General features: G+C 43.7%; 3 protein-coding genes across 4 annotated transcripts; 1 reads left to right on the top strand and 2 right to left on the bottom strand.

The window, feature by feature from the left end:
- Positions 1-3,100: 3,100 nt before the first annotated feature.
- CIT (citron rho-interacting serine/threonine kinase) lies at positions 3,101-159,251 on the top strand. 2 transcript variants are annotated; one of them, XM_069497096.1, is made up of 47 exons: positions 3,101-3,196; positions 7,450-7,591; positions 14,024-14,199; positions 19,869-19,970; positions 31,572-31,714; positions 32,596-32,689; positions 39,083-39,286; positions 41,016-41,169; positions 61,773-61,956; positions 79,221-79,326; positions 80,245-80,388; positions 81,664-81,783; positions 86,238-86,408; positions 86,677-86,727; positions 87,248-87,301; positions 90,440-90,580; positions 92,437-92,562; positions 95,920-96,015; positions 101,130-101,246; positions 102,196-102,305; positions 103,467-103,641; positions 107,230-107,427; positions 114,414-114,467; positions 120,954-121,151; positions 121,942-122,135; positions 124,590-124,725; positions 126,872-126,976; positions 131,908-132,048; positions 132,474-132,581; positions 134,337-134,499; positions 134,779-134,943; positions 138,117-138,254; positions 138,813-138,993; positions 139,227-139,318; positions 139,813-139,917; positions 140,159-140,328; positions 141,593-141,673; positions 141,829-141,964; positions 143,685-143,824; positions 146,985-147,077; positions 148,618-148,726; positions 148,825-148,953; positions 149,642-149,722; positions 151,678-151,756; positions 151,872-152,051; positions 157,918-158,221; positions 159,228-159,251. In XM_069497096.1, the coding sequence occupies exons 1-47, from the start codon at positions 3,101-3,103 to the stop codon at positions 159,249-159,251; spliced, it is 6,210 nt and encodes a 2,069-aa protein (XP_069353197.1). The 2 variants fall into 2 exon arrangements, with proteins under 2 accessions (XP_069353197.1, XP_069353198.1); XM_069497097.1 differs by lacking the exon at positions 92,437-92,562.
- Positions 159,252-166,860: 7,609 nt separating this feature from the next.
- On the bottom strand, positions 166,861-183,419 carry PRKAB1 (protein kinase AMP-activated non-catalytic subunit beta 1). The gene is made up of 7 exons (XM_069496855.1): positions 182,998-183,419; positions 175,713-175,876; positions 174,414-174,507; positions 174,009-174,123; positions 171,765-171,898; positions 168,418-168,486; positions 166,861-168,180 (listed from the first exon to the last, which is right to left on the bottom strand). Exons 1-7 carry the CDS (start codon positions 183,154-183,156, stop codon positions 168,103-168,105), a joined length of 813 nt encoding a protein of 270 aa, XP_069352956.1. The 5' UTR covers positions 183,157-183,419; the 3' UTR covers positions 166,861-168,102.
- Positions 183,420-200,046: 16,627 nt separating this feature from the next.
- Positions 200,047-223,676, bottom strand: TMEM233 (transmembrane protein 233). Its single transcript, XM_069497507.1, has 2 exons — positions 223,491-223,676; positions 200,047-200,187 (listed from the first exon to the last, which is right to left on the bottom strand). Exons 1-2 carry the CDS (start codon positions 223,674-223,676, stop codon positions 200,047-200,049), a joined length of 327 nt encoding a protein of 108 aa, XP_069353608.1.
- Positions 223,677-245,048: the final 21,372 nt, after the last annotated feature.

The following is a 245,048-nucleotide window of genomic DNA, read 5'->3' as shown; positions in this document are numbered from 1 at the left end:
GGCTGGTAATTGTTCTCATGGGAAATTATTAATAGTAGGCTATGTAGGCAGCACAAAACGGTGCTGCTAACATTGCATTCTAATTTAGGATGAACACGCTCCAAAATTCTGGTAAAGACTTCTATTTGTGATACCTGGAAACTAACATATTTGGCTGGAAGAGAAAAATAAGCAGAAGCATTGACTAGATCAATAGCCACAGTTTTTCTGAGATTCTTTATATCAAGTCAATAGCTGGCTTCAACATTCCACAATCTATGTCCCATCTCTCCTCATGTTGCTATCCCCAAACCTCTTCATGTCATTAGATGCACCTCTTATTCTTATACATTTTTTGGGGGGCTGGTTTAGTCCTTGCAAAATGACAAAAGCAGAAGCTGGATAATATCTTATTCCTTTTAAGAAGCAGGTTTTGTGTCGAAGAAAGGATTTTGGAGTCAGTCCAGGATTTCCAAACCTGGCTCCACTACCTAAAGCTGCAAGACCCACAATGTTTTTTCTTTTTTTGTTTACAACTCCTTACCTACAGAAGGACCCCACAATTAGTCACTCTACTTCTCTCAGCTTCAGTTTTCCCACCTGTAAAATATAGATTATAGTTCCTCTGTCCCAGGCTGTGGGAAAGATTAAATGAGAAAAAGTATTTGATAAATAGTAGTGATCAATAGTGTCTGGGAACAAGAAGTAAGTTATGTTTGGGAATAAAGAAAGTGTATTAAGCAAGTTTGTAGCTTTGGTTTTGTGCTGATGTTTGTGTATATGTGTGTGTGATAACACATCTGTGGTTCTATCTAGTGTGTCCTAGGGTTTAGGAGAGTATGGAAAGGACTGTCTCTCTCCTTTAAAATTTTTTACATACATGAATAGAACACATACACACAATTTAAGTATTATAAAGTAATATCCATGTTATTGCCACCAAGGTTAAGAAATAGATCATAGCAGCATCCTTACGCCCTGAAAAACCTCCATCCTAACCCCAGGTAACTACAAAAGCCAGGAGACTTTTGCTTTCTTTATGGTTTTATCACTTGTATGTACATCGCTCCCTAAACAACATTGCTTTGTTTTGTCTGCTTTTGAAATTTATATTAGTGGGATCATACTTTATTGTCTTGTTTCCTTCACTGGGCAGTGTTTTGAGACTCATTATGGTTAGCTGTAGTATATTCCTTTCCATTGCTGTATGAAAACACTGCAATACGAAATTTTATCCTTTCTACTGCTGATGGGCGTTTGGGTTGCTTCCAGCTTTTTGCCATTATGTTGTACAACACTATTTTGTATTGCGTATTCTTGTATATGTCTCCCGGTGTACTTAATTAAGAGTTTCTCTAAGGTAGAGAAACTCCTCCCAGGAATATTCATAGCATGCACAAATCTTCAATGTTAGCAAATGGTGCCAAATTCTTTCTCAAAGAGATTGTACCAGTTTACACTGCCATCAGCTATGTACCGTATGCGTGTAGCGCCACATCTTCGCAAACACTGTCAGATCCTTTTTTTTTCAGCCCCTAATCAAAACATTTGCTGCTTCAGCTGTGGCAGAGAACCAGTTGGTTTTCCAAAGTAACGAGTACTTCTACTTTAGTCATGTGAGAGGGACAAAAAGACCAGAAGAAGCGATGTGGCTGCTTTCCTCCTCGCAGGTGGCTGAGAGCAGGGGACAGCGCCCCGGCGACCTCCTCAGGGATCCTAGACAAACAGACGCGTCCCCAAACACTGCATCCTGCGTAACCGCCAATTTCAAACTTCCAAGACCTGCCCTGCCGGGTTTGCCCTTCCCTTTTTCCTATTGGTCGCGAGTCAAAGGAAGAAACAATTTGATTGGCTCTGCGCTTCACTTCCTCCGTCCCTTTAAGGACTTGGGCGGGGCCTGGCTGAGACGCGGATGTCCATCATAGGAACGGGAACACTGATTGGTTCAGACACAGCTGAGACCCGCCCACGCCGCTCCCCGGGTTCAAACGCGGCGGCGGGAGGCGCAGGGCGCAGCAGACAGCAGACTGGTCGTGTCCGCGGAGCGTGAGTTTGGAGCCCCCACCCCCAATTCCCCTCTACCCCTCTCTGCAAGGCCGGGGAAGGGCCGCCTCCACCCACACCAATCCCGGCTGTCCCTCCCGCCGCGGGGTGGGCGGCAATTCTACCCGCCAGGGCGGCGGGGGGGCAGAGAGGGTCTTCCCGGGCTGGCCGTGCGCGCGCCCACCCTCCACGGGGCCGCAGGGGCCGCCAGGGGTGGGGCGGGAGGACGAGTTCCTCTGCTGAGCTGGGTGGAGTCCGTTCGGCTGTGCCTCCTGCCAGCGTTTCCTGCGTTATTCTGTCTAGTGGAGTCCGGCAGCTCCTTGTTTTTTGTGGACTTAACAATTTGCTTAACCTCCTTGCTTCAGTGTCTGCATGCTCTCGGCGCCCACCTCGTCACCTTCTTCCACTCTCCCCCCTCTGTCACTCTGCACCACCCCCTCTGGCCTCTCTGTTATCGTTGGAGAGGCCAGGTCCTGTCTCAGGACTATTGCCTTGACTGGTCCCTCTGCCAGAGGTACCTTTCTTTTCCCAGGTAGCAGCGAGGCTTGCTGGTCACTCCCTTCGGGTCTTGGTTCAGATGTTACCTTCTCGGTGAAGTCCACTTTGACCACACTATGAAACATTGCACCGGCCCACCCCAAATGCCCTTACCTTGCTCCTTTTTTTTTTTTTTTCACCCCAAAGCACTTATCACCTTCCAACCTACTATGTAGTTTGCTTATTTCAGTCATTTAGTTAATAACTGTTTGTTCGCACCTGCTGTGTGCCAGGCTATGTGTGTCCCTGGGGACAAAAATCCCTGCCCTGTGGAGCTTACATTTTACATTCTAAGGGGGGGTGCGAATAATAAACACATTTATAAGTAAGAGAGTTTGTTAGGTAAGTGTATCACCTGTTACAGTGAGTTAAATTTGAGTTTTTAATCTCCATGACCAGACCGAGCTGCTTAGGACTAGAGGGACAGCTGATTTTCATCTCCCTGTTATCTTGAGGGAGATCAGGATCTCTCAAGCCTTTCCTGCTCAGAATGTCAGTACACACTTGACTTTTCCACTATCCCTTCAGCACGGGTGGAGAGATGTTGAAGTTCAAATATGGAGCACGGAATCTACTGGATGCTGGTGCCGTGGAACCCATTGCCAGCCGGGCCTCCAGGCTGAATCTTTTCTTCCAGGTAACTGGCTGTGCTGCAACTTTGCTCACCTGTGTTTGTTTTCTTGGAACCTTCTTGTTGTTCACCTTTGCTTTGATAATATTTTGGTACCGAGGCTAATATTGTAGGAGAAATCCTGTTTGGAGTTTCATGTGCAGATTGTATTGGAAAAAAGAGCAACTGTGCAGACAGAAGTAGCTAGCTGAACTTGAACTTGCCCATGAAGGGAAATCTATATTTCTCACACTTTACACTTCCATACTAAAGTTTGTCCCATTATTAAAGAAAGAAAAACAAGCAAACAAAGGCACTTTTAAAACCACAATTTCCATAGGTATAATGCTATTGTTTTTCATTGAGGGGATATTTACTTTTTAAATTAAAAAAAATAGTTTTGATAAATACCACACCTGTGTAATCCACATTCCTTTCAAGATATATGGTATTTCCATTACCCCAGAAGTGTTAAAACTTAATGTCATGAGACTATTTTCAAATTGGTTTCTAATTCTTGTTTTTGATGTTTATGGAATACTTGTGAAATAGAAATCGTTGTTTTACTTATGATTCCCAAGTCAGGGGGACAATATAGATAGGGGTGAAGATTTAGATTTGAATTCTGGTCCTAGTACTTGTTAGCTGTGTTACTTTGGTTGAGTCAGTTACCTTCTTTGAATCCATTTGCTCCTCTATTTTTTTTTTATACAGGGTCTTGCTCTCTTGCCTGGGGCTAGAGTACAATGGTGTCCTCATAGCTCACTGCAACCACAAACTCCTGGGCTCAAGCAATCCTCCTGCCCCAGCCTCCCAGAGTAGCTGGGACCACAGATGTGCACCATCACACCCAGCAAATTTTTTCTATTATTTTGTAGAGATGGGGTCTCACATTGTTACTCAGGCTGGTCTTGAACTCCTGCCCTCAAGCCATCCTCCTGCCTTGGGCTCCCAAAGTGTTGAGATTACAGGCGTGAGCCTTTTGTGCTTTGCTACTCTTTACAGTAGAGGTTGTAGTACCAATCTGCAGGGTTTTTGTGAGGATTAAATGAGATATTCCATATAAAGCACTTAGCATCTTGCGTGGCTCTTGGTAAACCCTTTATAAATGGTAACTATTGTTAATACTAAGTGTAGAATAGTATTAGTTACAGTAGTAATACATTTCTGTTTACTTAACAGTAATTATATTTAGGATGGTATTTATATGGGATACCTGTAAGATGATGGATAGTGATGTATTCTTCATAATATTTTTTTCAAAATTTTGGTAGTGTATGTTCAAACAGGTCAGAGTGGAAACAAACTGGAGGCTTAGGTTGTTCTATGGGACCATCCCCATCACCATTTTAAGTCATGAGATGTTTTTTGTAAATGAATAATCAGTCTATCTCTAACCTTAGAGGGCTGAAGTACTGCCACTTTTTATTCCCTTTATCATTTTACTTCAAAACATCTCCAACTCAGTTATTAAGGGCTTATAATGTGCTGATTATGTACTAGCTTGGACTTCTCATGTGCTGGGCACAGAACCAGCATGTTCCTGATTTCCTCACTTCGGCCTCATGGCAGAGGTAAGGACTATTCTTATTTACACTTTAAGTAGGCTGAGACAGATATGGACAGATACGGAGGCAGGGACTTGCCCACGATCACGCAGGTTGTAAATGGCAGAGTCAGGCTCCATCTTCGGTCTGTCTGACTCCAGAGGCTGGCCACTTAACCACTTGGCCACCCTGCCAGCGCATGTCAGAGTTATTAAGTGTATCTTACATTTAAATGTCATTCGAACACGCAGGATTGTGGGTAAACCCCCGGCTCATCTCATTTTGGTGATGAGTCCCTCCCTGCCCCCAGTAAAGCTGTTATTGCAAGTATAGCATACACCTGACATCTGCCTTGATTGAGCAGGGAGGGATCCTGTTTGTTCTTTTCCCATACAAAAGTGCTGTTTTAATGAGGTTTAGAAACAGTAGCAGTTTTGTTTTCCATTCAGGTAAGTGCTTTAGATCTGGTGTCAGTTTGTCTTTTGTCCTTCTATTAATACTCAACAGTATTTCCTAACATGTTCTAGGTCAGTGATTTTCAGACTTTCAGAGCCAGCAAAATTTCACAAATTACTGGGCAGACATAGGTTTGCCAACTTTTTATTTTGCCAACTAAGGATGTAAAAAGCAAGAAGGAAAACCTATTATTTTCTGGCACTTTTATTTCATAAAAAGAGGGCATTGTAAGAAATACCAAGAGAGGAAAAACATCATCTCAGAATAAAGGACCATTTTTAAATTTGAATACATTTAACTTTATAAAAGAGATACCATGTAGTATTCATTTTTTCTCACTTCACTGCAGGCTGTTGAAAACTTTGTTAAGAATCAGTACTATATTTGGGAACCCTTGATACAGTTGGTCTAAACTCTTGAAGAACAGAAGGAACAGAGTGACTTGTTTTTCTGAGTTAGCGGCAAATATTACTAAAGGGACTTAGTAAAGATATGGTGACCTTGAAACCCAGTGCTTCCCAACCCTCACTGAGGTCTGACTCTCTTGGAGAACTGGTTAATAAAACAGATTCTAAGCTACAATCTGGGAAATTCTGATTCAGTAGGTTGAGGATCCTACCAGAGAATCTATTTATTTTTTTTCTTAGTTAAGTCCTCTAGTGATTTCAAATGTAGCTAGTCTGTTTCTCTTATCCAGTGCTGTGTAACAAACCACTCATGAAGTTTAAAGCAACAGTGGTTTATTTTTTTCTTAGGATCCTGTGGGTTGGCTGGACTCACCTAGGTGGTTCTTCTGCTCTACCCTGTGATGTCACCTGGAGTCACTTGGGGCTACATCCAGCTGGGATTACGTCTGGGCCTGGAACACCTGGGTGCTCACTGCTGGCTGGGGCACCTCAGTGTTTATCACATGGCCTCTCTTCTCCATGAGGTCTTTTATCTCTCAATAGTCTGGGCTCATAGTTTTTTTTCCTGTAAATCATATTTTAGGCTTTGTGGAACAAATAGTTGCTGTTGCAACTACTCAACTATACCATTGTAGCACAAAAGCAGCCAAAGACAATATGTAAAGCAATGGGTATGGCTGTGTTCTAATAAAACTTTATTTATAAAAATAGGCATTGAGCTGGATTTGGCCCATGGGCTGTAGATTGCTGACCCCTGGTCTAGCCTAAGCTGCTTTCCATGGTGACTGGCTTCCAAAGAAGCAAAAGAAGAAGCTGCCAGGCTTCTTAAGGGATCTACCGCAAACTGGCACAGCGTCACTTGTCTCACATTTTGTTAATGAAGCGAGTCTCAGAGACAGCACAAGATTCAAGGGGAGGAGGAATAGATTCCAGCTCTTGAAGGGAGGAGCAACATGAGCCTACAGAGTTGCAGGAACTGTTGGTGGCCATCTTTGTAGAGAGAGCATCACACAATCCATGGCTTGGCCTATCTGAATCTAGACCAGGGGTTGCAAACCCATGTCTTCGGCGGCCAGACAGTGAGTATAAATGAGTCAAGTGCGCCAGGTGGAACACTGGGAGTCAGGTCTTCAGTGAGGTCTGGGACACATTTGCTACCAAGAGGGGCAGCATTACTCAGCTACAGCTCAACGTCACCAGGCAGGAATGTGGGGCAATATTAGTAGATCCACCAGTGTTTCAAGAGAAGCCAAATATTCCATTTTTATTTTTTTGTGAAATCTGATTTTTAAATATTGGCAGATAAATTCGAATTATTTTAAACACTACAGGCCAAACAAAACATGTCTGTGGGCTAGATACAGTCTGCCAGTTTGTAACTGTTGCTCCAGATCATGAATAAATTCAGCTTCACGGTAGTCACTCCATTCACATTGCTCTAGATTGTTCGAATGAATTAAAGAAACTGGGATTATATTAACAAACCTCTGGGCACACATGAAAGAAGTGACAATCATTGTTTCCTATTGTAGAGACATGGAAACATGTCAGAGGCAGCAGGATCCAGAGGAAATGTTCTCATGAGCTTCAGACCATTAACGGTGAAAGACCTTTTCTTATTAACGGCATGCTTGTGGAGTTTTCCGTCCCAGGTGCTGGCGAAAGAAACCCACAGTAATGGAATTGTACAAGTGATAACTTAATGACTGTCAATTGATGCTGCTTTAAAGATTGAAGCCCCAGAATTGTGCTGTTAGCGTGTCGTGAGCAGTTAGTTGAGTTGGTGGCTTGTAATTTACTCTGTGTGGATGTTATTGATCAAAGCTTTTCATTATTGACAGTGTCTCCATCTGCTGTTTGCTGTTTTTAGGGGAAACCACCCTTTATGACTCAACAGCAGATGTCTCCTCTTTCCCGAGAAGGGATATTAGATGCCCTCTTTGTTCTCTTTGAAGAATGCAGTCAGCCTGCTCTGATGAAGATTAAGCACGTGAGCAACTTTGTGCGGAAGTGTAAGTTTGGGGAACTTTTTCTTGAAAACCGTCCTGATGGAGAAAACTGGAAGGATGCTCGAGGCAGAATGTGTTAGCGGCTGGTGGTAGTGGGTAAGAACTCCAGTCTAAATAACACAGATCCAGGTTCAAGTTCAGGGTTGCACCTGTTGTAGTTGGGAGACCAGATAAGTCAGGGTTCTTGGTTGCAAGTGACAAAAGCTCAATTCCGAGAGTCAGTTTATTGGCTCATGAAACTGAGAAATCCCAGGATGAGTCAAGCTTTAGGCAGGGGCGGTTCCAGAAACTATTAATAAAATAATGTCCTTTGGCCCCATCCTTACACTCAACTGGGGCTGACTCTCCATACGTAGTAGGCACAGTGCGTAGGACTCATGATATTTAATTTTAATAAATTTAATTTGTTTGCATTAGCTTAGTTTAATTTTAGTTTTAAAATCATAAGAAAAGTGAATATAATAATGTATAATGATTCTGGATTATATTAATCTTTCTGCCAATGGAGCCACAAAATATAATTTTTGATTTTTTTTTTTTTTTTTTTTTTTTAGTGGAGGAAGGGGCTGAGGAAGGCAGAATTACCTAGAGCCTAGCAAGTCACATACCAGCCCTGCCTTCACCCCGTTTGTGATGTGGCTTGACTTCCATGTGGTGGGGACGTTAGCTGCTGGAGCCCCAGTTTCGTGTGCTTTTACCTTACATGAGTGTTTTTTAATGAGTGGTGATTTTGTCCCTCAGGGACACTTGGCAATGTCTGGGGATATTTTTGGTTGTCACAGCTAGGAGGGGAGGATGCTACTGGCATCTAATGGGTGAGGGCAGGATGCTGCTAAGCATCCTACAATGCACAGAGCAGTCTCCCACTGCATAGAATTACCTAGCCGGAAATGTCAGTAGTGCTGAATTTGAGAAACCCTGCCTTATACAATGGTGCTGTGTAACCGATCACCCTAAACTTTTAGTGGCTTAAAACAATAGTCATTGTATTGCCGCTCACGATTCTGTGGGTTGATTGGATTCAGCTGGGGATTCCTCTGCTCCGTGTGACATTGGCTGAGGTTGCAGTCGTCTGGGGCTCTCCTGGCCGGAATGTCTGAGATGGCTCGCTCAATGCCTGGTGCCCTGGCTGGAAGGCTGGGCTCAGCTGGGACTCTGGGATAACTTGGCCTCTGTCTGTCTCTCTCCACGAAGTCTCAGGGCCTTTTGCCCTCCACGTGCCACCTCTATGTGGTCTCCACGTCAGGAGTCAGGGCACTGCAGCGTGTGATACCTGTTTTGTCAACCAAGTTTTATTGGAACACAGCCATGCCCCCTGTTAATGCAGTGCCTATGGCTGCTTTCCCACTGTAACAGCATCTGAGTAGTTGTGATGGAGATTACAGGGCTTACAAAGCCAAAAATAGTTACTATCTGGTGCGTTCAGAAAAGGCTTGCTGACCTCTGATCTACATGGTTTCTCCACCAGGGTAGCCTCTATGGCAGCTCAGGGTTTCCCAAAGCACAAAAGTAGAAGCTGCCAGGCTTTCTTAGGGCTCAGTCCTAAAAGGGACATAGGACCTCTTTGGCTGCAGTCTGTTGTTTGAGGCGAGTCATAGATTCCACGTGTGAGGGAACTGCACAAGGGCGTGAATCCCAAGAGGCACGGTTCACTGGGCACCATTTTTGGAGACTGGTTACCACCCCCTGTCCAATGTTTGTCTTCCATAATCTAGATTAATACAGTCCCACGGAAGATTCTAATTGGCTCTGCTTTGGGTCATTTGCCCTGTAAAGTGTTATGATCGGCTTCATCTGAGTGCCCAAAGGGGTCAAGGCACAGTGATTACCAGGACCTCATGGAATGGGGGATGTGCATTTACCCGAAGGAGCTGAGCTGGGGATGCTGAGTGGGCGAAAATCTGCGTATGTCCACTATAGTGACCTTCAGGATGCTACATGTACCTTGTCTGTTCTCAGTTTCCTCATCTGCAAAATGAGGATAATGTATATCTAGTAAGGCTGTGTAGGGATTGAATGAGTTCATGCACACACTAGGCTTGTCATGTTGCCTGGCACACAGCAGACACTCAGTAAATGTTACCCCATAATGCTAACTGTAAACCTCCAAAACGTTCAACATACTGTGTATCTTAAAAAATGGAGTATTTGTTTGAATAAGCTCCCACTTTCTTTTCTTGAGTATTTAAATTCTTAAGTAGGGAGTGAGAGGGGCAGGAAAGTACGTGACAAGGTTGGTGCACTGAGCCATCTACTGTCATCTTGAGACTGTTCTTTGGTTACTTAAAAGCAGTGAATTGTCTAGAATCATTCAGTAATCAGGGGGCTCAGTTTAGTGGAATGTAGATTTTTTTTTGTTTTTTAATAAAAGCCTCTTCCAGGGAACTGCTTCATATTTTTGAAGAGGCTCCCTGGGGAGTCCTATTAAGAGGCCATGATTGAAAACGGATGATTACGTTAGTATTTTTTTTTTTTCCTTCCCCTTTTGAGTTTCTGTTTTGGAAGGTAAGCTTTGCTTTTCCTTGTGGACAAGGGTCCATCAGCTGCTACTGCCCAAGTTTCTCCAGTCTTCCCTTAGGGATGGAGAGATTTTCTTTGGGAACTGTTGGAGGAAATGAAACAGAGCGTGTAGCCCTGAAGCAGTGTCTCCAGCAGAAATGTCCCCTAACCTTGGGCCAAGAAAGGGGAGGCAACTAGCATCTGCGAACTAGGAAGAGATTTTTGTCTTGCTTAGTTGCTCTTGTATCGCCAGTGCCTAAAACAGTGTCTGGCACATTTTGGAGCTCAGTAAATACTTGTTGAATGAACATGTTGCTAAGTGAACAAAATAAGTGGCAAACATTAAGCACAGCATCATACGATTTGTGTGAAAAATAAATAGCAAGTGTGATATTAAAACATGCATTGGAAAGTGTTGATAATTGTTGAAGTTGGGCTGTTCTTGGCAATTTGACAGTTGCTGAAATTCTACCCTTTTTCAGCTACATTCACTATAGGCAAAACCTTCTATATGTTTACAATTTTAGAACTGATGAGCAAATGATAACTTTTGAGAAGTTTTTTTTTCTCATTGTAAACATGATACAAAGTTAAAAGGTTAAACATCATGTCTTAGGCCATTTGGGCTGCTGTCAAAACTTTAGACTTGGCAATTTCGAAATTTATTGCTTACAGTTCTGGAGGCTGGGAAGTCCAAGATCAAGGTGCCAGCAGATTGAGTCTCTGGTGAGGGCTTGCTCTCTGCTTCAAAGATGACAGCTTCTTGCTGTGTCCTCACATGGCAGAAGGGACAAATGTGATCCCAGCAGGGCACTAATTTATAAGGGCTCTAATCCCATTCATGAGGGTGGAGCCCTCCTGATTTAATCATTTCCCCAAAAGCCCTGTCTCTTAATATTGTCACATTGGGGACTATGTTTCAACATGTGAATTTTGAGGGAGGGACACAAATATTCAGATCATAGCATATCACATACATAGTAGTGAAAGAAAATCCCTCAAAGTCTTACCTGTCTGAGATAATCACTGTTGATGGTTCTGTGCATAGTATTTCATTTTTTTGTGACTTAAAAATATTTATGGAAATTTTCAAACACACCCAAAGGTAAAGAGAATAGTATAATGAACCCCTATGTACTAATTAACTAGCTCCTGCAATTGTCAACCCTTTTCCATGCATATTGTAATATTATTCTTGTTTAATTTTGCACAAAGTAGGTCATGTGTATATAATATTTTGCCACGAGCTTTGTTCACTTAGCAATATATTTACTAAATAAATATTTATTGAGCATTTACTATGTTCCATTTTGGGTGATGAAAACAGACAAAAATCTCTGCCTGTAAGGAATATACATTCTAATGGAGGTTGAGCTACCTCATTCTTTCCAACATGTGCCTAATATTCTTTTATATGGGTGGACTTGTAGGTTGTTTCCACCTTCTTGTTGATAGACCTTTAGGTTATTTCTGCTTATTTTTCTATTACAATAATTCTCATAAGCATGTTCATATATATATTTTTTGAGCCCGTGTGCAAGGGTTTCTGTGAAGGATGGGTTGATTTCTAGAAATTGGAAGATTGGATTACTGAGTTTCAGAAGAGGAAGCCATAGACTTAGCTGTGTTGGCTTTTGCCCCAGGTCCAAATGTTTATCCGACAAAGTCATTCTTTTACTGCGTTTTTATTATGGTTCCTTAGGTCTTTATTTCCACTTCCATATTCAGTACCCACTAGGCCCTTATACTCTAACTAAAAGTGTAAAGAGATGACAGGTGATGTGGCTTTGGGGTCACAGAAGCAGCTAGTATGGACAGAAGTTGTGTTTTTCCTTTTTTTTTTTTTTAATAGTCATAGGCTTGAGTTCACCCTAATGATCACCCTAATGATCCAAAAGCCTGTTCACCCTAATGATCCAAAAGCCTTTGCATAAAGAAACAGAGATTTGACATAGTTTCTCAGAATTCTCAGAGAGTATGTCGATGGTTTTGCCTGCAAAGCAATATGTCTGTTTTTGCGATTGAGATGCGTGGTGGCCACCAGTGACAGACCCAAAGTTATTAAGTTGGACAGCACTGTATACAACTTTGTAAGCAACCCAAGGCTTATTAGAGAATTAAGAGAGATTGGCTTTGCGTGTGAGCAATAATTAAATCTGGTTTTACCCAGAAAGTTGCAAGGCAGGGTATTTGGGGAATTATAATTCAAAACTCAAATACTTGATCTGAAAGAAACTGGGAAAGGGGCAGGGAAGGAAGATAGGGCTTGGCACAGCGTTGTCAGGGCAAGAGGAAAAGACTGTGCAGTTTTCAATTTTGCTTCTGCGTGGTATTCTCTGTGTAGGTGCCCTAGATTTAGTTTTTACAGCGATACGATGAATTCATGGGGATCCACCCACCATTCTTGCCTGGTTCCCCAAGGGACCAAGGGAAGGTGTCCTCAGGATGACTAGTGGAAGTGACAGGTGTGGTCTGAGATTGGGAAGACTCTCACTGCAGAGGAGCTCGTCACATGTGCCTTTGATCCAAGAGAATTCAACTCTACCCATACAACAAAGAAAGAGGGTGGGAAGAGCAATTGAAATCGCATTGGCCAACTCATCAAAATGCCACTCAAAGCCGGTGCGGTGGCTGTTGCCTGTCGTCCCAGCTACTTGGGAGACTGAGGCGGAAGGATTGCTTGGGCCCAGAAGTTCCAGACCAGCCTGGGCGATATAACAAGACCCATCTCAAAATAAAAAAGAAATGCCATTCAATGACTGTGGATATGAAATGGCTTTTCCCTTTGTTGGGCTCAGTCCCTCTCATCGTGTGAACAACTGCAGAGCTGAGTGTGACTCTAGAATGTAGCTCCTAACTTCATCTGTTACCCAACCATTGAAATGGCCATCCCTTCCAGTGCCTGGAAGATTCCAGTGTCTGTGTGGGAGTTCAAGGCAGTCTTTTGGTCTTCAGCGTGACACCTTTCTGCAGGATTCTCCAGGACAATTTTGATTATAGGTTTTTCACTCGCCCTCCTTTCGCGTATATCCCCTGTATATGATGCAGTTCTCCCATAACGTGCAGGACTGAATTTTTAGGTCAGCCACTGCTAATGCCCCTTCATTCTTGCAAGTGGGTGGTGTCATTACATGTCCGTGGGTGTCTCAGCTTAGTGTGTCTAGAGTGTTAATAAACATATGTCAGATTCCAGGTCCGCCATCCGTTTAGTCCATACTTTGTACATTGAGGATCTCTGACTGAGAGATTAGACTTGGAAAAGGAATAAGCCTGTATGTTTAAAAAAAAAAAAAAAAAAAAGATAGTTGCAAACCCACGCAGATGTGTGGCTTGTCAACCCTGCTGAGCAAGTGTCAGGGCTTCATTTGGTTCTTTGGGCTCAGTGGCTGTCCCCCTCTTTGAAGCCCTGCCACATATTAAGGCACGAAAAGCATTACTATTACTGACACAATCCAAGGGAGATAAAACTTGGGCTGGTGGGATAAAACTAAGCAGAACACATGTAGTGAGGATGGAATGATCTTGACGCCAACTCCAAAATTTATTAAAATGAGAGTCATGTTGCTTATGTCCTATTATAGAGCAGTCTTAATGCTAATAAGCACGTTTGACCAAACACTGCCCTGCAGCCTTCAGAGAGGAAGAAGAAAAGCGTAGTTTGTGTCCTCCCTCCCTATTTTCTAAAGTCTATGGAATTCAAATTATAGCTACCATGGAAACTGCACTTTAGAATTTCTGGAGCCCTTAATTTTAACTTAACATAGAAAAACACTTTTGTGCTGATTTTATAATTATTCATGATGGATGTGAAAGTGACTAAATGTCTTTGACAGTGAGGGAAGACATAAGAACACTTTTTTCTCTCTTCTCTTTCATAAAGATGCATGTACTCGAAGCGCTTTATTTACCTGGGAGCGACTTTCCCATCTTTTGCAGATTCCGACACCATAGCCGAGTTGCAGGAGCTCCAGCCTTCCGCAAAGGACTTTGAAGTCAGAAGTCTTGTAGGCTGTGGTCACTTTGCTGATGTGCAGGTGGTAAGAGAGAAAGCAACTGGGGACATCTATGCCATGAAAGTCATGAAGAAGAAGGCCTTATTGGCCCAGGAGCAGGTAGGAGCATTTTACCCTCACCGTTTTCCCCCTTTCTGAACCGGAATGTTCATTATAGGGACAGTCATCTGCAGCATGACCATCTGGGATCGAGCAAGTTTTCCTCTGACTCTATATTTAATTGCGGTTGCATGGGCAAAAAGGTCTCTCGTGTTCTGAGCTCTTCTTGTACTGATGCTAATTTTGAAGGCTCACAAATTCCCCTTGATTTCTGTATCATGTTTCTATAGATGTATTTTATTTCAGAACTAAATTGGCCTTTTAACTAATGAATCTAAGATGATCTTTCATGCCCATCAGCTGGGGATTCAGGATATGCAGATGGTGGGGTGAATCAGATAGCATTTGCTTTTTGTACACGCTTCGGATAGTTGTGTTGTGAGCATGTGTATTTGATTTTAAAACAGACCTTTGAAGAAATTAAGCAAAATTGTTATGTGGCTGGGGAGTGGAGAACAGGTAGGAGGTTATCTTTTTGGTTGTGGTGTTTTTCTTTCTTTTAAACAAGGCTGCTGTCTCTAGATGTATCGATTCATTTGCTGTGTCTCGGAGAGAGAGAGCCATCAGCCTTGCAGTGCAGAGAGTAATTTATTACTTACAGACATTCTAGTGCTCATCATGTGTTCGATAATATACTCAGCTCCATGGGAAGCCAGCAAAAGGAATTGAAGTTCCATGATTGTTATTTTCAGGGTTTAAAAGCAAGCCTTGGAAAGTGGAGGAAAAATGCAAATATATAAAGCAGGTGCTTACCAGCTAAAGTATCACAGAAGGGGGAGAACAATTAGCAAATTCATTGATGATGATGTGAGGGGGAGATGTTGTGGGTGAGCCAGGGACAGGGAAAGTTGTCACTGAGGACTGGGAAGGCAGGTTCTGGGGAGAGAAGTGATGAGAATATGCTGAGTACAAGTGTGGCCTTATGTGACATTCTGGAGGTTTGAGTGCTAGAATGCTACCCAGGAGAGTGTGCGTGTGTGTGTGTGTGTGTGTGTGTGTGTGTGTTTAGTGGTTTAGATGGGGAAGTGGGGAGAAATGAGGACATTTGAGTGGAGAGCGGGTAATTGGTGAAAATTCTCAAGAAACTTTTTTATTGTAAAATATACATAACATAGAATGTACCATTTCAACCATTTTTAAGTGTACAATTCAGTGATACTGTGATATTAAGTGCATTCACAATGCTGTACAGCCATGATCACTGTCCGCTTCTAGAACTTTTTCATCATCCCAAACAGAAACTTTGTATGCATTACACAATAGCTTCCCATTCCCCCAACAACCGTTTTTTTTAAATTGCAATTGACCTTGTGAGGTGGTTGGGGATGAGTTAGGCTTTTGGAAGGAGGAGGTTGGGATCAGAGTCTGGTCCCTGTGGACTTCAATGACTTTGCGCCTCTGATCAGAGAAGCAGCGGAGGGCAGGAAGCGGCTTGTCAGAGTCTGAGAATGATGTGGCCTCTGTGTTTAGAAATAAAATGTGAACAACATAATAGAAAGGGAAAGTGACAAGTTGTGGCAAATAATTTGGAAGAGAGGAGTGGAAGATGCTTACTCAGCCTCCCAGCTCCTAAGTAAGAACTACTGATCATCAGTTCACACTTTCTGAGCATCTGCTGTATTTGGTGTGTTTCTGGGTCCTTGGGAGAAGGTATTAGATGAACCATCGACCTTGTAATGCTTAGGTTTTAGATGAGAAATAGTGCATGTAAAAAGAAAATAATCCAACATCTTACCCTGCAGGCAAACAGTAGAGCCGTTAAAATTGGTGTGCCGCCCTCCAGACAAATGACCTGAAAGGACTGTTGGGTATGAGGTGTGAGCTGGGGGTTATAAAATCATACACATATAGGAGCTAATGAAAGCCACCCATCCATTACTTAAGAGAGTGAATGTAAAAGAAGGCTGGTGTGGTGGCTCATACCTGTAATCCTAGCACTTCACGAGGCCGAGGTGGGAGGATCACTTGAGGCCAGGAGTTCAAGACCAGCCTGGGCAACATAGCGAAATGCCATCTCTACAAAAAATACAAAAATTAGCCAGACACCGTAATGTGCACTTGTGGTCCCAGCTACTTGGGAGCTGAGGTAGGTGTATTATTGCTTGAGCCCAGGAGTTTGATGTTGCAGTGAGCTATGATGATGTCACTGCACTCTAGTGCAGGCAACAGAGTGAGATTCTGTCTCCAAAAAAAAAAAAAGGTATTTTTTTTATATATATAAAAAAGAAGAGTCCTTAACTGAGCCATGGTGAGGATCTGGAATTTAAGGGCATGAGAAGAAAGAAGCCAGCACAGGGAGTGAGTGAAGGGAAATGCCAGAGCGGAGGTAGGGAGAGGTAGCGTCCTGCAAACAAGGCCTGTCACCTGGCAGAGGCCAGCACACCCACCCAGAGCTGTGTGACAACCGGAAGAGGTCTTTAGAGACTGCTTATTTCAATGGAAACTTCAGGGGTTAGACAGAGTCAGAGGTAAGCACATAAAGGTGTAGACTCTTCAGTTCAGCCAAGCTTCCTTGGACACCTTTTATGTGCCAGGAAAGAGAAGGGTCAGCATGTCAGGTGCAGTGAATTACTGAGGTCAGGTGGGTGTTTTCCCAAATGTGTTAGATTTATCACTGGGAATATTAAATCGGGTGATTTTAGGTAGAACATGGCCAGACTGTTTAAAACATTTAATAGTTTAATGTTAAATAGCGTATCAAAACCTGTGACTTCCACAGAGGTTCTTGTTAGAACTAAATAAAAGAAGATATATTTAAAATTAAGTTTTTAGGCCAGGCGCGGTGGCTCATGCCTGTAATCCTAGCACTCTGGGGGGCTGAGGCGGGTGGATCATTTGAGCTCAGGAGTTCGAGACCAGCCTGAGCAAGAGCGAGACCCCGTCTCTACTAAAAAATAGAAAGAAATGACTTGGACAGCTAAAAATATATATATAGAAAAAAAAATTAGCTGGGCATGGTGGCGCATGCCTGTAGTCCCAGTTATTTGGGAGGCTGAGGCAGGAGGATCACTTGAGCCCATGAGTTTGAGGTTGCTGTGAGCCAGGCTGACGCCACGGCACTCTAGCCTGGGCAACAGAGTGAGACTCTGTCTCAAAAAAAAAAAAAAAGTTTTTAAAAATTTTGAAACAATCACAGATTTATAGAAAAGTTGCAAGTACAGTGTTCTTAAGAGAAATGGAACCAGTAGGGGAGATATACATACCTACATACATACTTATATATCTCCTATAAATATAAGTTGTCACATAAAACTGTCATGTACAGTATAAACATTTTTTTCTGAATCACTTGAGAGATATATATACACACACACACGCAACATACATTGAATATATATAGAATAATATACACACAGAATATATATACACATAGACTATATATGCATATTGAATATATATACATAAAATATATGTACACATAGAAATACATAGGCACACACATAGACTATATTTACATATATACATATATAATTTATTTATTTCAAGCAGTTGATGTACATGATTGTAGGGGACTGGAAAGTCTGAAATCTGTAGGGCAGGCTGGTAAATTGTTAGGAGCAAACAATGCAGTCTTGAGGCAGAATTTCTTCCTTAGGGAAACTGCAAGCCTTAAGGTCTTAAGGCCTTTCAGCTGATGGGATGAGACAGACCCACCCACAGTATTGAGGACAGTCTTAAAGTCAACTGATTGTACATGTTAACTGCATCTATCACAGCAACACCTAGATTAGTGTTTGATTGAATAACTGATTACTATGGCCTAGCCAAGTTGACATGTGAAATTAACTACCACAAAGTATAACAACTTTTTTTTCCTGAACCGTTTGAAAATAAGTTGCCAACCTGATGCCTCATTACCTCTGAATACTTGAGTGTGCACTTCCTACAACAAGGACATCCTCCTGTGAACCACAATACACCCCCCAAATTCATGAAATTACCAATGATATATACTACTGTCGAATCCTTTGATCCTGTTCAGGTTTCACCAGTTATCTCAATAATGTATTTTAGAATAAAAAGATCTGGTTTTGGATCACACTTGGTGTTTAGTTGTCCTGCCTCTTTAGTTTCCTTCGGTCTGGGTCAGTTCCTTAATTTTTCCTGGACTCCCATGACCTTGACAATACTTTTTTTGTTTTTTCCTACCCAGCATTCTCCAGGAGAATCTTGACAATTCTGATGATCATAGGCTGGTTATTTTTAAAAATTTAGATTTGCCTGATGTTGCTCATGTTTATATTCGGGTTATGGATCTTTGGTAGGAATATCAGACAAGATACTCTGTTCTCATTGCATCCCAACGGGTGACTCTCAGTTTCAGTTTGTCACACTCTTGATGATGTTCATTTTGATCACTTGATTCCATTGGTGCATAAGTAATTTGTGGAGAGGTCCTTTCAAACGATGGAAATATCCTGTTCCTCATAAAACTTTCAATGTATTCATTTATTTATATCTGCGTGGACTTGCATTTTCCTGTTTCAGTGAGTTACAGTCTGTTTCTATCACAGTATTCATACTCAAATTGTCCCCAAGCTGGCCAGTGAGAACCTCTTCAGGCTGGGTTTTGTGTCCTTTTGACATATCCCCATCATTCTTTAAGTACTTTCTTGATTTCTGGTACAAGGAGATGTTCAGGCTCTTCCGGTGCTTTTACTCTCTCTGTCCCAGCCCTGGCATCAGTCACGTCTCCAAGGAGCCCTATTCCTTTTAGTGGAAAATGGTACTTAGAGGCCAAGATCTGGGCACTGGGTATTCTCATTGTTACTGGGGTGTCACTGCCCCTAGACCCCTTCCAGTGGACAGCACTGAGGAATACATGTATGGATGTATAGTATACTTACCTGCATGCGTGTGTGCACCCACACATATACACATATTTATATTTATTTGAAACAATCACAAATGTATAGAAAAGTCAAAAACGTTTTCACTGCAGACAAGCATGAAGTATAAGGACAGTCCTCTGTACTTATGTTGAAAACCATGAGTTCACTCTAATACCCCCAATTCCAATCCAGCTTCTCAGGGTTCATTTTAGTTTTCACCGTTTCTGTGTTTGTAATGCTCTTCTCTGACATCATACCCTTAGTATTTTTACTTACTTTATACATCTGGATGCATCCAATCTACTGTGATCCCACATCCACAGATCACAGGTGCCAGGCCACCCTGACACGTGGATGTCTTCCTCACCCTGCCCGGGCCCCTCACACCCCACACTGGGCAGCACCCACACACGGTTTCTGCCCTCGTCACTCTGCCTGGGCCTGGCCCTGTCCTGGGCCACCGCGTCTCTCTCTCTCCCAGTCACTGGCATGGCTGCTCACCTTGCTCTGCCCCAGCTAATGGCTTTAGGACCGAATTGTTCAGGAAGAGAAGGTGAAGAGAAAGATATTTAGATTCAAAGAAAGCGAGTTTAATTTAGAGAAAGATGATAGGTAAATAATTGAGCAGGCAATATATGGAGCTGGCAAAAATTGTGAGCAAAATAGGTGAATGATTGAGGTTTGTGGAATGCCAGGCTAAGAGACTGCTTTTTATTTTAAGCTAGAAGCATCAGTTTAGTCTTAAAGACAGAGGAAAGGGCCTCCCCCTCCTACCCACCTCCCAACACTTGGTTCTTTCTAATTTTCTAAAGGGTTTCTTTTTTTTTTTTTTGCTAGGTTTCGTTTTTTGAGGAAGAACGGAACATATTATCTCGAAGCACAAGCCCTTGGATCCCCCAATTACAGTATGCCTTTCAGGACAAAAATAACCTGTATCTGGTGAGTCTTTACATTCATCTGTCTGGAATTAGCCTGGCGCTCTGATGCTCAGATACCTGTCATACAATTGAATGTGGTTCCTGCCTGTGAGGTCCATGACTCCTCATTCATTCAATTGCTTTCCTGACTCTCTGGTGTCTCCCGGTCCTCCTTGTTACAAAGATTAAGAGCTAACTCATTATTGTTGGGTATTGTAGCTGTGGCTTAAAGGGCAATAATGAGAAGTCATTTACTGGGGAATAGGGAATAGTCTGTTATTACCTTTAATATAATCTTGCTTTGATTTTTAAAAATTAAGATAATGCATGGTTATTATAAGAAAATGCAAACACTCTAGACATGCATGAAGTTGAATGGAAGTCCTCTCCGTTCTTTTCTAATCCTTCTCCCTAGGGAAACAAATATTAATGCTTATGCGTGCTCTTTCTGCCTTTAGCTATGCCCTGGGGTGGGGTGAAAATTCTATATACTCATGTATATGTTTAGTAGTTTGTTTTACAAAAATGGCTCTTCAGCTTGCCTTTTGCCTTTCACCAATTTATTGCAGACATCCTTGCATGTCAGTATGTACAGGTCTACTTTATTCTTTTGAATGGTGGCATACTTTTCCCTGATGTGTACATAGATAGCATAGCTCATAGAATGCTAAAATTCATTTTGGGGCCTGGTTTAGATTCTTGGGGGATTAGATTCCTAAATTTAAAAAGTGTATCCTAGAAACAGTTTTTGTTTCTGATTTGGCCCTTAAAACAAAATTATGTTACCTTGAATGGAGATAAACTTTTACAGAAGCTTATGTAAGAGAAAAGGGTAAGAGATGAATTCCTATCTGTCTTGAACTTCCATCAGGTGTTTTTTGGGGACTTCACTGCTTTTATTTCTGACTTAGAATAAATGGTTTATTTGCCTTGGTTTCATAGTAGTTGAGAACCCAGTGCTTGTGGAGATGTTCCCTGGCCTCACCCAGCCTTCTGAGTGAATTCTCATATGAATATGTTGGGAGACTGGCCTTGAACTGGCCACATGCTCATTTAGAACCAATGCCAAACCTGTTGTTTTTATGGCCTGAAACATCCTTTCCTTGAATATGGACTTAGAAGCATTCCTTCCTTGAGACCGGGGGCACGGAGCCCTCACCTTCACAGTTGACCTTGGTGTGTTGCTAGGGTTGCTGACATTCTAGGGCGTTTGCTGTGTTTTGCCTTGTGCTCTCTGCATCTTGCAGAGCCTCTCATGTTTGGATGTATTAACAGGCATCTTCATTAGCCCTCAGAAAAGAAGTTCCCTTGAAACAGCAGGGTTTTTGTTTGTTTTGTTTCATGTTTATTTGTTGTTGTTGTTTTAGATATTTTAATTAGAGCTCTGCAAGAGGTTTAGAACACGCTTATGAGGATAAACTTCATTTTCAAGGCAGCACAGAACACAGGTAGTCCTGTAGTTAGGAAGGGCTCTGATTTTTTTGCAAGAGTTGAGGGTGCAGGTTTTCTGGTCCGTTCACACTTCTTCTCCATGTACTCATATTTCTCCTCCTCTGGGTCGGAGAGTTCACCTTCTTGATGTCTAGTCTCATGAGACTTCTTTCTAAAAGTAAGCATTTGCCCGGTGTGGTGGCTCACACCTGTAGTCCCAGCACTTTGGGAGGCTGAGGTGGGAGGATCATTTGAGGCCAGGAGTTTGAGACCAGCCTCAGAAATATAGTAAGAACCCATCTCTCCAAAAAATTAAAAGTTAGCCAGATGTGGTGGTGATGCCTGTAGTCCCAGGTCTTTGGGAGGCTGAGGCAGGAAGATCACTTGAACCCAGGAGTTTGAGGTTGCAGTGAGCTATGATGGTGCCACTGTACTCTAGCCTGGGCAACAGAGTGACACCCTGTCTCAGAGAAAAAAAAAAGTAAGCATTGTTGTTTGAGGTGATACATACCTTAATTACTCTGGTTTGATTATCATACATTGTATGCCCATATCAGAACATCAGAACACGCCCATGAATATATACAAGTATTACGTACCCCTAATAATTAAAAATTAAAAATTAAAAAAATTATATAGAAATTAAAAAAAATCAACTTACCATATGAGCAGACCTTGGTTGAATCCTGATTCAAACAAAATGTAAAATGACATTTTAGACAGTGGGAGAATTTGAATATGCATTTGGAATTATACATTGTTTAATTTTTTAGCAATCTTACTGGCATTGTTGTCAGGTAAGATTATGTCTTTTGAGATGAATACTGAAATTTTTAGGGGTGAAATAACATGATATCTGGGATTTGCTTTAAAATGCTTTGACAAAAAAGGTTATAAATGGAATAAGTATGTAAAATAAATGTTTTTGGTTGATGATTGTTGGCTGGAAGATAAATACACACAGGGCTCCGTGAATCTATTTTTATGCATATTTGGAAATTTTCATAATAAAAAGTTAAGAATAAAGGAGAGCAAAGTAAGCATTGTTGAGGTGCTTTGGGATTTTCACACCATTAAGGTCCATTTTAGTGGAGGTGTTGACAAATTTTGAGTGTTTGTGTAAAGGAACTCAGTTGAGGACTTAGTGGTCCAGTCCCATATGACAAGCCACTGCCCAGTAGCTCTAGGGAAACCACTGCTTGCCTCCCTGTGGGCAGTGAGGGTGGTCAGAGGGGTCCCAGAAGTGGCACAGAGCTGCAGTTTTCTTATGTTGGCTGTAGGGCTTTTTTTTTTTTTTTTTTTTAAAAGACAGTGTCTCACTTTGTTGTCCAGGCTGGAGTGCAGTGGTGTGATCATAGCTCACTGTAACCTCCAACTCCTGGGCTGAAGCCATCCTCCCACCTCAGCCTCCTGAGTAGCTGGGACTACAGGCACATGTTACCATGCCCAGCTAACCTTTTAATTTTTTTGTACAGAGGGGGGGTCTCACTATGTTGCCCAGGCTGCTCTTGAACTCCTGGCCTCAAATGATGCTCCCACCTCGGCCTCCCAAAGTGCTGGGATTACAGACGTGAGCCACCACGCCCGGCCTGTGGTGCTTTTTATCATGGCTCAAGAGTTTCAAATCACATCTTCAGGAGGGTACTATCTGGGCATTTTGAGAATTTCCCACTCTGGTGTCACCATTCTTATTACTACCACGTAGGTTTGTCATGGAAGAAAGAAACTTCCCCCCCTTTTTTTTTTCTTCTTAATTGCAGATTTAGCTGCTGCGCACATCTGCTTGGACAGAGCCTTCCCAGAATACCTCTCGGACTGGGAATATCTACTGGTGGCCTTCCTAAGACAGGCTCCCAGCTGTAGGGGACTTTTTTTTTTTAAGCCTTTTGGCTGTGGGGCTTCCCTCTTGCTCGTGTCTGTGGCATTGGCATCCTCAGCTTCTGCTTAGTTTTCCCACCTGCCATCTTGCAAGATGGGAAATTGCTAAAAACAGCTGTTTTTTTGCACTCTGATTGTCTCAGGACATTGATACTCGGGTTCAATGACATTTTCACAGCCTTCTGTAGTAGTTCGATTGGGTATTACTGATGGGAGCTTGTAATTATTTCCTTGTCTGGATTTTCTTCTCAGGTACTTTGATACTTTGCAGTAAAATGCTTGTTAAGGGTATAGTTTTCATAGAAAAACCCAAACTTAGCATACAAACTAAGATACGATGGTAGCTCTACCATCCGTTATCTGTAATACTGAAATACCCAGAGCTCTGAATAAGTTCAAGTTCTTCTGTTACTTGTTTAGCAGCAACACCTGACTTGAACTCAGTTTTGGGCAAAACCTGCCCTGAGCTTTCTTAAGGCTCTTGATGGTCTTTATTCATCCCCTCGAGTGTTACTATCCATACATTGTGCTGCAAAATTATGAGTGCATTTGCTTATGAGGTGATGTTCTTGACCCTATTGAGGGTGTTACATAATATAAAGTGTATATACCACATTATCTTTCTAACGTGAAAAATTCTGAATCTGGAAACATGTTTTGTTGCAAGACAAGGGGATCTTAGGTCTGTATGGGCACTGTAAAGTGCTGACATTCCATTGTACCTATTGGCCACTTCTAGATCACTAAACCTTTGAAGTTTGGGGAAAGTTACATAGTGTGCTCTCCTGGCAGCTGCACGTTAATTTGAAATGCTAATGCAGCTTCATGAAGATACATTTTGAGTCAATGAATTAAAACTATACATCCTATAGTATATCTCTCCTGGCTGCCTCTTCTCTCCAGCCCTGCCTCCATCTTCTCTTGTCTGCATTACTGTGATAACCTCCCAAGTGTTCTCCCTGCCATCTGTCTGGCCCTCCCCCCAGGTCTTCCACATACTGCAGCCAAGTCATCCGGCTGTCAAAACCCTTCAAGATTCCCTGATGCCCTCTGAATGAAGTCCAGACCCCTCCACGTGGCTTCCCAGGCTTTTTGTGCATATGCCTCCAGCCTCATCACTTACCGTTTCTCTCTTTCCACCTTACATTCGTCCTGAGCTTCCATTGGTTCTTTGACCTTTTTGCATGCTCTTGATTCTTTCCCTGTTTACCTTGCTAACTCCTATTTACTTCTCTGGGCTGGATCAGATGTCATTTCTTCCAGAAAGCCCTCCTGGATCCTCTGCTTCTGGGGGACTGTGCCTTTCTGTTGCATGCTCATAGCACCCTGTACTCCCCTTCATGGATGGGTATTGGTCTCTTTCATGAGGCTGCTGCCTCCATGAAGAAAGTAATTATGTCTCCTTTGCCCCCAGTAGAGCTTTACCAAGAAAATGCTTAAGAAATATTTATTAGATGAGTGTATGATTAATTTCATAGAAATTGGATTTACATACAAATTTACTTATTGTGCTATAGAAATTGCATTATGTTAACAGTGGGAGTTTGGTTCTCTAAAGTATGTAATTCAAGATAGATCCAGTAAGGTTTTCAAAATTTGGAATGCAGTGCAAGGAAATTGAACTTGAGTTCTTTTGAATTTTGATGGTGAAAATTTCCCATTTGCAGTGACATATCAGTGAATGTGGCTTACCGTTTTCTGGTACATAGAAAATTGTAGCAAATTCCATTGTAACGTCTGGTTCTATATAACAAGGCTAGTCCTGTATTCTGGCAGGCGACCCATGGGAACAGTGCTTTGTTGATCTGGTTCATGAAGAAATCTGTTCAATTCTGCGTAACAGATGCCTTTGTCAGTGTCCTTCCATGAAGGAGCTGATCTTTGCAAAGTACACATTGTTTTGCAACCCACCACTTGTAGGATAGTATTTAAATTCTTCGTGAGAGTCTCTGTATTGGTGTTTTTCATACTGTGGTTCTCTTCAGGCTGCCCTTGCTCTGAACTTGCAATTGATCCATGAACTTGCTTTCCCTGCTGTGACCTTACAGTGACTTCCCTATGTCCATTCCAAATGTTCTTCCCCAGTCGCATGTAGAGATGTATTAGTTAAGGTATAGGCAGAGCTGCTATAACAAATAGACCCCAACATACAGTCTAGGCTGGTGGAGCAGCTCTGTTGTATGTGATAAATCAGGGACCCAGGTTCCTTCCATCTTGTGGCTCTCTCATTCCTTAGGTGGTTGTCCTCTTTTACACGGTTGAAGTTGGGCCATTTCATGTCTTTGTTCCAGCTGACTGGTAGGAAAAAAGAGCAGAAATTCAGGGTGAGCAAATTCCTTTTACACAGAGTGACATAGAAATTGGACACATCATTTTCTCTCACATTTTTTTGGCCAGAACTTTGTCATATGAGTGCACATTAGCTGCTAGGGAGACTGAAAAATTACTGTCTAGCTGCATGGCTTTATATCCAGCTAAAATTCTTGTTATAATGGAAGAAGGGAAGAATGGATTTGGGGGGGGGGGACAGTTAATAGTCTGCCACAGAGGTGAAAATAGCTACTTTTGTAGGTAATAAAAGGTAGAGCCTGGGGTTTGAGGCCAGGCCCTGTGGCTCCGCCTTTTGTGTTCTTACTCATTACATTATACTGCCGCATCCATAACTGCTGCTAATAGCACCTGGTTCTGATATCCTGCTTGGGATTAATTCTTCATATTTCCTCTGTTGCTTTCAACCCACACCTGTGCAGTTTTATGGGCAGTGTTTTCTTCCTACATAGGGACGCTTTGGAGGTGGGCTGTTTCTAGAAATTGACCCCAGGGCGTGTATGAATATCAGCCTATACTGCCATTGGGAATGGAGAGAGTTAATGAATACAACTTCATTGTTTACTTCAGTGAAATGTGGCAGCTTATGATAGTTTTGACAAGGAGACATGTGCTGTTTTCATCTCTCTGCTAAGATTATCTGATTTTTCAAGCATATCTCAAAACTCATCAGGCGTGTTCACGTGTTGCCGCTTCTGAAGCCAGGGTTTGGAAGCCAGCTGCCCACCGGAAAGAGACTGTAACTTAGAGTATCGCTTCTTGCTTTATTACCATTCCTTGTTTGGTCTCTCCAGAGTCTTTGGCTTTTTCGGCTTCAATTTTCTCATTGATGAAAAGCTATATTAATATCTCTGATTGACCTCACTTCAATTGCTGGGTGTGATATTGCCTTAGGGAGGTTCTTTGAGTTCTCTGTGCTTTTGAAATAGTTGTTTTTTTCCTGGTGTTTTGAAGCATATTTCAAGTGAGTGCATTTAGAGTTGTATTGTTTTAGAAACCACAATTTAATTACGTTGTCCCGGTTTGCTTGGCCCCATCCTCAAGAGTTTCTGATTCAATAGGTCTGGGGTGTGGTCCAAGAATTTTCATTTCTAACTAGTTCCCAGGTGATGCTGCTGCTGCTGCTGCTGGCCTAGGGACCTCATTTCGAGAACCATCGTCCTATAGCTGTAGCTATAGTTAGTTCCTGGTTGTGGCTTCTTCTGTTTGTCCCTTCAGTAATAGTGTACACATGTGAAATCCCTTCCTTGCTCCCAGGAATGGTTCCTGTTGCTGGCTCTGGGTGCTTCATCATCTCATGGTTCTTTTCCTCAAGCTAAGCTGCATCTTTGTAAATAGCCCCTTCATTCATTAATGTCCTCCATCACCTGGTTTCATTGTGCTGTTTCCAGCCAGCAAACACTCTGGGTGATTCAGTACTCAATAAAGATTTTTTGAATAGATAGATGAATCAGGCTGGGATTCATATTTTCTGAGATAAAGGGCCTTCTCTCTTTTTCTCTTGGTCACCTTGCCCTTCAAGAAGAGTAACATAGGGTCTCTACCAGGGGCAACTCTGTTTAGAGGATCCCTCCCCTCCTGCTCCATTCCAAAGGTCCGGAACACTGGGCAGAACAGATAATGATGCCAATGACATGATTACATATTCACGGCGCTTTCAGTAATGCTGAATGTGCAAGCATTTCAAAGAAGCATTTCTAAGAGGTGGCTAGCACACCATGCTTCTAATGACGCCCTATGTGAATTGGAACAGAGTACAAAAGCACTATTAAATATTTACATTCCCTCACATATGCATGCACATGCTTGCAAGCATGCAGGTGGGTGAATGTGCCTACGTGTGCATGCATGCTCACACACGTTTGTCCTTCGTTTCAAATGTGACACAACGGATGGAAACTGCCATCCTAGTACTTGGAGTATATGGATGCAAACACCAGCAGAGAAGCAGCCGCTCCTTCCAAACTGAACACATGTAAGATTTGCCCTTTAATTAGCATGTGCAGCTGCTGCCATCAGAAGGGTCTGTCTCTGTTGGCCTGAAAGTCTTTGCTTTAAAAGAGCAAGTCCATTATAGCTCCAAGCCAGGCTCGTCTGTCAGCTGCTGTGCTTTCTCTGCCATCAGCAGGGTTGCCACATTGTTTAGGGCTGTTTCACTCTAGGACTCTTCCCTCCTCCTGCCTCCCCGGCCTTTGATTACTGTGCCTTGGTGATCACCATTTGGGTGACCTGCAGCTGTTCATTGTATGCAGGAGACATTTCCAGTCCTTGCAGGGATGGAGGATCGTTGCTTTGGTGCTGATGGACCAGTTATTTTCCAACTCTTTGTTGTCAGTGATCTTGTCTTGATATGCAGAAAGGCTTTAGGTAGTCACTGAAAAAATATAAGCAGCAGAGGTGATGGCTATATTAAAGCCAAGTTTCATTCAAGGTTACCTCTGCTGTAGAGACTTTTAATTCAGTTGGAGTGGGGAGCCATATTGGTTCTACAACCTCATCAACAGTGGGTCCCAGTGCTGTGCTGGGCTAGCTGCATGAGGATCACCCCAGTAGCCCCTTAAAATTACAGATTCCTGGGCCCTGCCCATGGAGCTTGATCCATGAAGTCTGGAGTCAGTCCCTGGAATCCTTATTTTTAAAATATTCCCTAAGTGGTTGGGGTGGGAAGGAGACATACTTTACCCTTCTATGGTACTATTTATTTATTTATCTATCTACCTATCTGAGACACAGTCTCGCTCTATTGCCTGAGCTAGAGTGCAGTGGTGTCATCATAGCTCACTGCAACCTCAAACTCCCAAGCTCAAGCGATCCTCCTCCCTCAGCCTCCGAAGTAGCTAGGACTATAAGCATGCACCAGCACACCCAGCTAATTTTTCTGCTTTTTGTAGAGATGGTGTCTCACTGTGTTGCTCAGGCTGGTCTCAAACTCCTGGCTTCAAGTGATCCCCTGCCCTTGGCCTCCCACAATGCTGGGATTACAGATGTGAGCCACCATACTCAGTCAGCCTTGGTACCATTTTATTTGTAAATTTTTAAAAATTTTTGTTATATTTATTTTTATTTTATTTTATTTTTAGTACTATTTTTTTTTAACCGTCCAAAAGTGTTTTCTGAAAGTACTCAAGTCCTGGGTCTTTATTGTATCTTTAAGCTCAACAGCATGATGATTGATGAAGCCTGGGTTGGCCACACATATGCCGTCTTCCCCATGGGCTCCATTTGTGCGAAAATGAGCAACTATACCCTGGTAGCATAGTTTGGGGATAACATTTTGGGATAGCCAAATTTACTCAGTAAATGTCCAAACTAAGTTCTCCTGATGGTGCACAGTTGGAATTCTCAGTATGGTAATGTGGAATTGTGTTGGTGGGTCAAGTTTGATTAGTTTCTTCAATAAGGGCTCAGTCTATTTAAAGGTTTGTCATTTAGTGTGTCTATTTTGGCCTCATGTTGTGGCACATGCTGCTTAGCAGCTGTTGTAATTTCTGTTGCTTGTTTTCTCAATCAACCGTGGTTTTGAAGAAATGGAAAGTTGTTAAACTCTTAGAAAAGACTGATCTAGTTTGGGAGGGAATTTTCAGTTCAAGAAATTGGATCTTCTGAATTGAAGCAAAGAATACGTGTCTTTTTGCCTTTTTAAGAGATTGTTGTTATTTTCTAAACTATTTTACTGGTCATACAAAGAGAATCTTCAGGAGTAGCTGCTAAGTACTAAATAGTGTTTAGTTTGTGAATTCTTAAAAGTTGCCAGTGGCTGCTATACATTTGGCTTTCTCAGCCTTGAACTTACAAGCCACAGATTTTTTTCCACGTACTTAATAGAGCCATAGGAAATTTATAACTGTGGCATGGCATCATAAATATGCATTGTTCTTATTTTAAGACATTTCAGTACTAAATGTATAAGTACTTCTGTTATTATCTGTGAATTTCTTTCCTTTTTCTTTTTTTGGATATTTAAGGGCTTTTTAATGGCAATATATATTTAAAACAGACATACACATTAGCATTCACCCACATACCCAGGGCCCCTGGAGAACCAGGTTGGGATGAGTGGGTGAGCTACAGGCAACCAGGTGGCTCCTGTGGGCTCTTCGAGGACTGGGACGAGTAGCTAATGTCTGCTGTGAACTTGGGGAAATAAAGCGTGTATGTTAAGTGCTGCCCTTCTAAGTGTTGTTGCTCTTCTTGTTAGTTCACAGATCTTTTTTTCCCCCCCAGCAATTGCTGTGCATATGCAACCTTACTCTTTAAATGTAATTGTACAGTATCTGGTTGAGTGTCTGCTGTGTGCAAGAAGCCATGTGAGTGGAGTAGACTCCCAGGTTTTAAGGGGCCCTTGGGGAGGACGTGCAAGTCACTGGCTTCTCCAGGGGGTCTCTGGTTTGGGCTTGCCTGGGTGCTGGCCAGACTTCCCGGAGTTTTTACTGGATCAGCCTGGGGCCTTTAGGGCTGTGTGCAGATGCTCCACTTCTGACTTGTCTAGAGCTTTCTTCTAATTCTGGACTCAAAGCAAACAGGAGTTTGGAGGATGATGGTGAGAATTCACATCCCAGAGTTGGCTTTTGGAGTGCAGTAGTTTGTGAGATTTAGTGTTTTTTTTTAAAGAAGTATATTCAGATCTTGCCTTTTTTTCCAGAAGGCATATGAGACAACTTAGAAGACATATATAGCATGGCTAATAAAATGGGAAATCAGAGCAAAGGACGGGAGAACTCAGTAAGGATTAACATGCTTGCAGCAATGGTCAAAATGGGTTGTAGCTTCTCGCCAGCCAGAGCAGAAAGGATGGTACAGCAAAGTGGGGAGAAGGATGGGAATTCAGGGGTCATTGAGGACCTCATGTTGGTGCTGGGCACTGTGCCAGGCCCTCTGAGGACCTTGTCTTACTTAATCCTCGTACAGTGCTGCAAGGAGATTAGCCTTATCCCTGTTTTCCAGGGGATGAAACTGAAAGGCAGGAAGTGAAGTCACCAGCTGCAGTCTGAAGCCACCCAGGCCATCTGGCCGCAAGGCCACGTGTTGACTCAGGAGTATCACACCTGGTTATCATCAAAGGGAGGAAGCATTTCAGTTCTTTGGGGTCGAAAAATATTTTTGTTTTGGCTAATCAAACATTTTACTTGAGGCTTTATATTCTTCAAGATTTTTTCCCTATAGATGTACTAATATGTATAATAATTTGTTTTTTTCTCTCAAAAAAGGGGTTGTACTTTATTCTGTACAGGATGTCACTTTATATTATCATGGACAGCTTACCATGGCAGTATGAATAGATGGAATCCGTTTGCTTTTAATATCCGCATCATATCCCATTGGTTAGATACATCATATTTTAGCTTGTCGCCTGTTGGTGGATATTTGGGTGATTTCCAGTTTTTTTTTCCCTGTTATAAACAGTGCTGCAGTGAATCTATTTATCTTCAAACTATTGTAAATACTTGTAAATTGTTAGAAGTAGAATTACTAGGTCAAAGGGTATATATTTACATTTAAATTTTTAATAGAGGCTGTCAGTTGCCTTCTACACCAACTGTAGGAGGAAAAGATTGTATTACATTTCTCACACACATCCTATATTCTGCTGGGTGCTGAGAGGAATGCAAAAAGGATACAAGAGAGTTTGTTGCCCTCTAGGAATATCCATCTACGCTGTGTACGTAATCCTAGGGAATGTCTGGGGTGTAGATTTGGGTAGGTGGGGGAGTGGGTGGATTTAATTCAACTTTTCAAGCTTGCCTTGCAAACACTGTGCATGGTATCTGGGACTAGTCTTTCATTATATTGATTCTCCTGGGTAATGGATGTAATTCACTTAGGGCAGGGACCTCATCCTACGTGACTTTACAATATGTCTTACACATCTCCGTTGCTTTGTGGAGACGTTGTAATTATAACACGTCAGGCAGTATTTGAGGATCTAATTGAGGCATTCTCTATTTTTGGGTGTGTGAAGAATTAATAACTTTGGCATTCCATACAGGTCATGGAATATCAGCCTGGAGGGGACTTGCTGTCACTATTGAACAGATATGAGGACCAATTAGATGAAAATATGATTCAGTTTTACCTAGCCGAACTGATTTTGGCTGTTCACAGTGTTCATCAGATGGGATATGTACATCGGTAAGTAAGACTTTCAGGTAGCACACTGAGGATTTTTCTGTATTGAGTAAGAGTTCATGCATGGAATTCAGTGGATGAATGATTTTGGGATCAAAATAACACTCCATCCATTTTTTTAGCTAATCTTATGTGTAACTGGCTGAAAGTAAACTTTCCAAAATGGCAGGCATTTCAGGTTGGTTGCCGCTTCAACAGTGCAATAGATGTAGAATTGTAATGTTCTCAAGTTTGCTAGTAAGATCTGTTAATGTAGCTAATAAGACTGGGAACCCTTGGATGGGTTCTTTGGATTATATGATGGAAGAACTGAATTTAATTTGCAGAAGGAAATGGCATACCACATAGGAGTGGAAGACCACGGAGTTATATTTCTAATTATGCCTGTTAGTCATTTATAAAGATGTTCCACAAAATCCTCAGTCAATAAATGTTTCTTCATGTCCTCATTCATCTGATGTTTTATGTGTATCCGAGAATATTGTGGGAACACAGTGATGGCTAGACTAGGAATCACAAAATCTGAAAGAATCTCAGCTTTTCCATTGGCTAGCCATATCACCTTGGGCAAATTTCCTAGCTTCTTCTGGCTTTAGCTTTCGTAACGTAAAATGTGTGTTTCTAGGAGGAAGAATCCATGTAATAATATGTATTTTTTTCCTTTGCTTTCTCTTTCTCCCTCCCCTTCTTCCTTCCTTGCTTCTTTTTAATTAAATTTGTTTTGCAAAATGTATGCTAATCATTTACATCCATCAATAGAGGAGGTCAGTATAGCAGAATACATAAACCAAGATTCTTGGCGGAATTGAGATTCTAGGTTAGCAACTGCTTGCTAATTGGCATGGAGAAGACGACACTAATTCGTGGCCCCGATTTTCTTACAGAGATGTCAAGCCCGAGAACATCCTCATTGACCGAACGGGACACATCAAGCTGGTGGATTTTGGATCAGCTGCTAAAATGAATTCAAACAAGATGGTAACAAAGTGCAATAGGATAGCTTAATATAGAGGTTAGAGTAAAAAACATTCTGTGGCCCTTACAAGTTTGGGGAATACTGGGATCAAATGGTAAGCAACATTTTGGAGCCTTCATCTGCCAGTGTGTGACTCCTAGAGAGATGGAGATGGGGACATGCAACTATTTCCCAGACCATAGCATCCCTTTATGTACAGTACCTGTTAATACCCTATAAAACATTTTTAGGAACATTCTTATATAGTTTGGTTTAAAAAGAAAGGAAAATGCTTATTTTGTTTCTCCCTTCATTTTCCTTGCCTATTACAGACTGTCTTCTGTTATCTTTTTTACTTTAAAATATTTTGATGAAATGTAACCTCCTTTATCTCAAATCCTCTATTTCCTATGCAACAAAATTGAAATTAATCACTAGAGCATTTGAACCAAATATCCCTAAGTGTTAAGAACCAAGTGCTCAAAATGTCATTTTTAAGTCTTGGATCTTTGGTAAAAATGAAACTGCATTCCACATGCTAATTAGCAAGGCAGGAGGGTAGCTGTTGAGCTCAAGAATGAGATACTTTAGGAAAAAAGATGACGAAGTAAAAAAAGATTAGTTAAAAAATCTTCTAATAAAGTTGGTATGTACTAAAATGTGACTTTTGAAGTCAACTATGCGGAAAAGGATAGGTCTAAGAGAAAATCGACTTAGGTTTTAAGACTGATTTCACAACTGAGCCACTTGGTGACCTAGACAAAATCCTTAGGGACTTGGCCTTTTATTCTTTAGAGTTTAGTAATTCTCTAGAAATTACTGATTCTATTTAAAACGCACAAATTAAGAGGTTAGAGAAGCTGCTGTTCAAAATGCCCCCTAACTCTGAGAGTTAAGTCTTTTATATAAAGGGACAATATGTAAAATTGCCTTTTTAAAAAAATTCCTTGGAGAAAGGTGTACATAATTAGGTTGATGGCATTTTTACGATGATGCCACTGTATTCTAGCCAGGGCAACAGAGTGAGACTGTCTCAAAAAACAAAACAAAGCGAAACAAAAAACAAACAAACAATTCTCCTCCCTCCCCCAAAAGACAGTCTCCCTATGCTATCCAAAGTCAAAGTTTCTCATCTGTTATTTTTTTAAGTTATATTCTTTAATCTACTCATTTGATCATTACATTAAGAATTAGATTATAGAATCAAAGCATTTTATGTTTTAAAAATTATGTACAATTCAGAAACAGGCATGAAAACTTAGGCACTAAATTTAGTGGAGTAAAGCACAGGAAAAAAGTTAAAAATGTTAACTTTTACCACCTAGGATTCAAAAACTTACATGTTGCATTAGTGACATGAAAAAACTCATGCATTTAGAAGTAAATTGAAGCATAGGTACATAGTGTCACAATATAACCTCAGCACTGTTTGACATTTTGGTCTGGATAATTTTTTGTGGTGGGGAGCTGTCTTGTGTGTTATAGGATGTTTAGCTGCATCCCTGGCCTCTACATACTAGATACCATTGGCATCCTCCCCTTCACTTGTGATAACCAAAAATGTCTACAGACATTGCCAAGTGTCCCCTGGGGGGCGGAGTCATCCCTGGTTGAGAATGCCTGCAGTAGATGGAGAAACATCAGAAAGCTAATCAATTAGAGCCAGCAATATGGGTTTGAAGTAAGAAAACCTACTCAGAAAACTAGATTAAAATCCAAAGTCGATGCTTGGTAAATAAGTGGGCATTAAGAGTCAGGCCCTTTCTCTGCATCTGGGGTCACTCTTTTCAGAGCCCTTGGTTGGCGGAGAGACAGGGCTCCTATTCATTTCAGGTTTCTATTTTTCGGTGCTTCAAACTGCCCTTTTCAGTTCTAATTGTAGCAACCTTCACTCCAGGCGGGGAGCCTCTGGAGGCACTCAGGTTTAATGGCAGCTCAAGGCTCAACCCCTGATTATTTTGGTCAAGGAAATATGGAACTCAGCGCTGCACACTTGAGAATGTTGCACCTCCTTTCCCCTCGTGCTTTTAGGGCCGGAACGTGAAAAGCAGATCCGAAGAAATTTTTAGCCTTGTGTTAAGTGCAAAGACCTTTTTATTATACAAGAGCAATAATCCACAATCTAGATCAAGTTAAGCGTGGATATAGAACTATAAATAATTTTTTGGTATTTTTGCTTAATGGTGTTGGGTTAAACATGTTTCCTTTAAATAGAATGTTCTATAGGCCTAAAAAAAATTAGGTTCTAAATGTTTTCTGCACTCACAATATGTTATATAAAATATAATCCACATTACATGAAATTAATGTATGTTACCCAAAATCAATCAGTCCTTTTTCCTACCACCTCCAAGTATTATCTTTGTATTTTGGACATTTTTGAATCTTAGGATCTGTTCAGTTTTCCATTGTCCGTTCCTATTGCAAGCTTCATATTCAGATGTTGTTTTGGAGTATTTTCTATTAGTAAACACAGGGGCCTAGTGACCGTAGGCTCTTCTGTGTGACTTAGGTCATCCATGTCACCTTATTGGAATCCTAAAGAATGGCAAATAGCTAATAGCTCCAACTTATCTCATTTGGCTCTCATGAAAACAGTTGTACAGAGATTGTAAAGTGCATAGCCCTATTTAGCAGTTGGAACCCCGTAAGAGACCTTTTTAGATTTCTGTAGGAGTGATGTTGAAGTCAAAATAAAAATGTAGTGGTGAAGCTCTAAATTTAATGTTTTATTTGGGAAGGAAAGAATTGTAATTTGGGGCATACACACAGACCAGGTGGTCTTCGGTATGTCTAAAGAACAAAGAGAAGGTTAGAGATTTTATAAAAAGGGAGAAATGTCATGTATTGCTTCTTGAGAAAGTTCATTGTTACCAGTAAGGGTTTGGGGGGCTGACAAGCTCTGATTGGTGGGTGTCAGTGGTGGGCAAAATTAGTCCTAGAATTGCAGCAAGTTATCTCAGAAGCTATGGCTAAAACCGGTTCCAGGTTACAAGAAGCAGTTTCAGCAGACAGGCTTGCAGAGAATTACATTCTCGGAGAATATTTTGTACCCTGAGTGCTTTTCCCCGGGCCTCTTGACTCTGTTTTAGTTGGGTATGACAAGAATGACCCAGTTCTTACCATCAACTTTCACAGCAAAAAGATTTATTTTCCGTAAGAGGAACAACATGGTGAGAATTCCTTTCCCTCCTGTTTCTGCAGGTGTATGTTTATGCCCTGGGCAGCTAGATAGGGGAAGTTAGGTTTAAATAGTTTTATGTTCAAGCATTTTATGGAAAAGGGTTGGGAGAAGGAAGACACTGGTTCTCTTACTTTCCTCATCTGCTTTTTGTTTGTAAAAGCGTCTGTTAAGTAATCCTTTTCTTTCTCTTTCCCTTTCTCCCTCCCTCTTTTTTCCTTTCTCTCTTTTCCCTCTATCTCCCAACACGTGGCAGTCCCTTCTGCCCCCTAATCATTGTCTTATTGTCTCCTACTGAACTGGTTTATTTTCTGCCCTATCAATACAGTGAAAATTAACTAAAGTTTAGCAATGCCAGGGCTCTGGCAGATAGTCTAGTGTCCTGCAGGCTGGCGGGGGTCCTGGCACAGGTTCACTTTTAATATCTCACCCGGATTAGCTGGCTGAATTGCCACCAGAGGAAAGTGAAAGCATTTGCAAAATCCTTATCAGGGTTTGTGAGATTACATGTTGAATGAGTTTAATGTGCTTGGAGGCCGGAGACTAATAGAAACCTAGTAGTCATTAATTGTCATTAAAACCTTTGTTAAATACCGTTAAGCACTGTAGAACTTTGTTAATGAAAAAAGGGTAAAACCTTTGTTAACTGCTATCAAATACTTAAGAGGAAGCCAGGGGGTATTTCACCTTTCATAGCTTTCTAGTACAAATTAATAAAAAAACTTAGAAGATTAGAAGCTGGGCATAGTGGCTCACACTTGTAATCCCAGTGCTTTGGGAGGCTGAGGCAGGAGGATCCCCTGAGGCCAGGAGTTGGAGACCAGCCTGGGCAGCATAGAGAGACCATGTCTCTACGACAAATTAAAAAATTAGCTGGGTGTGGTGGCATGTGCCTGTAGTCCCAGATACTAGGGAGGCTGAAGTGGGAGAATCGCTTGAGTCCAGTAGTTTGAGGTTTCAGTGAGCTGTGATCATGCCAGTGCACTTTAACGTGGGCAACAGAGCAAGACCCTGTCTCTAAAGAAGAAGAAAAAATTAGAGAATGATTGGACATAAATGTATATAGTAAATCACATATCTGTTATGAGGCAAGAATAATTGTGGAGTTATCTGATTCTCTTCAATAAGTCTATTAGTTTGAAAATGAGGCATTGATAATCTATATTCTTAGGCTGGGTCACCCTGATAAACATGACCCAATCAAGTTTCTTTCAACTCTTTGGTTTTGAACAAGTGACTATGCCCTGTGAGCTGCAAACAAGGAGAACCGAATATTCCCCAACAGTCTATGTGGCATTAAAATAAAATCCAACAAATGCAAATGGTGCATATTTGACAATTGTGTAGTTATTGTCCTGCAAGGTAATTAGACATAAAGGGTAGGCATTTAATCAATGATACAGTAGCATTGTCATTACCTAGTCAAACCAAGATGCTCGTTTTTCTTCTCTTGTTTTGTTGTTTAAAAAATATCTATTGCTCATTGTCAGTATTGTGGTTTTTACCAAAACCCTGTAGTTTAATCCTAAGCCTTTGTGAGCTCCTTAACCATTATATACATTTTAAAAGACTGAAGTCTTGGCTCAGATTTCCCAACATCAAAGCTTCTTTTTGACTTAAGCTGTTTTCAGTTCTTAACACTTAAGTCACCTTATGATTCTGTCTCAGACTAAATATTTTCTCTTTTGTCTGCCCACACTTTTGTCCATCAACACAGGCCTGCCTGAGGCTTTCTTTGGTGGTGGGACCATCTAGCTTTCTCAAGGGGGTACTTGGAGTGGAAATCCTATTGCCCAAAGCAGTGGGTGATCAGTGTCAGGAATGACAGTATCACACTGCTTTCTGGGTTTAGGGTTCAGAAAAACCTACACCAGAGTGTGGGCTTTGAGGGAAGGGGTGAGAAGAGATGGAATGGGAGAATGGGTCCGTTTCCTATAATGAGAGGATCCTGAGGCAGTGGAATGGACAAGAGCAAGGTTGCAGGGTGGAAGAGCTTCATCCAGATTCATCACTGGGGACAGGAGATGGTGTAACGTCCTCGAGAAAGATTCATTTTTCTCTCCAGGCCCAATTAAAGCAAAGCAAATTTACTTTCTTGCTATAAAGCCCAGCCTTAAAGGTTTGTAGCCATAGCCACAAAATCTTTGCTTCTCTGGGGGACACTTAACTTCCTTTAATGGGGAGAAAGTTCTTTCTCGCCATATATCCGCTGACCCGAGAGAAGCCCGTTTACGGTGTAGGGTTATAGGACCGCTGGTCAACATAGTATATGGCTGAAGTTGGGGCCTCTCTGTTTTGATGGGGAGCAAGGAGAAAGAGCAGTCCTTCCACTTCACATTTTATGGCCCAGCAAAACTTCACAACAATTTTGAGGACCAAAGGGGCTTACTAGGTTTCCTAGTCAGGGGTGGGAGTGAGGGGCAGAAAACCTCCTTTCATCAGTATCATTTCAAGAAACAAAGGACTTTTAAACACTAAAACAGAAGGACAAATTCTCAGGAAAACAAAAGAACAGTCCTTTAAATGGAATATAATTAGCTTTATAAAAAGACTTCCTGTACCATCCTAATCTTTCTTTGCCAAGGTCAGGTGCTTGGTGGGTCCCATTGGATTGGAGGGCCCTGGGTTTCTGCACAGTGGGGAGGGATCACAGGAACAAGAGCTGGGAGTGAGGAAAACAAACTCATTAACATTTGGCCTGGGTGGAAGTTAATTATCATGTCTTGCCCTGAGGGTGGGCTGAAGTGGGAATGCTGATTCTAAAAGCAGTTTTCCAAATTTTTGAACTTGCGGCATAACATCCGTTTGTATTCTGTATTGCCAGCTAGCTGCTGTTTTTTCAGTAATGATTAGATTGATTTTACAGACTCTTCCTTAGGGTTTATTATCATTTTGCTGTTTTCATAAGTAAGAGAAGGTCTCTCATATGGGTAACTTGTGTCAGGAAAGATGTCTTCCCTTCTAGGTATGTGCCAGCTCTTATTTGTGTAACCGGTGGGTGTTATCATCAACAACTCTTGCCCTTTTGCCTTTGGATTGTATTATGATGGGCTTTTTTTTTTTTTAATTAGTAAAGCATTTGCATTTCCTGACAGTGTGCCACTTGACGGAAGGTTTAAGTGTCTCAGAGAATAGTAATCAGTGGCAAATCAGCTTGTATCTGAATGTGGCTGTTGGCAATCTACTAGAGGCTAATTGAAAGTTTGTTGTGTTCATCTTATTTCTGGGTTTCTAGGTGATTGCCAAACTCCCGATTGGGACCCCAGATTACATGGCTCCTGAAGTGCTGACCGTGATGAACGGGGACGGGAAGGGTACCTACAGCCTAGACTGTGACTGGTGGTCGGTGGGAGTGATCGCCTATGAGATGATTTATGGGCGATCTCCCTTCACGGAGGGAACTTCAGCCAGAACCTTCAGTAACATCATGAATTTCCAGGTAAGAGTCGTTAGTAGATTTTCAGGTAATGTTGAGAAATGTCATTTAAAAATTGTGTGAATGAATGTTTATAGGTAAATCAGCAGTACTGGAAAAATAACAACAGCAAAGTAAGTAACTTGTGCAAAGTGACACAGTCTGGTTCTGAAGTCCGTGGTCTTGCTTCTTAGTAGTATCGAATATGGTAGTAAAATTGAATGAGGATATGAATTAGAAATATAGTTTTCTATATATATTTTCTATATGCATGTCTATATATGGTAAAATTTAAACTATTTTCTAATAACTGCTTTTCCCTATATTAAGCCCATTTCTTTTCTTTTCTTTTTTTTTTTGAGACAGAGTCACTCTGTTGCCCTGGCTAGAAGTGCAGTAGCATCGTCATAGCTCACTGCAACCTCAAGCTCCTAGGCTGAACAGATCCTCCTGCCTCAGCTTCCTGAGTAGCTGGCACATGTCTGGCTAATTTTTTGTAAGAGTTGTGTCTTGCTATGTTGCTCATGCTCGTCTCCAACTCTTGGCCTCAAGGGATCCTCCTGCCTTGGTCTCCCAAAGTGCTGGGATTACAGGCATGAGCCACTGCACCTGGCCAAGCCCATTTCTTAAAGATTTGATAAATATATATGTTTTTTTAGTTTCAACCAAAAGGAAAAAGAGAACTTATTTCCTAGGTCTTTGTATCTCACCCAATTTTCATCTTTCTGGAATGCTTAATACATATATATATATATATATATTTTTTTTTTTTTTTTTTTTTTTGAGACAGAGTCTCACTCTGTTGCCCGGGCTAGAGTGCCATGGCATCATCATAGCTCACTGTAACCTCAAACTCCTGGGCTCAAGTGATCCTCCTGCCTCAGCCTCCCGAGTAGCTGGGCCTACAGGCATGTGCCACCATGCCTGGCTAATTTTTTCTATATATATTTTTGGCTGTCCATATAATTTCTTTCTGTTTTTAGTAGAGACGGTGTCTCACTCTTGCTCAGGCTGGTCTCGAACTCTTGAGCTCAAAGGATCCACCCGTCTCGGCCTCCCAGAGTGCTAGGATTACAGGCGTGAGCCACTGTGCCTGGCCTTAATACATACATTTTTTATGTACATATATTAATTGTTATTCTTGAGACTCCTCTTGAGTTAAAGTTTCCCCTTAGATGACTCTCAGGGCTAATTTATTTCCTTCCTTTCATAATCAGTGCCTTATGCCAAGGACTGTTAGGTAGCAGGTTTCCAGCGATGAGCAAGAAAGAGAAGGCCCTCTCTGCCTTCTCTCTTCATCATTGCACAGAACTCGCAGTACATTGTGTATGTGCAAAAGCAGAGTGCAGAGGGAGTGTGCAGGAGGGAGCGATGGGGAGAGAAGGTAGCCAGGGAAGGCAGAGAGAACAGCGTGATTTGTTCAGGGAGCTTTAAATAGCTCATCATTGTTGGGCAGCAAAGACAGAGATGGGGAACGTAGTGAGATGAGATGGAAGAGGGGAGCAGGGGTCAAACCATGAAGGATACTGAACCCCTACAAAGGAACTGGGCCTATTGATGGGAACAGGCCACTTATTTTGGGAACATGCCTTTGGTCCAAAGGGAAGAGAGCATTAAACTTCCTTCTTTAAAAAAAAAACAAAAAAACAAAACAAGAAAAGAAACTTGCATATATGAGAAACACTTTCTTCACTTTGGGACATGAGAAACAGAATCACCGCTCAGGAAATAATTGTTTTATTTTTTGAAACAGCGGTTTTTGAAGTTTCCAGATGACCCCAAAGTTAGCAGCGAGTTCCTTGATCTGATTCAAAGTTTGTTGTGCGGCCAGAGAGAGAGACTGAAGTTCGAAGGTCTTTGCTGCCACCCTTTCTTCTCTAAAACTGACTGGAAAAACGTCCGTAACTGTAAGTAGAGCTACGTTCCTTAAATTGGGGTGTTTCGATTATGGAACACTTGAGAGTGATGTGAAACGATTCGGGCCCAGAGAAGCTGCTATAAATTACATAAAGGAAGGCTTTAATTATCTGCAAGAGTATCAGAAGCTAATGATGTAATGGTCATTGAGAAATAATTCTGCTTTAAAATTGTTTGCGTAGAATTGGGTCATTTATCAAACTCCGTGTTTGTGTGGCTTTTTAGAATATTATCCCTTAGTAAATGAGAGGCACAAATTGATGGAGTTCAAAGGTTGTTGCTTGGTTTGTCAGGGTTTCTTTCCAGAGCAAAAGTGGACCTAGACATTTCATTTACAAATACGGAAAAAGAGTCAGAGGTTAGGCAGTGTGCCCAGGTTGCTCTGCTAATGGCTGAGCCTGTACTAAAACTGCAAACACCTCATTGTGTTCATTTGTTTCCCTCTACAATATTTGTCTTTGCTCATAGGCATGTGAAATCTGTAGTGTATACACACATTCATACATCCACTTTGTAATCCATTAATGAACTGAATTAATTCATTAAAGACAAATTCCTGATTTATTATTAACAAAATCAAAATACTTGATTTTTTTTTTTTTTTTTTTTAACAAATTGGTGATTTCTTAAACCTTTTAAATTCTGGATGTGTTGTTGATTAAATGTGATCTAATGACTTGACCCAATGATCAGCATGGATTAGAGCCAGCAGAAAAGAAAGCAGTTGGCCTGTTTGAGTTTGTGTTTTATTTTTGGTGATGGAGGGAGGTTGGGAAATGGAACCGATTTCTAGGTGTCCAAACCAGGTTTCTAATTGGAACCACTGGAGTTGTAATTATAACCTCTTGTACCTTCCGCTGGGACTTGAGTGTGGTTAAGATCCAGTGTCATCCAGTTGAAAGCCATTTTGATGGTTTCTCTAACCTCCTGCTGAAATATTTAAGTAGGCCTCATTTCCATAAATCTTTCTTGGCTAACATTTTTCTTCTGGTAGCCATATTGTTTTATTCTTCTAGTCTCTCAACATCACCTCCCAAATCTTCAAGGTTCAAACCTTCTAATCAGTAATATATTTTTAGGGCATTGTTCTTTTTATGCTTTTAGAAATTTGATAGAATTTTTTTAAGATGTTATTCAAATACTTAATCTTTCCTTGTCTTGCCTTTTCATCTCTATAATCTACTGGAATAAGCAGTTAATTTTTTTGTGCATGAACTTGATTATGCCTAAGAACATACCTCCATTTAAGTAAGTCAGTAAATGGTGGTTACACGAGTAACTTTACATTAGTTTCCCCTTTGGGGGATACTTTCCAAGACCTCAAAGTCTCTTTCTCTTAAAATATCTATTGCACTGTACCGCTGGTAACCGAAACTGCAGGAAGCAAAACCTCAGATAATGGGGGACTATAGTAAGTCTTCACTTAATGTAGCTGATAAGTTCTTGGAAACTATGATTTTATGCAAAATGCTGTGTAACAAAACCAGTTTTCCTATAGGCTAATTGATACAAACAACAGTGAAGTTCCCATGGCATATTTTTGGCCACAAAAGCATCACGAAACTTCTAAACAAACACTTCTAATGTTAAACATTGAAGTAAATGTGAGCTACTCATACATTTAAGATAGATTAATAAAAACAAGTAAGATAATCATTTACCCACTTATTCCAGTTCAGGGTTGCAAGTGGCCAGAGCGTGTCCCCCCCAGGAGCTCAGGGCACAAGGTGGGAACTCACCTTGGACTGGATGCCACCCCATCACAGGGTGTGCGTGCAAAACACACATGCGCGCACACACACACACACACACACAGACACACACACATTCTGGAGCAATTTACATACGCCAACGAACCTCACATGTACTTCTTTGGGATGTGGGAGGAAAACAGAGTGCCTAGAAAAAACCCACGCAGACGTGGGGAGAGCGTGCAGACTCCACCCAGACAAGGGCCCCTGCTGGGAATTGACTTTTTTTTTCTCATCAGTGTTGCAAGGAAATGTCGTTGAATAAAGCTACATGTTTTGGTCACCTTGATGTTGTTTTTGGTATTATGTCAGAATTCCCAGATTTTGTTCTAGTCTTTTCCTTTCAGGATGTCTACGGATTTTAGTCCTATTGGGTCTACAAGTACAGCTATTTTTCTGTAAATGAGGTAGTGCCTGTGTAGAATGTGCTTCATGCTGACTGTTATAAGGGCCATCTTTTGAAAGGCCATGCTTGTCTTTGGGATAATATGGTGATGGGTTACTAGAGTCATATTCATGCATGTTGCCTTTATACAGTCGTCCCTCAGTATCCGTGGGGGATTGGTTCCAGGACCCCACCCTTGCACCAGATACCAAAAATCCAAGGATGCTCAAGACCCTTATATAAAATGGTGTAGTATTTGCTCATAAAACCTACACACATCCTCCTATATGCTTTAAATCATCTCTAGGCCAGGTACAGTGGCTCACACCTATAATCCTAGTACTTTGGGAGGCTGAAGAGGGAGGATTGCTTGAGTCCAGGAGTGCGAGGCTGCAGTGAGCTATGATGATGCCACTGCACTCCAGCTTGGGCAACAGAGCGAGATCCTGTCTCTCAAAAACACAAAAAACGTAAAACTCTAGATTATGTATAATACCTAATATAGTGTAAATGCAATGTAAATAATTGTTAAACTGTGTTGGTTTTTTGTGTTTTTATTGTTGTATTGTTATTTTTATTTTTTCTTTGAGTATGTCCAATCCATGGTTGGTTGAACTGTGGATATGGAACCCCCAGACATGGAGTGCTGACTGTATTGGATCCACCATACCTTCTGTGGCTATCTGCTTAATGTTTCCTCATCCTAATAAATATCCACTTAGTAGCTCCTTCTGTTTCTCCCAACCCCCCAATTTATATCAGGGAGTTTTCCTCACCCGACTGAATCCTAATTTTTAAAAACCTGATGTTTTTTATTTGACTTTCAACTCCCAGTATAATGGCTCTGAAGACTCACAAAATGTATTTACTTTAAAAAAAATTCTTTTAATTTTAATAAACCTTTTATTTTGGCATATCAGTATTAGGTCATTAAATATGAAATGTCCGATTTTGAATCAAAAGTGTAGTTTGTTATATCTCAAACAGTATGCGCCTAAACCATCAAAGTATGCGCCTAAACCATCAACACAGTTTTGCCATCTTAACAGTAGCTTGTTTATGTCACCAGTGAGGAAGCCTGGAGAGTGAGTGGCTATAAAATTGCCAAAGGTGTTTTCTGCAGCTTGTTGAGAGTTGAACATTTTTCCTTGCAAGAAGTGGTCCAAAGCCTGGAAGAAGTGGTAGTCAGTTGGTGCAAGGTCTGGTGAATACGGTGGTTGACAGAGAGTTTCCAAGTCCAGCTTCTGTAGTTCGAGCACCGTTGTTTTGCAGGAGGATTGGCCTATCTCTTGGCCAGTCTCGGCTGCTTAATTGCAAGCATCCTCATCATTTTGTCCAGTTGGTTGCAGTAGACATCTGTTGTAATAGATTGACCAGGTTTCATTTTCAAGATTAAAATCACCAGAATAGAACTTCTCAAACCATTGACATGGTGTGTGCATTCATTAACCACATCTTTCCCAAACACTTCATTGATCTTTTGAGCTGTCTGTGCTGCATTGGTTCCACGACAGAACTCATATTCAAAAATAACACTCATTTTTGACTTATCCATGGTTTCACAAAAATTGCTCTAAAAAAGATGTGAAAGATAATCACAAGCCAAACTGTGCATTTGAAAGAATGAGGATGTACCTCCACAATAAAAAAAAACCAAGAAGTGTCAAAGTGAAATGTCAGAGATATCAGCTGTCAAACTTAGTACTTAAGGAAATCGGACATTTCATACTTAATAACTTAGTAGACTTGTAGAACGGTTGCAGAGGCAGTACAGAGAGTCCCTGCATACCCTTCATGTAGTTTTCCCTAATGTTATCCTCTTACATAACTGTGTCACATTTGTCAAAACTAAGATTAATATTGGTACATTACTGTTAACTAAACTTCAGACTTTTTTCAGATTTTGCCAGTTTTCCCACTCATGTGTCTTTTCTGTTCCAGGAATCAGTCCAGGGTACCATATTGCAATTAGGGTGTTTGATTTGATGGGACTAGTCCTAGCTTAAATACTTAGTGTAGCTCAACCAGTGGGTAGGATCTTCATGCCCACCGAGGATGGTAGTGCCTTTTCCCAGTGGTTCTGTGGCTTTCCTGACTATGCAGAGAGGCATGGTATTAATTTCAGTGTCTCCTAGCAGATTTTCCTGTTTTACGCCAACCTCTGATCCCTGCATATTTGCAATCAACTCAGAGTTTTATGATTGAAAACATTGCTGGACTTCATGCCACTTGAGCTATTTTCTAACTAGGTAACTCTAACATAAATTATGCCTTTGTCCAGTCCTGTTTTTCATAAACACATTTTGAGTGACTTTCATCAACCAAAACACTTGAAGTCATTAAGTTTCCCAAGTTCATGGTTGCTGCTTAAATGCCTTGTGGTTTCCAGGCTGTTGAATATTTCCGCTTTCCACAACAAGAGATTGTCCCTTGATGAAAGCAACATTAGCCTCTCTGCTGTTTCACCCCTAATTCTTCTTTTCATGTTGTAACCAATGAAAGGAAGTACTGCTTAACACAGCAGGTAATAATCTTAAACTCATTGTCTCAAGAGGTGGTCCTGGCAGGATACATAAATGCAATTTAAGAAGGGTCTGAGCAAATTTATGAATGACAGAACTGAGAGTCGCTACTGAGAGAAACTAGGACATGCCTTGGCTTTGACACTGAGGTTAGGTGGAGCTTCTGTTCCCTCCTGGGTCCTGCCCCTTGGGGCTGCCATGGGCAGCACCCCGTGAACCAGGCATCTGACCCAGCTCAGGGATACTTACCCTTCCAGCACGTCAAAAGCTCTGGGATGAGTTACTGCCACGTTCATGGGTCACTAGGCACCCATTATTCTGACGTTTCATTCCCAGCCTCACACAAGGTTGGGTTTTCAACTGCTTATTTATTATTATTATGATTTCCAGGCTGCTTTCCAAGTTTCAGTAGGGGGTTTCTTAACTGTACCAGCTGCTCCGGGCTGTGTAATTTTGGTGATGTTTCAGATGCCGGGCAGGATTCTGGTTGCATGCAGCCTGATTTTTCTGGACTTCTGGAAAGCTGAAGCCAATCCGAGCCCTTCTTTCATGGCTTTGAGATTACGCCTACCTTGATTGGCGTCGTGTACCTGCTCCCGTCAATGGGAAACTTGGGCTGGGTGGTGGTCTCTTCTATCATGTTTCCTAAAATATCTTCCCCCTAAGATGTAATGATGTCAACGGAACCAGCACACTTGTACCTTTCATCCAGTACTGCCTTGTCTTAACAGTGAGAAACACATAATGCAAGAAGTGGTTATGGATTATTTCCTAGAACATTTATGGCCAAGAGTGTCGATCATTTTTATTGTCTTTTACTTATGACACAGGCTATTGCTCTTGAGTGGTTCGAAAGATAAAATTCTCACAAAATTTTTCTGATTTTTCAAGTCCTCAGCATTTGTTAGCAGAGAGTACATTTCACTGTGATCTGGTGGTGTCTTGGTGCTGTTCCCATGCTGATGACGCAGTGAGATAGTCCCCTTTGAAATATTTGTCTTTTTTTTTTTTTTTTGTGGCTGACTGTTATTTGCTACCCAGTCCTGGATGGCTGTAGTGAAACCACTGGTGTGTGATCTTGTGGTTGTTCAATAAACTTGAGTGATGACGGCCTTTGGTTTAAAGGAGTGGGCTTCTATGCCTATCTAGCTTCAGATGAAATTCTTACATATTTTTGTATGTAGAAATAAGGACCATGTAACTCCCTGGGTTTTTTATTCTTGTTCTTTAGTATGCTAGGAAATACTTTTTAGGGAACACCTATTCTATGCCAACCACTGGGTGTTCAAGTATGTCACCCTATATTACTTCAAAACTGTTCTGTCAAATGGAAGGATTATTATACCCATTTTACAGATGTGAATACGGTGGTAACTTGTCCAAGGTCATAAGACAAGTGAGTGAGAGAGTCTGGGTTTGGGTTGAGGTCTGGATGACTCCAAAGCCCATGCTTTCTACAATAGCATGTGTACCTTAGCATAAGTAATTTTATTAATAACAATGTTTGTGATGACGGCAAATAATAAACCATGTCACATGATAGAGTGGTTTAATTTCTGGGTCTATTTAAGACTATTCGGAATTGCATTGATGTTTGAAGTGACAAGATTCATTTTTATATATGAGTATTTTACAGTGTGCTAAGTGTTACTAAGTGCTGTGGCTCTGTTGATGGGCAAATTTGAATGTGGCCCTGCCTTCATGGAGCTTAGAGTCTAAGGTCCTGACTGGTCTTTTGACTTGAATAGAGCTGTGATCCTGTTAAATTGCTGGACCTCACAATGGTAGGAAGTTTAGTGCTTACAGATCCACCCCTGGTTTACTGAACCACATATGCTTGGTTTTAAACAAAACACAGACCATACACTGTGACGTGGTGATTCCCTCCCCACATACCGCGTCCTGCTAACCTGTTACCCTGCCTGAATCTCAGATCTATCCTGGATCGATGGTCCACTTCTAAAATTGGGACTCTGAGTTGCAGGATGAGTTGAGAAGACTCAGGATGTGCTCTGTTTTCTGTTGATTTAGAACAGGGTTTCTCAACTTTGGCACTGTTGACATTTGGCGCCAGATAATTCTTGGCGGTGGGGGCTGTTGTGTGAATTGCAGGATGTTTACCAGCATTCCTGGCCTATAGCTATAGATAAAGTAGCACCCTCCACCCTGCAGTTACAACAACCAAAAATGTCTCCAGACATAGCCCAGTGTCCCTTGGGGTTCACAGTCAACCTCAGCTTACAACCGTTGATTTGGAAGCATTGGCCAGGTGGTTACCAGGAGAGAGGACATTACAGTGATCCGAATCCCTCAACACTCCATTGCCAAGAAACAGCAGAACTGTTATCTGGGGACAGTAGGACCTTGCTACTCAGAGTGTGGTCCGTGGACTGGCAGCTCACCATCACCCGGGAGCTCGTTAGAGATGCAGAGACTTGGGCCTGCTAAGTCAGAAGCTGCATTTTAATAAGATCCTGAGATGATTTCTGTGCACGTTAAGAGTGTGCAAAGCCCTGCAAGAGGAGGAAATTAGATCTGTCAGCCCTAGAGTTTCTTGCTTATCTTTGTGGTCCTTCCTCGTTTTATCTTCTCGGTACAGGGTGCGGGGAGGCTGCTTTTTAGGCTCAGCACTCCCTTAAGTAAATGGAACATTTTAGAATTGCTGGGTTTTAGGTCCTGCTTTGAGGAATTGAAAGCTTTTCTCTCAGATAAACTTTACATCCTTCATATCCTTCACGATGGCAGTTGACCTAATCTGTGCCTTCTGATGGCAAAAAGGAATTTTCTTGCCTCCCCCATCCGCCACTTCATTATCCTCTCACATTTACTTTTCCTTACAGATGGATTAAATGTTCTTAATAATTTATCCATCTTTTCTATTACCATGCCATTTATTGAGCACCTACTATGTGCCAGGGGCTCTGCAAAGTACCTTATGCCTATTATTGCCCCCTTTATTCCTCCCCCACACCCCTGTGAGGCAGGTACTATAAATAGTCTCACAATACAGATGAGGATGCCGTAGCCTGAAGAGACCAGCCCCTTGGTGGAGGTCGTGGACCCAGAAGTTGACAGTGGTAGGAATCAGACTAGGGTTTCCCTGACTCCAGGTTCTCTTTGCTTTTATTTATTTGAAATAGCAGGACAGTCCATGGTAAAAAATTCCTGTGATACAGAAGGTTACACAGTAAAAAATATCTCCCTCCCACCCCATGCCCAGTCTCTTTCCCTCACGTGAGCCACTATTGTCAGTTTCTTATATAACTTTCCAGAATATTCTGTGTTAATATAAACACTAGCACAGCCTTATCCTCTTAACATCTTTATGCTGCCTCCCAAGAATCCAGGAGTCTTTTTTGGCAGGTTATTTTCCTGCATTACTGAAATGAATGAAGAAGTTGCTAGAAGGCCCTGCCATGTTTAGCCTTTGAATTTGCCGCCCTGCAGTCGGTTTCGTGAAAACAATGCCCTCTCTTCCTCCCAGATGAGAACATTTATGGTTTTAACATCAATTTGCCATGTGTTTATTTTAGTGTTCTGCCTTTCTTTATCTTAACGGCTTGTGCATTTCGTGTGTATGTGTGTGTTCATTTATTTTGGGCCTTTTTAAGGTTTTGTTTTTGGGATTCTATCACTTGAGACAGGGTGTCGCTCTGTCATCCTGGGTAAGAGAGCAGTGGCATCATCAGAGCTCAGGTAACCTCAAACTCCTGAGCTCATGTGATCCTCGTGCCTCAGGCTTCTGAGTAGCTGGGACTACAGGTGCATGCCACCATGCCTGGCTAATTTTTTTCTATTTTTGGTAGAGACGGGGTCTTGCTCTTGCTCAGGCTGGTCTAGAACTCCTGAGCTCAAGCGATCCTCCCACCTCGGCCTCCCAGAGTGCTAGGATTACAGAATATGAGCTACCACGTCCAGCCCATGTTTTGTTTTCTAAGGTATTTCGAGGAGGGTTGAACTGTTGAGTTGATTGGCCTTTAAATGTATCTCCCTGTTGGACACCCAGTCACTTCAGGGGCAGGGGGATATGAGGAAGAGGAGCTAGGTCTGTTAGGGGTACCAGTATGGTGGAGGAAAAGGGTGGCGAGCGGGGATCCTATAGTAGTAATGGCAGAAATTCAAATCACTAGTCAAGGAGCATGTGAGTGCCACCTGCTAAAACAAAAAAGGAACAATTTAGAGACGTAGTCAGTAGATCTTAGCATCTCTTATGGGATATGCAGGCGAATATTTACGCGTCTCTTGGGGACTGTTCTGTTTTTAGAGGGTAAATTATTGATAAGGGAAAATGGGCTACAAAAGAGCTAAATGCTTCTGAATTAGGATTATAGGATTCTTCCCCTCTAGTCTGAATTTAGAAGCTACATCCAGAGAGGTGAAAAATACGGAACATTCCACTTTATTCCAAGATAAATTGAGGCAACTCAATCTAGAAATAATAGCACTATTAGAAAGATAAAAATTAAGAAATGTAGAAATCTAAACACAAGGAGTATCAGGGCAGGGAAATAAAGCCAGGGTTACAGGTAAAAACAAAGACGTTCCTTGTTAAGTTGCCAGAGGAAGAATGATTTGGGACTCGGTCGCCTGGTGGCCAAAGCAAAAGGGAGACTGTGAACAGTTATAAGTTATAGTATGAACGGCCTCAGACCCATAAGAAAAAAGTCCAGAATGCTTTGCTCAGAAAATGCCCCATTTTCCTGAATACTGAGCCCTGAGGAATTTAACTATTTGGGTTTCCCATAAATGAGACCCCCTGTGACGTGGTGGACCTCATCCGTTCTGTACACGCACTGGCGATTTCCGTAGAACTGCTTCCTACTGTGCCTCTTAGAGCAACCCAACAGGGCGATGCCAAATTCTGGTTTGGTAAATCAGCTCCAAATGAGATAAATTAATGCCTTTCTTGGGGAAAGATGGGAAACAGAGTAGGTTTGTTGGAGAGCCCATAAATTGGAGCCTTCAACCCTTAAATTCTCACTTGCAGGAAAACCTTTCACAACTAAGCAAACATGGGAATGATTTGGCCAAAGATTCAAAATGATATTAAACATCTGGGACTGCATTCAGCAGCCAACTTTCTAATCAATTCTATGAAGTGTGGTGATTGCGTTTATGCTCATTTTCTGAGGGTGAGGTTTGGAGAGAACTAAAGAAGGTGGTTGGCAGGAGTCAAAAGAGATGAAAGCCTGAGGACAAAGAGTAGGAGGCCCAGGTGGTTCATGACTGAGGGTTTGGAAATAATTTCCGGTGTCTCATTTCAGAGAAAATAAATGCCGTCAGCTCTGTTAATCCCCGATGATGGAACATTCAACCATAGCTTTGGCAGTTTGGGATCCAAGACCGCCCTTCCTGTCCTTCAAAATTCTGATACATGAAGGACACACACAAAGAGCACATAGCCAGAGAGGAAGCAAAATACCCACTTTATTCTTGGCAAGGCGAGTGCTCAATACCCTTTGATGCAGGGCTCTGGTCAGGTAGCCCATTCCACCAAACAGAGAGGATTGGTGGTCTTCCCTCATGGACAGGGGGGCCTTGCCACAGGGCCTTGCCTGATGGCATTAAGGAGACCTAGGGCAGTCGGTTGGCTCAGCGCCTGCCGAGTCTGGATGGAGACAGTGAAAGAGGAAGTGTTGGGCTTGGCTCTTACTTTCGAGGCACAGTAACCCGGCATTTTAGTAAAACATGGCCAGACGAATGTCCAGCTCTGATGAGTCAGACCAGCCCCTCCTTCCTTATGGAAGGAGTCAGTAAAGGGTGAGACTAGCTGTGTTTATTCAACACTCCTACGATGGGGTGCAAGAGCCTGAGCTCCTTAGACCAGAGAAGGATTGGGGATAAAATATTTCCCTTCCCAGTAGCTGGAAACAACTTGATTGAGGAATAATAAACATATAATAAGCCACATGTACAGTTTGATAAGCTTTGGCATGTGTATATCCCTGTGAAACCATTACTAGACTCAAGATAATGAACATATTCATCACCCCCAAAAGTTTCCTCTGTACCTTCCACTGCTCCCCAACCCTTCCCTTGTCCTAAGGCAATGACTGATTTGCTTCTTGTCACTATAGTTTAATTTTTTTTTTTTTTTTTGAGACAGAGTCTTGCTCTGTTGCCCGGGCTAGAGTGCCACGGCGTCAGCCTAGCTCACAGCAACCTCAAACTCCTGAGCTCAAGCAATCCTTCTGCCTCAGCCTCTCGAGTAGCTGGGACTACAGGCATGTGCCACCATGCCCGGCTAATTTTTTTCTGTATATATTTTTAGCTGTCCAGATAATTTCTTTCTATTTTTAGTAGACACAGGGTCTCACTCTTGCTCAGGTTGGTCTCAAACTTCTGACCTTGAGCGATCCTCCCACCTCAGCCTCCCAGAGTGCTAGGATTACAGGCATGAGCAACCGTGCCGGGCCTTAATTTGTATTTTCTAAACTTTATATCAGTTGAATCATATAATATGTACTGACTTTGTCTGGCTTCTTACTCTCAAAGAATTATTCTGAGATTCATCCATGTTGCATCTGTGTAGTTCATTTCTTTCAATTGATGAGTAGTGTTCCATTGTATGGCTATGCTGTAATTTGTTTATCCAGTCACCGGCTGGTGAACATTTGGGTTGTTTACAATTTTTGGCTATTTGAAATAAAGTTGCTTTTATCATTTGTGTATGAGTCTATGGACCTAGGCACTCATTTCTTCTGGGTATCTAGAAGTGGAATGGCTAGATTGTACACCATGCGTATTGTTTAACTTTTTAAGAAACTATCAAACTTTTTCAAAGTGGTTGTACCATTTTACATTTCCCACCCACAATGTAGACGAGATCTTCCTCCACATCCTTGACAACACTCAAACAGTTAGATTTCAAGTCACTCATATGTTAAAATATGGAGTCAGCTGTGGAGATAGGCTTGGATTTTTATAAATTAAAAAATTTGGAACATTCATACATATATTCATGCATTGACATGATGAAGAAACTAGGTCATTGTCCTTTAGAATATCTTTCACATTCTGGGTTTTTCTCTTTGCCTCGTAGTAGGGGGTGGTGATGGTGGTGGTTTTGTACTTCTTGTTCTAGCCCCTGCAAACTGGTAGAGAGCACCAAAGGCTAAAATAGGTTCTGATTTGACTTTTTCTGGCAAGAATATCTAATAGAGGGGGTTCCACTGGCCTAAGATGGCACAATTTGAGCATCAAAAAGATTGCAGTGGCTCGGAGTACATCAGATACATAAAAATTCATGAGTTCATAACGATACTGAAAAAGAAATCTCATTGGTCACTCCTGGAGGTTGCCAGGGCCCCAACTCATCACTCTCAATGTTGCTAAAAATAGGGAAAGAACCAACCATTTATCCTGCCTTCCTATTTGAATAGCATGCCAGGGTAACCAAGTTGTTGATGTGCTAATAAATATAAAAGGAATGATGAAATTAGAAAACCACCATTCTGCAGCCCTTAATGAAATGGTGGCTCTAGGCAATGAATGATCGACAGTGACTGCTGAAACCATTAGGTGGAAGATGGGAGGGAACTTCATGGTGGAGGGAATCAGGTTGATAACCGAGCCCATGGATCATCCTTAGCATCACAAGAAAGGAGATAGGCAGATACTCTGTGCCCCAATGTCATGCAATAGTAGGTAGACAGCACGTGCTGGGCAGTACTCTTGCCAGAAGAATGAATGTCTGGAAGGCCCTGGATTTAACTGTCAATTTATAGGAAACACAGGGGAAAAAGAAATGTTTTAAATGATGCCATAAGGGATACAACAACCAAGTCTAGAATGTGGGAAACTATAAGGATGCATGATCTAGTTTTTAAACCAATACTTAGCATTACAAAATAAAAAAAGAGGAACAATGTTATAGTTTAAAAGAGGTGTATCAACCAAATCATTGTGTGGACCCAGATTGGATCCTGATTCAAAGAAACCAGTGGTAGGCCAGGCGCTGTGGCTCACGCCTGTAATCCTAGCAATCTGGGAGGCCGAGGCGGGAGGATTGCTTGAGCTCAGGAGTTGCAACCAGCCTGAGCAAGAGCGAGACCCCGTCTCTACTAAAAATAGAAAGAAATTAGCCAAACAACTAAAAATAGAAAAATTAGCTGGGCATGGTGGCATGTGCCGGTAGTCCCAGCTACCCGGGAGGCTGAGGCAGGAGGTTCGCTTGAGCCCAGGAATTTGAGGTTTGCATTGGGCTATGATGATGCCACTGCACTCTAGCCTGGGGGCGGGGGGGATAGGGTGAGATTCTGTCTCCAAAAAAAAAAAAAAAAAAAAATTAAGAATAAATTTTTCAAACGGAGAAAAGGACACTAAAGAGATTAGGAGGGCAGCAAAGAATGAAACTAGTCTGGGTGTGGGTAATTCATGGGGAAGGTGCGAAAAGGGAACGTTGCCCAGGCCTAGAACAAGCAGGTCCTAGGAGTCCCTCCTGGGATACATCGTTTAAATGCATCCCAGGAGAGATCCACCTAGGTGAAAAACTGCATATATCCAAACCCAACTTTGCAGAGAAGTGCAGTCATGACTAGTTACAATTTGAAAAGTTCTGAGTATTTCCAGCCTATGTAGGTGTTTCACAGATTGTCGAGTACCTAGACTGAGAGAGAGGGAAAAAACAAAGTAAAGCTAAAATGTTAAGAAGTCTGGTTAAAGTGCAATCCTGAAATGAAAGAATCTCTGAAAGTATAAATCTTTGGGAAAACATAAGTCAATCACCAAAAACTGGATATTAAGCCTCCTTATAGGAACATGGCTTTTGGGTACGGCAGGCATCAGACAGAGCTTGCAACTCCAGCGAGATCCATTGAGATTGGCCATTGGGGAGAATATCTGCTTAGATACACAGACTTTGGCAGCCATACCCTGGCATTGTTTAGATTGATTGATTGAAGCATACTTTAGTAACGTCAATTTCCTTAGTCATTTACTTTGAAGACAGCACTGTAAAAATTGATCACCAGCCCAAATCAATGTTACCCTAAAGTCTTTTTATGACTCTTTGGGGAGACAAAGAGATGGGATAATTTTTTATTTACTTAAGTCTGTTACAAATTAGATCTGCTTTTTTTTTTTTTTGTTTGTTTGTTTTTTTGAACTTCTCATACAATGTGTTGTGTGGAGGAGTCATGCCTGGCCGCTTCCTCCTGGGAGGGGGGCTTGTCTGAGGCTCTAGGCAATGTAATCTGTTCTCATGGGCTCAATTACTTATGTATATTTAGTTGCCAGCTCTATTTGCCGATCTCCTAACTTACTTGGTTTATTCCCATGAGACCTCCGATACTGGATATCTTTTCTTTCCATTTGCAACTTTTTCTCTCAGGGTTGTTCCCATAAGAGTTCCCATCAAAATCTCTGCTCTTGGATCAGTTGTCAGATGTTGCCACTTCTTTCTATAGCCTGAATGCAGTCAAATTCAAACTGTTTTTTCATCTACTCTCCCACCACAACGTCACTGCCACAGAAGCCTTCTGTGACCACATGTGTAGGGTTTTCTCCCTACTACCAAAGCAAGCAATCAGTTTTGCAGTAGATACCCACTGAGTGCCTTCCAGTTCAATTGCGACACCGTCTATCTGGAGATGGCATCTAATCCCACAGGTTTAGGGCTCAGTCCCACAAGACTGTCTCCCCTCACCCCCTCCCTTCAGCTGCAAGTTCAGGCCTCTGGAACTTCTGACTGACCAGCTTCAAGTTGGAGTTCCCATGACCTCCTCTTTGGATTTGATTTGCTAGAATGGCTCACAGAACTCAGGGAAACACTCAGGTTTACCAGTTTATTATAAAGGATATTATGAAGGATACAGATGAAGAGATGCATGGGGCTTTAGGCATGGGGCAAGGGGCACGCCATCCTCCAGGAACCTTCACGTGTTCAACTATCTGGAAGCTCCTTGAACCCTGTCCTCTTGGGCCTTTTACGGAGGCCGCATTGAATAGGCGTGATTGACAACCACGTAGAAATGTGACTGCACAAAAAGAGAGTATGGCCTGATACTGACACACTGAGTGGGGGAACCCAGCCGGGCCTGTCTGTCCAGATTCTTCTTGGCCCCTGTGTGCAGCATTCTTTCCTCCAGGGCGTGGGCAAGAACCCCTTCTGAAATGGGGGTCTTATAAGCTACAATCAGACAAGGTAGGTTGGAGAATTTCTTTATGGCTCCAAGAGAGAAAGCCAGAGAAGATTCCTGCCTTAGGGAGAGAAAGGATTAGGCAGGAGAATCAGATTCCATTGTCTGAGGTCTGTGGCCTAAAGTACCCCAACATTATAACAAAAGACTGTAATAAGGGCTATGTGAGTTATGAGCCAGGAATTGTGAACGGAAAAAAAAAATGTATATATATATAAACAAATATGTATATATAAATAAAAATCTCATAATACTACAAGCCTGTCTTCTGTTAATCCATGTCCTCTCTGTTTCTGTTATGACTTCCTTAGTGTAGAATTTGCCATGCTAGCTATTGTAGACGTGTCCTTTAGGGGTTTCTAGCACCGACTCCTTCTAGCTGTCACTATCGGAATGATCGTATCCGCCTCTCAGCTCTGACACCAACCTGGTGCTCTAAAACTCTCTCTGGTTTTATGTCTGTCAATCCAATCCAGGATCCCCCACCTCAAGCTCCAGCCAAGACTTCACTTTCTCTTCCTCCCCAACCTCATTACCCACAGCTCACTTGGGCCACTGCTGCAGCTTCTGGGGCTTTGCTAAAGTAGCACTCTTCCCCACTCGAGCCCACGAAGATACCTTTTAACCAGCTCTTGAGATTCAGTCCCCTCTGTGACACTTTCCTGCAGGAATGCACAAAAACTCTCTGCAACCCCATCGGCAAAACAGGCCATCACTCTATTCATGTACTCTCTGCTCTTCCCGCCTACATCCTGACCTCTAAACGACATAAATATCCTCCTCTTCACTTATTTCAGAGTTCTGCCTTCATACAGTGGTAAGTACGATCACATTAGTGCCTGGATTTTAAGCAACTGGAAGAGAGCTGATTTTTTAGGTAATCTTCCTTTAAATTTGAACATAGCATCTAATTAGCCAATTAAATTTTCTCAAAGGAGTGAAAGCCATCATGGTAGAGAGAATGAAGTTGCAAGTGTTTTTGATTTGATATTAGTGAATGCCCACGGTGTTCCAGGCATGGTCCTGATTCATTGTATCATCACACAATGTTTATTTATGTGCCTTCGTCCCTTATGCCACAGTGCTGGCTGTTATTCATCTCCCACTTCCGTAACCCATAGTGATGATTAAAAGTCTTAGGAGTTTTACTGGGCTCTGGTTTTTAATATGCCAATTCTTCATGACTAAATGGGGTACTCAGAAGCATCAGTACTTGGGTTTCCTAAGGTGGTATGTTGCAGAGATTAGCTCATTAGGTCTAAAAAAAATCATCTCATAGCTAAGGTTCTTGTTATTCATTCATTCCTTTAACAAAATAGATATCAAACATCGAATAAGGACAGCCAGGTACTGTTTTAGATATTAGTAAAACTCAAAGGTGGGCATGTGGTATCTGGAGCCCCACAGAGCATGTTAGCAAGAAATGGGGCCAAGAGGACAAATCCATTTGGTTCTTCTTTCCTTGTTTTTTGTTTTTTGAGTATTTTTGAAGATGATAAATTTCTACCCCCCCCAAGCTTCTAATGAATGTTAGGATTGAAAGAGAGAGAGAGAATTTATAGAAGAGAAATTAACTCCAGCTCTTAAAATAGCTCTTTGTTTCCGAAAGCTTTGTTCTACCATCTATCTTACAACTGGGGGGGAGGGGGGAGGAGAAGAAAAACCCTCATGAAATTACTTCTATAGCCTCTGCCATGGCGGAGACTGTGCCCCAATGTTACTTCAAGCAGGCTGATTTATTTAAAAACCATATAGGGAAAGGTTTTTGCATCTATTTTTCTTAGTGACTTTTACCAGTGAACAATAGATCTTGATACATGATTTCGTATTTGTCATTAGTGAATGTGTTGAGGATGTGGAGATGGGGGGAGCAGATAATTTCATAATACTGTATCAGAAAATATGAATATAGGCACTCATTAACATAATTTTCAGACAGAACAATCTCGACTTTTAAAACCTCTTCATTTAATTCAAACATTAAGTATCTTCTTTGTGGCCTGTATTGTGCTAGGTGCTGTCTTTGCAAGACTGAGTTTCTAGACATTTAAGGATGTATTTGCTCAGCAAATATTTACCGTGCAGCTACTATGTGCCTAGCACCATGCTGTGTGCTGGCGTGCCGTGTGTACCTCCGTCAACATAGACTCAAGAGTAGTATGATTTCAGTGATCTTTTTTAAAGCAAAAAATATATTTTATAAGGATCAAAAAAGAGACACTTTACATAAGGCACAAGAAATAGGAGAATTACCCCCCTCCCAAGTTAGATTATTACTACATAATGTGGTAGTTTTTGGACTTGACCAGGTTTTACACAATCCTTTTAAAATGTGGCATCCAGGTTTTAAAGCAGTTTTCTACTCTTTCTTTCTGGTGCCTGTTGTAGATGTGTATTACATGCTGTCTTTGTGTCCCGACCTCTCATGTTTTCCATCTCTTTGTCAGTGTGTGTTTCATTCTGTACAAACACTTGTTGAACTGTATGTAGCGTACCCACGAATCATCTGAGGATCTTGTTAGAACGTAGGTTCTGATTCAGCGGGTATGGGGCAAGGCCTGAGATTCCGCATTTCTGGCCACTCCCGGGTGATGCTGACGCTGCCAGTGTGTAGACCACACTTTCAGTAGCAAGGTTCCTTGTGATTTCCTCAGCTCTAACTGTTAGTTCACTAAGTTTCCCTTTAGCTCTATTGAATCTGCCATTTAACATATCCAGTGAGTTTTTAACTTTAAATTCAATAGCAATACTTTTTATTTCTAGAAGTTCTGTTTGATTGCTTTCAAATGTGGTTGGTTCTTTTTCAAAGTGTCTTGTTCTTTGATGAGAATTTTTACTCCTTTTTATTTTATGGTACATTTTAGAGTGTTCTTTTAGCTGCAATTTTTGGAGGGCTAATTCTCCCATTTTTTGTGTCTGCTGATGCTCCTTCACGGTAGTTTGTATCCTTGGGTTGTGAAAGTATCCCTGCAATTGTTCTCCACTTCTACCTGCCAGTGCTCTAGGGGCTCAGTGATCCTGGATCAGTATTCGTGTTAATTTCTCGAATTGTAGCAGGAACTGAAAATGTGGACACCTACCTGATGTCATGGTTTCTTACTAGACATCTTATTTCTTTCCTGCTAAAGGGCCCAGGACAAGGGTGAGCATCCTTACTACTTTTAGGCAGAATATTTCCATTCAGTTCCCCTACCTCTCTTTGGCTTGAGGCTGTCACTTTCCCCCGCTGCCAAAATGTGGCCCTAAGCAGCCATTCTTTTAGACCTGCCTGTGCTATTTGACTACCGGTTAGAGGTTTACATCCCTGACTTTTCTCTGTGCTGTGAATATCTCATCTGTAACCAGCTAGTGTATTTCACATTGACTTCTCCTTCCTTTTAACTTGAAGACTGTCTTCCCGTTTTCCTAATCTCGACCACATTAAGCTAGCTTTGAGCATGACGGAGTTTTACAGACAAATCTTATTTTATAGTACAGGATTTCGAAATCATAATTATTTCACTGAGGGTGGCTTTTCCCCCTTTATTAATCATGTGCCTCACTCTGAAATGGAATTCCATTTTGGTCTCCTAAAGATAAATTAGTATATAGTGGAAAGGGAATTAAGGTTCTGCTAGGAATTAAATGATATGATATGATTAACATAAACATGCACCTGGACATGTCTCTGTCTTGCACAGGAGAGAAGGATATTCAATACAGATTCTGCTGTATCTCACCAGCGCTCAATAACTGCAAGATCTGTCATAAATATGCACCTCATGTGAGCAATAACAATAAAAGCAGGAAATCTTTGTGGAGTGTTAACTGTATGCTAAAAACAGTGCTAAACTTTATATAGATGATTTATATCTCCCAACAGCCCTTTGAGATAGTTATTCCTGTACTGAAACTAAGGTTCAGAGAGGTTAAGCAACTTTTTCAGGGTCACAGAACTGGCACCTGGTGGAGCTGGGATTTGAACTCAGTCAGGTTCCAGAGCATGTGCCCTTAACCACTTTCCTCCATATTAATATCATCTGCAAATCTCTCTCCATAAATTGCCTGTCTTTATCTGAGTTTCCTTATTTTGGGATGGAAAATTTTTCTTTTTGATCCTTATAAAATGTAATTTTCATTAAATTTTTTTTGCTATTAAAATAGGTATTAGGTAATTGAAATCAGATTGGATTTGAGCCTGTGTTGATGGAAGTATGCATCAGTTGTGGGCTGAAGCGTTCAATCTAATTTTTCTTTCCATCAGCTAATTTTTAAAGTATTAAGCAAGTAGATTCTGACATGAGCAGGGAAGATTTAAATTCTCTTGAGAGGCTGGAGGTGTTAATTTTCTGGTAGTGCACGTTTTACATTTTCGATCTTCCTCGCTCTCCTACCTCATCCCAATGCACCTGAAGCTCTGAGAATGTTCTTTTGCACTTCCCGGGAGCAGCCAGACCTCTGGCTTCCTCTCTTCTCCCCTCCACATCCCTTCACCACTCCCTTGTTATTTCCCAGCGCCGCTTTGGATGTTGTCGTCATTGGGGAACTTTGGAAACAGCCAGATTTTTTGGAGTCTCGCAGCAGAAAACAGACTGTGTCTGCTATGTCTTTGGCACACAGCTTTGTCCAGCAAACAAGGAGTTAAAAAAGAGGTCTGGGCTGTGAAGGGCTGTGACAACTGCCCTAGGGGGAGCTCTAGCGAGCCCTGGCGGGCAGTGACTCACGCTGCTCTGTCACTCCGATCGGCATTGGTGGCCAGGTGGGGTTACAGCCCGAGCACGCAGGAGCGGGGAGCAGCATGCAGCCTGCACTGCGGGGCATGTGATGCTCGCCTCGCGGGCTCGCCAGCTCGCCCCGGCTGCTGCCACGGACGCCTCAGCCCACAGCCATGGTAACGCTTCTGGCCGGCGACACTCCCAGGATCCTACCACGATGGGCAGCCTCCTGGTGACTGATGGACGGGTGTCCACCTCCCTGACTGAGAGAGCTTAGTAAGTCAGCAGGAAGTGAAGACGATGTGATACACCCCTGGCCAGGAGTCATGCCGTAAGGAGGTAGGAACCGTGCCGCATGCCTCCAGCCGCGCGTTCCCACCGTAAATTATCAGGAGGAACTTTATTTGGCTGGTGCTTCATTATGCTGATTAAACTGCAGTGGATCCGGGGGGCATGATTGCAGTGGGAAGGATGGATAATGAACTAAAAAAAAAAGTGGTTGATAAGATCTTGGAGTAGACTCGTCCGGATATGAATGAACTAGACTGCAGTGGTATCTTAACATGAGTTTCAGAACCTCACAAGCCCCTCTTTCTTCCTCTCATTCCGGTTAATCCACAAAACGTAGAAGTTCCATCTTATTTCAGCGATGAGCGCTAAATATTAATAATTTAGACCTGTCTGGAATAGGGAATACATAGGCTTAGGTCATCTGGCATCCTGGCACTAAGCAGGCAGATGCTCTGTAGAAGCCTTCTGGAAACATCCGGCTCGAGCGGCTTGCCCAAATGAGTTCCCAAAGTGCTCTCGTTGGACCAAATGACCTGTTTGAGTTTATCCTTCAGTTTACCCCAGGTGGGAAGGCAGCCCGTCTGCGGGTTGGTGGCCATGTTGGCAGAGAAGGGGTTAATCTCTTGTTGCTGTAGGAGCCGAGGCTGAGGCTGGGGCTGCCTTCCCGAGCAGGCTGGATTGGAAGCAGGCGCTGCAGTGCCATCGCCAGCGCCGAAGGAGTAAGACGATCTGATCTTCTCCGCAACAGTGTTGAATCCCGGCTGAATTTTTTTTTTCTCTCCCCCCCCACTTCTTGTTTTTCTTTAACCAGCTCCTCCCCCCTTCGTTCCCACCCTCAAGTCTGACGATGACACCTCCAATTTTGATGAACCAGAGAAGAATTCGTGGGTTTCATCCTCTTCGTGCCAGCTGAGCCCCTCGGGTTTCTCAGGCGAAGAACTGCCGTTTGTGGGGTTTTCGTACAGCAAGGCACTGGGGATTCTTGGTAGATCTGAGTAAGTGAAAATGTGACTTTCCGAGGGACCTGCATTGATGCAAGGCTTGCAGAGCCAAAGGTGTTGGTGGCCGCGGTGGTGGTGGAGGGGGTGGGGTGGGGGGAGTGCAGAGGAGGGAAGCTGCTATTCAGCCTGCATTTGGAAAGCAGTCTTCTACCTGTTTGGGCTTTCAGGGCCAGAGGGCAGACTGTTAATATTCTCATTTTGCAGCGTGTAGGGTACCTGTTCCTGTAGTGGCATCATAATGGGGTACTTTGGGTTAGTTTTTCAGTCTTTGGTCTTCTTTAGAGGAGAGGAGGTAGTGGGAGATTTTTAGCAGTGCAGATCCTTGGTCGGAGGAGAAATGTGCAGGAGTTCAGATGAGCTGTCCATCTCTCTATCCATCTATGTATCTATCTCTCAAGTGGGCGGATGGGGGTTGCTATCTTGGCTGCGTTGAAAGAATCCTAAAAACCGTGTCTCGTAAGCTAAAGGTTTCCCGATGGGTTTAACTGAGCTGCAAGTGGCTGAACCAGAGCTCTAGCAGAGAGATGGTGCTCGGCTGCTCTCCAAGTATGCTGCAAGATCAGAGATCTGGCAGCCGAGCCTCTCTGAGCTGGTAGAGCGCTGGCGGCCAGAGAAAGCCCCGTTACCCTGAGCCACCAGGAGGGAGTATGATGTAGCCAAGTCATTGATTCACAGAAACTGGGCTTCACAGGGGGCAAAAAAAAAAAAAAAAAAAAAAGACAACAAACCAAACCAGGAGACTAGAAAATGGAAATAGAAATATCATTGTAAACCTCTTGACCTGGTAGGTCTTACTCCATTCTTATAAAAGCTATTGAAAAATGCATTAGCATGGCACTTGGTATTAGAGAGTCCCGGCTTCCAGGAGCCTCCTGAAATTTCTGCCAAATGCAGTGGCCTCTGTGGATGTGGGAGCTCAGTATCTTGCTTTATTCTCTCATGATACGATGACATTCTGTTTTCAGAAGGGAGAGTTCCTGGGAAGGTCTTGGACTGGCGGCGTTATTCCCCAGACGCCCCGATCCTGCACTTGGAGGCTCTTGGGGTAATTGGTTTCTGCCCACTTAGGAGACAAACAGAATTTGATTTTCTCTTTGGCAGCATTTATTCCCTATTTGTTGTGCTTGTAGCTTAGATATTGATTTGAAGGGGTGTTGTGTTGCTTCTTGGATGCTGTCTCTCCCCATGGGTGCTGTCTTGACAGTAACGTTCCTGAAAAGGTATCAGACTGCTGTGGGCAATGGGGCATTTGATATGAAATAGTGTTGTGGGCTGTGATCGAATTTGAGAGAGGTTTTTATGTCGAAAGATGTTGAGGTGGGTTTTTTTATTCCCTCCCTGGGGACCCGGTTTAAAATTGGGAATTGATGTTGGTAGTGTTGGATGTGTGTGGTAGTGTCTTTCCGGCTGGGTTGCTCCCCAGCCCTAAAGCAAAGCTGGATGGTGGTAGGAGGGCAGAAAGCTAACTAGCTGTTGAATGTGCCGTCAGATGGATTTGAAATGGCCCAGCAGGGCCGGGAGGTTTTGCATTGGCATCAAAGAGCAGGGCAGAAGTGGAGGCCCGATGTTAAAAGATGCGTGGTTAGTGGGCAGCGTAACCTTGACACACACAGCACACTGAAGGTCACAGATCGGACTGAAAGGAGAGGTGTGTAGAGTTCTAGTTCTGGTTAGTAGCTGGCCGGTTGGGTCAGAATGCAGTCTCGCTTAGGGTGTTAATCAGTGATCTGAAAGACCAGGGAGGACTCGAGGGAGTTAGATTTCAGGAGAAAAGGCAGAATGATGGGGAAGATCTTAGGCATTACAATTCATCTGAAGCAGTGTGTGATTAATTGCTTATTTTACAGGAAGAGTCTAATTACATCTTTCTGCTTCTCACAGAAAGCTCAGTTCAGGGAGCTCTCTGACAGGGGCATCTCAGTATTAAGGCCCAGGCACATGATAAATATTTGTTGATTTAATTTACTCATGATCCTTTCTCCGGAATGTGTTTATATTGCTTACTATATTTGAAGATTTGCTATTTCACCTTTGGTAGTTTAAGCTATATCTCTAGAGCATAAAATGAGCTTCTGTTCATGCCCCAACAGAATGTTTAATAAGATTCTCATAAAGAAAAGGTCGATGAAATAAAACCATAGATTTCTTATCTGGAGGATGACATCAGAGTATTCCCATCTTTGGGAAACTTTAATGTCTTTTCCATGGCAATTTAGAGTTCTAATCAGAAAGATTTTCTTTCATCTCTCATCTTGTTATGTGATGTTGCCGTTGGACTTGGTTACTCTGCTGTGGGCTGCCCTGTGGGTGAAACCTATAGCGTCATTTTAGAAATTCACTCCACCTGTTGGATGTAGGTGACCCTGGACGTGTTGGATTATAATTAATTAGAAATCCAATAAGAGAGAGGCAAGGATGAAATTACTTAGCTCCTACAGTTGTGTTGACATACAGTTACGAAATTCATTTGGAGGTGGGAGGCATTTTCTGAGGGGAGGGTACCACCTCTGCCACCAGTGACCCTGTGTTTCTTCCTGAGTTCCTTGTTCTCTCCTCCTTATTTTCAGCATTCCAGGTTTTTATTTACGCACATTCATTACCTGTGCTGTTACTCATTTTTCACACCGCTGGGGAAATTGCAGATGCTGCTGTACTGTGCTAGGCAAATTGACCCTAGATTTGTTACTGTTGAATTGAATGAAATGTTCAGAAGTGGAGCTGAATGAATGAGGAATTTTCATGAAGACTTTGGCAGTGAGAATGATTTAAATTCTGGATCCTTATTTTGGGACCCCAGACTATTTTTAAGCCAGCCATTGAATGCATCATTGTTTTAGCTTTAGCAAGAATCTTGATCACAGCATTTCAATGGCTGAGGCGTAGTGGGAGTTTCTTGCAGTTTGAGTTGGTGGGAGCAGGAGAGAGTCTAGAGAACTAGGTTCGGTTGTCTTTGGAGCTAGATGGTGAAGTTAGTTTTGGAGATTGAGTATCTGTCTGGTGCCTCTTTTCCTTTTTAACCAATGATAATCCAAACCAAATCCCCAAGCTCTGAATGCCTAATGTTCTTCTGAGCCTCTGTTTGCTCGTGCTTTAGAATAGTAGGATAGTAACGGAAATTAGTGTGTTAAAGGTTTAAAAATAAAACGGATCCCAGCTCTCTTCCCTTCCCTGTCAGCATGGGGTACATTTCTTTAGGTCCTTCCTCCTAGATCGAGGTACTGTCTCATTTAAGCTTTTGTTGAAACAGTACATTTCTGCAAACTGTCAGTATAAACTCTAGAAGGTAAAAACCAGTTGGTTTTGCGTTTTGTGTTAGTTTTACACATGCTGGTTGTATGCTTTTGGAGAAGTTGGAAATCTTAGAGGGGTGGGCAGTGGGATCTTGATGAGACTGGACTCTGGGGTGACGGTGTCTGGGCAGGTGGTTTTTAGGAAGGGGGCTCTTTCTTCCTTTTGACTCAGGGCTTTTTCCTTTCCTTTTGGGTGGATCTGAAAATGCAGGAACGGAGCCAGCCAGTCAAACACTGTGCAGGATTGAAGAGTGGCTGCTGCCGCTGCCTTCCCAGATTTTCTGAGAACCTGTTTTTGGTGCCACTTCCTTGCTCTGTTGGGGATTCTTGCATGTTAGTTTCCCTCAACTGCGAAGTGGGGTAACAGCGATACCTTTCTCATAGGACCACTGGGAGGCTTAAATGAAACGTAAAACACTTGGTCTTGGCATGTGGAAAAACCTCAGTAAACACTAACTGTTGTTGTTTTTGTTATTACTAATACTCTAGTCTGTATATGTGTAGTGTCCTTTTGTACGTGCCAAAAGCATATGGAAAGGACTTGGCAATAAGTAGGTAGTCCAAAGTCATGCCGGACCTGAAACCTAGCCTCCCCGGCCTTGGGAATTTTCTGCCAGAGATGCTTAAATGTCCTGACTGACCATGAAGGTTAATATGTGCTTGCCAAATACCTATTGGTAAAATGTGGTGGTTGGGGAGAAGTGGCTTGGGGACAGAATTAGAAGGTCCAATCTCAGAACGGGTACCTTCCCATTCTAAGTTGAGCAAGTCAAAGCAGGTATGTTGCAACAAGCAGAAAACACAAAGCAAACATCTTTGCTGCAGAATATCATGGTACAAATTGGACATCTCACTGCTTTAGGAGAGTCAGGAGAGTAGGGCAAAATCCAACAGGGGACACTTCATGGGTAATGCCCATGCGAAATTATGTCAATGATCTTCCTTGTAATGTCTGCTCATCCTCCCAAGTAGACAGTGATCTCAAGGGCACGGCCATGTCTTATTCATCCTGGTTTTCCTGGAGCGTAGGACATGGTAGCCCCTCAGTAAATATGCGTGTGGGACTGGGCCTATAAGCATACTAATGGAAAGTAAAATATTTGGGTCAGCTTTTTAAAATACAATGAATTGGGATCACCGGAGAGGAAGGTGGAGGGAATTTCAGGTGGGCAGAGTGGTAACAACAGCTCATCCTTACAGAGCACCAGCTCTGTACCCGGCTCTGTTCCAAGCACTGTACACAGATTAACTCATTTAAATTGCACAACAGCCCAAGAGGAAGGTACCGCCAACCATTCTCATCTTACATGTGAGGAAACTGAGGCACAGAGAAATTAAGCAACTTGCCTAAGGTCACGTAGCTCCGAGTGGTTTTCCAAGCCTGGTGCGGAGTTGGTGCCTTGTAAGGGTGAGCTTATCACTCTGCCCACTTGAACCCAGGCAACGTGGCTCCAGGATCTCTTAGCCTCTGTGCTATGCTGCTAAGTATAAACACTGCAGGCAGGAGGAATTAGGAAATTTGTGTGGGGTGCGCAGGTTCACATTGCTTGTCAGAGGTGGAGGCCCACTGTGGGGAGTGACAAGCAATGATGTTGGGGCAGGGTAGGATGAGAGCTGACAGGTCTGAGTGCTGGGTTTTGTTTTCAGTCTCTGCGAGTTTACTGAGTAGGTAGATTGCTTAGCTCTTGGATTTCTCTGATTTCTTCATTTCTCATCTATTAACAGATACTCTTACCTGGTGTGTTCGTGTCTGTGTGTGTGTGTGTGTGTGTGTGTGCCCTCACAAATACATAAACCCACACATGTATGTTCTCTCCCCGAGGGTTCTTATTTGCTAAAGTGTAAGCTCAGTGAGGACAGGAAACGATGTTGACCTTATTCTCCACCATATCATACAAGTTGCTCAGTAAGCATTTGGTGAATGGATCCAAATCATTTTTACAGCTGCAGCTGTCAATTTGTTGATGACTCTACGATGTGTATCTATTGAAATCTACGTTTGATACTTCCAGTTGCCTCCCGTCTGTCCTGAGATGGCTTGTTCTAGTGGAAGATGTCCTGAACTCTCCAGTCAGTCTTATTTCCTTTTTACTGAAATACTTGGAGTTTGGAGGATCTTCCCTTAAAAATGGTTTTCCTTTCCATATCTGGCCAAAGGCTCTTTGTCATTGTGCTTGACACCCAGATCCCTACTGGAAAGAGTCTCATCTGTGATTTGAGTTTTTTAAATAGTCAGCAACAGTAGCAGCATCTTCCCCGGCACACGAAGGCATGCATCTGTCGTACTTCCCAAATAAGTTCAAAAACCTAAATAAACTAGCTTCTGCCGGTGGTTACGGCCCTTGAGTGCCTTGTGGTGTTTCCGTTCCACCGTCATCTGGATCAGATGTTTAACATTTGCTTCTGTGTGTTGTGTTGGGTTTTTTCCTCTCCTCTTGCTCATTCAATTTCTTCTTTCTCTTAGTCAAGCACAGCTTGTTCTCCTTGCTTATTCTGTTCTCTATTTAGACTGTGCGTGCCTGCCTCGCAGCCCTGGCAGGGCCATTCTACCGCCTTCTCATTCGTCTTAAAGATACCTTTAGGAAATCTAATCCAGACGATCCTAGCCCAATCCTGAAGATCAGGCTCCAGAAGATCTGTCAAGTGTGTTTTTTACTGGCCTACACATGCTAATTTGCATGGTTGCCTGGGATCCCTTAAGAAGACAGTCATTGACTAAATGGCGCTACATGTTCCCGAGCTCTGTGCCAGTTTGGCAACCCTTCCTTTGCCTAAGTGGATTTCTCTCAGTTGTCCCTGCTTTGTTTGCTGTCCATCTTTTGGCCTCTCTCTGGCAAACTTCCAGAAAGAGTAGCCTACACTCAGGTGCCTGCAACACTACTGAAATGACTGTCTCAGAAGCCACTGATGACCCCCCAACCACCAAATCTAGCGATTTCTACCTTGTGATACCATTAGTGATCACATTTTCTTCTGGAAAATGTTCTACTTTCTTCTCTTCTGCATTATGAACACTTGGTTTTCCTCCTGCCTCTCTGCCTGCCATTCTCACTCTTTTGTGGCCACCACGTTCTGTTTCCGGCCCTTGAAATGCACGCCTCAATTCTCTTTCTAGTCGGTTCCTGGTGATCTCATTCAGCTCCTTGACCTTTTCTCTCACTTCCCCATGGCCTTCCTCCCATTGTGTACTGTGTTCATCATCACCAGGATGTTGTACCACTTTCTCGCCATCCCGTCCTCTGTTCCCTCCCAACACAGACAGACCCACTCGCTCACTCAGCAAGCCACTAGGTGCTAGTTTTGGCTTCCTTTATGTAAGAAACTACCACCTTCCCTACCCTTGTAGGCAAGAGAACTGAGTCATCATAAACTCTTTTCTACCTCCCCCGCCATCCCATCAATTGCCAAGTCCTCCAAGTTGTGCCTCTAGGATGACACTGGCATCCATGCCCACCTTTCCGTTCTCACTGTCACCCTCACTCCGCATGGACTCTCGCCTGGACAAGTGCGGTAGCCTCCTCGTTGATTCTTTGCCTCCATTGTTCCTGGCTGTAAGCCATTCTCCACACACGGTGGAATTCTTCCAAAGCATAGGTTGGATGATGTCATTTGCCTGCTTAGACCTTCAGTAGCATCCTTGTGTGCACAGAACTAATGGCCATCCCTGAACTTGATATTCAGTCCTGGTACGCCAAGACCCCAGCCTGCCTGTTCATTCATACCTCCTCCTCGTCTCCCACTGATCTATCTCGGTAGCAGTTGTTTGGCCAAGCTGCCCAAGGACATCATGTTTTCCTTCTTTTGTCTGAAACAGCGCTTTGCCCCTGACAGATCGTCACCGAACATTTATTGAATTGAGTTAGACTAAAGTGGCTAGGGTTTGTGGCAATTCCATCTGCAACGTTTATACAACCGCTAACGGAAGCGGTTGTCTATTGAACACTTCCCTTGTGCCCAGAACTATGCTGAGTACTTTTCATGCATTATCTCATTAGGTCCTCACAATCTCACCGTAACTCTATGAGGTAGCTGATGTTATCTCCTTTACAGACAAGGACTCCGAGGCTCAGCGTGGTTACATTGCTTTCCTGAGGTCCTGCAAGTGGAACAGATCCAAGACTTGCACCCATATCTGCTTGCCTCTGGACCACTGTACTACCTACCCTGCCTCTAACAGTCATGACTTTGCTAGATTATGCAGGGCCTATGGACTTGTCTAATAATAAAGCTGGTTTTACTGAGAATCCACTCTGCACCAGGCACCCTATTCTAAGTGCCTGGCAAGTGTTCTCATTTAGTCCCAGCAACAACTCATTATTTTACAAGTAAGGAAAGTGATGATCGCAAACCTTTGGTTACTTCTTAAGTTCACACAGCTCACATGTGGTAGAGGATGCCCAATTTTTCCAAATTTTAACTTTAGAACTGATATAAGCATGCTTTATTTTTTGGGACAAACTGTAGCATACTCATTAAAAGTCTGGGCTTTGGAGGAATTCGAGGTTGCAGTGAGCTATGATGGTGCCACTACACTCGAGCCTGGGCAACAGAGTGAGACCCTGTCTCTAGGGGGATAAAAAGTCTGGGCTTTGGAGTCAGATCTGGGCTCCACTCCTTGCTTGTATGAACAAGGCTTTTAACTTCTTTCAGCCTCAATTCCCTCATCTATAATGTGGAGGATACAATAGTGCCTGTCTGATGGGTTTGCTGTGAGGACATGTAGAGCACTTAGTGTTAGCGCCAGGAGCCCAGTGAGTGTTCATTTTATATTTGTTATTGTTATTTAGGTGTGAGGATGGGTGTGGGGTGTTTTCTCCCTGCTTTTCTCTCTTTTTCTCCCTGCTTCCACTTTATAAAGATATCTTGCTGGTTTCTGCCCATTGAGAGACTCCAGCTCCCACGTGGGGTGCCTGACAGATGTCCTAATATCTCCATCCAATTTTTTACTCTGAATGGAGTCCATGATGTCAGTTAAACTTGCATTTTCCATAAAACTCTCTCCAGGCTTCTGGTAGGATCCAAGTCCTGTAGGCACTGTGCATGTGCCTAACCTAGATGTGACACGCTCCCACCCACCAAGTGTCTGAGTGTCCCTTGCATGGGTGAATATGTGTGTGTCACCATGACCTTCCTGCCCTAGAACCAATGCTGGGCATCTCCGGTACAGGCACTAAAAAGCTTTTCTGTGCCAGCATCAGTGCAATGCACTTCTCATTTTGGATTCCTTTGTCCCACTGTGACCTTTAAACTGTGGCTGCCCGGGGCACAGAAGTGCTGGCACGCCATTCATTCATTCACTCATCATTTATTCACTGAACAAATATATTGTTCTAGGCCTTGTGACACAACTATGAGCAAGACATACAAGGTCCCTGCCCTCAGAAGCTAGCATTTTGTGGGGAGAGACAGAAGATAAATAACTACTGTGCACGAATGAGATGATTTCTGATGGTGGTCAGGGCTCTGAAGAAATCAGAACCAGGATGGGGACTGACTGGGGGTGGCCACTTTAGATTGAGTGCCCAGGGAAGGCCTTCCTGAGTTGAGCATGAGCATTTGTTCAAGAAGGTTGAGTCACTTCCCAAGGTGACACAGCCTGTAAGTCCACTCTGAATCTAGAATCTGTATATATGTATGTATGCAGACAGGAATCTCTATTCTCATGGAGCTCACACTCTGCTGGGGTAGACATCCATCCATTCATTCATTCACTCATTCATTTATTCCTTCAACAAATATTTGAGAGCCTACTATGTGCTGAGCACTTTCTAGGCACTGGAGATGTACTACGAAGAGGCAAAAATCCCTGCCCGCATAGAGCGCGTTCCACCAGGATGATAATAAAGAGCCAGTAGGTTTTCAAAGATAAGTGGAAAGAGTATTCCAGGCACAGGGGAAAAGGACAAAGGCCCTGAGGCGGGGATTGGCCTGTGGGTGCCCAGTGAACAGGAGCACATCCGGGCAGCCGAAGCTTCAGGGTGCACAGAGGACGTGGTCTGAGTTGAGGTTGGCAGGGCCTTTGGGTTTGGATTTTGCTCTAGTGACACTGAGTAGGAAGCTTTTGTAGGATTTTGAGTAGGGACGTGGGATAGTTGGTTCTCATTTTACAAAGGGTCCCTTTGGCCATCGTGTAGAGGGCAGATAGTAGACGGACAAGAGGCAATCGGGGGAGGTAAGTTAGGTTACTGTGGGCAAGAGACGAACATACGGCAGCCAAATTAACCTGCAAAGCTAGGTATCAGCTTAGCGGTGGGAACTGTATTAAAAAGTCATGTGAGTAGCTATGCTCTTAATTATAGCGTGAGTTTTGATAAATGATTCTTTTTTTTTTTTTTTTTTTTTTGAGACAGAGTCTCACTCTGTTGCCCAGGCTAGAGTGAGTGCCGTGGCGTCAGCCTAGCTCACAGCAACCTCAAACTCCTGAGCTCAAGCGATCCTCCTGTCTCAGCCTCCCGAGTAGCTGGGACTACAGGCATGTGCCACCATGCCTGGCTAATTTTTTCTATATATATTTTTAGCTGTCCATATAATTTCTTTCTATTTTTAGTAGAGGTGGGGTCTCGCTCTTGCTCAGGCTGGTCTCGAACTCCTGAGCTCAAACGATCCGCCCACCTCGGCCTCCCAGAGTGCTAGGATTACAGGCGTGAGCCACCGCGCCCGGCCGATAAATGATTCTTGAGCAACATGTGAATCACCACAAAGCAAACGGTCTAATTCACCTAGAGACCACTGCTGGTCGTGTGCATCAGGGTGTGTATGTCTGTGTGTGTAAGTATGTGGGTGTGGGGGGTGTGTACGGTGCCCCAAAGCTAGACAGACTCCGCCACTCTTAGGGAACAGTGTTCTTGATATTAATATTTCCAAGTGCTCATGGTGGGCACCACTGTGTATTTTAAAATGGTTTTATAAAATTAGTTCACAAATTCCAGAATGCTCAATCTTAAAAACCAATATATTTTTGGTAACAGAATGCTGATGAGTTTTTTTATTTTTTGCGCCATATTACATCCTGCAGTTGCATGTATTTTTAGTGCTGTTGGCCGCAATTAAGGTGGGGCCCTCAGCTGAGCTAATTTTGATTTTCCTCATTTTAGCTTCAAGTAGCCATTCTTGGTTATCCCGAGACTATCTGGGATTTGTGATCTGTGTGATCTGTGGTTTGGTGGCATGTTTTGTAGACATAGGGTCCTCTTCCTAAGGGAGTAAATGGGTGGCTTGATGCGTAAGCATGATCTTAATCATTACGGTAGTAATTAGAGAGTACTCAACACGTATACTTGCTTGTAGGATGGAAATACGCACTGTATCCTCTTTTAACATGAAGTACTCTCTATATAGCCCTCTGGAGGGATTGTTTTTGAGTTATGTGATTTGTTTGTAGGCACATCATTGGGAAAACTGCATTTTACCATTTTTACTTAAATTTTGAGGTTACGTGTAAGGCAATTTTTAGGTCCCATCTAATACATTTTAAGAAAACATGTCCTCCTGCCGCAGTGGCAGTGACCAAGCCTGTCCTTCCTTCTGTGTCATATAGCATTACCTCTATTAATACTCTTTGGGTCTCTATAATTATAAAGCAGATGTGTATATCAGGAAGAGATGTTGATTTCAGAGTAATTTTTTTCTAGAAAATAGAAGCTGGGGAAAAAAAAAAAAAAAAAAAGGAAAACCCAAACTTGGCTTCGAGCTTGCAGAGACAGCACTGGTGTGTGTGGGTGGGTGGCTGTGTGCACCCGCTGCTCAGAAGTGCCTTTTCTCTCCATGGGGATAACGGGCTGTGTATCCGAGCTGTGGCCAGGAGTAGGCAAGCAACGTGTGGGCAGGCTGCATGTTCTTTTATTAGCATGCTTGTTGTACTGCTTCTCCTTGAGCCTAGAGCGTGAACTGGCCCGGGCCTCTAATATCTGCCCCGTTTCCCATTTAATTGCCCTCCTGAGCTACCAAGCGAGGGACGGAGAGTTGGTCTTGTGTGTGGGTTGAGCTGTTTCTGGGGTGGCTGAGGACCGGCATGGCATGCGGGTGTTCTTGGGTACCCAGGGCTGTCCTGGGCTCAGGCTGGGAGCCGGCCTCTTAGCTCTGAAAGCAGCCAGTCGTGGATGCAGGTCACCTTCCCTTGCACGATCCATTCTCTCTCTTCTCCATGACCTTGTGCCTGAGCTTCTGCAGCACTTTTCTTGAGTGGTTCCTAGGCTGTCCTGCCAAGAAGTAGCAGTGTTGGGATTTGAACCCATGACTCCGCTTTGAACCCCCAGCTCTGCTGGCCCAGCACCCACCCCCAAATCATCATCATGTGGTAGGAGAATGTGGAGGGGATAGGGTAAGCTATGCCTTAGGGCCAGGGGCCACTAATACCCATCTCATAGGATTGTGGGGAGGAGTCTGTAAGGTAACCTGTGAAGCACTAAGCACAGTGCCTGGCACATAGTAAGTGCTCAAGAAATGGCACTCTTACTGATGACAAAGGTAGTGGCATCAATTCTCTCTCCTAGAGTGTTAACTTCCTTGAGGACAGGAACTGGGGCTTCCTTTACTTTATAGTCTCCATGGCAGGGTTTCTCAACTCAGCACTGTTGACATTTGGGGCTGGATGATTCTTGCTGTGGGGACTGTCCTGTGGATTGTAGGATGCTGAGCAGCATCCTTGGCCGCTACCCACTAGATGTGAACAGCACCCTCATCCACAGTCATGAAAATCAAAATCAAAAGTCTCTAGACATTGCCAAAGGTCCCCAGTGTGGGGGAAGGGGCAGAATTGCCCCTGATTGAGAACCACTGGTCTACAGGTACCTCTCATGGAGATCACAGGGCTTTTATATTCTCCTTTTTATATTCTCTCTCTCTCTCTCTCTCTCTCTCTCACACACACACACACACACTCACACACTCACACATACTCTCACAATTGTAGAAGGTGGTCAAAAAATATCTGTTGCAGTTTGAGAATTTTGAGAACCAAGGAAAAATCTTGGAAGCCTCCGTAGTTAGCAGGTAGACTGTGGCCCATTCCAGGGTCGACACAAGTTCATAATTAGATATTTCTTTACTGTAATTCTGCACCCTGTTGCCCATATCTTTAGAGTTCCAACCAGTTAAGAGGAGTTCTTGCAAACTTTCCTTAAAGCACTGATTGTATCTCGGCTCTTTAAATAATACCATGCTTGATGAAATGGTACTTTTTGGGGTGATTTTAGACTAGCAGGTTTGCTGCTTGAAGAGGACAGGGCTTTATTTGTTAATAATCTGGTGACTCTCAGGCCAGTCTTGGATCAAACGTCTCAAGCTATGATTTACATTGTGGGCAATTCGAGAAAAATGCCAATAATTTGCTATTGCTGTGTAAATCAGAAGGATGGCTAATGAAAATCTTAGAAAAAGAAAATAAATTGTGATATTTCAGAATGCCTGTTGCGAGGGTGGGGGGAATCTATGCATTCAAGAAGTACATACTAGGCCGGGCGCGGTGGCTCACGCCTGTAATCCTAGCACTCTGGGAGGCCGAGGTGGGCGGATCGTTTGAGCTCAGGAGTTCGAGACCAGCCTGAGCAAGAGCGAGACCCCATCTCTACTAAAAATAGAAAGAAATTATATGGACAGCTAAAAATATATATAGAAAAAATTAGCCGGGCATGGTGGTGCATGCCTGTAGTCCCAGCTACTCGGGAGGCTGAGACAGGAGGATCGCTCGAGCTCAGGAGTTTGAGGTTGCTGTGAGCTAGGCTGATGCCACGGCACTCACTCTAGCCTGGGCAACAGAGTGAGACTCTGTCTCAAAAAAAAAAAAAAAAAAAAAAAAAAAAAAGAAGTACATACTGAGAGCTTACCGTTGGTGCTAGAGATTCAATTATCCTGTGTCTACATGAAAAATAAATAGAATATAAATATTTTAAGTTGAGCCATGTCTAGCTGTAGCATATTTCTTTTATAGAAATTTATGAAAATGGTATATTTTCATTGACATATTTATTAAAATTGGGGAGAATAGGCTTTAATCATTATCTGATACTTGTACGTTGTCTTGAAATTCATAGCCCACCATGATTAACTTCAAAATTGGGTTCCCACTCAGAGAATTACCAAAAGGCATCAGTACCAAATGGCCTGGCCAGAATGCCTTGTGGCACTAAATGCTGGATAGTCATACGATGAGTTTTAAATGCCTAGACCCTAAGTCACAGGCACTTTCTTCTAATTAGCACCATGGTTCTCGATCCTGTCTGTGTATTACAGTTACTCAGGAGCTTAATACAAATGGTCTGTCTCTGATTTAATTGGCCTGGGTAGACCCTGCACATTATTTTGTAAAAGCTCTCCAGGCGATTCTTTTATTTATTTATTTTTTTGGAGACAGAATCTGGCTCTATCGCCTGGGCTGGAGTGTAGCCGTATCATCATAGCTCACTGCAACCTCAAACTCCTAGGCTCAAGTGATCCTATTGCCTCAGCCCTACCCCCACCCCCCAGTAGCTGGGACTACAGGTATGCACCACCATGCCTGGCTAATTTTTCTATTTTTAGTAGAGATGGGGTCTTGCTTTTGCTCTGGCTGGTCTCACACTTCTGAGCTCAAGCAATCCTCCCGCCTCGGCCTCCCACTGTGCTAGGATTACAGGCGTGAGCCACCGCGCCAGCCCTGTAGGTGATTCTAATGTGCGACTGGGTTGAGAACCAGGGAATTTACAGAAAGCTGCAATGCCTTTTCCCCTCTACCCTCCAGCGTCACCCTCTAATCCCATTATTGTTTATGGGATTGCTGCTGCAAGCCCAATTTAGTTACAGCATTCTTACCATAGCTTTTTTTAGATGTGATTTTTATTTATTCTACAAAAAAAAAACCAAAAATGATTTCTTGAGCACCTTCGTTTTGAAGAGCTCTTAATTGCTGTACTTAGAACTTCTAAACAGTGAGCGTTTGTCAAGCATCAGAATAGCAGAATGAAGGGGTTGGACCTGGGGTGACAAGGCGTGCTGTCGCATCAGCTCCCGAGACTGCCGCCCGCGGGGGCTGCACATCTCCTCGGTTCTGGGCCCCATTAATAACCTAGACATGTCTTTTTGTGTGTGAATAAGCAGTGTGTTTTGTACCCACAGCAGCGCACTTGAAACATCAAGCCCTGCTGGAGTCTACTTTCCGCGTGTCGTTACGTTTTCCGAGCCACGGCCCACCCACCCCACCATCACACACCCATGTAGTCGTTCTTTTAAAAGGGTGCCAAGTTTCGTGCTCAGGCACAAAGAGCTGTGGCCTGTGCGCTCATCCCTGACGCATGTCATGCATGTGACTTCGTGACATGTGGGTGACTCTTGATTATTGAAGGATTGGGGACTATCCCTCCCTCCTTGGGTGGTTTGGGTCTTGTTCTGTAACACACCTACCAAAGTGCATTTAGGAATAAAGGAGACAGCAAAGGAAACTCAAGGCCGTGGCAAGCAATCCATTTCATCTCATACCAAAAAAAAAAAAAAAAAAAGGCCGGGCGCGGTGGCTCACGCCTGTAATCCTAGCACTCTGGGAGGCCGAGGCGGGTGGATCACTCAAGGTCAGGAGTTCAAGACCAGCCTGAGCAAGAGCGAGACCCCGTCTCTACTAAAAATAGAAAGAAATTATATGGCCAACTAAAATATATATAGAAAAAATTAGCCGGGCATGGTGGCGCATGCCTGTAGTCCCAGCTACTCGGGAGGCTGAGGCGGTAGGATCGCTTAAGCCCAGGAGTTTGAGGTTGCTGTGAGCTAGTCTGATGCCACAGCACTCACTCTAGCCTGGGCAACAAAGCGAGACTCTGTCTCAAAAAAAAAAAAAAAAAGGAGAGAGAGAGAGTATGTGTGTGTATGTTGGCTAGATTTAGGTAGAAAACAGGCTGGTGAGAGGTATAGAACTTGGTTAAAATTTCTAGCCAAAAATGAGATTTTTAACAAAGATTTATTTCTGGATTTCAATCCCTGTTGCCCATTTCTATGAATAATCAGCATTTGTTTTAATGTGAATAATAGCACAGAGCAAATTCAGCCCTGAGTTTTACCAACTGTTTTAGGCCGGTGAGGCATGTGCTATTTACAAAGTTGCATGGGTAGTTATGATAAAAAGCAATAATGATAATAGTAACAGGTGACATTATTGAACCCTTGCAGTGTGTCAGGCACTGTGCTAATAAGGGCTTTACATATATTATTTCATTTAATCCTCCTAAGAACTCTTTGAAGTAGGTTGGGAATTATCCCCATTTTACAGATGGGGAAACTGAGGTTCAGAGAGGTCACACAGCTAGTGAGTGTTGGGGTCAGATTTTGAACAGAGGAGCACGACTGTGGGTGTTGACTCAGCTGGCTGCCCTATAGTGTGAGTGTAGGGAGCTGTCACTGGGGTACAGCAAGGCAGTACTGTCATGCCAGCCCATGTCTTTGGCCGAGAGCTGCAGGGAGAGAGATGTTTTGCATTGCTGCAAGGAACTGACCTCTTTTAGGCAGAGAAATAGTTTGAGGCAGCAGAAAGCAGAACTTTGACCTGCTGGTAAGACCCAAGAGCTCATTCACAAACAGCTCCTGCAGCCCTGTTACCAGGGCAACAGAGACGGGACTGTGGGGCAGTGGTGGGCCCTGCCATGCCCCTCTGTGCGTGAGAACCTTTGCTGGCTACCACTCCGGCCCCCCACAAATTTGTTATCATACAGTTCTGGGGATCAGAAGTCTGAGATGAGTTTTACTGGGCTGAGATCAGTGCAGACAAGGCTGCACTCTCTCTAGAGGCTCTAGGGGAGAATCCATTTCCTTGCCTTTTCCAGCTTCTACAGGTGGCCTGCATTCCCTTGCTTGTGGCCCCTTCCTCTGTCTTCAAAGTCGTCGGTGTAGTGTCTTCAGATCAATCTGACTCTGACCTCCCTGGCTTCCACTGTCACATCCCCTCCCCTCCTCTGCTTCCATCTTATAACGACCCTTGTGACGACATTGGACCCACCCAGATAATGCAGGATAATCTCCCCACCCCCAAGATCTTTGACTTAATCACCACTGCAAAATCACTTTTGCCATGTTTGGTGATATCATCCTGGCTTCCATGGATTAGGACACGGGCATCTTTGGAAAGGAGATGGGGGCGTTATTTTACCTATCATCATAAGCATTAGATGTTTTTATAAAATGAAACAGAACCAAACTGCCTGGCTTGGGGACGGAATAGACAATACTTTGACCAGTAGAGTAACTGCCAACATGTATCGTGCACTTGCCGTGTTAGCTCTGTCCTGCCTTGGGGTCTCTGCATCTGCTGTCTCCTCTCCCTGGAGTTTGTTTCCTTCCAGAGCTTTGGATGGCCGGCACCTTCTCATCTTTCAGGTCTCGGGTCAAATGCCACCTCCTTCGAGAAGCACCCCATGATTACAGGGGGGAGGAAAGCGTTTCCTCCTGTCACCCTGTTTCCTTCTTTCACAGAAGTTATCATCATCTGTAGCCTTTTGTTTGTGTGTCTGCCTGACGCATTCTGTCTGCCCCCTATAGAATGTGAGCTCCAGGAGGGCAGGCACCTTGATTGTCTTGTTCACTGCTGCGTGCCAGTGCCTGGATCAGTTTCTAGAACAGAGTGGGTACACAGTACAGATCATTCGAGTGAGTACATGAAGCCATGTCAGGCAGGCACCGAGCCATGCACTCAGTGCTCACGCTTTCCTGTGCGGCAGGTACTTTTCTTTTCATTCCTCTTTATAGATTTGCAAACTGAGGCTCAGAGAGGCAGAATCATTGCCTCAGGTTAGTGGCGACTGAATTTACCTCCAGGTCCACCTGCTCCCGGAGTCCTCACTTCCTTCCACCTCCTTGCTTCATGGCTTGGGAGTCATTAGAAGCTGCCCGAGCCAAGCCACCTTTGCTGGTGGCCACAGAACACTGGTGGGTCCGCGCCTCTGCTGCAGTTTCTAAATGCAGCTCCTCAGGCCCACCTGCTGGCCACCTTGACGTTGCTTTTCCTCTGTCTAGGTCTGTTGTTTCGGGTCTGGACTCCCCTGCCAAGACTAGCTCCATGGAAAAGAAACTTCTCATCAAAAGCAAAGAGCTACAAGACTCTCAGGACAAGTGTCACAAGGTATTTATCTCCGCAGCTGGCCTCCCTCCTTGCTCCAGGATCCTCCCGTCAATATATGCCAAGGGATCCGCGTGGGGCCGCTGTGGGCACTGAGCCACCAGATCCATAGAGAGCGAGGCGCTCCCTCCCTCGCTGAAGTCGCGCCTCCAGCTGCTCAAAGGGAGATGAATTCGGGCCTTGCTGTTGCTGTAAACCCTTTAAATCTAAACCAGAGGAGGCCCTGGATTTAAAACGGCCCGTTTCTCAGCATGACCCAGCCAGATGTCTGCTTCTTCCGGCAGGTGGCCTGGGTCCTCACCTGTGGCTGAGATGCATCCCATCTGCTTTGCGTGATGCGAAGTCTCTCTTCCTAGTCTTTTAAAACTCCTGCTTATGTCACTGCGGCCACTGTATTGATTATGTGCAACGTCTCTTAACATTCACTGTTCCTGCCCAGAGGCAACTCTCTGGAAACTAATAAAAGTCACTGCTTGCCTGGGACTCCTAAGAGTGCAGACGAATAAATATCTCCTTGCCCTGTCCTGGATTTGTCCTCTAGATCTTTGCAAGGAGATGGGGGGGATCAAGATGGATTTGGGATAAAATTAAAGTGACGTCTGCAAAAACAAAACAAAAACCAAAACCAAAAAGCAAACAGGTGAAAAATGATGATTGTGGCTTCCTTGCTAACTGGGTTAGAGAAGTGATCAAGTGTGAACCGGGACTTGAATGAGAGGAGTGACTTAGCATTTGGTGACTGTCCTTGCGAAGAACTGTGCGCTCCTGGGCGAAGAAACAATGGTATTTCCATCCCAACTTAACTTTTGGCGAATTAGCCACAGCCCAGACCACCAGGTGGTTTCGGAGGCTACTTGAGATTTGATTGCGCCTGACGAACCTCCATGGGCCCTTTTTAACCTGTCGATGTGTTTATTTCAGATGGAGCAGGAAATGACCCGGTTACATCGGAGAGTGTCAGAGGTGGAGGCTGTGCTTAGTCAGAAGGAGGTGGAGCTGAAGGCCTCTGAGACTCAGAGATCCCTCCTGGAGCAGGACCTTGCTACCTACATCACAGAATGCAGTGTGAGCCTTCCCCCAAGTCCCCTTCCCTTGGAGGTGGCACTTCTTGTTGTGTGTGTCTCATCCTGTTTCATGACGGCTTCATGAGGCACATCACAGCCAATGGCAGAGAGTAGAGAGGAGAGTTCAAAAGCAAGATCTGTGATTTGCAGAGTAGCATGAGCCAGGCATGAGGTCCCCAAGAAATGAGGCTGGACTCCTTTCCAGCAGAAAGTGCAGGTAGACTGCCGGTACCACGGAGCCTGGCGATGGGAGTAAGCCATCTTTGCAGCGAGTTGCAGAGGGTCCTGACATCTCCCATCCCAACCTCTCTGGTCTACACTGTGTCCGAAATGATCAGCCTTTGGGAACCAAACTCCCAAATACGTACAAGAAAACGTATTTCGAATCTGCCCAAAATCAATTTTCCATTGGTTAGAAGCAGCGTAGCGACAAGAAAACAGCCTTTGAAACCTAGACCCTCTGTCATTATTTACCATGTGGCTTTTGTTTTTTCTTTCCTTCACAAGAGTAGCCTGTCTTCTTCTCCATTGTCTCGTTAAATTTTTCATTCAGGTGTTTTTTAATGTGCTCAATTAAACAGTCTTGAGAAGTTGAATCACACATTTTTAAAGTTTTTTTCACAAGGGAGAGGAAATCTATAGAACGTGGCTGATTAAGAATAACTGCTATGTTTCCATTCCAGACTTGGCTGCCTTTCAGTGGTGGGTGAAGTTATTCAGCTATGTATTTCAGATACATATTTCAGTGCCATTCAAGCATTGAGGGAACCTTATGGATGAAAGGTGTCCAGGAAAAATAAGCCAGGAGGTAGAAATAGACCACTTGGAGTCTGCAATGACACCTGGGCAGAGGATGTGAAGTCATTGCTACTTTGAAAGAGGCATATATACTTGAGAGCCCTCAAATATCTGGTATGACAGAAAAGACTTTGTAGCCATCCCAGTGGTGGTTGTCATGGCCAAAGGATGTTACTAGTTTTTAGTCCTGCACGTGCAAGTAAGTATCTGCTAGAACAGGTAGATGGTGGCAGAAGGCAGGTTGATGCAGTTTCAGGCTGGATCTCTAAGGTCACAAGGTTGAGATGATGTTTCTTGAACCCCAAGGGGTTTTACAGGATGAAAACTGGAACCGGCAACCGACTGGAGACCATCAACTTGGGTCCGTCACCCGAAACCCTCCTCGTGTCTGCCAAGCAGCTTGCAGCTCTCTTAATGAGTCTTTTCAAACAGAGCAGGATCCACAGGGCATCCCTATTAAAATTTTTGCTTTCTGCAGAGCTTAAAGCGAAGTTTGGAGCAAGCCCGGATGGAGGTGTCCCAGGAGGATGACAAAGCACTGCAGCTTCTCCACGATATCAGAGAGCAGAGCCGGAAACTCCAAGAAATCAAAGAGCAGGTAGGACTGGTTGCCTGGGAGCAGAGCAGCACCTCGGACCTCTAATTTCAGGAGAGGCATGTTAGAGAGAGAAAGTGTGGGGTGGGGAAAGGAGGAGAAAGGTATATAGGTCATTTAGAAACTTTAAATTTCCCATGAGTTATATAAATCATAAAGTGCTTGTTCCAGCTCCTTTTGATGTCTGCAGCCCACAATGTCTGCTCTTTTTAATAAAGATGTAGGTTTAGAGCAAGAGTGGGCAAACCTCAGCCTATGGGGCAAATCTGGCCCACCACCTATTTCTATGGCCCGCAAGCTAAGAATGGTTTCATTTTTTTTTTTTTTAAATGGGATTTATGTTATTTAAAAATTTTTTTAATGCTATCCTTCAAAAATGAGGGTTTTGTGGTTTTTAAACAGTTGAATAAAAAAGGAAAACAATATTTTGCGATATGTGAAAATTACATGAAATCGAAAATTTAATGTTCATAAATAAAGTTTTATTGGAACACAGCCATGCTTATTATTTACGTATTGGCCATAGCTGCTTTCAAGTTATAAAAGCAGAGGTGTGCAGTTGTTACAGAGAACGTATGGCCCACAAAGCTAACACTACTTACCATCTGGCTTTTTACAGAAAAAGTTTGCCAACCCTTGCTTTAGATGGTTAAAAAAAAAAATTAAATCTTTTTATAGCTTTTCAGATGCACTTTAAGTTTTTGAGAGAAGCCAAAACTCGTATAAAGAAATATTCTATCGATGTCCAAGGGCAGGGGAAAAAAAAAAAGAAATATTCTAGAAGAAAAGTTTGAGCTGTGCAGGCTGAGTCAGAATTAACACAGAAGATCTGGGTGCAGAAAGCTGTCCCCTGTGTGTTCAGAAAAGAGAATTGAGACCTTTAAAAATCCCACTCTTTTTTTCCCCTTTCTAAAAGGGTTTTCTTTTTAGATGGTTCATTTTTATATTGGCTCATTGTTTCCTTTTTAGCATGGATTTTTCTGTCTTTTGAAGAAACTGTAAATAGAAACTTTAATGAAGAGATGGCAATGAGCAATTGGAGAGCTGAATTATCAGCTGCCAGGCAACTCTCATTCACTTCAGAAAACCTAATGGAAACATTGATGGAAATGAACATTTTTATCTCTGGGTAGCACAAACTTAGCCATCTGGCTGGTGCTAACACAAGAAACTCCTGCAAATAACTTGATCTATTAATTACTCTTTAAAGAAAGAATTATTATCTTTGGGGTTTTGTTGGCCTAGTATACTTATCACCTTAATATTTTCAAATGACGGGTTAATAGCCTCTTGTTTGATAAAAATGTTATAAATAAATGTGCATAGGAAACTTTGCAAACGGATTATCAGGTTTCTGAACAGTACTGACCTTGGAGATTTTGAAGGCTGCACATACACTTTGAGAAATCCGCTTTGACAGCTGACTCATGCCCCTTTTATCAACATGGTTTTTCATCCTAAAAGTTTCAAGAGGTAGGATTCTTTTTCTCCCATTAGTTCAATGTGTTTGGAAATTTACTTTTGGTGACATCCTGGGGAAATGAAAGTCGTGTTTGGCCACCAGAGGGAGCAGCTGGTGTCCATAAATTCCACAGAAACAGAATTGTCAGGACATTTTGAAAAGGTATATGCTGGTGGCTGAGTTCAAAGAAATGTCTTTTATGATTCCTATCATAAAGTTTTAGATTTAATGACTGCTAAAAGTTCCATCGAGGGGAAGAATACTTCTTGGTTTCGGATTTTATTTCTCATCGGAAGAAGGATTTACTAAAATGACTTTTGTTAAGTTTTGTGAGAGCAGGATGTTTGCAAACCAGAAAAAAAATCTTTTAATGCTTGCAGCAAACTTCCAGTATTTAGTTAGCAGCATATTGATTCCTCCCAGATTTGGGATTTAGTTCCTGTTCTTTCTCTCAAAATTTAATTTTCTGTAAAGCTCTTAATTTTTAAAAAATCGTTTGCTCCCACTTAGCTATCCCCTGTAGAGTATTGGGATTTAGCTGAAAAGGAAAAACACCTAAAAGTCTCATGTGAGAACTTGCTTCATTCACCATTACTAGTGATTGCTGTTTTTTTCCCCCTCCCCAACCCCTGCATGAAAGGAAACACAAGTGTGGGTAACACAGAAGTCATTTGTGTTTCGGGGTTTCTGAGTGAATAGGACCATGCCTGATTCTTCCTCCCCACGAAGTTCTGAAGCTCCATTCAGAAGACTTGCTTTAGGCGGGCCTTGAAATGAGTCCGTGGTTCCCTGTCGTGAACCCACACAACCCGTACCTGTCGGTGATTCCATCCTGAGATGCAACAGCTCTTTCAGTTGCCCTTGGAAACAGACCTGATGATCTCCTCTTCAGATTTTTCCTGAAGGAGGGATTTCATTAGCTGCTGGATTTATACAGACTTTTCTCGAAGCATCCAGCATAACAACAGGGGATCACCAAATGAGTTAGAATTTCTTTCGATGCTTGTAGCAGGCTGGGTACCCCAAGAGCTCAGAGAGCTGGCAGAGTTGTTGTCTGACTCCTGTCTTCCTCCTTCTTGGGTCCTGACAGCTCAGGGGAGAGGGATTTTGGGCGGAAGGAACAGATACTTGTCCCTGCTCTTGACAAAACACAGAAATTACGTTCCCTTTTGCTGACATAAATTCAAGAAAGACAAGGGAGCTTGAGGACAAAAGATGCCCAAGAGTTTCTTCTACCCCTTTGTTTTCTGCCCGATTCAGTGTTTATGCCCGTGGGCAGGTCAGCTTTTCCATTAGGCACAGCAGGCATGGTGTCTAGGGACCATTGTACTTTTAGAGTCCCATAAAATGTTTTAATTTTGTCATCAGAAGAAAAAGGTTAAGGTTTTGGGTCAAAGACACTGCTTTCATAGATATTATTAAAATTTTTTTATTTATATGAGCACGGTTGTAAAATGTGGTTTTTAATTTTTTTTTTTAATGGAAGAGGCGGTCAAGGAAGGCTCAGTGCTCAGAGCCGTGAAAGTCATAATGCAGCCCTGGCTTAGGGCTCTAGAAAAACCCCTGGTAAAGGATGTACCATTCCACATACGGCTCATGTTCCACTCTGTGAGTTCAGATAATTGTGAGCAGATTGTAAAGCCCTTTGGTTATATAATCCAGTGTCACCTGCTTGGTGTGCACCACCCAGGAAACCTGGGTGTCCCAGGGACTGACCTTTAACAACAGTATGCTTTTGGGTGGGAAGGAGTGAAGTGCGACCCCTGCTCCACTTTGGGCTCGTTTTTTGGCTTTCCCCTTTAGAAATAACATAGGGGTGGGGTCACCTGTTACAATGGGATAAAAGGTTTCCTTATACCCTGTTATTTAAAAATTGCAATTTGTTGGTTAAAAGAAGATGCTTGCTCAATCAATTGTTTCTTGGGAGTAATACTTAAATATTGCTCACCAGTTATTTCTTGGGAGAACGTATCTTAGAGATGTTACTGTATATTGTGAATGTCAAAGACATTATGAATTAGCTTCCTTGTTTTTTTCATTTTGTCCAAGGCACCTTGGATTAGATAAATATTCATAATCCTTATACTTAGCCTTGATTTTGCTCACAAAGAATATTTTTATATTTTGTCTAAAAGTTCTCAAAACCAGTGCCCTTTTCTTTTGGTAAATCCAATTCTGAAAAAACTCGATTCAAATGTTCTGTTTTGATTTCAGAAAGGCATTTTGGAAAAGGTTGGGCTGTCTGGATCACTTTAAAGGGTTTAGCTCAAGGGAAGAAGATCATTCTTTCCTTGGGCTTTTTCTTACACATTATTTTGACCAGAGCCAGTGTTTTGTGACTCCTCCAACTTTCAGGGTGACTTGCATTGCAGGAGAGATGTTAAGTTGATCACTCAGTTTTGGGCTCAGAGAAATTAATGGTGAGAAACTGACATGATGAGTTTCACCTTCCAGGATTCTTTCCACTGAGCTTTTCAATTACCCTCTTGTGCAGTCTGAAAGGTTAATTTTAAAACGAGTACCATATCTAATTGTGTTAGGAGCACATGACTTCTAAAGGACATCTCTGTATGAATGATTACCCTTGGAGGAACCCTACACGTAAGCAGTTTATCCTCCTTGTTTAAAGAGCATCCCTTTCAGCTGTCCTGTGTTACGCCGGAAGGGTCTGTGCTTATTGTGTGGTGGTGTTTGCGCAAAGGATCTTACTGGCACATGTGTTCCCAATTATTACATGTTCTGCATTAAAACAGTTTTTAGATTTAATATTCTTTTCTCCTTCCTCTTCCCCTGACACCCCTCCCCATTGGCCACGCAGTGCCTCTTTCTGGGTCTGTCTCTCCCCTCACCTTCTCTCTGGGTCTGAAAGTCTTCTCTATGCCAATTTCTCTTCAATTGCGTCTTGGCTTCCTGGTTGATATCCTTCCGTCTTCACCACCTGTCTTGTCTTTTGGGAGTTCTAAAGTTCCTCCTTATTGCATTGCCTGCCGTTTAGGAGTACCAGGCTCAAGTGGAGGAAATGAGGCTGATGATGAACCAATTGGAAGAGGACCTTGTCTCTGCACGAAGACGGAGTGATCTCTACGAGTCTGAGCTGAGAGAGTCTCGGCTCGCTGCGGAAGAGTTCAAGCGGAAAGCGACAGAATGTCAGCATAAGCTGTTGAAGGTAGTCGGCCGCCCTCCAAGAGGGTGCAGTTTGGGTAAAATCATGGGTGGTCGTCGCAAGGAAAAAGGGAATCAAGCTTTAATGAGCATAGGTTTGAGAAATAATAGGATATCTTGGAAAACTCTGGTCTTTATTTATAGACAATAATATTATTCTGATTTATTATTATTTTGGTCGCAGAGACCAAGAGGGTTCAACAGGTAGTGTTGTCTACGAGACTTTTTAGGTTGTTGAGATTTCCCAATACGTTGTGTCTTTTTAATTACAGTCTAAGGATCAAGGGAAGCCTGAAGTAGGAGAATATTCCAAACTGGAGAAGGTATATTTTCCACAATCTGTTTTGCTATTTTGGGTGGATAATTTTTGTCATGTTATTACCAGTGGCCTGTCATTGATTAAGAATATTCTTGCAACAGATAGAGACCTCTCTTCGAGGCTTAGTTGTTGGTTCACCTCTGGATGACCAAGTTTTAGCTTTAGCTGTGGTTCCAAAGGAGATAAAAGATGCCTCATTTTTTATCATGCCTGCTCATAGTAACCAATAAACCGAGATACTAGTAAAATATATATGGAAATTCTTATTGTCTTAAGGCACTGGGGGACTTTGCTTCTCTTTTTGCCATTTGTATGTTGCTGGTCCTAAAGAAATAGTCAACGTGGGGGTTTGCACAGGGACATTTAAAGACTTCTCTGATAGGCCACTGTTCTTTCTTCCATTAGTTGGTTCTGGAAAAGAAAAAGACCCCACAGAAACTTTGAGAAAATAGGACTGCAATAAACATAGCAAGACATTAATGCTGATTTGCCTTTTGCTTTATTTCCCGGGATTTTAATTACAGATCAATGCTGAGCAGCAGCTCAAAATTCAGGAGCTCCAAGAGAAGCTGGAAAAGGTGAGCCCGAGGTGGTTTTTTGGGAACTTACCCCCCATATCCAAATACCTTTCTTTGCCTTGTCCCAGGGCACCAAAGATGAAAGAGACAGAATTAGTCATCCCGCACAGAGAAAAAGGAAGGGGGAGTGAGCTATTACCTGAAAATATCAGAGTTCTGAATATAGTTTTTTTCTTTTGAGACGTGTCAGCAGTGTTTATTTTTAAAAGCCAAGCTGTGTGAGACACTCAAGTAAAAGTTCTAATTATACTACGACAGAGCCCAAGAGGCCAGCTTCTCTTGCCTCAGGGGGCCCGGCGCTGCATTTTGCTCATTTGTAAAAGCAGCAGTTCACAACCCAGACTGCTTGCAGTCGGAAACTCCCCGGCAGCACACCTGCCCAGAGGAAGGTTTCGGGATCCGTGGAGTCGTCGTGTGCTTGGGGAGGGGGTGGGTTTGGTTTAGAGCATCCTGCAAAGTTTATGCTAACGGCCCAGCTTTTACTTATTTTTTAAAATTTTCATTTATTTATTTCTCTACCCTCCCAGCTTTATTAAGGTATAGTTGACAGAAAAATTGCATATAATTACGGCATATAATGCGATGTATGTATATATTGTGAAATGATCAAATCAAGCCACTTAACGTATCCATCACCTTGCATACTTACCATTTTCTTGTGGTGAGAGCATTTAAGATCGAATCTCTTAGCAATTTTTATTTTTTAAATAGAGACAGGGTTTTTGCTCTGTTACCTAGGCTGGAGTGCAGTGTCATGAATATCGTTCACTGCAACCTTGAACTCCTGGGCTCAGGCGATCCTCCTGCCTCAGCCTCCCAAGTAGCTAGGACTACAGGGTACCATGCCCAGCTAATTTAAAAAAAATTTCTTTGTAGAGATGGGATCTCACTATGTTGCTCAGGTTGGTCTTGAACTCCTGGCCTCAAGCGATCCTCCCGCCTTGATCTCCCAAAGTGCTGGGATTACAGGCATCAGCCACCGTGCCTGGCCCCTCTTAGCAATTTTCAAGCCCTTCCTTTAGGTGAATAGTGCAAATATTTAATGAAGGGGCCAGAGTACATGTGGTTGTGGGACATGCCTTTTATGTCCAGAATGTTTTGCAAATGTGTTTGCCGGCTTGGTTTAATAAAGCACCTTCTTTCTTTTCCTGTTTTTTTTTTTTTTTTTAACTGTGGTAAAAAACACATAACATTAAATTACCATCCTAACCATTTTTAAGTGTGCAGCTCAGTAGTGCCAAGTATTTTCACACTGTTGGGCAATGAATCTCTGGAACTTTTTTGTCTTGTAACACTGAAACTCTATAACCAACAAACACTAATTCTGCTTCTCCCCCTGGGCAACCACTTTGCTGCTTTCTGTTTCTACAGTTTTGACTGCTTTATATACCACATATAAGTGGAATCGTGCAGTATTTGCCTTTTTTGTGACTGGCCTGTTTCACTTAACATAATGTCCCCAAGTTTTATCCATGTTGTAGCATGTATTGGAATTTCCTTTTTAAGGCTGAATAATATTCCATTGTATGTATGCAGCACATTTTGTTTATCCATTCCCATGTTCCCTTCTTACTTATTGTTGAGCTCTCTAATGAAAGCCTTCATGGCCTTCTTTCAGGTAGAAGCTTTTGAGAAGATGCGTGTTTTCAGCTAGAACTGTGCTCTCCAATAGGAGTATGATGTGAGCCACAAACATTAGCTACAAGTGTAATTTAAAATTTTCTAGTAGCCATGTTAAAAAAATCAAAAGGAGACAGGTGAAGTCATTTTAATGATACATTTTATTTAACCCAGTATATCCAAAATATTATGGTACATGTCAATATTACTATACTTATACTGCCTCAGTTTTTAAATTAATTAAAACTAAATAAAATTAAAAATTAGTTTAAAATAACTTAAACTAAATTTAACTTAAGTTAAAATAATTAACATTAACTTAAAAATAAAATTAAAAAAATTAAGTTCTCAGCCACATTTCGGGTGCACAATGACCACACGTGACCAGTGGCTTCCATATTGGACAGTGCAGGTCTCAAAGTTGGAGCTCTCTTGCAGTTTTCACTTTTTAAAATTTTAATTTAAAGCAAATAAATGTGAGTTGGTTGGCCTCATAAACACAGATCTTTACTGTAGTACCATAGAGCTGTCCTACAGCTAAGACCTAAATAAAAGTTAACAAATATGAACTTAACTTCAAGAGGTTTAGCTGTGTTTTGAAACGTGGATTTGTGAATCATCATGAATACTGGATTTGTGAATCATCATGAATACTATGGCTGTCGTAACCTCTGAAAGGTATTTATTTAAAAAAAAAAGTTAAATTACAGCTTTTATCTTGTTTTCTTCTTGTAAAAGTTGTACAAATTCCCCATAGGAAAATTAACGAATCAGGTCATTAAAATAAGGTAAAAAAATTCATGCTCAGAGACATGAACACATTGATTCCTGGGTAGATCACTCCATCTAGACCCTTTTGTTTCCATTCACTATGTTGCATTGCATCAAAAATGCTAATTAGGCCGGGCGCGGTGGCTCACGCCTGTAATCCTAGCACTCTGGGAGGCCGAGGTGGGAGGATCGCTCAAGGTCAGGAGTTTGAGACCAGCCTGAGCAAGGGCAAGACCCCGTTTCTACTAAAGAAAACAGAAAGAAATTATCTGGCCAACTAAAATATATATATAGAAAAAATTAGCCGGACATGGTGGTGCATGCCTGTAGTCCCAGCTACTTGGGAAGCTGATGCAGGAGGATCGCTTAAGCCCAGGAGTTTGAGGTTGCTGTGAGCTAGGCTGACGCCACGGCACTCACTCTAGCCCGGGCAACAGAGTGAGACTCTGTCTCAAAAAAAAAAAAAAAATAATGCTAATTAATGATTGTCAGATATACTGTTATCTTACATACCCCCCAAAAAGAAAAATGCATCAATTCTAATTGTAGGATGCATTCCATAATTAAAGAAAAAAAGTACATGTTAGAATAGATGAAATACAGAATAAAATGAATGTTTATATGTTTGGACCAGTGGATATAACATACATACTCAGTGTAACCTGCCTTTTCTGTTGAGGATGTGGTTGCCGTCTTGTTACATGAGTCAGTACGGCCACCCCTCTCCTGTTCCTTCTCTCCGCACAGGCTGTAAAAGCCAGCACAGAGGCCACCGAGCTGCTGCAGAACATCCGCCAGGCCAAGGAGCGCGCCGAGAGGGAGCTGGAGAAGCTGCAGAACCGCGAAGATTCTTCTGAAGGCATAAGAAAGAAGCTGGCGGAAGCCGAGGTGAGCAGGGAACTTCCAGCCCTGGCCCCGGCGAGGCCGCACCAAGGGAAAAGAAACCGCAAAACCATCACTTGCTTGTTTGACCAAAACTGCTTTTCCTTTCTGAAGCTCCCTTTGAAACTTGAGCGGCTTGGAGACATTTTGCCCCCAGGGGAAAGAAGGATCTGTCACAGCAGCTTCAAGTGGAGATGTCTTGATAAAAGCTTTTGCTGTCTGTTTGTTTTCCACTGGCCTGCCCGCTAATCCTGGAGAGTTTGTATTTACACAGGTCAACCGTAACTGCATCTCTGAGGTTTTCTTTTTCTTCCCTCCGTTTTCCTTGCCTTTCCGATCCACGATGTTAATATAATAACATGTTAATTTTCAAGGCTTCTCCTGTTACCTGTGTGCCGATGACTCTCAGATCTGTATTTTTGGGCCTCTTCTCTCCCTCAAATTCTTTGTTGTTGTTGTTGTTGAAATCATTTATATAATTACACTGGAAATACATGAGCACCTTTTCATTGTAAAAAGCCTAAACAGTACAGAAGAGTATAGAATAAAAAGTAACACTTCTCTTTTACTTCTTTCTGCCGCCTCCAGTCCCTTGGTGTTTGTGACACAGAGGGATGTTCCGTAGTCGATCTCACCCTCCTCCTATTGCTGGGTCTTTTGCTTTTCCTTGTCACAGTCTTGGTGGGAACCTACTGGTACGTGCTCTTTGGAGCCATCCTCCTCCACATTCCAGGCTCTGCTTCACCCTGTTCCCCTGAAATTCCAACGGGTTGTCTGATGGGTGCATCAGATTTAGAAGAACTCAGTCTCTTCCCCCTGAAGCCGGTTTCCCTTCTCAGTTTCCTCATGCCAGTCAGGGCCACCATCATTCACCTGTCACCCCTGGCTTGAAACCTTAGCGTCATCTGCTTTTCTTTGGACCCTGCTATTCAGTGAGTCCCTTGGTCGTATGAATGCAGCCATACTGTCTCTCCTGTTCATCTCCTGCTTGCCTCCTCTTAGGCCAGGCCCTCTTCTTCTTAGCTGAGCAAATCTAGTAATTTCTTGACCTTCTGCTTCTAGTCTTTCCTTCTTTCCAGCTAGCTCATGCAGTGTAAGATTCAAGGACCCCAATCTCCAGGTTCCTTGGTACTCCCTGCCCTCTCCCAAACCTTTTGGAGGTTTCATAATGGTTAGGTGCACCCCTGAGCCTGGGACATGAGACCGTCAGCCATTGGGCTTGCGAAGGCAACCATGTCCTCCTTTCACCTGCTCTTCCCCCAACGTGTCCTGTGCTGTAGCCATTCTTAGGCTTCACCTGGGGCCCAAACTGGCTCTTGACCCTCTCCATGTTTCTGCTAATGTGCCTCCCTTTGTCTGAAACATCTTTCATCTTCTTCTCCTGCCCTTCCCTCTCCAAACCGCCATATACCATCCCTCTCCAGAGCTCGTACCTCTCTGATGCCTCTGCTCAGCTGTTCAGTTCAAAGTCCTCTTCCCTGGCTGCAGCCTCCCACAGCACTTTGTATCTTTGTGGTTCTTCCTCCTCTTAACCTATATTATGTTTATTTGCATTTGCCTTGTCTTTTCCAAGGGCAGGAATTACGTCATTCCCCTCTCTGTATTTTCCGTGATGCCTAGTGTGGTACTTTGCAGATAGTAGGTGCTTGGTAAATATTTGAATGAATGAATGCACTCTTGTAACCTACACAACCGAGTACCTGAATTATAGAGCCTTATTTTCTCCGCTGTTGCTTCAGGTGCCTGAGACTTTTCTTCCTGACTCGAGTGTATGCTTCTCGAGGGCTCTTTGCCTCCGTGCAGGTTGTTACGCCCATAGCGGTTACTCCATTAAAACTCTCTGATTGATTCATGATCTACAGGAACGCCGCCATTCTCTGGAGAACAAGGTAAAGAGACTAGAGACCATGGAGCGTAGAGAAAACAGACTGAAGGATGACATCCAGACAAAATCCCAACAGATCCAGCAGATGGCTGATAAAATTCTGGTGAGCAGGCACGAAAGTCGAAAAGTTAAAAGCTAACAGGTTAGAGGTTGCAAAGGGAAGGGGGTAAGAAGAAGAATTAAACGCCATAACAGGGGAGGTATCACCAAGTAGATGAATCAAGAGAGGTGGTTTCAGTGTACGCCACACCATAGAATAGTCTGAATAACCAAATATTGGACATTTCAGCACTGGTAACAGATCTATAAATATTATTATTTTTGCTCTGTTTGCTACAACCTGGCATTTTTTTAAGTAGAACATGCATCTATCATTTTTGATACATTTTTATAGAAGCATTGACATACTTCTATCAGCAGAGCTTTGGAAGGCCGTTAACTTTGCAATGCCAATTTTAAAAAAAGCTGTAGGGGTTTTAGACCTTTAAGATCAAAACCCAGATTCTTGCTTTTGGAGAAGAAAGAAATTAGTCATGCAGAATTGTTTTTGTCAGAGTAGTATTTGTCATGGATCCGTGTTCACCCACTCACTTTCTCTGCTACAGTTGGTTATTATTATTTTTTTTTTTCAATTTCTTTAGATGTAGCAGGTCTTTTTTTTTTTTAGGTCTGTAATCATCCTGATTTTGTCTCAGGCTCTGATGACCAAATTAACCGAATCAAGGAAGGCTTGGGTGGTACTTGCAGACGTGTTGAAGTTTTGCCTCTACCAGGGTAGAAAGCAGCACCTTTGAAGGGTTCTCCTTGGATCTCAGTCCCAAAGTCAGAAATTTGACGTCACATTTGAGAGACTTACTGATGACCTGGAGTCCATTTCGTGTCCTGCCCCTGGGAGAGATCCTCAAGTCGTTGGCCAATCCTCTGTACCATAAGGAGGTGAAGTGGTGAGCAGGCCACTTCATCTCTCTCTCTTTGCATCACTTCCGGGAAATGAGTCGCCAGCAACTATATGAACTCAACAAGGGCCAACTTGTAGGCCTATACTTAATACCAAACCAACCCAACCAAATCCAAACCCTTCAAAACTTTATATTTCTGTTTTTGTGTATATTCATAAATATATGGATGTTCTTGAACAAATGGGAAAAAGAGGAATTGGTTAAATTGTTTTGCTTTGACCCTCAGTCTTCATATATATGTCTGCACACAAAGGCAAATGTGACTGTTAGTCTACCCTTTCTGTTCTCTTGTTTCGTCATCCAAGTTTCTCTTGGCTATTGTCAAGTGTGTGAATTTTATCGTGAATAAAACTAGATCCCACTGAGATCCCACCACTGCTGTCCCTCCCTTGCTTGGTACAAACAAAGTGGTTAACTCTCTTGTGGTTGCAAAGTGTTTCTTTGTTTAATGGTGATGTGTTCATTCATTCATTCAACAAATATTTAATGAGCTTCTACTATGTGCCAGACATTGTTCTAGGAGCTGGAAGTATAGCAGTGAACCACAGTGTTTGCAAATCAAGACTGAAGAGTTGATCCAATACATATAGAAAAGATATGTTTAAAAAAATGACAACAACAACAAAAAATGCCAAACTACCAAGATGTCAGATTTTAGAATATCTGCTTTTCTAAAGGTTCACTTATAATTAAAATGGAGGAGTAGAGAGTTCTGCATTCTTGGATTATGTGTTGTAAACTCCCATTCATATATAGACCAGAAATTTGGTCTTAAAATTGTCAGTGTTAAGTATCTGAGTTTTTGACCTATTTTTACATTCTGATTTCCATTCCTGTGCTATCTTATGAGAACTGAAATGAAAAAAAGATGATTATCAAGTGATTTTCTAACACAAAGGAAAAATAAGCGGATTTCTTTGTCCGAATGTAGCTTGCCACATGCCCGAGTATTTTTGTGGTTGTGACTTCATTTATCAGAAGGTGCCTTGTGCTCAAGAACCCTGTGCTTAGGCTGCAAAGCATCTAGTACATAGGCAAAGAGTGGTCCTTACTACTATTAAATGATGGTGCTAGTTGGAAATAGATCCCCAAATGTCACTGGTTTTAAAATAGTTGCTATTCTGATAAGAACTTTCAAAACAGATAACTGGGGCTCTCATTACAGCAAAATCTTTTGCTTTAATAAAAGAAGTCATTTCAGGGGATGCTTTAGCTGAGTACACACAAAGCGCTTTAAAATGTGTTTTTATTAATTAAAATCCTGTTTACATTCAACTTTGCAAGATCACATCTGTTAGATTGCAGTAGATCTTGTGCACCTGGTCTTAACACTTTAATGGCCCCCAAAACAAAGCCACTGCTTGTAGACATTAGAATTTCAAAAGCTTCATCACTAACATTTTTTGTGCGTGTGAATCTCAAAGTAATTTTTTCATCCTGTTTTATGGACATATCCTGTATAATTTCCTCATTCTTCAAAATTCTCATAATTACTTCCACTTCAAAGAAAAATTTCATAACAGTGTGAAGAGATGAAAACTTGGAGTAACGACTTTTGATATTAGTAATTAACAGATGGGTCCAGATTCATAAGAATTAATATAGATACAGCTATCTGTGCATTTAGAGGATGTTTTAGTAAATTGAATGCTGCCTTTTATAAGATCAGTTTTATAACACATTGGCAAATGAATCGCTATAATTTTCAAGTGAATTACAATTTTGTTTAAAAGCAGAAAACTTAGCAATAAAAGTACTAAAAGAACATTAACTTTGAGTTGTTTATATCACTCCATTTTCTCTTCTGATCTTTAGTATGTATGTGTACATTTTTGCATCATCATTATCAGTGTATTTTATGTTTGGCTTTGTTCCCATTATCATTGTATTGTATAAAACATTACATAACATACATATCTCCAGAGATTCACATACTCCAATTACCAGTCAGTTAAAACAATCATTCAAAACTTGAAGTGTTACAACATTAGTTATCCTATTTAGCTAGGGTTCTTGAGCAATAATTTTGTCAATGAGGAAAATACAAAATATTTTTTATTCTAACAATAAATTAAAATTACTTCTCTCATTTGAGGCTGTCATCACAGTGAAAATGGCCTGAGGCTTAAGACAGTGGTCAGGGATTTTGTGCTGTACTAAACTTGCAAATGTTGTCTTGTTACTCTTATTTCTCTATGCAAAGATGAAGACCTGCCTTTGTTTGACCTGTCACGCTGACATGTTTCTGGTCCCAGGCCTCACAGCCCACCAGCTGTGTGTGTATATGTGTGTGAATACTTGGGCTTGGAAGACCCAGGGCCAAGGCATGGTGGTGGTTTTCTTCCCAAGAGCCTTAGAGCCATTACTAGCCCTAGTAATGGAAGACCAGATGCCTGTTACCTGTGGTGCCTGTACCAAAGTCATGTTTCCTGTGAATGTCTAGCATACATTGACTATGCCTTTCTCTTTGCAAACCTGACCGTCTTTTCTTTTGTGTCCAGGAGCTGGAGGAGAAACACCGGGAGGCCCAAGTCTCAGCCCAACACCTAGAGGTTCACCTGAAACAGAAAGAGCAACACTACGAGGAAAAAATTAAAGTAAAGACGCTTTCTCATCTTCTCTAGATAGCTTCCCTCTCTTGCTGGGCACTTTTGACTACTTCTTGCTAGACCAAAGGAGTAAATGCTGTCCTCTCTCCATTGTGGGAGATTTTGGGATGTTATTTATGTGTTGGAAATAGATTGGAAATCTGAAGTTAAAAAAAAATTTTTTTTTTTTTTAAAAATTGGTCATTTATCTCAATTTCATCTTTAAAATGTTTTTTTAAACTCATTGTCATTCAGTCCACAATCATTTAGATTTAGCCATACATTCATCACAATTTTTGCTTTTAATTTTCTTCCTGCATCTCAGACCTGGAATACTTTTCCTTTTGTTTAAAGTATAACTGTGAGAACTTTCTTCAGTCAAGAGTCACTTGTGACAAGCTCTCTTGTTTTTTTTTTGTCTGGTAATGTCTTTATTTCACCCTCATCCTTGAAAGAAGTTTTGACTGGGGATATAATTCTAAGTTGGCAGTTAATTTCTTGTAACACTCTTTGAAGGTAGCATTCCATTGACTTTTGGCTTTTAGTGTCGCCATTGTGAAGTCAGCTGTCGGTCTAACCATTGCTCGCTTTGAAAGTACAGGTACTTCTTGACTTACAATGGGGTTATATCAAGATAAACCCATTGTAAAGTTGAAAAATCATAAATTAAACCATTATTAAGTCCAGATGCTCCTTGACTTGTGATGGGGTTATATCCTGATACAATTTTTTGACTTTATGATAGTTTTAAGTTGGGGGCCATATGTAATCTACCCATTTTCTTTGGCTTTTTCTTTAAAATTTTACTTTGTCTTTGATTTTTCTGAAGCTTAACTGTGATGTATCTACACATGGATTTCTTTTACTTTGTCCTGCTTGAGTGAGATTTACTGGGCTTTTGTTTTTTTTTTTTTTTGTTGAGACAGAGTCTCACTTTGTTGCCCAGGCTAGAGTGAGTGCCGTGGCGTTAGTTTAGCTCACAGCAACCTCAGACTCCTCGGCTTAAGCGATCCTACTGCCTCAGCCTCCCGAGTAGCTGGGACTACAGGCATGCGCCACTATGCCCGGCTAATTTTTTCTATATAGATTTTTAGTTGTCCATATAATGTCTTTCTATTTTTAGTAGAGACGGGGTCTCGCTCAGGCTGGTCTCGAACTCCTGACCTTGAGCGATCCACCCGCCTCGGCCTCCCAGAGTGCTAGGATTACAGGCGTGAGCCACCGCGCCCGGCCGGCTTTTGAATAGATTGGTATCTTTTTATTAATTCCAGAAAATTAGTGGTCATTATATCTTAAATATTGTCTCTTCCTCCTCTCTCTTTCTTTTCCTTTCAAGAATTTGATTGGACATGTGTTAGATCACCTCCAATTTATCCTTTTTTCATATTTTCCATTTTTTGTCTCTTTATGTTACATTCTGGGTAACTTCTTCTGACTTACTTTCCAATTTACTAATTTTTAGCTGTGTCTAATCTGCTGTTAAACTTATACATTGGGTGTTAAATTTCAGTTATTATTTTTTTTCTTTCCGGACATTGTATTTGGTTCTTTCCCAAGTTTACTAGATTATTTAGGACAATGATTTTCTACTCTCTACTTTTATTTTCAGGCCTTTTATTTCTTTAAATGTGTCAAATGTAGTTGTTTTATGATCTGTGTCTGATAATTCCAATATGTGGAGTATTTGAAGGTTTATTTCTGCTCTGTTGTTTCTCTTGGTTCTTTGTCATGGTGCCTGTTTCCCTTTGTGGGCTTATTAAGCTGTTTATTTTCCTTGGAAAATTATCAATGGGAATTCTTTGAGGCATTGGATGAAAATATGTATCTTCCTTGGGGGGACCCTGGGCTTTGATTTCGGTCTTTTCTTGATCTTTGTGGCTTTCTTTCTTTTCTTTTCTTTTTTTTTTCTTTTTTTTTTTGAGACAGAGTCTCACTCTGTTGCCTGGGCTAGAGTGCAGTGGCATTAGCCTAGCTCACAGCAACTTCAAACTCCCGGGCTCAAGCGATCCTCCTGCCTCAGCCTCCTGAGTAGCTGGGACTACAGGCACATGCCTCCATGCCCGGCTAATTTTTTCTATTTTTAGTCGTCCAGCTAATTTCTTTCTATTTTTAGTAGAGACGGGGTCTTGCTCTTGCTGATGCTGGTCTCGAACTCCTGACCTCAAGCAAACCTCCCACCCTCAGCTTCCCAGAGTGCTAGGATTACAGGTGTGAGCTACCACGCCCGGCCGATTTTTGAGGCCTTCAAAACTGAAGCTCAAGTTTATTTTGTTCAGTAAACGCTTCAGGTTAAAAACAGTTTCGTACTCTCTAATCTTACCCTGATTCTATTTTCACTTAATATTTGGTCTGTAATTTCATGTTCTCTTGCCAACTTGTAAGTGCTTTTGGACAAATGGTTTCCATATTTTATCTAGCATTTTAAATCACTTTTGTTAGAAGGGCTAACCTGACATCTAGCCCACTATATTATCAGGAATGGATGCCAACCTATCAATTTCCTTTTGAAATCAAATCATATTGTCATTAGGATTTACTTCATTCTTAAGTTCTTAAGAATCAGATGTTGTTATTATGTCTCAAATATTATCTCTTCTCCTTCCCAATCAGACATTAAAGGAGATTTTTCATTTTTATGATCTTGTTATTGATTTGGTTGATATTCTTAGAGTTGTGTGGTCCTTTCTTAGAGAACCAAACATGTACATGCTCACACACTGTCACCGTCATCACCACCCTGGCATCTTTTACCCCTGGTGTTATTTTTTCACTAAAAGAAATACAGGAAAATAACCCAAAAGTCATGTGACCCCCACCTTTAGTGCATTTTAAACTTTATATACTAATCCTTTTTGTTTGAATACTTATTGGCTCTCAGACTTTTATCTTTGGCATAAACTAATTTTCAGAAAATTATGAGAACGCATGCAGTAGTCCACTGGCACTTTTTGTTTTTGTTGTTGTTGAGACAGAGTCTCACTCTGTTGCCGGGGCTAGAGTGAGTGCCGTGGCGTGAGCCTAGCTCACAGCAACCTCAAACTCCTGGGTCAGGTGATCCTCCTGCCTCAGCCTCCCGAGAAGCTGGGACTACAGGCATGCGCCACCATGCCTGGCTAATTTTTTCTATATATATTTTTAGTTGTCCATATAATTTCTTTCTATTTTTAGTAGAGACGGGGTCTCGCTCTTGCTCAGGCTGGTCCACTGGCACTTTTACATGATGAAAATAACTCTTTGTAAAATTCATTTTGTGATTTGGGTGATTATATTGACGATTCTGTCAAAAGCCATATTTTATCTTAAATTGATTTCGATGTCTTCGGTGGAATCCCTCATTTCAGGCAAACTCTTCGCTTCGCTCCCTCCCCCATACATCGTCTTGTTCATTCTTCTGCCAGTTGAACCCTGTGAAATCCGAGAGATGCATATGTTCTTGATAGAGGCTTGTCTCTTCCAGCCCACACTTCCCTCTTACTGGTATCCGTCATTGCCAAGGTTGAGGTCTTATTTTGAGCAGAGTAATCCTGAAAATGGATTTCACTGCCTTAGCACCTCATTTTAAAAAAAAAAAAAAAAAGAAAGAAAGAAAAGAAAAAGCGTACCAGGTCTAGATATTACACGGTCTCTGCCACCTTCCAGATGGAAGGAACTTTATTTTAGAGACCCCCAAGGAGTATCTGGGAAAGATCTGTTTTCTTCTGTCTTCCTGACTGCAATCTTTATAAAACCATTTCTTTTTAGCCTGTTCTGCTTTGTGTTCCCTGTTCCAGCCTCTCTCAGGCCATTTTGGTAATAGTTAATAATCATACCCTAGATTCTACCTTGTTCTTGCTCATAATTTTAGAATCACACTCAGACGTCCCAGAGAGTGGGCCACTTCTCATCTTACTGAGCTTTTTCCTTTCTCTTATGACCCTGTTCCCACCTTTTGGTCGTCTTCACCAACTCCCATTCTATTTTTCTCATCAGTCGGTTTTAGTTTAAAGTCCTGTTTGAAATCCGTTCTTTCCTCCCTTTGTCGTGTGGACGCGTCCCTGCTGACTGGTTCTTTTTTAGGGACGACGTCCCCATGAGCTGTGAAGGTCCTTTCACAATAGACGTTGTGGGAAAGGCAGATTTCAATCCCATCTGTGACCTCAATTCTTTCAGCTCTATCCCCAATATCCTGGTGTCCTTCTTGATGTGGCTGGTGTCATTCGGAAAAGCAGAATGGATTCTCTGTGATGAGAACCACAGGGCTGTGGTCAAAGGCTCGGCCAAGTTATGAAGTTGTCTTCTTTTTTCCTCCCATTCGTGCTTGTTGTTTTGGCAACTGCCGGGGCTGTGTGTGCCCCAGAGAACATTAGATCAAGCTGGTGGTTGGTGACACCATTACTGTTTTGTTTTATTCCTCTTGGGAACAGTAGGTGCTTACAGTGGTGTTCTCAGCACCGAGAACACATGATTTCTCTTCCCCTGGGAAAGGTTTCTCTTCCCAGTAACTTATTTTTTTTCCTGGCTGGATCACATGAAAGAACGGAGGAAAGAGGCATATTTTTTCTTTCTTTTATGTTGTCTTTTCAATCTATTGACTGTCTACCTCCGTTATTGGTGGGCAAAATCCTCTTGTCTCTGATTGTCTCTGAGCATCAGCCTCGGTCACACAGAATTTCTCTGTCTCCAGCTTCTCTTTCTCTCTGCACACAGCCCAGGAGTAGGGAGAATTAATTTTGTCCAAATTGGGAGCAAGGAATGTTCTGAAAACTACTGGTGCATTGGCTAAGAGAAAGGTGTCCCCAGGTAAAATCTGCAGATTATGAGAATTTTATTTTCCCCTGTCATTCTGGGGTCTACCTCATTTTGGATATATGTCCCTGGTCTTTTTGGCTGCTGCTTTTAAAGTAAGTTCTTAGTTCAGGTCCATCCATTTCTTGCCATTTGGTGGCAATGTCTGTCTTCTTAATCTTATCCCAGTTGTTAAAAAGACCCCCGATTTCTGCCTTCTCTTTGCCCCAGAGTTTGGAGACCCTGGGCTTCTCCACTGCTTTCTTCCCTGTTTCCTGCATTTTCTCAGGGGCCCCTGTTCCATCTTCCCTGCTCAGCTTTGCTCCCCAGAATGTTCACTGCTTCCTTTGTTTCTGTAGGTGTTGGACAATCAGATAAAGAAAGACCTGGCCGATAAGGAGACCCTGGAGAATATGATGCAGAGGCACGAGGAAGAGGCCCACGAGAAAGGCAAAATTCTCAGCGAGCAGAAGGCGGTAGGTATAAGTCATCACAAAGCCAGTTTGCATAGGAGGGTTTTTGAAATATGCCAATAATCACGTACCTGAGAAAAGCCTGTTTCCTTGGGTGAATTCTTCTTTCGGTTTAATCCGGTGGAGTTGGTTGATAATAGGAAGCTTTCTCTAGCAACTGCTTCCTCTCCCCTAAAGTATCGGAGGTGGTGGCTCAGGGTGGCCGGCTTTGTGCTCTTTTGTGCTCCTCTTCAAGAACGCCTGCTGATGTACCATCTGCTAGAATGTTGTCCTTCCGAATGCCCCTGACACGATGCCCAGTGGCCCTCGGTCCGCTTGCATTTCTCTTCTTTTCACTTGCCTGTCTCTGTCTTTCCTAAACCATGTAGGCAGTTGTTTCAGAAACTTGCTGCTCACGTGGTGCTTGTTAAATATGCACCTCGCTGAAACTTTCCACATCAGAATCTCTAAGGGAGGGTCCCGGGAAGTTATATTTTTAACCATTCGTATGATTCATTAAGTTGGGGAAACTTTGATGTAGAATATCTAGAACAATGATGGCTGGGTGAGAAGGAATCACTCAGAAACTGACAACTCTATGGGTGATGATAAATGTGAACTTGCAAATTCAAGTGAGAGGCTCCTACAGGCTCAGGTCACATGCAGAGGACACGGGCACTTCAGGCACGGGCAATCTCACTCACGAGATTCTAGGCTCCAGACCAGGTCCTTCTCGTGTGTTTTTCATGCAAGCCACGTAGCTAGTGTGGGAATGTTTAATCTCTGAAGAAACACCTGAGTGCCATCCATTGGAGCGGTACCTCAGGGGGAAGACTGGTTGAGTCTCTTGTTGCCTCTGGCCAAAATGCTGACATTTCAGTCGAGACTCTTACCCTGGCCCCTGTGGCCCACATCACTCCTGTACTGGTGTAACTGTCTGTGCGTGAGGTTTCACAGGTGCCCTGTGTTTCAGATGATCAATGCTATGGATTCCAAGATCAGATCCCTGGAACAGAGGATTGTGGAACTGTCCGAAGCCAACAAACTTGCGGCAAACAGCAGCCTTTTTACCCAAAGGAACATGTAAGTATTCAAATTCTAAATGCCTACGTTATTATACTTTGCTCTTCTCTCCTGGGGCACAAACTCCATTGCTTTCCATCTGGTGGAGCTGGAGTGGATTGAATGACTTGTGTAGCTCGGCCTGGCCCTTGGAGACTTAACGTCATCTTGCTCTATCTTAAGTGGTCCCACTCTGCCATGTCCTTTTCTTTCGAGTCAGTTTCTTAAATGCCTCAAATTACCATCAGATTATAGAATGTTTTGCTCTTTCTAATAAGGCTATTTATAATTTGCTTTCGGAAAGCTGCAGTCCTTGTTCCCCAGACTTGCCTCCTGTGCATAGTAAGAGGTGATCAGTGTGTGCCCAATTGGGCCATCTGTTTTGTTGTCATTAGTTTCGGCCCTGGGGAGGAAGTTTGGAGTTCAGCAAGGACTATCCGTGTTCCAGGAGCACTTTGATTTTTGTCTTAAAGAATTATAATCTCCAGGATTTTTTCCCCTTAGGTTTCTCTCTTCAGAGGTCTTCCAAAGCATTCCCACCTTAATCTAAATCCACTTGGTAGAGGCTGCATTTTGGTCTTTGAGTGGTTCTTATTTTTGATTCTTCTAAGCAGTTTGGTGGAGAGGTGAGCAAGATCTACAGAGAACTAGAAGGAATAGTGTGCTTTTTTTTTTGAAGATGAGCTTTTGCTCTTTCTCCCGGGCTGGAGTGCAGTGGTGTGATCATAGTTCACTGCAGCCTTGAACTCCTGGGCTCAAGTGATCCTCCCACCTTGGTCTCCCAATTAGCTGGGACTACAGGCGTGCACCACTGCACCCAGCTCCAGAATAGCATTCTTTCGCCTTGTTGCTTCCTTTCCCTGGGGCCTGCCCTAATGGGTTATTAGGGACCCCTTCTCCAGTACTCTAGGAGGCCCCTTCTGCTCCCCTACACAGACGCTCAAAGGAAAATAAAAAGGTCCATCAGAGGAGTGAATCTTAGTATCTCTTACATCCTCCTCGGTTTCCCCATGCCAGGATCATGCCTATGAGGCCAGATCAGGACAGAGCTAACCTGGGAAGGGCCATCGTCCACTTGATGAAGACCTACGTCTCACTCCATTTCTGTCTGTCCTTCCCAGGGCACGTGCTGAACTCTAATGAGACTCTCTTTTGTTTGGATCCTCCCACCACCCCTACCAGGAAGGCCCAAGAAGAGATGATTTCTGAACTCAGGCAACAGAAATTTTACCTGGAGACACAGGCTGGAAAATTGGAGGCCCAGAACCGAAAGCTGGAAGAGCAGCTGGAGAAAATCAGCCACCAAGACCACAGTGACAAGAATCGGCTGCTGGAACTGGAGACGAGGTTGAGGGAGGTGAGAGCGAAGGGTGATCTCCTGGGAGGATTTGTCAGGGGATTCAGGCCCTGGACCAGCAGCTTTGAAACCTAAATCCATACCTGTGAGACATTGTGTGTGGCAGTTAGAGCTCAGATTGGGCCACGTGGATCTGGGTTAGAATTCCACCTCCTCTTACTAGTTTTATGACCTCTTTCTAGTTTTGCAAGCTGCCTAGTCTCTCTGTGCTTGTTTCCTCGTCTGTGTAATATCAGTGATAATGTATCTCCCTCCCAGGGGCCTGTGGGGACTGTGTAAATTGCACCTGTCAAATGGGAGCAGAGCGAGGCCACGTTATCAGCGTTTAGTGAGGGCAGCGTGACCTAGTCCATGCACAGAGTTTAGCCACGGTGGGTACATAGCATGGCTCAGTGATGGTGACGGAGGTCTCCTAATGACAGTGGGAGATTAAAAGATGAAACCAAACTTAGGTTTGGTTGATGGAGAAGGTAGTTCTCTTCAGAGACATAAAAAAAAGAAGTTGGGAAGAACAGCCAGGTTTTTGGGAAGGAAAATATAGCAAATTGGGTTGTAGACATGTTGAGGTTGATTGGTTCTCCTTTCATTGCGCAGGGAGAATAATCCATAGTGTTTCATTTGTGTAGCCACTGTATATTCTTTAAATGCCTGCTGTGTGCCAGTTGGTCGCCTGGGTCTACAGTGGTGACAAGACAGACCCGTTCGTGACACGGGGGTGCTCAGCCTAGTGGGCAGGGTTAGCTGGCACCAGCAGGATCACAATTGGCATTTAGGGCCGTGGTCGTTGGGAGTGGGACGCGAGGGCAGGAGTGAAGGCACAGTGTCTCATGTAGAGTAGGTGCTCATGTATTTGATGGGATTCTTTGGAGACCAGATGATCTTTCTTAAGGAAAGGACAGTTAAGCAGACAGAGTCTGAGGACTAACCCTTGGGGAATACTCATGTTGAGGTGTGCCTTCATTTGTACTGGAATATTAAGATGAAGTCAGTTTTCCAAAAGACAGAAAGAATGTATTATCTCATGTTTTTTAGGGGTTGTCAAGGTGTGGACCCCTCCATTAGGATCACCTGGAATGTCTGTTAAAATGCAGATTCCTTAGTGTCATGGGAATTGGGGAGGTAAGGAATTGGCATTTTGAACAAGCCCCCCGGGTGATTCTTAGACTCCCTGAAGTTTGAAAGCCATTGTTCTAGGTTGTCTTGGTGGTTTAACTTTTATCATCCAGGCTATATTTGTACTCTTTTTGGGAAGTTTAACAACGAGATCACAGTAGAGTCAGCCTTAAGGGTGTGAGTGTAAATAACCCAGATGGACTTCTTTAGCTTGGGAACCTTGGCTGGCGTTTGCCTTCCCTTTCCACAGATGTCCCCTCTTAAGAGCCTGGTATGCAGCTGTAGCTCATCTGGGCAATTAAAATGTCCCTGGGAAGCTTGTTGCTTTTTTTTCTTGAATCAGTATATCTAGCCCCGCCCCAAGGATGGTGGGAGAAACTTAAGACGTTTCACAAGAGGTTCAGGCTCTGTCTTCTCCCTGGGAGTTTTAGAGTTTGGCTCTAAATATAACAAGGTCAGTCCCTCTTCTCCTGGCCACATGCTGCTACTGAGATTGAGGGCAGAGGCCTCTGCCTGGAGTTTGATCCGCCTTAAAGGGCTCTGGGCCTTCCCCCAACGGCACCTGTGCAGCGGTAGCTCTTCTCTCGCTAAGTGTGCAGCGTGGCAAAGGTGTGGGGCTCCTGGGTTCTCCTTTCATTGCAAAGCGTCCGGCTCCCCCGCCTCCCCTTGACTCGCTGTCACCTGCCTCTCTTGATCTTACCAAGTGGCATCAGGAGACTTTTCGGGCTTGCTCGTGGAGGCCAGCCCTGCTCTGACTGCTGGCATTTTAATAAGACAGACAGTAAGGTGCAGTGTGTACGACACAGATCCTCGAGGCCGACTTCCTGGCTTGGACTGCCAGCTCTGCCCCTGTTGTAGCTGTGTGACATTTGCTCGGTTACCTAGTCAGTCAGTGCCACAGTTTGCTTACCTGTAAAATGGAGGTAATGGTAGCACCTCCCTCACTGGGTGGTTATGAGGATGAGATGAGTCGATACCGTGCCTGGTGCGTTGTGAGGACTGTCTGCTGCCGTCACACCAGCGTCACCACCAGTGACAGATCACAGCTGTGGCTTTGGCTATCACTGGTTTATTCAGGTCCTCCAGATCTCAGTCACCAACCCAGACCTTTCTCTTGCGTTTAAGCCATTGTCACAGCAGGCATTAGACATTTCCATTTGGGTGTCTCCCATGGGGCTCCAGTTGAGCATGTCAAGACTGAATTTCTTCCAGCTCAAACTGGCTCTTCCTCTCCTGCTCCCTGCCGTAGCCACTGGTCTCCATCTGTGTGTAATGCACCTGTCCAGAAACGTGGGTGTCACCTTGACTCCCCTCTGTCCTTTGTTCCCTGCCCCACCTCAAATTAATGACTAAATCCTGTTGGTTCTCCAGGTTAAATCTTTTGCAAGTCCATCTCTTCACACCTATGGCCTTTGGGATTGAGGTGTCACCTTTTCTGGGGAGCCTTCTCTGACCCCCGAAGCTGGGCTGAGTGTCTCGTTTGTGTGTCCCCACGGCCTTCTCTGGTTTGCTCATCACCATGTGCTCTCTTGGCCGTCCCCTTAGACAGTGGGCTCTCTGAGGACAGCAAGCATCTCTCACTTGCTTGGCACTGGTCTCTAGGACAACACTGTCAGCATTTGTTGGGTCAGTGGTTGTGTCGTCATCTCCCTCCCCTGCCTACTTTTGGATGTCTTGCTTCCCCTGCCTGGAATTTTCCTTCTTTCTCACCTGCTTGTTTGACTCCTGTAAATTCTTTGTTAGAATTTAAGAGACCCAGAGTTAGCTCCTCTACCCCTCCACTGTGTTCCCACAATGTCCCTACATGTCCTGCCCATTGCACTAGACCACAGTATATGGTAATGGTTGGTTTTCATTTTTCTCCCCAACTTGAAGGCAGAGACATTCACCTCCATATTCCTTGTTGCACAGAAATTGCTGAGTCAACTTTTCTTAAATGAATATGTGAAACACTGAGTAGATAGATGGATGGATGAGCAGATGGAGGGAAGAATGATTAGCTTATAAAGTGTGACATTAACTCAGATTACCTAATGAGAACAAATCAGAGCAGGAATATCTAAAATAAATAGAATTCAGTATGTGGTTTCATTTGCATTCAAATTGTAAAGGTGTCCCTGTTACTAATATGATGTTATTTATATCCATTTACCTTTGAATGTTTTTCTAATCCAAGTAATCGTCATGATTTTTATTTGTAATTCTTGCTGTGTGGTTTTTCTCCTGAAGCCTGGCTGGGCATTTGAGTATTTAAAAGTCAGGGATGGGTAGGAGATGCAGCCTCTCACATGTTCCCACTCTGTTGATTTCTGAGATGCATGGAAGTCAGACCCGTTATATTGCATTTTCCCCACGCCATGGAGGGCTGATAATGTGGTTCCAAGACCCAGTTTCAGCTGCAGGTTGAGCAGCAGGCCGTGTCTTCACCTTCTCTTCTGTTCATACCAACCAGGGGTGTGTTTCTCTCCCTCTCAGGTCAGTTTAGAGCACGAGGAGCAGAAACTGGAGCTCAAGCGCCAGCTGACAGAGCTGCAGCTGTCCCTGCAGGAGCGTGAGTCACAGTTGACGGCCCTGCAGGCTGCCCGGGCAGCGCTGGAGAGCCAGCTTCGCCAGGCCAAGACAGAGCTGGAGGAGACAACAGCAGAAGCTGAAGAGGAGATCCAGGCGCTCACGGTGGGTCTGGAGAGCAGCGCCTTCGGGTTGGGATGGGTGTGGCGCTGGGTCTGTTTGCTCATTCTTAGGATTTCTGAGAGGCCTGAGTGTGGTGGCTCACGCCTGTAATCCCAGCACTTTGGGAGGCCAAGGAGGGAGGATCGCTTGAGGCCAGGAGTTCAGACCAGCCTGACCAATATAGCGAGACCCTGTCTCTGCACATGAAAAAATTCCAGGAGGGAAAAAACAATCCACAGAGATACCTAATGGGCAGAAAGTTGGCTTTCGTAGGTGGCTTCTTCATTGGAATTAGTACACTAGCTTGATTGGTAATGTCTTAGCTTTCCTTAGCATCTTAAAGAGTTCCTTGTTTACGTGTCTTCCTTCTTTTTAACATAATCATCATCATATTTTAAATTATGGTTTCAGCCAAACAAAGTCTGTTTACCTGGTTCTTCTACTTGAGCTTATCATAATCATTAAAAAAATAATAATCTTATATCTTCCAGTAGTCTTTCTACCACATTTTTATTTTTGTTTTGGTTAACCTCTATATGCTACTTTTTTTTAAAGCTATAGATTCTGCTTCCTGTCTTTCATATGCATCTGCTGTGATCTGGGTGGGAAAGAGTCTACTGAATGAAAGATTCTTTAAAAGGGACCTGGCTTCCCTTCTCTTAGCTTAAGAGTATTCTTAGGAGGTGGAATTTGATAGGGGTGCAGGGGTCACTGGATTTAGACCTTAGTTCTTTCTAGAAGTCTGAGAATGGGATTTTTGGGGGGCCATTTTCCCACAGTTGGTCATTCTCAAAGGGACTGACCCAGGTTAACAAAACTCACAAGAATCTTACTGTAAAATGCCAACTTGCCAACTTGACTATGGCACTCTGGAGGGCCAATCTTTGCATTTTTTTTTCCCATTCAGGGAAGTGTGCTTAGAAAATCCCATTATTCTTGGAAAGCTCCTTGGTGGACCTTGTTTCTGAACATAGGAAGCTGAATGAGTTTTAATGGCTAGTGTCAACCAAGCACATGCATTTCTCATGGTAACATACTGTCCCTGCCAAGCAGACAGGCACACTCATGCCTTCTGGTCAGGGTGTCCTCTCCCGTGGGTTGGGCACAATACAGTTGAGTTGGTTTAGTGTTTTTTATAGGGTACCTAAATGTGTCTCTTATTCATGCTGATTCGACTTGGATGCTGTCCCTATCTCCATCAGCAAACATCTCTAAACCTCCCTTAGAAGTTATTGCCCGTTGTTGGGATTGAGTATGCCATTATCTGAACCAAATTGGGAATGTGATCTGACAGTGCCAGGGTCTTTATGGGACCAGTGAGAGGCACGGTGGCCTCCACCATTCTAGGGATACAGAGTAACTCCTGTACGGAAGGTGTTTGTGCATCCTAGATTTTCTAGGACTTACACCAAGTTCACATATCAATTGCAACTTTAAGTTCCATCATCACTATGGCAACACTCATTAAATGACCCAGTATTTGGTTCAGAAAAAAATAATCATGGTATTTCTTTGTTTATACTCTGCCTTGTTTCATAATGGACTAAAAGCAATTTGGAAAGCTACAAAACAATAAAACAGGACAAAACAAGACAGACAAAGCAAACAGAAAATAAGTCTGTAGAAGGCAAACATGGAGCTGGGAATGAAATTGATATGTACAAGTTCATGCTTATGCATTTGCTGGAGTTGGGTGGGTGGAGAGAGAGACAGAGAGCTAGCATTTCTCAGCTCCTAAAGGGAGACACTTAAGTTTCAACCACTATTATATTTAATGCATTGAATGTTAATATTTCCCCCCGTATGAACACCTAAGCTCTGAGAGAAAGACATCAGTAATTTAATCCATATTTAATGAGCCTTTGCTGTGTGCCCAACGCTGTGTCTTTAGCCCTTTCTCCCCAGGGAATTGGCCTGTAATTCCCCAAATCCGTTTACTTCGGAGCAGCTGCTCTGCTGGAACTGGGAGGGAGTGGCAGCCGTGTATCTTATCCTGCCCCTGTTCGGAAGGAAGAAGGTATAAAATAGAGCATGTGTCACTGCTCTTATCTGTGGGGAAATTAGTCCTCTAAATCCTGTCTTGCTGCTGGTTGGAATGTGCTGTGTCTAATGGCTGCAGGAAGCCTAGCCCAGCAGCAAGTCACGACTTAATTTAGTTAGATGAGATCACCGCCTCAAAGCATCTTCTTAAAAAAAAAAAATAAAGAAAGAAAGAAACAAACCTCCGTAGGTCTAGAAACTAGGGCTCTATCGCCGTTGCACATGAAGATGCTGAGGAAAACAGGGCTTGTTCAAGTGATGGCAGAAGTGCCTTTGGGCAAACAGCTGGCTATAAATCCATCCTACCGAAATCCAAACTCCGTATCGATTTGCTCCAGTTTTGAGGCTGTGGGCTTTCTTTTTTCCCCTCCTGTTTTCTTGATTGTGTCCCATAACTCTGGTTATGGATAGCACGTGGTGGTTTGAACCCGCTTGGCGGAATTTGTTCTGAAGAGTGTGTTTTCCAAGAAAAAGAGAAGGCGGTCACAAATGCAATACTTTCTCATTGTTCAAGGCCCAAGTTCAGACCCCGCATGAGCGTCAGTCAAATTAAATCAGCTGGATTTAAAATAATCTCCTAGGAGATCTGTGAGCTTCACGGTAGGCTGTTTTATCAATAAAAGAGAATAGTCAAATAGGCCATTATTGCTAATTCTAAGAGGCAGCCATCTGCTAGCCTGGGAAGGGAGCAGTTACCTTGTCTGGCCTCTGCCCCTGGGCCAAATTAGATGGAGCACAGTTAAATTGAAGCTTTCCGTAGAAGGAGCTTGGCAGGGCAGCTGGGAGGCCTTTGTTGCCCTTCCTACCTCTTTCTTTTTTCCCATTCTCACTTCATCCATCCTATCAATTAATTGCATTTGTATTAAAATCAACTGGCCATTACATTAAAAGCTGAGAATGAATCAAGGCTGAGACCAACTTTAAACAGAAACATGCTTTTAAGATACTTCGGTGCTTACTGGTAGAAAAGAGAATTTTCTGCCTGGACTTGGTGTTTAAGACTCTGCGTAGTCCCTTTGTTTGAGGAAGAGAATTTAAGTCTGTACGCTTTATAGCACACGCAGCAAGCACAACTGAACGGGATCACCTGGGAGAGACATGGCGTGTGCTCTGTGTACACCAGCAAGGCCACACGTTTGTGTTCCTGTCCCTGTGTTCTTTTACTGATTGGATCTGGTGACTTATGTTGAATAATCAAGAGTTGAAAGCTAGAGACTCTAATGAAAGGAATCCTTCCTTTGTGGTGTGATTATGGGATCCCAAAGTCATCCTCTCTGATTTGCTGAGATCATTAGTCAATGCACGCTCTTATTCTTGCACATAAGTATCAAAGCCCTGCATTGAATTAGTTAGTACGCCATCAGCATGATAGCAAGAGGTGAAATTAGAGCATGTAAGGTGACATCCTTGCTTGGTGCCTGCCTTCACCAGGAAAGGGATAGGTGCGCAGAAGCCTGAGTGTTCTAGAATCCTGACGATGGATCCCAGAAGGTGATCAGACATCTAAATACTGTTCCTTTCCTCAGTTCTGCAGGTATTTCCTCTCAGTCAAGACTGCATCGTAATTTACTTTCTTCCTCTTGTAACTTTCCTTAAAAATTAACCAAGGCATAAATGCTCCCAAAAGAAAGGATCTGTCTGGTCTTCACGCCAGGATGGCTGCAGTCCGCCCATTCTACCTTGTTGCCACCCAGCTTCTAGGTCAGTGGTTCTCAAAGTGGGTCTGTGGACCCCTTGGGGTTCCCAGGTCAGACTGTTTTCATAATACTACTAAGATGTCATTTGGCATTTTTTCACTGTGTTAATATTTGCACTGATGGTGCAAAAGCAATGTTACTATTATTTGAAGAGAAAATTAAAAAATTTGAATAATATCTCAGTTTTAATTTCTACTTTGGTAATTGTAGGTAGAAATAATCACGTAAAGCTCTTTGGGGGGCCGAATAATTTTTTTTTTTTTTTTGAGACAGAGTCTCACTCTGTTGCTCGGGCTAGAGTGCCATGGCATCAGCCTAGCTCACAGCAACCTCAAACTCCTGGGCTCAAGCAATCCTCCTGCCTCAGCCTCCCGAGTAGCTGGGACTACAGGCATGCGCCAGCATGCCTGGCTAATTTTTTTCTATATATATTTTTAGATGTCCATTTAATTTCTTTCTATTTTTAGTAGAGATGAGGGTCTCACTCTTGCTCAGGCTGGTCTCGAACTCCTGAGTTCAAACGATCCGCCCACTTTGGCCTCCCAGAGTGCTAGGATTACAGGCGTGAGCCACCGCGCCCGGCCAGCAGAATAATTTTTAAGAGTATAAATATTTGTTCCCTGTACACCTAATACCTAATTAACACTCAGACATTTCACTGAGAGAATACAAACCTTGTGTTATGTATTTTACTCTGCTTATATATACTATTTTGTGACCTTTTGCCTTTTTATGTATTTGGTTTGCAACTTATTTCAAAAAAACATAAATCATGTGACTCTTACCATTTTTTTACAGTTCAGTAGTTGTTAAGTACTTGTATTAATAGTATTTCTAGCAGCCACAACAGGGTCAGCTGTACATTTTGTGTTTCAATTTCACAATCAATAATACATCAAAAGCCATAATGACTATAGTTTATTATCTGTTCAGAGAAGATTGCCATTTGATGTGTTGAAATGATCCAAATGCCCCATAATGGCTAATTTTAATGGAAATGAATCAGTATTAATGATTGAAATTTCAGACTCCAGTGGGACAGTTAGATGAGTTTTTAATGGTGTGGTGTTATTGGGAAACTTTGCTATTAATAAGAAAGAAGAACCTAGTAAGAAAGTGGAATAGGGCTTCTGTCCCCATATCTAGGCCAGCGAGCTTTTTTATAGTCACTGCTTATGCTTTGAAGGGGTTAACTCCACCCTCAGCTTTGTGTTTCTGTCTTTGAGAGATTTCACACCAAATAGTCATTTAGAGCAGGTATTGGCAAGCTACACAGCCTGCGGGCCAAATTTGGTCTGTCACTTGTTTCCTATAAATAAAGTTTGATTGGAACACAGCCATACCCCTTTGTTTACCTGTTGTCTATGGCTACACTTCTGAACAGGACTGAATGGCCTACAAACAAAAAAAATATTTACTATCTGACACTTTAAAGAAAAGATTTGCTGACCCCTGACCTAGAGTTGATTAACACAAGGGCCTTATTCTGAATCCTTGCCTTTTGTCCTTGATGATCATGGAATGCACTAGAGGAGTTTGGGTGGTCCTTGGGGCCAGGCTGCTGCTTGATCATAGATGAGATTTCAACAGTAGTGCAGATAGCCACATTCCTACTTTGGGTAAATAGTATTCTTACCATATCACATTAATAAATCTCTCATTGCTAGCAGATTTAGTTTTGGAAAAAAATATGATCTATTAAATTAGTCCATAAAGGAAGTTGATTCTAAACATTAAGTTTTTATTTATGAATCTGGCTGTGAGTCTGTCTGTGCAACTGTCTATTTTTGTGTTGTTTTACCATTTTTCCAGTGCATTCTTTTGTGTTGATCCAAATTTTTGGTTGCCATTTTCCTTCTGCCTGAAGGACTTCCTTTAACATTTCTTATAGTACAGGTCTGTTGGTGACAAATTCCTTCGGCTTTTGTATGATTGAAGAAGTTTTTATTTTACCTTCATTTTTGAAAGATATTTTTGCTGGGTATAGAAATCTAGGTTGATAGGGTTTTTCCACCTCCCCCCTCCTCACCTTTTGGTACTTTAAAGGTGGTGTTCTACTATCTTCTAGCTTCTCTTCTGCACTCCCCACACCCTTGGGGAGAAATCTGCCATCTTTCTTTCTCTTAATGGGTGTTTTCCTCTGGCTGGTTTTAAGGTTTGGATTTATTGCTGGTTTTAAGCAGTTTGATTATGATGTGCTTTATGTTAATTTTCTTCATGTTTCTTGTGCTTGTGGTTCATTGAACTTTTTGTATCTTTGGGTTTATGGCTTTCATCAACTTTAGAAAATACATGGCCATCATTTCTTCAGATATTTTTTCTGTCTCATCACTCCTTTGAGAACTCTAATTACATGTGTATTAGGCCATTTGAAGTTGTCTCACAGCTCATTGATGCTCTGTTCATTTTTTTAAGTCTTTTTTTTCCTCTGTGTATTCCTTTTGGATAGTTTCTACTGCTTTATCTTCAAGTTCACTAATCTTTTCTTCTAAAGTGTCTATTGTGTTACAAACTGATTAATTTATAAAGAAACATATTAGAGAAACCATCACAGCTCTAAAATTTTTGACTCAGTTGTCTTATAGACTTTCCTATGGAGACTAATTTGTTTCTTTATAAATTAATGGGCATGTAATATGCTCTCAAAAAATCCTTCTCAACTGAATGAATGCTGCTGTTTTAGGGCAGCTTTTCCTCAGAGGAAGCCTATATATTTACTTCGGGTCAATGTAGGGTTTTCTTAATCTCTGCAGCTTTTGATAAAAAAACAACACAAACACATAGAAAGTCCCTACTTTGTCCTGGCTTTTGTCGTGTGTGTGTGTGTGTGTGTGTGTGTGTGTATTTCTCAGGAAGTCGGCTGGGGAGGAGTCAGCTGGAAGGAAGAGGGAAAGTTATATTTTCAGAATGGAGAATGAAGAAGAATAAAACCGTCATCCTTTATTTTTTATTTTTTTCTCCCTTTTTCTCTCAGTAGTCCCTAGGCATTAATATGAATGTTAAAAATATTTGTACAGGGTGTGCATGTGTGGCGTAAATAGGTAATTGTTTTCAACACACCGTTGTTTATTCCTGTAACTTACTTCTGATGTTGGGGATGACTCGATTAATTCGTGCTTTGAAAAACAGATGCTGGTGCTACCACCACAGCATTTGTGCCTTTCCGGGCAAATTGCTATTTTCTATATTTGACCCATAGCGTGTAGAATTGTATTCTAATGAGAAATTTATAATCAACTTCTTACCTTTCAGGCACATAGAGATGAAATCCAGCGCAAATTTGATGCCCTTCGTAACAGCTGTACTGTGAGTATTCATTAACCAAAATCGATTAAAATAACATGAAACTGAAACAGAGAAGGGAAGGGGAATATCTTCATAATATTAATGACTGATGTTTGATACAAACTTGACAGCTTGAAGCAGATAATGAGATCAAACTTATTTGGAGTTTTTAAGTCCTAGATAGCCAGTTTTTGGGGTTTCTTCTGGTTTTAAAGAACTAAAACCATCCTTTGTATTCTGGAGAGGAGGATAGTTGGAATGGCCAAAATAATTCTCACTGTGGAACCACTAATAGGTTTCAGTACCTACAGCAAAAATCTAAGGCAGCTCCCTGCTCCTGCCCCAAGGTGGAACGTTCCGTGGCTAGCTGGGGGCCAGAGACCATCCAGATGCCAGGGGCATTTGTATCTGCGAGACTTCTCCAGCCTGCTGCCTCTGCAGAGAGGAAAGACCAACTAGTTTTCTTCTCCTGGGGACCTAGAATTTTAACTTCCTAACAGGCAGAGTCTGGCTTCCTAAGATGCAAGTTAAAAATTGCAGGACTCTGGGAGCTGTTATTTATATTGAGGGAAGTAAATTCTATGAGCAGATAAGCATCATTCATAGGTTATATAATAGAGTAGTGTCAATGGGAACTCAAAGTCTATTTTTGATCAGAACGAAGGACTGAAATAGGCCCCTTTCAGAAGATGGGGATGTTATCCTTATTCACGTTCCATCTCTTTTCTTTGGTCTTTGCTTTTTTTACTTTCTTAGTCCTCAGTGATCTTGTCCTTGCATCTGTGCGTTTCAGAAATAACCCCCCAGCAAACACATGCATATTTTATTTTCTGAGCTCTTTATTTCCTCTTTAGCTGCTATAAATGAGACATTGAGTCCTAACAGTATTTTTAAATCTTGATTTAGGTAAAAAACGCATACAGTGAAGTGCATAAAGTATAGTAATCTTAAGTGTACAGGTCAGTGCAGTTTTTACATGTATAGATAACTGTGTAACCACAATACAGATCAACATGCAGAACGTTTTCAGCCACCAGGAGGTTCCCTCCTATCCCTTTGTCAGCGTCCTTTACCCCATGGGTAACCACTGTGCTGACCTTTGATGTCATAGATTAGTTTTGCCTGTTCTTGAACTTCATGTAAGTGGAATCGTACAGGATGTGCTCCTTGGGGCTTAGATTTTCCTCCCACCCCCCCACTTAAATTGTCTGTGAGGGGCTCCATGTTGTTGCATCTGTCAGTAATTTGTTCTTTTCCATTACTGTGTGGTATCTCCAGTGTATGAGTAGAACTGTCGTTTGTTTATCCGCTCTCCTTGCTGGTAGACGCTTGGATTGTTTCCATGATGAATAAAGCTGTTAGGAAACATTCCTGTTTAAGTCCTTTGGTGGCCATAAGCGCTTATTTCTGGTGAGCACATACCCAAGACTGGAATTGCTGGGTCATGAGATGTGCCTCTGTTTGGCTCCAGCAGGGACCTGGCAGACTGATTTTGGGTCTGTATTTCTGGATGTGATGATTGGATCAGGATGGGCCTGCCTTAAAATGTCTGTTGATTTCTTCCCTTCCTTGAGGAGTTGGTACATTATGTTCCGGTATTCTTCTGCCCTAGATTTTTAGTTTCTTATTGTCTTGGTTTCTTACTTTACACAAGAGTTATTTGCTTATATTACATACATGCTCGTGAATAATTGCCGAGTAAAGTATAGATCATTTTATGACTGTAATTTTTTATGTTACATTTTTTCCTTAAATAAATTCGGATGTTTTTAAAATGTGTACATTAGTAATCCTGTTCCATTCATCTTGAGTTTTCTTTTCTCTGTTTTTAGTCTTTTGGCAAAAGAACTTTTTTTAAAAACATATTTTTTACAGCTTTATGGAGGTATAATTGGTATATAACCTGGTGAGTTTTAAAATGTGTATACCTGTGAAAGCAGCAAAACAATCCAAACGATGAATTTTATTATTATTTTGGATAATAAAATCATCCAGATTTTATTTTTGAGGGATAAAAATAAAATTTTTATTTTATCCATTACCTCCAAAGTTTCCTTTTACCCCTTTGTATTCATCCTGCCCCACATTTTTAAAATTGGAAGTTTAGTTTTAATGGATTATGCCGATATGTAGAAGGAATTTGGTTACTTTCTTATGTAACTTTTATGTTCTTCAAATGTGCATTTTCTGGAACAGTGACTTCTAATTCTTGCTTCATTCACCTCTGGTGTTCTGTGGAGAAGCCTCTGGGGTTCTTCCCAAATGCGTGTGTGGGAACCCCAGAAAGTGATTCCCACCCTCATTTCAGCCAGAACAGCTGGGTAGCCTAGTGGTCTGAGCCATGGGCTCTGGAGTCATATAGACTGAGGTCAGACGATGAATTGGTCTCTTAGTAACCTATGTGATATTATCCTCCTGAACCTCTATTTCTTTGTCTCCAAAATGGAGATAACATTGTATACCCTTGGTTCCAATCGCCATTGAGTGTACGGTGCATAGTTAATTTAATAGCTGCTCTTTCAGGGCTGGGTGAGGGAAGAGATAGCTGCTTCGTTCCAATACACCGTACACTTTAAATTTCAGAGACAGTAAAACTCAGGAAACGGTGAGTCATAGACTTTGGTAATAATACCTCTCTCATAGAATTCCTGCGAGAATTAAAAGAGGATATATGCAAAAAATGCTTGCACAGGGCCAAGTCCATAGAAAGTACTAAACAACATTGGTTACTGTTATTATTTTAGTATATTGGGCTTATAATATACTCTCTTGTTTGGAACATGGCTCTACTACTTTAAAAAGTTTGAAAAACACAGTTTTAGAACAGCATTTGGCCACAATAATCTCAATTATACTTTGAGTGACAAGTTCAAGGCCACTTTAAAGACACTTCGGAAGAGTTTGGCACTTCCTGGCGATGTCCAAGGTTGTCTCTGCTGGGAAATGTCATCTTCGTCACCTGTGGGAGCTCTCGCAGTAACTCAATTGATAGGAGCTCCCAGTTAGCAGCTTCCCAAAACCTCATGAACAACAAGATTTTCAAGCTCAGACCATTTCTTTATTTTGAAGACATTTAAAAAAAGGATTGGATTCAATCTGGCACCTAAAACCCTACCTAAGTCTGTTGCAGAGGGGAGTTGGTGGGCAAACATATGACACAGTTTTAATTATGAATCAATCTGTCAGCTATAAGATTAAAAATAAATAATATGCAAATAGCTGCCTTCAGAAAAGAAAGGAACTAGGCATTAAAATAGGACTCAGTCCTGTGTCTTTTTAGCCCAATGCTCACTATCTGACTGGTTTCTTAACCCCTAATGTGTCATTGGCCATTTACCGGGTAACTTTACCTGTCTCCCGGTTAGATGTGAGAGGTTAACATCTACTTTCCAGAACCATGAGGTTTGCACGATACCCTTGAACAGCAACAGATCACCCCAGACAGAGTTCTTTTTTTGACACCGAGAGCAGATCATTTTTTATATCCTGTTTTCTCTTAGAACTACACCAGGACCTCTTATCTGCAAAGACAGCAGAAAAAGCTCTGCTAGCCCTTGCATTATGAAGCTTTCGCCCTCATCTTTTTTAATACTAAGATGGAATCAGCCTTTCATTTTATCTTTTTTACCCTCTCTCTTTGGGGTTGAAAGGTTAACAGGCTTGTGGTAAACAGATCATTTGCCCTTGGTCTGGAGCGACTATATCCATTGCCAGCAAGTAGACCTTGCACGTTACCTGGTTCAAAATCAAAAAGGATTTTCCAGAATGGTCAGTGCATCTTATTCCATCATTTCAGTTTTCAAGGGTCTGAAAGGAAAATTGAATGAACACTTCTATCCCCATTTTAGGGGGCATTATAACATAGGAGGTAAGAGTGTAGATTCTGGAGTTTCAGTGCTGGGTTCAAATTCTGGCTTTCTTGTTAATATTTTCTAGCAGTGACCTTGGGCAAGTTGCTCAGCATCTCTGTTGCCCCAATTTCCCCATCTGTAAAATGGGAATAAAATAATGCCTACTTCGAAGGACAGCGTGGAGACTGCCAATTATTACACATTTTTAAAAACCATTAAGTGTCTCAAGGCAACGTAGTATCTGTAAAGTCAATAACGTGTGTGTGTGTGCTCGTGTGTACTTCTAATGCTTAATAGCATGACTCCAGCTACTCGAAACAGGGTCACAAACTAAACATGTTATGGCTTAGGCAGGAGGAATGTATGTATAAAATGTCCAAATCAGTTTCAGTGCTTTAAATCCCTGCATGAGTGCTTCACACAAACACGAAATCCTTCTCCTGTCAAGTGGGCAAAACAGAGATGAGGACCAAACACAGAACCAGCAGTTATAAGCTGGAGATGGAAATCGGAGACATGAGACCCCCTTGAAAACTGGCTGACAACAGGGAAATAGAAAGACCCTTCTTTTTTCAATGGGCCCATCTCATTTCAAGTGAGGGTAATAACCTTGACACCTCATTGACTTTTTTCAAGTGTTTCATCTTTAGCACTTTATAATCTAATTTGGGGAGAAAGAACAGGTGGCAGAAATAGGCTCATAATAAATTGCGTTTCACCCCCATAAAGCAAAGAAAGTGGGTACCCATTCAAATATACCTTTGAATGGCAAGTAAATTATTTTGGCAATGGGTACATATATATTCTCATGTGAATAGATTTTCTATAGTCTGTTCATTCCCCAAGAGACTTTAAAAATGAAGTATCATCATGGTTATTAATTTTTATTCCTTATATTTCACATGCTCTATTAAGGCCAAATAATATGCAAGAAAATTAAAAAAAATTACTAAAAAGAAAAACAGACGAGGTGTATGTAGTATTTACTTCTATGTCACACATGGGGAAACCAACCCGGCAGAGTTCAAGGTGGCTTATTTGGGGTTCCAGAATCCATTTTATGGTCTGTGTTCCAGGCCAGTTTGCCTCAAACTTGCTTTTCTCTGGGAAAGATAAAGGAGGAAGCACAGTAGTTAAATGGGGACATTTACATTCTGGGATGAAAAGTATCTTAAGGGATGGGTTTACTACCTGCAGGAAGGAGACCAGTTGAACCAGTGGGCGTTGTTTATTTATTGTTTTTTATCTTAGAAGATTTAACCATATCATAGGAAAGTTGATACAGGGACCCTGCAAGGCACAACTGCCAGCTAGAAATGACAAATGTACAGTTTTCCTCCCATTTCCCCCCCCATAACGAAGATGTCTTAGCTAAGCACCTGACCAGGTAACTTTTATTCCTTGTCTTGTAGCTGACAGCAAACCTCAGACTAGTACATTAGGAATTATTGTGGTTTTTGACATTAAAAGCAAATTACTAGACGACCAGACCATTACATTAAAAGGTTATCAGCTCAGTTAACAAAATGAAAAGTTGTGTTTCCTGAGCCACATTGGACAAATGTTCTCAGTCGATGTTCTTTAATTCCGTGTGCCCGGGAAGATTTTTTAAATTGATAATCAAAGGGAATTAAAGTAGAGAATTAGTCATGGAAACAATGGGAACATTTCATAAACTAAGTCTACTCTAGGTTTGAAAATTGGAAACAATTAATAACCATGGGCTTAAAGGCATTTCCTTTTAATTTTCTTCTTTTTGTTACATAAAATTTAATTTACTCCCTCTGTGCCTCAGTCCAGCTATTATTAGAAAATTGCCCTTAAACTTCTAAAGTATTATATGTAAAAGCTCTCTGCCAGCACTAATGCAAAACCTCAACAAAGAGAATAGGAAAGCTAAATGCTCTGAGATGGAAGTCATTCTGCCATCGAGCAGGGAAATAATTTAGGAAAACCAGATTAAATCTCTCTCAATAAAATGGCAATTCATATAGTTTCCCATTTTCTGATAGGTAACTGTATAGTAAAATCCATTAAAGTGATGCCGTAGTACAATATTGTATTTGAAGGATTATTCTGAGCTTCCTTTTTTTTTTCCTTTGTTGCATGAAATTAAATTTATTGCCTGAGATTTTATTAAAATAACTCTTAGTGTCCTTCCCTGTCTATCTTCCTTGAGAAGGACTTCATTTTGCTTTCCAAGACTATGGCCATCTGCAATTGTAATGTCTCTTATAGGTGGTGTCAAGGGCATTTTTAGCTTAATTAGCTGATTGTGATAGCAGACTATTACTTTTCTTTCTTTAATTTGCATTTTTCACCTTATATTACCGTCCATTAACTTAATCTCATTCAAAATTGCCCCTTCCATACAGCAGTCACTTTTGATTAATTTTGCTTTTGCCATATTTTTTCCAAATGTATCCCGAGTAGAGCGAAACTGAGTCTTGTCTTTTCCTACCACTGCATGTGTGTGTGTGTTAGAGTTGAGCGAGTGAGCACGAGAGCTTGGACTTGGCTCTCAAGCGTGGACAAACACATGAGCTGCATGTTGATCACCAGTGTCACGGAGGTTCAAAAATGAGTAGCTCTGGAAGCAACTTCTCATTTAAAATGCATTTTCTTGGTGTGTAACTAGTTTCCTTTCCTCTTTTAGGTAATCACAGACCTGGAGGAGCAGCTAAACCAGCTGACTGAGGACAACGCTGAACTCAACAACCAAAACTTCTACCTGTCCAAACAACTCGATGAGGCTTCCGGCGCCAACGATGAGATAGTGCAACTGCGAAGTGAGGTAGACCACCTCCGCCGTGAGATCACAGAGAGGGAGATGCAGCTCACCAGCCAGAAGCAAGTAAGGAGGGCAAACAAGGTCCTGGGAGAACATTGAGAAGGACTTGAGGAGGAGTGCCTGGGGCCTTCTCCCGAGGGTTCCAAGACTCAGCCTCATCCACTAAACAGGCCCTTTGTACAATCATGTCTTGTTTCCAAGGCTTTGGGGTTTCAAAAATGGCTTTTAAAAGTGTGTAGTTCTTATTAATTTTGATTTTTTTTTTTTTTTTTTTTTTTGAGAGAGTCTCGCTCTGTCGCCCTGGCTTAGAGTGTAGTGGCGTCATCATAGCTCACTGCAACCTCAAACTCCTGGGCTCAGGTGATCCTCCTGCCTCAGCCTCCCAAGTAGCTGGGACTACAGGTGTATACCACCATGCCTGGCTAATTTCTTCTGTTTTTAGCAGAGACAGGGTCTCACTCTTGCTCAGGCTGGTCTCAAACTCCCGACCTCAAGCACTCCTCTTGCTTTGGCCTCTCAGAGCGCTAGGATTACAGTCATGAGCCACCGTGCCCATATTCATTTTGATTTTAAAAATAAAAATAAAATAAAATGCTTTGGGAGGCCAGTGTGGGCTTGATTTTAACCCTTGTCACCTCCTCCTGGCCTTGCTCTTGAGTTCTGCCTCTTAAGTGGTGGCAGAAATGACCCTTGTCCATTCTCGCCTGGTCCTCTCAGGCTGTAGAAGGAAAAGATAAACCATATTTCAAACTGTAGATAGAAACTTGTATTTTTCTGAGATTGGCTCGACGAAAGTAACCTCCAGGGAATCCTCATTTAATACGAGGCACAACTCAGTGGTACTGATTTGCAGACGATGGAGGCTCTGAAGACCACCTGCACGATGCTGGAAGAGCAGGTCATGGATTTAGAGGCCCTGAACGATGAGCTGCTGGAAAAAGAGCGACAGTGGGAGGCCTGGAGGAGCGTCCTCGGTGACGAGAAGTCCCAGTTCGAGTGTCGGGTTCGAGAGTTACAGAGGATGCTGGACACTGAGAAGCAGAGCAGGTGGGCCTTTCTGTTTGTGCAAAGCCAATGACAGGTGCCTGCAGCAGGATCTGCTTGAGTTGGGAACAGGGTGACCAAATGTTGCAGCTGAGATGGAGAAGTCTCCTGAGTCAGAAGCCTTTGAGTGCTAAAAGCAGGAGGCTCTTGGGCAAACCAGGATGGGATGGTCGCCCTGCTGTAAATATGGATGGTGTGAGTTGGATTCTGTGGCAGCGACTCGTGTCTGTTTACCCCGTGCAGAGGCCTGGGAGGCAGGGCAAATATCTCGGTGCTTTCTTTGTTGAAACCCTCTTAGCAGCTTTCTTAGTGTGACCGTGTAGCAGGACCGTCACCATTTTAATCCTGGTCACGTGGCTCCCCTCTACACCAGGGTTCCTCAGCTGTGGCACTACTGACGTCTTGGGCCAGGCAGTTCTTTATTGTTGGGGGCTGTCCTCTGCTTTGTAGGGTACTGAGTCACATCCCCAGTCTCCACCCACTAGATTCCAGTAGCAACCCCCTCCCCAAGTTGTGACACCCCAAAATGCCTCTAGACATTGTCCCCAGTGTCCTCTGATGGGGGAGGAATTGTCCTCAGTTGACAACCACTGCTGTACAAGAATAGTTGAGTGTTTTTTTTTTTCTTTCTTTCTTGGTAGTAAGTTCAGGCGTCTCTTCCCTCTGCTTTGCCACTTTGGTTTCCACAGTTCCCCTAGCACAGAATTCCCTTCCTGCCCGGGCCATGGTATCGCAGGTGGTGAACTGCAAAGCTCTGGGGAGTGCTGTTCACATTGACGACGTCATTGATTTGAAGAATTATTGTGACAGTTTTGCAGCTCATGGCAGGAAAGTGTTTGGTTCTAACAAAATTGGTGCGTTATGACAGTTTGCAGATGGAAAGAGATTGTCCTGAAGAGCGGGCACCTCTTTCCAGTTTGCACAGAGGCGCCCTGTGGGCTAATGCTGGCCCCGTGGCTTCCTGTCTGCACAACGGAATTGTGTCCATCCTTCATGTCCTTGCTCATGTTGCCTTCCTCTGAGTCACAGCCTCCTGTGGTTCTCTGAACTCCTTAAGCAAGATAAACTAAACATAATATACAAATATTTATCACTTAATTAGGCTGCATCACACTCTTTTTGGTATCTCCCACATTTACTTGGCCAGAGTAGACTTAACTAAATCTATCAGGTGGGTTATCCATGCCGAGTTCAGCTGAGCTAGAAAAGATCGGAGGCAAAAGATGAGAACCCTTAAATTTCAAGAGAAATGGTAGAAACAGTTCCTTTTTGGACATCCTCCCACTCTGGTATTTGCTGATGTGAGGGGCTGATGTTTGAAGTCTCCTGCTGCTGCTTCTCTCTGAATCTTTGGCTCCCCCTGTCCTCCCTGGAAGTTCTGGCTGTTGTCACACAGACCTCTCCCGTCCCACCCTCAAGTCCAGCTCCTGTCTTGGTTCTTTCTAGGTCTTTGAAAGATAATTTAGGGAGTAGGATCTGGTTCAGCATCAAGAAATCCACAACCAGACATGGAAAGTATAATTATAAACTGTACTTAGGAAGACCAACAGTTGACTTTTGTTTCTTGTTTACTTTCAGGGCAATTGCGAAAGATTTTGGCTTTCTTTTCTTTTCTTTTTTTTTCCCCCTTGTTTTGTTGTTATGTGAGATACTGAGATGAGGAAAATATAATCCTTAATCCTTATCCTCAAGAGGGGAGTCTACTGAAGGAGATAAACTATGCATTCAAATATTTATCACCTAAAATACAGTGAGGCGTGCTAGGACAGTTATGCTTTGGATGCAAAACAAGGAGAGGTTACTGCTGACAGGAGAAATTGGAAAGGTTTTATGGAGGACATAGCGTCTGCGTTCATCCTTGAGGCCTGAGTAAGATTTGAGTTTGCAGAGTAGGAAAGGAGAGTATTGCCAGTGGAAGTAGGAAAACGTAATACTTAAATGCAGGAAGGGAAGTGATTTTTCTAGTTTGCTTCTGGCTTTTCTGTTCTTTAGTGTTATTTATGGATACACTCATCAGATTGAAGTTTCACTTTCCTGCTGGGCACCCAAACACTTATCTCCTTGCATATACTTGAAGGAGAGGAAATGTTTGCCTGAACAGGGTCCCCGTGGTCATCTGCATCCTGTGGTCCTTCAGTGGAGCCACGTTCCATTTCTGTTCCCATGGAGGGTGTGATACTGTTGACACATCCTTATTCAGACCAGTTGCATTAGGAAATGCCTTTTCCCTTTCAGCCTTTCTAAGTGAAGAACTTTATCTTTTAAAGGTTTTCCCTTTACCCATGGGTCAAATTACGTCTTGGAAAGGGAGACATAATTTGGAACTAGGAATCAAGGTTGGGCATCTGTCCGACCTGTAACCGGTTTGGTTGCTTGTGGGATTAGAGCCGGGCCAGCTTCCTTTCCCCGTTGGGTGATGATGGGGCGTCTGAAAGCAGGCCTGTGTTTTTCTGGCAGGGCAAGAGCCGACCAGCGGATCACCGAGTCTCGCCAGGTGGTGGAACTGGCAGTGAAGGAGCACAAGGCCGAGATTCTCGCCCTGCAGCAGGCTCTCAAAGAGCAGAAGCTGAAAGCTGAGAGCCTCTCCGACAAGGTCAGTGTCCATCCCGTCTCTCTTTTAGGAAGACATTTTCGTTTCCTTGTCTTAAAGGCCTGCTTGGTACAAATTCGAATGCAATCCTTGGCAATCACATTTCACAAGCATACGTTCACTGCTCTACAAGTGACACATGGTTACGCTTTGCTGTGGGACATGCTTGGTTGGCAGTAGTGTGGGTGGGTCCTGGGTTATCATGGTCGGCCACTGACTTTTTAACATCTACCTGTTTGGGCCCTGAAGTCTGAATTTTGATCTGGGTGCACAACTGTCTTATTTTCTGGCTTCTTATTTCTAGAAGGCTTTATGGATTTAATGTTGAGTATTCTTGGGAAGTACTTGGTGGCAATGATGAATGCTCATTCCATTGCTGCAAAAACAAGGCAGCTCAGCTTTTCCAGATTGTAAGTTCAGGGACGTGATAAGGTGTGAGGACACATGCCAGTCCTCAGTATTTCACATTGGAGATACATGTGTTCCATCCATGTACTGCTCCATATTACATTTATGAAGAGATGTACCAGTATCTTGGAGATTTTATCTAAGAGTCTTGGAGGAGTTGTATAACAGATGCTTCAATGTTGTAGATAACAAAAGTGAAGATCAGAGAAATTTTATGTATGTACACACAGACTCAGACCCATTCTTTTTTGTACACACACACAAAGTAACCATCTGATTTTGTGTTTTTTATAACTTTGTTATTTCATGATTATCAAAGTAATTATTTAGGGCATTGCAGAAAATCGAGAAACAAGCCAGGTGCAGTGGCACACACCTGTAGTCCCAGCTTCTCAGGAGGCTCTTTGGGCTGTAGTGTGCTATGCTGATCGGGTGTCTGCGCTAAGTTCAGCATCAATATGGCGACCCCCCGGGAATAGGGGCCACCAGGTTGCCTAACGAGGGGTGAACTGGCCCAGGTTGGAAACAGAGCAGGTCAGTACTCCCATGCTGGTCAGCAGTGGGATGGCGCCTGTGAATAGCCCCTGCACTCCAGCCTGGGCAACATAGTGAGACCTCGTCTTAAAAAAAAAAAAAAGAAATAAAGAAGAAAAGAAAAAGAAAATAGAGAAACCACAGAAAAGTAAAGGAAAAAAATGACTAGTAACCCATTACCATAGTTATATTGGTGAATTTATTTGCAGTCTCTTTGCTTATGTTTATGCATACACACACATATTTTTATAAATTTAGGTTATTACTATGTATACAGCTTTACATCTTTTTTTAAGAACCTATAATGGGAGGCTTTTCCTGAGTTATTGAATATTTTTTGAACATGTAATTCTAAAAAAAAAGCATTTGCATGGAAGTACCTAATTTAATCATTCTACTTGTATTGGAAAGTTGAGCTTCTTCCACTTTTTGCCATATAAATAACACTGGGATGAACATGAATCTTTATGGACATCCGTGATTATTTTCTTACCAGATATTTATAGAAACAGAATTATTGGATTCAAGGCTAGAGCTTTCCACTCAGGAACACTCCTGAGTTCTCTGAAATGGGTTATCATTTTTTTTTTTTTAAAGCATAAAAAAAGTAAATTTGTGGTTTAGAGGTAAGTGAACTCTTTCATGGTTAACTTAAAGAATATTCAGTAACAAAGTCCTTCCTATCCTTGAAAGCTCCAGACATTCCGATACCATTTTTTCTTGATCTTCTCTTAATCAGGATGAATTTCTCTTTTCCATATCTCTCATCAAACTTATCATCTGACAAAGCAGTCATTATTTGTGTACATGTCTAGTTATGGGCCTTTCTGACTTGGTGTAAGGTTCTTGAGAGGGCTTCGCCATCTTTTCATCCTGAAAGCTGTCATGCTGGGTAGGTAGCAAGCATTCAGCATACGATTATTTAATTAAATTCAGCCAAAGCATGTCAGATGAATAAATTCTTGAACAGTCATCCTCTTAGAACTTGTCACAGCTATATTTATGACCCATCCCTTAGAAATAATTGCTATCCTCATGTAATAACCCATGGAAGACTTACCAATGACATGGACTTTTGTGTTTCTTTAAAAAAAACCTTTAGAACTTGATTGTTGTTTATATGTGAAGATTTGTGGGCATTTATAAAAGTTGTTAGCATCCAACATTTCTAAATGTGGCATCCTGGCCAACTTTTCCAACTGTCTAGCTCAATGACCTGGAGAAGAAGCATGCCATGCTAGAAATGAACGCCCGAAGCTTACAGCAGAAACTAGAGACCGAACGAGAGCTCAAACAAAGGCTTCTGGAAGAGGTGAGTGTGAAACACCTGGGAAATAGGGCCAGCTGGAATTTTGAAAGTGAAAATTTGTCACGTTCAGGGAGTCATGCCCAAATTAGACATCCAAATTTTGAAATTGGAGTTTTCGTGGAAGAGTAGAGTGGTCACGTAATTCTTTCTTAAAGGTGTTTATCCCCACGATGCCAACGAAGATGGAAATAAAATAAAAAAAAAGAAAAAAAAAGGTGTTTAATGCACTAAAAGAATGCGTCATGAAGGCCATAGGGTCTCCCTTTCATTTGTATCCTACATGGTGCTTAACAGAGTGTCAAGCACATAGTAAGTATGTGCCAAATAGAGGTTTATTAAATACGTGGATGAATGATTGTTGAGTTAAATTGTTCTTTAGCATTAATATGCAAAGTATATTAAGTTTCGTGCCGATAGGACATCCATGCAAATTAGCTTCCTGCACAGGATGGAGATTTGATCAGATTATGCCGAGTACCAAATTTCATGAAGACTTTCGAACAGTTAATTCAATTAACAAAAATGTGGCCTGCTTTTGAGACATAAGATGACAAGCTCAAACTGATCTCCTAAACCCATCCCGTATGTTACTGCTGGTCCCTTTTCACAGAGTCAGAAAATTGCTGTTTAAATTGATGACTGCTTTCACTTCCAGCCACAGCCCTGCGTGTTGAATCACTAATGATTCTGCTTTGTTCATTAGAATTGACCTGCAAGGACAAAAGTACTTTGTAAAGATATTTAATGAAACTTGGACTCCAAAGACTATTTTGTTTAACCCCTAGTGAGCCTGACAGTTGAATTAACCAGAATTCCCTGTTCTGGTTAATTGAGGCTTTGTTATGTGACACCCATAGCTCCTGATGTGCTCTGCTGATAGAAATGATGTGGCTATGCTATTAAGTTTGAAAAGTGTACTAAAATTTTTGCAGGTGAGTATGAAGTATTTTATGTAATGATACTTTTAAAAATATGGGTGGGAATTTGAGAAAGTTCTGGAGATGGATGGTGGTGATGGTTGCACAACAATATGAATGTACTTAATGCCACTGAACTATGCACTTGAAAATGGTTAAAATGGAGCAGGTGCAGTGGCTCATGCCTGTAATCTTAGCACTTTGGGAGACCGAGGTGGGAGGATCGCTTGAGGCCAGGAGTTGGAGACGAGCTTGAGCAACACAGCAAGACCCTGTCTCTAGAAAAAGTTTTAAAAAAATTTAGCTGGATGTTGTGGTACTTGCCTGTTGGGCCCAGTACCTGGGAGGCTGAGGCAGGGGGATCGCTTGAGCCCAGGAGTTTGAGGTTGCATTGAGGTATGATGATGCCACTGTAGTCTAGCCTAGACAACAGAGCAAGATCCTATCTCAAAAAGAAAATAATTAAAATGATAAATTTTATGTTTTGTGTATTTTTCCATAATAAAATTTAAAAATTAATACTAAATATATTATACACACACACACACAATTCACCCAATGGCCCTAAGAACACAATAATAGAACGTTTAAATCTATTTGGCGATCAAATAGAAAATTATGGTCTTTTATTGAGGATGAATAGGCAGTGTTCTCACTTTAGGCACAAAGCGGAAACGGAAAGAACAGAAATAATCAATGCTCTTGCCTGTCCTATTTTCCTTCTGAGAGGGCGAGTTGGCCCTGACAGCTCAATACTCTGGTCCAAGGTTACGTGGTGAGTCAGTGACAATGCTAGGAATAGATTGCTGGGATCCTGATTCAGTCCCTTCATTCCCGCTTCTAACCTACATGAGAATATTTCCAGTTTCCCAGAACGTACCTCACAGAGAGATTTTTGAGCACAGACATCTGGCTGACACCGAGTGCGAGGCGGGTTTTACATACAGCTGAAACCATTCTGAAACAGAGAGTGAGCTTCATTGTGGTTGGGCTCCTTGGTTGTGGTGTGTGCTTCATAAGCATGTGCCCAAGGTCTCAACCTAAGTGTCCTCTTCATAGGTGCAGAGACTTTTAAATGGGGCCAGAACCAGAGCCCCATTAGGAGGGATTTTTATGTCATCCAGGTTCCTGGCACTGTTCCTTTTCTCCCTGCCCTTGACAAACTGTACTAATGGATCTTTCTTCCACATCTTTTCTCTTGGCCCCAAAATGGCCTCGGAAGCTTTCTTGACATGATACTTTGCAGCCACTATCAGTCCACTGGAAGTAACACCGGAGATGAAAGTTCATTTGCTAATTCTGGTCAAATTCATCTCTTATCCAAGACAGAGAATCCTTTCCCCAACACATCTCACAGCTGGGGCCTGTTGAACTTCATTCTAAATACTTAGAGTATGTAGACTTTGGACATCCCAACCCATTTTTCAGCAACTCTCATTCTTAGAAAGTTCTTTCTCATTTTGAACTAAAACCGACAACTTCTACCCATTGGTTCTATTAACATTGAAATTAGAGAATAGTCTGGTATCTCCAACCAAAATTAGAGATTAATATTGATTGATAGTCAAATTACTTGATTAATAATTTAAAAAACTAATGTTTAATTAGCACTTACTATGTGCCAGGTGCCTTTCTGAGTACTTTGTGTGAATTAACTTGTACTGTCCTTGCAACCATCCTATGTGATAACTGTATTTCTTATCTCCATGACAGTTGATTAGATATCCAAGTAGCTCTTCCACTCCAAATAGCTTTCTCTGTCTTAGGTGAAACAGTTGGAATCCCTCCATGCTTTGGATGTTCTTTCTGGGAGATTTATCTTTCCAATGAGAGTTTCTAGAAGCCCGTGTGGTCTCAATGGTACTGAATACATTGGGATGTTTCCACTCCATACTGGCTTATATAACCCTCTGCCAATTACCTGGGCTCTTTGGGTAGTTTTGTCACACCATTGACACAATTGACCTGTTAAATCACCACCTACCCTTCCACATCTTTATGTTCTATATTTATTCAATTGAAGTTTAAAACAATACCACTCTGTTGAACTTTTTCTTGTTGGTTTCGATCCATTCTTCGAGCCCACTGGGGTTGTTTCAGGCTCTGGTTCTGTCATCCAGCTCCTTCATTCTTCCTCCCAGTTTCCTGTCACCCGCATAAAATCGCCGGGTAGGTCTAAAGCACACAGCTAAGGCCCTCCCTTCAGTCTGACGCTGCCCTGTGGCTGTGCCTCCACTTGCTTCTCTCTGGGAAGCAGGTAAATGGTTTTGAAAAACATTTCCTAGAGCGCAAATGTCACTCGTGCTTGTTTTTTACTGCAGTCTGTAACCAGCCTATTTCTTGGAAAGCTAATGGATAGTTGATGCATTTATTCTAGAAAAATATTTTGGGCCTGGCTCTCACCAAACAGATTCTTGTCCCCAGCACTTGTTTCTCTGGTTTCTGCCTAGTAATTAATGTTGTCCTAAAATAGTGGGAAGGAACTAAACAGGATAATTTGCAGAAGAAATCACTTGTGATGCGGGGGAGGGCATCTTAGCTGTTTTCTCTCTCTTTTTTTCCCTGTATTTTTGGGGGCTCCGTGGTTTGATTCAGAAATTCCAGGTTATGCACATGGCCGAGTGGACTTTAGTGGCAGGACTGGTAGGGAAAGGCAGATGGGAGAGTGAGGGGTGCACCTGCACTGATGGCGGAAAGAAAGAAGGACAAAGGAGATGGAGAGGACTAACATTCATTAAGCACCTACTGTATGCTGGGCACTGTGTTCAATATGTCATCCAGCAAGGCAAGGTATTATACTCACTGTCAGATGAGGAAACTGAGGCTCCAAGAGGCACCATGAGCTGTCTGTGGTCCCATCACTGATGAGTGCTAAAGTTGGGATTTAAACCAGGGTCTATAAGATTCCAGTGTCCAGATCCTTTTCTGCTACAACACGATGCCTTGGGGAATCAGCCACCTCTTAGGAGGAAGGGCAGGTGAGGAGTAGAAATGGAAAGAAAAACAGAAATGGAGAGAAGCCAAGTGAGACAGAGAGGGCTGGGGAATTCTGAGGTTATCAGTGGCTTTCAGCCTGCTGGGGTGGAAGGCTTTGGGGCTGCCACCAACTGACTGTTTGGAAACTTCTGTGACGATGTTTATTGCTCTTCTGTAGCTCTCTGTCCCTAAGTCTGCGGAGGGTCCAGGCTAGCAGGGAGATGATTTGGGCCACAGAGAGTGTGGTTAGACTGTGCCCTGGGGGCTGGATGAAATTAGCCAGCAACGCATCGGGATGGCTGTTCCCTCCTGGTTTTTACAAATGGACGCATTTTACAAAAGACAGACACAAAACCAGCATCTTTATAGCCTGTCCTATTTTCTGGTTGGCGTCCATTGTCAGAATTGGAGAGCGATTTGCAGCACAAAACTATTTCCAATGTACTCAATTGAATTTCTTCTCTGGGTTTTACCAACACTCATACTGTATCTGGGATCTTCTTCCTCCCCCCCGCCCCCGACACTGTGGAAATCGTCGCCTACGATTGTGGCTATTCACGTACTTGTTGGAGTCCTTCACCCTGGGGTGGCGCTTACTAAGTTAGGGGTGAGATGGTTTCTCTTTGTGTACGCCACTCTGCCGGCACAGAGTGATTTCTCGTAACAACTGTTGAGATCTTGAAAACAAAAAAGGAGGACAAATTGGAACTTAGTTGTCACGGCACTGAGTCAGACTGCCTCAGATGTCAACTCAAATGGCTCACGCGCTCAAGTACAGAAATATCCTCAATTGCAACTCTGATTGGGAGGCAGACCCTGCAGCCCGGGCTTCTATTATGGGGGGAGCCTGTGACTTGTTGGCCATCAGAGGTTTCAGTACTTGTACCGTTTTGGAATAGATGACAGTGGATAATTCTGGATCGAGATGATTTCAAAAGCTGAATTTTTGGTGCCTGAAATTAGTGTAAGAATAGGAACAGCGGGGGTTCGAATTGTATTGAGCGCAGTATCAAGCCTTTCTCTGGCCCTTCTCTCCGCCAGCAAGCCAAATTACAGCAGCAGATGGACTTGCAGAAGAACCACATTTTCCGTCTGACACAAGGGCTGCAAGAAGCTCTGGATCGAGCCGATCTGCTGAAGACAGAGAGAAGTGATCTGGAGTATCAGCTAGAAAACATTCAGGTGAGGCCTGGCAGAGGGAATCTGCCTAAAAATTGTCTGCAGAGGCAGAGCACGATGGCAGCAAGCCATCTGGTGAAACGGTCAGTGCCTTTATGTTGTATGCCGCGTGTATTTTCCCCAGTAGTTTATTATGAACATTTTTAAACATTCAGAGAAACTGGAAGGTTCCTATAGTGACCACCACCTGGATTCTACAATTAACCATGTGCTATTTTTGACTTTTTCACATATCTATCCATCTATTAATCCATCTTTTTTTTCCCCTTTGCAATAAATTGGGACTACATAAATATCGAGTCAGCGCTGTGTGTGTCGAATTTTCGTATGCTAGCATCCTAACCTTACGTTTTATTTTCTCAAAGGACCAAATTTAAAAGTATACTTCTGCCTGAGTCTGAGGTTATTTCTGTCTCCTTGAATTTCAGGTTCTGTATTCTCACGAAAAGGTGAAAATGGAAGGCACCATTTCTCAACAAACCAAACTCATTGATTTTCTACAAGCCAAAATGGACCAACCTGCTAAAAAGAAAAAGGTGAGTCAAAGTGTCTGAAAAGTGGGAGTTGTCAGTTTCGCTCCATCGTTCGCGGTTCAGTGGACACCACTGTGATATATAATCATAGGAACATCGGAGAAAACAAAACAGACCTTTTTTTTGGTTTTATTTTGGGTCGAAAAATAGGTTTTGAGATGATCAGAATAGCCCTTATCAGAGGATATTATTGATCAAGTCTAACAAACCACTTGGTGTTCGTGGCCATTAAAACTGTAGTGTCTTTCTCTGTTAAGAAAATGATTTTCCCCCCCACATAGCAGGTGGGGTGGGTTGGGGGGAGGTGTTGTGCAGAGAGAAAGGTTTATACTAAGTCGTGTGTACAGAACTACAAACAGGTTCGAAGGTCATGTATACGTGACTCTACAGGGATTAGCAGGTCACATGCTAGGGACTCTAGAGGGATTAGCAAGTCACATATACAGGACCTTAGAGAGACTTAGCAGGTGACGTGCATGGGTTTTCAGAGGGATTAGCAGGTCGTGTGTATGAGACTCTAGAGGAGTTGATTGACATAAATTCACTCGTATTACACTCCAGAAAGGACTTCAGAAATGATCCGGTCTAGTCCTTTAGATTGGCTCATGAAGAGACTGGAGCCCAGGGAGCTGGCATGCCCTGCGGGAGTGCCTGACTGCATGGCCCTCCCTGCCACCAAGTACTGCCCCATCCCTTTAAAATTGTGACAGACAAATAACAAACCACAGGCAGGGTTTTCTGTGGGTGCACATGGAAAGACTGCTTTTCATAAGCCTGATCCATGCTTTCCCAAACCATGGAAGCCCTCTTAGTAGCTTGGGCCAAGTGTTCTCAGTTCCAGAAAGGTCTCTAAGGAGCTTGCAGTTTCCTTCCAAAGGAGGTCACACACCATAGTGGCAGTGGCAGTGATTTTACAGGACAGGCCTTGATGACTTAGAATACCTAGGAGAAAGGCGTGGAGGACTGAGGTTGACAGCTGGTCTCAGTATTCCGGGCGCCGTCTTCACTGTCAGGGGAGGCTCAGAGGCTGCCTCCCACCAAGCAGTGGCTGTACGGGAAGGATGTTCTTGCATACTCTGACTGCGTATGTTATGCTTATGATATTTAATCTTTTTTATTTTAGCAGTGGACTGTTATCTGGTTATGTCACTTGATGTAGTTAGGGTGTTTCCTTTTTTTTTTTTTTTTTTTAGAATTTTTTTTCCATTGCATTATTCTGTGTTTTCCTTTGTTTCTCCTCCCATGTCCAATACATGTTTCCATTTGCATTTTTTTTAGTAAGCCCCTCGTTTTGACATCATTTTAGCATTCATTTTAAAATTCTGCTTCCTTTTTAAAAACACTCATCTCTGTGTCTTGCAACTAAGCATCATGAGACAAATTCCAAGGCAAGAGTGACCTCTGAACCATCTCTCCTGACTCCATACTCCATACTCTCCTGATTCCATTTTTTGAGTGGGAAGGACTCTCAGGAAGTGACTCTCCTCTCTTGGGAAATGCTAAAGGAAGAGGTGGTGGCAATTCGAGCATCTTTAATCCTCTTGGTGAAAACTTCCGCACCCCCATTTTTTTCAGCCGGCTGGAAGGGGCTGGGGCTCAGCCCACCCTGTGCCCCTTCACATGCCATTTTTACTAAATACACTTACAGTGAGTATGCTCCTGGCTTCCGTGCTTTGCTCCTCCCGAGTCAGATTTCCTTTAGCTAGTGTGAAGTGCCAGTTTCCAGGAGTTAGGAGATATCTCTGTTTCCATTGCTAGGGTTTATTTAGTCGACGGAAAGAGGACCCTGCTTTGCCCACACAGGTTCCTCTGCAATACAATGAGTTGAAGCTGGCCCTGGAGAAGGAGAAAGCTCGCTGCGCGGAGCTAGAGGAAGCCCTTCAGAAGACCCGCATCGAGCTCCGGTCCGCCCGGGAGGAAGGTAGGGGCTCTCTCTGCAAAGCGCTCGAGGCTCTGGAAAAGGCAGAGGACCGATCTCAGCGAGATCGGTCCAGCGTCTTTGTTGGTGGCCCATCCTTACGATTTCATTCCAGACATCCCAAGTCTGAAGAACGTATGGCCTCCTTGGCATTGCCAAGTTGGCGTGACACATGTCCCTTCTGGTCTCGGGTCCTTGAAAGGCAGCCCAGGGGCAGTGTGCTTGGTTTGGTCCTCTTGGTGACCCAGTTAACCAAAAGGCATCGTGCTGGTCTCTCTGCAGCTGCCCACCGAAAAGCCACGGACCACCCGCACCCGTCCACGCCAGCCACCGCGAGGCAGCAGATCGCCATGTCTGCCATCGTGCGGTCCCCTGAGCACCAGCCTAGTGCCATGAGCCTGCTGGCCCCGCCGTCCAGCCGCAGAAAGGAGTCTTCAACTCCAGAGGGTACGTTCTCAAGGGGCTGCTGGAGTTTCATGGGAATTTTTTTTTTTTAAATTTTTAATTTCTTTTAATTGACTAAGAAATGCAGGTATATGGTAAAAATTACAAGTAATGCTAGGGAATAAAGAGGCAGAGTAAGGCTTCCCCCTCCTTATCCCTAGATCCTTTACCCAGAGTCAACCATTTCTTTCAACCGCTGTCATCTTCAGTGATAGTTCATGCACCTAACCACGTCCTTATTATTCAAGTATCTTACATTATGTGATTATATTTAAAAGAATTTGAGAAAATAAGCACATTTTTCTCAGTCCCCTTTTTCTTTTATAAACATCGTATAAACTACACCAAACACTGCAAGACATCCTTTTGTTGAGGGGCTATTTTAGAGGTTTCATATTAGCACATGCGGATCTACCTCAGTCTTTCAGAGGACTGCCTAGTATTCCACGGTGTGGGCATGCGATTCACCTTTTAAACCAGACCCCGAGCAATGGGCGTTTAGGTTGTTTACAATCCTCTGTTACCATAAATACCCTGCAAAGAACATCCTGTACATCTGTGGGTGTTGCGGCTGATTAAATTCTTGGAAATGAATCGTTGGGTTAAAGATCATGTGTCAGTAATTTGTGTCAATTTATATTTCTACCAACAGTGTAAGGAGTTTTCTTTGTGGGCTCAAAAGTACTCTGTTCACCTAGAGATGAAAAGGACTCAAAAAAAAAAAAAAGCCAAGGAAGGTGGTTTGGAGAGTGTTAGGGAGAATAGAGCAGACCTGTGGTTTAGCATCATGGTAGCACAATCACACCTGCTTTTGTTTTGTTGTTGCTGCTGTTTTTCTTTAACCACGATGTCATCTCCTTCCTGTGTTTATGTAACACCTTGAATCAAAGAGTGTTACTCTGAAAGCCATCAAAATGGTGACCGCAGCATGGAGGAAAGAGTTGTTTCTGGCTACAGTGTCCCTTGACAACTTCCCCGAATGGTGTCAATACTTCCAGCACCTCCTCCATGTATGTTGCGCCTTAAGAGTTTCAAAGTGTATTCGTGTTAGTTATTCCTCACATCCTTCTGAGATAAGAAGGAGAATGACATAAGGAGAACCTACCAGAGTGGGATTCAGAAACTTGGATCCTGAGCTTTTCTTTCTTTCACCTCTTATCTGTGGTTTCAGTTACTCACGGTCATTCATGGTCCAAAAATATTAAGTGGAAAATTCCAGAAATATATTCCAGTGATGAAATCTCTCTCTGTCCTGCTCTGTCCTGCCTGGGACGTGAATCGTGCCTTTGTCCAGCATCTTCACACTGTAGAGACTACCTGTCTGTTAGACATTTCACAGGCATCTCCGTTATCAGACAGACAAAGAACCCAGTATATACGGGGTGTGGTGTTATCTGTGGTTCCAGGCAGCCACTGCAGGTCTTGAAGCCATCTCCAAGCATAAGGGGAGACGACTGTAAAATTGCCTCCAGTTAGTTAGGTCACTATTGAGAGGGAGCCTATTAAATGGAAATATCAACCTTAATTTTTTTATTTTATTTTTTTGGAGACAGGGTCTCACTCTGTTGCCCATGCTAGAATACAGTGGCATCATCATAGCTCACTGCAACCTCAGACTCTGGTCCTCAAGCGATCCTCCTGCCTCAGCCTCCCAAAGTGCTAGGATTATAGACGTGAGCTACTGTGCCCAGCCTCAGTCTTGTTAACTTCAACAAACTAGAATATAAACATAAGAATCAGTTCTTTGAGACTAAAAAGTTGGGTTTTGAACCAAAGGAGCGTATTCATGAAAAAACTGGAGAAAAAAGGAGAATTCTTTGGTCAGTTCATATATTTAATAATTAGAAATTCTATAATTCGTAATAGTGATTTTTAAATTGGATTCTGAAAAGCTCTGAACATATGATTTCATCTGGAAAACAAAGCTTTCATGACTAAAAACATTTACAAACAATTGATTTAAAAGCTAATGTTTCTTTATGTCCAGAAACATCTATGCCATCATGTGGTCAATCTTAAACCTAATTCCTAATAACCAGATTATGGAGATTTTAAGTTGATTCATATAAATCTAGATACATCTGTTCACGTTAAAATAGTTTCACAATCTGTAACTCACCTGCTCTAATGGTTTTTTTAAACAGCTTTATTGAGATAGAATTCACGTACCGTACAATTCACTCATTGAAAATGTACAATTCAGTGTTTTTCAGTGAGTTGACAGGGTTGTGTGACCATCATCACATTCTAATTTTTGAACATTTTTGACACCCCCTCCAAAAAAAAAAAACTCTGCACCCGTTGTCAGTCATTTCCAGTCCTCCCCCCACCCCCACTGATGTTCCCCTTGGCAATCACTGATCTACTATCTCTGTGAATTTGCTCTTCTGGACATTTCATATAAATCATTACATATGTGGCCTGTGTGTCTGGCTTTGATGGAGCATAGTGTCTCCCAGGTTCACCCATGTTGTAGCCTGTTTCAGTGTTTCATTTCTTTCTAAGGCTGAATAATGTTCCACTGGATGGACAGCACATCTTGTTCATCCATTCATCCATTGATGGGCATTTGGGTTGTTTCTACTTTTCGGCTGTCATAAATTATGCTGGTGTGAACATTTATGCACAGATTTTTGTGGGTGCATATGTTCTCACTCCTCTTGGGCGTATACCTAGGGGTGGGATTGCTGGGTCATATGGGAATTCTGTTTCAACTTTTGAGGAGCTGCCAGACTGGGTTTTAGAGTGGCGGCACCATTTTACATTCTCTCCAGCAATGCATAAGGGTTCCAATTTCTCCACATCCTCACCAACCCTTATTTTCCATTTTTAAGATTGTAGACATCCCAGTGGGTGGGAAGTGGTATCTCATTGTGGTTTTGATTTGCATTTCCCTAATGACTAAGGATGTTGAGCATCTTTTCATGTGCTTGTTGGCCTTTTATTTCTCCTCTTTGGGGACATGTCTGTCTATTTAAATCCTTGGCCCATTTTTAAATTGGGTTTTTTTAAAAAAAATTATTGGGTTGTAAGAGTTCTTTAATATATTCTAGATACGCATCCCCCATCGGACGTAAGATCTGCAAATATTTTTCCCCATCCTGTGGGTTGTCTTTTCACTTTTTCGATGATACTGTTTGCAGCACTCTAATGAGTTTTAAAACATTTTCCACCAGAATTTAGTCGGCGTCTGAAGGAGCGCATGCACCACAATATTCCTCACCGATTCAACATAGGACTGAACATGCGAGCCACCAAGTGTGCTGTGTGTCTGGATACCGTGCACTTTGGACGGCAGGCGTCCAAATGCCTTGGTAAGAGCAGCGGGTTTGCATCTGCAGTGGGCACCTGGGTGTTTGCATCTAAAAAATAAATCCATCGGGTGGAGGTTTTTTTTTTTTTTTTTTTTCTCTTTGTCATCTAGTGCATTCATTTCGAAGCTTTTTCTTTCAGGGGGAGGACATTATTTTTCCCCTGTTAAAGCATGAGTTTATATATGTCTTCAGCTCATGACTGCAACCTGCTGCACAAAATGCCCTGGGCTTTGCGAGTTTGCAGCCCCTTTTTGTCAGGCTGCTCTCTCCCTGGCTTTGTGTTGGCTCCAACGGAAACGTGCAACCACGCACTTTACGCACCTGTTCGTGGGCTTTGGGTTGAAGCCAGGAAAACTAGGCTGGGAGTGCGTGGCTTTCTCCTTTCCTCTCTCTGTAGGGGCCTGGCGCCTGGGAAAGCTTAGGGGTGACCTTCGTGCCAGGGCCACACCTACAGGGCGTGGCCAGGGGTGGGGAAGCCCTGAGGTTGGCTGGAGGGGGGAAGGGAGCGGTCCAGGGTCAGCCGAGCGTGTCTTCAGGTTCTCCACTGCTCCCTCCTAGAATGTCAGGTGATGTGTCATCCCAAGTGCTCCACATGCTTGCCAGCCACCTGTGGCCTGCCTGCCGAATATGCCACACACTTCACCGAGGCCTTCTGCCGTGACAAAATGAACTCCCCAGGACTCCAGGCCAAGGAGCCCGGCAGCAGCTTGCACCTGGAAGGGTGGATGAAGGTGCCCAGGTACTGTTGCACAGCGGCTTGGGCTGGGACAGGTGCTGGCATGGAAGGCCCCAAGCCACTTCCAGCCCTGATGCTTCCTAGGGAAAGTGTCTTTTCCAGGAACCGCCCCCGCCCCGCCCCCCTTCCTCTTTCTCTTCCTCCTCCTCCTCCTCCTCCTCCCCTTCTTCTTCCTCCTCCTCCAGCCTTACTCTTCTGCGTTTAAACCTACTTCGTTTCCATCGTTCTTTTCCCAGGAATAACAAACGAGGACAGCAAGGCTGGGACCGGAAGTACATTGTCCTGGAGGGATCAAAAGTCCTCATTTATGACAGCGAAACCAGAGAAGGTAAATTAATAATTCAGGGGGAATGTCATTGCACGGGGTTTCCCCAGGCCTCCCAGTGTTGGCGTGAAGGCTTTGGTTTTGGATTGCCTTGCAAGCTTTCTACGCTTTTCCAGCTTTGAAAACTAAAAACCAAATGACTTCTCTAAAGGTTATTGGTGCGATACTCACATCTATAGGTCTCCCCCCTGAAGAACCCGCAGGGCGCTGCCCTGAAGATTCCTGCTAATACACCTTCAGAGAACTTCTGCCTCAGTCAACTAACCCATAAATCCGCATCGTCATCAGAAATTTCACTGTGCTACTCATCTGACACACTTTATTTTTTTTTATCTTCCCTCTCTGCCTTTTCTGCACACCTCTTTCCCTCCTTTGTTCTCGTGCGCCTCTCTTTACACGCGTACCCTGTCTCTCTGTCCCTCTCTCTGTCTCTCTTCTCCCCTTGTTCTTGTTCCTGTTCTTTTGTTTTTCTTTCTGCCCTTCCTCTTGGCACCAAGCTGGACAGAGGCCGGTGGAAGAATTTGAGCTGTGCCTTCCCGACGGGGATGTATCTATTCATGGTGCCGTTGGTGCTTCTGAACTCGCAAATACAGCCAAAGCAGGTGAGGAGCAGCCGGAGGGGCCCCACCCTGGAGGTGGGCTGGGCTTGGTAGTCCGGAAGGGGCAGGAGGGGAACGTGGAAGGTGGGCTTTGCAAAGGAGGCCCACCTTCCTCAGCTCCTCCGGCTTAGCGGTTCCCGGGACTCGCACAGTCCGGTGGGACCGCTGATATCCAGGGCCGTCCCTCCCAGCGGGAATGGGGGAGGTCCACACCCAATCCTGTGCTCTCTGTGCAATCTCCTAGATGTCCCATACATACTGAAGATGGAATCTCACCCGCACACCACCTGCTGGCCCGGGAGAACCCTCTACTTGCTAGCTCCCAGCTTCCCCGACAAACAGCGCTGGGTCACCGCCTTAGAATCCGTTGTCGCAGGTGGGAGAGTTTCTAGGGAAAAAGCAGAAGCCGATGCTGTGAGTATGACGACAGGCACCGCGGCTTGTCTCTGTGGAGTGGGCTGACTTGGTGACTGGTCTTGACAGTGGGAATCCTGTTGGCTGCCTCGATGTGCCCTGGGCTCCCTTTCTGAGGGCTGCTGGCTCCAGACTGGGGCATGAGCAGGAGTCTGGTGGCGACGAAGGCGCAGGCACCGAGGTAGCTTGGGTGACATCATGAGCCTTCTCTCTGCAGCCATTTAGAATGGGAGAATCGGCGTCAGTCGCCAACTCCTGGGGCGTCGTAGACCTTGGTTGTGGAGACCCAGCTGCAGATGTGCTTATAAGGAAGTCTCCTCTCCTGTTTACTGTGTTTATTTGGTCTGAAGGTTTGCATAAGAAGCACCTTGGCCATGAAGCGGCACGGTAGGCTGCCGACAGCCACAGCTACTTCAGGGAGGCTTTCATAACAGTCTCAATTGCTTCTGCAGTATTTGCTCTTCCGTAGGCAGGTCTGAAATCCTACTTATCCTTAAGATGTTAGAAACGTAGGTGTGCCTTGATTGGCATCACCCCACCTAGAATGTTCCAGGATACAAACAGTGCTCATCGCTCATGGGTGTTTGCTCCACTGAAAACCAAATAGCTCTTTTCAGACACTTTGCTTCTAATAAACACTTCATGTGTTAGCAAGCGGAAGATTCTGAACCATGAGCCTCCTGAAAAGAGCTTTGCCTGCTGGGTAGGCCTGTTTTGATGACCTGTTTCATTGTCACATGCATAAAGCCTTTTACTGAAATCCTTGTTAATGTGTGTACAATAGGCTGGTGACTGTATTTCCTACGAGCTTCTGCCCGCGTGGGTTCAGGTAAAGAGATGCAGAGGATTGTTGGCGCTGCTGACACTGTGTGTGCACTTTTGCTGCAGGCCAGGGAGGGAAGGAGCCTTTTCTGTGGCTTATTAACCCTTTGCAGGGGAAGTCTCTTTAGCTTCAGCACATTTCTCAGCACAGAATAGCTCTGTCTGTCTATTCCACGCATTTATTTCTGCATCCAAGCCAAGTTATAACTCAGATGCTAATTAACAACTGCCCCAGAGTTACCAGTAACTCTCACGTCTTGCTGTTGCAAGCACAGATCAAAATATGGGGCAAGCTAAAAGCAGACTGTGTTTCTGAGCATTTATTTGCAGGTTTAACTTGCTTTGAAACTTCTGTCTCTCTGACTGGTTTGCGCATGAACAATTCAACCTCACCACACGTTGTTGTTTTTTTTCTTTTCTTTCACCTATTTCATTTCCAAAGAAATTACTTGGAAACTCCCTGCTGAAACTGGAAGGCGATGACCGTCTAGACATGAACTGCACGCTGCCCTTCAGCGACCAGGTAGTGTTCTCCTGGGCACGGTCAGCAGTGTCTGGTGACAGCCACGTGCTGTCAAGAAGGAAAGGGCTGTGGGGACTTTGTTGCTCTTCCTCTAAGGGATTGTTCTGGTGACACTGTTGTGCTTATGTTCTGCCTTTGGACTTCGGCCCTTGCAGGTGGTGTTGGTGGGCACCGAGGAAGGGCTGTATGCACTGAATGTCTTGAAAAACTCCCTAACCCACGTCCCAGGAATCGGAGCCGTCTTCCAAATCTATATTATCAAGGACCTGGAGAAGCTACTCATGATAGCAGGTGTGAACCCAAGGACGCGGCATTTTTTCTTGACTTTTTAAGGGAAGTGATTTGTGAAGCCACATTTCATGCTTACGAAACACAAAGGCCGGCCCTCCGGGTGGCAGGTGGGAACAGCAGTAGCTTTTGCCTCTCTGTCCCCAGAGGGGATCCTCAGCTGATGGGCCCTCTCTGTCCAGATTTGGTTCCCTTTTGGTGTCAAGTTCAGCACAGTCTGACACCCCCAAAGAATATCCCACTGTGATGCCAGGTGAAGAGTGCCAAGCCTCAAAGACTCATTAAATTCAAAACCTGGGGCCTGATTGCGCCAGAACCACTGTGGGCCACGATCTTCTGAGAGCTCACCCTGTCACCGCACAGTCCCTCTGATGTCTGTGAACGCTCAGCAAACCTTCGTCTGGATTCACCATTTGCTAACTTTTTGTCACGTTTTTTTTTTTTTTTCTTTTCGTTTTTTATTTTTTTTTTATTTTCGTTTATTTTGGCCCAGGCTTGAAGTAGAACGTTTTTTTTTTTTTTTTCTCCTGTCTCTTCCTACATACACACACACACACACACACACACACACTAGTTTTTTCTGAACCATTTGAGAGTTAGTTGCAGGTGTGGTACCAGACGCTTCAACATATCCACCAAAGGACAAGGGCATTCTGTCACATAACCGTGGCACGTTTTTTTTCCTCTCTTGGTTGGTGATCCTATTTTTTTAAAGGGAAAAACAGTATTTTATTGATTCAGTGTTCAAAACATCCACAGTTAGGGCTTGTTTCAGGCATGGCTGCATCCAGGTGCCAAGGTAATATGATCAGGAACCGGGCTTTCTTGATCCCTCAGCTCTTTTCCTTCCCTCCCTTTCTGCTTTATTCTTTAGAGCAGTTTTAGGTTCACAGCACAATCTGAGAGAAAGGTACAGAGAGTTCCCACATCCCCACCGTCCCTACTCACGCGCAGCCTCCCGTGCCGTCTGCATCCCCCACCAGAGCGGTGCATTCTTACACCTGATGAACCTGCACCGACACATCATGTCACCCAGAGTCTACAGTCTCCATTAGGGTTCACTCTTGGTGCTGTATATTCTTTGGGGTTTGAAAAATGTGTAATGACATATGTCCACTGTTACAGTATCAGATAGAATAGTTTCACAGGGTACCATTTTTGCCTTCAGGAATTTAACCTTCGCTGTAGTACAATTATCTGATATACTGCCCCATAGTCAGATTTTACCCGTGGCTCCTATAATGTCCTTTACAGTATTTTTTTTTTTCCTGATTCACATTCCAACCCAGGATCATGCATTGCATTTAATCACGTCCCTTTTGTCTCCTTTAATCTGCAACGGTTCTTCCGCCTTTCTTTTGTCTCTCATGACATCCACATATTTGAACAGCCCAAGCCTGTTGTTTTATATAGATGTCCCCTCACTGCTCCTAACACATTCTTCCTCTACTTTGCTGGGAGCATGTTTGACAGTAGGGTCTGGTTCCCTGCCTCCCCGGGCCCCCCCCCGCCCCCCGCCCCGTCCCCAAATCTTGACTAAAAGGCTGAATGTTTTCACCCTAGATCTAAAACGTGGACCCAGAGTGTGTTTACAGGGGTTTGTGGGAAACTCGGTCCATTCGCGTGGCCTCTCATGGCTTTTATTTGTGACTAGTACGAGCACCGAGGTTGTCTTTACTCAATGGTGTCCCACTGACGAGAGGCCGTTCCCTTTCCCCTGCAGGAGAAGAGCGGGCGCTGTGTCTCGTGGACGTAAAGAAAGTGAAACAGTCCCTCGCACAGTCTCACCTTCCCGCCCAGCCAGACATCTCGCCCAACATCTTTGAAGCTGTCAAGGGCTGTCACTTGTTTGCTGCCGGCAAGGTCAGTGCCGCTCAGAGCCGTAGCTGGTGGGATGCTCTTGAAATTGGCACTGCCCCTCCTTTCACAGAACTCATCGATTTGACCTTGCAAATTGTGTCAACCTAAATGACAAAGTCTCTCTAAAAGAAACAGAGATGGATTTGGGAACTGAGCATTGTAATGGGAATACATACGCATGCTGTCGTAAACCGTGTGCTGTTCAGGGAGGTAAAGGAAGACAAAGGTTTTTAAAGGAAAAAACAAGGAGGATTGCATAAGTGTTTTGAAATGATTCTCCTTGGCTACAAGGTTGGACAGGCAGTTGCTGGGCACATGTCCTTGCGGAAGTATTTTTTTGTGTAGGGTTGCAATGGCCTTTGTTGCAAGGCTGTGGTTTTTGTAGTCTTTTTGTTATCAGGCATACACGTGTGAGAACCTTCTCTTCGTGGCCTTCCCTGGCTCTGTTTGTCAGGGTTTTCTTAACATTACCGACTCCATTTTGGTTCTGACAACTTTCACAACTGTATGTCCTCAAACTGGGTTAAATTTCTGTCGCTTCCTTTAGGCCCGTGAAATAATCAGTGTAGCCATGAAATTTGTATAGGCTTTGAATCTAAAGGAAATGTTGGAGAGAAAAATGAGACTAAAATTAACAAAACTAAAAGGATGATCCATAGTTTGAAAATAAGAGAGTGTGTGTGTGTGTGTGTGTGTGTGTATGATGTGCCTTATTTTTTTAAATCTGACATGGATTTCCATGTCTGAACTGGATGAAAGGATGTTTTATTACTAGAAATTTATAAATTCTAATTTATGACATTTACAGAACGTAAAGTCAGTTCATGAGAACTCAAGTTAAATTCTTTTGTAGCTTCTGGTGTGTTGAATTTTGGTGCATAAATACATTCTCTTATTTGCTTCTTTAAAAAAATTTGTTTTTCATTTGAAAAATTGCGTATTTATGGTTGTATATGCATGTATGTATGTAATTTTAATGAAATCCGAATCAAGCATCCATAGGCCCCACTCAGCCAGCATTTACTGAGCACCTGCTGTGTACTGCACTGAGCCTTCAGAGGGGTCTGTTACGGGGGATGCGGGACTAGTTGGGGGGCTGTGCGGCCAGCCCCGGGGGGCCTCTGTGTGGGGGACCCGGCCTTGCCCGTGGTTCCTTGAGGGGTTACGGTTTCTGGGGTCCCTCTGACAATGAGGGTTTGTTTTCTTCCTAGTCGCATATCTGAGTGTTGAGATTATTTAACTATGGCAAATAATAAAAAGGGTATAAATGACAGAGTATAAAGTAAGGAAAGGCCGGCCTAGGAAGGTGTTCATTTGAAAAGGCTTCTTGGGAAAGGCGAATCTTAAAGGGGCTCATATAGGCAGACATTGCCAGAGGAAACTGGGAATTTCAGACTGGAGACCAAGTAAGGTAAAAGTTCTCTATTCATCAATTTAAACAGTTTTTTTTTCTTTTTAAAGAGAACATGTTTTGCTTTTCTTTTTTTGTTATGTTCTTTGTTCTAGTCTTTTATGGTAGTTATGTTACCTTTTTCTCCCTAATATTACTTGTATCATATCTTTTGTTTGTCTTAACTTCGCCAGAAGCATTCCAATTTTATTAATCTTTACAAAGGAGTAGCTTTGAGCTTTAGTGATTGTCTCTAGTGTAGCATTATTTTATGTCATTAATTTTTGCAATTATCTTTGTTTTCCTTCTTTCAGTTTTTTCAGTTTCCTTGATTCTTTTTCTAACCTCATATTTATCTCATTAATTTTTATGGTATTTTTCTAATTATAAGGATTTTAAAACTGCCTTGTCTTCTAACTATCATTCTGGTTGCACTCTGTACGTTTTGGTAATAGAAATGTATTATCATTCCACCCATTTTAAAATTTCTCTTATAATGTCTGTGCATATTGAGTTACTTAGAAATGTGTATTTTTCGTTTTAAAAATTAGTTTTTTTGAATTAGAAATTAGTTTTATAATATTTGAAATATTAAAAAAAGTGTGGAATGTATATGTAAATACTAAAGCCTAATAATGTGGCAAATATCCACGAACCCACCACCTATATCAAGAAGTTAGAACGTCGCTAGCAATTTCCATTTTCTCTCTCTTTTTTTCTTTTTCTCTCTTTCTTTTTTTTTTTGAGATAGCCTCTTGTTTGTTGCCTGGGCTGGAGTGCAGTGGCATCAACATAGCTCACTGCAGCCTCAAACTCCTGGGCTCAAGCGACCCTCTTGCCTTAGTCTCTTGAGTAGCTAGGCTTACACCACCATGCCCAGCTAAGTTTTTAAAAATTTTTTTGTAGAGACAGGGGTCTTGCTGTGTTGCCCAGGCTAGTCTCAAATTCCTGGCCTCAAGCAATCCTTCTGCTTTGGTCTCTCAAAGTGCTGGGATTAGAGGGGTGAGCCACTGTACTCGGGCGCAATTTCCATTTTCTTATGTGTCCGCCATACCTGTCCTAACATCTGCTGACCTTCATGTCGGGACTGGTTTGAGCAATAGGCTGTTTTCACCCTTGATAAATTACAAAGATCTGGGTGTAGGAGGTGAAGTAAAAGGGTTTCCGCTGTTCTAGAAAAAGAGAGTTTTTGCCCAGTGGTAGTGGCTGTTTCTGGCCTGAGGGAGCTGGAGCGGCCTCCATTTAAAAAAAAAAAAAAAAAAGGAAAAAGAGTTTTGATGTAGAACTCTGCATATACAGGTCTTAGCTACGAACTTTTCCCTTTGGACCGAAATTCTCTCCAAATTCTTATAGCAATTTCTACGACCTTTTCTCTGCCCTCCATGATTCCACCCTACCCTACTCCCCACAAGGTAAGCTTGTCAAAACAATGTGTCTTCCGCAGAAGGACACACATGAAGTGTGTGTGGTCAGGTGACTCCCCGAGGGCTTCTCTGGGTCCCAGTTAAAGTGGTGCTTTTAAGCAGGGGGGGATTCTGGCCTCCCAGGGGACATTTGGTAATGGCTGGAGACAGTTTTGATTGTCACGACTGGGGGTGCTACAGGTATCCGGTGAGCATCCTACCGCGCACAGGACAGCCCCCCCCAACCATGCAGAACCGTCTGGCCCTAATTGAGAGCCCCCCTTCTAAACTGATATTCCTTTCCTAGTTTGGCCCCAGAGCCAATATTCACCCTGGTGACAGTGTTTTTCTTTCTTTGATTGCTTTTCAGATTGAGAACGGGCTCTGCATCTGTGCAGCCATGCCCAGCAAAGTCGTTATTCTCCGCTACAACGAAAACCTCAGCAAATACTGCATCCGGAAGGTAAGTCCTGGGCTTTGCCTCCGCTGACCGTGGTCTAGCCTGTCCTGCTGTCTCGGCGCGCTGGCGTGGGAAGGTGCTGTCTCGGGAAACAGCGTGTGTCTGGTCCCTTCCACCTGCTGGCCTTCAGCCTGGGGTGACCTCCCTAGAGAGTGAGACCCTTCTTTTCTGGAGGAAGCTCCAGAGCTGCTGAGAGCTGCAGTTTTCCGTCTCGCTTATCTTCTGTTTGCGAACTGTCTCTCCGTCCAGCCCAGTGAGTTCAGCATTTTGTTAGAGCAGAAAGCTGGCTGATGGAGGAGACGCTTCTTTGGAACCAGTGGAAAAAAGGAAGAAGCTCTCTCTAAGAAGCTAGCAGTCCTAGGTAGCAGTTATCGGAATCATTCTCAGCTTCTAGAGGTTTCCATTAATGTACCCAGTGCTAGCTCTATTTTGATATGTAGTTAGGTTGCTGGTTCTCAGAGGAGGAACAGAGAGAGCTGAGACGAAAACTTCAGTGTGGACAAGGTGCGTGTTAGGTCATTAAATTCGCCTTGCTGCCTGCCAGAGACGGCTGTCTGATGTCCCCAGACTAAGAACGTTCCAATCATCATAAGCCTAATTTATTTCAGGTGCTTTCGTGATTAGTCTCAAACGTGAAATGAGGGGTGCATAATAAATAAGGATCATTACCTGTTAGAGAAACTATTCCATTCTGGGCAGGATGTTGTTCAGTCTGTGTGTTTATTGAACACCCGCAGTACCAGGGACTGAGCTAGCTATTTTACGAACACTTTTCACAACAGTTCTGAAAACAGCAGGATGGTTCTCCCAATTTTCAGGTAAGAAAATTGAAGCTGGCAGAGATCCTGAGTTACAAAGTTGAGACCAAAACTGAAGTTTGATTTTTCCCTACCGTTTCCCAGCTGTATCCTGCTGCCTAAAAGTTTTCTCATGCTTAGTAGATGGCCAGTAAATATTCAGTGATGATGGTCAGGCCGACCAGTTTGAACTGTTAGCCTCAGGAAAATTCTCAGAAATCATTGCGTTTTTATGATGCCTGGTGACCATTTTGAATAAACGTGCCTCTTTTGACGACATTAGGATTGGCCTAAAAACAAGTAAAAATAATTAGGAAGCAGATAATTAAGACAGAATGACAATAATGATGATAATTTTATAGGTAATGTAGGTTCAGGTTAGAAACTTAGATGGTAGCAAAAAGAAGGAAACCAAAACCATTCCTTCTACTCATTGCTGTTAATAGTTGGTGTATGTTTCCAGTCTTTTTTTTTTTTCTCTGATAAGAATGTTGTATTGTTAAAGTTGTATCTTTTCCTTGAAATGGTGTTTTCTGACCATTTTTTGTGGCTGTAATTTGACTGTCTTTTCTTAGTCTGGGGTTGCCTAGAACAACAGGAAGAGGTGGCAGATGGATGAGAGGCTTTCTGCAAACAAGTCTGGTGGCAGTGGCCTGCGGGGTGGGCCAGAGGCTTCAGGCAGAAACAGAACAGCAGTGGCCGCGTGGCTGTCCGGTGCCACCTCTCACATTCTTCTCTTGTCTCAGGAGATAGAGACCTCAGAGCCCTGCAGCTGTATCCACTTCACCAATTACAGTATCCTCATTGGAACCAATAAATTCTACGAAATCGACATGAAGCAGTACACACTTGAGGGTAGGGCCCGGGTCCCCTTCCCCGCCCCGCGCACGGCCCAGACCTTGCCGAGCATCGGACGTCATTCCTGAGGCCCCGCTTCTCGCCTGCCTTTACAGAATTCCTGGACAAGAACGACCACTCCTTGGCGCCTGCCGTGTTTGCCTCCTCTTCCAACAGCTTCCCCGTCTCGATCGTGCAGGTGAACGGCGCGGGGCAGCGGGAGGAGTATCTGCTGTGCTTCCACGGTGAGTCGCGCCTGCCGCCCTGCTCTGTGGCCGCGTGTGGGCGTCGGGCTCCCAGATCAGGGCCGGGACCGGTTGGGGGATGGTCAGTGGGGCTCTGGGCCAGGGTGGGTCCTGCTGCAAGTGCAAAGAGTGTTCTCCCAGGACCTCCAGGGACCCCAGGACGTTCTCCCCCTCTCCACTGGACGCTAGTGCAGTCTGACTCGATCACCTTCTCTCCAAAGAGCAGGCAGTTTTTTTCCTTCTCTGTCTCTCTCTTTCTCTTTCCTTTCTCTCTCTTCCTCACTTCTTTTCTCTGCCCTTATTTCTTTGTTTTGCTCTTTTCTTTCTTTCTTTTTTTTTTAACCTCTGGGTCTTTCCATCTCTCCCTCCCTATCTCTGGGTCTCTGCGCCTCTCCCTGTCTCTGTCTTTTCCTGCTTCCCTCTCCCCCTTGTTTCTTATTCCCTTTCTCCCTCTTCCCTTTCAATCGAGTCCCTCTTTCTTTAAGAAAATATAATAAAGATTTTGTTAATTAAAAAATTTCCCACTTTTAACATCACTGAGAGGTGGTCAGCAGAGATGCTGCGTTCCTGATCACCCGGTTCAACCTGCCAGTCGTCCCCCGGGCTCTGTCCCTCCCCCCATCCGTCTGTCACCGGCACACCCTGCCCGTGGCTGTGCTAATGCCCACGTGCTCTTGACACCTTGTAGAATTTGGGGTGTTCGTGGATTCCTACGGAAGACGAAGCCGCACGGACGATCTCAAGTGGAGTCGCTTACCTTTGGCCTTTGGTATGTGAGGCGTGGGGTGGGGGCTTCTCTTTTGCCAGCCGCTGGTATCCTGGGAAGGAATTGCAAATAGAGTTTTTTTTTGGCTTAAACACCGTGTTCATGAGTTCCATCAGACACCGTACTATGTGTAACAGTCACCGAATAAATGCTCACGACAAAGATTCTCAGGCTTGATGAAGAACTGCCTAAGCCCCATCCACCCGGCCACAGCCCCAGCCTTGTGAAATATTTGCTAGGTCTCATGATGGCAAGGAGACCGTCCCCTGCGGATTTATTTCAGGCATTTGCGGAGGCGCCTAGTATCCCATGGCATAGCCGATCACCTGTGACTTTAACCAGTTCTAACGAGGCAGAGCTGTAAGGTCATGCCCATTCTTTAAGTGTAAACAATGCTGCAATGAACATCCTTGTATTAATCTTTGTACACTTGTCAAATAGTATCATAAATTCCTAAAAGCAGAGCTGCTGGTCAAAGAGTAAACACATACGTACGTAGATATGTGCATAGATATCTACAAGAACGTTCTGAAATGCCATCATGGCTGAAATACCCTTCAAGGCTTTATTGCTGCATACAAACCCATTCCAAAACTTAATGACTTGAAACAACAGTGTACTTTGCCCCTGATTCTGTGGCTTGACTGGACAGTTTGCTTCATGTGGTGTCAGCAGGGGCGGCCCGTGGGACAACTAGAAAGTCCTCACAAACGTGGCAGGCAATGGGTGCTGGGGCTGGTGGCTGGAGACCTTGATGGCTCTCCACGTGGGCCTCTTCCAAGAGTCTGGAAGTGGAAGCTGGCAGGCCTGGGCACTTCTACCACATCCTGCTGCTTAGAGCAGGCCCACAGGGTCAGCCCAGGTTCAAGGCGAGGAGAGTACATGAGGGCTTGCGTACCTGGAAGCACGGCTAAAAGTCTATACCAAAGTAGGCTGGGTATGGTGGCTCACACCTGTGATCCCGCACTTTGGGAGGCTGAAGTGAGAGGATTGCTTGAGGCCAGGGGTTTAAGACCAGCCTGGGCAACATATCAAGACCCCATGTCTACAAACAAATTAAAAAGTTAGCCGGGTGTGGTGGCGTGCACCTGTAGACCCAGATACTTGGGAAGCTGAGGCAGGAGGATTGCTTGAGCTCAGGAGTTTGATGTTGCAGTGAGCTGCGCTGATGCCACTGCACTCCAGCCTGGGTGACAGAGAGACCCTGTCTCTGAAATAATAATACCATCAAAGTGATAGTTTACCACAAATAATAATAGTGATAATCACCTTTTCCCTTTTAGGCAGAAAACATTTCTGGTCGTACCCTCTCTAGTTTCAGTGATACTGTGATACAGAGATAGAGTATTAAGAGACCAGAAATACCTAATTATCTATGAATTCAGTCTTTTTTTCTTTCAATTTAATTTTTCGAAGATGTTTACAATCAAACAGTTCAAAAAGGTATACAATGAAAAGTCTCACCCATGTTCCCCATCTCCCAAATTCTCCATCCTGTTCCTCCAAAGGAAAAAGCTTTTATGAGTTTCTTATCTTTCCAGTGCTTTATGCAAATGCAAGCACATAAAAATATATTTTTTCCCACCTTTTTTTTTTTTTAAATTAGTAAGGTAGCACACTTTGCACATTATTCTGAACCTTGCTTTATGCGCTGAGCAGGGTACATTGGGTATTTTTTTTTTTTTTATATATCTTTGGCCTCTTTGTGCATTTTTACAGCTGTGTAGAGTTCCATAGATGTTTATTTAACTGAGCCCCTAGAATGTACCCTCAGCTGTGTCCCACCTTCTGCTCTAACAGCATGACAGTGAATACACTCAGGCATGCGTGATGATCGTGGGTATGGATTTGCAGGATAAAGTCCTTTCCTGGGTCAAAGCATGCATTGCAGCCAGATTTTGATTTTCCCTCTTTTAACCCTTTGTCTCCCATGTTCTTCCTCTATGGTGGCCACACAGCCTACAGAGAACCCTATTTGTTTGTGACCCACTTCAACTCACTGGAAGTAATTGAGATCCAGGCCCGCTCGGCACTGGGGTAAGCACCGCCCTCCCTGCTGTGAAACCTCAGCTGCTGAGGCGGGGTGTGGGGGTGGGCGCGTGTTTCCTCCTAACCCGCACTGATCGGGAAACTCGCATCTGGATCTCTGCAGGACCCCTGCCCGAGCGTACTTGGAAATCCCGAATCCACGCTACCTGGGCCCCGCGATTTCCTCGGGAGCAATCTACCTGGCGTCCTCGTACCAGGATAAATTAAGGGTCATCTGCTGCAAAGGAAACCTCGTGAAGGAGTCCGGCACCGACCACCACCGGGTCCCTTCCACCTCCCGCAGGTAACCAGCCTCTCCCCTTCCTCATCGCTGGAGGCGGTGTGCTTTTCTGCAAGGCAGAAGGAAATCTTGCTAAAATGGTTGAACTTTTCCAGTCTTCACTGTGTCCTCAAGCTCGAACTACCTGTTTCTTCTGAGACCTGCAGCACTGAAATGGCACAGTCTTTTATGAGCATCAGGAGAATCATAAAATATCCCCTTAGAAAGGTCAGAAGGGAGCAAGCCGATCTTTCCCTCCTGGCTATTTTCAGTGGCTCTGTGAGGGATGGAGCACAAATTATGCATTCACTGCTTTGGCAGATACTGTGCCGTGTTCGTTGTTGGGCTTGCGAGGGGAGAGATGGTGGCGAATGAACCAGACACAGCCCCTGTCTGATGATGCCCAAAGCCCCGAGGGAGAGACACCAGTGGATTACAGTACAGAAGGGCCAGGCTGTGATGGGGTGGCGTGAAGCACCCTGGGAGCTCAGAGGAGGGCCCCCAGCCTGGATGTGGGGGCCAGGAAGGATTTCCCATCAGAAATGAGGCTGGGGGGCGGGGAGCAGGGAGGACAGTGAGGAGTGCTCAGGCAGGCGGGAAAGGCACGCTATGCGTGGAGGCCCAGAGGTGTGAGGCCATGGGAGTGGGCCTGGGGCTTGCAGCCTGCCTGGTGGCTTCCGTGGAATCCGAAACCTCCTGAACATGATTGCACTGATATTCTTTTTACATTTTATTTTTTAATATTTTACTTATTTTCAAATCAGTAATCTATCATAGGGCACAAAATTGAAAGGATACAAGAAGGTGCCTAGTAGAAACTCTGTCTTCTAGCTCTCTTGTGCTTCCCAAGTCTCTTCACCCTCTGCTACCCAGGTCCCCGCGGGAAGAAACTAATTTTTAAAGTTTTGTGTTTCCATTTAGAGATCCTTTACACACATACAGTCAGCCCTCAGTATCTGTGGGTTCTGCACCGTAAATTCAACAGATCACAGATCGAAAATATTTGAAAAAGAAAATTGTTCTGCACACGTACAGACCTTTTAAATTGTCAACTATTTATAGAGCATTTACATTGTATCAGGTATTATAAATAATCTAGATGATTTCAAGTGTACGGGAGGATGGATGTAGGTTAAGTGCAAATACTGCGCCATTTCATGTCAGGCACTTGAACATCCTCAGATTTTGGTATCCGCAGGAGGTCCTGGGACCAGTCCCCCACAGACACCAAGGGACAACTGTACAAGTAGATGTGTGTATGTGGGTGTTTGTGTGTGTGTGTGTGTGTGTGTCCACGTACTCTTCCCCTTTTCCTGAAACACTTCATTGAGATAATTTGTATACCATAAAATTCACCCTTTAAAGTGTACAATTAGAGGTTTCTTCTATATCCACAGATTTGTGCAACCATCACCACAATCTAATTCTAGAACATTTCTATCACCCCCCAAAAAAACTCTTCTGATTTTCCCCAACTGGTATCACTGCTTCAAGCACTTGCCGTGTTTAACGATTGCCACCTATTGTTCTGCCTGGGCATCGGACTTTTCTTAATGAGTGAGTCCTGTGTCAGGTCAGATAAAGACAAGCCCTGAGAAAACGGGTCTTTTCCAGGGAGTAGCCGGGCGGGTCAGATAGCGACAATTTTCTGGGGATGAGGTGTTTTGGGAAACTTCAGTACTGATCTCCGCCCTCCAGTGGCCGTGAGATTGCTGGTCTACACAGCTGCTGTGGTCACGAGGCTGCTGACTGTGAGTCTACCATGGACCTGGGAGAGGGCTGTCCGGTGGAGGGGGGGCTAATGTTCTTACTGAGATTCCATGGTTTTTTTGTTGTTTTTTTTTTTGCACAAACACTCTTGGAATTGTTGCAGGCGTTTTTTGCAACATGCTCGGTCAGTGTGGCTTTTGAGCCCAGGAGCTTGCTGGAAAACCAGAGGGGCCAGAAAACCAGGTGCTCCTAACTCTTTGGGTTTGACCCTGACTCAGGAGCGACCACTCAGAAGATGGGGGTTAATTTCCAAAGTTCTGAAAAGTTGATTTTGACAGTTTTTGCCAATGTTCTTTTTGCTTTTATGGAGGAACAAGTTTTCGGAGGTCCTTACTCCAGTGTTCCAGAAGAGTTCTCCTTTTTAATCCAAGTGGTAACATGCTGTGCATCCTCTTCTGTTCCCTAGTGTATCTCCATGTTAGTGTAAGAAGTGTTTCTTCATTCATTTGTATTCAAATGCCTGCGTAGCATTCCTGCCCATGGCTGTGCCTTAATTTACTTAACTGCTCCTTTACCAATGGGTGTCTGGGTTGTTTCCAGTCTGTTGCTATAGGAAATGACTTTGTGCATGTGTCATTTTTGCATGCTGAGGAATCTGTCTGTAGCATAAATTCCTAGAAAAGGAATCGATTGGCGATAGCAGACGTGCATTTGTAATCTTGATAGATGTGGCGGAGTTTTCCTCCTTGGAGGCCGCTTCCGTCGGTAAACCTGGCCCCGTGTTGTCACGGAGGGCTGGGAGCCAGATCGGGCTCCGTGTGTGGGAAGTTTGAAACCTTGGTCTGCAAAGAAGGTCTGAGATTATTGAAGCCGGGGGAATAATTCAACGACCTAGGATTTTAATTGTCAGGATGGGATCACCAGCCGTACCTGTCTATCCTGTGAATTGTTAAGTACCCCCTGCCATGTGCCGGACGTGAGCTCTGCGGCTGGGGATATAGAGATGAAGAAAACTCTGTTTGCTTATTCTCAAGGGGCTTCACAGTTTGGTGGAGGAACCACATTTAATATCACAAAATGCTTACATCTTGGAAAAGACAGTCATCAATTTGATATTCTGGTGTTGTGTCCTAATGAATAGTCTCTCTTTCTTTCATTGAGGCATAGGAGTTAATTCATCTGAAATGTTTGGTTAGTGTGGTTTTAATCCCAGGAATTTGCTAGAAAACCAGAGGTGCTGGTAATTAAGTGCTCCTGACTCCCTTGGTGTGACCCTGTCTCCAGAGTGATTGCTCAGTGGGCCACAGGCCTTCCCTGGAAAGGTCTGACCTTCTTTAAGTAACTTCCAAGTCATGCCAGAAACAAACTGAAGTAATGAGATTGTTTTTCTCCTCCCCATTGCCCAGTTGGATGGCCAGGCACTTTGCTTTTGAGACTGTGTAATCTCTTGGTAAAGACTGGCTATTGTGTGGTCAAAAATGGTTCTGATACCTGTGAACAAGGGGCAGAAATAATGCGGTAGCTTTCCTGCTGTTGCCAAGCATGCCTGGAAGGTCAGCAGTTAGTGTTTAGTTATCTCGTGGCTTCTACAACGGTCTTTTTGTTGCTGGCTGCTTTAGGCAGATCAGATGTAGAAGGCGGCTTGGCTGGCTGTGAGGCACTGCAGGCCTCGTTGCCCTGGTCTGTTTAGCAGAGCAGGAAATGGATCCCTTTGCAAAAAACATAAAACTGATGTGGTATTAATAGATCACTGGTCATTAATGGATAAGGAGGTGGAAGACGGCCCGCGTGGCTCAGGGTGATGGCTGTGTCCTTTCCTGCCGTTAATCTGACGTCCTGACTGGCCTTCCCTGAGCCATCCCTCTCGCCCTGGTGCAGCGAGCACCCTCTCATTTGCTTTATCATGGGCCCCTGGGGACACATTCTATGACTTCTCGTCCACTACAAACAGGCTTAATGTAGTTTCCTACTTGGAATTTATTTTTTTATTTGTCTTCATCTTTCAAAGCCATATGGCTAGGGAGGAATATACACCTTGATTTCAAGGTGTTCTCTCAAGTGTGAGTTATCTCAGATGTTCCTGCTGCACAGACAACGCAGAGGGTTTCTGGCCTTTGGAGCATTTGCTGCCTGAATGTCCGCAGGTAGCACTGCCTGGAGAAGCAAGTGAATGACATCAAACATTCCCTGTGCACTGACCACTGATAAAATTACCTCCACTCACCAACATCACTGTTCTCCTGCACAGCAGGAATTGGCAAACTTTCTCTGTACAGGTCTGGAGGGTATTTTTGGCTTTGCGGGCTGTATGGTCTCTGTCTCATCTACTCAACCTTGTTGCTGTAGTGTAGAAGCAGCCAGAGACAGTGCCTAACCAGATGGGCATGGCTGTGTTGCAATAAAACTTTATTTACAAAAACAGGCATCTTCTGGATTTGGCCCTCAAGCCTGTCCTGGAGTCTCTCCTTGCCCAGTGGGTGTCTGTCTTTGCTGCTGTCGCATCTCAATTATGAACTTTGACAGGGGGAAGTTCTGGTAATAGCAATTGAAGGAATAAAACCTAATAAGTTGATGAAACAATAACCTCTTCCAAAGAGGAGGATTTAAATATCAAGATAGGCCTTTGGAAAAACCACCGATGCTCTCAATTTCTTATTTTTTATTTTAATGTTTTAGAAGCAGGGTCTTGCTGTGTTGTCCAGGCTGTCTTGAACTCCTGGTCTCAAGAGATCCTCTAGCCTCAGCCTCCCAAGTAGCTGGGACTACAGGTGTGCACTCCCATGCCTGACTCTCTCAAATATTTGTGAAGAATCTTCCTTAGGATCTTACTGCAAAAGTCCAACATTGATGCAAAGGATATGATAGCATGTCAGCTACAATTTTATTGAAAAAATTAGAGCAAAATAAATTGATGTGGTTCATTCTAAGAATCAGCATGTAATTGCATTATAATTTAGATTTAAAAATATCTAGGACAAAATAAATTATTTTCCTGATTTCAAGTTTTATTTTCCATGATAAAGCCCCAATCAATCAAAATATGCCTTCAATGAACATTCACTGTAAAATCTCGTCCCCATTTTAAGTAGGTTGCCTTTTCCCAGCACCAATCACGCTGAGATAACGAGGACCCCAGTAGTTTTTGCACTGACCAGGGGTGAGAAGGGATTGACTGAGGAGGCCGCATTTCAGTTCTATTTCTGGATTGTGCGTCCTCACAGAGGTGGCCGGGCCGCGGGTTAGCTGCAGCCTTCATCCGAAATATCCGGGCCAGGGCTGGGTGGAGGGTTGGGCTGGTCATGCAGAGAGGCCCCGTGGTTTCAAGTGTCTGGTTACTAACCATCAACTTTTGGGGCCTGGGACGTTTTTTGAGCCAGCTATACTGCTTTTGTGTGCCCTGCTCGGTTAATTAATGATATCAGGCCCAATCCCTGGCCTCTCCGTCATCTTATTGCCACGACTGTGAACCGTCAACTTTCTGAGCAGCTGCATCTGCATCAGGTGCCCCAAGGACTCTTAGCCACCTGGAGGGAGAGGTGACCAAACGCCAGGCTCAGGAGGGCGACAGACAAGGCAGCTGACAGTGACCAGCACAGGACTCCTCAAAACTACTCCCTTGCGCCGAGGGCCATTGTGGGTCCCTGACTTCTGGGTCTCAGCGGGCTTAACTGCCAGGTGAAGACGTCCCTCTTGGCTCTGGAAAATGCTAGGTCCGTAGGATGTAGCATAGGGATCATGACATCAGACTCATCTCTTTTGGAATCCCAGCTCTACCGCTCACCGGCTCCGGCGAGTCACCTGACTTCTTTCTGTCTCCGTTTTCTTGACTGCACAGTGAGCGTCATGCTTCGTAGCTCAGAGAGCTGTTGTGACGATTTAACGAGACAATGCGACCATGCAGGCAAAGAGCTTAGCACAGGGCCCGGCACACGCTAGGTGCTCTGTGTATCAAAGCTACACTGAGACCAGGAAGCTTGGTTTTCTTTCGTTGTCTTTGCTCTCTTCCTTGCCCTCACTACCAAAATCAAACAAACAGAAAGTCTGAGGGACTCCAGGTCTAATCTTCTTCTAATCATCAGTGGGGAGCTGGGGCATGGGGGGTGCTCAGAGAAGGGGAGTGCGCCCCCCAGCCCCCTGGGTGGTGGCTCTGCAGCTCCTGACCTCCCTCTCTTGTCACCAGCAGCCCCAACAAGCGAGGCCCACCCACGTACAATGAGCACATCACCAAGCGCGTGGCCTCCAGCCCGGCGCCACCCGAAGGCCCCAGCCACCCCCGAGAGCCAAGCACACCCCACCGCTACCGCGAGGGGCGGACGGAGCTGCGCAGGGACAAGTCTCCCGGCCGCCCCCTGGAGCGGGAGAAGTCCCCGGGCCGCATGCTCAGCACGCGGAGGGAGCGGTCCCCCGGGAGGCTGTTCGAAGACAGCAGCAGGGGCCGGCTGCCTGCGGGAGCCGTGAGGACCCCGCTGTCCCAGGTTAACAAGGTGAGGCAGCATTCTGAGGTCCGCACGTATGTCGCGGAGGCCAGGAATGGCTCGGGGAGCCCAGGCTCCTCAGGGCCACTGTTACAAAAACGGGAACCCCACTCCTGTCAGTCAGGCCTCGTGAGACTTACGGGTTTAGGAAGAAAATGAACTTGAAGAAGACGCTTCCTAAGCAAATGGATAACCTATGCATGATTAAAAAGGAGAATGTGTGTGTTTGTATCTCAAACTGTAGCAGCTACTGAAGAGTATATTGTCCCTTCCCAGAGGCAGGTGTTAGCAGTTTCTAGAGATACTCTATGCGTACAGGCAAATATGTATGTGTATTCTCCTTTTGCGTACTATACAGAATGTTCTCTGCTTTACTTTTTTGAAACACATACATATAAGTTTCTTTCTGGAAGGCTCCCCAGAAACTGGTAACAACACTTGCCTTCCGGAAGAACGTTGAACTTTTTCAAATTTTTAAATCGTGTGTGTTATCTATACGATATCTGTATGATATATATTTTGAGGTTGGCGACAGGGGACGCACGGGTGCACTGCAGACACGGGGCTCCCGTGGGCAGGGCAGGGCCCAGGGCCGTCCCAGCGGGCTCGCCGTTTCCTGGAGCCCACTCTGCACACAGCCACCTTTCTGTCACTGGGAGCTGGTTTTCTGGATGGCTTTCTCCTTCTCACGCCACCTGCAGTTCACTGTCAGCACCTTTGCGAGTGAAGCAAGGGGGAAACGCCATCCAGATGTTTCTTTCTTATCCCTTTTGATTTACCAGTAAAACCGCGTGTGCACGTGCGCGTGTACACACGTAGCTTTGGGGTTTTCCAGTGACTTTCCCTCCCCGGCCGACCCCACGCTCTGAGTTGGGGCTGCCCTGCACAGCACTCTCTGTTGGGGCCTGGAGGGCCAGACTAGGTGCTGCAAATTCCTGTTTGCATCGTGCAAGGTGAGCGCTGCAATTTCTGGGCTCGGATGGCTAAAACCTTCCTCTCCTTATTTTGTTCCGAGGTCTGGGACCAGTCTTCAGTATAAAAGTCAGCCAGGAAAACCGACTCCTCCTCTCAATCTGCAGGAAAACACCAAACACACTATGGAACTGCGCTGAAGGGGACCCCAGCGCCCATCTGCTCAGCCACCCTCTGGCATAGCTGGGCCCCGACGCACCTCGGCATGGACACCCCTGTCTCCAGGCGGTGCAGGTGGCTGAGGCTCCTGGGAGCCGTCAGCGCTCGGTGCCTCCTCTGGGCACCTTCCTGCCATCATCTCTGCACTTTGTTACTCTTTCAAAGCATTCACGAACTTTTGTACCTAGCTCGAGCCTGTACCAGTTCATCCAAGGAAACCAACCGGGACGCTGACTACAACGTGGTTAGGATCCTAATTAGCCACTTCAAGATCCTAGGATTGGTTGGTTTTTCTTTCTTTTCTTTTTTCTTTCTTTTTTTTTTTTTTTAAAAGACAACAGAATTCTTAATAGATTTGAATAGCAATGTATTTCCTGTTGTAGTCATTTTTAGCTAGGTCACACCATCAGGTCTTTGCTACTGAAACGTAGTGTAGAAGCGTCCCCACCAGTTGGCGAACCTCCCCCCGCGCTCACGTAGGTTCACCCTTGTTCCTGTCCATTTCCCATAGATGGCCCTGCTCTTCCCAGGGTGATGTCGTAGCCTAATGTTTACCGTTCTCATTGCCTTTTATGGCCTTGACGCCTTCCCCTCCCACCAGCTGAGAATGTACGGAGGTCATCGGGCCTCAGCTCGGAGGCAGTGACTTGGGGCCAAGGGACCTCGCGAAGCTTTCCTTCTCGCCCCTCAGCGTCATCCCCAGCCTGCTGTACCCGCTTTCCATGTCGCTTTGGCCGGGAAAGCATGCAATAGACTTGCTCTGAGCCCAGCATTCATGGGTCTCGGGGTCAGGGAGGGGACCGGGGGCGCCCACCTCCTCGTCTGTGACGGCACAGTGTCCCCACTCTGGGGTGGGGAGGAGGCCCGTCCAGGAGTTCTGCATGGCGGTTCACTGCATGTGCTCCCCACCTGGCTGACCCCCCAGGTTACTCTGCCGACGCACCAATCCCATCTCATCCATCCCGCCGAATCGAGACCCTCTGACGACTTGCCAACCAACGGCCACTACAGGCTGCAGTCTGTAGCACTGAACAAACAAAAACCACAACGCTCAAGCCTTACGACCAGAGAAGGATTTCAGCAAACCACCACCTCCCACTCAGTATCCCCTCCGGCCTTCACGCTTCCCTGCTGACTCCCTGGTGGACGACTCTATTCACACAAAATCCAGCACGGTTCTACCCCACAAAACTGTGACTGCCCAAAGGAGCCTTTCCCTAGGGCCAGACCTAAGACCAGGAAGTTTGAGAAAGAAGCCGCAGCTCAACTCCAACTCTGCCCAGGTAGGGGCATCCTCCTTAGGTGCAGCGCGGCTCCCACTGTCTCTCTCCCCTTTATTAGAGTACGAAATTCCTGGCAACTGGTATAGAACCAACCTAGAGGCTTTGCAGTTGGCAAGCTAACTAGCGGCCTTATTTCTGCCTTTAATCTCCCACGAGGCATCTCTTGCTTTGGATTCTCCACGACCCTTAGGCAAGCCTCAGTAGCCAAGGCTCATCCTAGGTAGGCTGCACGGTAGACCCGTGTCCACCGCAGCAGGTGAACGTGACCGTGTTTTCTTCAACCACGTGTCCACAGTTCCGATCCCTTCCCAGACTGCAACCCGGCCCAAATCCCGGCTCCTTCCTGCTCGTCTCTTAACCTAAGTGCTTTCTTGTCGGAAACGCCTACAAACCTCCATGTTGTCCCACCTTGGCAAATGTCCTGCTGTCGTGTTCTATGTGTTGCTTGGAGTCTTTGGGGTTATACTTCCTCTCCTCCCACGCCCAGGGCAGATCTGACTGAATGTTTGCTGAAGATTTTGTCTCTTGGTCCACAAGTATTTGAAAAGGTCACTGGAAACTGGTCTTTCAGTCTTGGCATTTCATTTAGGATCTCCATGAGAAAGGGGCCTCTCGAGCCCCGAAAGTATATATCGTGTGTCTCATTTGTGAAATGCTTCCCGCTATATAGAACTAGCTCAAAAGACTGTACATATTTACAAGAAACTTTATATTCGTAAAAAAAAAAAAAAAAAAAAGGAAATTGAATTGGTTTCTACTTTTTTATTGTAAAAGGTGCATTTTTCAACACTTACTTTTGGTTTCAATGGTGGTAGTTGTGGACAGCCATCTTCCTTGGAGGGTGGGGAGCTCCGTGTGGCCACCAAGATGCCAGCAGGAAACACCGTAACACGAAATTGCAGTCAAAAGCTTATTAGCATAAATAAAGATTCTAGGTCTCCAAAAGTACAGGCTTTTTCTTCATTACCTTTTTTTATTCAGAACGAGGAAGAGAAATACACCACGTCAAGATCCACCTTGAGAGGAATGAACTTTGTTGTTGAACAAATAGTGAAATAAAGCAATGATCTAAAAAACATGTGCTTTAGTGCAATGACCTATTCTTTTCTGGAGAGAGACCATAAAAAAACGTATTGCCAGTGTGGTGTCAGTGTGGGCTTCTTGTCATGGATGGGACCGTCTTTACGTGCTGGGGAGGCTTTTTCTCTGGGGTGGGGTGCGGGGAGCCACATGGTGGTAAGAACGTGCTATCCTGGAATCAAGAGATGGGTGACATTCTCTGCCAAAAGTGTGACATTGTAGAAGTTTGGTCAGTACTTCCAATGAACCGTGAATGGGCTATTAAGGCCATTTTATAGGACTGCGGAGTGGGAAAGCTTCTTAAGCAAATAGGCCATTTTGAAAGGATTACTCAAGGATGGATCACCCAGTTCTGTAAGGCAGCTAACCAGGAAAACAGGTCAACTTAAGATTTCTTTCATCTATTTTAAGGCCACCGAGAATTGAATAATGTAGATATCTTTGGAGAGAAGAATTCAGATCAAGGTAATTAAAAATGTAAACACTTCTATTTTTAACGAGATGATTTTTTTTAGTCTGCAAGGTAAGTTGTCTCCATCAATTTTCAGTTCATCGGTATAAACTTGCTTGATCCAGACAGATGTTGCTTTTGGCAAATGGTGGTTCTTTTTCGTGGTTCCTACTGCTTTGAGTCTCGAATTTTGATTTTCTAATGAAGTCATCTGACCGTGGTCAAAATTTATCTTGCAGGGTTGTATCTGACATTGCTTGTGATGGGAACCAGAGATGCAATTCTGTTCCTCTTTTCTGTTTCACTGTTGGGCGTAAAAATCTGCCCCAAGGTCATCATTGTAAGAATGAAAATAATTCAGAAGATGAGGAATTGAAATGTTGGAACCTTTCTTTCCTCATAGTGGTAGAAAAATCTCCATTAAATACCAACCAACCATCCCATCTCAGTTTGTCATCCTGAGGGTTCTTGGCAGCCACAGAGGACTTCAAAAGCTAAGTAAACATAGTTTGATTCCAAAAGGAATGCGCCGAGTAATGGTCTTTGGACCCTAAGGAATGACCTCCTGGAAACAACAAATTACTAAACACACCATAAAGTGAGGTCCAACCCTCTGTGGTGCCACTCCTGTGTCTGAAGCACAGGAGACATTCAACTTAATTTTCACTAGACTAAAGATGTTGACCGCATTGCATATTTTGTAACTGTGAAACTTTAGGATTTGGAGGGTTAGGTCAAAAGGAGGTGATTGGCTTAGTAGCATTGTCTTCAGAATTGGCCCTCTTGAATGTTACCTGCTTTAGAAAACATTCCTGCATAGACTTACAAAGCGTGGGCCTGCGGGGGTGAGGCCAGCTAAGCTTCCACTCTCACCATCCAGGGTTAGACTGGCTTGTTCCAGTGGTTCTAAGCCATGGGGAGACTGTACTTCCCTCCTCCCAGAGGGCATTTGGTGATTTCTGGAGACATTTCTGGGTGTCAACAGCTTGGGGGTATCCAATGGGTAGAGGGTAGGGATGCTGCTAAACATGCCACAGTGCACAGGACAGTCCCCACTCACCACAGAGAATTATCCAAAGTGCCAACAGTGTCGAGGTAGACAAAGCTTGGTCTCCTTGGTCTGTTCTAGTTCCAGTCAGATTTCTTTCTTGGCAGTTTCAATACTGCTAATGATGTCTCAAGCATGGGGATTGTGGCTCCAGGCATACAGTGTTTATGTGAGAAAAATATTTTATCATTTGCCTCATAAGGTGTTGAAGCTGTATTTTCCTGACGCGGGGGTGGGGGGGGTGGGGGGAAAGGTGGAGGTAGTGGAAATAATACAGTCCAGTGTTGACCACGGTGTTTCCCCTTGAGTCTATCAATGATTAACAAAATCCATTTGCTCTGCAGGGGTTGTTAGAGGTAGACAATTAGAACTTTGAAAGTGACTCTACTACTGTTTGAACTCTGTTGGGTTCAGAGAGCCACAAAAAAGGAAAAATAAAATAGAGCCAGGGTATACATATTGTGGAGCTGTCTCCTGTGTTCTGGAGGGCCGCTGACTTTTCCAGAAGGGATGGGTGAATTCACTTTAGCGGGGAGGAAAAAAGTAGCAGAGGGCGCTGGCATCCTCATCTGGGCAAAGGCCCTTTAGTTGTATAAAAGACAAAAAAAAAAAAAAAGCATAGTTTTGGGGGCCAATCCTGTGGGCAGAGCCTCGTGGTTCATCCTAGAGATAGCGGCTGGGCCCAGAAATTGGGCTCCGGGTGCTGTTCCAGCTTTTAGAATCCTCCCCAAAAGTCTGACACCAGGGATGGTGACCCTTAGGAAGACCCTGTGGATGTTTTTACAATTAGTTGGGATGAGTTGGGTTTTGGAAGAAACGTACAGGTGTCCATAACTTCCTTGTTTTCTCCTATACAGAAGACAACTACAGTTGGCATTCCAGGGCAGAAGGCTCTAGTTTCTGTTTCTCCACTGATTGGCTGGTCCAGAGAGGTGTTGCGGGATCCCTCAGAAGCTGGATGGATTGGGTGAGTGGTCTGTAGACTTGAGTCTTCATCGATTCATTAAAAACTTTTGTAAACATAGGCGGACATCGTATCCATTTAGTGCTGCTACAACAAAATACCTGAGACTGGGTAATTTATAAAGAACAGAAATTAATTTTCTTCCGGTTTTGGGGGCTAGGGAGTCCAAGATCAAGGTGCAGGCAGGTTCGGTTGTCTGGTGAGGACTGCTCTCTGCTTCCAGTGTGGCGCCGTGTCCTCTGCAGGAGAGGACCACTGTGTCCCCACGTGTAGGGAGGTCCAAGGGCTGAATGCTGCCTGACGCCTCTTCTGTAAGGACCTTGATTTCATTCACGAGGGGAGGACCCTTGATGACTCAGTCTCCCCTTCAAGGCCTTACCTCTTAATACTGTCACATTGGCAACACCTGAATTTTGAAGGGGACACATTTAAATAGCAGAGGAGAATCGGATATGGGGAGAAGATAGTACCTGCTCAGAAGTGAAACTGTGCTCATGGAGAAGGAATTGAATTCAACAAAATGAAATTTTGTTCTTTCCTAAAATGGTTTGGTCTCTGGCCTGAGCCATGGATGGTATCACTTTGATGCTCCAGGTTTTCAATCCTGGCCTTTGTGGAGTCCTGGAGGTTTCCTAATAGTTGAGGTTCAGGCACTTCTTCCTTGTCTGGCCCCTTAACTTCCTGTGTGTGTGGCCCTGTCCCAGTCATGTTGTCAAGGCCCTGCGGACCCCAGGGTCAGATGACAGGATCCCTGAGTGCTAGTCCAACCCCGCTAGAAATCGGCCCAAGAGGGGCCGTGTGACTTGCTCTAGGTCACACAGCTGAGTCGGCAGTGAACTGGATCAACCTCCCTGACTCTGCCCCGTGTCCACTCTCTGAGAAGGACGGGACAGCGGGAATGGCCACTCGGGTGGCCACGTCAGGCTTGTGACCTGTCCTGGGGGAGTGGCTGTCGACTCTCTCAGATTTGCAGCATGAGAAGTGGAGCCCCAGGAAGGGAATATCCTTGCCTGGGTCCTTTCATCTTTGGTGCCAATATTTTGATTATGGTTCTATTTACCCTGTAATACTGTTGTACATTTTAATTTTCAGGCCTTAATTTGGCTCTATAAATTCATCTGCATATCAATTTCCAGAGGAAGAAATGTATCTTCATTCAAAAGCAATTGAAGTTAAGCTTTAACTAACCGTGTAAGTCCTCACCCAGAAAGGGACCGCTAATGGAGAAGGCACTGCCCGAGTCACAAGACACCCCATTGTGACATGTGGCTTTGCCCCTGTGATTTGGGCAAAGCAGGGTTTCCTTTTCCACCTCCATAACCTTTAGCTTCTTGGGTATGAAGCCTTTCACTTGGGTCTGTGGGCAGGTTCAGGACCATAATGGACTTTGTGTTGCTTTTTAAAAAAATGCAATCTTTTAAGTATGTGCACACATGTAGGAGAATGCTGTCTCTGACACCCGTGTTCTGTTTTGTGGCTGTGCCTACTCTCCTTCACCCCAGCGGTGACCTCACCTGGGAGTCCCCTGTGGTCCCGGGGCTTGGAGGACTCTTGCAGGGTGATTGGTTCCTGTAAAGTAGTTTTCACATTGCATTTTCAGCTCCGGTTTCCTGCACTTGTGGGTAGATCTCATTTACACGCTGGATTTTCCGACTTTTTGCTGTTTCTACCTGCAACCCGGAGCTCGTGCTCCCCCCAGCCCTGACGCAGGCCGGCAGCCAGAGGCGCTAATCCCTGTTGCAGGAAGGGCAGTGCTGTTAGGGCTTCCTCACGCAGGGAGCCTCCTGCTCAGGTGTCAGACGCTGTTCCCGGAGCCCACAGCTGGGTCCTGGCCCTACCCCTGCCCTCCCCCAGCCCCCCCCCAGCCCCAGCCCCAGCCCCGGGTGGAGGGCTGAGTTCCCAGAGGGCTTTTCTGTTTTTGGTATTTGAATGTACCTCCTAACTTCTGAGCTTGGCTATGTATTTTCAAATATTTTATCCAATTTTGGAAAGAGGATTGTTGTGTCTGTTTCCTTAGTCTACTTTAATAATCCCCATAGTCCCCAGAACCTAGGGTTCCTGTATCATTCAGGTTTCCAAGGTAAGGCGACATTATCCAGCTAGGAATGCCTTCCAGGCTACCTTCCACCTCAAGGGGACCAGGTGACACCCTGAACACCCCTTTTCTGTTAGATTTATTGAAATGTTTCCTGATGCCTGTGACGAAAAGGCTTTTTAAAGGGACACCTGTAACCTTCTCTTCTATCTTTTAGGAAGGACAGAGCTCCTTTCAGTTGACGAGAAGAGCTCTGACTCCAGAAACGTCCTGGTATCTCGCAAGGCAGTGGCACGAGATCCCAGGCTCCCCTGCACGGCGTCTTTATCAACAAAAGGAAGCAATACCTCTGGCCCAGGGACGCCACCAGCCTGTCCAAGTCAGGAACCTTCGCTGTTACCTCTTCAGCTTCCCCTCGTGACTGAGCGGGGGGGGGGGGGGGGCTCACCAGCCCTCCAAACTAGGCAGGGAATGGGTGGGTCACAGGAATGACCCTCAGCCCTCAGGTGCATGAAGCGACCTTTGTCCACTCACGCAAGTGGCACAAGGATGCTACTGAACAAGCCCCTGGATGAGTTCCAGTCTCTTCTTCAAAGGACTGAGTGAAATCAAAGCTTCCTCCAAGTGCACGTCCAATTATTTTTACAAAGCTTTATTGAAACTTGTACGTCAAGGTGACAGTAATTCAGTGTTTTGAAAACAGTAACAAAACAGGGTACCCCGAACTCAGGTTTACCAAATAAATACTGGAAACCAGGGAGCTCGTTCCTCCCTCTCCCAGCAGGAACAAAGAGTGTGATGATAGCTTCTGCTGACTGGGTGACAGGAACCTGTGCTGACGGGCACATTCGTGGCATCTCCCTGGAAACGGAGCCAAGTGTAAGGAGGTCCACTTTGATCCAAAGGACGAGGCCGCTGTCGAGCTCTAAATTCCTTCCAGAATAAGCGTAGCAACTGCTGCAGCTAACTAGGGGCAGTGGTCCCGAACCAGGTGGCGCGGGCCGTGATGGAAAGGAGGGTGGGTTGCTGCTCCAAAGATCTCACGGCAACAGGCACCTCGTCACACCGGGAATAAAAAGCTGACACCTTCCAGGCGACAGTGGCCAGTCCTCGGGACCAGCCAGCCTAATGGCGAAATCCGGCAGCAGGTTTAAAAGTCTGTTCCGGGAATAGATTATTGCTGAGCACAGTTCACATGATCTATATTCTAGTCGTGTGACTTAAAAGTGCCTTAAGGCTGTATAGCCGGCCACCTCGAGTTAAAAAAAGAAAGTACGTAGTGCACGTAAGTGTGAAACAACTGTAGACCTTCATCTGGGAATCAGACAGCTTCTGATTTCTACCGAAATTCCACCTCCCTAGAGCAGACAACGGGAGATAATTTATTGCTTTGATTTTGAAGGACAGGCAAGACCAATACTGTACTGAGCGTCACAGCCAGGCCTCAACAGGAACAAGACGCTGGCCTTACAGATGCATGGACCGTTGGAAATGGTGTGTGGCCTCGGTCCCCGCGTCCCAGGTTTTTGCTAGCAAAGTGGCTGCATCTTTTTTGGTTTAAGAAGAATCTCCACGGCCAGGTGAGAGGACGTAGGGTTAGAGTCACACTGGCCTCATGCACTTTGGTGCGGGGGCTACAGGGCCTCCGCAGCCCCCCACCTCCTCTCTGGGCCTCGCGAAGCCCCCTCCGGCTCACAGCCACGGGTGCCAGGAGGCCTGCTGTAGCCCCAGGCTCCTCAGGAGCTGTCGTGCCTGGACAAAGCTTCAAGTAGAAGGAGGGCAGGTATGAAATGTCGTATAGAGAGTGTGAAACGAGAGGTTACAGTCCCTTCCCTCGAGGGGACAGCATGCACGCGTGGAGCCTGCCGTGCAGACTGTTGCCCCGGCTGGCCCGGCTCTCAGATGGGCTTGTATAACAAGGTGGTGACGTACTTCTTCTTGTACCGGTGGGTTGCGCTGAGCACCATCACTCCGTCCTAAGGAAGAGGGCGGAAATTATCAAAGGCAGGACTGAGCCGGGGGCTCAAACTTCAAACTTTAAAGCACATGAGAATCATTACAGGGCTTAGTAAAAACACACATTCCAGGGCCCAGCTTCAGAACCTGAGGCCTGGCCCCTGCCCTTTTAAGTCAGTATCGCGGGTAACTCTGCTGCTGGGAGTCCTGTGAGCACACACTGAGAGAGCGAGCTCTAACGACAGACGTGTCATTACCTTGATGGAAAGTGCATAGAGGTGGTTCAGCATGACATGGTTGGGCTCAGGGAGCAACGCTGGGTCACACTGTGAGGGAACAAAGGCAGATTTAGGATTTGGAAACCATAATTCTCCTCTATTTCCCGGCACTGGGTAAGAAAGGAGGAGGTGGGCTGTCAGGCGATGCCAGGGCTTGTCTAAGGGGGACAGGTGGGGCAAGAGGGTTGTCCCCGCCAACCCGAAGGCAGTGCCCTGCGTGCCTGCTGGAGGCATGGGTCTGGATCGCCATTAGGCTTTCACCCTGGCCGCCGAAGTGTGGGCCCTGGTTGTGTTCTCTGGCAGAGCGAGGGGGAGGAAGGGGGTTGGCTGTTGAAGGCACTTGCAGAGAATGCTGGAAGATACAAGCTATACCAAATGCTCCTGAGCAGTGATTCCAAACTTATGTCTGTAAGAACCAGACAGTGAACTTGAATAATGAAATGGACGGGGCGGCGGGGGACACTATTACTCTGTAAAAGCTCATACAGAGCTGGCGCTTAGAGCCACACCTTCCTATGTTTTAAGGGAAGCCAGAAGTTGGGAATGTTTTTCATTGTATACTCCCAACTTTTATAAAAGCTAATTCAAATGAAAAAAAGCATAGGGCAACCACTGTGTGGGGGTGTTTTGCTAGTGGGCCTCTGGTCGTGGTCCCTGCTTCAAGGGAAAGGGTGCACTCACGGTCACTCCACACTGGCAGGAAGCTCTGCAGTCCTGGCCCTGAAGCGCCTCAAGATCTCACAGCCACCCACGGGCCTCTCACGGCCCAAACAGATGGTGTAAAACCAAAACTATGGCTCTACCACGTGCAATGGGCTGCTGAGGGGGCATGACCAGATCCTTCTAAATGAAGAGGCTAGAGCTGTCCTTGACACTACCATGCATGGCCATCTAGGAGGTCTGCGAAGAGCTCCTTGAGGACAGAACAGCCTGGAATCCCACAAGAGTTGTGCATGCCAGTTTTCTCAGAAAGGAAGATGGAGGCAATGGGGAGATGGACAGCTGGGAAAGCCAGACCCTCCCTCCAGCCCTGTCAGCACCGGCTAGGACATTTCCAGCTTAGCACTTGACCTCTAGGCTTAGCATCCCAGAGGCTGGGCTGATCATTCTGTCAACAAACACCGAGTGAGCCCTGCTGGGGCGGCCGTGCAGGGTGGCGGGCAAGAGCACTAACGACCCAAGGATCTGACACCAGCCTGCCCTGTCCGAATGCTGGCTCAGCCTCTTACTGTGCGACTCTGGGAGTTTTTTCAATTAACTAATTTTTAAAATTAACAGATAAAAATTGTATATATTTACCATGTACATGTTTTAAAATATATATACACTGTGGAATGGCTACACTGAGCTCCCTAACATAAGCATTACCTCACATGCTGTTCATGGTGAGAACACTTAAAATCTACAACTCTAGTGCACTGTCGACAGGTACGTACATTAGTTAGCCACTATGAAAACAGTATTGGAGGGTCCTCAAAAAATTAAAACTAGAACTACCCCGTGTTCCAGCAACCCCATTTCTGGAATCAAACCCAAAGGGAATCAAATCACTATGTCGAAACGATACCTGCACCCCCCATTCACACAGCAATATGCATAATAGCCAAGACACGGAATCCACCTAGTGTCCACTGATGGACGGCCAGATAAAGAAAATGTGGTGGTATATACACGACGGGACGCTATTCAGCTTCAAAAGGGAAATTCTGCCACTTGCAACAATGTGGGTGAACCCGGAGGACATTATGCTAAATGAAATAAGCCAGACACAGAAAAACAAATACCACATGATCTCACACGTAGAAACTAAAAAAGTCAAACTCATAGAATGTTGGTTATCAGAGAGTGGTGGGGGTGGGGAGATGCTGGTCAAAGAATATGAAATTTCGGTTAGGCTGGAAAGACTATTACCATAAATATACTGTATTCTTCAAAATCTCTAAGAGAATACATTTTAAGTGTTCTCCCTGGGATGTTTTAACTTCTCTGTGTCTCAGCTTCCCCATCTATAAAATGGGGATAATAATAGTACCCACCTTCACAGGTTTGTTATGAGGCTAAAATAAAAATACATGAAAAGCACTTACACTAGATTTCAGGGTACAATAAGCGTTAGGCATTTAGTATTACAGCTAGAGCCAACGTTTGCGTTAGAGCTCAGTGCTGTCTTGGACAGAGGGTTCCTGACCCAGATCCTTAGGCCGCTCTCAGCTGGTCTATCTCCAGAAGCAGTTTCCACCAGAGAAACCAGCTAGTGATGCCTCTACTTTCCAGGAAAAAACAAAACCTTTCTAGCTTCGCAGGGCACTGAAAGTCATCTAACTTACAAACCTTTGTAAAATCAGAGTTGGGAGAAACAGCTTGACCCAGATAGTTCTAAGATAGAAGGTAAATGCCCTTGCAGTTCTTCACCTGTTAGGGCTGAGATGTTGCCAACACCAGGATGGCCCATCCAGGGGCCAGGCCCATGTGTGGGGGACTCTTAGCACAGGAGGGAACCTGGTGCCCCAAGAAATGCAAGTCCCACGGGATGGGGTAACAAATACTTGGACTCTGCCCTGGCAGTCTGGCAGTGAACGCTATTGGGGACACACACACACACACACACACACACACACACTTCCAGCTCCTCATCTCAGCACGTGTGTCCTCTACCTCAGGGTGGAATTCTACACAGCAACACCGTCACTTCAGCAACTTATAAATGTGTGCCTCTTAGGAGGTGGCCTGGACCATGCTGAAGAGCATCAGTTTCCTAAAATTATGACCATGCCCTGCACTCAAGAGCCAGGGAATCCAGGTCATACAAAATGGAAAATTAGGCACAAAGGAACAACTGGCTGTTCTTTGGGATCCAGGAGAACACACACTTCCTTTTTACACCTAGTATCAATTTCCCAGAGGAAATGCATGTTCCCCAGCACCCCAAACTTTGATCTAGAATCACTGATGTTTCTAACAGCAATTCAGTGATTAAAATTAGATTCTAAAATTTGGGGCCAGAGGTGGAGCTCCAACATACAGCTTACTAAGAAGGGGTGGTTATATATCTTACTGTGAAATTTAAATGGAATGGGGCCTAGGCGGAGGCAGGAGTGAAAGGCGAGAAAGAAAAGTGCAGGAAGGCTCTGTGGACAGGGAGGCAGCAGCACCACAACCTGGAACTTCGTGCCAGCACCCTGTCCCCACACAGAGGTAGACTGTGGCAGTTCACACTCCTAGGCGACACAGAGCTTGTTCACCAGCTGCTTTTAAGAGGTGCACAGGAAGTGGAGCAGCTGAACACGACCACAGAAGACAGTCCGGGCAGACGCCCAGGTACTCACAGAAATGCCCGTGTCCTTGTTCAGGATGACCTGGAGCAGATGCGGAGGGAGAATGGGCGGCGCTTTAAACCGCTCTTCTGGTTTGCAGACGTAGGGCTCCTGATGGTAGGGGCCTGGCGGGGAACTGGACAGCTCTGTTGGGAGACGGTGACAGCACAGTGACTTTGACAATTAGGAGCAGTCTTATTTAATCTATGGAGTTGTCCCCTAGTTTTCCTAGTCTTTTGTTCCCTCCAGTACAGATTGATATCCTCTTGCAGGATATACAGGCTCTGAGGGTGCAGAGCGGAGGAAAGGAGAAACCCTTCTGCAGTCTGAGGGCCAGTGTCACACTCGGGAGTCAGCTCAGACGCCCTGGGGGGACAGAGCGGCTGCGGCACAGCCGCCAAGTCCGGGTCAGACGACAGGGAGGCTGTCCTCAGTAAGCTAACCCTCCCCGCCACGCAGAGTAACGCTCCTCTCGCCTCAGGCACAGCTGGCAGAGTCCACAAAGAAGCTCAAGGCTTCAAGTGGGAACGAAGTGGCGAAGCCCCAGTTAGGAGCACCACCGGCAGGAATAAAACGGAAGATGCCGCAGTCTGTTCATTACAGAGGCAGTGGGAAAAACAGGTTATATGAGGCACTGGCACATTTCAAAATGGGGAAAAAAAAAAAAAAAAGACAATGGAAAGCCTGATTTCTAAAGGCTCTTTGACTCCATTACACCGAGGGTCCTTCCAAACTCTTGAGTATCTCCAATGACAGATAAAGAAGCGTCTAGAAGAGCACCGCTTCATAATGTTAGAAGCAGCTCATGTGGTATTGCTTGGCCAGCTGGAAGGTACCAAGGCATTATCCAAACACGTGGGATGGGTTCAGGTCGCCAGACCCCTGGGTAGATCCAGAATAAACCTGGCATGCCATCCTCCGCCACTTCCCCCAGTGTCATTTTCTAGGGGACAGGCCTCCTTCATGTGACCCAACTGTTATCACAGCAGGAAACTGAGAAAAGCATTAAGTGCAGAAAACTGAGCCATGAGGAATAAATACGATATTTTAGGAAAGTGAGTGTCTAGATATAAAAAGTCTGTAGAGAGCTTGAAGTTGGCTTAGCAGCAGCGAGGGGTAAGTTCTCTCTCCCCGGGTGATCTATACTGGAAACTTGACTGAAAGCTTTGGTGTGTGGCCTGAAATCACATTTATCGGCAACCCCCGATTCCCAATTACCTGAACAAGAAATGAATGGTATCTCTAAAAGATTTGTTAACGATCCAGATAAAGCACACTAATTTTGGATTTCCAAGTCCTGCTCAACGACCTGACCCGGCAGCCACAGCGAGCCCACCGCGGTCCCTTTACCACTGTCATTTCTGAACACTAACCATAAGAGATCCCGCGGGCGGAACCCCCAGGCCCCGCCAGGTGACGAAGAAGAATCGTCCCGTAAACTGCCCGGGCTCCATTTTCTCCGAGTGCTAGACATGCTCCTGGGGAATCTTGTCATTGCCTCCCACAGGGCCCGGGAATTGTTAAACCTCCGCTCACAGGAAGGGGCAGCGCGGCTGGCAGTGACACTTCAGATTCCAAGCCGTCTTTCCCTCTTAATTGTACATAACATGCTCTAGGTAGTTTCTCCCTGTGGGATTTGGATGGAAGGCAATTTATTGAAACCTGATGATTGAAACGACTCCTAGAAGATGGGAGAGTCTTACCAGGACTGCACTGAGCAGGTTCCCACAGGGGAGAGCTGGGCCGTGGGGACCATTACCCCGGGTCGGCCGCCTCCTCCCCTGAAGGGATTCTGACAAGGCACTAATGCACCACACAAGTGATGCCCAAGGTCACTGAGGTGTCCATTTACCACCCATCAGGCTGAAATTCTCCAGGCACCACGAGCGGGAAGTGAGCTGGCAGGCGTCCCCAGTGTTGGCTTGTCACTGACCGACCCTCCAAGGCCTCTTCAGCCCTGCCCCTGGCACAAGATCAAGCTCTGGTTCTGTTTCCACTGTCTACTTTCTGTGGGCAAGGAGACCTACTGAATACTTGAGATGACCAGGAAATGACTTAGAGCTCCCATGGGGATAAATTTCAACAACCTGACCTGACAGAGTTAGGAATTAAGTTTTGTGGCTCTTAAGGGAGCCATAAATGTCCACCTGACTGGGGAGATTCAGCTCAAGAGGAAGAGGCAAGAGAAACGAGAGGATTTCGAGACTGCACAGCCCCCACCTGCAGACATGTGGTATAAAATAACTGTGTTCATACCAGACACATCGGAGCACTTTTGGGAATCCACCATTAAAGCATCAAATACTTCAAAGTCAGTTTTCTTCACTTGAATGATGTTGTTAACTGTGCCAAGCTGGCTGGTTACTATTGGCTGGGAAGAGACAGACAGGCAGAAATCATAACGTGGAAGGTCTGCGGGGGGATTCTTTAGAGGACTTGGAATTCCTTGATGGAAGGCCTCCTGTCCTGGCTAGCCACCCTGCTCATCTCGGTCAACTTCACCAACTGTCTGGTAGTTAGTGCTGCTACCTAGCTCAGCCACATACAGGGACTTTTACCAGCAGGGCAAAGGGACCTGGCCATGATGCCACGAAGGGAAGGTGATTTGTTTGGACCGTACAGGCCACAGGGCGAGAGGACCAAGGGCGGGAGGAAGAATACCTCGGAAGGGTCGTGTGTCCACTGACCATCCACAAAGAACTTGTACTGATGCTCTCCTTCGGGCAGATCCAGGATGGCTACAAAGTTATTGTGGCTGCAAGGAAAGAGGAAGCAGAGGATTTCAGCTGGGTGGGCTGCCCTCCTAGCTTACTTGCCAAACCAGCTATGGAAAAAAAACAAAACATTTCTGTGTAGAACCAAGAGTTCAGCTGTAGGAGAGCAAACATTTTTAACCCATTAAGACAATTCAGTCTAATAATCTCAATCTAGAAAGGCTACAAGGAAGCAACAGTGTAAAAGGTTTTCCTGAAAAGTCAACTGTGCTCAAATACCAGGAACCCACATGCCTAACATTAAAAGGTCAACAAACAGGCCTTTGTCCTTCTCAAGCTGCGTGTAAAATACCAGCCGCAGCCCTTGGTGCCAAGGAGGATGACAACACAAGATAAGCGGCAAGCAGCCTAGTGTCAGTTTGCCTTGGGCAGGGGAGGGGATCAATTTAATAGGAGCCACAAATGTTCTCTAAAGAAACTTATGTAACTACTAGAAAAGGATTCTGGGAAAGCTCTTTCATCTGGCTGTTTTATTCCCCTGACTTGAACTGGCTGTGACTACTATGCCGAGTGCCTTCCTCCTCCTCAAACGTGCCCAATGCAAAGCAGGCAGCCCCTGACAAAAACGAGGCCGGGCCCAGCAGGGCAGGATTTCTCCCTTCATTTCCTTAAGAGTACTCCCTAGCGAAGACGCGTCTCATTGACAAATGGAGATGGAAGCCCATGCTAGGGTTCCTGATGAAGTGTCTTACTATATCCTCGCTAATGACGCCTACGTAGCATGTACCTTTCAAACAAAAGTAATACACACAGCAAAGAAACCTCAGAGACCCTGCGGTCCAACACTACTTTTTTACAGAAAGGAACGCTGAGGCTCCAGGTGCTAAGTAACTGTTAGCACAGCCAATGTGGGCTCAAAGCCGGGTCTCTGAGATTCCCAGCCTAGTGATCTCTCACTGCACGAGCGACAGATCTCTGTGTTTCTGAGAAGTCCTGACTGGATGAATATATAGCTGAGTATGTGAAGTGAAAGATGTCCTTAACGCAGTAACACTCTCCACTGAGAGATGTTGCTTTCTTCTAAGATGTGCTCTAAATCTAGGGACTGCTTGGGTTTGGGATTTGAAGCCTATAAAATGGATGCTGAGTGGGAAAATCATCTTTTTCTATTCACCTACAGGGATCTTTCAAAAACAAGAGCATCCATGGGTGAAGACAAGCACGTGAACACTCCCCAGGCAGTTACCTTCTTGTGAGGGGCAGTTTACTCCAGTTGTTGAAGGACCCAGATAAGTAAACTTCCTTGCCGCCCCCCGTCCACCGAAATACAGTCGGCCGAGCCTGCGCGGGAGCTTTGTCATTCACTTCCAGGTCGTGCTGCCAGGCCAGGAATTCCTCCTTCTCCGGAGCCTGGAAAGAGAGTAGTTTACTAGTGACAGGAAGCCATTAGTGAGTTCTCGACAATAGACAGTTACTCTAATATCGACAATTCATTCTAAAGAGGCAGCCATTACCACGTAGATTCGTATTCAGGCCTGGTAACTTACTAGTGGTGCCTCAGTTTCCCCACTGGCAAAATAGAGATAATACAAATAATTATTTCTTAAGGCTGTGGTGAAGACTGAGTGAGATGGTCTACGTAAAATGCTCTGCATAGTGGCTGACACGTGGTGAATACTTAATAATTATCAGCTATTGTCATTAAAGAAGCCTACATCAAAAATCTAGGGGAAACTATAAAACCTCTTGGAAGAGGCTGAAACACACTCAAGACTAGCTTAATAAATGTCATTTTCCTCTTAATTAAGCAAAATTTGAAGTACAGTCATGCACTGCATAATGACATCTTGGTCAGTGACGGACCGCATATATGACAGTAGTCCCCTAAGACTATAATATCATATTTTTGCTGTATCTTTTCTATGTTTAGATACACAAATCCTTACCATTGTGTTGCAACTGCCTACAGTATTCAGTAGGCTAACATGATGTGCAGGTCTGCAGCCTGGCAGCAACAGGCTACCGCACCCTGGTTGTGTAAGTACACTCCGGGATGGTCTCACAAAAACGCAATCACCTAACGACACGTTTCTCAGAACATATCCCTACCATTAAGCGACATATAACTGACTACAAATGAAAATTAGGAATAATTCTAGAGCTGTCAACTTGAAAACTGGCAAATCCAGATTCTGAGGAAGGGAAAAATTACTAAGTGCTGTCCAGGCACTAGAGAGAAAGACAAGTAAGACAAAGGCTGACCACTCACTATGGTAGCAGTAACTTCCAGTGTGGTTAGCACCTTGTAACCGAGGCATTCCAGAATAAGAGAGAAACTCATTCAACTCTATGTGAAATATATGTGGTTATGGGCCTTTTACATTTTTTCCTAGCCAGAAGCCAAAGACTTTAAAAGAGCAGGAGTTTCAGACTGGGGGAGACTCTTTAACAGAGTTAAACAGGGCTTCGAGCACCTTCATTTCAAATACTGAGCTCAGCTTATCTAAAAGATGCCTACATTCTTTGAATTCCAGCAAAATCTATAAAGAGTAACAGACTGGAATCACTTTACTCTGAGGAAGTGATAACTAACTGTATTCAAAACAGTGCACTAGTGTAGTCAAAAGAATCCATGACTTCTCTTGATATCTGGGCATCCAATCATGTATCAGGCTATATCATTTCAACAACTTCTGATGAAATGAGAATGGACGCTATTTGAAATCATTCTCCACATACTACGTGTACACTAAACACTTCTCGTAGAAGTTTTGGAACAGCAACAGAACAACAAATATTCCTGCAAGAAAGTAGTTTGATTCTCATGGTGTAGGGGATAGATAAACATAATGGGATCAGGAAGACTCCTGAATGGATGGTTGGCCCGAACTTGTGAACTATATTCTCTCAACCCAGCCTTAAAATTCTTAACAAAGAAGGGGCCATCTATATAGACTCTAAATATGCCTTTGGAGTAGAGTAGTTCATACCTTTGGAAAATTCTGGATGCAATGAGGGCCAATTAATAGTAAAGGGAAAAACTTAATACATAAAGAGTTAATAACCCAAATTTTAGAAAGTCTAATGTTACCGGAAGAAATAGCTGTAGTTCATGTTCCAGGACATCAAAAAGGGTCCTCCTTTGAACACTGTGGGAAATAACTTAACAGATGAAGTAGCTGAACAGGCTACTCTCTCCTCGGAAACGCCAATATTCCATTGAACACCACATCTCCTCGCCCCTGTTGCAATCCCGATTTTTACCCCAGCAGAAAAAGAACAACTAAGGAAAGCAGGGGCAGAAGAAGATTCAGAGGGCAGATGGCTATTGCTGGATGGAAGGGAAATGTTATCCAAACCGATAAAGAGGGAAATTTTAACCCAGCTGCACCAGAGTAGCCATTGGAGTCCCCAAGCAATGTGCAATGTGATTCTCCACATTTATAGTTGCACAGGTATCTACATGTTAGCCAAACAAACCTCTGCGGGATGTATAACATGCCAGAAAACTAATAAGCAAGCTCCAAGACAGGCGCCCTCTGGAGGAAGGAATCCTGGGTTATGGCCATTCCAAAGCATTTAAATTGACTACACAGAAATGCCCAAAATAGGCCGTCTCAAATTCCTTCTTGTAATTGTAGACCATCTCACTCATTGGGTAGAAGCGATTCCACTACCTGGGGCAACTGCCAATAATGCAGTCAAAGTCCAGATTGAACATACTGTGACCCGATTTGGTCTGATCAAAAATATTGATTCAGATAACGGGAGTCACTTTACTGTTAATATCATCGAAGGACTCATACAGGTTTTAGGAATTAAATGCAAGTATCACATCCCCTGGCACCCTCCTTCCTCAGGAAGGGTAGAAAGAATGAACCCGACTTTGAAAAATCACCTTACAATTTTAACTTAATCCTGGAAACCAGGTTACCTTGGACTAAATGTTTGCCTGTAGCCCTTTTAAGGATCTGAACGGCCCTTCGAAAAGACCTAGGCTTATCCCCGTATGAAATGCTTTACGGATTACCCTCTCTCAATTCAATTACTGACATTCCCACCTTTGAAACCAAAGACCTATTTCTTAAGAACTATATCCTTGGTTTGTCTTCCACTCTGCTTTCTCTCAGGGAGAGGGGGCTCCTGGCACAAACACCACCTCTTGAGTTTCTGCTGCATCTACATCGACCAGGAGACTACGTGCTGGTCAAAGGCTGGAAGGAAGAGAAGCTTGAACCAGCCTGGGAAGGACCCTTCTTAATGCTTCTGACTACAGAGACAGCAGCCTGCACAGCCGAGAAGGGTTGGACACACCATACACGGGTGAAAAAGGCCATCTTCCCCACGGAGGGAAGATGGGAGGCCACACCTGCATCCAATCCCACCAAAGTAACCTTCCGAAAGGTTTAGTTAGCATTTATCTTCATTTCCCTTTTCCAGCTATCAGCAGGCTTTTTTACAATCAATGTTGCCAGTTCCACAGCACTGCAAACCATAACCTTTGACGACTGTCGGGTTACACCACGCAGAAGCCTGGAAAACCAAAGACAGCTTTCCGGAGCTGACAAATACCTCTGCCCTCATCCTCCTCCACCCAATAACCCAACCCAAGATGTTACCATTGGCCCATGCACTAGACGACCCAACCTTTGTAGCCCACGCTACCACTGGATAGATGTTTGGTGGACAACCCCAATATCAAGGTTGGACATTACCAGGAGGCTCTCTTGGATCAACCTTAAAACCTAAAATCCACTTTTCAAAAGGGATTCCCCCACCAAATTGCAAACTACGTCAGTGCAACCCTGTAACTATTTCCATACATGTCCCCACTTCTGAAGACACAACCTTAAATAGAGCCTTTGGAATGGGAGCAGATATATCAGGTACAGACCCAACTGGACAATTCTCTTTAAAAATAATGCCTCCTGCCTCAACCGTCACATCCCTCACTCCTTCTAGACAACCTGACAACAGCACTATATCTTTCCCCAACAACCCATCTAAGGAAACCATTATAGAGGTCAAGGATTTAAGGCAAACAGTTGCAAGAGAAACTGGGTATAAAGATAAAAACATCTGGTTAGAATAGATCAAATATTCTGTCCACACCCTAAATAAAAGCGATTGTTACGCCTGTGTGACAGGGAAACGGGAGGCCCAAATAGTTCCCTCTCCACTTGGATGGTCTGTAGATCCCACAGGCATGCACTGTACAATAGCTCTCTTCCAGGAGACCACGGCATGGGGAAATAAATCATGCAAAACCCTACCGTTGCCCTTCCCTGACATGAGAGGCCTTGCGGGTCCGCCCCGAAGGACCGTGAGGCCACCAGCCTCTGAGGTCAGCTTCACCTTGTGTCTCTCTAGACAGGGGGAGAGGGCGGCATCTCTTGGAAACACAACAGGGTGCAGTGAAAGCCTGGCCTTCAAGAAGCTACAGGATCAGTCTGCCCTCTCCATACCCCGAGGAGACGTCTGGTGGTACTGCACAGACAGACTGTTTGAGGTCCTACCGGAAAGCTGGAGTGGCACCTGCGCTTTGGTGCAAGTGGCCGTCCCTTTCACCCTGGCGTTCCATCAGCTCCCAGTTAAGGAAAGGGGACATGGGAAAAAAAGAGAAATAGATGCTCCCAGAGGATCTTTTGATCCCCGTATTTTTATCGATGCTATTGGAGTGCCCGGAGGGGTGCCAAATGAATTCAAAGCTAGAAATCAAATAGCTGCTGGGTTTGAATCTATATTCTTCTGGTGATCCACTATAAATTAAAATATAGACTGGATCAACTACATATAATCAACAAAAACTTGTAAATTATACCAGAAACGCCATCAAAGATATAGCTGAATTAGGACCTACCAGTAAAATGACTTGGGAAAATAAAATGGCATTAGGTATGATATTAGCAGAAAAAGGTGGAGTGTGTGTCACGACTGGAGGCCACTGCTACACTTACACCCCAACAACACAGCTCGGGATGGCACAGTCACCAAAGCTCTGCAAGGACTTATTACCTTGGCTAATGAGCTAGCTGAAAACTCAGGAATAGATGACCCTTTCACTAGCCTCATGGAGCAGTGGTTTGGAAAATGGAAAGGGTTAATGACATCAGTACTAACTTCCTTACTTATTGTATTTGGTGTCCTAACATTAATGGGATGTTGCATTATCCCTTGTGCTAGAGGACTAATCCAAAGATTAACTTAAACAACCTCTTCCACCCCCATATGAAAACAGGTTATTACTATTAGAAGACCAAGAACACCAAAGTCACCTCCTCCTCACTGAATTTGAAGAGTGAAAAAGTCTAACATAAAAGAGGGGGAAATTGTAGGGGGAGATAACCTTGGCTTGATCTTTTCTGCCAAAGTGCCAGGAAGTAACACAGTTCTGTGTACCTTACTGTGCCTGACTAGCCCGCCAACTCTGAACTTTTACTATACCAAGAGCCCCCGACCCCCTCTTCCTTCGTGTCTTGGCAACACACCCTAGCCAACTGGGTAAGAACAAGACTGTGCAGTTGAAATCCCGGTCAATGAGATGGACACAGCCATAGGTCTGCGTTAGGGATAAAAAGGTGAGGAAGCCCCCTCTAGTGCATGCTGGCTGGCTGCTCTTGCTGCCACTAGGTGCCCTTCCGATCAGAAGTAAAGATTCTGCCTTGCCGAGACAATCTGCAGTGTCGATTTTCTTAACAGCACCGCGGGTCATTGCTAACAATGGTGTCCTTGGGACCAAAATTACCTCTGGGGGGAGGGATGTCACGTCATTGGAGAAACATGATTCTGAAGTTCACTTTGCACACAGCTTTTCAAGAATGCAACAAATCCAGAAGGCAAGTTCAAATCACAGCACGTAGGGACAAATAGGAGCAGGCTCTTAAAACTAAGACCCGAGTGAGGATGTAAGACAGTAACGTGATCAATCGCCCAGCCTAACACTAGGAAAGGTGGAATGAGTTGCCAGGCAATTAGCCTAAGAGACAACGATGATTAACATGAAACTGGATACTAATTGAACACACTGTGCACAGGGCACCTTCGTCGTTCCTAAATCTACTTTGTTCCTTTAAGGAATAAGCTCTTTTTGGATATACCACATAGATATCAGCTGCCAGCGCACTAGGTGTCCTTAGACTGGGCTCAGCAGCTGGAAACACCAACCTCAAGATGGTTAACAGGAATGCTGCAAGTCAAGCATTACCTGAGTTTTCAACGAATTGTGAACTAAAATAAAATCTTAAGCCTCCCCCCATCCCCCAACTATATGGACTCCTCCTGGCCAAGAGGATACCCTAAAACTGAGTTGCACGCCAATAAAGGAAGGTCAGACATGCCTCATCATGCCCCCCACTTCTTGTAGGTATCCTTTGTAACTCACTGACAGGCCTAAGCCTATGCAAGGCAAACATGCAGGTCCTCAATTTACACAACAAATATATGGCTGATAGCTTGTCTCTGATTAACAGACTTCCTTATCTTAAAACATTCCAAGCCTTTAGACAAACCTTCATTTCTTTTTTAACCAAGTACAAGTCAAAGAATCTTTAAACCCACCTATAACTTGTAAGCCCCCGCTTTGAGATGGTCCACCTTTTCGAGCCAAACCAATGTATGCCTTCCAGGTATTGAGCTACCTGCAATCCCTGTCTCCCTGAAATGTATAAAACCAAACTGCAACCCAAACCACAGGAAGTCCACTTGCTCAAGGCTTCTTGGGCGTGGCTCCTGGCCATGGTCCTCAAATTTGGCTCAGAATAAACATCTTTTTATTGTATTACAGAGTTTAGCTTCTTTTCCGTTGACAGAATTCAAACAGATTGCAGAAACAATTCCACAATTGGCCTGCAAAAATGTTTGCGTTTGTCTGCTTAAGATATGAAGTCATATTTAAACAACCAGTTGAAAAGCTGATAGCTGCTGGCTGCCTCCTTCAGACTGACACTTGAGTCACCCACTGAACTCCCGAAGTCCAGTGACTTTTCTAGGCTTGCTCTAAATAAGCAGGGTGAACCAAAAGTGTCAGGTAGAACTAAGCACCTCTGGCAATTACAGGCAGCTGTTCAACTCTTTCAGTTTACACGTGTGCTCTAGTTTATCTTCAAAATGGACAATAAACTCCAAAACCAACTTTTGCAAAAGTGCCAGTCTGCCTAAAGATGAGGGAAGACGTCTCAAAGCGTGAAATTAATTACACCTAAGAGAAAAGCAGAGACCTGGGCTCAATTACTGCTAGCTCGACTCAATTAATTAAGAATTTGAAACTCCTGTCCCAGAGCTTTCTCCTTAATGATGTTAAACGAAGGGAGTTCCTCCTCCCTCAGGGTGACTGTCTCATATCGGTAATTAGACGCAGGTTCCTGGACTGCTAAGACGGCTCTTACAAGGGCCACCTGGCCTTAAGTGCACGGGGTGAAGTACCACCTCCCTCCCGGTTCTGAGGGTTTTCGGGGGGATGTGGCGGGAATACAGTAGACGGTTCCTCCCGTCTACACAAGTCAAGGGGAAACATTTCCCCCCAAACCCCGCACCTTCATTTCCTCCGAGTGGAAGAGGTCGGCGTCCTCGGGGCTGTCCATCAAGATCTTGGGCCTGTCCCCGTCCTTGGTGCCCCCCGAGCTGTCCCTCCGGGGCGTCTTATGGCCACCGTGCCGCTCCAGCGCGGCGCGCTCGCTGCTCGTGTTGCCCATGACGGGGGTCTGCGGGGACTCGGGAAGCCGGACGGAGCCTCACTCCGGGAAACAGAGCCGGGCTAGGGGACTCTGCAAGGAGCACCAGGGTACCACGCCCCTCGCGCGAGGGCGCGGGGCCGAGAGCCGGCTTGAGCCGAGTCAGCAGGGCTGACGAGGTCTCGCAATCGCGCTTTACCTGCTCAGGCTACCGCGGCGCGAACCCAAGGAGCTTAAAAATAACCCGACACTTTCCCAACAACTTTCCCCCACCCCTTGGCAACTTCCGCTTCCTGCGACTGCGCGAGTTGGCCCGGCCCAGGGTGTGGGGATGGCGGCGGCCAGCCTAGCGCGCGAGGCTACTTCGACCTCACTTCCGCTTCCGGTCTTGGGGTGGGGTCGTGGGGGGAGCGCCTCTGCAGGCCTCGGAGCGCGCAGTCGCAGTCGGCCGCCCAGGGCCCGGCCCAGGACGAGGCTGCTCGGGGGCGGCAGGGGGCGCTCCAACGCGCCGGCTGTCCGGGCCGCTCTCCCCTGCGCTGGGCTGAGTGGTGCGGCAGGCGTCTTTGCCCACTTGCAGTTCATTCTACACTTTACAGCCAAAGAGATCTTTCTAAAGTGCAAATCTAATTAAGAGACTCCTCTTCTTAAAGCCCTCCAATGCACTAGCTCTCACGCTTTAGAGGGCATTAGAATCACCTGGAGTGCTTGTTTAAAATGCAGCCCCCACTGGAGATCCGCTGAATCATAATTTCTGGAGATTAGGGTCTGGCGAATCCAGGTAGTCTTGCAGGTGTTTGAGATTAAGAAACGGCGGACCATAAGGTCTCAGGAAATAATCTTACGTCTGGTAGGTTAGGAGTTGTAAAACGCTGGAGTCATTAGTGTATTTTTATTAAATTGAGCGCACAGCCTTTTAATAGGTAATTCTGCAAGACATCTTGTAATCAATTTGGATACCTTGTTCTGCATAAAATGCATCAGCGCTTCTCATTTACTGTGGCCAGTGCTTCAGCAAGAAGTGCATACACTTGTGGTAGTAAAATATCCTAATCTTCTCACTGTCAGTCATTTTCATGTTTTTGTTTTGCTTTTCCGTGTGAATATCTCAAGATACTTGGCATTTGCAAGGCCTGGTCATGCATTACACCCACTGAACATTTATTTGGTACGTTCAAAGTACCAGACGTTGTGTTAGGGAAAGGAGGAACACAGATGACTAAGATAAGGTCTCCTGGAGGGAATTTGGCTGTATCTATCAAAATAAAAAATGTACCCTCATTTGATACACAATTTTACTTCCAGGAAACATCTACAGAAATATACACATGAAAATTATTTACAAGCATTTGCAGTATCATCTCTAATACAGTAATATGTTAATTCTAAAATGGGCCTTTTTTTCACATTTTACCCTCTCTGAAATTGGGGACTTCTTACAATCAGTGGAATCTTAAGATTTGATGATATAAGGCAATGAAAAACTGCAAAATTCTAAAAGTTGGTAAGTAGGAGAATGGCTAAATGAGTTGAATACGTTCATTTTATAGAATACCGAGCAACTTTTAAAAAGGAAGAAATAGAATTTTGTGGGTCACTACGGGGCAGTGTCTATGATGTTGCAAGGTCCAAAAGCAAGTAGGAGAACAACAGAAGCCAAGAGCATGAGCTTTGAAGTCAGCCTGCCTGGGTTCAAATTCTGGCTTCACCATTTATAAATACTAATTGTCATCTTGGTTTCTTCTTTTCTGAAATGGGAATAAAAACAACACCTGATTTATAGGTTTGTTTATGCATAAAAAGTGCTTAGCACAGTACCTGACTCTTAGTAAACACTCAATAACTGTTAGCACTTTTATTAGCATTATTATGCATGCAGATGGAAAGTTCTGGAAGTATACATATTGTTAACAGCGGTCCCCTTTGGGGAGAGGAGTGGGATTGGAAACAGAAGCAAATAGAAAGGGGACTTTCACTTTTTAGTTTATATACTTCTGTATTGTTTGAAAAATATTCTATGAGGACGTACTACTTTTTAATTTAAAAACAATTTTAAAAGACAAAAATAAATCAGATATCATTCCAGCCCCAGAGGAATCCATAGAGCAGAGATGGGAATAGATCTACAGAAAGGCAATAATATAGGTAGGCAAGGGATGCTACAGGAGCCCAGGAGGGGCTTAAGTCTGGCCAGAGAAGAGGGCAGGGGCCAGGAAAGGCCTCTGGAGCTGATGACTGAGAGTCTGGATTTACTCAACATAATCAGAAATGTTGAAGTGCTTGCTGAATTAAATAAGCCAAGATACTGTGGATGACCCAGAATACGTTCTTTGAGTTGTTTTTCTAATAGTGGCCCTGACTTCCTCATAATAGTCAGGGAGGAAGCCATGAACATGGAAATGTTGGAATTCTCTCCCAAAGACTGGAGAGATAAGGATGACCTGTGGACCCCTTATCTGAGCTATGCAGGTGCTCTGATGCATGAAGAAAGTTTCAGGACATCTGCTCTGGCTTGGATAAGATAACTGAAAGCGTGGGCCCTTGATGCCAAACACCATGAATGACATCCCAGGGATGCTGTCAGCTGCTGATGGGAGGAGAGTCTCGCTACAATGAGATTTCATGACAGAGAAACTAAGATTGGTATCTATTAGCTATTGGCCCCATATTGAAAATCACAGGTAGGGTAGACACTCCGTGCCTCAGTTTCCTGTGTTATCAAAACTTGATAATGAATAGTGTCTTCCTCAACTGGTTCTTGTGAAGGTTCAATGCATCATAGCACAAAATGCTTAGAGCAGTGCCTGGCATCATGGGAGATCCTAAAAAACATGAGCTCAGTTTGTTTTATTGATAGGTGGTTACTCTGGAACCTGTTGCTTCTTTTCTTTACCATAGTTGTGCGATTTCCCTCCAGGTTGTTTCTGGATCCCATTATGAAAGGCAAAAGAAGCGGGCTAATCATCAGAGAACACCCTGACGTGCCTTTCTCCACTGCTCCCACTAGGGGGCGACCCAGCCTCAAAGAAGGCTGGGGTTCATTTGGGTCTATATCCTCTCGAAATTACTTCTCTGTCTGGGTTGATTTTCATCTCTTCCATTTTTTAAATCTTCATGATAAGTGAAAAAGGAATAAGTAAGAATGTTTTGAGACAGGATTTTCAGCTAATATCTCGGTTAGCTTCATCTTGCTTTAAAATTCAGGTTTAAATCTGTCAGATAACAATGTAAAAATAAAGCCCAAGATGATAGAGGAAACTTTGGTTCAGTTCTTCCATTTCTCCCTGCCTTTCCACCTTTATTCATTCATTCATTCATATATTCAACAAATAATTATTGAAAACCTGTGTCACCAGGTACCAAGCCAGGCACCAGGAATACAGAGGTGTACAAGATGAACACGATCCTCATGGGGGCGCATCATCTGCTGGGAATGACAGATACTAAATGAGAATGGCACAAACTGAATCTAACTACCATTGTAATAAGATCGGAATTAAAACTACAGGGTTGTGTAAGTATTCAAAAGGGACACCCTCATGTTCTTGAAGAGTTCGCATGTCCCCTGAAGAAGAGGCTCTTAATATGAGATGAAAGGAGGCACTTTGCAAGTTCTCACGTATAAGTGGGAGCTAAGCAACAGCTACACAAAGGCACACAGAGTGCTATAGTGGACATTGGAGACTCCCGGGGGGGGGGGGGGGGAGGGAGGGAGGGAGTGGGGCATGAAAAATGACCTGTTGGGTACAATGTGCACTGCTTGGGTGATGGGTACACCAAAAGCCCACACTCCACCATTATACAATATATACATGTAATGGAATTCAACTTGCACTCCCTACACCTATTAAAATAAAATTAAAAAATTAAAAAAAGGAGGCATTTAATCTGAGACAAAGGAGTGGACATTAGCTAGGGGCACATGGGAAAAAGAACCTTCCGCTCATTCAACAAATATCTATAGAGTATCTGCCATGGGCTAAGCCCTGTTCTAGGTGCTGGAGATTCATTATTGAACAGAAATGACAAGGTCGCTGCCCTCAGGATGCCGACATCCTAGGGGGAGGAGATAGACGATAAGCAAGTAAGCAATAAAGAAGATAATGAATAAGTAAGTGGTTCAATAAACAAGAAAATGATAGGCAGTGGTAAGTCCCATGGAAGAAATAACACAGGGTGATGTGATAGCAAGTGGCTAGGGGTGGCGTGGCTGCCGTACAGAGGGGGCTTGGGGTGGTCCTTTCTGAGGAGCTGAGACCCAGGGCCTGAGGAAGAACTAGCTGTGTGAACATCTGGAAAGTGGTGTTACGGATGGAGGAGACAGCACGGACAAAGGCCCTGAGGTAGGAATGATCTTGATGTGTTTGGGGAACAGAGAGGTGGCCAGGGTGTGGCCACAGCAGAGTTGGGTGGGGGTGAGAGTGGGGTGGTAGGTGAGATCTGAGAGGTGTCCAAGAGTCTGATTATGTAGAGCTTTGTGGGCCATGGCTAAAAGTTTGGGTTTTAACTCCATGGGAGGCCACTGGGTGGCTGGGCTGGGTTTCAGCAGAGGAGTGACGTGGTTCCATGTAGGTTTTGAGACCGTGCTGGCCACTGTGTGTGTGTTGTAGGAGATGGAGGTGAAAGCAGAGTGTGGTAGACAGAATAATGGTCCCCAAAGAGGTCCCCATACTCATTCCTGGAACTTGTGAATGTGTTAGGTTACAGGGCAAGGGTGCAATTAAGGGAGCAGATGGAATTAAGGCCGCTCATCAGCTGACTTTAAAATAGGGAGAATATTCTGGATTCTCCAGGTGGACCAAAGTAGTGACAAGAGCCCTTAAATAGGCAAGAGGGAGGCAATGGAGCCAGAACAAGAGAGGTGCGCTGTGAGAATGAGTCCAGTGGCCTATGCTGACTTTGAAGATGGAAGGGGGACCACAAGCCAAGGGTCGTGGGCAGCCACTAGAAGGCAGAAAAGGCAAGAAAGGAATCTAAACTGGCCACCCTCTTGCTTTTGGCCCAGTGAGACCCATTTCAGACTTCTGATCTCCAGAACTATAAGCTAATAAATCTGGGTTGTTTTAAGTCACTAGGTTTGTAATATTTGTTACACCATCAATAGGAAATGAAGATACAGGGAGCTCTCTAAGAAAGGCTACTGTAATTGTTTAGATGAGCTCTGGTACTGGCTTAAGAAATATTGATTTCACTTCCCTCCTAAGTGTGGAGATTTGTGTTAGGCCTTCTTTCATGTTAGTCATCGGGCCATTTGTCACCGCTGTGTAGGCAGGATTTGGCCTTTTATGACTTTTTCTCCATACTTACACTCACTCCAAGGCACAACCAGTCCTGACACACAGGATTCCATGTCACCTGGGGGAATAAACGCTTGGTGGCAGTGCCGGGAGCAGACAGCTTGGGAAAACCAAACGGCAGGGCAAGCCACTGAACCAGTGTGTGAGTGTGAACTGGGAAAGTCTACACTGGGACAGGAAGAGAGATGAACATCGTGACTGGACTGCTGCAGATTTGACTGGGTGCTCATCGCAGGTTTGGAACAGGTACAAACAACGGAAAACAGACGCCTCACGCAAACCGTGCGCAAAGGCAACTTCACACTTCCCTCTCCTGCTCCCCGATAAATAAATTTATGTTGGAATAAATGAATTCAAGAATGCATGAATGATTGGATGGATGAATGGATTACATACATAAATCAATAGATCTCCATTGGAAAGGGAATTCCTTCTTTCTGGGGCTTTTCCAGCAATGATCGGCGACGCTTGAGTCGCCTGTATGCCTCTTTTTGAGTTTGTCAAAACCAGAATTCAAAGCGTCTTAGTTCAGAGAACTGTTTTTTAAAGAGTAAATCCCCAGGCTCAAATATTCAACATCCATGAGTATTTTTTAAGGATTAGTGGTAACTCATACACGCGAATGCTATCTTAGAAGAATTTTTTTTTGGAATCAGTAGCCCAAAACTGTGTCTTATATTTAGAAGCCCGGATCTAGGGTTACGTATCAAGATACACGCACGGTACTGTTTTGCTGAATGCAGCTGTCCCGCTGCAGGCCAAAGATAATTTGCTGATCCAGGAGCTGAGGCCAGCGATTTTATGTCTGCATCTGCTTCTGCCCATAACTTGTGAGCAAAGTGAGGCAGCTTCAAGAGCTGTCGCCCTCCCAGCCTCAACAATGCAAACGGTGGTAGGACAGGGGCATTTGCTCCCTGGGCCGTCCCTCCCTTGAAGACAGCCGGTGCTCCCTCCTGCAAAGCGACTGCACAATACTGTGTTCATCCCTCTGCGTCTGCACTCGCATGTTTCCTCCTGATGGTTTATGTGTGTATCTGCTCCCCCCACCAGACCGTGGGCAACCTTCTGGGGAGGCAGAGGGGGGTCTCCCTTATTCAGATTGGAATTTCCAAAGCCTAGCCCAGTTTCTGTGATAGAACAGGTGCTCTATAAATATGGGTCAGAGGAGGAAGTGGATGAGAGCGACAACACCATGGGGAAACTGTTTGAAAAGCTATTAGATGACTTTGTCCTGCATGTGGAAGGCAAAGTAAGAGACATGCTCAATGTGGACAGTGCTTTTTTTTTTTTTTTTCCTGCCCAGCATTTGTCTTTCCTTCTTCTGGTAAAAGCACTTTGGTTTTCCTTTGGGGAACCACCCTTGCCGCACCCTGAATCCATAAAGTTTGGGTGGAGCTGACTTCATACTCAGCTCCAGTGATTGAATCTCAATTTCAAGCGTGGCCAAAGAGGGTGCCACATGCCCCTGGCCACAGCATCGATTTGTGTTGAGACAGTGGCCACACCTGTTTGTTAATGGCCGGTATCCATTCTGATGGGCCAGTTCCTGTTTCAAATCAATTGTGCATTATTTTGAAATGAACCTTTTTTTTTTTTTTTTCTAGAGCTATTAAGGAAGAAACACTTTATTTCCTCAGGCTTTAAGTTTGTAGGAAGAAGTCCAAAGCTGTTGGCAGCCATCTTTCCATAGTTTCACAATGAAACTGACATGAACTCAGCAAGCTGCTGCTGAGAAGTGCAGGGGGACAAGTTCCTAATAACCCCGAGCACCAAGACCCAGCCACACCTGAAGCTATCCCTGAAATTTTCAGTTATACAAGCAGTAAACTCTACTTTTTGCTCTAGCCAGCTTTTATCACTGGCTGATGAAAGAGTCCCTAGGCTGATACACCAGGTTAATCCTTTTCCAAACTGTGCTTTGGGGGCAATTTCAGTTTTGCAGGTTGCCCTTGACAAGGTGACCATCCTACTTTGTTGATCTTAGAGCTTAGGGCCTGGGGGCCCCACACAAACCAAAGCCCCTTTGACAAGGGTCTCATTTACTGAAAGAATTCTTCTTATTTTGACTTTAGTGGGACATGTTTCATGCCTCACAGAAGGGTATCTCAGGCCATAAGTTAGTTTGGAGTGATGCCTCCCCAGCCCCACCCCTGGCCTCCCTAGGGTCTTCCCTGGGGGCCAAAGCTGGGGCGAATGACCACATTGTGGTTATGGAAGTCTCTGGAAGGTTGGGAACCACCCCCCTCCCTAAACACAATCCACACACGAGAGCAAACAGGTTTACTTAAAACCATTTTTATTCTGCCTCTCAGCAACACTTTTCATTTGATTTGGATAAAAGATCAGGGACCCAAACACGCACAAACAAAAAACAAGATGTCAGAAACAGAAATCAGGATCCAATCTACTGGAATGACGCTAGAATCTCTGTGTGCTGAGATTTCATGTCCCTGATTTAATGTCCTCCTGGGACAAGTGCTGGCTCATGACGGACATCTGGGGAAGATGACAGATGGAATCTGGTGTCAATCAACTTCTACGTTTTGCTAGGGTCCGGTGTTTAAACAAATGCCTGAGATTCGCAATAATGCAAGAAGAATGCTTTGCATTTGTATAGCACTTGGAGTTTCCCTTCAGGGTTGTTCACATCTATTCTGGCAATTAATTCTCATAACAACACTGTGAGGTAAGTAGGCAGGTGCTCTTAACTCCATTTTCCAGATGAAGAAATTCGAGGCACAGAGAGGTTAAGAAACTTGCCTAAAATCAGCTTGCATAGCTAATTAGTGGCAAAAAAGAAAAAGGCATTGGAATTCAGGTATTTTGACTCAGCCTTGTGTTCATTCAATTAGAATAAGCTGCCTTTTTTTTTTCCTTTTTGCTTATGCAAGTTCATTATCACTGGGTTTCTAATATTAGTTCTTGAAGTGACTTTTGCCATATATACATATCATCTGTTGTGTTAATCACTTGATATTTTTCTTTGAGTCCTCCTACTTTTCTTAAGTTAATTTATTTGAACAGAAAATACATATCATGTCCACCTGCGGGAAGCCATAAATGGAAAGTAATAAATAAAATAAATACCATAAGAACAAAACAATATCATTGACTTCTATCCAGACAGAAGACTCTGAACCCGAGGCCTGCTCTTTCTTTGTTAAAAAGGGAAAAGAGCTGTAGTGTTATTAATAAAGGTGTTAAAGACCCCCTAGCACTCAACAGAGAGTTTCTCCTTGCTGTAATCAGGATGAAAAAGAATACAAAAGGAGAAAGTTTCTTTATGATTCGATATTACCTAATGTTGTGTCTGTAAACTACTTAAAAATTATCTTGGGTACCACCAGTGGCACACGTCTTAGACTCTGTGAAACTAGAGACAGGCAGAATAATGGTGTCATTAAACCAGTACATTTGCACCTAAAGGGTTAACATTTGACAGAAAAGATGGGTGGGTGGCATTTCCAGGTGGCATCCAGGAAGATCCAAGATCTTGCCTGAGACTTGCTAGAGAGAAAGAGAGAGAGAGATTGAAAAAAAGCATATTCCATAAACACAGCCAGTGTACTCCCAAAACTGGGGTGGAGAAGGTGCTCGTGTGTCTAGAATTGACACCAAGTACCTTCTCAGAGTCTTTTTGAGGGAAGAGTGAGGCTGCGGTCGTGTTGACCGGTGGGGATGCACGCAAGAGGGGGGGCCTCTTAGGAAAAGCACGGATCGAGACAAAAGTCCAGAAAGCCCCTTCCTGTTGATGACTCCATGGGTGAGCTCTGGGAATGACGGTGCTGACGGAGGAGAAGTTACCAAAGTGAAGCTACAACATTTAAGAATAAAAGAAAAGCAAATCCACAAATTCAACTCCACGAGACGATTTTAAACATGCTGCCAATGTTTGTGCTTGACATTGTAAATACCAGCTTCCACTGCTCTTCCTAGAAACCCCCCTCTCCCCACAATCCACGCGTACCCCCCTCCCCACCAATTAAAAGTAAATGACATTTCCTGAGGCTCATCTCTGGAGAGGAGGGATGGACACAAATGGGCTTCACTAAACTGAAACAGTGAGACTTCATGTTTTTTTTCTTTCTCTTTTTGTTTTTACAAATCAGTGACTTTGGTGGATCTGGCTGTGTTGCTTGGATTTCCTAAAATTTTGGACTTTTCTTTTTGTTGTTGTTGTTGTTTTTCATTTGCCAGGGACCTGCCTCTGGAGAGTCCCAGAGGAAAAGATCTCACAGTCTGAAGTCAAGGATCCTTTCCTTGGAAACTCCTTTGGGGAGTGTGCGGATGAAGTCCATCCTCCACGCTCTCAGCACACCTCCCGCTGGCTCCTCAGGCACTGTTGATAGGGAGAGAGAGAAAGACAGAAAGACAGGAGGCTTAGCTTCGGTGGTTGGCTTTCTTAGCTCAATGGCTTCCTTCTCTAAAGATTACTCTGGTTCAACACATGCTAAAATGGACAAACAGACCTGCACACTTTATACTGTAAATACTGGCTTCCTTTTGAGAAATATATTCTATTTTAAAAACATTTTATTTTACATGTGGCATGTGCAAAAAAAAAAAAAAAAAAAAACTCGAAGCATACAGATGGAGCAAAATGCTGCTTGAACATTTTTCAATCTCAATCTCCTCCCCAAGGGGCTGGAAAATCCAACTGTAGAGGATTCCAGGCCTGAAAATGAGTTTTCTGAGTTTCATTCAGAAATACTATCTGAAGTAAACTACTGCCTTTTCAAAATTGTAAAGTCCTTGCCTTTAAAAAAAATTATTCTTTATCCTTATCAAGAAAGCTGGACCAATCAGCAAGAGAACAGATTGAAATCTCAAATGGTTGAAATCCCAGGTAGTTTACTTTCTTGAAATAGTATCAGATCATTGGTAGTCTTTACCGAAACTCATAAAAAAAAAAGGGTCTCATTCATCCTAATTTTACAGGATGTCTATAATACGTAAGCCACGTGGTGGCTGAGGCAAAGAAAGGCAGGGTTTCATGACATCAGATTCCTAAGAGCTGGGAATTGTTGAACTGAAATATTCAATAGCTTTGGCTACAATGCTGCATTGACAGCAGAGAAGTGTTCTGGTCCAAACAGAATCAGAAACGTGCGGTCTCTCAAAGTTAGAAAATTCTCTGCCCTCAAGTTGCTAGGGAAAGTGGGGAAATAAATCACACAGCTAAAACATGTAGAAATAGTGGCCATCTGTTTATCAATCCCAATACTTTATATCCCTAGCCTAAATCAACATGTCTACAGGTTTTTCCTTTTTCCTGGTGCCTTCGGGACTCAAGGTTGGGTTATTCTAGTCATGTTTCTCAAAGCACAGGTCTCAGAGCCACCTATGACAGGTTCAGCTGGGATGCTTGTACAAATGCAGATTCCTGGGCCCCAGTCAAGACCCTGAGTATGCATTATCACAATCACCTTTGCAAAAAAAAAAAAAAAATTCTGAGTATTCTAAAGTTGCATAACCACTGTCCTAAGGTTTTGTATTTAATGGAGAATATTCTTGCCTGTATGGACATATGCCACAAAATAAGACTTTTTTTTTTTAATATCCCTAACATAAGAGAGAAACAGTTTTTCTTCTCTTACATGGTCAACACAACACACTTCTGTGAGCAGATATGCCTGGTTTCCCTACACACCAAGCAATTCTCCAGCGAATACCAACTGGGTATCCTATAATTTAACTCAATGATGACACCATCTACGGGCGTTAGAGTCAGATCTCACAGGCTAATGGTTCAGTCCCCCAAGACTGCCTCCCACTTTCAGATGCCAATTGCAAGTTGTGACCTGTGTTTCTGATCAACCGGCTATAAATGGAGGTCCCACAGCCCCCACCTTGGGTTCTATTAATTTGCTAAGGTGGCTCACAGAATTCAAGGCAACACATAATTTATTTACCCATTTAGTACAAAGAATATTACAAAGTATGCAGATGAACAGCCAGATGGAAGAGATACGTAAGGCAAGGTGTTTAGGAAGGGGTGTGGAGCTTCCATGCCCTCTCCTGGCACTCCACTCTCCAGGCACCTCCAAGGGTTCAGCAATCCTGACGCTCTCCAAATCCTATCCTTTTAGGTCTTTAGGGGAGCTTCGTTTTGTGGGCTGCATTGATTATATCATTGGCTGTTAGTGATCAGTTCAACCTCAGCCCCTTTCTCCTTGCTGGAGGCTGGGGGATTGGACTGAAAGTTTTCAACCTTCTAATCACATGGTTGGACCCCCTAGCAACTCGCCCTCATCCTGAAGCTGTCCAGCAACCAGCAAGAGTCACCTCATTAGAACAAAAGATGCTCTTACCATGCAGGAAATTCCGACGGATTCAGAAGCTGTGTGTCAGGAACTGGGGTCAAAGACCAAATATCAGAACAAAAGATTCTCCTAGCACTTCTATCTACAAGGGTGTTAGGAGCTCTGTGTCAGGACCCAGAGGCAGAGACCAAATATTTATTTCTTCTTATATCACGATATCACACCTAAGATACCTGGTAGAAGCTTCACTTATTGCTGCTTCCCTAGAAAGTTTACACACCTCCCAAGTTTCCTCTTCCTCCCTCCCTGTGGTCAGGTTCATGGTCACTTATCTGATGCTCTGTGGGATTTGGTGGAACTTCCTTAGCAGCAAAACCAGTAGCCCATGACCAAGCTTGGACATGAAGGAGACAAATACGACATTCTCAGACAACCCTGGTAATATGATAGAGCTTCATGTTGCTTGGGGGTGAGGTTCTCATGTCAGGGCATAAGGTGAGCTTTGGATATAATTAATCTTGGAAGCTCCATAGGAGGACACCCTCTTGGAGACACACACAGCACCCTGATCAGCCCAACACAACCAGTGAACATTGCAGTGGTGGAAGAGGTGACCATTCCTGGAATTCAGCACTAGCTGAGTAGTTGGATGGGTTTTGGGCTCATGACATCTGTTTAAACACTGGAACCATGCTCTGAGCTCACATAGAAGGAATAGAAGTGACATCCCCACCCGTGCTTATGACCACTGAGCAGAATGACAACCAGAATCTCCAGCTCCATTGAAACAGTTGCTTTTTTCTTTTTGAGAAACACACACAGTCGATTTGCCGTAAGTTAAATGTACATGCAGTACAACTCCACTGAATGCACGTCTGAGTGGTCTTGTAGATATCTAGGTAGTCAGGTACACACCCCACTGTGTATTCGAAATGCTTGTTTGTCATTCTCAGCAGTAAGAGTCTTTGTGTTTCATGGTTTTAGTTAAGGAAGAACTTGACCTCTAAATGGGGGTAAGGGTCAACACGACTGTGTCCCGCTAACAGCCAAAGAGTTAGAAGACGTCAACTCACTCTGTACTGGTAAAATTTCTCTTATAAGCAAATTGAAACAAATCCTTCCCTGGCCCCAAAATAGCCTGCAATTACATTAGTGTTGGAAGGAAGTGTATATATTATGGTGGGCATGAAACAAGAACCTGACCTTTTTGCAAAAACATAAAAGCAAATCCATCTTCTTTCCTGTATTTCTGGCTGGGGTAAATCTTCCTGGGAATTGTTTTGCATAAACGTGTCTTCAGAGAATTTTTGTAATTCCATCCGTCATGAAAAATAAGGAACATTACCTATTTCCAGAAAGCCTTTCTTTGTTGGCTCAGATAAGTTGAGGTAGAAACAAGTAGACCTAAATTGCTACCAACAATGGAAAGATTTTTGCTTTGAAAAGGATAAAAGCTAGTGGGACATTGATGAAGAAATCAGAATAAACATAAAACAAGATGTTCAACCAGGGAGGCACGAATTGAAGAACAGTAAAATACTACATATTTTTTGTCCGCCAGATTGAAACAATTAAAATGATGGATAATATTAAGGTTGCCCACAGTGTGAAAAATTGGATGCTAAACTGTTGGCAGAAGAAAAAATCAGTAGAGGCCTTGCTGACTTTTTGATTGTCACAGAAAAGCCACCTTGCGGGTACATGTGCTGGGCGGTAACTTTATTCTTCTCCTTGGCATCGCATTCGACATAATGAATTAGGATGATGTGTTTGCTGATGTAAATGAAAACTGACCAGTCCATTAACGGCCACTGTGTGTGCTTTTCCGTTTGGACTTTGGAAGGAAGTTTGCCAGGGTTGGGCAAAGAGTGTTCTGCTGGCCACCTGCATCTGAATCCTTGGGGACATGAGCGGGGAGCTGCAAAATGCAGATTCCTGGGCCTTGCTTCCGCTTTAGCAAGTTGGAACCTTTTGAGGTGGGGCTCAGACGCCAACTTCTTTTAAATCTCTCCAGGTAACTCTTATGTAGCCCAAAGCTTGGGAGTCTCTGCTTTAGAAGTTCCATGTTGCCATTCATTTCTAAATGGAAGATAGAATCGATTTCATTCCCTAAGGGCTAATTCCTTTATCATGTTCTCCCTCTGTCTCTGTCTCTCTCTTGCCCGTGCAAATACATGACAAAGCCTTTAAATCTGAGTTTGTCCATTGGATTCTAACTCTGGAAAACTTTTTTTGTTTTCTTTAATAATGTGGGAAGAAAGGTATAGGAAAGGAAGCTGACCTTAAAGATGGGGAAATAATTCTATTCTCACTTTACAGATAGGGAAATCGAGGCACAGAGGGTTTAATAGCTTGGCCAGATGGCCTGTGTGTAGAACTAGGATTTGAATCCTGGTAAGGCCGGTGCTACAGCCCAGGCTCTACCACTGTGAAACGCTGCTTCTTAGGAAGGAGGGAGGGAGAGGTGATTTTATTCCTACTAACAAAGCTTCAAGCACAAGCAGACATACATCCACACTTCACCTCCACATAGAAACATGATATTAAGAATGGAGAAAGTCCATACATGAAGACTTCTAGGTCCCTCGTAACTGTTCTTGATGGTGTATTGGGGGCAAATTGATCTTTGAAAGCCAAATTGTCCACCAGAGACTGCAAGGTAGATAGTGTCTAGGCAGCAACTGTTGTTTTGGGCCCTCACCGCGTGTTATTAACAATGTGAATTGGTTGTCGACATCTAAAAATCAGGGCATTTTACATAAAAACCCAAATTTCCAACAACACCTTTGGAAAAGTGGGCTGCATGGGGCCTGCCTGGTAAGTGGTAACAATTGGAGCAGAGTGGTGGTGGCTGCACCCTTTAAACTGTGCTCTCCAATTGGCCGTGGTCCCCACCGCTCCCTATTGTCCTATAACCAGGCTGCTTCACTCATGTCTGTTCTCTGCCCGACCCCTGCACTCCTTTGACTTTGTGACTCTGTGATTCATCACATTTCTGTAGATTGAAACCTCACCACATTATCCTCATGTACAAAGCAAGTGCCGTTTACTGGCCTCTGTTACTGGGTGCCCTAGAAGGGACACACTGACTTAGAGGTAGGGTAGAGTTTGGTTAAGAACACAGCTGGAAGAGCCAGACTATCTTGGATTTAAACCCTACCATTACCACTAACTAACTGTGAGACCTTAAACAAGTCACTACATCTCTCTGAGCCTCAGTTTTCTCATCTGCAAAATGGGAATAATAATGCCTAGTTCTTTGGGTTGCTGTGAGGATTCAAGGAGGATTAATTCATATAAGAGCTCAGAACAGGGCCTGGCACACAGCGAGGTCTATGTCAGTGTCAGTTGCTATTATTATAACCCACTTAGCTCAAACACTAATCTGGGCAGTACGTATTTTCACAAGTTCCCAGGAGTCAAGCCAAGACTTGGCATCCTTCCCTTGGAACATTGTCCTTTGAGTTTGGCTCATGACTACAAAGCCTTGAGCTCTACTTAATGGCATCTTAAATTCTGAGTTCCTCTCCCAGTAATGTTGACAACAATAGTAATACCAGAATTAATAAATGGTTTGTATTTTCTTGTGCACTAACTAAGGAACAGAGACACCAAGCTATACACATTGTGTGGGTCATCTAACCTTTACAATAGCCTATGAAATGGATACTACTATAATCCCCATTTCACAGCTGAGCAATCTGAGGTTTGAGGAGGTTGAACAATTGGCTGAAGGTCTCACAGCGAGTAAGTGATGGGCAGGGGTGGACCTGGGCCCAGGTAGTCCGGTGCCAGACCTGCACCATTAACCCCATGCTCTATGGCCCCCTATGCACATGGACACAAGCACATTATGCCTTCTCTTAAGAATAAGAGAACTGTATTCACATCTATTCTCCAACCATTTTCCCCTTTATAGGCCAACATCATCAAATTTGCTATCTAGAAAGCAAGAAACCTTGAATTTCCTTTCATGTTTTAATGTTCTTTTCTCCTGTCTTTGGACAAAGCCATCTATTTTTTTGTGTGTGACACTTCTTGTTTTGACATATCCCCCTCCACCCAACAGCCACTGATTGCTCCTGGGGCTGGCTTGTCCCAGAGGAAGTTGATCTATCGTGACATCTGCTAGTGTCTTGGTTGCCGAGGTTGGGTTGGCTGATTCGGAAGGTCAAAGGCTGTCCCCTTTCTCTTTCACCCACTTGGATGAGTCTCTTTGGTCAACCAAGACAATGAGGTTGACCTTCTCAGCTTGAGGGGCACAGGACTTTGGTCAACGGTATTTAGGAGTGGTTGTGCTGCTCTGGCAGAAAAGCTAAAGGATTTCTCAGCAGTCTTATCTGTCCAGCCAGGAGTTACACATAAGACAGAGATGGATCTGGGCTTGTCATTTCCCAGTTTGGATAGTGCATCACATCACCTTGCCCCGTGTCATTTCCATCTGCTGGAAAGCATCACTGATTCTAGTGGATGGAGCCCATCTGGGCTGGTTCAAGAAATCAGAATAAATTTGTCCAAATCCAGAGGGACACAGCAACAGCATCCATCGTTTTAGGAGGTGAGAGCTCATTGGCAATACCAAAAATATGTGGTGACCCTTCTGCCCTTAAACTAAGAATGATGATGCTAGTTTAATGCCAAATCGTGTAGGAGATCATTTAGCAGATGCCATGGTAAGGCAGAGCAAGGAACACTCCTGAACATTCCATTTACTCCCCCACATTTCCCACCCTGTTCCAGTTAGGTGGGACTATGTCACTGATTTCAGCCAATGACTGTGAGCCTAAGTGACATTCATCACTCCTGGGCTGGGGCAATCAAAAGCCCATGTGGGATTCTCCGATCTTCCTCTCCCCCACCTTCACCTGAGGACACCTTGTGTTCTAGATCTGAGGTTGGCAAACTAGAGCCCACAGACATGGTGCCTGCTTTTGTAAATAAAGTTGTATTAGAACACGGCCATGCCTGTTCATTCTCATATTGTCTATGGCTGCTTTTGTGCTAAAATGGCAGAGCTAAGTAGTTGTGACAGAGACCATGATAGAGACCATGTGGCCTGCGAGGCCTAAAATATTTACTATGTGGCCCTTTAAAGAAAAAGTTGTTGACTTCTGTTCTAGATAGAGCAGCTACAAGATGGTGGAGGTTTGGATCACCTGGGACCCTGAATGACTGTGTGGAGGAGAGACCTTCCACTGACCTTGTGGTCCACGGAACACCAGTGAAGACCACATGAAAACCCCTTTTGTTTGGGGTTGTTTGTTACTGTCATATAACCTAACCTATCCTGACAGATTCCAGTGGGCATTCAAGAAAAGACATCTTACATCACAAGGGATTCGAAAAACCTATACTTACTTCCTTGCGAAGTGAACTGCACAAGAAATGCCGATGATGAGAAGGCCAATGATGATGGAGGCGATGGCCACCCACTTGGCATTCCGCCCAAGCCGCCGGGATCCTTCGTAGTCGCCATCGTTGTAACTGTTCAGAGACTGGGGGACACAAGGGAAGAGCTGGTGATGATAGACAAGCCACCAGGAAGGGTGTGGGGATTCTCAGGTTGTCCTGATAAAAGGCTGGAAGAACCCTCTGGTGACTTTGCTCATCTCAGTGTCAGGCTGCTGAGCGAGTGGCATGGCTGTCCCCTTCTCTGGGAATCCTTCCCTGAACTCCAAGGCTGAGCTAGCTGCCCCCTCTGTATTTCCTGGTCACTTTCATCTTAGCATTTACCATAACAGATTAAAATGATTGATTCTGTCTCTTCCACCAGAACGTAAGTGTTATGTAGGCCGCCGTTGTCTGTCTTGTTCAACATGGCAGGCCAGTGCCTAGTGCAATGCTTGTCATGTAGAAGATGCTGGATAAATATTTGTAGCATAAAAGGATAAATGAGCATGTCTGCCCTGTCTGCTAGAACAGGGCTTTGCCAACTATGGCCCATGGGCCAAATCCATCCTGCCACCTGTTTTTGTAAATCGAGTTTGTTTGGAACATAGCCATGGTCATTTGTCTACTATTATCTGTGGCTGCTTTTGTGCTAGAATGCCAGAATTGAGTAGCTGGGACAGAGACTGTAGGATCCTCAAGGCCAAAAATATTTAGTATTTGGTCATTTGCAGAAAAAGTTCTCCCACTTCTTCCCTAGAAGATCAATGCGTGAGGTCAGGGACCTTGGGCTCATCTCTATGCCCGAGACAAGGCTGTCATTTTCCCAGCTGTTAAAATGCTCAAATACTTCTGTACTCATTGACAAACAGCAGCTACCCTGAGGCTTGTCTCCCTTCCCCAGTGTCCCAGCCATCCTGCTTCCTCTCCTGAATTCCCCCCAGACTTCCTCAAATCCAGCACCTTAAGGGTTATTTCTGGGCTGAGCAGAGAATCTTCTCTGATTCTGTGCCCATGCTAAATGTGTTAAATATTTAAGTATCGTCCTCGTTGCTAGTACTTTGAGCGGTGTCTAGCACATTGTAGGAGCTCAAGAAATACGTATTGACGGAGTGAGTGAATGAGTACGTCTGTTTCCCTACAGAACCTCAATTCTTTGAGGGCATCTTGGAGTTCCCCAGGACCTAGCCTGGTGCCAGGCAAAGGAGGGGTGCTCAGAGAATGCTTGCCACTGAGCTGATGGCCAGATGCTGTTTTTCTCCCTTATCACGAGCCTCCTTCATCATCCCACTGGTAACAATCACCCTAAAGTCGTGCTACAGCTATGTACCGAGAGCCTCCATCCGGGCTGTGAATTACACACGTCCCTGGGAACCTCTGTTCTTCATTCTGAAATTACAGCACTTCAGTAATAATTGCTCATCTTCCTGGTCTATGAACGGGGATTAGGCATATGCAGACAATTACAAGCCTGAGAAATACCCACTATACCACAGAGCTTTCTGCTTCCGGAACCTTCCATTAATTCTTGGATCTGGGCCACCTTAGTCAGCAACAGGCTGGGAGACTCAGCAAAGAAAAGAATTTGCTTTCAGGCTTTTTGTGTGAATGAGGGAGTGAGAACCTGCAACAATGTCAGGGACTTCCAGAGAGTGAGTTCCAAAATTCCAGGTCCTGAATTCTGGAATTCTCAACCTGGGGTGCCCATTAGAACCACCTGGGTAGTTTTAAAGAAACAAAGATATCTGGGCCCTATCCTGGGGAGATTCAGATTTAACTGATGTGGGGACCAGGTACCATATGCTTTATGTCTATATATATATATATATATATTTTTTTTTTTTTTTGAGACAGGGTCTCACTTTGTCACCCTGTGTAGAGTGCAGTGGTGTCATCACAGCTCACTGTAACCTCAAACTCTTGGGCTCAAATGATCCTCCTTCCTCAGCCTCCTGAGTAGCTGGGACTACAGGCACAAACCTGGCTAATTTTCCTGTATTTTGTAGAGATGGGGTATTGCTCTTGCTCAGGCTGGTATCGAACTCCTAGCCCCAAGCAATCCTCCTGCCTCTGCCTCCCAAAGCGCTAGGATTATAGGTATGAGCCACCATGCCCCGCCTTATGTGTTTTTTTTTTATTGTGGTAAAATATGCATAACATTTACCATTTTTAAGTGTATAGTTTAGTGGCGTTAAGCACATTCACATGGTCATGCAACCATAACCAACCATTTTCCAGAGCTTTTATATCTTCCCCAACTGAAACTCTATTCCTGTTAAATACTTACGCTCTATTCTACCCTCCTCCAAGCCCCTCGCAGACACCATTCTCTTTTCTGGCTCTATATACTTGACCATTCTGGATACTTTATATAAGTGAAATCATACGGTATTTGTCCATTTTCAACTGGCTTCTTTTACTTAGCATAATGTCTTCAAGCTTCATCCATGTTGTAGCATGTGTCAGAATTTCCTTCCCTTTTTGAAACTGAACAATATTGCATTGTATGGCTATACTACATTTTGTTTATCCATTTATCTGTCGATGGACGCTTGGGTTGCTTCCACCTTATTATTATTATTTTATTTTTATTTTTTTGAGACACAGTCTCGCTCTGTTTCCTGGGCTAGAGTGCCGTGGCATCAGCCTAGCTCACAGCAACCTCAAAACTCCTGGGCTCAAGCAATCCTCCTGCCTCACCCTCCCGAGTAGCTAGGACTACAGGCATGTGCAACCATGCCTGGCTAATTTTTTCTTTATATACTTTTGGTTGTCCAGCTAATTTCTTTCTATTTTTAGTAGAGACGGAGTCTTGCTCTTGCTCAGGCTGGTCTCGAACTCCTGACCTCAAGGGAACCTCCCGCCTCCGCCTCCCAGAGTGCTAGGATTACAGGCGTGAGCCACTGTGCCTGGCCTAGTATTATTATTTTTACTCTTCACAGAATTGAAAACCTCTGGTCTAGGTGGCTATCCTTCACGTCATTCAAGGTCAAGGTGCTCACCACCTTTACATTTATTCCAAGGGAGTGTGTGAGAGAGCATGGGCTCTAAACTCAGAGAGACCTGAATCCAAATTCTAGCTAAGGCAAGTTATCAACTTTTCTAAGACTCAGTGTCCTCATCTGTAAATTGGGGGCAACAGTATTTAATCATAAGCACCTACTTTGTATCGGAGGATCCAATGAGTTAATGCATATAAAGTGATTAGCATTGGCTCAGCAAATAGTATACACTCGATAAATGTTAGCTTTTCCTGTGAGTTGCAACTTCCTGTCTTGCTCTCAGTCTAAAGCTGTGACTCGTGCAGTGCAACAGAATCATCTCTACCCCTTGCTAGATCCGAATTTTGGGGGACCGAAGTTTGAGAAGCTGTTTTAAAGGCTTCACAATCAAAGTCTCTGCACGGAATATTAGGATCCCAAATTCTGAGCTCATAACCCAGTTTAGAATGATGTAGATTCAGACCCCCCCAAACTGATCATTATTCTCTCGTGCTACCTTGGAAAACTCAGTTCTGAGATGAATCATGGCAATGCATTTATGTTGCTGTCACCAGAGGAAAAATAACAAGACCTTCCCCTCTCTTCCCAAACCATGTCAACTCTTGGCCGTTGGGATGAAAACAAAAACAAAAACAAAAACAAAAACCAGTTTCATGGTCTCAGCAGCAGTGACCAAAAATGTGGGAAGAACCTGCAGTCTGTGCCATATTGGAGAATGGTGTGTCTACCATCTGTGCATTGCCCATGCGCCCAGGTGAGATGGGTTTCCCTGGGCCATTGGAGTTTTCTGGCACAGGTGAGAGGAGCCACGTGGGTGACCTGGCTGAGGGGACTGGGGCGCAAGCCATGGGCGAATCCTGCCACACCATCATGCCCTGCTGCCTACTACGTGACCTTCCTGTCTGCAAACTACCAACTTTCCGGGACTCATAATGGTGAACTTGAGTGAGTCCAGGAATAGGGCTGCTGTTAGCTTGAAAAAACAAGTGAAAAGCATCTTTTGGTACGAGTGTGGACTCTTCTCTCCTTATGAGTCCTCGTCTGAATCCATTTTCTCCTCTGGTATTTGGAAAAGGGGCTGCCCAAGCGGAAACCTGCCGGGTGAATGTGAGGAGATGGGAGTAGGGATGGGGGGAGGAGACTTTCAGATTCTCAGATTTCATCCTGAAGGACTTCAGTGGCTGGGGGTCTTGGGCTTAAGGGCAGAGATCTAACAAGTAGAGGAAGGAATTCTTTCCCTCCTCCCCCACGTGTCAGCTGTCATTCCTTTCCTCTTCCAATTGCCATTTTATACTAAGGTTCTCCTGGCAGATGAAACAGACTGAAGTGGTGGGAATGGATTTTAGAGAAAATGCAAGGTTTATAAATCTTTTTCTGAAGAGCTTAGAATGCAGACTAGTCCATCTGGTGTGGAAGAACTAGAAAGAAACAGGGAGGCTTTAGCTATTCCAAATTTCTATGATCTTATTTGTTCTTTTTAAAAATGACTAATGCAATCTGGGACCATGCAAAGCGTTCAAACGCTACAGAAAGTACCTACAAGCCCTACAGTAAATCGTAAAGCTCTTCCCCTAATCTCATTTTCCAGAGATAACCCTTGTTAGCAGTTTGGTGCATTTGCTTCTAGATTTTTTTCCCCCACAAATAATATGAAAAGAAAACTGACACTTTCTCCTTCTTCCATTATGACTAAGCACATCATTTTTCACAGCCAGGAGAAAGAAACAGCAATTTTCACCCCAAGATAGACCAAGAATAACAGAGCCTGTCTGTCCAGTCCAGCTCCCTTAAATATTAAAACCTTGAGTATTTCTCATAAATCTTGGCAAAGACAACTCCATCCCTGCCTTTTGCAATGCTAACGTCTAAACACAGGTCACTTCCTTTGTGGATGTTATCATATCTTGAGAAAGATACTGTTTTTTCTTTTTCCATGAACAGACTAATATAAAGCTTGGTAACCTTGGCAACTTCGCAATTCTCTCTTTTAAATACGTGTGTTGTACTTCTGATTTGGCTAGACAGTCCTTTTGATGTTGGACTTCTTGCATTTCTTTGTAAGTAAAGTCTTTTCTTTTCTAAAGATTTTGGCCTCTGGGAGTCTTTCTTGGACAAAGTAATAATGATCACATTTATTGAGCATTTATTATGTGCCAGGCACTATGTTAAAACACTTTTCAAGGATTATTTTATGAGTCCTCACAATAATTCTATGAGGTAGGTGCTCTATGGTTTCCATTTTACTGATGGGAAAACTGAGGCACAAAGAAGTTAAAACAATTTGCCCACGGTCACACAGCTAGTTAGGCAAAGTGATTACACACGCACATACACACACATAGAGTTTTTGTTAATGTTCTCTTTTTCTCTTTGTTCTAAAAATATGAGCAGTATCATACTACACTTGTTCTGCAACTTGCTTTTTTCCCACTAAATATAGGGTGGGCAATTTTCTAAGCTAGTGCTTTCAGGCCTGTCTCATTCCCCTTTTCTTTCTCCATTCATGATTTAAAATAATGAGTTATATTGACAGACTTCCTGCACCATCCTTGTATTTTTGGGAAAAAATCTTAATTTGTTATGGCATAATCTTTTGTTTGTAACTTTTCCTTCCTTCCTTCCTTCCTTCCCTCCTTCCTTCCTTCCTCCCTCCCTTCCTTTTCTCCCTCCCTTCCTCTTCTCCCTCCCTTCCTCTCTCTCTCTCTCTCTTTTTTTTTTTTTTGACAGGGTCCCACTCTGTCACCCAGGCTTGAGTGCAGTGGCACAGTTACAGCTCACTGCAACCTCAAACACCAGAGCTCAAGTGATTCTCCTGCCTAATTTTTAAATGTTTTTGTAGAGACAGGGTCTCCCTATGTTGCCCAGGCTGGTTTTGAACTCCTGGGCTCAAGCGATCCTCCTACCTCAGCCTCCCAAAGTGCTGGGATTACAGGTATGAGCCACTGTGCCCAGCTGTAACTTTTTGTTTCCAGATAGCTTCAGTCTTACAGAAATGTTTCCAGTATAGTTGTCTCCTTCTTTTTCATGGCTTCATAATAGTTCATTTAAATGGTTACATCTCACCTATAGACAATTTAATTATTTAAAATTTGTTGTGACTACATATTATCCTTATTCATGTGTTTTTGCATATATCTGAGCCTTCCCTGAGGGTGCATTCCTATCAATGGGGTTGCTGATTCGAAGGGTATATAAGTTTACATTTGGAGAGGTAGAGTCAAATTGCTCTGCAAAAAGTTTACACAAATCTACACTCCCACTAATGGTTTTTCAATACCCTTTCCTCCACATCCTTTCCAATACTGTATATAATCAATTTATTTTTCCCATTCTGATGGGTAAAAAATAATCCCCAAATAATATTACTTTAATTAATCATGAGGTTAAGCCATCTTTTTGCCCTTCAGATCCTGGCCCAAAGTTATCGCCTCACTGAGGCCTTTTCAGACCAGCTTATCTAAAACTGGCCACCTCTCCCTGGTGACTAACACAGTGCCTGGAATGTAGAAGGTCAATAAATATTTCTTGAATGAATAAATGCTTATTAATCACATATATTTCTTCTTGATGAATTATATACCAACATCGTTTGTCTAGCTTCCTACTGGCTTATCTTTTCTTATTGATTTGTGGGAACTTTTTATATATTATAGATCAGTCCTGTGCAATAGAAATCTAATGGGAGCCATACAGGTTATTTTAAATTTTCTAGTAGCCACATGAAAAAAGCAAAAATAAGTAGGTAAAATTAATTTTAGTAACATGTATTTTATTTAATCCAACATGTCCAAAATAATATCATGAAAACCTGTGGTGCTAGCTATTTTTCAAGTGCTCAATAATTGCATGTGGCTAGTGGAAACTATACTGAATACTATAGTAGATAATATTCCTTGATCTGTTATATCTTTTGCAAAGTTTTCTCCCAGTTCATTGTCTTTTAAACAAAATTATAACTTTTAATTTTATATAGTTTAAGGTTCACAAGAAATTGCAAAAATAGTATCCAGAGCGCCTGTTTACCCTTCTCCCAGCGATCCCTCATGCTATCTTACGCGACCACAGTACTCTGTCAAAATCAGGAAACTGACATTGATGCACAACTATTCATTCAGGTACAGACCTTATTCAGATTTCATCAGTTTTTACAAGTACTATTTTATTTTTGTATGTGTACAGTTCTATGAGATTCTGTCCCATGTAGATTTCAGTAACCACGATCACAATCAGGATCTAGAACTGCTCCATCAACACAAAGAAATTCCCTCTGTTACTCTTTATAAGTCACACTCTTCCCCCAAACCCTGTCTTTTCACTTATATCTGTGAAACTTGGACATTGCCTGGAGCTCCTTTCTAAGCTATAGATCTCATAATTTCATAAACCAACCACCTTTATTTTAAGGCACTACGTAGCCAGTGGCTGTCTCTGTTCACCCTGCAAAGTATAATATGTTAAAAGGAAGGGCCGTTAGCTTCTTTCCAGGTTTTATTTGCCTCTGTGATGCAAACGAACCTTTATGAGAATACAGAACAAATGAGTTCTGGTCACACATTTTATAAGCCACTCAAGATTCTCCTGCGGTGCCTTTTCTCTTTTCTCTGGGCATGGGCTCCTGTTGGCAAAATGTGACAGTCATTGCAAAACCTAACAAGAGCTGCCAGGTCTTGGTGAGGTGCCCTGAGCCGGTGAAGGTCACCCTTTGACAGAGAAGTGGGCGAGTTCCTCTCTCCTGTAGTAAATACTAATGATGTCATGGTCACCGCATCTGGTCATTTCAGACTTATTTATACACCCCTTCCCTGGATGGATACATGATACCCGAGGACCCACGGAAGGAAAGCTGGTCTGGGGCCAGGAACGAGGGTGACTGTTTCTATGCTAAACCTCAAGGAGGCTGCAGCAGGGAGCTGCAGGACAGCTGCGAGGCAGTGGAGACTCCTGGCTACCTTCCAGAAGGTACCAGCAACTCCCGGCATCCACACCTCAAAGAAGAGACCAGAATAACCTCACAAACTTTGAAAACTGGTGTTGGATACTGTTGGATCTAACGTCATGGGAATTCATGACACTTCACACCAAATGGTGAAGCCAGGAAAATATGGAAAGGACCTCATCCTTTCCCTCTGGTCTTTAGAGCAGAAGTCTTGCTACAGCCCACATGACACCCCAGATGAGTCAACATCACCTATGGGGCTGCTGCCAGTGTAGACCGGAGACGAAACTCTATTGGTGGTTCCCAACCCTGGTGCAAATTAGTCCCCAAACACAAAATGATAGCAATGGGAAGACGCTGTCAGATATTTTTTGCTTTAGCCTCCTGGTCATCCTGGATTAAATGAATTAATGTGTGTAAAATGCTTTGAACAGTGCCTGGGAAATAACATCAATCAGCATTAGCTATTATTGATATGTCATAGGCTGATTGATAACAATGACAACAAATGAGCTATTAAATATAATTTTGTACGTTCCATATTCCCCTTGGCCAATTGTTTCCTTTATGATGGCGCCTAGTGTTAAGAAAAAAAGACCTCGGTGAAAACCAAGAGTTTCTGCCATTATATCCCCTTCCTCCTTGGGATGGCACAGAAGGTGTATTGCTGTTACCTGGGACAGGTGACAGAGTGAAGCCTGAGCAGCCAGTGACATCTCAGTGTGAAGAACCGTTCCTGATATCTGATAATGCTCTATGAGAACACAGCACAGATCACATGTGTGGGTGGAAGGGATAGCAACTCTGTGTGGCCGCGGCTGTAAACCCTCCTTGGCTCCCTATTGCCCTTGGAGAGACTCACATTCTTCATTCTGCCCTTCCCGACTCCGCAGGGCTGGCCCCTGCATGCCTCCTTGCTCACCACCTCCCCCTTCCTGTCCCCTCTCCTTGCCCAGGTCATTTCCTCTGCTCCCTGTCTGTCTCACGTGGCCAGTGCCTGCTCAGTCTCCTGGTCTGGGCTTGTTATACATGTCATCTTCCCCAGGACAGCCTTCCCAGGTCCCCCCATTTTAAGTGGGTCCCCTGACCATAGTCACTAAGTTCTGACTCAAGCCCCCTTTTGTTTCCTTCATGGCTCTTGATGAGTCATAGTTATTTTACTTGGTTGCCTGCTGACTTTTGAGTGTCTCTGTCACCCGACTGTGTGTCCCATGAAGGCACAGACCATGTCTCAGTTTGCTCACCACTCTACTTCCGGTGTCTAGCGGAGGGTCTGACATTTAGCATTCCCTTAATATATATTTCCAATAAAAAGGACTAAAATTCATATAGCCCCAGGTTTCCTTTTCCAATGCTTTGTTTGGAAACAACCTTCTTACAAGTTTGCCCAAATATCCAAATATCTAGCCATTTGGACAGTTGATGGTTGCTTGTGTGTAAAAAGAATGCCTGGCTGACCACGCAGATGAAGCTCTATTTCGGTGATCCCAAACCAATTAATTCTGTTAGTTATCTGAACTTTTTTTTTCCTTTCAAAACAGGGTTTTGCTCTGCTGCCCAGGCTAGAGTGCAGTGGCATGATCACAGCTCAATGCAACCTCAACCTCCTGGGCTCAAGTGATCCTCCCACTTAACTTCCTGAGTAACTGGGACTAGGGGTGTACGCCATCATGCCTGGCTAATTTTTAAAAAATTTTTTTATAGAGACAGGGTCTCACTATGTTGCCCAGCCTGGTCTTGAACTTCTGGCCTCAAGTGATCCTCCCGCCTTGGTCTCCCAAAGTGCTGGGATTACAGGTATGAGCCACCACTCCTGGCCTGATTTTTTTTTTTTTTTTTTGTCCTCCATACTACTAAAAATCAGTCTATCTACAGATCTGGAAGATTAGATTAATCTTGTAGCTTTCACTTGATTTTGTGTGACAGTCCTATATATAGGACTTCATTTGGGTCTTAGGTTTCGCAAAGGCTAGTGCTATAGTTGTCTCCTCCATTTGTTTTATAAAGCGGGGAACCATTGGCCTTGGAGATTGAGATTTTTTCCCCTAATACTGAAAGGTCCAGTGCCATCGTGGTTGAGCACGTGGGCTCTGAGCCTGTCTGCCTGGATTCCACGCCAGTTCTGCTCTCTACTCGTCGTATCTTGAGCAAGTTACCTAACTTCTCCATGCCTTAGTCTCTACTTCTGTAAATGGGGGTGATGATAAAAGAAGTACCTACTTCCTGGAATTGCCAGGCAGATTAAGTGAATGAATACAATGAAAAATCTTAGCATAATGCTTGGCACATCACTAACATGTATTAAATGGAAACTGTTGTCTACTTTCAGCTATAAGAAGGGAGACAGTAGGTCTAATGTGATATTTCCCAAACAACTGAAACATGGTAAGTCACTTTCCCTATGTATTTATGCACTCATTGAGAACTCCTAAGCCACTGCTCTATACTGGCTTTGCGGTAAGTGCTGGGCCTACCAGCCAGGTATGAATCAGACAAAGTCCTTGCCCTCAAAGAGTTGAAGGAGCCGTACAGTTAGCACTCAAACACATCATTAAAAATTGAAATTTCAAGCAGGGAGAAGCGCTACGAAGGAAATAAGACAGAACCCTGTGGTGGGGAGAAATTGATAGGTTATTTAGCCTTTATTTCATAAGCCAAGGTTACCGATAATTTTCTTTTAAATGGAACCCCCTCCCCACAGCTGCCAATATTTTACACAAATGTAAATGCATGTGAATTACAGTTTGCCCCATTTTATCACAGACAATGTGATAACATAGATATTTGGATCTTTAACAGGGTAGCAGCCAAACCCAAAGGAAAATAAGGCCTCGCATGAAGGCTATGGAACTCAGTTTTCCTCATCTGTAAAACGAGGATAATACTATCTACAGCACAGGTTGGTTGTGAGGCTTAAATGAGATAATGAGTGTAAAGGGGTCTGGTATTATCTCATTTAATTTTGAAAATAGTGCAAAGAGATTGTCGTTAATATTTTCCATAGTATAAGTGCGGAAACGTAGGCTCAGTGAAGTTAGGGTAAGGAAGGGAGCTGGGATTCAAACTCAGGAATTGAGTTCAGAGCCTGAACCATCGTGGTGTCTGCCTTTGAATCTGTCCCCTGCCCAGTGTTCATGGCGGGGGCCAAAGGAGAGAGTGACCACACGCAGATATGGAATGTAGTTTCACTAAAAACTCTGCAAGACTTAATCATACCTCTCCAGCAAGGTTCACCAAGCAGTGAAAGAAGCAAGCCCCAGAAAACCCAAAGATGGGGAGAAAATATTTGCAAATGACACATCTGATAAAGTATTTGTATCCAGAATATATAAAGAACTCTGACAACTCAACAAGAAGACGACGACCAATCAATTAAAAACAAGCAAAACATCTGAATAGCCATTTCTTTGAAGAAGATACACAAATGGCCAATAAGCACATGAAAAGCTGCTCAACATCCTTCATCATTAGAGAAATGCGGATCCAAACTTCAGAAAGATACCACTTCCCACCCACTAGGATAGCTAGAATAAAGAGGACAGACAATGACAAGTGTTACTGAGGCTACAGAGAAACTGGCACCCTCAGACAGAGCTGTTGGGAATTTAAAATGATGCAGCCACTTTGGAAACCATCTAGCAGTTCCTCAAAAAGCTAAACGTAGGGTTATCATATGACCCGACAATCCCAGTCCTCGGTAAACGCCTAAGACAATTGAAACATACATTCACACGAAAAACTCGTACATGAATGTTCATTGCAGCATTATTTATAAGAGACAAAAAAGGAATCAACTCAAACGTCCATCAATGAATGAATGGAAAAACAAAATGTAGGATATCCATACAATAGAATATGATTCAGCCTTGAAAAGAAGGAAGCATTGATACATGGCACAACACGGGTAAACCCTGAAAATGTTACACTAGGTGAAAGAAGCCAGACATGCAAGATCACATAATGTATGATTCCATTTATCAGAAATATCCAGAATAGGTAAATTCATAGAGACAGACGGTAGATTAGAGGTTGCCAGGTGCTGGGGGGATGGGGAGTGATGCTAATGGGTATGAGGTTTCTTTTTGGAGTGATGAAAATTTATTAAAATTAGATAGTAATGATGGCTGTACAACCTTTTGAATGTACTAAAAGCCACTGAGTTGTATGCCTTTTTTTTTTTTTTTTTTGTAAAGAAGCAAGGCCCAGCGACAGAGCTTTTGAACCTTGAGTGTCCAGTGGACCAACGTGGATCCCTAACGTGGATGCCAGGTGGTACCTGGCAGCTTGGGGGTGCCTGACAATGACCCCAGCGCCCAATGGAGGCAGTAGCCAAGCCATGCCAGTGTGACGCAGATTAGACTTTTGTGTGAGCACGTGAGAAACACCCCTTAGAAACAGAGAAGAGAGTTTTCCAGGGAGTCAACTTAGCAGAGAGGGATGAGAACCAGTGAAGCCTGGGCTACTGCTTGTTAATGTATTAGCTTTGAGTAATAATTGTTCCGGTTTGCAATGAGGGTTGAGGAAAGAATTGGTGCTAAATGGTGGGGGAGGGGGGAAGTTGGATTGAGACCAGAGCAAAGTACTATTCTGTTAAGAGCTTTTATGAGATGCCCCTAGCTCTCTCCTCTGTGGTCTATCCCAGGATTCCTTCCTGGAGGAGTTAAAAGCATTTTAAGTGGATGACAGAGATGACATAGCATATGGCCCTGGAAGCTTATTTCCACCCCAGGGCCTTTGCACTCCCTGGTCCTGCCCAGATCTTCTTAGAGCTGGATTCTCATCCTTCAGCCTTTGCTGACCATCCTTTCTGAAGTAGAATCTCTCTCACATGCCTCCCTGTTGATTCTCTTCTCTGAAATGACCTTGTTGATTTGATGACTTGTGTGTGGCCTGTCTTCCCCACGCTTGGATGTAAGTTCCTGGAGAGCTGGTACCATGACTCTCTCACTGGACATACAGAGGGTCGTTGTAGGCTGTAGTTGTCCTGTGCTGCCCATGGAGGGATGGGCAAGTCTGTTCAATTTCAGGGCAGAGTGTCAGCAAGCCCCTTCGGCTGTGGATAGGAAGTCACGCTCTCCAGACAGCTCATCTGTTTCTTTCCTGTGTCTTCTTTCTCAACTGGTTCAGAATTCTTGAAGGGAGGAACAGTGGTGAATTCACTGACCCAACATGTAGGCTGCCTCTAGTCACTGAGAACCCCAGCTGTCACCTGTACGAAGCTGGCATTTATCTCCAGGACCGCCACAATGCTTGGCGTATCAGTAGGTGTTCAGAAACTGCTAAATGAATAAATGAATGAATGAATGTGGGAGAACCTTCCTCCCTGCTTTCTATCCCTGAGGAATGGTGCAGAAAGTCTCCCAGCTGCTGTGGAACCTTCTCTGAGGGTTCCACACTCAAGTGATGCTTCTTCATGTTGGCTTTTAACTCCCTCCCTGCTCATCTGAATTCCCTCACCCAGCTTTTCTCTTTAAACCTCAGAGCCAACTGCCACCCCAACCAGCCTCCTACCATGGTGGCAGGGGCCAGGGATGGCTAGAATGTTTATTGCGGCACAATTCACAATCACAAAGATGTGGAATCAACCCAAGGGCCCGTCAATTCATGAGTGGATTAATCAAATGTGGTATATGTGCACCACAGAGTACTACTCAGCCATAAAAATGAATTAATACCTTTTGCAACAATCTGGATGGAACTGGAGACCATCCTCCTAAGTGAAGTATCACAAGAATGGAAAAACAAACACCACATGTACTCACCATTAAATTGGAACTAACTGATCAGCACTCACGTGCACACATGGAGGTAAAACTCAAAGGAAATCATGCAGGAGGGAGGAGGGAAAGGGGGGTGGGTGATTGCTTGAGCCCAGGAGTTTAAAGTTCCAGTGAGCTAGGATGACACCACTGCACTCTAGATGGGGTAACAGGGCAAGACTCTGTCTCAAAAAAAAAAAGCTACTTCTTACCATTTCAGGCTAAAAAAAAACCATTGAAATTTGGAACAAAAACCACAACAGAATTGTGAACACTTTCCAAGCATTTGTTTTATGGCAAGAACTGTGCTAAACTGCAGGTTCTGTCTTTTGACATTTTCAAGACTAGAATAACAGATCAGAGTAAAACATCATTTGTCATGAGTTAACTAGAGAGCTGACCATTTCAGCTCCAGAAGAATATATGATTTAGGATAGAGAAGAATGCACCTAATTACTAACTCCTCTTCCTCTTTGCTGAAGATTTTTTCTTTTTACCATCTTTAGAAAAGTGCTTATTTACGACTAGAAATGAGGTCTAACATTTTTAACAGAAAATATGAACGATATTAAAAACTTATAGGAATATTTGAAATGACAGTAGCCAAAATTTATCAAGTACCATTGCATTTAATTCACACAACAACGATGATATTGTTTCCAGTTTACAGATGAGGAAGCTGAAGCTCAGAGAGGTTAAGTCATTTGATCGATGTCACATAACAGTAAGCAGTAGAGCCAGGATTCAAACCCTGGTGGGCCCGGTAATAGAGTTTGTGGTCTTAACTTTTACATTGTAATTCTCCATAATCCTGCCATTCAGAGGAAAGCAGTGTAGACATTTTGGAATACTTCATGCTCCAGCTCATGCGAGTGCATGTATATGGTATGTGGATACTTTTAAAGAATGTGGGATCTCACTGTACACACAATTTGTATTTTGTACTATTTTTCTGTCTGATCTTTTACCCTAAGCAAGCATTTCCCTGCATATAAAAATTCTTTAAAAGCACGATTCTAACAGTTATGTAATAGTCTATGTTATAAGGAGATGTATAATTTACTTAGTCTATCTCCTATGTTAGAATCAACATTTATGCTCATTTCAATTTTTGTATAACAACAACATCAAATATTTATTAGGCAGTCACTCTGTGCTAGGCACCATGCTTCATATTTATTATAATAACTCATTTTATAATTTACATTGTAACTAATGCTGGAATGAACATCTAATATGCAATATTATGCCTCTCCATTTAGTTAATGTTTTTACATTTTAATCTCTTGGTAAAGCTCTCTTTGTATGGATCTTGCATGGTTCCTAAGTTTGTTTCTAGTATTTTTAATTTTAGTTGCTATTGTGAATATGCCAATATTCTGATCTGTACAGTTGCTGATACTGAAATCCTAATTTTGGAATGTGGTACCTCTTCTTCAAACCAACTCTGCTCTCTTTCAAAGCCATCCTCATCTTCTTCACTCCTTTATCTCTAGTATATATTTGGCCAGTGAGGAGAAAGTGAGGTTTTCTCTTTCCTTGTCTCATTCATTGTCCCTGTCTCTGTCTCTTCCTCTCCCCTTCCACCTTATCCACCCTCCTGCCACCTGTAGACTTACATCTACACCTGAACATAGTCTAGTCTAAGATATTTTTGTACAGGTATAATAATATAAAAGATTAATATTGCTTTAGATCCCAAACTCCTAGATAGCAGGCTTCTATCAAAATGCCTGATGTATGTGGGCACTTAGTAGTTTTAGCGATAACACCTGAATTTTCAGATGACTTTGGGGTTTCTTATTTAGATTTTGCTTGCTCATAAGTTTTTATGTCTAAAGGTAGTGCTGGGACTTCTAAGACTGGCTTCCAGATGACAGAATGCATTTCTTCTTCATTACCATTCATTCATTCGTGCTCATCTATCTGCATCTTGGGCTTTTGGACTTTTTCTCCCCATAATTATCTTCAAGGACAAGTGAGAACTGTCCTTTTGATGTCTATCATTACAGCCAAAAGCTAGGGAGGAATTCTGCCAGGCTTGATTAAGAGTCTTATAAGATGCTTCTTATATTGATGGGGTAAGTCTGTTGAAAGAGAAAGCTTTCAGAACCTCAAAGCTCTATTCCTTTGTTAATATCAAAGGGCAGGGCATAGCCATCCGATGAGAAATGCTTCAAGAGACTAGACTGTAAACTCCACGGGGGCAAGGACTGTCATGTTTGATTTTGTCAGAAAATTTTCTCATGGATATATAAGGACAGCTTTCTTATGTACCTTGCTGGGATTCTGCGAGGAACAAGTCAATGTGTCAATATGAAAATGCTTTGAAAAGCAAATACACATGTGTGAATGTTATAACAACAGCAGCAACAATAATAGCAATACTACCCTGCTATAAAAATTACCCACAGCAAAGAACAAATAAAATTACCAGAAGAGGGAGTTAAATATAGGAGGTCTCCTTTAGTTTGAGGAATAAGAGATATGATATAAAGGGTAAAGGGAATGGAAAGACAAGTTTCTGAATTTCACCTGTGGGAAAAAAGAGAATGAGGGAGGAAGAAAATCAGCAAAAGTTTGGCTAGGGAGATTCATTAATTTTTAAAAATTAGAACAAATTGTTAGAGATGGGGGGGGGTCTCCCTATGTTGTTTGGGCTGGATTTGAACTCCAGGGCTCAAGGGATCCTCCCACCTCAGACTCCCAAATTGCTGGGATTACAGGCACAGCCACCAAGCCAGGCTCATCAAAAACACCTGTGTTGGAAGACAGGGGAAGGGGCGGGTCTACAAAGCAAGAATGTTAGGGCTGGAGCACTCTGCAATGCCACCATAGCAACAATGGCTCTACTTATTAAAGGGAGAACCAAGGTACCATTAAGAGCTGTACTTCCCAAAATGTGTATTATGGTGTTTAGCCTTATAATCCAAGGATGCTGGGAAACATGCCTGGTAAATGCTCCATGCTGGACTGTTCCATTAAAAGCCATAGGCACAGTGGTTTGCCAAAGGCTCCAAGAAACTCCAAAGGAAAAGAAACAATTTACTTTTGCTTAACTTAGCACTTGACTTCTCAATTTCATCCATCCTCACCCCTGCACCTGTTTTGGTAAAATCTGTTAACATCAGGCAGAACCAGCAATCTGAGAAGCACAGTTTGGAAAGCCTAGCTAAATTCCTGAACTTGCAGAACTGGAGTTTTTTGGGTATGTTCAGGCTCAGATTTCGGATGAGGGGCTTTGAACTGAAGAGCGTCATGTCCTGAACTAGCAAGCTGGGCACAGAGACCAATTTTTAAATATGGACCCACTGGTCTGCAGGGTAAGGATAGCAGTGAGTTCTGGGTTAGCCAGGAAACTTACCCTTGGGAATCAAGCCTTGGCCAACCTCTCCATGACCCTTAGCATTTGCCTGGGTCTCCCGGATATTTTCCAAAAAAGTTTTGGCAGAAATGCTAAACACAGCTGGGGAAGGGAAGAGAATCCTCAGAGACAAAGGCAGGAGCAGACATAGGCCTGAGTAGCCATTTATTCATGCATTCGTTCATTTACCCATCGAACGTTAGCTACGTGTTGTGTGCCTGACATTGTGCTAGGTGCCGGGGCTAACAGAGCAACCTCAAGGGGGTTCACATACACAGGTCAGTGCAGGGAAGTAAAGATGATCTGAGAGGATGTCTGTTCAGAGTATAGTGGGGTACAACCTTGGGTGAGAGAGAGAAGAGGTAATCAAGAAAGGCTTCATGGAGGTGGTGGGTTTTTTTTTCCCCAGCTAAGCCTTGAGAAAAGAGTGGAATCTGCATTTTAAGATCCCTGGGTGATCAAAGTTTGAGAAGCACCATTCTAGGATGTGAGTCCTACCTGGCCTTCCCTTGATGATTATTTGAAGGCCTTCTCTGAAGTCATCATCAATATTTGTACCTTATAAATCAGAAATAGTTTGCCAATTAATTAGTGACAAACTCCAAGTCTCAACCATGACCTGTTTGGCCAACTCATTTAATAGCTGCTGCTTTGTTACCTTACCTGCCATTCATTTGGGCAGTATTTAATGACTTTGGAAACGATGTTCTCTCTTCCTTTCTTCCTTCCTTTCCTTCCTTCTTTCCTCTCTTTCTCTCCCTCCCTCCTTCCCTCCCTTCTTTTTACTGTTTATTATGGAAAATTTTAAATGTATACAAAAATTAACAGGATAATAAAATAACTCCCCATGGTCCCATAACCCAGCTTCAACAACTATCCATTAATGGCGAATCTTGTTTTATTTCTATCCCCACATTATGTGATGACAAGTTCAGCCATTATAGTATTTCATCTATAACGGCCATTAAAATTTAGATGGCCTTTAAAATATATTTTCTTTGGTAATACACACAGATTAACAACTTAAAATAGATGGAGTCTGTATCTCCAACCATCTAGGCCTGAAAGGACTCTCACAGCAGCTTAGATTCTAGATTTTCAAATACCAAATGTCAGTGGCCCACATAGCTGTGAAACTCATGAAAGTAGCTGACGAGGCAGGGCCGCTTGGGTGACATACATATCTGCAAAATCTCTGGGTATCTTGAACACAGCCTTCAAAAGATAACACACTTCAGAGAAGGTCTTTATCATCTGGAACTATCCGAGTGCTCTTCAGAGCTCCAAGCACAGAAATTCATAAGAAATAAGTCACAGGAGTCTATAATATTAATATCCTATTTCTCATGTGACAATCTCGTAGAAAGAACCAGAGAACATTGAGAGAAATCACATGGAGGGATGCAATGAATAGCAGTTACCATTCAGAACTCCAACCCAGAGGCAGCGTCAAGCCCTCTGGGGCAGCTGCCTGGACCAAGATCTGTTATTTCTAAGTTCACCAAAAACCAAACCAAACCAAACCAAACCACCACCACCACCACCACCACCACAACAACAAAACCCACACAAAAACCAACTTCCCTCTGAACCTAATTGAAGTCCACTTGCAACTACTGGTGGAGCCTGGATCAGATGGAAAGAACACTTAGTTTGGCTTGTTTTTCATCCTTTGAGTATTTACTTTCTTTTTGACAACTAACCTTGTCTTCCAGAGCAGGCGTGTTCAGGTTTGGGGCAGGGCTGTGGCTTACTGTGTCAGCCCATGACCAGATAATGGCTTGTGACAAAGGCCTTGGCCTAACTGTCCCTTATCACTGTTTCTTCTGTAGGTATGTGAGACTGGCTGCCTTGATATTTACCCTGAGGCTGCAACAAATATTTATTCCTGCGACATGTCTACTGGTCACTGTTTTTATTCTTATCAAATTTGCTCATCTCAATACAAACACAGAACTGCTATTAGAAAATGTAATGGCCTGTATCCCTAGAATGTACACATCTCAATCACCATCACCATCATCATTATCGAGACTTGCTGAGTTCTAGCTGTGTTCTAGGAAGTGAGTTGAAAACTTTTAACTTTTATCATTTAATCTCCACAAATGTACTTGAGTAAATCCTATCACAACTGCCATTTTTGCAGGGTGGAAAAACCAGGCTTCAGAAAGATTGAGACACTTGCATGAAGTCACAACCATGGCAAATAAAAGACAAGGAACTGAACCTCAATAGTTCTGTAGGTGGGAGGGGAAAGTTCTGATGAAAGCTTATAAACCATCCAATCAAAAGTCATTGGCTATTTTGCCTCGATGATTAGAGTAACCAGTTGGCTCAGTTGTGCAAATGATTGCACCATGATGTCATCAAGAATTGAGGCTCAGCACGGGCTCACCTTCAGTCTCCTGAGTCAGGTAGCAAATTCCAGCTACATGACCAATAGATGGTGAACTAATCCTGAATTTGCTAACACTCCTGCAACCTGCCTGGAATCCCACTTCTTCCAGATCCAGGAGGGCAGAGATCTCGCTAACCTTAGTTACCTACCACTCGATAAAGGAATGCCTGGAACAGATCCTGGCACATAATAGGTGCCCAATAAATGTTTGTTGAGTGAACATTTTTTTTTCTTCAGGATGGAAGGCCATATTAGGAAATTATGGAGTTCCTTTCAGATGGAATAAACAGAGATAGCTGGGGATGGGTGGGAACAGGATGAACGAAGCCTGAAAACCAGCCTGTGCTCCACTTACCAAGCTGTGTGCCCCGGCGCAGGGGCATGGCTGCAGGGAGGAAGTGCGTCACATTCCAATTCACACGAAGGTGCAGTATGGGCTAGCAGTAGCCCAGGCCGGGGGGAAATTCTTGAGCTATGTGTCCCCTAAACTGAGTACAGGTTAAAGTGCACTTTCAACAAATAGACTTTCAATAGATAAAGGAACAAACACTTCTGTGTCCCTGCCACTGACAATGCCTGACCCGCCGATGTTTTGATACAACCAGACATGTTAGACTGTGCCGCCTCATTACCCCAGGACTCCCCTGGGTCCACATGGGGTAGTGGAAAGAACACGGATGCCCACAGCATGAAGAGCACTCTTATCAAATGTGTACTTTTCAAACTAGTTTTATTCTTCATCTACCCCAATTTTTGGAATTTTATCAAAAGCTTCTTAGACTTGGTTTAATAAACAAAGGTATTGTTTTGAGATTACTGGCTCTTTTTACTGTTCTGAGAACTAATTATTTTGAGCCTGTCTTCCACATATCCATGTTAACATCAATTTGTGCTATCTTACAGTGCTTCTTAATTGGGGTGCTATTGGTATTGGGGGTATGTCCATTCTTCATTGGGGCACAGTCCCTAGTACGGCAGGACATGAGTACCTTGGCTCTTCCAAAGCCAGCAGCACCCCAAATCATCAAGACCACAGCAGATACCCCCTCTCCTCCACATTTCCAAATGCCTCCATGGGGAATGGCCCAATCCCCAGTGGAGACTCCCAGGCACATCGTTGCTGTGTCCGAACTTATTATAAATTACAGATAAATAAGATTTGAAAATAGCCAGGACTGAACATCACAAAACACCCTAAAGAAAACACAAAACTGACAGAATTGGTCGGCTACCTTTCTTCTTCATACCCTTCCTCTTCCTCTTTGTCCTTTGGAGTCTTTGTGACAAAACTTATCAAGCCCAGATCCACACTATATCAATGGAAAAACACTTCCAGCACCTTAGGGAGAATGCAGTAGGGAGCGTGCAGGAGGCACCTTTTAGCATTTAGGTTTTACTTGTTTGGTGTTCTGTTTGTTTTTGTGTGTGAAGCATGAGGTCTCCAGGTTCCAGATCTATACATCTGGCTGGCAATTATTGCACGCACCTAGCATAGTGCTAGGAGCTTAATATACTTTGTTTTGTTTCATCCTTATAACACTTTCGCTCAACTTAAAACAGCTTTCACATTCCCATTTTATAAAAGATAAAGAAACCAAGGCTTGAAAGGGGTATAAAACTTGCCCATAGTCAACTTGCTGTCTCCAGTGTCTGTTCTCGCTGTAAAGCGATTGAAAAAAGTCTTGGGGGAGGGAACGGGGATGTGAGGATTAGAAAAAGAGGTTCCTATTCAAAGCATGTCCAAACCTCATCCCCCAGGGCACAAGTGCCATCATTAGTATCCGACCTGTCACCACCAGCTGCAATGTTAGCTCATCTCAGACCAATAAGAGAAAAAGCCTTTGCAGGCCGTTTGGGGAGTGGCGCTGGGAAGGGGTGACTTGGCTGCTTCATTAATAAACGGGGATAGAATGTGGGCACCCGTGCCAGAGTCTGCTGCTGCCTGGAGAATTTGGCTGCAGCCTCACTTCCAGCCTCTCTGCAAAATACCTCAAGACCGGATATCTGGGGAGAGGAAGGAAGGGAGGAAATTGGCTAGTTGGTCCTAAGGAACGGGATACGATGGCTTCCAGGGCTTCGGTATGAGAAAAAGCAGCAGGAGTAAAGCAGACATAATGATCCAGGGACACCATTCATGCATGCATTCATTTCATAATATTTAAGCATCTACCACATGCCTGATTCTCTTCTAGGTGCTGAAGACACAGTAACAAACAAAACCAACAAATATCCTTGCCCTCCTAGAGCTTGGACTCTAATGAGACAGTAAACACATGTAAAATAAAATATCAGATGGAGAGAAGTTCTTTGGGCAAAAGGCAGCACGGAAGGGGGACTAGAAATGACATTTGAGTCAAGATCTTATAATAGTACCGTGCTGGACACTGTTCTAAGTGCTTTGCAATTATGATGTCATTAATGCGCATACCAACTCCAAGAAATACGGCTATGGTTATTCCCATTTTACAAAGGGACTGAGGTTCAGAGATGCGGTGACTTTCCAGATCATACAGCCAGAAAGCGGGATTTGAACCCAGACAGTGTATACTGCTCACCTGAAAGTTGGTGCAGACACAGCCTACACACCGGGTTTGGGAAGGGGCAAATTGCGGGTGCAAATGGAGTATGCAGGAACCCTCGAAGCGAATGTGGTGCCATGGACAAGTGTGGGGGACTTGATGGCAGCAGGAGGGGTGGCTTGAGATCTTCACCGAACTGAATCAGGACTCTCCGTCTGTGGCCGGAGAGTTCCCTTGTCCAGCGGAGGCGAGGTGGGCGGGTGGGGGAGGGAGCGCAACTGCAAGGGTTGTCCCGGGACAGTGCCGGTCCCGCCGCCACCCCCGGGCCAGCTGCTCCAGTCAATAAGGCCCGGACCTAGCGGGCGCTTGTCGCCCTCCTGGTGGGGTTCGCGGGAGGGTTCCTACGAGGGTTGTAGAGGGCCGCGGAGCTGAGCTCCGGAAGGGCAGACTAGGGGCACCAGCGGCCTCTCCTCTGGGGCGCGCGGCTCGGGAGGCCGGGGCGCAGAGGGCGCGCAGAGCGGCCCTGAGCGTGGAGTCCCCGGTGCATTCCCGGGAGCACCCCGGGTGCAGGACAGAGTGGTGGAGGGGCGCCTGGGAACCCTTTGGGACGCCGAGAGAGGCGAGGATAGGGTCAGTGCGCAGCAAATGGGGGAGGAACCACGAAGGAAAGGCGCACGTACTTTGCTGGTGAGAGGGGCGCAGCGGCGCAAAAGAAAAGCCTGGAGAGGTGACGGGTGTGAGTCAGCCTCGGGCGCGCTGGAAAGGGGGTGCGGGAGAGGCAAAGAAAGGCCGCTGGGCGTAGGAAGGAGCGAGAAGGACCTGCTGCTCGGAGAGAGCGTGCCGTGCCAAAGCTCGGGACCTGGGGGTCAAGGAGGGGGCGTTGGGAATCGCCTGGGGACCCTCGAAGAGTGGCCGAGGCGGTGCCCCCGGAGCAGCAAAGAGAGAAAGGAGCATATGCTGAGACACAGTCCCGGGCGCTGCCGAGCTGGAGCACCGTCGCAGCAGTTTTGGGGACATAGAGCCCGCGCACTCAGAGAACGGGCTAGGGCGGCGCGCATTGGGGGTCTAGAAAAGCGCGTCGAGGAGACCCGCGCTAGTGCCTAGGAATGTCAGAGGAGGAAGAGGGAAGCAGGAAAGTCGACAGAAGAACTTCCCCGAGTTGGAGAGAGCGCGCACCACGGGCGTTGGAAAGGAGCAGAAAGCTAGCGTGGGGGAGGTTTTGTCAGGGATCTGAGCACCAACAAGGAGGTGCTGATGGTTGCGGGGAGCCCCCAGAGCCTGAGAAAGATGAGGAGGGGATGCAGAGGGCAGAGAACTCCTAGCGCGCGGGGCGGTGAGGAAGGGAGCCGCAGAGTCTCACTGGGTCCCCGGGAGGGGCGCAAAACCGCCCGGGTCTCTCCTCCTGGGCGGCCTCTGGCCCTAATCCACTCACCATGATGGAGAAGACCAAAGCCACGATGTTGATGGGGTACGCAGGGCAAAAACACGAGACGATGGCGAGCCACAGGTAGTTCTGGGGCATGGGCACGTCCTCCTCGGTCTTGTCATCTTCAGTGTTGGCCTCGGGACTGCTGTCCAAAGCCCTCTTGAAGTCCGAGCTGGGGGCGTACTGAGACATGGGCGAGACCCGGGCGCAGGGAGGGCGGAGGAGCGCACGGTCGCGCGGTCTCGGGCTCTGGCCGCCGGCTCGCGGCAAGGCTCTGAAAAGCCAGCGGCGCGGGGCTCAAGGGAGACGTGACCTCACCCCTGCTGCGTCCGCCGCCAGCGCCCGCCCAGGCTCAGGGACCTGGGCCAAGAGCCTCCCCGCAAGGAGAGAGGGAGGGCGGGAGGTGGGGGGAGGACAGAGGGAGCCAGCCAGCCTGAGAAGCGGGAAAGGCAGACGAAGACACCCCACTCCCTGGTGGACACACCCAGAGACCATCAGACGGACGCACAGACTCACACAGGGAAGTCTGGAATAAGAGGAGGCTCAGGGCAGAGAAGGCCCTTCAAGTTCCACCTGGCCAGCCTGTGGGCCGAAGATGACCAGCTAATGTTTTAAAGCCACTTAATCTGAATGCATTTAGATGGGAGGGGACCCACCCGATCCAGTTGGCAAAAGACCGACTACTGCGTCTAGACTTCAACATCTTACCTTAATTGTCTGGCTCCGGAGCATTTCATTGGCTTTCCCTGACTCAGCCCCTTCTACTCGGACCTTGCACGAGAAGCCCCAGCAATCACTCCTCCCCCACAGGTGGGCGGGAGCCAGGTGCTCAGCTTTGGCCTCAACACTTCTCAACACTCCCCACGGGCTCCACTCCACGGGGCTCGGGAGACTGCAGCCCCGTGGAGCCGGTCAGCGGGCACCGCCCTGTCCAGGTGCTCTCCATTCTTGCCCCCGAGTGAACTCCCGGGGAGTTCTTCTCCTCTCCACTTTTCCACCTACAGGACACCTGGAGAGAAATGTCAGTAGATCTGGCAGGTGTAGACAACCCAGATGGATAACTGGGATAGGGAGAAGAGAGAGGAATCCACTTTGGAAACTGAGTCGACGGCAGCAATTGCATCCGTGTCTAAGCCATTCATGGGAGGCAGTATGGACCAGAACTGAGGCTCCAAACCCAGTCAGAGCTGGGAAATCATTACCTCTGACTTGAGTGACTTCCGGAAAGTCCCTTCACCTTGCTGAGTCACAATTTCTTCATCTGAAAAAGAGGACTAATAATAGACTCTGTCTCCTAAGGGCGCTGTGGGGACTGTACGAGATTGCACATTAAGCCAGGTGAATGTACGTGCTCAATAAATGTTAGCTATTATTGGGATGCTGTTTCCCTACATTCTGAACTATAGTCAATTATATAGTATCTTAAACCTGATATCCATTGTTTCAAATATTCTACCAAAAATCCAGATATTCTGAGCTGTCAGGACCACAAAGAAATGAAAACAGTTTTATCATGTGCAGTCTCAAAAACAGTTGCTCACACCATCATACTCGAAAGTATTAATCATCTGCTGGGCTTTCTCAGAACATGAACTGAGTGTCTGGGATGCCCTCACTTATCTCATGGGGCCATAATTATTTTGTTATCTGCCTCCCTCATTGGACTGCAAAGCCCTGGAGAGAGGGGACTATCTTGCTCATCTTCGTGTCAGCACCTGGCACGGTGCCTGATACAAGGTGTGTGCTTAGTATAGCTTGCTGGGTGAGCACACAAAGATGAAATAGTTAATCTTCTCCACCATGCCCTCTCCCCATTTTGGTTGATTAATCAAGTGGTAATAACCCAAAGATGAGATTCATCTACTGAATTCTCAACCAAGTCTTCGCATTGACTTTTCCCTCTGCCTGGAATGCTGTTCTCCAAGACTGTTACATGGCTCTTCCTTCTTATTCCTCGGTCATCAGCTCAAGTCACTTCCTCAAAGGGGGTCTTTTCTCTGGATTTATCTAGAATAGGTCCCCATAATTATCCTGTATTTACCAGCTTGGATTTTTTTTTTTTTTTGGTGGCATGTGTGTCACGATTGCAATTTATTTGTATACTTGTTCGTTGTCTGTTTTTTTTTTTCCTCTAGACTGTAAGCTGTCTAACCCATTCAAGAGCTATATTTCCAGCACTTAGAATTGTTCTGGCACATAATAGGAATGCAAGAAATATTTCTTGAATGAATGGATTGGAAGTACCTGGGAGTATTGAAAAACTGATTTCCACATCTTGACCAAGACCTACTTGAATTAGAATTTCCCAAGATGGCACCCCAGAAATCTATAATTTTTAATGCCTGAGAAATCTGTATTTTTAGAACACTCCCTGGTGATTCTGTTGCAATTGGACTGCTTCTCAAATCCTAATAATGTCTCTAGTTCTTAGGACTCAGTCCTGGATCTTTTGTTTGGAGATGCCCTCAGGCATCTCAGACTCACGCTGTCAAAGAGGAACTCATGTCTCCCCCAGGAACCTACTTCTCAAGGCTTGGTCCCTGGCCAATGAGCAGGCTCATTTCTCCAATATCCTCTTTTGCCAACCCTCCCCTTTCTTGCTGCATTTCAGTTACTTAAGCTTTTTCCCCCCCTTTCTCAAACACACCTAACCTTTCCCCATCCCAAGACTCTGTACCTGCTGTTTCTTCCACCTAGAAAGCTTTCCCCCCAACTGGTTCACTCTTTTTCATCTGTCAGGACCCACCCACCTCACATAACCTCCCGTGAGAGGCCTTCCCTGGCCATCATATCTAAAATGGACTCTACCATCTTATTCTCTACCCATTGCCCTGTTTATTTCCTATGTCACAGTCATCACAGTCAGCAATTGTCTTGTTTATTTTTTTGTTTACTTACTTCCTGTCTTTCCCACTAGAGAAGAAGGTTCACAAGGGTAGAGATTATTTTTTTTTCTGTTTGAGTCACTGCAGTATCCTCTGTACCCAGAACAGTGCCTGACCCTTAGTAGGTGCTCAATAGATAATTCATGGAATGAACAATTATGTGTTTAGTCCTCCAAGTTAGGATCTTGGGGGCATCATTCTCCTCTTCCCTTCAGCCTCTGTGTGAACTATTCATCAAACCCTATCGGTTCCATCTCAAATGTGACTCTTCATCCCACCTTGTTTTTCCCAGCCCCATGGCCAGTGTTCTGATTCCGGCTCTTATCAACAATGAAAATGTTCAGTGGGTGCTCTCTGAGCCGTGTTGGTTATCTGAGGCTGGTTAATTCAGTTGGTGTGAGTAAGCCCAAGGTTTGGGCCCCAAATGAAGTTGTGTTTTTCAAGGTCATGAACTGTGCTGTCCACTCTAACCCACTAGTGTCATCCAGGGAAATCCAAAGGAAGGGGTTGTTGACTCAGCATAGACTATTTCCTCTGCCAGGAAAACAACTGTTCAACACTAGTCCAACACTCCGGAATCACCAAACATTTACTAAATACTAATGTTGCACTCGAAGCATTCTCTACATGTATCATCTCATTTAATTCCTGCAGTAACTTTTGTGAGATAGATGATGAGGTTTTCTTTTTACAAATGATGATACCTAGGATCAGATAGGTAAAGGGACTTACGTATGGTCTTATAGCTAAGTGGAGGTGCCAGGATTTGATCTAGGTCTAAGATACTTGTTCAGCTAGCAGGTCCACGCCAGAAAGTTAGATGGACATTTCTGAAGTTTGTGGGAGTTATTATGTTCTGCTCGGGGAAGATGGATTAATAGCTTGTTGACTGGTCTGAAATGTAGCAGTGAAATTGCAATCACTTGAAACATTTAAAATTAAATAGAAAAGAAAGTGCCCACACCAGAAAGTGTAATGTATATGGCACTGATTCTTGAGGGATGCATTAGACCACTCAGTAGTAGTTTGCAGCTCTAATTTCCTGAGCTTCACTAATTTTCTCTTGAGAGGTCAGTTTATTGCTCTTGGATGAACCCTACTGGCTGATTGCTTAATAGTGTGGCAATACCTTCCCTCTGTAAGATGAGAGAGAGGAGGGAGCAACTTCCTAAGAGCCAGCCTAGGAGAGGGGAAAGGCTTACTTACTGTAGCTTTCTGGATTCCAATGTAGCAACTTGCCTTTTTGATCTTTAAAAAAAAGTTTTACTTCTAAATGTAAAAGTAATATATATTCATTCTAGAAAAGTGAGAAAATGAAGACAAGCATCAACAAGAAGTGGTATCACCCAATGGTAACTGCCTCAAACACAAGGAACTATTTCTTTCTAAGTGTATATATTTTCCTTCACTAAAATGAGATTACATACAGTTTTGTTTCCTCTCTTTCTCACTCAATGTTATATGATGATTTGCAGATATTTTCGTAGTCTGCATAATTTCCCATTGATTAAGTGAATTATTATTTATGTCACTATGCCCTGATCTCTAGAAATTAAGCTTAGTTTTTAGTGGGTTTCTTTTATTAGTATAAAATTGCTGTGATGAACATATTTTGTACCTGAATGTCTGCATTTATGATCATGTCTTTGACTTGATCTTACAGGGTAGATGTCAGTCTTTGAAAACACAGAGAAAGCTCAGACTGGCTTTTTGAGAAGTTGTATGATAAGATATGTACAAAAGGTAAAATTCAAATTTAGGTGAAGGAAACAACTATAGATCCAATGAACTATAGAGATGAGATGCTTCACATGAGATGGATTCAAATGACAACTTCCCAATGCCCAGTGGATCCCTAAATCTGTAATATGTAGTGGAGTGAGGTTGAATCTATGAACATGTGCTGGAAATCTATGCTTTTTGATCTTAGCTATGTTTAGGATTCCCAAATAAAAGGAGCGAGAAAGAGAGAGAGAGGAAGAGAGAGAGAGAGAGAGAGAGAGAGACTGCTGATCTGTGAGAATGCAAGAGAGTCCGTATCTTTAGGAAATGGTAAGAGGTCGAATGCATTTGCTGCCAAATTTTGCATTAGTCTCCAGTGCCAGGCTTTAGTAGTCATAAAGTAACTGTGGTCTCAGGGGTTTGCTACAACAGAACAGTATCTTTTTGGCTAATATTATTAGAAGACCATTTACCTTTCCAGTTTCTAAAAAGTCTGGTCCTCTCACAAGGTAAAACAAATACACAAACAACAACAACAACAACAACAACAAAACAAGAATGGGGAGAGGAAGTATTGGGGGAAACAGGTTCTGTATTGTCAATTTTTTAAACCATGACTTTTAATGAAGCAACTTCAGGACAGCAGAACATAAAACTCAAACAGGCTTAGAATGTAATTCTTTCTCCATTTGTCCTCCATAAGAAAGTGTCCATCTTGTCACTCTTCTTGCTGATTGAATGAAATCAAATGCTGTGTCCCGGGCCATCTCTATGGCTCATGAATGAACCACTCATAATAATTAGCAATTATAACAGTGGTGGTGGAAATCAGAAAAAACTACCCATACCCCAATATACCAGCCTTGACCTGTCTCATGCTCTCTTGTAGTCCTTGCCTCCAGCTACACTTTTCTTACTGCTGTGATAAAAGTATATGCACAATTTTGTATCTTGATTTTTTTAAATAAACTAATGCTCTATACAAAAACTTTCCTACATGGGGACTCCCTGCTCAATCATTTTTGATGACTTTAAAAATTTTATGATAATTGCATGATTTTCCTCTTGTTGGATAATTTTGGGGATCTGCCATCTTTTGTGTTAAAAACAAGGAAGCAGGGAATTTTAGGGAGGCATATAGGACCCTATTTCCTTTCTTCCTTCCCTCCCTACTCTGCCCAGGAAAGTACCTTGGCCCCACTGGATGAAATGGAGACATTCAAAGCATGTATTCTATTGCTAACTCTGCTGGGAGGATGGGGGAGAAGTCTCATGAAGTAGAATTATTTCCAAAGAATCTGGACTCCAAACCACTTAGGGCTTGAAAGGCTGAAAGTTGAATAGGGAATTGCAATCAGAGTAATGGATGGTGGAGGCACTGGGGGAGATGAGTGAGCAGGTTTGGTCTGGAAGGGGCGTTATTAGGAAGACTGAGATGGAGTAGCGAGGATTGCACCAAAGAGTGCCCTGGAGAGCAAGAGCTCAGTTCCTGGGCCTGGAGCATATCGTTTGGCGCACCTAAGTCAGGGAGGATGGATACTCTGGATATTTGTCAACCTGTATCATACTCTGTTAGTTAAGCTTTATTATTCATTTAAAAATAGTTATTGGGCTACCCACTGTCAGACAGTATTTTGGGTGCCGGAGATACAGTGGCAATTGAAAGAGCCATGATTCCTATGCTTATGGGCAAAACAAATAAAATACTTATAATTTGTGATGAACGAAAGAAAATAGGATAATGTGATAGTGATTTGGGAGAGTAGAGGATGGGGTGGTCAGGAAGGAGAGATGTATTCATCTAACCCCAGGCTGTGTGCTAAATTAAACATTTTAGGTAGTATAAATTTTAATTTTTTTAGAGTTCCTTTTTGTTTTCTGATAGCTCCTTTTCAGTAGAGCCTATAATTAACCATAATTATTGTTTTAAAATAAATATCTTCTTGCATCTCTCTGAAGATACTAATTATAATTTTTTTTTTCTTTTATAGTTTCTCTTTTTTGATTGAAGTTCAGTTGCACTATTTGTTCATCTTAGTTCACAAATATCTGAGGATCTTGGGAAGTCCATTCATATTCATAATGGAATTCATTGATTAATTCTAGCAGCTATTGTGGATACTAGTATTTCCAGTAGGACTTCTCCCTTGAATGGGAGGCCATTATCTTGTATAAGGCTCTTAGTCATTGTATTAGTTATCTATTGCTGCATAACAAATTATCCCAGGTACTTAAAACAACAAATAGGTGTTATCTCACAAGTATGTGTTATCTCATAGTTTCTGTGAGTCAGGAATTTGGGTGCAGCTGAGGTAGATCTCTCTTACTCAGGCTCTCTCTCAAGACTGGGGCTATAGTCATTTTTCAAGACTCGACTGGGGGGATGGGTATGTGGGGGGAGATTCATTTCCAAGCTCACAGAGCTGTGGCTTGGCCTCATGTCCTTGCTGACTGTTGGCTGGAGACTTTAGGTCCCTGCCATGTGGGCCTCTCTATAAAGGTACGCACAACATGGCAGCTTGTTTTTCTAGAACAAGAGAGGAAAGAGAGAGATTGAGAAAGAGAGAGAGAGAGAGAGAGGGAGAGAGAGAGAGAGAATCTTTTTGCCACTTAATCTTTTTTTTTTTTTTTTTTGTTGAGACAGAGTCTCACTTTGTTGCCCAGGCTAGAGTGAGTGCCGTGGCGTCAGCTTAGCTCACAGCAACCTCAGACTCCTCGGCTTAAGCGATCCTACTGCCTCAGCCTCCCGAGTAGCTGGGACTACAGGCATGCGCCACTATGCCCGGCTAATTTTTTCTATATAGATTTTTAGTTGTCCATATAATGTCTTTCTATTTTTAGTAGAGACGGGGTCTCGCTCTTGTTCAGGCTGGTCTCGAACTCCTGACCTCGAGCGATCCACCCGCCTCGGCCTCCCAGAGTGCTAGGATTACAGGCGTGAGCCACCGCGCCCGGCCTTGCCACTTAATCTTGAAAGTGACATCCCATCATTATTGCTGTGTTCTATTGGCTACAAGCAAATCACTAGGTTCAGCACACACTCAAAGGGAGAGGTCTAAACAAAGGCATGAATGCCTGAAGGTAGGGATCTTTGGGGGCCCAGAGGATGCCTACCACAATACTCTAGGTGCTGATACTAAATCCCAGTGAGAAACCGGGACTTAGTAAGGTTAAGTCACTTGCCCAATATCCAACAGCCAGTGAATGGTGGACTTGAGTCTGGGACCCAAATGGATCTATTCCAAAGCTTGCCCACTCAATCCCTATACCGTGATCGTCCAAATTGTAGATGCATCCCACTAGTGGAATGTAAGACCACTGAAGGTGGCTCAGAAAGTCTCAAGTTGGTGCTAATATGTCTTTAACCCATTAACCCTCATTAATCTCCCATTTGATCGAGGGAGGGCTGACCTCACGCTCAAAGTCCTGGGAAGACAAAGGTATTATGTTTAGCTAGAATTGAATAACATTGATTTCTTTTCATTGTGTTTACTTCTGGTTTTGGCAAGTAGGAGTGGCTTTAAACTAATGCCAGTGACCTAAGATTTCCTTTTAAAATACATTTAAAAATATAAAATATGTTAATTAAAGTAAAATCTCAGATAGCAAAGATGGCACTCAGATATGGCAAACCAAGGAAGGTGATCTATGGATACTCAAGTTTGGGAACTACTGCCTAGATTATAACGCATCTATCCTGAAAAGAACCTTATAGATAGTAATTCCATTCTTTTGGCTCAATGTTATTTTCCCCCTTCACTTTATAGATGTGTAAAATGACATCAAGAGAGGGTAAGTAACTTCCCAAAGGGTACACAGCCTCCATGATCACAGTCCAAGTTCCATGTCTCTCATGCCAATGTTTACTTCTGTTTTTTTTTTCTCTTTCTTTTGCGTCTATTATTTATCAGGTTGAAAGAATTTTCCTTTTACTCTTCCTTCTCTCACCCCATTATTTCCCATTCACTTTCATCTAAATCAACGTTTCTCAACCTCAGGTCTGTTGGCATTTTGGGCAGGAGAATTCTTTGTTGTTGTTGTTTTTGTTGTCCAGTACCTTGTAGGATATTGATCAGCATCTCTGGCCTCTGCCCACTGCATACCAGTAGCACGCCCATCTCCAGTTTCAAAAACCACCTGTGTCTCCAGATGTTGCCAAATGTCCCCTGGAGGGCAAAATCACAATCTTTCAGGTGTTGCTGGTCTATGAACCACACTTTGAATAACACTGCTCTAAACCACACAGCCTAATGAGGTAACCATTTCCTTCCCCCATTTTTGGAGACTGTATATCACAGTTGTAATGCAAAATAACAGTCCAGTGCAGTAAGTATGTGCCAGGAACTAAATTCGGTCTCCTTTGTGGAAGACGGGGACTCCAGCGTTAAACATTCAGAAGCGAACTGTTGCCGAGGGTTAGGGACCACACATAATATAGTTTTACTTCCTACACTTGGCAAATTAGAAACCAGCTGGATAAATTAAAAGGAAATGCTTATCAAAGACAATCATGTTATTACTTTTGTTCTGAAAAAAAATTAATGAGCCTCACCTACGTATCCAGCAAGCGCAGTTTGAGAAAAGTTTGAAGAATGAGCGCATTTGAAGTAACTCCTAAATGTCTTGTGGCCATCCCACCCAGAGGCTGGGATGAGCTCACTCTTGCTCGGCAGCAGAATTAACCATTTTTAATTGCTTAAGAGAGCTTTCTGTGAGAGCCGCGCATTAGCCGGGGTTTGGAGGCAGTTCCGTGTATAAGCAGGAAGGGTTGTAATGCCATCCTAAATGTCTTCAATTATACATGAAGGAGTGGGCTTTCTATCACAATGTAGCAAGAAAGCTCTTCTTGGGCTCCTGGGGAATTTTCGTGCATTAAGAATTAAAACTTTCCTGCCTCTTTTTGGCCAATGAAGGTTCAACATGCTCTTGCTAAGGGACGGATCTCTCTGCTGTTCTTCTGAGTGAGATTGAAGGTGGGGTTTTCAAAGTCGGAGCCCCAGAGCCCATATTTCTCTTTCTATCCCCATCAGCTGCCTCCTCCCCCATCCTCCTTTCCACCTCTCTCTTCTTTCTGTCCCTTTGATGTTTTCTGCAAAGTGGATATAACGAGGAACAACACATGCTAGTCTTCTGTTCTGTGATTTGCACTCTGGGGGCCTCTGTTTGTTTTCCTTACAAAAACCAAAACAAAGTTGCAGGAAATGCCATGTGAAATAGTTTATAGTTGTAAGAATTTTCAACCATATGGTATTGGATGAATTCCGTTTTATCAGGCAGCCAAAGTTTGGGAAGAGCAAGGTTCAGGCAACAAAGAAAGAAATTCCCCACTATTAGGACTGAAATTGGATGTGATGGAGTCCTGGTTTCTGAAAGTTTCTCGGCAGAGGCTGCATGTGCTTGAGAGGTCAGGCTGGATGAGCCGGTCCTCTTCCTGGCTGTTGACCCAAATCACCTGGGGGAGATTTCCAAAAGAGGCAGGCGTATTTTTAGCCTTGGGTTCTAATCCTGGCATTTCTGTTTGTTAAAATCCTCCTTTGAGACTCTGATGGAGCCAACCTGGGTCTGGTCCCAAACGGCTGTTGGAAACAGTAAGTTAGCAGAGCTGTAAGGTACCTTAGAAGGGTCTGAGGACTCCCTGAGAGCCTCCGTGATTGTGGGAACTGATTTAGGTCAAAGGTCATGTGGGGGGTAATGGCAGCCTGTATAGTGCACCCAAAAATGGCAGGGCACACGCCCAGGTGAATCAAATCTCTGTTCTCTTGCTTCTTGCTTGGGTGACCTTGGACAAGTCACCGAATCTCCGAGAGCCTCAGTTTTCTTGCCTATAAAATGGGGACAACAGTGCCAACTCTAATGGGGTTGTTGCGATAATTAAAGGAGATAATGCATGTGACGTGCTTATCAGAGTGCCTGGCACCTGAGTCGTGCTCAGAAAGTGTTAGGTATTGGGGGCTTGAAAAGGACAAAGTTGCCTTTATCAAGAGGACTTGAGGTGGCATGAGATAAGCTAAAACCACCAGCATGCTTCAAGTCAGAGGATGGAAACTTGAAAGTAGTTGTGATCAAAATCTAAACTCATGAAAAAAGTAGTGGAGAAGGCATTACTTGTTTATAAGAGTGAATGTCCTTTCCAGGTTGGGCACAGTGGCTCATGCCTGTAATCCCAGAACATTGGGAGGCCAAGGCAGGAGGATCAATTGAGGCCAGGGGTTTGGGATCAGCCTGGGCAATGGAGTGAGACCCCATGCCTACAAAATAATAATAATAAAAAAATTAGTCAGTGAGCTAATCAGTGAGCTATGATCACACCACTACATTCCAGCCTGGGTGACAGAATGAGACCTTGTCTCACCAAAAAAAAAAAAAAAAAAAAAAAAAATTTGTTCTTTCCTAATTCATCTTAAATCATGAGACAGAATATACCATTCTTGACACTTTCTGAACTTTTGATACTGGGAACCACACTGGTCTTTTTTTTTCTGTTCCTCTAAATACTCTTGTTCCCACCTCAGGACCTTTGCATGTGCTGTTTCCTCCCTCTGATCTTCACATGGTTGGATCGTTCTTGACATTCAGGTCTCAGGTCACGTGTTGCTTTCTTGGATAAGACTCCTCTTAGCACAAGAGCTAATGTAGCCCCTGAGTCACTAACTGTGACATCATCTCCCCCACCTCCTGCTGTATGCACTTAACACTACTTGAAATAATTTTTTAATCATCATCATCATCATCACTATTATTACTTACTTAGCATCCGTCTCCCTCACTAATATGTAAGCTTCATGAAAGCAGAAACCATCTCAGGAATTAGAACAGTGCCTGGCATGTAGTAAACGCTCGCTAAACGCTGATCAAATGAATGAATGAATGAATAAAGTGACTTATGGATGTCAAAGCCATAATTTTTTATTAAGAAACCAGGGTGCTTAAAGACAAGTAATCTCAGGACTTGAAGGAACCATTGAGATACTTAACTTCAAAGCATTCATTTTTACAGGTGATGACATCTTTAGAAATTTGGGCCAGGTTTTGTATTCTGGTATCCAGGCTTTTTACGGCCATTTCCTCAGATGCCAACATTTGGGCAAGGATACATACGAAGACAAGAAAACTACATGTTTGAAATCAGGACTCTGGCTGTAAAGGTTGAACTGATCTGGAAAATTGAGAATAAATGGCCATCGGTCTTGGACCAGACAAACTGTCTTCCTGTGCTACATACCCTGACAATAAAAGCCTTCCTCAGGGTGGTGGTTGTCTACGCTTAAACGCTTTCCTTCACCTTTGGGGATCAGGAAGGGTTCCTTTCGAAAGGTGATTGAGTTTCACTCAGGGAGCCTCCTGGGGATTTGGAGAATTGGCCTCATTGTTTAGTGCTAGAAAACCGAAGATGTAAGAGCAGTAGCAATAACAAGTGGATCAATGGTATTAGCACTTAGCGTGGCTCCCTGGTGTCGCCCAGGGAATGGCCGTTGGGAAGATCATGTGAAGACACAGGGAGAAAACGGCCACCTACTAGCCAAAGAGAGAGGCTGCAGAAGAAACCAACCCTGCTGACGCCTTGATTCTGGACTTTTGCTCTCCAGTACCGGGAGAGAGTATATTTCTGATGTCTAAGTCACTCAGTCTGTGATACTTTGTTATGGCAACCCTAACAAACTAATATTCCTACCCGCTGCCAGGCACTGAGAATGTACAGGTGGTTAAGACCTAATTCATATCAATGAGGAGCTCATAGCTTTGTGCTTGTTTGTGTTCCATCTTGATTTACTTCTAGTATTTTTAAATGTATCTCTTTGTATAGTTTTTGTAGTGGTTGCTCCAGGTATATGTATATATACTCCAGGTACTTGATATATGATATATATTAATGTACTATTAATAAATATTAAATATATAATATACTTAAATATATAATATATAACATATATAATTATATACTAAATCTCTTATATATAATATTAGTAATATATATTAATATGTATGTATATCTCCAGACATACATGCATTATAAATTACATACACATTTATTATATATTTCCTGATATATAAGCTGTGTAACATTCAACTTACAAATAATTAAAAATATGCAATATTCTTTATTGTAAACTTCAAATATCCAACTCTCACAAAATTCCCTTATCTATTTTTTTGCCAAATTCTTGTATCCTTAGTCGACCTATGGTGGCATTGATGAGTGAGTGTAGTTTTGACATGAATATTAGTTGATATTTTTATTTAGGTTAATGACAAAGGCAGAAATGAAACAATGAAGATGTGAGAATTTCACTTATTTGTCAATTCTATGAGCAGCTTTTTGCTAAATTGGATGATAGGTTCAAATGCTAGAAGAATATTTCCTCTTTTTTTGTTATTCATTATGTGATGACTACTTTTATGTTTAATATGCATGGTTAATATTTTATTCATCACGTTGAAAAGTCTAGATCAGGGTCAGCAAATTACAGTCCTGGGTCAAAGCCTCTCACACCCTTTTGTTTATATATTGTTTACGGCTGCTTTTGTATCGCAATGGCAGAGTCGTGTCGTGACAGAGACTGTACGGCTTACAAAACTGAAAATATTTATTATCTGGCCCTTTAGAGAAAAAGTTTGTTGGCCTCTTGTCTAGACAATCAACAAAACAGTTAATCAAGGTCTGATCTGTAGTGCTGCCAATTTCTGTGGTGTAAATATTCGCACCAAGCTGCTGTTGCTGACTGTGAAGTTGGAAAGAGATTGTGTAGTGGCAAGCCATCATATGGTCTTTGTACCATGTAGATACAATAGATTAAAAATAACCTCAAAGGCATCAATGATACTATAATAAAATGTTGTAAAATAATTAGAACGTATTGAGCATTTATTATTTTTGTTTCAGATATAACCTATGTAATTGTAAGTTCGCATAATTTATTTTAAATAATGGCTGTGTTTAACAAGTGGCTCACAGGATTGCTGTAAATTTAACAGTTGGCTCCCACAAGTTGGTATGAGCTAGCTTTGGCACACCACTGGGTTCAGCCTTCCTGGGGGTTGTTTTATTTCCGGTTTGCCCTTCCCCTTGGGGTCTAGCCCGTTTGGGAATACAAGTGAAAGTTTAGGCATGTTTACCTGTGTCCTTTCTCCTTGTCAGACTCTGGGCTCTTATTTCTGCTTCTTGTTGAGACTACTGAAAGCTCTGCTAATCTTATCAACCTCTTATGTCCACTTTCTTCTTAGTTTCTCAGCGTGCTGCTGTTGACAAATCGGCAGAAGGTGTCACAGAATGTCACACTAACTTCAATGGGCTTCCCTTCTCCAAAGAACATCAACCTCATAAATCCTGGGTACTTTCATATATTTGCAATACCTTCAAATAGATTTTTTTGTGTGTGTATTTTATTTCTCTTTTATAATTATTCTTGCCCGGAGCACTCTGATACAGGCTGGTTCATCAGAACCAGAAGTAAAGTCTCCTATTTATGATTTTATAAACAGACGTTTAAATATTGTCAAATATATCTGAGCACAAAGTTCACTTTTCCTTTATAATAACTTATTTAGAAATTCTCTCTTAAGGTCATACAGATATTGTCTCATATTTTCTTCTAAAAATTTAAAGATTTATTTTCACATTTAAGTCTTTAATCCATTTGTAGTTGATTTTTTAATAGCGTGAGGCAGGGAATCTAATTTCAAAATTTTTTTTTTCTTACGAATAACCAATTGTCCCAGCACTATTTATAGAACAGGGTATACTTTCCCCAGTGATCTGTGATATTTGTTTTGCCATATATCAAGTACTGTATCTGGACTCTCTTTTTCACATTGTTGTGCCACAAATCTCCAGAACTTCTTCATATTGCAAAACTGAAACTCTATACTCATTAAACAACAACTCCGCATTTTTCCTTCCCCCAGCCCCTGGCAATAGCCATTCTATTTACTGTTTCTATGAGTTTGATTACTCTACACATCTTATGTAGTAAAATTACACAGTCTTTGTCTTTTTAAGGGCAGGTTATCCCACTTAAGCATAATGTCTTCAACATTCATCCATGTGCCAGAATTTCCTTCCTTTTTAAGGGTGAATAATATTCCATTGTGTGTATAGACCACATTTTGTTTAGCCATTCATCTATCAATGGACATTTGGGTTGCTTCTACTTTTTGGCTGTGGGGAATAAGGCTGCTATAAACATGGGTATACAAATATCTCGTTGAGACCCCGCTTTCAGTTCTACTCTTAATTTTTTCAGGAACTGCCATACTGTTTTCTGTAGTGGCTACACCATTTTACGTTCTCACCAATGGTACACTGGAGTTCCAATTTCTCCACACACTCATTAATTTCCTGTTTCTTTTGACCATAGCATCCTAAAGGGTATGAGGTGATATCTCATGTGATCAACGAGTTTTTGTCAGGTTCCTGGCACTGAACTGGCATAACACAGCCAACAGGCTTACAGAGCTTGAAGCCTGGTGGGTATAAAATACACACCAATTACAGTTGTGCAGACTGCTCCAAAGGAGAAGCTACGGGGATGGGGTGGAGGGCTTGACTTAGTCCTGGAGAAAGAGCATATCTTAAAGAAAGACGTGGTAGCTCACCCCCTTGTATCCTCCTGGAATGGAGAGCTTTCCATGCTTCTGGGGAGGTGACCTTTTCGCTGCTCAGTTTTCAGAGGCTCACAGGTCCTTTCTTAGCACACAGCAGCCTTCAGGACTGGGGCTTGGCAAACATCTTCAGAGGTCCCCAAAGAGCTTTTACTCTGGTAGACGGTTTTCCATCAATAAACAGGGAAGTGCTTCCTGCCCAGACGTCTGTTAAAATTTGTCTCTCCCCCAAGAGTGAGTCACTCTTAGCCAAGTGTTGCCCTGTTGGGCAGGATGCTCTGGTGACTTGAGGCCACCTGGTTTTCTGTGGTCCCTTTTGCCAATCTGTGCCCAGCAGTTGGATGGCCCTTGGGAGCAAGGGCACGTGGTGGTAGATGGGTTCACGAGAGGTGGCAGGTTAGCTGCTATGTTTGGGTGCATTTTTTGCAACTCCCGTTATGAAAAAAATTTAAAAAAATAAAGTGGCAAGATTGGACTCAATGATCCCTGCTTGCTTAGTATTTGGTGAGTTTGAGAGGAGGTGCGTAGGGCAGCTGTTTCAACACTTTCTTTCAAGAGACAGACACAGTGGATGATGTTTACCATGGTAACACTGCCCATAGGTATGCTCAATTTTTGGAAAATTGACTGCAATGCCTCTCCCTTCTTTCCTACTCAAGAAAACCCACTGGCAAACCAAACTATACATGTAATATTATTATAGCAAAGCACACTTAGCACAGTACCTGACACTTAGCAAGTGCTCAAAACCATATGCTATATTTAATTATTATAATTATTAAATAATTAATTATTATTTTAATTAATTATTATTATTTTATACTTAACTTTCAACCAGGGGTTAGCCAAACCACACCTCATGGGCCACATCTGGCCTGACACTTGATTTTGTACGGCCTGTGAACTAAGAATGGTGTTTGATTTTGCTGTTTTTGTTTGTTTGTTAGACAGGGTCTAACTCTGTCACCCAGGCTGGAGTGCAATGGTGCAATCATAGCTCACTGCAGCCTTGAACTCCTGGGCTCAAGCGATCCTCCTGTCTCAGCCTCCTGAGTAGCTGGGACTGCAGGTGTGTGCCACCATGCCTGGTGAATTAAAAAAATTTTTTTTGTAGAGTTGGGGGTCTCGCTATGCTGCCCAGGCTGGTCTTGAACTCCTGGCCTCAAGTGATCCTCCTGCCTTGGCCTCCCAAAACGCTGGGATTACAGGCGTGAGCCACTGCACCCAGCAGTTTGCATTTTTAATAGTTGAAAAGAGAATAATATTCTCTGACATGTGAAAATTGTATTAATTTGAATTTCAGTATCCATAAATAAAGCTTTATTGGAATACAGCAATGCCCATCTGTTTATGTGTTGACTGTGACCGCCCTCGCACTACAATGGCACAGTTGAGTGGTTGCAACAGAGACCATATGACCCACAAAGCCTCAAATATTTATTATCTGGCCCTTTACAGAAAAACTTAGCCAACACTTTCATTAGACTGTCCCCTCTCTTGGAATCCACAAGTACACTCTTGTTGAATGTTTTACCTGTAAGGTTCAAGACCACGTCCATCTTGCTCACTGTTATCCATGTAGTTCTGAATACAGAATTGATCTTAGTGAGTTCTGTTGAGTTCATTGTAACCGAGACATCCTGGAGTTTTCCAGCTTCCGTGGGTCATTTTCCATTGATGACTGTGTCATAATTGCTCTGTTCTGAGTTGCCCCAGTGGAACTGCAGTCTTGTACCAGGCTGCTCTCCCCAGACACTTCTGGGGGTCCCTTAGGAATGCTTCCGTGTTCCTCACATCTGTTCTAGAACATTCCTTTGGCCTTCTGCTCCTAAGTTCTCTGCTGGACATCTCTCATTGCTTTAGCCCCAAGCCTTTTCCTGGATGCCTGGAGGTGAGAAGAGGAAAATACATCCTAGAAAAGAAAACCTGGACCCTGAATCTTGGACTTCACATATCCCAGAGCTCATATGTTGTGCTCACGGGCACCTTAACAGGTGAACCTTTCTCTCCTGCCATTGTGTTGTGGGGTCAGCCTGTTCCCCATGTTGGTGGTGTCTTTGACCGTATCTCCCCTAATCAGGGCTGAAGCTCCCAACTCCCACTTTGTTCTAGAGAGAGAAGGAGAATTCTTTCCTCCCCATCACGCAGAAGTATTCTTTAGAGAGATGCATTTCTGCCCTCAATAAAGACCTTTTCAGAAGAGGACTTTGCTTCCTTTTTGCTTAATTCAAAGGCCTCCAAGAGTGTTCTCCCAAAACAAACTGGAAATTTTCCCTTCTCTTCCTTTCAAACCCACTATGATAAACTCACCCTTTGAGGAGTAGCTGAAAAAAAAAAAATGCTAGTGGCTTTAAAATACAGGTTTAGGTTTATCCCCCAATTTGAGCCTACAAGGTGGTAAAAAATATCAGGGTCCAGTTTCACAGCACAAATGAATGATTGAATGTACCCTCTCTCTCCACATACATATATGTATATGGTAAATTATAATAATTTGTATAATTTTATATAGCATATATAGGGTATAAATATATGTACTTTTCTCTATATAGTACATCAACGAGTAAAACATATTTACTATGTATACTACATTATGTACTAAATTACTATAAATATTAAATTATCTAAAAACATTGGCACCTTATTGTTAGTGGCCCATGTCCGTTACTTGCTTTATAGGGATTCAGACCCAGGGTGATTAGTCTCTGGTTCAGAAATGCTGGACCTAAGAGTCAGGTCCTGATGCCCCAAATTGTAAGATGAATCTCTGAGTGGGCTATGTGGCTACACTCCCACTTTTCCATGCCCACAGCCTGCTATGGCCCTCCAACATTGGCCAGCTCTGGTGTTTAAAGATAATCTCTGTAGTCCCCAGGATTGGGGGCAAGGGAGGTGAGGAGTGAGGATAGGACAAGCGTGGGGATTGATGGATGACCTCCTCTTCCTGGGAAAGTCTTCCAAATGTGTGTCCTACCGGTGGCAGGTTATTCTGGGATCCTCAGTCTACGGGCATGTGATGGTGTTAATAACATCATCCTGTGCTGAGTGGGCACTGGTGGAGGAAGAGGATACCCAGGAAGCTGGAGGAAGGCAAGAGAGGCATTGGGTGAGTTCACATGCTGAGAAAAACACTTCGCTGTTGGGCTGGTGGTGGCTGGTGTTAGCCTCTGGCAACAGCCATGATCAAAGAACCAGTAGCACTGGTGGAGGTGGCGGTGGTGAGACTAATGGCTCTTTATGTCTCCTGTGTTGTTTCTTATGATGAAAGTCACAAATTCACGTACACATTTAAAACTATAGATAAGAGGAAAAAAGTTGGATGGCATCAAACGAGAGATTTCATCGAAAAATATCTACGGTGCTTAACCCATGGCTGGGGTCTAGGTTTGGGGGGTAGAGGGAGAACAAAACAGGCAGACTCCCTCCTTCTTGGAATTTGTGAATAGATGAACAAATGAATAAGATACTTTTGGAGAGTGATAAAGGCGATGAAGAAAATGAAAGAGTGCATACAAGTATCTTGGTGGGAGGTCAGTTCGGCCAGAGATGATCATTATTCACATTTTCACATGTGGTTTTCAAGGTCTTTTTTGTCCCCCTCAGTGTCTGTCCTTCTCCTTCTACTCTGATCTAATTATGTATCATCTATCTAAAAATGGGATCATGATGTACAGTCTGTGTTGTAACCTTCTTTTTTTCACTTGATATACTGTGAACATCCTTCTGTTCCATTATTTATTTGCCTGCATCATAATTTTTATGCACACAGAGCAATTCATCACACAGGCTGCACTGTACTTGTGTAAACCCTTCATGACTGCACATGGGTTGCTTCCAGCGTGTTGAAGAGATGATGCTTCTGGAACCTGTCCCTTTCCTTCCATTGTCACCGCCACCTCCCTGGCTCAAGCTTGTACTGTTCCTCGCTTGGACCATCGAAATAGCCTCTTAACTAGTCCCCTGACTCCATCTTACACTCTTCTGCCAAGGTTTTATATTTCTGATCATGTCACTGTTTTTCAGTGATCGCCAGACTGTCATTGGCTCCCTGTCGCCTACACAATGAAACCTAAACACCTTAGCTTTATCACTGTTGGGCTGTGCACCAGCAAACCTGGATGGGTTGAATAATCATGTAAAAAGATGTTCAATACCCATCGCCATTAGGGAAAATGCAAATCAAAACCACAGTAAGATACCACTTTACCCCTACTAGGGTGGCTACTAAAAACAACAACAATGGAATATAACAAGTGCTGGCAAGGATGCAGTGAAATTGGAACTCCTGTACATTGCTGGTGGGAATGTAAAATGGTACAGCCACTACAGAAAATGGTATTGTGGTTCCTCAAAAAGCTAAACATAAAACTGCTGTGTGACCCAGCAATTCCACTCCTAGGTACATAACCAAAAGAATTAAAAACAGGGACTCAGGCAGATACTTGCTCATCAGTGTTCATTGCAGCATTATTCACAATAACCAAAAAGTGGAAACAACCCAAATGTCTGGCCACCAATGAATGAATAAACAAAATGTGGTATATTCATGTGATGGAATATTATTCAGGCATAGAAAGAGAGGAAGTTCTGATACATGCCTTGACGTGGATGAACCTTGAAAACATTGCGCTAAATTTAAATGATGTAAGCCAGACACAAAAGGATAAATACTGTATGATTTCACTTATGTGAAATACATAGATTAGGCAAATTCATGGAGACAGGAAATAGATTAGAAGTTACTATGTTCCTGGGAACAGGGAGTCGTTGCTTAATGAGTACAGAGTTTCTGTTTGGGGTGATGGAAGGGTTTTGGAAACAGATAGTGGTGACGACTGTACATCAATGTGAAGGCAATTAATGCCATTAAAGTGTACACTTAAAAATGGTTAATGTGGCAAATTTTATGTTCTGTATATTTTACCATAATCAAAAACAGCTGGCTGGCTTGCCCACGGCCACCTCCATGCCTTTGCTAACGTGCTTTGCTTTTCCTGGTGCACACTTTTCTTACATCTCAGCCTATAGAAATCCCATTCTGTTTTCAGGGCCCATTTCAAATGGTGCCTCCTTCCTGGATAACTTTTCTAACTTTTTGCCCCTCCATGTGTTCTCAAACCAATGTGGTCTTTCATTTTTTTTGAGCACTCAGAGTATGTTATATGTCCCTTTTCGGCTGTTTCTTTGACTTCATCACCTGCTAGGCTGGCTGTAAGTTCTTTGGTCAGAGGGACTTTGCCTTATTCATTCAACAAATATTTACTGAGCCCACACTGTGTGCCAGCCTGGAATATAATGCCAGTACACTGTGAAAATTCAATTAATGTTAAACTGAATTGACATGTTATAGGTCTGAACCTCAAATTTTCTGAGGAATTTCAGAGTGGTGTAACTTTAGGAGGAGTTATTTTCCTCCCTACTTAGTAGCCTTGTTGGCTGTCATTTTTGGAAGTAGTGGACTATGATAGGTATTTTTTCGTTTCTTCTGGGAACATATGTTATTCTTCTTTTGGGAAATCATTTCCTTTTCCCTTCCCCCAACTCCAACCTAGGTGGTTTGGGTGAGCTGCCATGTTCCCACATGCTCTTTCTCTCTTGGTTACTGTTGATTGGTCCAAGGTGGACACCTGACCCAAGCTGGGCCAATCAGAGCTTTGCCCTGGGATTTTTGAAAGCAGAACAGAGAGGAGAACCTGGGGAATACACAAGCCACATTGCCATCTTTGTTAGAAGCTGGAATGCAGCAGAATAGGATGTAGCTGATGCACAGAGAGAAGACAAAGGGAGCAGAGAGAAAGAGCCTCTGCTACCAGTTGCATCAAAGATGTATCTGCATCTTTGTCCATTCAATAGCTTGATGTCTCAACTCTCATTGTAGTCCTCAAGGCAACAAATTCCCCTCTAGTCTAAATTAGAGTTTGGACTGTGTCACTTGCAATCAAATTGCTTCACCTCTCTGAGCCTCAGTTTCCTCATTATAAAGTGTTAATGACCTCTTCCTCGTAGAGTTGTTACGAATATTAAAAATATGATGCATATAAAGTACTTAGGATGGTGCTTGGCACATAAGTGTCCGATAAATGTTACTGATCATTACTATTTGAATCAGCATTCATAGTGCCGGGAGACAATGTGGGTGAGAACATAAGTCTATTGAATGAGAAAAGAGATGGCTTTGATTTTTCTTTAAACTCTGTCCAAGACATAGGGCCATTTTTCATGACTTTAGTACCTTTTTACTGTGCACCTTTTATATGTCCTTGTTAGGCCCAGACATGCCTCCTTTGTTGATGACAATCTGAGTTCTGGAGTTTGCTCGCTATATTTTGCCAGTTCTCCTTGAGTTATCTCCACTCTG

Source organism: Eulemur rufifrons, chromosome 21, assembly GCF_041146395.1.
Source record: "Eulemur rufifrons isolate Redbay chromosome 21, OSU_ERuf_1, whole genome shotgun sequence".
In the NCBI taxonomy this organism is placed as follows: domain Eukaryota; kingdom Metazoa; phylum Chordata; class Mammalia; order Primates; family Lemuridae; genus Eulemur; species Eulemur rufifrons.
The sequence above is the reverse complement of the archived record's forward strand: the minus strand, read 5'-3'. Positions and strand labels throughout refer to the sequence as shown.

Coding starts and splice junctions, on each gene's coding strand:
- CIT (XM_069497096.1), top strand. CDS start 3,101: ATGTTGAAGTTCAAATATGGAGCACGGAATCTACTGGATGCTGGTGCC. Junction 39,287..41,015: donor GTAACATCATGAATTTCCAG/GTAAGAGTCGTT, acceptor TTTTTGAAACAG/CGGTTTTTGAAGTTTCCAGA. Junction 158,222..159,227: donor CGCTGTCCCAGGTTAACAAG/GTGAGGCAGCAT, acceptor TTTTGTTCCGAG/GTCTGGGACCAGTCTTCAGT.
- PRKAB1 (XM_069496855.1), bottom strand. CDS start 183,156: ATGGGCAACACGAGCAGCGAGCGCGCCGCGCTGGAGCGGCACGGTGGC. Junction 174,508..175,712: donor AAACTGCCCCTCACAAGAAG/GTAACTGCCTGG, acceptor CTTTCCTTGCAG/CCACAATAACTTTGTAGCCA. Junction 168,181..168,417: donor TCTATGCACTTTCCATCAAG/GTAATGACACGT, acceptor CCTCTTCCTTAG/GACGGAGTGATGGTGCTCAG.
- TMEM233 (XM_069497507.1), bottom strand. CDS start 223,676: ATGTCTCAGTACGCCCCCAGCTCGGACTTCAAGAGGGCTTTGGACAGC. Junction 200,188..223,490: donor CTTTGGTCTTCTCCATCATG/GTGAGTGGATTA, acceptor TGTGTCCCCCAG/TCTCTGAACAGTTACAACGA.